Here is a 288,358-nt window from a genome sequence, read left to right as displayed (position 1 = left end):
TCAGGCCCTTGAGAGGTGAGTCCAGGCACAGGACGGACAAGAAGATAATTTGGACATAAAGCATTGATTTACCAAGGAAAAACCATCCCTGACCAACCTGATTGCCGTCTTGGCTCTGGATGAGGGAAGAGTAATGGTTGTTGTACACCTTGACATTTAAAATGTCTTTGCCACAGTTTCCCATAATACGATCAAAGCCAGACTGGTGAAATAAGGCCTGGATAAGTGGATGATTAATTGGGAGGAAAATTAGTAGGACTGCCAGGCTCCAAGGGTGGTGTTCAGCCATAAGAAGCCCACCAGACAGACAATGACTAGTGGCATCCTTCAGGTATCGATGTCAGGGCAGCTGTGGTTTAAAATCCTTATTTGTGATCTGGATGAGGGGACGTAGAGTGCCCTCAGCAAGTTGGTGGACAAGATGAGCCCGGAGATGCCATGCGCCCTGGCAGCAGGGTTGGCCAAATGCATGCTCGGCTGCCTTGGCAAGAGTGTGGCCCGTTCTCTCTTCCCCCAGTGAGAACACACCTGGAGCACTAGCACTGGGTCCAGTTTAGGGCTCCACAGCATGAGAAAGATGTTGCGACACTGCAGCAAGTCCAGTGGAGGGCACCAGGATAAGCAGGGGCTGCAGCACACAAAGGATAAGGAGAGGTGGGGAAGCTCTCAGCCATTTTAAGAACTGGCGATGGCAGGAGCTTACTGCTCTCTTCAGCTACCTACTTGGAGGAGATACAGAAAAGGAAGCCGGATTCTTCCCAGAGATGCAAGTAACAGGACAAGGAGATGCAGATTCAAGTTGCAGCAGTTAGATAGACACCAGGAAAAATAAAAATTCCCTGTGAGAGTGGTGACATGCTGGAACACGTGCCCAGAGACATATCTGTGGAGACATCCTTGGAGGTACTCAGACCTTGTCTGGACAACGCCCTGAGCAACCTGATCTAACTTCAGATTTGACCATGTTTTGGGCAGAAGGTTGGGCTGGGTGACCTCCAGAGATCCCTCTCAAAGGACAGCATTCTGTGATTTTACATATAGCAGTTCCTCAGGTATCCTTCAGGTGTCCAGATATGTGACACTGCATACACCCTGAGACAGTCACATGCCTTGCTCAGGTGGTGTGTGTGGATCAGTACTTTGCAATCCTCACATGTACTGTGGGCTAATTTATATACATATGCATAAGAATATACGTATATCTATATGTATATCTGACATTTTCCACAGCAATTTGTTTTATAAACCACTTGTCTCACAAGTGATTGAGAGATTTCACTAAACAGGCAGCCTTTCTTCATTTCTCTGCATTGAAGCTCCTCTGACCAAAACAGGGGGCAAAACAGGTAGCTACTGACACACATATTTTGCCTGATAATGAAATCCAAAATTATTGACTAGTCCTCATGCATAAAATGTGTCAGTTCTGTTCTTACACTCTCATACATATAAATCAGTTTCTTGACCATGCTAGGCAGGGGCAGGAGGCATTCTGATTGCTGCGATTACTAAATGATAAAGGGGAAGACTCCTTTTGTGTTTTCTGCTTATTCTTTCCTTGTTCCTTATCCTCTGTGGGCAAACGGTTATGATTCACAGTAAGCCGCAGCAAAGCTACAACTCCTAGACAATAGATCATTACTGTCAGCTTGCCAATATACGATGACATTGTCTCTGAAGAGAAGAAGCTGCTGAGGTCTCCACAGTTTTGCTGTGATCTTTTTGCTAATAGCTACATTCAAACTTTTTGCAGCCTGGAAAAATATTTGCAGAAATCAGTAACTTTTTTTCCCTCTCATTGGTTTTTGTACCAACTGCCTAATAAACTGCTACTGAGAGCATGTTAGAGAATAAAACCCATGGTTTCTTTTTGCCTGAGCACCAAAGACAACTTTTAAACCTGCTGTGCTCCCTACTTCTCTGTATTACACTTATTTAGTCGGTGACCCAGAACAGTGCAGGTGACCAGCTGAAAACACCCCGGCATTGAGATATTTCAATTGTGCTGTTGAATATTCCCAGGAAGGCCCCTTTATCTAGAACACTTTCAACTATGTGAGCATTTCCTTAGTGTAAGGACAGTGTGGCAGTGGAATAGACTGCTAGAGAAGATCTAACCTGTTTACAGAAATGTTTTGGTCTTAGTTAGTGGCAATGGTTTCTGCGCAGAAAAATGGGACTTTCTGTCCAGCCAGTCATCTATTGTTTCTAGTTTTCTCCATCTTCACTGTTCAATCCTTTGGCTCTTCTGCCTGATGTCCCCCTAATGCAGCCCTCTCTGCACAGTTGATATTTTTACCATTGTTCAAAATAGGAAAGAAACATATAAAACTTAGTTTGCAAAAGGCTAAAATTCAGCAAAGATGTTATTTCACTGTGTTGTCTTCATGAGATACTAAACCGCATGGTATTGGGAACTTAGAACCTATGGAAATACAGGTTGAGAGGAACATCTGAGGATTTTCTTTTCCCTTATGAGGCATCATTTGCACCTGTTGTATTTTATATTATCACTCAGCAGCATTTATTATTGATCTCAAATAGATAAAAAGTTGGGCAGGTTTACTGTTACTAAAAGAAATGTCCCCTGTGATGGTTAGTACATCTTTCTTATATTCTGGAGATTAAATGACATGCGAGCTCAGGAGGAAATTTTCTTTTGGGCTGGAGAACCACTGGGGCATTTCTGTATTCCTATTTTGGCTGTGGAAATGGCAGTTTCACCAAAAAAATTCCCCTTTCTGTTCCAGGAAGAGTTCCCAGTGGTGCTCCCAGGGGCTGCAGACAGGCAGCCTCGTGAGAGGGTGCATCCTCCCTGTCCAAGCCAGCTCTCTAGTACCATGGTGTGCTCTAACAGGAGGTGATTCCCCACACTCTGTCTTTCTTGTCTCAACCTGAAGAGGAAATTAAAGTTATGGAGACCAGGAACAGACCTGCATCCTTCTGCCAGCATGGGTGGCATTTAGTCGTCAAGGGGAAGATTTTAAATTAGTGGAAATCTGCAGTAACTAAATTTTCTTTCAATCTGGCTGCATTTTTAAAACAGCAAGCCACATGCTCTTTCAATACTCCAGTGGACTGCCCCTGACTAACACTCCTGGAATACATCAGAGCCCAGAGAAGTTCAGCAGCAGAGAGCAAATACTTAGTGAACAGCAACTCTTCCTTATGCGTCTGGTAAAGATGCATTAGGGTTCAGGGCCCATCCGGTAACCATCATACAATAATAGAATCTTTAAGGTTGCAAAAGACCTCTAAGCTCATCAAGTCCAACCATCAACCCAACACCACCATGCCTGCTAAACCACGTCCTGAAGTGCCACATCTACATGTTTTTTAAACTTGTCCAGGGATGGTGACTCCACCACCACCCTGGGCAGCCTGTTCCAATGTCTGACCACTATTTCAGTGAAGAAATTTTTCCTAATATCCAATTTAAACATCCCCTGACACAATTTGAGGCCATTGCCTCTCGTCCTATCGCTGGTTACCTGGGAGAAGAGACCAACACCTGCCTCACTACAACCTCCTTTCAGGCAGTTGTAGAGAGCAATAAGGTCCCCCCTCAGCCTCCTCCTCTCCATACTGAACAGTCCCAGCTCCCTCAGCTGCTCCTCATAAGACTTGTTCTCTAGACCCCTCACCAGCCTCGTTGCCCTTCTCTGGACACGTTCCAGCACCTCAATGTCCTTCTTGTAGTTAGGGGCCCAAAATCGAACACAGTACTCGAGGTGCAGCCTCACCAGTGCCAAGTACAGTGGCACCATCACCTCCCTACTCCTGCTGACCACACTATTCCTGATACAAACCAGGATGCTGCTGGATTTCTTGGCCACCTGGGCACACTGCTGGCTCATGTCCAGCCAGCTGTCGAACAGCACCCCAAGGTCCTTTTCCGCCCGGCAGCTTTCCAACCACCAGGTATGCCTTGAATTTTTGATTACATATACTTCAGGAAAAGGGTGGGAGACGTGACAAAAGCAGAGCTGTAGTGGAGACTTCTTCCTCCCTCCTCCTCTTCTGGGGGGGGTGACCCTGAAGGAGGGCTGGGGAGGGAAAACCAAATCAGAGCTGCCCAGCCAGGCATCAGAGCTCAGGAGGGCGACACAGCGGGCTGGCACAGGCAAAGTGGGTAAGCGGGCAGGAGAGCAGGCAGCAGGGACGGCAGCCTGGCCCCTGGCCTGGATTTCAGCAGCTGATGTGGACAGACTGGGCAAAGCTGCCTCCAGAAGAGCCCTGCGGATAGTCGGAGGGGTTCACACCAAATTAATAATGCATGCACCCCACCCCAAAGGAGTCGTCACAGTTATACAGCAACAGTGGTTTTAAATCTTTCGGGCTATTTATTACTATCATTTGAAAGCCAAAAAGTTATTTTTTCTTCCTCAAAAACATCTCAGGAGGCTGCAGTACTGAGAACACATACTGCTGAAAATTAATTGTGGGCGTATTCCATGGCCTGTTGCGTCAATCTGCATGAGTTACTTGTCCTTTTCTTCTTCTCATTCTCTGTGCATTTAGATTCTGGGCTCTTTTTACCAAGGATTCATCTAACTGCTGTGCTGTTGTCAGCCTAGCCCTACAGAGCATAGTATTACAAGAAAAATTCACCTCGTCTTGCCCCTTACCATCACTACCAAGATGTACGAGCCCTTTGGCCATGGAATCTGGAGAGCTGGTGTATAGTCCTCAGCCTGCCACTGGTGACAAGGGTGGTTTTAGTTTGTGCCAAACACATGCAGACCTCTAGCAGAGCTTTCTACTTGTATGTGTTATATTCTGTCAGGTGCAAAAAAGAGAAAACACTTGTGAAGGCAACAGTACCTTAGGTGGAAGCATTTCTGTGTGTACAGGCAGTCCATTACTGGGGCCTGAGGACAAGTCACCCCATGTAAGCAATCAGGTGGAGACGCATGGTGACGGTAACCTCTTGCTGTGCAGAAGAACAGCACCTGTAATAGCCTGGATGGAGGCAGTGGCATGAGTCAGGAACAGTCCCTTGGCAACCTCTCGTCGAAGGCAGACAAAACCATAGTAGCAGGACCTGCTTGGGGGACCAGAAGGGGAGTGGGGGAAGTGTGATCTGGTTTGAGATGCTAGATAGCATGGTAAAATAGCAGGGAATAGAAGAATTTCTGGAGGAGATGGAGGGATAAAATTTCTGGCAGATGCATCCTCCTCTGGCTGCCATGGAGTTAGTTTATTATTAATACTTAGAGCCTTTCTGTTTAATTAAACAGTAGCTAAAGCATGAGGCAAACTGCCTCCTGAGCGCACACACAGAGCAGCAGCCTTGCGCAGAGCCAGAGGGCAGGGCTGCTGCTGAGGGTAGTGCCACAGCAAGCAGAGATGCTTTAAGGACTAACGCAGCCTGATCTCTTTGAAAACATCATCCAGACTGATTGGAATTGAGGTCAGCAGAGTAGATGCTCTTATCCCTAAGATAATAAAAATTTAGGAATCTGTAGGTAATTTTCTAGGGAAATTGTCAACATTGTTAAAAGGAAATGCTCTTAAAGCCCTTACAAGTGCACTGAATCAAGGAGACACTCTGTGGAGGAACTGTACTTATAGAAAACAATTCCTGTATTAAAAAATAACAAAAGTGGGATGGCCCAATAATGACTTGCTGTGGCAAGTTCCGATGCAGCTATCACAACACAGCTGTCGCACGGAACAAGTGAACCCATGTAGACCCAGGAGCTTCCCTGTGACTAATGCCACCACCCCTGTACACCTGGACAGAAGTGAGTCTCAGAGCAAAATAGGGGTTTTTAGTCAGTGGAGGTCATGTTTTGGCTCTCCCCAGTACTCCTGTGCTCTGTGCCCAGCTCTGCTGAGGGAAGCTCAGACAGTGAGCCCCGCTCAGCCAGGGGTCCTCGTGTTCACCAACATCCCTGTGTCCATTCTGGGACGTAAGACCCGGACAGATCGCACTCACCCAGTGGTGTGCTGCAGATCAGGCAGTGGTTTGGAGAGAGCTGGGCTCCGCTGCGCCCCTGTGCCTGCATTTCCCAAGGGAACTAAGGTGCATTCCAAGGACTGGCAACACCTCCTGGCCATGTCTGTCACTTGAAAGCCACAGCTGTTAAATCTGTCACTTAGGAAATAAGGTGCCACATGTAACTTGCCTGTAGGGAACAGTCCCAGGAGTGTGCTGGCTCCCAGACTGTCCAAAAATCTTGCCTGGAAGGACAGGTGAGGGACAGGCAACTGTGCAGCACTGGAAGTGACCATGTCCTGGTGAACGTCATCAGCACAGTCATGCTTCAAGTGCCAAGGTCTTGCTCCAGCATGGTGCTGGGAGATACTGGGGCACGCACGCCAGTCTGGGTGTCCAGCAGTGATTATTGTGCTGCCCTGAAATCAGGGTGAAGCTGAGGAATGGAGGGGAGCTTCACTGAATATGCCGAGTCTTAGTGCACCACCAGTGTTTCAAATGAGCTTCACTCCGGCACATTGTCAAGTCCCAGATGACTCTTACCTGGATAGGTTTCTAGATACTATGAAGAGTAACCTGGAAGGGATACATTTTGCATGGCTTTAGTATTCTCAATATTGTATCTCAACCATGAGAGGTGGGCACGCATGAGAGGACACATCTGTGATTCAGATTTATAACTCTTAGTGCAAAGTAGAGGCTTCCAGCAAAGCTGAAAATTGTTGCTAACTGTTGTGGGAGCTTCAGAGGATGGAAATGTGGTTGCTGGAAAGAGACAAACCCCCTCACCTCACTGATTCTGGAGCTGTGGCTGCTGCAAGGAGAGGAAGGTAGATACAGCATGGTGTTAGACAGGTGAAACAGCATGGATAGCCATTCTGACTCTGAGGGCTTAAGGAACCGTGTGTCAAAACATCAACTTTCCACCAGCTGGCCTCTGCTGTGAGAGCTGGTGGTGCTTCCAGGCTGAGGATGGAGGCAGCATGGGTCCTGGCTATGGCTGCTGTGAGAGAGGATGACCTCCACTTACCCACTGTTGCACCTCCAGCCCTGCCCCGCGGCTGCCATCTCACATCTCTGTCTCAGGTTGCTCTGTGAAACGGTCAAGTTTTCACTGAAGTCCCTCACCAACTAGTGCTGGTTATTTTTATGAGGAGATGCTTCATGTTAGAGATACCTAAAAGCCTAGATCCTATTGCTGAAAAAGCTGGCTGATAGAATTTGAAGCAGCTGGGTCCAGCATCTGACCCTTGATGAAAAGCAATGCAGGCATGCCAGGTGCTGAAACAGACACAGCAAGTTCTTCTGATGAAAACACGTATTTGTGTGTAAAACGCAATACGAACATCGACGTTTATGATGCATAGGCGTATTTGACGACTCAGAAAAGAAGAAAGATCAATATCTAGGAAGAATGTACACACATTATTTAAAATATTAAAAACATAGTGGAAATACAGAAGAGCTCCAAGCTGTATGTCTGCATGGGGTTACAGGTGACTGTGTAGGAAATCATAACAGCCACGTAAAAATAATAGATAGAAGGACCTGTGCAGAGAATCAAAATACTAAAGAAAAGAGAAAAAAGCATTTTCTTCTGCTTTAGTTAACTTTCAGTCCGAAACTCAAGTTTTTGCAGAGATACATCCATAATTCACAACTCATGAGGATTGTTCATGAAAGTTTTTGTCTTCTCCTTGAGCAGGAAATGTGATGATGTTAGTACGGGCTTACAAAGCAGCCGCACAGAACCGCTTCCTGACTCCCAGTCTGTCTCACACGGACACGGCTTTTCCAAACTCTCTGAAGAATATGGGCTATTTTGAGAGACACTGTTCTGCGTTTTGTATTCCACTCAAAGTGATTCTTAAATGAATGGCTAAGAGCAATGGTACAGAGTGGCTGCTCAGAAAAAGCCCTTGAACATGTATTTCCTATTCACTTTTGCTATTGTCACATTTGAGCATCTTTAATTTTTCCAATATCCACATGACTTATTTGTACTATGTTTGCACAAAACATCTTTAGCTGCAACTAGAATTTTGATTTGGGCTCTCTGGATGGTCAGTGGAGAGGGAGAGTAATTCACCCCGTCCAAAGTGGGATGAACTGTGAAAGGAGAAGGCCAGGAAAGCCCATCCCGCTACCAGGAGAAGCGATGCAAAGGCAAAAGCTTCATACCCCAAAAGCCAGGGCAGGTATGGCACTGATACGGGAAGATGCCGTGGAAAGTAGGCAAACCCTGCCACCCTTTCATGCCTAACAGAGCCACACTGCTGCGGGTAGACATTTTCTCCACATTGCTGTTGGGGAAAACCTGGTGTTACCCTTGAGGGATGCCTTGGGAGGGAAGTACTGCTTAGCTGGAGAGGGTAAACAGCACCCTGACAGTAAAATCAAAGAAGCCAGACAGACTCTTTCTAATGGCATCAGCCCAACTACTTTCCACCTTTGTTTACCATTCTTCCTCTAAGTTCTGATATGAAATGATAGTAAGAGAGGTATAATTTATCTCAATCTTAACCAGACAGGCTTCTAAAAAGCATTGTGATAACAGGTCTTTCACTTTCCTGCCTTGATTGTTATGTCTAAACTTATCCATTAGCTAGTTTCAGTGATGTAATGAGCTTTATATCTGCAACATGAAAACCATAAAACTTTTGTTTACCCATGTTTACAAAATAGTAGATATTTATGTTCCTTGAAGCCCATTTTATGACTGAAAATCAACTTCTTGTGTTAACTCTTCTGTCAATGGAATACTTGCTCTCAAAATATCTGATTACATCTTTGTGAATGGGTTTGACATAAATATGCAAACTAATGTTAAATATTTTTTGAAAAAGAAAACCCAACATAAGCCAGGTTCTCTGCTGCTACAAATCCATGTAGATTTTTCACTTCCATTAGCTCACAGTATGTTCTGTCCTGTGATTTCCAAACTACTCTGTTAACCCATTGCTGTATTTAGAGATTTTACAACCACTCTAGTTGTGCAAGGATGTCCAGTTCTCCCCTATACTGTCCTTTATCCTCTGTTTAGGACATTTTCAGTTGTCTTTATGTTTTCTTCTTTGCTGCTACTTGTGTTTGGGAGGAGCTCCTTCTGAATAACTGCAGAGCCACTTCCTTCTTTTCCATGGAGGTCCTCCTGGATTAGGATTTTTTCATAATACGAAAAAAATCATATTATAGAATCATAGAATGGTAAGGGTTGGTAGGGACCTTGAAGATTATCTAGTTCCAACCCCCCTGCCATGAGCAGGGACATCTTCCACTAGACCAGGTTGCTCAGAGCTCCATCCAGCCTGGCCTTGAACACTTCTAGGGAGGGGGCATCCACAGCTTCTCAGGGCAACCTGTTCCAGTGCCTCACCACCCTCATGGTGAAGAATTTCTTCCTAATATCTAACCTAAATCTGCCCTCTTTTAGTTTACAGCCACCCCCCCCTCGTCCTATCACTACAGACCCTTGTGAAAAGTCCCGCTCCATCCTTCCTGTAGGCCCCCTTCAGGTACTGGGAGGCTGCTCTAAGGTCTCCCCGGAGCCTTGTCTTCTCCAGGCTGAACAGCCCCAACTCTCTTAGCCTGTCCTTGTAGAAGAGGTACTCCAGCCCTTTGATCATCTTCGTGGCCCTCTTCTGGACCCGCTCCAACACATCCATGTTCTTCTTATGTTGGGTGCTCCAGAGCTGGACTCAGTACTCCAGGTGGAGTCTCATGAGAGCAAAGGGGCAGAATCACCTCCCTCGACCTGCTGGCCACGCCTCTCTTGATGCAGCCCAGGATATGGTTGGCTTTCTGGGCTGCAAGCATACATTGCCAGCTCATGTTGAGTTTCTTATCCACCAGTACCCCCAAGTCCTTTTCCTCAGGGCTGCTCTCGAGCCATTCTCCACCCAGTCTGTACTTGTGTTTGGGATTGTCCTGACCCACGTGCAGGACCTTGCACTTGGCCTCGAAGAACTTCATGTGGTTCACGCAGGCCCACCTCTCCAGCCTGTCCAGGTCACTCTGAATGGCATCCTTTCCATCCAGCGTATCAACCACACCACACAGCTTGGTGTCGTCGGCAAACTTGCTGAGGGTGCACTCAGTCCCACTGTCCATGTTGCCGACAAAGATATTAAACAGTACCGGCCCCAGTACCGACCCCTGAGGCACACCACTCCTCACTGGTCTCCACCTGGACGTCAAGCCATTGACTACTAAGACTTAAGCTTGTCCCAGTCACTGTACATAATATCCACTAACATGAATGAAATTACAAACATGATGATTCTTTAGCAATAGAGTATGAAGAAACAGCTATTTACTTAGTTATTTTTTCTCATATCTTGATATTATTAAATGTGAAGTACTGCACCCACAAATATCTACATTTCTCCACTGCCAGGTTCATTCCAATGTGAGAATTTACTCTTCAGGTTTCCCATGCCCACTTCTTGGTTAAATATCTTCGTTTACGTAATCACTTTTCCAACTCAAAAGACATTTTGACTATTTCAAATATTTTTAAGACTGACAACTTATTTTCAAAGACTGTTTTCAACAGGCAGTCAGTAGATAATATGGTTACCTTGTTTTTGTGAAATTCAGTATTTTGTTCTGGATCTGGATAGTGCATGCATTATATACACCTTTTTCAAATATTTTTACATTAAAAATAGCTTATTTTGATGCCTTAAAGCACCTTCTAAAGTGTCTGCTTCTGAATGTGGCATTTTATCTTTAAACAGTCCACATCCGTATGACTCCAAATTCTCTTTTGCTTAAAATCTTCAAGGAAAAAAAAGAAAAAAAAAAGAAAATAGAACTGTAAAAAACACAGAAACAACCATTGTGTTTGAATGATGCAATGCTAGTCAAATGCTATAGAAAAGAAAAGTAAAAATGAAGACACGTAATACTTCTTCTGCCTACAATTCATTTTAGCCAGGCAGATATGAAAAATCAATCTTGGCAGAAACACTCAAGGTCAAAGGTTCCCCTATTTAAAGGGAGACATTATGAGACTGAAAATTGTATTCCAGCTTTTGTCTAGGTAATGCTACCTCTGCTGTCCTTAAGCTAAATGAAAACGAGGTAAATGAACATCATTTTTAGAGACTAATGCTATCTCAGAGAGGGCATCATTTCAGTTCTTAATGAAATAGTTCACCCTTTCTCGCTAGCAAAAACCCTTAAGACTTAATCAGAGAAATAGATGCCCAAGAGTCTAATGATTTTTCAGTATGTATGACACATATGGACTGGAAAAGTTGTCTTGCTTGTTTAATGTCTCCAGTCAAAGGGCAGTTTTTCTTCTAAAAGCAAGCATTCAGCAAAAAGAGGGAAAGAAGAAAGAATGATTTACCAAGTGTTCCACTTTTTCTCTCTCTGGAATACAAAAGGTTTACAGCTATTCACATTCTCCAATGTCATTCCCTTGGACAGATTGTAGTACATGTTCTGACAAAAAGAGTTGAAGACAGATTAGGCCATTTTCATTAAAAAAAAAGCCCCAAACCCTAGCAAAGAACTACTGTGGGCCCATAGATAAACCCAAAAATCAAGTGTCTTAATTGCAGCTTCACATTAAAAGGCCAGAACCTTACTGAATGCATTAATTATATCTGATTTTCTTACTTTTTATGAAAAATTTAACCAGGAGCTTGACAGTTGACCTAGTGCATTGTTATCCTTTTTGTTAATCAAGCACAAATAATGTGAGGTTTCGCGGGTCCCTTTTGCCTAGTCTAACAGTGGAATATCTTTTTCACCTAAGATAGCAGCTACAACAATATAGGTAGTTCCACATTTTTGGGAAGAGATTGTTCAGGTGGATTTCCCACCACAATTCAATTCTTCCCTAGTAACAAAATTTTTTTCTTCTAGAGTTACAATTATTTAAGGGGTCAAAATCCTTTCCAGTCAGAGTGGTGTGTAGATCACATGATAAAACATTTGCTACCCATATGGTTTTTCAGTTTTGCTTTTTGTTCTTTTTTTTGGTAAGTGAATCGCTTCGTAGCTGACCATGAGCAGGGAATGGTCCCTTGCAGTGAAGAGACCAATGGTATCCTCACCTGTGTTAGACAGAGCATTGCCAGCAGGTCATGGGGGGTGATCCTTCCCCTTTACTCTGTGCTGGTCAGACACATCTGGAGTGCTGGATCCAGTTCTGGGCTCTCCAGTACAACAGAGACATGGGCACGCTGGAGTGAGTCCAGTGAATGGTCATGGAGATGATTTAACGGTTGGTGCATCTGTCATAGACGAGAGGCAGAGAGCTGGGGCTGCTCAGCCTGCAGAAAAAAAGTGTCAGGGGGGATAATGCCAATGTGTATAAATACCTGACAAGAGGGTCTAAGGAAGATGGAGCCAGGCTGTCCTTGGTGGTGCCCGGTGACAACAAGAACATCTTCAGATAATAATAGCTATTAAATTCTAATTTTCAGTTCATGAAGGATGAAATTTCATTTGGAATCAGACAGAAGATGACTTGTTAATACATCTGGCATTTTTTGCTCCTTCTTTTGCTTTCCTTAGCTAATGGATTTATTCTGAAAATGACCTCAAGTTTAGAGACTTCCCATTCAATGGGAACTTCACAGTAGTGAGAAGTACTATACTGAGCTGTAGTAGTAGGAACTGATTTGCAAATAAGAGGAAATGAGGACAAAATTAAAGCAATGATCATATAGTTACAACACAATTTGTTACATCTAAACCATGTTAAGCTTTGTCTAACAGATACATCCAGCTACCTTCAGCTGATGTTTGTCCTGGCTTTCATTCAGTGTATATCCGTAATTTGGTACTGCCTCTCAAGTAGTCAGCCTGATATAATACTGCATGTCAGTCTTTCACTTTGTGCCTCTCTGAATGCTTGTCCTAAAATCCAGATTGACTCAACTGGAATAAAAAATATCCTGGAGTAAACAACTAAAACAGTGACCATCTGATTGTCCAATATCATTACAGAATTGAACATGCACAGTGCTACCAAGGCATAATCAGGTTATTGACATTCCTTATTTTTACAGATAGAAAACATCAGAACTGACCACACAGATGTGTACCTGCTGCACTGATATGCGAGTCAGAGAAATTAAAACTGGTGAGTTTGCTGAAGGTTTCCATCAAAGTAACAAAAAAGTGATTCCAACCCCACCAACTGCCATAAGACAAAGGCTCCTGTGGGACCTGAAGAGTTCATGGTGATCTGCAGACGTAGCTCAGAAACTTTTTTTAGTTCTTTGTGGCAATTATATACACATACTAGGGTTCAGGTTTTTGACAGGTCTTCACAGAGATAGAGAACATGATGATTTTAAGTGGTATGGACTACCTAACTATTCTAATGACATTTGGTCAGACAGGCGAAATAATTCAGAAAGGCAACCTTTGGTCAGAGTTTGATAATAGCCCCTCAGAGTTCAGAGGATCCACAGTCTGGGGGTGGGGGCAGAGGAAAGCACCCCCAAACCCAGGAGCACTGAGATCTTCAACAACAGGGACAGGAAATTAAGTGAAATCAAGCCACCTCAGACGGAGGCTTTTATCATGCCTGATTTTTGGCCCTAAAATATGATGCTAGTCTCACCAAATCCCATATACAATCAATGCAGACCAAAATGCACCCCACAGGGTTGTGCAGGATGCCAGCACGGGACATTGTCCTTGACCCCTTATGAGGAGGCATCTCTGTCCCCCAGGAAGGGCTGCTGCCGTGTTGCTCCATTGCTGGCTGCCCACCTGGGCTCCATTTCTCTTCACAGTGCCCTTCCCAAATCCACTCCCCTCCTGCCTGAGACCCTGTCATTCTCGCCTTTCTCTGCAGAGCTGAAGAGAATGAGCCAGTGGTGCTTGTGAGACTGCTGAGGCTAAAATCAAAGTTGCCACTTTCATAAACTGAAATGATGAAATTGCTTAGTTTTCTGCTACTTGACTTCTGTTTATGTATGTGTGGCTGAGCAGTTTACTTTGCTTTTAAGACACATCGTTTTTCTTCTACGTTTATCACCGCTGATGAAGTTGCCAACTTGACAGAGCCTGTAACTGCTTGTGAAAGTATCAGACATCCATGAGTAAAATCTATGGAAATGTAGCAAAACTTTGCAGTTGCAGCCTGGAAGCAAAAACATACTCTCTCTGCTTTGGAAGGGTGGGGACATCAAAACTGCAGCAGTTCCAGTGGGTGTAATGAAACGCCCCGGGGGATTATCCATATGACTTGACACCTAGAGGAAACGCTGGATAATTGCCACCCACAATTTTGAAACGATGGATGACTAACAAACTCATCTGCCACTCAAGGAGACAGTTTAGTGGGAAGGATGATTCATATGAGAACAATATAACTTTTTCTTCTTTTTTATTATTTTTGGCCTACCAACGAAGGTGATAAAAAACAGGCAAAATAGTGACTAGTAGCCGAAACAACCATGACTTATTAAAGGTCATTCCAGTCTTTCCTGGTGGCTGCTGGTTGTTCACACTCTTACTGAAAAGCATGAGTCCTCAGGTGAGAGTAACAAAAGCACGGTGCAAATACAGTGAGTGCTGTGACTCCCTATTGTCTGATATTTTGCTTGGTTTGGTAAGGACCCATGTGGTTTTAGGACAGCCACATGCTTCTCACCGTGTATCTTTACCTCACATGGTGGAGTCTGCCAGGTCATGACTCCTTGTCATGTCTATCCAGGATGAAGCACTGTTATTTTGAAGAAGCCACTTTTGTGGTAGGTATGCAACAGCTACATCAACCACTGTAGCTAAAACTGGAATAAACTACTTCTTCTCACTTTGAATAGCCTTCAAACCGCACGCAAGAGCCCTCAGCAAAGGACCGATAGTGTGACTGGTACATGCGGGCAGCCCCCTGCCTAATCCTTTCCAGGATTCATGTCCCCAGTCTGCAGGAACCTCACCAGGCTCTTGTAAAAACTTTGAAGTTTCACGCCTGTGGAATGAACTGTTTAATTCAACGTCAGCTTTGACAACTTTTCTAAATATTAGGGTCAAAAGCTGGAAACCTATATCCACACTGGGATGCTGCAGTGAATTACAGTCTCTGCTACTGAGAGGAGTTTCACTCAAAAGATCAAGCCATTCTTAGCAGGTATGAAAAATTGCCCCAGCTTCAGCAATCTGTAAGTGAGGTGTCTAATCTAAGGTAATTGTCCAGGTAGGAGGAACTGGCTCTCGAGGTGCCCGTTTCTGTCTTGACTATAAGGAGTTTGCGTGAGAAATTACATTAAACACCTAACCTGTAGCAGAGAGAAATCCCAGTCACTCTACCTGCCTTGTAGGCATGGGGATGCTTGGGGGAGGCATTTTAAAGTGTTGACTGCTGCATTCAGCTGCTGCTAGGCAATAATGGACAATAATGTTTTAACCCATTCATAGTGATGCATCATGCTGAAGCAACAGTATCTCCTCTGGTTTGTGGTCACAGCCGCAAGATTAGCTGTGTCTTTGACCCCTGCTGCAATCTCGTTTGGAGTATCATTTTCAAGCGAGAAGCCCCCACCTGCCCTTCTAGCAATGTGAGATCAAAAACTGCTCCTGTGCTCGCACACACAGACAAGTCTGATGCTCGTAAGAGACTTCTTTTTATGAGCCATACTCAATAAAAAATACTGTAAGACATATTGTAAGGAGTATATTCAGAAGGCTGTAAGAGTAATGAAAGAATGTTAAAAAGGGAAAGGGCCTCCACAACTCCTTGTTTTACCTACCTCATATTATGGCCTTAAGGTTTACGTAGGTCCTAATTTTTCCAAGTATTGTCAGTCATGGAACACAGGGTTCTACCCATTTTCTTGCAGATTCTCTGCCTACAATCTGCTAGTCTCTAGGACAGAGGTTTTCTTGTTATCTGTGACACTGTTATGTTAACGGTTGGGCCTTATGATCTTAAGGGTCTTCCCTAACCTAAATGATTCTATGATTCTATCCTCATGCTTTGACCCATACAGCAGAAGAGAGATTATACCCATCTTAAAGACAACATTTCAGGGGCCCTGAGACCTGTGAGCTCAGCCTGGTATCAGATTCCAGAGTATCCTTAAAACTACATAAGACTGACTTAATTCTGAAATGCCATTTAGTACACAACAGATTAAGAGGAAAAAATCCCATAGTATGATATAACTAGTGCTGATCTCTCCTACAGTTTTATTATGTATTTTCCTAGTCTCTGATCCCAAATTCCTGTATTTACTACCCTTCCTCCAAGTGAAATATGCAATCATCACATAATTCAAAGAGAGAATGTGATTAGAATAAGAGTCTGAGAACTTCATTTCAACTGAATTTCAATTATCTCTGGTACATAACCAGATGCACACAACCTGTTATTGAATGTAAACACTCTACTCATTTCCCTCTGCCAAAATTATTTGCGTCTCACTCAGAAACAAGAAATCATCTTTTCAGATAGGAAAGTGGGTCTCCTAAATAGAAGTTTTAATTTTAATTTTTATGAAAAGCATTGAAGTACTACAAGAAATGAAACAGTCAGCACTGTAAGGTCCTGCACCTGGGGAGGAACAACCTCATGCATCAGTACAGCCTTGGGGTGGACCTGCTGGAGAGCAGCTCTGTGAAGAGGGACCTGGGTGTCCTGGTGGACGACAGGTTAACCATGAGCCAGCAGTGTGCCCTGGCTGACAAGAAGGCCAATGGCATCCTGGGGTTCATCAAGAAGAGTGTGGCCAGCAGGACGAGGGAGGTTCTCCTTCCCCTCTACCCTGCCCTGGTGAGGCCTCATCTGAAGTACTGTGTCCAGTTCTGGGCTCCCCAGTTCAAGAAAGATGAGGAGCTACTGGAGAGAGTCCAGTGGAGAGCTACAAGGATGATGAGGGGACTGGAGCATCTTTCCTACGAGGAGAGGCTGAGGGAGCTGGGCTTGTTCAGCCTGAAGAAGAGAAGGCTGAGAGGGGACCTAATAAATGCTTATAAATATCTGAAGGGTGGGTGTCAGGAGGATGGGGCCAAGCTCTTTTCAGTAGTGCCCAGTGACAGGACAAGGGGCAATGGGCACAAACTGCAACATAGGAAGTTCCGTCTGAACATGAGGAAGAACTTCTTTCCTCTGGGGGTGACGGAGCACTGGAACAGGCTGCCCAGGGAGACTGTGGAGTCTTCTTCTCTGGAGATATTCAAGACCCGCCTGGACAAGGTCCTGTGCAGCCTGCTGTAGGTGACCCTGCTTCGGCAGGAGTGTTGGACTACATGACCCACAGAGGTCCCTTCCAACCCCTACTATTCTGTGATTCTGTGATTCTGTGATTCTGTGATATAAAGAATCTTATTTGGAAGTTTCTATATTTGTAGTAAAGGAGAGAAGATTTTTCATTAAAGTCAATTTGCATAAATTGCTTGCTGAGCAGATTGTTCCTCACTACTGACTATGGAAATACAGAGTCTCCAGAATTAAAGTATTCTGTTGTCAGCTCAGTAAAGCCATCAAGTACATGCTTAAATCCATGTTCTCAGATTATATCCATGTGAAGAATGAACCAAGAAAAAGTTTTCAGCATTGAAGCATGCAGTGAATGTTACATTGATTCAAAGCCTGAAATTAAGACTTCACATCCCTATTTCAAAGCTAGCTAGAGTTAAAGCTTTGTTAATATTTTTTACCCCCAGCGAATTTAAGCTTATTTCTGTGAGCCTTAAACCATAACATTTCATTCTTGTATGCCTTATTTTAATCTAATTATTTCTCATTATACGCTTACAAGAACCAGTCAAATATATGGATAAATTTGGAGTTTGCCCCTGTCTATTTCAAGTACGACATATGCAAATCCCACCTACCTGTTTGGCAGTGCGATCTGTTTGGTAAATTCAGGGTGATGAGATATGGCAATTGCATAACAAGGAGTCAAGCTAGCACGACTGTCAGGATTAGGGGAGATGAGGGAGGAATGACAGAGTTACAAATAACTGTCCTCAGTGTGGGGTTTGCGGTTCTTTCAGTCTATTTTAAATCTTTCACACCTGAAGTGCAGTGAAGAAAAAAGGCGACACAGCTAAGATAGGAAAGCCTGTTTTAACTTTATTGTATCAAACCTTGAAAGGTCCCTGGCATTCTGAGTCTAGTGCTCTTGAAGGAAATTACAACTCAAGGAAAAATTGAGTGTTTATCTTGTCTAAGTTTAATTCCATTAGTGCAAGTCATATACATTTTTTAATGTGGCACAGAAAGTAGTTCGGGATCTGAGAACATTTTCTGGTGCTAATTTTTTTTCAGTGCTTGAAGTAAAATTATCAGCTGAATGGACCATTTACCAGGTCATTTCCATGGTAATGTTGTCATTCTCATACAAATGGAAGACACTGTACTGTTTGCAGCATCTACAGACTGACGAGAGTAATGGAATGACAGGAAAAAAGATTAGTGATTTGGCTCAAAAGCACCGCACTTCCACTAGGAAGGGATCCTCAACAGGAAAATGCCTGTATTTGCCCATTAAAATCAAGTGGTCCCTCAAGCCATCCTTACTATCTCTAGTCATCACAAAGCCAGTGGACCTTCTGCTTTAATCTAGATCTGCTTGGTGCTAACACAGACACCATTAACGCTGCTGCTCCCTGTGACATCCACCAGACAGCAGCAGCACGGGAAAAATCAGTGTTATGACCTAATTCTTATAAATTGCCTAAATCAGCACCTTTCAGTTGCCTGCTGTAGAAGGGACGTGCATGTCGACTGTGGAAGGGCAGCACTCTTCAGCAAACTGCTGGACAAGATCTGGTATTTCAGAGTAACAGCACCCCTCGGGTACACTGCAAGCCTTTCCAGATGCTTGAGAGGTGACAGGCTCTGGGCCGTTTTCTCAAGTGAGCACAAATCTCTTCCCTTCCCTTTGCCCCTGGGTCCTGGTGATGCTGAAAGCAGTAGAAATGTGCATACAAAACAAGGATATATGGTTGTATGGTGCAGGCTGCAGGAAGTAGTTTGGCTTCTCTCAAAGTCACGAAAAAGTGAAGAGGAAGGGTGCAGGCTCTACCCCTGGTAGCTGTAACTCCCCTTTTCCTCCTTTGGGATGTATCCAGCGATATTAGCTGGTACTAACCTGCTGGGCTGAATCTCTCCCAGACCTACAGTCCAGAAAAATATATTTCTTGAGGTAGAAACAGAACAAAGTAATAACAAGAAACTAGTTTAAAAAAAAGAAATCAGGGAAAGCACAGGGAGCACAAAAGAAAATTTGTTTTTTTCAGCCTGCAGTGTCACTCTAAAGTGCGGTGAACCCATGGGGAGCCTACCCCTACTCCATCTGGGGAAAGGCCGTGGACCCCAGAGTGACGGGTGGCTTTGATGAGAGTGGCTGTTTGATACCACCCATGGGGGTGCTCCTGGTGTGCTGGTGCAAGGAGTCTCCTTAGTGAAGCCCCCTCTTCATATGAGATCCAGCTAGCCCTAAGGGGCGGTCAAGGGCAAGCTCCTTGCCTGTCCCAGGATATGGATGGCACTGCATGGGCAGCTTGAACCAAAAACAACTCCCCCTGCACACGAGAGACTGAGTCATGCAAGCGCTTTATCTTCAATATGAAAACCAGGTGGAGCTCTGGGAGAAGACAATCCTATAATGTGTACTGTTTGCATTTGTGGTCTGAAGATAATAAAGTTGTTTCCTTGTTGCACTGTTCAGAACAGGTTCTTAGAGAGCATCTTCAGCGCACTGGGAGCCAGCTGGTTGATGCATTGTAATGGCACGGCACGGATGGAAGTACTCATATGGCACCAGTTACATTCTGATGTGCAAGGAAGCTCCTGAATGTACTCTGTATGGAGCATAAACATGGTTGTCTAGCAAAAGACACCATCAGACAGAAATATTTTGCAGGCATAACCTGTTAGGATCTAAGGATCTATCCATTAACTGCAGAATCTGACCTTACAATGCCCCGGCTGATTTTATATCCTTCCCAAACTGCTTTCAGGCACTTTCCCTGGTATTTATTGTGTTTCCCAGTCTGAACTGTATTACACCAATCACTGATTACTTTGGGGCTTTTCCCCCCGCAGGGAAAATAGTTGTTTGAATAGTTTTTCACACAAAAAAATGAAAGTGAAGTTGAATGGTACCCCTTTTATTAGAACATATCTGTATGATTTGAAAAAAAACCAACTATGGATCATGGTAAAATAAATTAATAGGTGACTTGCAGAACTCTTATCAAGTGAAGGATAATGCAGATCAGTGTGACTTTTTCATTTCATTCAGGGCTTACAGCTTTACCAAAATGTGGATAAAGTTTGTGAACTTCAGATTTGTACAAGTTTCAGTCAAAATTCTCGGTTCAGATTTTGTTTGACAAGTCTTCTTTTGACGTGCAACAGATAGGAAAGTATGGGGATCACACACTTTAATTTAGTATTTTAATTGCAGAGTCTAAATTTGGCAGTGTCTCCACCTTAATGGAACTTAATGGTACTGTAATTGCTTGGTGATGTCAAGGAGAATTGATTCCTGATTACGTTCAGGAATAGCACTTTCACTTCTCAACTGAATTCACATATAGAGACTCTCCTGCCAGTGGAGAAATATGCCACAAAACACCTCTTCATCATCCCTGATGATAAACAGTGGCACTAATGTCTTGATAATAACTTTTGTCTGTTTTGCAACAAATATTTTCCTTATATTTTAGCACATTTGATTAAACTGCTCTCTGGGGCCTGAGAAGCAATTTTACGTTTCTATTACAGTAATTATCCTGCATATATTATTAAAAATTGTGTGCTTGAGAAATTATTCTCTTTATTATATTGTACGTAAATCACACTTTACTCTTATTTTCTTTTAGCCGGAGTGATTGCTTATGAAACTAACTGTTCTAAATTAGAGTCCTTCTTTCTGGAGGAATTGTCACCCAGAAAATGCGCTGAGATTTGTTCCAAAACCAAGGAGGGCAGTGAATGTTAAAGTTCACAGCTACCAAGAGGAGACCTCTGATTCAGAAAAGCTCTGAAGTGTTTTTTACACCTAGAATCATACATTTGATGGCTTGCCCGGGGGCATTGTCCTGCATCGGCACATCCTCAGGCGCAGTCAGAAAAGGATTCAAGCATCGGAAAGCAGCCTGAAATCTGAACCGTGTAGCATTAATGGTGCCCTTGGTGCTGCACTGAAATTTGTAAATCCGCCTCACCGGTTGCTGGGGCGTGCAGGTTCACATGGGCTCCCGAAGGCAGCTCGTGTGGGAGGCTCACAGGCTGCCTCCTTCCCAGATACTGGGTCCTTTCCTAAGAAAGCACAGTGTATGCTTTGCCGTCATCCTCCAGGCTGGCTCGGCTGGGGACAGGGGTGAGCTGCATTGGTGACCTGGGAGTTGACATTGCGCTGTTGTTGTGTTTGGCCTCTGGGAAAGCTGGCTGCTTGGTAGGTCAGATGAGTGAAGCTAAAAGCAGCATGTCTTTGGTGACAAAAGGAGATCCAGGTGGAGGTGGCAAGCCTTGGGGAGAAGACATCAGTTTGCATAAACACTTGGCTAGGAATAAAAGGATACCAGAGCACACTGAAGCTGGCCATTGCAGTTCTAAAGAAGAGAGGTTAGTGGTGGAGATCCTGTGACCAATGAATTCAGTGGAAATTCTTCAGCAGGCTGAAAAATGAAGCCTGCATAACTGTGAAAGCATTAACAAAATGTAGACATAGCATGTTCTTCAAAAAGTAGAAGGTTCAAAGAAGGGCTGCCGGTGCCCCTTGGGTTGCTGTTAGCAGAACACCTTCTCATAAAAATCTGGTGCCCAGGGGCAGCTGGTGGGAGCCTGGATGCCGTCTGGTCCTGGGGTCTGTGAAAGCCACAGACCTGGGATGTCCACTTCTCTGCTGTTACTGCTCATATCAAAGAAAAGAATTCAACCCCCCAAATTATAGGTCAAAAGAGGCAAAAAGTAGGTAGAAATCTAGTTTCCTATCCTCTTTACATGTCAGAAACTAGACTTCTGTAGGCTAGGTCAGTTCCACATGAGTGAAGTAATTCGTGGATGGTTCCAGTGTTCTTGCAAGCAACTGAGATCCTGAAAGGGCTTTTAAAAGACAAAGCAAAACTAGCATTGCAAGTGTCACGATACTATGTGCAGTTCTGACATGCTTTTTTCTTGGTGACGTGTCTCCAGGAAAGGGAGATAAAAGATGGAAAAGAACACACAATCATGTGCAAAATGCTTCAAGTCCTCCTCTCCTGCAGAGATCTGGAGATCATTTTGATAAGCCTAGTAACTGAGTTCAGGTGCCTCACATGCTGAATGAAAAAGCTAATGCTGATCAAATACTCTGAGCTGAAATAGTCACTCCTCATCAAGCCAGCTGACAAAGACCCATTCTGGTGTGGTGATCTGGGAGTCTTTTAACACTCCCTATTGGAAGCCTGCTGTTTGACTTCCTGTTGAAATATCTCTGTTGTGTTCGCTTTTCAAAATGCAGCTTTTTATTCTCTCAGGGGTTGTTATCTGTCAATCATCCAAACTCCATGCTGCTTTGGTAATTAGTTAGTTTTTGATCAGAGGCCAAGAAATAAAAAGGTGAACTCTGCTCTGAAGAGAGGAAGCTGAAGTGGAATTACAGATGAGTGTTGGAGACCCCACTCTCACCTGCCCATGATGGGTCCAGCTAATGGACATTTTCAACCTACACTGACTGAGAAGATGGTCCCTAAGCTGGGACAGAAAGGGTGGATGGAAGTACATGTGTACTAATTTTTTTCCCTGGGTTAAGGAGCACTACAGACTCAGACAGTGTCTATAAAGATCTAGAAGATGTATGTGACTTTGCAGAATTCATTCTTTGGCTCTCTAGCATGAAAATGGTCCTCTGCCTCTGACTAGCTTGTCGCCAACATCTTTCCTCCTGTGCCTCAGAATATTTAATCCTGTTGCAGCCCAGACATCAGAACTGCAGTACAACGTCCAGCATCTGCCCTGTCAGGCTTGACTTTGCTCAGAACAAAGGAGGTTTGTCATACAAATGAGGTAAATGAGATTAGTCCTGTTGAGTGAATTGCAGTCAAACACTTTGATCTAAGCCTAAGGTTTTCAGATGCGTATTTAGCTGTATCACTGAGAAGTTGATGCAGCTAAATCCACAGGAATCTGGGGGTTATTTTCCTGTGCCAATAGAGTTTATTGAATTTCAAGGCCTAAATTTAGTCTTGGCCCAAATGGATATAATTGAAGTTACTTCAAAGAGTGAAGGAAGAACATTTCATTTAAAATCAGATTTTTGGCTGGCAGAAGAGAATTAGGATAGATTACTCGTGTTTCTTATACCCTGTGGTATTCAGAGCATTTTCATTTACCACTATTTTGAAATGTCAAGTATTCCAGATGAGTGGCAAAAAAAGCAAGCTGATGATAAATTATATTCTCTCATTCACTCATATACTGAGTGTGCATCTACAGAAGCATTTGAATATGCTTTTCTGCTCATTAGTTACAAGGATTAATAGAAAACACCACGATAAACTGTACGTTTCTTCTGATCCCACCATTCACATTTGGATGGAGAAGGAACTCCTTCCCTGTGAAGTCCCCCAGGGATTTATCAATTGGATGAACTCCAGTCCACCCTCCTGGAATCAAATCTGGGAGATGCAATCACTTTGCAGATGGTGATTCAGAGTGATGGTCATGGCCTTTTTAATTACTTTTACGGTATGTAATGTGAACATCAAGACTGAGAGACTCTGGGTCCTGTAGGATCCTCCTGCCTGGATTTCTCTTTCTTAGGGCAGTGTGGAAAGTCCTTCCACTATCTCATAGCACATTTCTAGTGCATGGGTTTTATGAAGTGGAGAAAAATTAATTGTTACATCCTTGTACCACAGTGCATTCATTGTGGAAATTATCTTTGCTCTTCTTACAGTAGAATTGTCTCTTGTAAGAGCCATTTAAAGCCCCTGAAGCAGATTCCTTTATTCACAGGCCACAACTGCTTCTCACAGTGGTCCCATTGTGGAACAGTTCCTGCAGCAGGTAATCTTGAAGAAAAGGAAAAGTGTACACTGTCCATCCCTTTGCTCTGCTCTGCTCTACTCTATGCTACTTTACTCTTTACCCCTTTGATGCACTTCAGCTATCCTCTTTAATCTGAACACATTTTCATCTTGAGATCTGTACCAGATCTACTTCCCTATTCAGTGTTTTTTTCCCCTTTTTTGACCCCTTTGATGCACTTCAGCTATCCTCTTTAATCTGAACACATTTTCATCTTGAGATCTGTACCAGATCTACTTCCCTATTCAGTGTTTTTTTCCCCTTTTTTGATATTTTAGCTCGTGGGGTGAAACTAAGTATGAGAGCAGTAATGAATCATTTTCTCATTTTACATATATAAGCTTTATTTCTTGCCATTGGAAAGAAAGTGAACATTTGCAAACATGTCTGCAGGTGATCTGTCAGTCAGACTGGTACATAGTAAGCAAGCAAGAGTTAGTACAACCAAATGGTTTCCACATGCCTTGCAAGTCTTTGGGAAAGTACAGTGTAAAGCACCTGAGCTGTCAAGATGAGAAGAGCCTCCATTCCTGCTTTTTTATGGTCTCAGATGAATAAGGGGCTTTTGAGAAAGAAATACAATGTTGTACACAGTGCAATGCTTCTCCTCTTTCTACAGAAATGATAACTGAATAGCTAGATCATTGCCTGCAATGAATTTTGAGTTACAAAGAGTTGTCAGTGTGTGGGGAACACCCCTGTGTGGCTGCACTGTTATCATTTAGCAGAGATGCATTATAAAGATTCAGCAAATGCTTTTTTCCTTTCCTACATCTGTATTTCTACAAGCAGCATAAATTTCCTTGGAATGAGTAAAGTCAGAAAAGTAATGCGATTCCTCTCTATGAGCTTGGTAAATTCTGATAATTTAACAAGTCGAAGCACAGTTTTGCGATTACTATTGAATAGAGACTCTAAGTCTGGACCTACATTTTAATCACAAAAAAAAAAATCAAAAGCACACAAATATTTTACATCAGCTTGTGTATGATTTATGTTTATGTGTATGATTTTTGTCTATATAGCTGGAAATTGCCAAGGATACCAAATAGCTTCAGTAGTGAATATTTATTGAACGAAGAAGGCCAACAGGGCTTACTCCACTGAAGGTGGTTGTCCTTACAGCTTGTGCCATTTGGAGTTAGCTTCTGCCTACAAAAAAATTTGGTTAATATGTCCTTTGCAATTAATGTTGCTAAGTGTTAGCCTTTATGAAAGTTCCTCGGTGTTACTCTTGAGAACAGATGAAAAAGACCAAACCTAGCGTAAAAGAAAAATGTATGTAAGTCAGTACTTTGTAAAATGTATGATGTTGATTACAAACTACAGCTGGATAATTCATGGACAGCACATCAAATATGCATTTATGAACCTACCTCCTTGGATTTACTGCAATTGAAGAAAATACATACTTCAGTTGTTGCGTAACTTTAAGTATATATCAAAGCCCCTCCAAATCCAAATCAGCAACTCATCTGCCTTGACTGGACAAAATCCTACAGGTACATTGTTGAATTTTCTCTGTCTAGATTATTTAGTCCAATTCCTGGTCTAATAAGTTGTATTGCAAGTCCAAAATGAAAGCTGGATGGAAATCTGATCATTAATTTTGTAGTGAATCCATGATTTGGAATGTTTCCATTCTGAAAACCAAATGAGAAGAGAAGTGTCCTCCAGTGAAACAGAGTGCTGAACAAACAGTAGCTGAGGCTAAACTAAATCCTTCCCTTGAAAGGACAAAAATAATTCATCCCAAATTTGCTTTATAAGCTGCATTGTAAAATAATATAATCTGAAGGTATAAAATGGCCTGTTGTTTTAAACAAAACATTTACCTTTTTCAGAATGTTCTATTTCTTCATGTTCCTGGAGTAACTTCTGTGAAAATCAACCTCTTTATGCAAAAAATTATTGGCTTTCAGTGGAAGGTATTTTTCCAGTAGAAAACCTAAATTTTTAGTCAGTTGGTTGAAAGATCTGTTGCAAAAAGTATCATCTCAAAGAAAAAAACTTTATGTAAAAATTTAATTCATGAAAAACTTACCACATCATTTATCAAGATGGTGCATTGTTTTTCCATCCTTTGAGGTGATAAGTAATTTACCTTGTTTCTATTACAATGTTATCTAAATGTGATTTCTCAAGTTTTTTATTTTAAGTCAGGTTTTCTGGCAGAAAACTAGTCAGAAACAAACAGCAGAACTGGCCATAATATTTGTATAAATGTCTTGTTGATGCTGTTCTTACTGTTGATATTTCCCATAATACTATTTTTATTATTATTAATGTTAATAATAACAGTAGCCAAAACAGCAACAATTAAATGTATCTGGACATTTGGCCAATTTAATCTACTCCATATAAAGTGATTTTTAAATAATAATGAGATGAATGAAAGAAACATTTAGAAGACCACCTGTTTTTTTCAAATCTTATCCAGACCTCTTGAGTCATCAAAATTGGTCCGGAAATATTACCAAAATACAATCCCTAGTGCAATTTGCAATCAACCTCGAAAGTAACATCACCAGTAAATTAGGAACTTTCTTATGATAGCATAGCACTCCTGTTCCTGAGAACGCTGATGGAGGTAGAAAAGCATTTTGTAATTAATGTTTTGAATATCTATATTGCCCATATTTTAACAAAAGACTTGGGGAAAAAATGTTCTTATTTTATCAATATTCCATTTCTTTAATGACAGCTGATTTGTAACAATTAATCAGTATGGTTAATTTGTTAAACCCACTCTAATTACGTAAACTTTTCATAGAAAATTAAGAAAACAAATAATGCTCAGGAAAATCCATTGGGTTCATTGGTATGAAATATGATTTTTAAAATAGAATAGAAATATATTTTTTAAAAAATTATGTATATCCAGAGACAAACAGGAAAATATAGCCATATATCTTACAAAGTAGTATCAAATTATTCAGTAAAGTAGTCCAGCACTGAAACACAGGCTTCTACAAGGAAAAATATTCACAAAGTTCCTGCTATATTTGTTTGCAAGAATGCGAAATACACCCCATACTTTGGTTTAATTGGTCTCAGAACATGCATTTTCAGTTAAGGAACAACAAAATAATGTATATTTGATTTAAGAATTAATAAAATTGTGTAAGAGGAGGAAAACATTAAAGTATTTCATCAATAACAATGGAAGTTAATGAATTAATCCTAGGTTTTGTGCATGTAAGGACTCTGTTACCATTAGAAGAAATAATCTGTTATAAACATGCACCTTCTCTACATTTGGCTCTTCATTCCGTAAAGCCATCTCATTTTTTCAGGCATCCTGCACAGGCTCAGAAAAAGCTGTGCCAATGCATCTGCTTTTCAAGAGCTTAATGATAAGGAAAAGAGGAAAAGGTCTGGTTTTAGCACTCATCATAGCAAGAGACAAAAACCCGATAGCCATTTGACGAGCAACGGTATCCCTTGCTCTTGCTTCCTCATCAGACAACGAAATGCAGTGGAGGTGGTCTGGTCCCCTTGCTGCATCACTGCCCAGCCCTGGCTGGAGAGGAGATGCTCTTCTGTGAGCTCTGCCTTGAATCATGAGGCAGGAAAGTGCCAAGCTGATGTGCAAGGCTGTGCTGCAGGATGGGGTTTGGGAATCGTCATGGGTCTGCCACGCACTGTGTCAGGACAGAAGGCATAGACTGCTCTTGCCCGAGTGCTAAGAGGTTTGAAATATCCATTTAACTACTCACAAAGACAGCCTTTTGTGTGCAAGACTGAAGTCTCACCTCTTTTCAGGGACTAATGATCTAATGACAATTTTTGCAGTAATAAAAGTTGCTTATTTGCAGACGGGCTGGTGGGAAATATGCCACACATTTACTGCTGTGGTTTCGTGTGAGGGTGTAAGGGTAAAAAAAGGGCAACAACTGTGGAGGTCAGGCCCCACACCCCCTCTGCTGCTCTCCAGGACACGTGTAAGCCCCAACTGCCAGCCAGCTACACTGGCACCACTCGCAGAAGAGATGGTTGGGGAAACTCCGAGCAGAAAGTGAGTCGAGGACGGAGGGATTTTCTGACAACCAAGAAGCAGGGACTGAGAGGAAGACTGATAACCTCTTGAGCAGTTTTCTGACATCTCTCAATATTTCTTTACTAGATTTTAAGTGTTACCTCACAGCATTCGGCTGGAACTTATTTGCAAAAATCTTGGAAAGTCAATCTCTTGAAACAACAAGTTAAATAGAAAAAAGGCTTTCCTCAGAACATATTTGATAAATTTTTAATTCTTTAATGTGGTAGAATTAAGTAGAAAGTTTAACTTTCACTAATAGACCAAAATCAAACAATTCCAGCATTGAAGAGATGAAGACGCAATCTGGAAGGCCGTATAGTATCAGCAGTAGCAAGGGAGTTATTCTACAGGTAACATCTTCGTCCTTGTCCTCATTTATCTTCAGTGCCTATGTCACCAGTACATTTAGCCCATCTTGTAGCATGCTGTTATCAATATTATTATGGTCTGACACATATGGTAAAGTGTAACACAAGAGAGAAGAAAGTTCATAAGCCTTATGCCTGGTTTTTAACATTTTCCTTTTCTCAGGGATGTTTAGGATACTTTAAAACACACATAGCACATACTACTTCTTCCTCCATGATTCAGTTCCTTCCTTCCTCCCCAGCTATGATCCTCCCCAGCAAGTGCAATGTATAACAACATTTTTCCTTCTTCAGACTTTCTTTGGCATCAGAAAGGACTCTCTATGACCATTCCCTCTCTGCATGGGCCAAGCAGAAGCTCACAGTGACTTGCAGGAAAGAAAAAGATGAAGAACATGCAAAGCCAGGCTGTGAAAGCACAAGCATACAAGATGTCTTGCTCGAAGTTGCATTTTGTGAGCACCTCGACCCTCCTTTGGCACCAGAAACACAGACAGGTTCTCTACAGGCCGTCAGAAACTACTTACTCAGGTACAGCCTCTTGTCACAGGGGCAGCCTTCTCTCATGACAGCTGAAAAACTATGGCTAGTGGGAGACCTCCCTTGGTCCTTGCTCTCTAATCATGGTGATGTTGTTTTCACAGCTTTTCCTCCCACTCAAATTGAGTCCCACTCAGCTGAGGCAGAAAACGGACAGTGAGAAATGTCTGTCAGTTTTGATGTTCAAAGCCATGCCACCTGCCCACTGTCTTCCCTCTTTTTTGTCACTTGTCAATTCTTTTTCTTGTAAGTCCAAATCTTCTATTTCTTTTCCCACGATTCCTACTTGTCTGTGAGTTTGAGTCTGTACTTTTGAAAAAAATAAATCCACAAATGCCTTTATTTCAGCTGTCAGAGCTTTTATTGCGAAATATAAATAAAAAGTTCCAGAAGAGCACATTTTTACTTCTTTATAATGTGAGACAAAGCTGGAGTGAAACAGATCTCACCCACTGGAAGGCAGAGCCCACACACTTACAATGATTCATTTGATCATCCATCGTACTTTCCTGAGAGAGTCCCTGAGATGTTACACAAAACACGCCGAAATTGTCATCCTCACCGCACCTGAGAAGTCAGCGCCTGGCCAGACGTTCCTGCTGCCTGCCCCTCAGCCAGCCCGTACCTCCCCGCATGCACCCAGATCCCCTCAGATCCGGTCATTGTCCAACACACAACACATCCCCCATCACCTGCCTTCCAGCCACCCAAACGCGTATTCGTCTCTCATCTGCTTGGCTGGGAGTTAAACGTCTCCTTCTTAGATTCCTGGAGTAATGTGGGCTGGAAGGGACCTCAGAGGTCAGCCAGGCCAAGCCCTTGCTCCGTGGCCCAAAGGGAGGCTTTTGCAGGGCTAGCAGCAGAGGATCGTAAGGTCTTCTGAAGCAACAGGGGACTGTTGATGCCACTGATGATCATATGGACCGTGGGAGCAAGTTGCATTCTTGCTAATGAATGGAAGAGACACAAATGCAATACCAAAGAAAAAACATCAAGAAAGAACTCCAACGGCAAGCCAAATTGCAGGAAATAGCACTTTTACTCTGTATCCAAATCGAAGTATAAAATGCAAAAAACCCGGGATCCTTCAAGCTATCCTACGTCCTGGCCTGCCTGTTACCAACTGCATCGTCATCTTTGTATGTGGCTGTCTTCTACTCCCACTGTCTCAGGGTCTTGTCCACAGCAACAAATGTTCATTTCTCATAAGGTGGTTACTGATTTCACTGATGGTTGAGTGCCTTGTTCAGTCCCAGGAAGAGACATTTACCTGGGTCTTCACAGAGAGCTCAGAGAGGGCTAAAGCTGGTGGATTCAATACCAGCTGTTGGAAGCTGGTGCAGATCCAGCTGAAGATCCAACCTGTAAGAGAAAATTGAACATGAAGGCAGTGGGACATTGCTTTGTTAAACCCAGTGCAGCTGAAAAGACAGATTACAAAAAAAAGCAGGCCAAGGGGACAAAAAGTCTTTAAAGCCAAATACTTACTATACAGCAAAACAAGTATTTATTCAGTCTGAGTGACCTGGTTTTGCCCCAGTTATCAAATGAGCCACAGACTTCACACCTTTAAACACCCTGAATATTAATTGTCACTAAGTGATTTGGCAGGTACAATCATCATGCTGGCACTTTAATTTTGTTTTCTAAGACCACAATTAAACTCCTTAGCTTTCTGAGCTGGACAGCATTCAGGGGTCTTGCAAGAAATGCCAAAAAAATATAGAGGAAAACTGATGGACTTCCTCACTTATATGCATACTGTTCCTCCATGCTTGCTAATTTGAATGCAACTTTATGCAGTAGATAATGTCACTGACAGAATTACAGACCTTCTGCTTTGCTCTGTCATTTTAATACCAAGCAAAAATACAGCCTTCTCCTGATCTTTGAAGCTCATAAAGATGTTGTCTATGCAGCTGAAACTCACAGAGATCATGTCAGTATTTCATCAGTGAAGCTATTTAGAAGAACGAAGCAGTGCTTCCAACCAAGTTGCACGGATTTCATATAGCTATACTATACAGAAGATATTTTCGTATAGCTCTGTGGACTCCTACAGTGGCAGAGTCAGTGGGATAGATCCCTGTTGGTAAGCCCTTCCACCACCAACCCCAGCATGATCAAAGGTGGACATGTAAGAGCTTGCTGATGGCAGTGAGTAGTACCGAGGTGAGCTCAAAAGGCTTTTGGTTGACAGAAATCCCTGTACTAACCCTCCTCGTGTGAATGACTCCTCCAAAGCTTATGGATTAACTCATCCTGTGGTAGCTCTGTTGATGCTGATGTTTGCTTTTGCTTCAGAATTGTCTGTCTCGGATCCACAGACTCTTCTCCTGCTTAGTTAACAGGCAGATTATCTCCCTGTTTCTTTTATTTAAGGAGTGCAAGTGGCTTTTTAAGCAGTATTTTGTGAGTGAGATCTTGCAGCGAGGTGCTTTTACAGAGAGATGCCAGGTGAGTAAGAGGTTAAACTGGCTGGCTGGAATACGATAACAGTGCACGGAGGAAACAATTTCTTAAAATCTTATTTTCCAAAGCTTCCGACTGAAATATTTCAGCTTGTCTGAATTTTCTTCTCTCCCCCCAGACCACTTGCTGGCTTTAAACTCACTTTTTCTCTCCTACCAAGGCAAAGGTGCCTCTGTGATGGTTGGAGGGGGGCCCCTGGGAGGACCCCTGACAACCCTTAGTGCCTCTTGCTGCCTCTGGCTCCCTGACGCCTGCCTGGAGAATGGAGGGGCAGGTCTGGGGGCAGACAGACGGTGACAGCAGCACTGCGGACCTTGGATGAACCTGGTGTCTCACTCCTGCCCTCTGCTATCAACAGCAAAGCAGGGAAAAAGATGTGGGGACAGGGAGGAAAGCACAACCTGATTTTTCTAAAGAAGTCTCCTTTGCCTTTTATTTTTATTGAAAGATGAGAAACATTAATGGAAAACTCCTTTTTTAAAAAAAAACCCCACATCCACTACATTTTTCAAGTGCAATGTTCTGACCAGTTCTGCAGGATGGATTATGTTGATTTGCCTCATTTTAAGGCACATTAAAAGCAATGAGAGATGTCTGAGAGGATTTTTCTGATTTCTCATCTTTCTTCTCTGTGCTTTTGTGCTAACTGGCAATGCACTGAGGGTGGACGGGAAAAGCATTAGAAGAGCTTTTGCAAAAGTCACACTGTCCCATGGGAGCGAAGATCAGGAGAAGACTGAAGAGAAGAAGGAAAGAAAGGCAAAGCACAGATCAATTTAAATTCAGAACCTGACCTGACACCCAATTAAAGTTGAAGCTCAAATGTTAAGCAGAAACTATTAAATCTTCTTTCAAGTATCCCATCAAAACAGCACAGGATGGAAATGCTGGAAATAAGAAGAAAACTATCCACAGGCTTTACACACAGTGAAACATTTACAACAGCACATCACTGGTGAACGCTGGTGCAAAAATGCTCTTGAAAAGTGGCTGTCGGAGAGAATAATTTAGAAAGCTGGAGTCACAGGCCGTGCCGCGAAGCCTCAGTGTTGCGGGACCAGGGAGTACAGTCCGTACCTGAGGAAGTGTAGTATATTTGTACTGAATGTGTTGACAGCTTTGTGGGTGGATACTCTGAGTGATATTTGTGCCCTTGTGGAAGACGTCCATAACCCCAGCAGGCAAGGAAGTTGCCAAACACTGATAATGACTACAGTTACTGGAGATAGAAGGCAAAAACAGGTCTGGCCACAGGAGGAGAGGGAAGAGGGAGAAGGGAGTGGATGCTGTTTGTCACGTGAGGATGGACAACCACCTCCTGGGCTTTCAGGGAGAGTATTAGCACCCAAAGGAGAAAGGCAGCTGTGTGGGACACGACTGTGGTGCCGTGGCCACAGATGGTTGAGGCTGGGGTGTGTGGATTTGCCCTGAGGACGGTGGGATTATGGACGGGTGAAGAGCTCATGTGTGCAGAAGCCTGCATAGGGCACACTTTTAATCAGGAGCCTTTAGTGGTATTGTTAATAAGTGCCTGAGAACTGCAGATAGATCCATTTTTCACATTTTAGCTGCATGTGGGAAAGAAAAGACAGAAAATGTAACTTTATTTTTCCTGCTCAGAAATAAAATTTTCTGTGGAATTGACTTTTGGAGTAAGGCATAAACTATTTGCTATTTCACTTGATTGGCTCCATGCAGCTCCAGACGAATCCACATAACAACATTATGTGTCCATCTCCCATCAGGACACTTAATAACTGCTGTGTACAGTGTACCCTGATGAATTATAAAATAGTGATGTGAACAGTGAGGTAAGGTAACTCTACCACTCATAAAAATAGTTCCTATTTGAGGAAACATCTGGCCTTTCCAGAGTTTTACTGGCTTTTGAAGTAAGAATTAATTCAGAGCAGAAATGTCCCAGAGGATCTGTCTCTTATCCACACCAGCCAGTTATCCCAGCCCTCCCTGGTGCACGGGGTCCCCGCTCTGGGATCGATGCTGCAGGGCTCTCCTGAGCCAGGCACCAAGATTGCCAAGGCTCCTCCATACTAAGTAGAGCATTCAGTGGAAACCAGGTAGATACCCCAAGGGAAAAAAGGACAATAGGGTTACAGCAAAACTTTCACAAAATGAACCTTTGTCCCACAAAACACCTAAAATCTGAAGAGATGGAGTGTCCTCATGGAAAAAAGTAAATAGGTGTCCTGTGGTTTTAGAAGCAGAACTGTATCTTCTAGTCACCTCGCTCCTCTCCGTTACTCTTGATTGTGCTAAATCAATGTTAAAATGTTTAAGGTGTGATCTAAATCTATGCAAGTCCAAGGAAAGACTGATTCTGATGACTTTTGGCCAAGCCTGGTTCTCTACTGACATGCCAGTTTGGTTGTTACTTTTTTCTAAGAGGCTTTCTGTGTATTGGTGTTAAAAATATTCAAAAGACTCTCAAACCCTTTTTGGGAATGTTATTGCCCATAAAATGTGTCAATACAACAGAGACTGTGAGAACAGAAGAACTTTTATGGTGATTCACTTCCTACTTTATATTCAAATCCAGTGAAGTAAGTCCGACTTATTTTATGTGTAAAGAAACAAATAATTTTAAGATAATTAAGAAAAACCATTCTATTAATTCAACATCATTGCGAGCTACTTCCATATGTCTTTTCAGATCCAATTTTAAATGTGAGTTGAGTAGCTTAAAATATTAATCTGGTCTACAGCTATGAACAGGACAAATATTTCTGTGGATATTAAAACTGAACTAGCAGTTTGATGGCAAAGGTTGCATTTAAATTGACATTATAAATGTGGTCTCACTTTGTAGTAGTTTTAAGAAAAATGGAATACACTAAAATATTATTGGCAGGTGCAACTGTACGTCCTGAGGTACCCTGACATACACAGCTCTGGCTGGGATGGATGCAATAAAATATGCTCTATGCAAACACAGTAAGGAACCTAAAGTAGCCAAACAAAGTTGTTTAATATCTGAGTATAGTTATCTTAATTTTTCAAATAAGAAATGAAAAGAAAGAGATATTAAGAAACAGAATAATCAATGTACTTAGTGAATAGTCCACCAAATTTAATCACCACAATATCTATATAAAGTTCTGCTCGTAAATGATTTGTCTCAGGTTACACAGGAAGTCTGTGGAATGGATTATGAATGCAGAGTAACTGCAATACGTAAATAATATAGTTTTGAAGGACAGATACCAATAAATCACAGTGATACAGCAGGGAGGATGCAGCTAAAACTTTGCAGCATCCAACCTTTGATGTTAACTAGAGTTGAACTAAAGAAGAGAAGATTCATTATGATTCACTATGGTTCATCTCTGCCGTAATGAAAGGCAAAGGGTAAGGTGGAAGGATCCTTTGGAAGGTCCCTCATAAACCTCAGTCCTGCCATGCAAACTGAAACATGTTTGGGTTTCAAAAGAAGAGCAGGGCACTTTTATTAAATCATACAGATGAATGATATGGACTGCACAACAACTCCAGCTTACTTGTTGTTTCCTGAACCATCTTATGAGCTGTTGGGATTGCTTTCTACAGGAAGGAGGGCACTGTGGTGGCAGGGAGACGTGGTGTTTGGCTACTGCGAAATTAGACTGAAGCTTAGGGAGAAGTAGCTCAGATGGACGAAGACTATCTGTGCTAAAAAGCCTACTTCTGCAAGCTACTGAGCACCTCTTCTAACATGCTGGGGACAAGCAGTTTCACTGATGATACACACAGGAGTTTTATGGGAACTGAAGCTTTCATCATCTGACACCGAGTCTCAAGCCATCTGCCATTAAATTCTACAGTAGAAAGTCAAGGCAGGCATCACTTTGAAGTTCTCCAATGCCTGACATCACTGTCTTAGCACACAGACTGGCCTAGCCTGGTGTGAGCAACACCCAAGGAGCAGTCTGTTTTCTCACTCCATGGCTAGGACTTCTGGAAACACAGCTGCTCTTTGCATGGAGATCAGCTGAGTTGCTGTATCATTGCTTCAAAGACATATGGCCCTCCATGCTGTGAAGGCTGCATGGTGTTGTGGGCTGCTGCTGGAATATTGGCTGACAGGTTTATCTTGCATCCTCCCAGCAGTAAGAGAGCTGTCAGCTTCAGGCATACTCAGCAGGACTTCAGTGTTAGAGCAAGTGGCAAAGTCCCACTAAAAGTGAGTCATGGTCTGTAAGTGAAGTTAGTAGTAAGGACAAAATAAACGCTGAAGAGATACCAAAGTGCGTGCTGCACTGAAGGTAGGCTGTGACCTTGTCACAGAGCTATGAGGGGAATCAGACATAAAGCATTGTGTTGGTAGACGAATAGGAGGCCCACTGATTAAGGGAAATACGTCATTGCATCCTCCTGTACTCAAAACAATGGTGTCAGCTGAAAACGTGCCGCATCTAGGGGCTTGCACAGCTCTTCCATGGCAAAGGGAGAGGTCTTTGGGAAAGAGAGGGCTTCCCTAGGTGGTTCAAGGTTTAGCTGTAACTACTAATGAAATACCTGACTTTCTCATTGAAGTAATTACAAGAACCAGGTCAGAAATTGGGGAAGTTGCCTCCTTAGATGTTGAGTCAAAGACCCAACTCTTCCAGCCTCTGTAGGCCCAGTTGTGAGTGGAGTCACCGCTACTGTGGTTGGCACTTTGCTGTGCCTGGGGTTCTAGGGCAGAGCCGAGGCTGCCGTCTCCAATGAGCAGAGGGGAAGGTGCCGCCAGGCGTCTCCTGGTTAGTGATGTGCAAAGAAATGCCTTGAGGAGAGCAGACAAAATGCCAGGAGGCTATGGCCAGTCAACCCAAGACCAGGTGGCCACTGTTGTCACAGAGTTCTGTCTGTCTTCCGCGTCCCACACATGTGCCATTGCTCATGGTACGGGACAGCCTCCTCTACCCCTGCAGCACAGACAATCTTCTGTGTGGGATAGCATCTGAACCAGCAGTGCGCTCACCTTTTTGTCAGGAAAGTCAAAAAAATTTCACAAATGAATAATAAATAAGCGAAGGCTATTTTTTGATGTTAATTTCTGTCTATGGCTTCTCCAGGACACTGGGCTGAAGGAACTGGTGCCCCAAACTCGGTAAGTGTGAAAACGCTGAGCATGGCTCAGCTTTTGTCTCGACTTCTGTAACAAGCTTAGCCAGAACTTTGAATCGGAAATCTGCTGACTACTGGATGGTGTCTTTCTGAGAGTACAAAGCCTTAGGACTTCCAGAATAAAGCCTCATTTAAACCGCAGCACGATTTTCAGAAAACTATCTCATTTTGACTAAAGAAATAACGAGTGCATTGCTACTCCCCTAGGAAATCACTGCAAAGGCGAGTTACCCTCACTGATAAAAAATGCATTTAGTCTCACTTCTGCTCCTAGTTGTCAGCTTCTACATCTTTGTTGGCTGTTTTGAAATATTGAGAATAGCGCTTTCCTTAGCTATGCTACAGAAACTCTAAACAAGACCACTTTCAGTCTTGTAATTTTTACTGTGTCTTTTCTCTTCTTTCTGTGCTGTTTATTAGCATGTTTCTTAAATAGGGAATAACAAAATTTATACAGCCTCAAAGCTTATTTTCCACAATCAGTTTATTTTCACAAATCATCTTTTTCCTGGGTGAGCTACAGGGAGATGTGATCTCTGTCTGTTCCTTAACAGCTTGATGTATATTAGAGGATACAGTATTAGGCATTTTTGATTCTGCATTTTCATTTGATATTTCCTGATACTCAGAAGAGCTATCCGTATATAGAGATTTCTGTTCTGCTTTCTCATTCAATCGTCTATAATATTTGACATTTACGTGAACTGACTGATTTTTTTATTTCATTTTATTTCTTCATGATTTGCTTACAAACACTCTCCTCTGAAGAAGAATATTTACCTCATGCATGTCGGTGTTTGTAACATGTCAGATGAAGGGGAGAATTAGACGTCCTGTCACATAAAAGAACACTTTTTCTGTTTGTACCGCTAGCAAAACATTATGATTTTTAACCACTCTCAGAGCATTATGAGCTTTCATTCATAGATAAAGCTGTTTTTTTTCCCTGCAATAAGAAACCAAAGTAAACAAAAGCCAAAGCTCCTGAGAAAGCCTGTTCACAAAGCAACCCCATCCATGCTACAGAAGACGCTCTGTTCCACCTCCAGCCCGGTGGGGCACCGAGGGCTGCTCTCACTTCAGAATCATGTTTTACTGGTTCCACCAGGAGGAAATATCCTGAAATGATAAAAAGAATGATGCTATGCTATACTGAAGGAGACAGGAATATAAAACACAGGACTTGTTAGTAAGCATTACAAAATTTGTGTAAAAAGTTGAAGGAAGATGAATTCTGACTTACAGCTCAAATTATTACAGTATTTCTTATGAAAAGCTTTATATAAGGTCATAAAATATGTACTAATGTCTAGAAACATTGTATACAATTAAGACAGAGATAGCCATCTCAATTTTACATTCTAGTTATACAATATGACATTTAGGTTCTGGTTCTTGATATTGCTGGATTTCCAGCTCCACCTTTATACATAAACTTTCTGCTCAATTTAAATAAATGCAGACATAGCAGCTCAGAGAGGAACACTGGTTTCAAAATAATTACATAAAGGAATCAGGAATGCAATTTCTTTTTTCCTGTGAATTGAGTTTGGCTCTATTGCTCCCCTCAACAAGTGTGACTTTACGAAAGCTGCCTTCAGTTTTGCTACCACTGACTGGACATCTTGGTCCTGAAAGCTCCTCACCACACCATCCGCCCTCTTTCTGTTCATCCACCGCAGTTACAAGGAAGGTTCTTTCTGTGCTTGGCCTAACAGATGAATAATAAAATTTGTAATAGGGTTTTGGGGAAATTATTTTAGAGTATGGATTTTTTCTTACCTATTTCTTCCCTTTTTTTCTTGTTCTTATTTCCAGATTCTCATTCATCCCATACTGTTACGTGTCATACAGTCAGAACTTTCTGGGGAATATTGGTGTCTGCTCACGGTAAATTGTTTCAGGTCAAACAGGAATTCCACTTAGTCTATGCTTGCAATTATTTTACATTTGATTTCACTTAAACAGGCAGGCCATACTAATCCTTGTGGCTATAAAAAATCCAATCTTAACATAATTAAGTTTTACAAATAAATTTAGAATAGCGTATCTGGAAACAAAAAATCAAAATTTGCAGTTTGTTAGTTAAATAAAACTTGTATGTTTGTTCCTTTTTCCTAATGCCTTACTGTAATAAGATTTGGTATGGCACAATACATAATATATTTTAGTAGGACAGGTCTTACATGAAATATTGAGCTTATGTTAGATTGCTTTGCTGGCTTCTGAATCATATTAAAATAAGACCAAAATATAGTTGCAATGCTTTATTGATCTTCCCTCTATGTTTAACATGATTATTATAGGCATATATTTTTCACATTAAGGAATTAAGATTCAGGACCAAAGTTATAACTTCTGCCTTGTTCCAAGGCGCAGAGGGCTGAGAAGTCATCCCAAGGCTCGACCTGCAGTTCACGCTTTATGATAGAAGATATCTGATTATATATTCTAGGCAAAAATCCCCACACTAACTGTTCTGTATTTCTTCAGAATGTTTTTTACTAAGGGCTGAAATACTGTTACAAAATATAACACAGCAGGAGACAGAACATTTAGACAGAGAAGTAGCAGCTGGAGTGTAGTTTTGTGTATCTGTACCATTTTTTTTTTCTTCTTAAACAACTGTGGTTACAGGTATTCCTACCCCTCTTCTGAGAAGGATATTCCACAATGGAGAAGCTTCGCTGTGAGGAAATTGTTCTTTCTTGCCAGCTTGCATGCTTATTTGATTCATGTACTACCTGCCTGGAGGTGCTGCGGCGGCAGCCCTGGGCACAGCTTGCCTGCTCAGCACTGACCCTGCTCTGACTGCTCGTCCAAAGAGCTCAACGCCCATGAGTTGGCTTAAGTGACTGGGACTCCTAAGTCTCTCGGGCACTTCTGATGTTTGCCTGCAGGTCTCTCTGTGACAGGAGTTGAAGACAGATCAGCCTGTGAGCAGCAAACTCCATGCCTTTGCTGCAACTGTGATGTACTGTCTGTGCAGAGCAGATGTATTCAGTGCCTCAAGATCTCCATCTAATCAAATCTGGTTTTCCAGAACATCAGTTTCTCTATTGGTCTTGGTAGTCCTCATTGTCATAACATTTTAACATCACCTTTTAATGCATATTAGCAATCAAATTTCCTGTACAAACAATGCTAACAGAGCCCATTCATTCTTCCTCTGCTGGGGAAGGCAGCACAGTCCTCCTCTGATTCTATTTTCCTGATGGAAATGCAGAGACACTTGCTTTGAAGAAGATGTGATTTGGCTTACTGTGGGCTTTTGCCATGGATCTGTGCAGGATATCAGTGGAAGAGTACGTAGAACGTTGTTAATGGAATTTTTTAGGTTTTTTTTATGTCACAAAACTTTGTCAACTTTTTTTCTCACAGGTTTTACTAAAAGACAAGGAGTTACTTCAAGCAAATTGAAGAAGGGATTTATTCTGAAATCTCTCATGTAAGGTGTTTCTGAGTAGCTCAGACAGCACTGCACAGCTTTCTGGTCTCTCTTGAAGCTGACGTGGCACGGCAGGCAGGGCTGATGCAGGCAGGATGAGAAGCTCCCTCTGCAATAGTCAGTCACCATCACTTATAGCCAACTGTGCTCCATGTCACATCTAATGGGAGGGACAAAATTACTGCAGTGATGCTCCCCTTAGTTTCACCCATGGCAGGTGTTCATGTCTAAAGCAGCAACACACTGAAATACATTGTCTGCAGGCATGTATCTCACCAATCATTTGTTTTTTTTTCAGAGGGCTCAATACTTTGCAGAACCAAGTCCTAGAACATGAAGACTTCATATAAAAAAAAAGTCACAATTCCAGGAGAACTCATTCCACATTACGACATTCTCCAAGCTGACCCTAGCCAAAAATTAGATCTACAGGTATTATCTCTTGGTTTCACTCTTGTTTCTGATGCCCAGAATGCCTGTTGTTACCATCAAGTAAACAAAAAAGAGAATATCCAAATTTCCCTGTAACTCTCAGTCTTTGAACAGTGACAGATATCTAAACCTGCTGCTGAGAACTTTGAATTTCCCAACAACAGACGTCAATGAGAGGAGGTGTTCAGAAAGTCTCATAGACAGGTGTTCAACTCCTTTGCAGAATATAGTACAGAATATTACTGCTGGACTTCAGACTCCACAGTGCAATAACCAACAAGAAATAATGCCTTATTTTTTTTAACTGGATTTGCTCTCTGCTTCTAGAAAAGCACCAGCACAAAAAGTCTCCACAATAAGACATCTGAAATAATTTGTCACTTTGAGAACTTCAGAATTAAGTATTTATGTCCTTAAAAAATGTTGCACTTAGAAGAAATCTGAATTAAACACATCTCTTCAAAACTTCCTTCGTTTTGTTTCTTTTTTTGTGTGTGACTTCTTTTTGCTTGTAACAGTGAGTATGGGAAGAGAAGTTAGCTGTAAGATGTCTCATAGCAAAGATATGAGAGTCATTCAGAAAAGCATAACAGCATTATATTTATAATAAACTCAGTACACTGCACAGCTCAGAAAACAGGAAGCAGACCTTTAGGAGCACAATAGCTGCATGGATTCTAATTAATTTCTTCATATAAAACTGAATAGAAGAATCCTTTACAGAGAATCCTTTACATCCTCATCTTTTACATTCTGCCTTAGCCTCAAAATACACCTTTTGGCCGTGCTGAGGCCTGCAGCAGTTGCTTCCACACCAGCCTTAGAGTGACAGGTTTAGATGGGAAAGTGGGCACCAGCTGAGGACTTTGGGAGATTTGAACTTAAATATACCTGTTGTGGTTCCAGAGGAGCAAAGGTGAAAGAGTCATTGCAGCCAGAAAGCAGAAAGAATTACACTGAGGAAAATGTGCTGTAGGTACACATTGGCTGTGGAGGCAAGTTTCCATGTATGACGTCAAAACTACCAATTTTTGGATGAAGGGATTAGCTGTGCCCTCTGCCTACTGACTCAAATACTTACTTCAAACTCACAGCAGAAGTATGTGTAATACTTAAAATACAAACATAAGGATGGCAGCTGAAATTTAATAAGCTACAGGTGCACACAGAAGTTTGATGTTGAATAAAGCAATCCATGGGTCCTCTCATCTTGGAAGCATCAATCTTCTGTTCTGCTAAGGGAGGAAGGGACCTGTCACTCGACTTGTCTGGTTTCGCTTCATGTTCTTAGCATCTCCTTCCTTGATTTCTATATGTTTTGCCTAGAAAATTTTAAAAGAAGCAAAAATGCTTCACATTCAGCCTAATCAGAAAAAAAGCCCGTAACTCTATGATTTGAAAAGCATTTTTGTAATGTAATGTCTCCATCATAGACCTAAACAGGGCCTATGCCATGTGGCAAGTGTGTTGATACTGCAACCTTGCTTTGCAAGAATGGAGAGTAAAACCTTCACACGTGTTTTTACAGATACGATCCTGATGATTACTCCTGACCATGACTAGCGGTAACATCCTGGAATCTCCTGACCTTTTGTTAATGCAATTTAACTCCAGTCACTGTTATTCACACACGTGCTGTCTTTGTGAATAGATTGATTAACACGACAATTTCACTTGACGGATTCTCACGTTGTGGAAAGTAGTTTTCTGTCAAAAGCAAATAAATTATATTCTTGATGCCCGCTAAGTACAAGTTTAAAGAAGCTGATAACAGGGATTGCAGTAATTAAATCACAGACATAAACAAATGAGAAATTAAACCAAATGATTTCCGCACCAGCTGTGCTCTTCTCACAAGCCTATCCACAAAAACAAATTTACTTGTCATTGGGCAAAAGGAGGCTGTGCAAATTCTGCTTAGCACTGCAGATTTGTGTCAGAGACGTGTCTTTATAGCAAGTAATAGAGACTCTCAAACACAGATTTCCTGGGGACGTCAAAAAGACCAAAGACCACTTTCCCTTTCCTCCCCCCTAAATCTTGCCCAGTTCAGCACATGTTCTGTGTCACCTGACACAGGAAAATCTCGGAAAACACAGTGCAGGTCCCTGCCCTCCTCATCACCCGCAGCAGCACCTACTACATTTCTGCAGGACAGAGGTAGACACACACTTACTTGGTTAATGGCCTGAGCAGCAATGACGGTACAGAGTTACACAGCAGAGCTGACGTTACACCATCATTTGTTCACATGCCCAGGCTGGCGTATCTGTTTTAAAGCTATATCTACCGTGCAGGCTGGATGCAGCTGCACTGGGGGAAGGGACAGGGTTGTATGATCCAGTACATTTGTTTTGCCCCTGGGATGAGTTAGCCTTGCTTGCTTTAGACTCATGCCCTGCACAGATACCTGGTTTTGTCATAAAACCACCCATTCAACAGTTAGGCTGCTCTAAAAATTTCCATAACCACAGTCCAGAGCACAGGTAGGACTGGCTAGGGTCTCAAAACCCTCTCTCACATTTTCTAACCATGCCTGTAACTAACATCGCATCCTGCCTAACTATGAAGTGCTTCAACCGTGGTCAGAAAAGCTTCTGATGCAGATTGCTTGAGCAAGGGATGTCAGGACTATGCAACCCTGCAGGGAAGGTGCCACCACTCAGTGACCAAATGACGATCCGGTTTTAATGTCTCCAGCACTGCCTTTCTGCTGCAGCAGCGGCACTGCTAGCTATCCGTGGACACTGGGCTGACACTGGTGTGGCTGAGACCTAAAGTGAGCCTTCCTTCAGCCAGCTGTGCTTGGCACCTTAGGGGGACGTGCATGAGCCCTTTGTGGGCTTAAGCCAGGGAGAAAGATTTCATCACCTGGCACTTCCCGAGACATGACACGACCTTGCTTCTTGCCACCACCACCAAGGATGTACCACTGGGTGACTGAGGAGTTTGTAAGGGGATATCACAGTGCCAGAAAAACCGCTGTACACTTGCTCCTAGGGGGAGAAATCGGAGAAATTTGGGGAATGCAGAGGAAGATGGGCACATCCACATTTCCAGAACAGCTGATGAAAAGAAAATATCAAAATATCTTTTGGTTTAGTGGTATATTGGTATTTGGTCAAGTAGTACAAAGTACATATAAGCCTCTTCATCAATAATATCAAGAATGCAGCGTTTGGGCTGACTTTAAACACTGCGAAATTGTTTGTGTTCTCTTCAGATGTTCACTGTGAAATGTCATTCAGGAAATGTGGTAGGGTCAGCTAGAAACACATTATTTGATTCTGTCATGAAAGATTTCTATAGGTTTCCTTTATTCCTATTCTGTCTCAGAAAAAGTTTTGCTTTAGGAAACAAAACTTTCTGTCAAAGATGGGACACAACACCTGAGTGAGTTGAATGGGGTACAAAGAGTTACCATATGACTGGACCTCTTTAAACACTTGTGTCCTGAAGCCACTGTTACCTTTGAGAAAGAATGAATCTCTTCTTAAATTCTGATACAAAAAGTACTTGACCAAGTGCAAAGGCAGATGATGTTAGCTGCCGTGTAAAACCATCAAAATTAAGGCGAGAGACATTGCTGTGTTTGACTTGTAATCACACTGGAAAAAAGCAGCTAAATGCAGCCTCTTGGTACTGAAAAACGAGGTGGAGGAAAAATCCCACCAAAGCCTTTGAATGAAGCAGGAGAGGTGAGATCTGACACCCTGAACTACCCGAGAAGGATGGGGACAGCAGCGGTGGAGGTGGGCTCATGGCAGGTGCGGCAGGACGAGCTGCATGGCCACTCCTGCTCTGCATCACCCCAGCACGGACAGATGCCTCTTCAGTGACGAGTACACAGCTGCCATTCCTTGGGCACCCTGGAGATGAAGAGTGTTCCGTTTCCGTGCTGAAGTTCTAACAGCCCAGCCCCTCCGAGCCATGGGGCCATTGCTGGAATCCTCTGCCCCAGGCAGGTGGGGGGCTGCAGGACTTCCAGTGCCTGCCAGGCCACGCCAGCCTGTTTATAGATGCCAACACCAGGCACAGAAACGCATTTCTATATCGAGAAATAAATATAAACACAAGAGCTCATCATGTGTAGGAATGTTCAGGAGTCTCAAGCCTCTTAGAAAAAGGTTGCGAAGAGCAATCTTGGTTTTTTTTCTTTTGATGTATGTGAAGTATTTAATTGCAAAAGTGTGTTTTAAGCAGAATATGTACAACATCATTAAACATTTCATAACACTTTTTCAGCCAATGGAAACAATTCATGAAGCTTGAATTTTTATTTAGTATTTTTTTCTTGTAGGGCAAGAAACAGGATAAAGTAATCTTTGTTCCAGTCCTACTGGAAATCTCACTAATCTCAGTTTACCAGACTGGGAAGTCCATTTCATGACTATGTTTTCTTAAAGTTGCAAGAGATCTGTACTGCCTTTTTTTAGTATACGTGTCATCTTTAATTTTCTACAACAATCTAAAGATATTTAAAGATTGAACATAACAGGAAGAGTACCCCTCATGAATATCAACACTTTAGCCAAGCTTCTGTGTGTACCAATACATACAACTGGTTAAGCCTGCTTAACTACTATTCTCATCTATTTTGCAGCATAAATAGCTGACTCACTGCTGAAAGTGTTACAAGAAAACCCATGAAAACTTCCAGAAAACCCCACCAGAGTAATCTCACAGCTCCAGGAAAGCAATGACTTTGTTAACATGTGGTGGGTTGACCCCAGCCAGCAGCTAAGCACTCACAAGCAGATTGGTCACTTCCCCTTTAGTGGGATGGGGGCAAGAGTCAGAAAAAACAAAGCAAGAAAAACTCATAGGTCAAGATGAAGACAATTTAATAAGTGAAAGGAAGAGAAAAAAGCCCAGCCAAGTGATGCAAAGGCAATCGATCACTCACCATCTCCTATTGATAGACCTCCCAGCTATTCTCTCAGCAATGACGGCACTGGAAAGACCAAACCCCCAGTTTTACTGCTGACCTTGATGTTATAAGGGTATGCAATATCCCTTACGAGGCATGGAATATCCCTTTGGCCAGCTGGGGTCCACTGGCTGCATCCCCTCCTAGCCGCCTGCTCACCCCCAGCCTACACGCAGCCGGGGCAGAGTGAGAAACAGAAAGACTTGACACTGTGCAAGCACTGCTTAGCAATAGCTAGGATACTGATGTGATGTCAGCACTGTTCTGGTCACCGATCTGATACACTGTGCAAGCACTGCTTAGCAATAGCTAGGATACTGATGTGATGTCAGCACTGTTCTGGTCACCGATCTGATACACAGCATCATAGGGGCTGCTACGAAGAAGGTTAAATCCATCCCAGCCAGACCCAGTACAAACTACACTGCAGTTACCACACTGTGGTTTGTCACGCTGCCTTGCTTTGTGCATTCACTACCTCTACAGCAGCACTGTAGCAAGTCCTCCAAGGACTAGTTGCACTCCCTGTAGAAACACCTGAAACACATGCTCGGGACAACCTGAGAAGCGCTGCATAAAATTCCCCCCTTGCTCCCAGGTGGGTCAGGTGTGCTGGATCTATCAGCTCCCATGGGAACAAGTATACAGCTGGTAGAAAAGTTGGATGGGAGAAAGCTTTTGGTTAACAAAGGAGATTTTTCTGTCTGTGGTGTAGCAGAGCTGCGGTTCTGATGGCTGAGGATGAATGTCAGGAGAATTGTAAGGACTCATCCTGGTGTATAGGCCCTATTAAATACAGAGCATTTAGGCAGAATACTCAGCCCTACTCTTGGAGGTATCTAAAGATCTGTTCAGCATTTCCCATCTGAAATATTTCTCTCTAGAATTAAACAAACTAGCCGATCTTGAACCAAACCTTGTTTACGCAGAACTGTCCAGCTTCTGCCTCAAGCAGGCTTAGACACAGGCTGCCGGGAGGAGAACAGGGGTAAAAGAAGGACAGTTATCATTTTAGCTAGAGATGAGATGATACAGTGTCTGGGTGGCTTCAGCTGTGCCTCTCCTGCTCTGGCTGACAGACTTGTCTCCCTGCACCTCCCATTATCACTTTGTTCCTGGATATGTTAGAGGTCTCTGTGCCCAGCATGGATCCCTTCTGAAACATCTCTTTCTGTAGCATTTGTGCTGACCTCTGTCCTCCCTGGAACCTCCAGGTTTGATGGAGCTGTTGGCTGCCTAGGGATTACATTTTGCTCCTCTCTGCTTTGAATACCTAAATCCTTGAAAGAAGGCAGCTCAGCCTGGAGCGGGAGAGATTGAAACAAACATCTTTTGTATAAAGATAAAACTAAAAATAAGAAAGAGTCTGAGAGCAGTTTGACAGCTGCAACTGCTCACAAAATAGATTTCTTTTCCTATTTAGTTTTTCTTCTCTAATATATTCCTAGCACAGGCTATTGCTATTCAATAGTAAGAAGGCCAGACTGACTCATTAAATGGAGCCACTGCTCATTTTGAATTCTCTGAGCTATAAGAAACCAGTTCTCGACCAAGCAAGAGCATGCATAGCAGATTTTTCCCCCTCTGTGCAGCAGAAGGCAAACCCAATGACAAGCAACCCCCTAACCCAGTATACTCCACCATCCTGTTATGTTTGAGCCGCTGCAAATTATTGGTGTACTGGATAATCGATCAGACAGCTGACAACTGGTGGTTGATTTGCAAGCTGAGAGCTCACAGGTTGTTAATGCATTATCATCCTCCATCCATGTTACGTGCTATCATGTAAGAGAAGCACACAGAGATAAAGTACTTGGTGTTTAAGTCTCTGGGTAATGATTTCTGTGAGTCTGGCCGGGCCGTCCCGCAGAGACATGGTCACTCTGCCCTAAAGTACCAACAGCAGTGCCACACGGGGCTCAGCTGGACGGGCTGGTTGACCAAGACCTTAAATGTCCTGTGCATCTCTTAATATTTGATGGGAGTGCATGTCCAAATAAGGAGGATGTCAAGTGAAGCTCCCTTGGCCTCAGAGAGTCTCTGCCAGCGAGCAGAAAGCAGGGACTGGGATTGCTCTCCCTCCCTGCCATGGGAACTGGCAGCGTCTCCAATGTTGAGCTGTGGGAATGCAAAAGGTTTGTGGCTTCGGCTGCTCTCTCCAGCTTAGCTACAACTCTGCTGAAGCAAAGCCAGGAGATCACCTTCAGATTAAGTCAGGCTGCCTGAGAAAAATTAGCTCTGCTGTCCTGGAGATCAATTAATCCATTGTGGAGCACAGTTTCTTCCTCTCTGCTCTGTTTGAAACTGAAAGAAAAGAAGTTTGAACAAAACTGCTCTGCAGCATGTGTCTTTATATTTCCAGAAAGATTCAGGTAAAGAAGAGCAGCTTTTTCTGTCTTTCCTCCTCATGCCTTTGAAAATGAAAGTTTTGATACTATTTCTTCCATTCCTAAGAAAGAAGCACAGGCTGATGTATATTCTTTGTGAAGGTATATGGTCATAGGTATTTAACAGACAAAGCACAGAAAGAGTTACCAAAGATCACTATGCTGCACACACTTCCTTTTTTCAACTAATAGCCACATGTCTTGTATTAGGTGGCCCAAGGGTCAATGCTGGTGTCCTATTAAAAGACTACACTTGAGGTGAAAGTATGGGGGCTGGATGGTCTTGACCAACGTCAGACCAAATGAAGAGGTTTGCTCTAGTTTCTTCCCTGAGACATCTAGGGACTGATGTGTCTCTGTCAAAGACAGTATTACAGACCCAAGTCCTGTCCGCTAATACGTTCACCAGTAACTGTGTTCAGATGACTGATCCTCTTAACCTCAACAGCACTATTCCCAGGAGCAAGTACCCACCACGTCAGCACTGTTGTTAGGACACAATTGACTACTCTTTTTTCCAACTGTTTTCTGCTGTTTTCCGAATGTAAAATGCGTCAAATTATTTAGTACATTACAGATCTTTACTATACAAAGAACTTGTTAGTGCTTTCAGAAAATATGCTACATATAATTTTGTAAATATTATAAAACTAATGATGAAAATACTATAACATGAAATGTTAATAGGTTTTATGTAAACCCAAACTTCTAGCAATATTCATTTTATTGTATGGATTAAACTGCATTAAAGTGGTTGCTTTGTACAGAATACTTGACATCACTTAGTTTTCCCATAGGGACTTTCGTTAGCCGCATGCATTAACTACTGTATACTTAAGACACTTAAAGCAAAGACTTTCTGTAATCTTTGGTGTAGTCTTGTATATTTTTGAGCTGTCCAGAGCAGCTTTTTTTCCCAGCTGAAGTAGTCCTGCTTTCCACTACCAGAAACCACTGCTCCAGCTTCTGCCTCTGTGAGCTGGTAGCAAGCAATGTGAGTGCTGGTGAAACCAGCAGGACTACTCTGGTCTTCCAGTTGATGGACACTGATCCTTACTTGCCCTTTTGTATTTAATTAGACATGACTGTCTCTTGATGGAGCGCAGATAGAATCAGCGTAGAAAGGAGTCTGAATTTAGGGTATGAAACAGGCTCCCAAACTAGGTCATACAGGGCGATGACCTATACCACAGGTGGCATTAGATGCCTCAGACAGAGATGTTAGATGTTGCCCACTGTGCCCTCCATCCCCAGAGTCTGGTCTTCCTTTAGCCACACCGTGTCTCTGCAGTATTACAGGGCAGGAGGCTCGATATGGAGAGAGCAAACAGCTTTGTGGACAGGCCTGTCCCATGGCAGAGCCCAGTGCAGTTCCCAGCTTTGTTCACATCTTTTTACAAGAACAAGACAAAATTTGTCTGAAGGCAAAGGATCCTTGTCTGTGAGTTTCCTCCTCTGCTTTCCACCCTCTGTCTAGGCTCATCACAGCCTGAATCTATCACGTTGTGAAGGTTAATGGAGATTATGGAATTTAATGTACCCACAGTTTCTCCCAAAACTGAAAAAAAGTAGGAAGAATTGCAAGTCTAAAACCTTTTATGTATGTCCTCTGCTGCTGAAGGATGATGGGAAGCATCCATTTGAATTTTTAAAAGTATTACTCTTTTCTTTGGCTGTTCTTAAATTATGTCACTTCTGCTCCCTGACATGCCTTGCATATAGTGGAATTACTTTCAACTGCCTTACGTAAGTTTTTCTAAATCTGATTATTGCAGAACAAAGACCATCAGAAAAAGCAGCTAAGGGTCAACTTTTAACCCACAATCCATCTCTGACATTGGGAAGATATTTCACCCTTGTTACAGTCAGTTATTGCTCTTAATTTCACTTAGCACAAAAGGCAATTCTTAAAAGCATTCATTTTGATTCCCCAAATTTTAAATGTGGAACCTGCCATGTTTCTTATAGTGTAGAGAGCATTAAAGTATAAAAATTGCCCTGTGATCCTTGAATCATTTTCTCTTGAATCATTTTCTCTTGGTTGGTGTTTCTTCTAAAAGGTTCTCAATGCTTGGAAAAGGGAAACACAAAGAGGTAATTGTATGCCAAGAAAGCTTCATAATCACTTATTTCAGCCAATGAAATAATTGATTCAACTTGGCAAGAGTTTCACTCTCTAAATTTGCACCTAAAGTGAGTGATTAAATGCTGTGCTTTTCCCTAGACACATTGACTTCCAGCTATAGCCAGCAAAACGGGCCATGTTAGTTAGTACCAATTTCCCTCACTGCTCGGGAGGGCTATATGTTACAGCACTGGTGACAGCACTGCCTGGAGACATGAGAGTCAAGGGCACTGGAGAGGTGATCCTGGCTGTACCACTAGCTGAAAGCTGCCAAGCCCTGGTGTGGGATTTGCAGAGTGTGTGAGGGGTTTAAGGGCTTTGGTTGCACTGGGAAGTCTGCACAGGTGTCTGTGGTGGTTTCTACTTTCTCCTGGAGGATGAAAGAGAAGGCCACACGGCTGCAAAGATGCTCAGCCCCTGCCTCCTCCATGGCAGGCAGCCCTCTCCTTCTGAGGACCTGCTGCATTTGGGACCGGGAGTATGAGCAACCCTTGGCCAACTGCACTTAGCCCAAAAGCAAAGAGAAAGTTGGAGGTTTCCAGAAACAGGCTCTTGTAAAATCTGTCCGGGAGCAGGTTCCTCCCTCGCAATCCCAACTGAGCCTGTGGGATCGGGACTAAGGCTAGCTCCACACCCTGACCTCTCTGCCTGGAGATGGACGGGGCTGGCTAAGGGTGCAGAGCTGCCGCATTGCCTTGCTGCAGCCCAGGCAGAGCTCTAGCAATGCTGAAGGGGACATGACAATGGCTTCTGCTCTGAAACACCACACCTCTGCTGTGACTGACTGTGCAAAAACAGATTAAAAAGGCACATCTCACATGTAAGAGCTTGACTTAGCATTGAACAGCACTGCAGAGCACTAAGCTAAATTAAGTCTGGTTTTGTAATATTTGCAAAATACCTCTGTGCATAGTTTCAAGGACGTACAAGAGCCGGTGCTATGATGCACAAACACTCAAACAAGGTTTGTTAGGCTGGTGGGAAAAGAGTTTCTTAATCTCCCATTAACAAAATTAAAGCCAGAACCAGATTTCTCTCTGGTCAAGGAGCAAGCAATCAGTAGCCACCATGGTTGTTAGCCTCCATTAGCTCTGCGTGTGCTGTTTCAGAGGAATTAATGACACTTCGATCCCTTTAGGTGTACCGGTGCTGGTGCTGCAAAATTACTATATTAGCTCTGGTAAATTATTTCTTCTCAGTAATGAAGCTACAGATATGGAAAGAGCAAAAATGAGAAAAGCAGGGATCTTTGCAACCCTACTCTGTGTTGCAATCAGAGAGAGAAGAGACTTGCAGCCTCTCCGCCTAGGGCACTGGAGTTACAGCTGCTTGCGCCAGCCAGACGCAGGGCCACCAGCAATTAATCCTGTTGGTAAGGCAGTTTTGGAGCCTATCTTGTTTCTTCTTCTGCCTCGTAATAAAAACAGGCCAGAAGCTGGTAAAGATATAGCGCAGATCTCCTCAGCAATCTGAGAACAAAGTGATACACAATAGGCCCGTTGTAAAGGCTTGCATTTTTGGTGATGTAGCAAGGCTAATACAGACAAGCACTAACTCCGCTTCTACAGGTTCAGAATGCGCATTTCTGGAGACCCTCCTTCCTTCCTTCTTGCTCCCTAGCAGTAAAGATTTAAGCTGCACAATCAGTTCTGAGGAAAAGCAATGCCACAGCCGCCCCATGGTCGGTTAGTCCTCTGCCTTCTCTAACTGCTGCTGGGAAAGGGGGGCCATAAATCTTCCTGTCCAGCTGAACAAGCTGAACAATAAGTATCAGGGCTCAGAAGCAGGGTGGGGGTTTCTCCACAGCAATGTAAAATATTGTCTTCCCGTTACGGCTTCAGCAATTCAATCTGGGCTTGAAGGTAATGAAAGAGCTTCATTCATTTAATCAGATATTGACTGCTTGTTATAATATACTATGTCAACAATTCCTACAAGGGAACAAGGGCTGGCTGAAATAAATCAGATTCCAGCTGACTCAGTTAGAAGAAGTAAAAATTATGTCAATATACTAGATGCTTGATTCTGTTGCTGTGCCAGAATTGTCCAACATTAATTTTCAATTCTCTGAAATATTTTGTTTATCAAATCCAGTACTGTGCATTTGCAAAAGGCAGCAACACTTTGCTCCCACATTGTAATCTTTCATATTTAAAAGCCCTAAAGATGTCTTTGTTTTTCATGCTCGTTACAGAGCATGAAACAAAAGCTGGAACACGAACTTGTTTCTTTTAGGAGTAAAATTTCACACTGCATTTTAGTTGCATTCAAATAATCTGAGATCAGTTCTTAGCTCTGCAACATCACTTGGGGGCAAATCCTTTTCCCTCTGTATATTCTGTTGTCCACCGATCAATTGAGTGTAACTACAGTCACCCTTTTATTTCACATTATGCCTACTTACATTAGGAGCATTTTGCATGAAGCTGTACGTGTGAACACATCTAAGACTGTGCAGTTTCAGTCCTTATTGCTCTTAAGAATTACTGCAACATAGATGGCTATCAAGAACAATATCCTGAGGGTTCGGAATGCAAATTTAATGGGAAATGAAACAAATAGTAACATCATTCTATCTTTGTGCTTGTGCTGTGGAACAAACTATTTTGAAAAAAGGTTATGCTTTTCAGATACTTTGTGAAACGATTGAAAATAAAGTTAACAAAATCATTGTAAGAAGTGTCTAATCATTCGTTTTTGAATATACTAAAGAGTAATGTTACTATTTCTCAAAATGTAGTTCTTCTAAATAACGTTTTTCAAGAGCTAAGCTTTATAAAGAAGCAGAAGTAGCCCTTTCAGTTCTACAAAATTAAAATTATTTTCTAAAATTTCTCAATTGAGATATCAATTGTGTAACTTCAGTTTCACTTTGTAACACTTGAATGTGTTTATCTTATATTTAAGCCAATAAGACTGTAGGTTGGAACAGGCAAAACTCTCCGTGAGCTTGGTGAACCGAACTAGATGAGAACCTCAGAGGATGAGATTAGCAACTGACTTAGCCTCAACTTCATACGAATACCTTAACAAACACAGATTCCTCCATTTGAGAATATCTCAGCTTTCTATGAACTAGACTAAGGTGGTGTCCTGAAAGCTTTAATTCTTGCATTACCTGCAAAATTGTTTTGTCTTCATTACCATTCTGCAGTTGGGGAGAAGAGCTAAGATGAAAGTATCAGCCAGATGTCAATAGCCAGTTCTGCTGATTTTGTCTGTGTAAAAATGGAAGGCGTATACAACAGGGAGGTGTGGATCTTGTATCTAATTATTTACCTGACAAAGCAGGCCCTAGGAAGCACAGAAACAGTCCTGAATGTCAGCTGTTGGACCTGTCATGACTACCTGTGTCTGAAAATGAAACCTATGTTTTTCTGTGGTGGTACCTCTGGGGATGGGTGTGATTGAAATGGCATTGGAGCTGCCTTACCCTGGGAAGAGACCACACCAGAAATGGGAACACTTTCCACTACAATTTTTAATGACTGAAGATGTCAGAAGTCACTGTCCCAAAGCAAAGAGATATAGCAAATATTATCAGCTTCAAAAAGCCATTAACATTGTCTTGACTGACTAATTTTTATATATTGTCATATTAGATATCATAGACCAACTTTGCTAGGCAGATCAGAGTAATTGTAAAAGGCAGTATAGGAAATTCCTCTGTGCAAATATATATGAACAAGAAAATATCATGGAGAGCAATTAATTGGAAGCTATCACTGTTACGGAACTTAATGTATGAGGTCATGAAAGAGCTTTCCTAATGCAGGATGAGGTTAATTAATTCCTCTCAATATTTTTCTGACCATACCAGGTGTCTTTCAAATGCAAATGGAACCCAGATGTGACATACTCAGAACATTAAATAGACTGTAAAGAGAGTCGATGTGCTATTTCAATGCTCAGAACGACAAATGTCCTTTAAGCATTGTATCTTGCAGCATTAATTTAACTGGTTTTGAGAGCTTCCCCAAGATCTGAGAAGCCCTCTTTTTTTTCCAGAGGAGTTCTCAATGAGGAAGGACCTCCTTGTATTCCCCTTGTTCTGACATCGTTACCTGTAGCTACAGGTAGGTTCTACAAGCTCAGTCCAAATGTAGATTGCAGGGGAAATGGTCATGTGAAAACGGTACCAAAGTGCTTATATGAACACTTTGGCAGGATTCATCAGATTCTCCTCTCGAAGATGGTCAGCTACTCTATCCAGATCTGTTCCGTCCAGTACTTCAGCCACCTGTACCTCAACAGGTATTTGTCAGCAAAGGCCAGAAACCCAAATGTCTATGTCTGTGGCCTTGCAGGTCTTTATCGGTCTAGATACCACCCCAGTACCATTGGCTTTGTGCAGTGGTTGGATGGCTTTGGGGTGGGACTGGCTCTCTGTCAAGAGCAGCAAGCCCTGAGTTAGTGCAAGACAGAAACGTCCTTACGGAGCGGCATGCAGCGCTGACTGCACACGGCTCATGGCGGGCTCAGCTGCAAGAGGTCTGACTGCAGCAGCAACACTACAGGACGGTTAGGATTTTCACTGGTTTTTCTGTTTGTTTTGTTTTGTTTGTTTTGTTTTGTTTTGTTTTGTTTTTTAAATGGTTTTAAGAAATAGCACATCTCTGTACTATTTTAGGAGATTTTGAATTTTGCATTTTTTTTTCCAGATATCTTTCTGTGAACAAAAGAGTGTCTGGCTATATGATTTTTTTTAGCATAAATACAAGAGACAATCAGATTTGCACTATGTCCTGAGCAATCTCATTCCCAGTGATTATGCAAATCAGGAGAAACGTGAGGTCATGATAAAGAATGATCTATTCTTCACCTGAAAAAAATATAAATAGAAAGAATGCTTTTTCAACAAAAATTACAATTTTTGAGTGGGAGTGGATTGCATGCATTATTAATCTGCATCCATATGAGAGACTGAAGAAAGAGATTTCAATCAGTAGGTGAGGCCCTCAAATACCAATAATTGTTTGACTGCCAAAGAAAAGTAAATAACAGCAGCCAAAGAGGATGCATTTCTTGAATTACAACACTTTTCATTAGCTAATCCCCAGGAGGATTCCTCTGGAAGTGCAGAAATGCTAACTGTGGTCACATGAGAGTAGGGAATCAGAGAGAATAAAGTCTTTATGAACACAATAAAGTGTCGACTCCTGGATAACCAAATAGAAGATTGCCTTTCAAATCCAGGGGGTTGTTTCAAAATCAGAGAGGAAATAATGGATAATGGTGCTAAAACTTTTCCCTTGAACTATAATTGATTTATCTCTGCAATATATTATTTATAAACACCAAACACTGTTTTTGTCATCTATTGTGTGTCACTGCCATATTCATTTTTCTTTCAGTGGAGTTGTAGGTGATTCATTGCAGACTCTCTGTTGTCTGCTGGAGAGGAAAATGATGCCTCCTGTGAAAGTATACAGAGATGGTACAAGCTCTGTGGCCTTTGCGCGGTATGCCATGGGCAAAGTATTTCAGAGTGAAATGGAACATGATGCTGAACATGTTGAACCTGTCAATGGACATGATGCTAAGATATTAGGAGGATGTACTTATTGATAATCCAGTTATTGGCAGTATTCCCTCATCCCTAGCCACTATTATTTGGCAGCAGTGAGGTTTGAGGAGGAGTTTGAAAAAGGAAGATACAGAGTCCCTTTCTTTACATTTCCCACGTTTCTCTGTTTTTGGCTGTAACACAAATTTGGGCATTAGTGATTCAGTGCTTGTTCAAATACAACTTGCATCTTTTCTCTGATATAGGATTTATCATCCATGTGTATTTAAATTAAATCAGTGATTTGCAACTAACTCATAGCTCCAGAATAAGAAAATGTGGTTATTTCCCCCTCACCTAACAGGTTATGTTGCTGACTCATTTTCAGGGATTATTTGTAATATTCTTTGAGAGCAATCCTACTTTGTGGATTTGTTTAACATAATGCTCATCTGCTCAATTGATTCATCTTTCCAAGAGTCATTTTGCTATTCAACACAACAATTTTGTGCTTGTACTTCTCTGTTTGTGGTATTAAATAATCATTATAATGTCTCAAAGGATAAGAAAGCATTGTACTGCAAATTGCAAATTCAAAACATATGGTATTACAGACAAGGAAATAAATTTCTGAAAAAAAAGATAGTAACCTTGCCATTTTTCCAAATGCAAAGTAATCCTTAACCAAAGTAGAAACTAATTGTAATTAATGTTGGTAATTTAGAGCACGATAACAGCTATTCACAGCCATCAAATGTGAATGAAGTATTGGATACCTGAATCACTTTCTTGGGCCAGAAACACAGAGCAAGCTGATTCAAATACAAATTACTCTCAGACCACATACTGGTGCAAAGCCATGGCTGGTAAGACTCGGACACATATCATTTAAATCTTCTGGACACCTTTTCATCCTTGAAGGATATCAAGTAGTCTAAACTGATGCAAGTCCTGTGCTACGAAGTTGTAAAAGGGTGTAATTTTAAAATGCAAGTATATTATTCCACACTGTTGATAAGTTTTTGCTGTTCTTGCTGTTTCTTCTTCTAATTGCTTGGTTTCACTAAAAATGAGAGAGGGAGGCTATACTGATGATTTGTTGCTATTTGTTTTCTAAGCATACCCTCAGTTCTCAGAAATGCCCATTACATAACATAGGAAAGGAATGATAAGAAAGTCCCTGCTGTATTCAAGGCACCAAGCACTTCAGTGGGAGCTATGATTTCTTGGCATCATTGAACTACGGGAGCATTATTAAATGCAGAGACAGGGAGCAAAGTTTCTGTCGCCTCCTTACTTGAGATGTGTGTGTCGAGAATAGTATTCCACAGACACTTACTGATTTACAATCACATTTTCAAAGCTTTCAGACCCTTACTTTAATGAAATACTGAGCAGTTCTGTCAGTTACTGCACGTACAGGAGTTCTCTTTTCCTTCTGAAGAATAATGACTGTGTTATGCATTTTCAGGACAGGAAATTCATGAGTTAGGATAAAATGAATGAATGACATGTTACAAATTAGAAATCCCTTACTTAATATAGCACATTGTTTTTTCTAGTTATTAGCTTTTGTCTGAGTGTATATGAGTATTCTGTTTTACAGGTAATAGCATTTGACAAAAACAAGTCCCCTACATCTGAATGAAACCCAGATTGATTTTCTAGAAAAAGTACAAAGAAGAAGAGAACTGTCCGAATTGCTGCCCACTTTATTGATGAAAAGAGCACCCTCCAGGATGGCTTCTTGTTGTATGAGTGCATGTGCATGTGTGTGTTAGGACACAAATCAGGGCATTTGCCTGAGGGGTACTCAGCTGGGAGATGGTATCTTCTTAAAGTATAGTAATTCAACTGCTTCCACTCATCTAGACCTAATCTTCATGAAGAAAACCATTGCTGGGGCATCTACAGAGTATTTCTGCACAAGAAATAAAATAAAAAAAGAAGAAAAAAAAATCTAAACAAGATATAAAACAAACATTACTTGGTCCTGCACAGGCAGATATGATCAGTTTATGTGTGTGTGGGGATACGCTGGGGAACAGCATATTTGAATCATATACAAGAGGTGAATTCAACTTGTTTTAAAGACTTTTGAAATTATTCATTTTTCTGGGAAGCTTTTATTGACATGTTAGACTGTGACATTTTATTTCATTGTATGTCTCTTTTCTTAGGAGCCAGTGGTTTCAGAACATTATAGTGAAAGCAACACTGACTAAGACTACTTTAAGTCTATTCATTCTAAGCCACTATTTTTATTTGTTTTGCAAGTTTCTGGAGTGATCAGATCATGGGATGAAATCTGTCATGTTTCATTGTTGGATTTTTTTTAAACTATTGGCTAAAATCTTTTCTGCTTTCTGGCATGTCTAAATAGTTTTTTTCTATCCATGAATTCTGCCGATTTTTAAGAACTTACATTGCAAAACCAAATAAAAAACCCCAACTCCCTAGGGTTTAAAGCTGAAATTTGACTTGTAAGTACATTATATGGAAGAGATGGAAAAAACAACAGCTGTGCAAAAAGACAGCATGACTGAGAGATGCTCCCATCCCATAGCCCAACAGCCAGCACCAATGAATAGTGCTGAAATCCTAACGAGGAGCTGCAGCCTTTCTGCGGCAGGAAAGGAGAGAGGCTCCAAGCTGCTCCCCACTTTCAGCAAAACATGCTTAACACTCAGCTTTCTCACTCACCTTCTCATCTACCACTGCATTCCTTTTGCTATCAGGTCTAACCATAAGCCTTGCTCATCTCTTTAATTTGCTTATTAATGTCTAATCATATTGTGTTTATTTCTGATTCTATCACATATGAAAAACTCTGAATACATAAAACCATATCCACAAGTATGTCTGCCAGGAAGACAGATTTTCTTGGCTTGTTTATAGCCTGCTACATGTTAGTCCTGCCACGGCCTGCCGCAAGGAGAGACGCGTGCCATGAGCATCCTTTCACAACACGAAGAGAGCCTCTGTCCGAGAAGACAAGCAGTACTGTAGCAGATACCAACTCGGATTCAACTCGTGATCTGTCAAATCCCATGGAAGTCCCAAGGGTGAGCTCAGTCTTCACCCCAAATGATGAGATAGGAAATGAAGAGAGATGGCCTTTTCTGCAGGGCTGGATCTCACTCTGGGGAATTGTGTAAATCACTGTAGGAATTAGCCTCCTCTGGGAAAGTCCTGGCTGAAAGGCATGCAGAGTCCACCTTGAAGCCAAACCAGAGTGTGAAATAGGTAAAAGGCTCTCTGCTTCCATCTGTAATAATAGATTAATTAAACTTGTGAATTTTAGTGGGTATTAGAAGTCATTTTACCTGCTCTTTGAAGTTTGTCTCATTCTCTTTGTCCTGAGTGCTTTTTTCTCTGAGGCTTAAGCAAGTCTCATCTGTATTCCTGGCCACACCTTTGATATTACGCATCACTCTCCAGAGAGCACAGAGCAGTGGATGTTCCCTGGTCCAATTTCCCACATTTGCATATGTCTGTGTCATTATAACAGTCCCATTTCTGTGCATTTTTTTGTGCCAGCTCTTGCTCAAAAACAATTCAAACATCTCCGTCTTGGCCAGCCCAATTCTGCACCTGCACATGGGTGCTATCTAACATCAATACCAATTTCCATCCCTCATTAATTATACTGAATGACATGGGACTGCTACATCTCCAACAGCGTCACATTCGATACTTTTCTAAGAGATTCTTTTGTGATGAGAAAGCTATTTCTCTACTTTTGCCACTAACAGCTGCAACACATCCACTTGCAATGATTGTTTCCAGTGTCTTCTATCCCATCTTACTTGTGACCACCGTCCTGATCCCTGGCTAGGTGACCCCCAAAGGATGATGAGACCGTCTCTGAATGTGGGCAAACATGACAATTGATTTCACTTAGTATGACATCTACCTTTTTTTGTATGAACCAACAGAAGGTGATTTTCAGAATTTGCAGTGATGTCTCGCTTCCCCTTCAGAACGTGAGCTTCTTTGCTATAGTATTCCAGGAACTAACCTTACATTTTGCCACTCACATTTATAATCCGACATCAGTCCCAATTATTTCAACAGCAATGAGTCACATTCCATACCAAATAATATTAAATTATTATATCGTGACTCAGAGATGAAAGGGAGTCATGTGCATTTTAGTGAGGTACTGATTTTTCAGACAGCAATTGAGTTGAAAAAGGTCTGTTACTAACTTTTCTTCAACTTTGGTTAGATCATTAGCATATACAAAAAGTTCTGGCACTAGAATGGATTGGGCATTTCCAGAGATGTTAGTATAGGTGTAAATATCTTCCCTTGAGGTAATCTGTGTTATTATCCTAAAACCTAGTTTTAGGACAATTGTATTTACAGTGGGTTAGAACAAAAATCTGCCATGCTTTGTGACATTGTTTTACCATGTTGGATTTTTGTCTTTGCACTTGCAGTGACATACTGCAACCATATTACTGGGATACTCACAAATATGGCCTCAACGACCACAGTCTTTTCAAATTCATCTTTCATATGCTAAATATGATTCATCTCCTGATCAATATATGCCTTCACTGGATAGAACAGAGATCTGGGGACTAAGGAGTTCAACAAGAGGTGTCAGGCTGAGGTGTTTGCATAACTTACAAGGATGGCATAGCAAAGACACAGGCCTGAAAATTCTCATCCCTTAAGCATATATTCCTGGTTTCTGAGCTTTGCAAGATGAACTTATTGCCATATTTCAAAGACTGTGTGTGAAGTTCAATCACAAAGCTGTTTAACTTATCTATGACTTTGTCTTTTATTGCTGACTCAGGGTACTCTCTGCTTGGGTCAGCAGTCAAGTCTCTTTTTCAAGAGAAAAAACTGCCTCTGAGTTTTAAGACAAAAATGACATATGAAGACATCCTAAATGTCATTAATCATTCGGAAGGCACGAAAAGACAGCCATTGAAAATGTGACCTTAGATCTGTTCCTCTCCCTGTGCATGTTCTGTGTCATTAGCTGTGTGGTCACATGCTTTTCTCAACGCAGCACAGTAATTTGACTGAACTCCCCAGATCACTAGGTGTGTGGGGATATGGTACCAATTACTACTTACTGTGTGCTCCATTTCTTCTGGAATTATGTATATTATTCTGGAAATCTGGTCATTTTCTGCAGGTCTTTCTGGACAAGTCTTGCCCATGCAGGTTTGGTTGTGTTTAACAGGAGTCCTTATGCTTGAAGAAACCTGGCAACAGAAAGAGAAGTAGTCAAGAGACGGGGCAGAGCAGGAAACAATCTCAATCTTCTCTTTGGCCATCTGTTCAGGGGCATGGATGAAGTTGCCCCTAATGAATACACTTCACCTCTGGGTTGCGCTCAGAGCTCTTTGTGAGTTTGTAGCCCTCTTTGTAAGAGCAGCCTTGTCCATCTTACTATGTAGTGTGGCAGGACCATCACAAGAGCAAGGTGACAGGGTGCTTGCTAAAAGTAAACATACTGACGGACTCAAAACCTTTGTACTTTATGTCTACCACTACCAAAAAGCAGGCAGGGAAATGTCTCACTCATACAGCTCACAAGAGTCACACAGGGTGACTAGAGAACAACCAGCCTGAAACACTGCCTCTGACCCCACTTTATCTCAGTGTGGCCCTCGTCTACAGAGAAAGGGACACAGCTTTGTTTCTAGGTCCCAAACAGGAGAGCGTTGCTCAGCCACACTTTGCTGCTGGCACTGCATAAAACTGCTCTGCGTTTTCTGCCTGCACAGGTGTGCCAGGCGTCAGGGTGGAGGATCCATGAGGGCGAACGGACGGAGGGGATTTCTGCTGTGAATGGGAATTAACTCTTTGCTGCTTGTACTGCTTCTTTGCTAACGTGCTTGGTTGTATTTAAAAACAGTTTCAAGTAATCAAGGTTAAAGTATGTTCTCTTAATAGCGAGAATGGTCTTATGAACTCTAAGCTGGGGAAAGAACCTGTCAGTCCTGTTATCAGCAGCAAGTTGACCTGGTATGTTACTTCCTATCACAAAATAAGTGGCTGATCGGTAAAGCACTGGCACACTCTGAGGACTAAATTCAGGCTTTTAGAGGCATGGTTTGGCAAGGGAATAAAGATCCTTCTGGAACAACCCCAGACAAGCAAAGAGAAATCCAATGTAATAAATCCAGCGAAGATATTGTTCTCCTATGAGCCGCTGGAGTCTGCCCATGGTATCTAGTAGGCTTCATGTCAAGGTCCTCTGCTGCCCTGTCCTCTCCCACCTCCATTGTTGCTCTCTGAACTCAGACCAGATCCTCACTGTGCAACCCTCTCGAGTTTTCTCCCTTCCCTCTCTCTGTTTTAGACAGGTTTCCCATGCTGTAGTGTGTTGAAATCTCTTCAGCATAAATAATTAAAAAAAGCATCATTTCTACTTTAAACCCTTACTGGGTCACTGCTGGATTCAAAGGGGAATAATAAAAGATCTGGAATAGCTGTTGATATGCTAACAGTGATAACAACTGTGGAAACATTAAAAGTGATTGAGAAATTAACATAATTATATGAAAATACATGCACATGAGCCTTGGGTTTTGTTTTTTTCATGATAATGATTAACAATAGTGGCATATCAATATTCTCAATAATAATTGTATCTTTGTGATTGTAAACAACTGCCAGAATCTCATGTGTGATGGAGACAGCAGGGCAAACTCTGTACAAACTCTTCTTTTAAAAAAAGGACACCTGTTCCTAGGAGTGTTGTATTAAGTGTACCATGCTCAATACAAATAGTATTGAACAGGCGAAGAGTAGTAAAAGCTACAGCATATGCAATTGCTAATAGATGGTTGTGATTTTATTCCCTTGGATAGTCTCGCTTGGATTCAGAAACTTCTTAACGCTTTATCCTGCTCTCCTGAGTGTCCTCTGCATGCTTAGAAGACGAAATGTCTGCATCATTACCAACTTTGTTACCCTTTGTCAAAACATTAGTAGGTACACTGTAATTCATGAAAATTTTATTATAAATGATACTACACTTTACCTGTTAGCCTGACCCTACTGAGCAGGTTTTATGCATCTTCTCTTTGGCAGCCTTTGATCGCATGCTTTGAAAGAGGGATTTTATTAGTTATGTTTCTTTGACAGCCCTCGCTGAAGGTAGCAATTGGTTAATTAGAGAAATAATCCATAAGACTCTGATAGAAGGGATCATAAGAAACATGAAACTATAACAAAGTAGCTTTAATAATATTTTCTAGTTGTTAGCAGTTTTATTATTATAGTTTGTATTCTTACATACATAGTGATCTCATGCCCTAACTGTTGTACCAACCTCTCTTTCTACCTAGGAATGTAGTGGATGTATGTATCTAAAAATTATCACTTTGTCATTCGACAGAATAATTAAAACCAAAGGAAGTCTTGGTCCTCAGTGGATAGTTGGGACAGCTGTAGGATAAGAGAGTCCTAGATAATTCTACTCCAGACAGCTCGGCCTTGGCAGAGCAAATGTACCAAGCTACAGAGATAAAGCGGCACCAAGAGGGCAACAAGGCCAGAGCAAAACAACCTGGAAGGACACGGTATAGGTGATCTTAGAACTGAGTTTGCGCAGAAACAAAGGTTGACCGGCAGACATGGTGATGAGGAGTATGAGGAGTATGAGCCTTCATCTGAAGACCCCCGACGACCACCCAGAGGCGCCAACAGACATGAGTGAAAGACATTAACATATGCTAATGGGTTCTTGGAAAAGCCATGACTATGCCAAGCGTTTCTCAGAAATATAATGAATACTTATATTGTGATTGTATTTAACCTGAAATGAAAGGGTGTTTGGCGCGCACGTTTGGAGGAGAGATCTCTCGTGTGCCCGGCACCGTAATAAAGGATACCTGCTTAACAGTACACATTGTACCATTAGGTTATAACTGGATCATCAAACTAACTCAGAAAACTAGCCACATCCTTCTTGCAGAATATAAGTCTCTGATGTGGGAGGCAGGATACAGAAGCTTCTTCAGGCAAAAAGAAATCAGGGCAGAAGGTGCTTGCTTTTACTGAATCCTCTCTAGCTCCCCCACCTGATATCCACTGTGTAGCAAAAGCGACTCGCTTTGTACACAGTGCCTGAAATGCGTCATCCGTGATTCTTCTCCATATACCAGTGAAAACAGTGGTGAATAAGCATGCTTTTGACTGCTACCATGCAATAAAGTTGCTAAAGAAAAAACATCTTGTTGTCTCTTGTCTTCAAGGTAGAGAGATGGACAATGAAACTATGGACATCAGTAGCTGACCTAAGTGCCAAAGGCTGTAAATCGTCAGCACAGGGTGACTCCTGCGGGCTCAGAGGAGCCTGGAGGAGCACCGCAAGGCTCAGCTAGGTTCTGGAAGTTAACTTGGCCAGGAATTCGTCGAGTCCCAAATTTAATTCTTTTCTCTTTTGTGTTTCATCTAGTAGTCAGCATCAGAAGCAATATCAAAGGAAAAGGGAAAAGTTAATGTTTGAGAAGATCTCCTTTCTGGTTTATATTTATGAAGATTTGCTGTCTGTGAGTCTCCCTTTAAAGAAAACCTGGAATAATTTTCCTGCCAATTTCCTTTCCTCTTTACATAAGTTCTTTTACGGTGTTCATCACTGCAATATTGTGTGATACTTTCAAGGAACCTGACTACTTCTCTAATGTCCTTCTTTCACCTCCCCTCCTCAGGGAGATAAGCCTGTATGTAGGAGCCCTTTGTCTGAAATGTTTTTGATATATAATGTCACAAAAGTGAATGTGTATATTTGCATGTCTAAATTTCTGCTAAACACCAGGGTCAAAAAAATTCACATTGCACATAACAAGTGGGAGATTGTGAGGTTCAAGGGAAACTGAGATTGTGAAAGGACGGTTACCAAGGAAGAGTATAAAATTTTGACTCAAGTGTTAAAATATAATAAACCCCTAAATTATTTGAGTATTCTCAATACACATTCTCTGGCATCAGTTAGCAGTGCTTTCAGTAATTAGTTGTAATTTACTTTCTAAAGTCATTGACTATGAAGATTTGCAGCTGATAGTAAGGTAATAAAAAATACAACGTATTTTAAAAGTGCATTGTTTCACAAAGTTAATTTGTGGTTTAAAGAGTTAAAAACCCACACATGATATATTTTTACTAAATTGCCTAGAGAAGCAATACCTCAGAAATATGATTTGTGTTTTGTGTGGAACATTACTGTAGGAGGGCAGGAAACACTAACAATTTAGATATGTGTAAATGTAGGGATGAACTGAAAAAATGACGTCCTCCTGACAGACCATCAGCCCTGATGCAGCCAGCTGCCAGCTGAGTTAGGGGCACAGTAAACACAGGAGCTGTTGATTTTTAATTCTCTTTGTTGCAAGCTTGTTCTCACTTATGTCTTTGAAGCCATGATTTCTTGGACTGCAGTCTGTCGTGGAGTGGTTTGGCAAAGTCTTTCTAATGAGAAAAGCTGAAGTACAGGTCGTTCTGGAAAAGGGTTTGTACCATACAAGCATCTTACTGCACGGAGAAAGTGGTATTGCAAAAAAAATGTTTATGCAGGCTTTACATTGTTTTGCTTTTCCATCGTTAGTCAGGAACAGACCATTCAGACTCTCCTCTCTGAGAGGTGATCAGAGGGACACAGCTAGCAAGGCTTCATGGGGTGACAGAAACAGCCCTGGCCCATGCTGCCCAGGTCCCAGCTATGGGAGCTGCTTCCCCACGTGGAGCTTTCTGTCTTCCTGCAGCAGGAAAAGAGGGTGAACTCTGGAGACATTTAATATCAGAAATGGTACAACACTAGGATGTCGATCAGCAATGATACCCAATTGTCTTATAGTATTTTGCGTGCTGCAAATCATCCCGCTTAGATCAAAACGTTGTTCAGCAATGATCTGCAGAAATTTGGGAGAGGAGTATCTTGACTATGTATGCCGCTTTTTGCATTTCTCCAGTTGTAGTTATTTATTTTTTTTGTATTGCAAGCTGTAACATGCAGGAAGGGAAAAAGTACAACTAGATATCGTGGGCTAGGGAGGTCCTTCTTGTTGCTGAGAACTGGCTCTGCCAACGAAGCCTATCACCTAATCGTTCCCATGAGCTGACTGAACTCATTCTTTTCACTTGCTGCTACCCATCATTCCTCCTAAGATCGACCGCTCTGTTGACTAGAATCTGCTGCCAATTTCCAGCCTAACTTTATCAACTGGCAGTATATTATTATTAAGGAAAAACTTTCATAAATTACATAAATGGATTCTCCATGTGTGAAGATATTACAGCTTCAAAGTCAAATATCTCTGCACCTGGATTCGCAGTCTCAAAATTTTAAATCTATTTTGTTGTCTTGAACAAGAGACAGCGGCTTCCTTGGGTTGTGAAAAGCACTGTGGAACTGAACACTGTTGCAAATCTCTAGTATTCTTCTACTTACTGTTACTGAAACCTAAATGGTCTTTCAAATCTGGCTCTAATGTTGTGTACCACCCTGAAAAACTGAACATCTTCTGAACTGGTGGGCACAAAGTTTCGTCTTCATCCCAGAGAAGCACAAGATGTTGAAATATTTTAAACTGGCGATGCAAAACCAAATGTGCTCCTTTTGTGCCTGAAAAGGGAAGTTTACAAGCTGTCACACTTAAGGAGGTGTGATAGTAAGTTGATCAAGTATGCAAAGTAAAAGCTGTAACAAAACTACACAAGGTAAAAAAACTTGAAATGAACTGAGAAAGAACTTACCTTCTCAGTTATCATACATCTCCTGAAGATCTGTGTCATTGTGGAGCCCTTGCCTAACCCTTAAATTGCTGAGTATTTGTTAGAAAGGTAATGCTTTGTGAGTAAAATAGTGACATTAATACTAATTCCAAAGCAGGGTACGAGGGCTGAGATACATTAGGCTCAGGTCTCATTAAAGATGTTTTGGCACCGAGGAGTCTGATGTCACTACAAGTTTCACTTCATCAGCTCTCCAAAGAAGTTGCATTGGGAGCTATCGCAAATGGTGAAAAATGGTCAAAATGGGGATGTAGTTAGTTCTTCCAAAACCAAAAAGACACTGAAAGGGAAAAAGAAGCTTCACGACCTCAGACAACTTTCTAGTTTTTCAGCTGATGTCAGTACAGGAAGAGCAGTTGATCCCTTACCACTGAACTTTAATGACTGTCAGGAGTATTTAGCTCTTTGATGCACAGTGACTTGCTGTGTTGCTCTAAGATTACTGGCTTTTCTTTCTAAGCCAGGACTCTTTAGATTTCTGCAATTCAAATATATCTGTGCAGTACCTGGGTGGTGATGTGCAGGCAGTGCCCATTTTGGGCACAGAGCGATTTCCTGAGGACGAATTCCTGGAAGGGCTATGTTAGTGTGATGGGCTTTTTTGTCATCCCCTCCACTATGGCTCTTTGTAGGCACTCCACGAGTGCCAATGTGTCCCTACCTCCAAATGTTTAACCCCCAGTTAACACATGGGGAAACCCTTGCATGGTTCACATAGGGTTGATGTAATTTGATGACATCGATGGGAATTTGGTTACTGCTGCACCTTAAGTGAGATGGGAGGAGGAGGTGGGAACTGTGGCTGGATGTATAAGACCAGATGGGCTCCTGTCCTCTAACACTGCTAGTCTAAAGACTAGGGATCCAGTCTGAGCCAGGCATCTGGGTACTGCTGTCATCAGTAGAGGAAAACAGGTACCGATTCTATAGTGACAGCAGCGGGATAGATGTGATCTCCCTGTGGAGGGGTTGCTCTTCCTTGGCTGGTTAGAGAGGAAGCCCACATAGCTCTTTCAGACTAGGCTGCTAAATTTTAGGAAAATGTAGTTGTATGAGATGGCTCTGTTCTTTCTGGGTAGCAATTAATTCCAGGAGAGCAGTGGTCTTTGCTTGTCTTCTGTAGTTGTCGCTGCTCGTACAAAATGTCTCCCCGAGGCCTGCATGGCAGAGGAGAACGGCTCCCTCCAGCAGCATCACTGTCCGTACCGAGATCAGCAGAGCTGGAAAGCCTTTCCCAAATTCTTTAAAAGAAAAAACAGAATCCAACTCTAGTTTCAAACTCTGTAGTATGTTTTCAGCAAGTGCTAAGTCTGAAAACTGCTGAAGACGTATAGGAGGACATGTGACCTGTGCTGATTAGGGCCAGGGGGCAAAATACTTATACCAGTAGAGAGTCTCTAATTATAGTCCTTATTCCATGCTAACTAGGAACAGAAATCACTGAGAATCTTGAAAAGAATTGCAAAATTTCCAAATTAGTCTTGCAGACTTGCAAAATTTGACATTTAAAATGAGATTTGGATAAGCACCTGGACCACTGTATAGGCCTCCGGACCTAGAAAATTCAGTGTATCACTAGGAGCTGACACCAGGGTTGTTGATCTCCTCCCACTTTCATTTTCTCAGCTACAAACCCAACAATTTAAACTTAATGCAATTTCTTAAATTCATTGGTTAAGAGGACAGTAAATCTCTTTTTCTGCCCATCAAATATATTCTACCCTGTTTGTCTTTGTTCACACTCAATCTACAATAAAACACACTTGCAATAAATTACTACATGGCAGATTTATTAGTTTCATTTGACTTGTGTTACCAGAGTGGTTAGTCATTGATATCTCATAATTTTGGACCTTTTTTATTGGACTTCTTTTTTTCTATCTTAACGTAAAACTTTGTCTTAAAAATATTTTTTGAAAAGGAATTATAGAACATGTGAAGATTACCTCATAACAGGTTTTTTTCCTTATATTTACTTTCCTTCCCCATCTTCACTGTGTCAGGTTGTTTAAATAGTGCTTGCTGCATTTGTATGTTTGTACAAAAGAAATTTGTATTTATTTGTTGGTACCAGAAGATCTCTGTGTGATATCAACTTGTATTGCATCAGCTGCATCTAGTTGAAATGCCCTAAAACAAGAGGTAAAATCACATGCTACTAATAAGAGGTAAAATTACATGCTACATGCATACCTGTTTCACCTATAGGTTCAATGAAGATGATTAAACTTCCAATGTAAGCGCAATGCATGCTAATACATATTTCACGTGCATTAATACAGAAACTTCTGCCAAGTCCTTTTAATAACTTTTACTCTTTCTTAAGAAGGATTTAAAAATTTTTCATCTGGCAGGAATTTGTCGTTTCCTAATCCAGAAGTCACATCACTTCAGGTTAAAAATGCTTGAATTAAATAGACTGAAATGGAAGAAATAAAAGTTTAGTGATGTCTAAATATCAAGAAAGCAGAAAGACCTATAGCAAGATGACTTCTTCTTCCCAAGGAACAATGTAATACTGGACAGAATATTTTAGAAGACATGGCTGACATGAGGAGAACACTGGTTCCAGGCCTTGATTACACCACTCAGCTGGACTTTGAGGCCTCACTATGCTCATATAAAGCAAGAAGGTCTGGAAGATATTAGGTGACTTAAAATTGAGGCCATCTTGAAAAACATTTTAGCTTGAATATGCCAGATCACTGCGTAGCTCATCCGGAATGGGCAGCAGAATCTGCATCACACCAGAAACTTGTAACCGGTGGGACAAGGAAGTCCTGCCTGGGAATGGTCCCAACCTCGTGGCTCACGATGTGGCCAGACTCCAGTGCCGCTTTTCCCAGAGTGAGTGTCTACTGAGAAATGCTCTGTGGTGACAACAGCAAACAGCACGACTTTCTGCTCCTCCCACTACACACCCCTTCTTTCGTCAAGGAGAGACAGAACACTTCATTCCGCTTTTGACCTATTACTTTCCCAAAATCATGCCTGCAGCTAGCTGCACACTTTCCCTGTGTTTATCCAATACAATATTTACTACTGTCCCTGTTCTTGCTCGAGGACTGAGCAGGGACACTATCTCGTGACGGGCACATTATAACCACCACCGCTTGGTCTGCAGTTCTAAATATACATGGATCCAGGACAATTGGATGCCTGCTTGCCTGAGCTCCTCTCATTAAAAAACATAAGAAGTGCTTGGGTAAATCCCCACATTCCAGTTTGAAAGCTGTAGGAACCAACTTGAAAAAGAAAATAAGGACCTAAATCATTCGGCTGCAGCAGTCTGGCTGCCAGAGAGCCGGCAGCAATAGGACGGGTGCTGCCCTGACTCCCACATGCCCACCGCACAAAATTAAACCCCAGCTCTGGCCAGTTAGCACTGAAGGGTGAGAAATCCTGTTCGTTGCAGTCCTCAGCAGACCCATTTGCCCATTTGCTCTCACCCCAGGAGCTGTGCGTGCCATATAACTGCGGCAGAAGCAGGGCTGCTGCCCGGTGCTGTGCCAGCCTGTGCAGCACCCACCCAGAGGCACCATATGCAGCCAAAACTGGGGTGCGAGAAACAGTCCTGTGAAGGCAGGGGAGGAGCAAAGAGCCTTTCTCTGAACTCTGTGAAATACTCCAGCTTTGGGCTCATATGCTCTGACTTGTTTCAGGGAGCAGAGTTTCTCGTTACCTCTTTGAACAAAAGGCATTGAATGAAAGATAAAAAAGAACAGTTTGGGGACCTTAGGACGTGTTTGATGGTTGTACAGATTCCTAACAAAGCAGCAGTTTGCTTAAGACAGTGCTTTATATCCACCCCCAACATGCTTCAAAACATAGCACGAGAGCCTCCAGAGAGCTATAAGCTAGTAATAAAACTGCTAACTATAATCACACGGCAAAAGGAAGGGAATTATTTTCTTTCACAGATGGTTTTGCAATATTAAAAATATTCATTTTTTCAAAGGCCTCTTCCTGCAGCGAGTAGCTTCTACGCAGGCATTTGGAAGAGAATGCAAGCCTGTGTTTGCTGCTGGAGTAGGCAGGAACAATGCTGCTTACAAATACCAGGACTTTCAGGAAAAGCAGTAGAGTAGAAGCTGGGAGGGTTCGAAGAGGTTAAAATTAAGTCTCTCTGATGGCATTTTTATGAGATAACTCCCCAGGTGAAGTGATTTGAACCTCTGTTGCTATTATTAAAAAGTGAGAATATTTTTTTCCCGTTCACTTCAAATACCCTTCACTGGATGTGTAATGCTATAAATATTGTCTTTATGAAACGCATTTTGGACAGCCTTTTAATTATAATAATTAAAAACTGTTTACAAAGTCAGACAATAAGAAGGTTGAGCTACATCAGCCTGTGACTTTCCCTGCCTAAAGGTTCCTGGTGACAGAGCTGGTAATAGTTTTTGACTGTGAATAAGTCTTACCTCTACAGCAGCAACAGCCACAGCCTGATGGAGCATTTTGTGTCTGCAGAAAATTCCGACATATTATATTGTCATACCCATGATAATATAAATGACCTCAGTCTTTGAATTAAATACAGTAACTGGTGTATCTATTTTAATGATTAAGCAATGAGTTAGGGACAAATCTCCCCTGTCATTTCTGTGTCTGCCTGCTGTGTCAAGTACACAAAGAAAACATGAAGACATCCGTATGAGATGCATTTTCAGTCTGGGAGCTTTTAGAGAAATTACAGGGTTCTGCAGAATTTCATTCCCCTTTAGGATTGACTAGTGTTAAAGTGGAAAAGGAAAGATCCCTTGTACCTTTTTCCCCTCCACAAATCTGCACGCTATGTTTACGCAGAATGTTTTATCTAATTGAGAATAATTACTCTATAAAACTAAGCCTGTCGCTTCCTTTTTGTGGCAATCCAGTTTTAGTCCACCATTAATATGAGCAGAGCCTTGCTGTGACATTTTGCGGATGGTTTGAAACACTGACAGGATGTCCCTAGTTCTCACCCACAGAACCATAATAAACAAATTTACAGTTTCTTCTTGGCTAAACCTTCATCTTTCAGCCCAAAGTAAGAAGCTTTTCTTTGCCAAAATATGGCTTTGAAGCAGTTAGACTCTGTTTCTGTAGTGTCCATCTCCTTTGCCAGCTGATGTTGCACTAAATACAGATTTTCTGTGGGTGCATTTAGATCTCTGGCTATAAGCATTGTGGAATATTTGTGAACTAAAGAAAAAAAGAAGAAAGGTATTCTAACATTTTGTATTTTCTTGTCTATCCACTTCAAGCTGGTCAGTGTACACTGACCTTTATAAGATAGAGAAGACAAAAGGCTTAAGGTGAACAATTTCCAGGTGTCTAGAGAGGCTCCCCAGTCACTGCAAGATACCTCAGCAGACACTGTGCCAATCAGATCGGGAAAATCAGCACAGCTGACTCCCCCAAAAAAGAGTTTAAAAAACAAAACTCCGATCTCTACCCTGGTCAACATGCACTGTTTGATGCATTAGGATTTTTACTTTTAACCATTTGAGAATAAACTGGAAACTTTTAAAAATATAACCAAAGAAATCACAGGGAGGGAATCATGTAGTCTGTCAGTTGCAAGTCACGTGCACTGATCTTCCTCATATGACCACAAAAAACATTCTAGTAATAGAGCCCTATTCTGTTTTTTTTAATGTCTGTGGTGTCATATGGCAGATATTATTCCCCTTTTTCTGTTACTGGTTCCTCCTCAAACACAGCTGTGACAAATCTCCATAAAAGCACTCTGTCACATACTACTTCTAAACTCTTTATTACCTTCCAAACTCTTACAGCCAATGGTACTGAAAGATATTTCTGTACCAGGAGCTCACGCGTACAGCCTACCTTCCTTCTAAGGCTTTCACCCAGCAACTGGTCCTGCGCTGAGGATTTATAGATTTGCTTTTTCAGCATAACTTTCAAAGGTGAGTTTGGAGCAAGCCTCTGTCATGGTCAAAGGATGCTTTGCTTCCCCCACAGCCAATCCACTGGACAACCATCTGGACAAATCACACAGAATCACAGAATGGTAGGGGTTGGAAGGGACCTCTGTGGGTCATCTAGTCCAACCCTCCTGCCGAAGCAGGGTCACCTACAGCAGGCTGCACAGGACCTTGTCCAGGTGGGTCTTGAATATCTCCAGAGAAGGAGACTCCACAGCCTCCCTGGGCAGCCTGTTCCAGTGCTCCGTCACCCTCAGAGGGAAGAAGTTCTTCCTCATGTTCAGACGGAACTTCCTGTGCTTCAGTTTGTGCCCATTGCCCCTTGTCCTGTCACTGGGCACCACTGAAAAGAGCTTGGCCCCATCCTCCTGACACCCACCCTTCAGATATTTGTAAGTATATATTAGGTCCCCTTGCATCCTTCTCTTCTTCAGGCTGAACAAGCCCAGCTCCCTCAGCCTATCCTCGTAGGAGAGATGTTCCAGTCCCCTCACCATCCTTGTAGCCCTCCGCTGGACTCTCTCCAGTAGCTCTTCATCTTTCTTGAAGTGGGAAGCCCAGAACTGGACACAGTACTCCAGATGAGGCCTCACTAGGGCAGTGTAGAGGGGAAGGAGAACCTCCCTCCACCTGATGGCCGCACTCATCCTAATGTACCCCAGGATCCCATTGGCCTTCTTGGCAGCCAGGGCACACTGCTGGCTCATGGTTAACCTGTCGTCCGCCAGCACACCCAGGTCCCTCTCCGCAGAGTTGCTCTCCAGCAGGTCCATCCCAAGCCTGTACTGATGCATGGGGTTGTTCCTTCCCAGGTGCAGGATCCTGCATTTGCCTTTGTTGAACCTCATCAGGTTCATCTCTGCCCAACTTTCCAGCCTGTCGAGGTCCCGCTGAATGGCAGCACAGCCTTCCGGTGTATCTACCACACCTCCCAGTTTGGTGTCATCAGCAAACTTGCTGAGGGTACATTCTAACTCTTCATCCAGGTCGTTGATGAAGAAGTTAAACAAGACTGGGCCCAGTACTGACCCCTGAGGGACACCACTAGTTACCAGCCTCCAACTAGACTCAGTGCCACTGATGACAACCCTCTGAGTTCTGCCATTCAGCCAGTTCTCAACCCACCTCACTGACCACTCATCCAGCCCAACTTCCTGAGCTTCCCTAGGAGGATATTATGGGAGACTGTGTCGAAAGCCTTGCTGAAGTCTAGGTAGACAACATCCACTGCTCTCCCTTCATCTACCCAGCCAGTCGTGTCATCATAGAAAGCTATTAGATTGGTCAGGCATGACTTCCCCTTGGTGAATCCATGCTGACTACTCCTGATAACCTTCTTTTCCTCCACTTGCTTATTCATGACCTCAACAAATCCAGATGAGAGCCATCATATGTGAAAACTCTATCTCCCTGACTATATGTATACAGTTTATGTGCACAAAGGATGTACTGGCAAAATTAGGAATGATCACAAATATGATATCAATAACCTTGTGCCTCCTACAGTGCACTGGTCTCAACTATTAGTAGTTCTCATCAGCCAAAAGAATCCCTCATTTTCAAGTCAGTCCCTGAAAGTGGGATGGATGTGAGGTAGATGGTATCCAACTTAACATGACACCGTGTGCCTGCTGACCTATGGCCCCCAATATAGGAACCGACTGACTATGGCATAACATTAAAAACGTGACCTGATACTATTATTCAGGTGGAGTGTTAGCAGTGTGGCTCAGCGATTTACTCCGTGCATCAGTATGTGATGTGAATACAGCATGCAGAGTCTGGTCCGAAAGCGACTTTCAAATTTATTGAGAAAAATCAGAGAGTGCTTGAAGATGAAAAGCCTCAGCTTAGTGCAGGATGTTGTTGTGTTCTATGCATAGACTTCACTTGTATTTCCATACTGTTCAGTTTCCTTAGATTTCAATAAAAAATTTCTTTTCAGGGGCTATTTTTCTTCCTATGTTCACCAGTCCTGAACTTCAACAGTTGCTCAAACGCTGTATGTTGGCCCCTCACCCTGGAAAGCCCCTTCCAACATGGAAAGGCACAGCTGGTGAGCGCTCACAGATTTCAGTGCATCCATGGGCAGTAGATGGCTGTGCGAGGTCAGGCATCTGCTGCATGCAGAAACGCTGCATACAGAAGCACAGTACACAGCATTCGCCTCCTCCTGTAAATATGCTTCAAATCACTCCCCACCAACGGAGGAGTATTTAACTGTTAGTGAGAAGCCTCCTGAGTAATGGTTTCACCGTCTCACAGGAGAGGCCTGCAGGAGATATTTTGCAAGGATCAAGGAATGCTTATCCAGCTCTGAAACACCAAAGAGAGTCTCCTTCAAACTTTTCAGTGGAACTCTCTTTCCGAAATTAAAAATCCAAGCCTGGACTGTTTCCCAGAGGCAAAGTGGGCTAAAAAAAGCTTCTGCAATGGGAAGAATTTGCACTCTGTATGACAGCTTGACTAATCCTGACTGATGTGTCTATCAGCTGTTAGCAGCAAAACTAATGGTACTATAGATAGACAGGTAGGAAGGGAGATTTGATCAAGGCCCACGGCTTTGAAGTCAGATTTCAGACCAGCAGTTGCTGAAAAACACTTGCCTTGACGGAGGAAGGTGTCATCATTTTCTCATTTCTGACTGAAAAGAAGTCCCAGGAGCTTTTTCCCTCTTCATTGTAAAGTTCTCATGAAGCACTGGTATGTCGCCTAGCTCCAGCGGGCTGTCTCTCCTGTGTGCTAAAAATCTCTCACCAAAAAAAACCATCCCAGTTAAATCAATGAAAGTGTTGCCTGGACGAGTATCTGGCCTTGTAGATGTTAAGCTGAGTGGAAATATCCTTATGTGATTGATTTCTCTAGGCTCTCAGCATCAGAGTATCCTGTTCCTGAATCCTGTGCTCAGGGCCTGAGCCAGAAGGCAATTAAGTGCAATCTCATCAGCACTGAATGGGAGGAAATAACTCCCTCATGGTGCAATGTGTGATAAGGATGCTCATTCAGGGTATGTGCCTTGCCCACTGCTGTTGCACCAGGCAGATGTTTATGATTTTCTGAGGTGTTCCTCAGCAGTGCTATTGCTCAGAAAATGCCTTCCCACCTTGTATGAGGGCATTTGCTGTCATCCTTCAAATTGGTTGATCCTGAACTTCGTTACATTCATCCTGGGATCCCATCCCATCACATTTAGTTTTGGTTTGGTTGTTGCCAGTTAGCCTGCCCTGCCGAGCTGGAGGACAGCTCACAGATAACCCCCAGCAAACAGAGGTGTTACAGAAATGTCATGGTGTTCCTGCTTTGCAGAAATTGCCTCGAAAGGATGGTAGATAGCAAACTGAACAGGACAGCCGTGAGGAACTGGCAACTGGAATCTGTTGTGCTGCTGCAAATGTATTTCTTTGCTCCTGTCCATGCCTCAGTTTTCTGATTCTTGGTAGTGATGACCACTTGAATCCATATGCTGGTTTTGTATGCAAGGAAACAGGTACGGACAAAGCATTCAGAGGGGCAGAGGAGCACACAGAGGCTCTTTCACAGCTGGCCCAATTCACTGTGGTTGACTCCAGTTTTATACACGTTTTCAGCTCTATCTAAAGGGTCTCCCACTGCCAGAACTGGAGAAGACCCCCTCTTTTACTTCCCACCAGTGTCTCTAGAGGTGTCTGTCAGGGGTGTTTTCTGCTCCACAGCAGAAAAGGAGATGTCAGGGATGTTCCAGACCAGTCTGTCCAGGACAGCCTGGGCATTGCAGAACTGCTGGGAGAGAGACTGATCTCCTCCTGCCCCTTACTAAGAGGATGAACTTTCCCACCCTTACTGGTACATGACGTCTCACTGCCAGGAGAAACCTGTTCACCCTCCCAAAACACGAGAGACCTTTCTTCCCCAACTGTTTTCTACAGAAGGCCCATTTTGCAGGAGATTATCCTGTCACAGGCAAGGATCACAGAACACTTGCCCGTCAACATTTCTGTCACTGAAGGGCTGCAGAGTCAGCAGAAGCCATTCAAAGGAGATAACGTGCGACAGTGGACACAGCAGGTGGTCCAAGGAATATTCCAGCAGCAGGTGGTGGCTGGAAGACCAACAGACGCAAGAGAAAGGGGCAGGCAAAGTGCAGGTTGAAGCAGGTATTTTCTGGGAGGTGGGAGAGAGCAATGCCTTGTCAAGAAAATTTTCCCAGCACTATCGGGTGATTTCTGAGGAAGCCCACACTGCCTGGCCTCTGGCTTTGTAAAACTTGCTTGATTTTTCCACCTCCTGCGAGGTCTGCTTTGCTGTAACCGGGGTAGCAAGGCTAGGTGTTCATCAGCACAGGGGGAAGGTACATCTGAACCACTTCTGTCTCCATAGAGTCAAACATATACTGGTGTTGATACCAAACTTCCTTCAAAAATTCAAATGGTTTTGAAAGTAGTGATAATAAAGAAGAGCAACTAGACTTTATAAAACTCTGCTCTACCTTGACTGCAAAGGGTTGCTTGAGGTTATTTTTTGTTAAGATGAGAGGAAGGTTTTGCCATTGCTAGGAACTTTTTCTTCAGCATGGTAGTCCTGCTTCAAACAGCTGCAAACAAGAGTGCGGGCAGAAACATCTGACATTTCTGGCTGCTCGTGCCACTGACCAGGCTCAGAAATGTCCTCCTTGCTCAGACCTCGTCTTTTGGAAGTTATCTACCGTCATACCACAGCAACAACTGCCCTCCGTCACAACGTAAACAAAGTCTGAATTAATTATTTAGTGTGGCTCAAGACATTTTAGTAATTGAGCATGAAAGTCTAGAAAAAAACCTAATGCTGTTGGCACCTTTGCCAATGATCAGACTTGCAAAACAGAAGGGTTGTGTGGAGGGAAGATGATTCCTCTTCTACTTGCACATCAGGAGTTGTTGCAGAAGCTGTGTATGTAGCTGGTAACCAGCCTGCTTCTGCCAAGTAATCCGTGCTGAGGGAAAGAAATCAGATCTCCCTGTTTCCAGTAGTCTTCCAAGGGCAGGTCTACCCAATCCCTCCAGATGAGTGCAAGCTCAGCCACAGTGCTGGTGTGGATCAGCATCTCTCTAGCACAGACACACACTCTGAACTGGTCTTGTGTGCTTGCAGTCCTGATTTACTGGGTTAAAGGTGTAGCCTGCAGCGCAGGTTTTATGTAAACACCAGTTCCCAAGTAGCCTTTTGCAGTCTGGATTATCTTGATAGCATTTCTGTGCCCTCCTACAGTTTCTCAGTCCTTCCCTTCTCACTCCTGTGTCTCCTCCAGTCCTGCATGTTGCTGTGGAAGTAAAGGAGAGACACCCCCCCCTCAGACCCATGTCTCCATAGGCAGAGAGACCGTCTTGCTTGACATGTCAGTTCCCACTGTCCAGAGTGTGTTCTACTTTACCGACAATTTATACATTTGGCTGATGCAGTACAGCTGGGATACCTGTGAGTGGTTTTCAGCAAACCCTGGTTTGGCAATGTTATGGTTTCCAAAGCATTGTCATGAGAGGAAAAAAAGCCAGAGAGTTGATATTTGTACTACAGCTGAGCACTATATCCCATTTTTTCATCACTGTGCTCTGTTTTCCAAGAAGGACAACAAATGGAGTACATGCTCATTCCTTATTTCCTTTCCATACTTGGACTTGGGTCCCATGGTTAGGGATGCATTTTCTACTACTTTACAAATTTCATGTCACATGTGTAAGTCACTCCTTGTCCTGTCATGTGCACCTCTGAGAAGAGTCTGTCTCCGTCCACTAAATCTCCTACAGGCAGGTAGCTGAAGAGAGCAGTAAGCTCCTGTCATCACCAATGCTCACAATGGCTAGAAGCTTCCCCACCTCCTCTCACCCTTCATGTGCTGCAGCCCCTGCTTATCCTGGTGCCCTCCGCTGGACTTGCTCCAGTCTCGCAATGTGTTTCTCATGCTGGGGAGGCCCAAACTGGACCCAGTGCTCCACGGTGGTCTCACTGGGGGCAAGAGAGAGGAAGAACCAGTTCCCTGGAGGTCAGGGGCCTGGTTTAGCAAAATAAGTGCTCAGCTCACCGAACCCAGACATGTCATCTCTACCAACCCTGCACTGTGAACTGTGTTAGATTTAACCTTGTTGCCCTCCACACATCCTTCTGTTCTGTCAGCCTCCTAAACTTGGCAGACAAATTAAAGAGAAGAAAGACTATTCACCATTGAAACTGTTGACATTGTAATAGGTGCCAGCTTAGTTCAGTGATGGGCTTGAACAAGGGCCAGGTCCAACAGGACCCCAAAGGCAAAGGTCCCGGGAAGCACACTGCCTCCTCACGCTCACCATGGGAAAGCTGTGGAGTCCACAGCACTGGGACCTCGAAGCTTATCTGGACCTACAGCACTGCCTGAAATAATGAGAACACAGCTCAGTCCTGCTGAAGACATATTGCTAAATGACTATGTAGATTCCAGCTGTCCCTGGTGCAAAATCCATCACTCTTACTGATGTGCATATGATACATGACCTGCAATTATTATATACACATTCTAAACTGCCGCATTGCAAACTATGGCCACTCTGACTGTCTAACATAATAAATGACAGCTTAACTCCGTGCATTACAGGCACTGTCACAGCTACTTCAGTGCCAGGCTGTGATTTGTGCTGCTTTATGATCTCTTTTCTCCGTTAACTCATCCGTCTATTGCTGCTTGAAGGGCTCCTTCATTCTGGATGGTAAAAGTGTGATCTGATAATTGAATGACAGACCACTGCAATCAGCTTGGTGGAAACTTACATCCAAATATTCACTCACTGACGCATTCAGTCCTCAGCAACTCTATTATTAGTTTCATTAAGGTTATTTAAATGCAGATGTGAGTTAGAGCAAGACCATGAAAGACAATAATTTCCCACTCTAAAAGGAGCATGAGTTATGCAAAGCTCATAAATCGATTGAAGACTAACTGAACCAAAGCAAAGGCTTGTGCATCATCTGTTGCCAGAATAGAATAAGAAGTCTTGGTGTTGTCTCAAGCAATTGAAACTCTCTGTGGTATGGCACCTTGTTTGCAGTCACTGCCTGAGCTGATGGTTGCACCCAGGGGTGCCATGCCAGAGCCAGCAGCGGGCAGAGATCCGAACCCCCGATGAGGGCTGGTGAGCCCCGTTGAGTGCCTGGGAGCGGGTGGCTGTGACATTGCACATCTCCGAGCCCACCAGCTCACACTGCTTCCCGGCATTATGCGGGTCAGCTTGCATCCACGGGCTGCAGCGTCACCACCCTCCCTGCTCGTCAGGCCTATGTGTGGTCGTAGCTTAGGTATTTTAGAGGTATTCTGGTTTTACGGTCTGGCTCTTATTGCAATATTTCACCAAAAAAAAAGAGATGAAGAAATGAGTTGTAAAAGCTGTGTTTGTTAAAATATTTAATTAAAGCCAGTGTGTTTCCTTTTATCCTTCAATTTCATGGAGGAAATTGCAGGGAAACCTGACTCTGGTAAAGCTCTCTTTTGGGCCATTTTACCCCTTTTCCAATGTGACTCTTCCTGAGGCGTTATTTCCATGCTCTGATTCCTCTGTCAGCATTGAAGGATACTTTCTGAGATGCATTCAGAAGTTTTCTCCTTGGATTTAGAGTAGGTGAGGGTCTCTTTGGGTGCAGTTCTGATTATGTTGTGGTACAACGCAAAACATTCCAGTTTGCTGACAGCATTACGGTCTCTGGTAATGATCCTATTTTTCTTATCTCTCTGAGTCACAGAATAAACAGAATAAGCAGTAAGTGAGGATTTGTGGTCAAGCCAGTGTTATGTTGCCTTTGTTCTGACGAACCCTGTTGAGCTATGAAGGACATACAAGTCCTTGGCAGAAACAGCGAGAAACCTGTTTGATGAGCAGCTGCTTGGTTGCTTTCTGTTGCTTGTTTTATCCTTTGGTAATCAATGACAGATAGTAGCTTTGATCTGACTGTTAGTAAGAAAAAACCCCAACACTTTCCCCCCAAGTAAAATCACTACTTTAAATTGCAATTGATTTAAAAATGTGAAAGGATATAAGGTAAACCAAGCTCTTCAGGTTTGAAGAAAGAGTGCTCTCTTGCCCTGCTCACACCTTTAACCTAAAGTATGCCATTTAAAAACATTCTGAGCATGGTACAAAGCAATGTCTGAACGAAGTTAATTTTATTCTGTCATTTGAAGTTGTCTTAATCAATCAAACTGAAACCAAAGAAAAGTCAGTGAAGCTGAAATCCTGTGAGAAGTTTCTAGGTCTGCTGCCTTTGCTGAGCTCAGTTTCACTTTAGCAAGGGTCACCTGCTGTTCCAAGTCTGCAAAATCAAAATGTCTGCCACTGAAGGTATTAACTGCTTGCAGAAGAGTTTGTTTGAATGGAAATTAAATTTCAAAGTTCATTTTAGTCTTTTATTATCTGTGTACCAAAAAACTGCTAAAAGGACTTCAACTGATGTTATTTCTACTAATGATTCCATCAGTGACTAATGGTTTTGTTCAGATCCTGTTACAAATTCCTCATAATGCTAATATGAATACACTGCTGAATGGCACTATGACTTTCATTTATTAGTTTTCTGATATATGTGTAGTTTGTATGAATAAACTTCTTTCACTAAAACTACCTAGGGGGACATTTCATAACATCTATAGTTTGTGTCATGAGCAGAAAAGATATTTAATGGAAACATCAGTTGCGTCCAGCACATATTGTCTCAGAAATGTCCCTTCTTTCTGCCAGCCCCACACAAAACTCAGAAATTGGTATGAAGACAGGTGCCCCATTCCTTCACCTCATCAATTAAATGCCAGTAGCACTACATGATGCTGATTGCTTCCTCCTCTCGTATTTGGAAGGCTGGATTCACTATGTGAAAGGAGTAGCAAGAGACAGGAACCTGCCTTAACCACAACCTGTTTTCTACGCATTAGTGCCCCTGGGAATTTCAAAGGCTTTATTTAGCATTTGAAACAGGTAAATATCAGTGCAAGATAGCAACCAGAATTTTCATTTTATTGGAAATTTCACTAGTGTGACGTTTGTTTTCATTCTGAAGCAGAACAATGTGCCACACAAAATTTCCGTGAAACAAATATTTGAGGAAAAGGCTGGGTGGGAGGTAGGTGAGGTAGAATGTTTCACTTCTCTTTGTCTCCTTTTTCCTCTTTTCCAAATATAAGAATGCTCACTGCCTCTCAAACGATGCTAAAAAGCTGTGATTTTCCTCATGTTTTGCTGATGAATAAGAAATGAAATTAATAGCAACTCTATATGACTTTTTCTATAAGCATCACACACAGAAGTCGAACAGAAGGTCCTGGAGGAAAAGTGGGGATTGTAGCCTTGGACTGGGATGAAGACACCAGCCAGCACCTGTGTTCACCTTTTCTAAAATCTTTAGACATGGACTCAACGTTACCACTGAATGGGAGGTTTGAGTACCGAGAGCAGAGACACAAGCAGGCACAAATCTGTACAATGTATGGGAAACACAACATCAAACTGCACAAAAGGGATTTTACAAAGCCATATAATCAATACTGCTTGGATGTCCTTTTTAAAGTGTTGATGCTTCATCACTTTTCCCAGAATAAGTCACCAAAGTCCGACTAGCCAGATTTCCAGCCAGTTTAAGCTGCTATAGTCCTTTGAAGTCCGCAAGGAAACACCAATTTATAGCCGCCATGGGCCTGACCCAAGGTTTCTAAATAAGAATAGACATATTAATTACAAATGGAAACAGCCATCTATTCCAGATCGCATTGAGAGTCAATGATTGTAATTTAATTCTAGTTTTCCACTGTTCATGACAGTCCATGACATCAGCAGATTATTTAATTATAGCTTTCTTTCTCAGCCCAGGATTATATGTTATTGTTCTCTGGAAAACTAGATGAAATTAATTAAGAAATAAGGTTTTAAACATTATCTCAAGATGAATAGCCCATGTGAGAAATTACTGAAATATTGCTGAACATCTATCTGAAAAACCTGATGAAATCACAGAGGAATCAAGATGATAAATGAGCCATGGTTTGCCCAAAGTGGGAAGATTGTTTGAATGGTCCTCCATATATTTTCAGCCTACCCCTACAGCTCACTTCCTCATGAAGGACCTGAGGGGGTACACGTATTTGAGCCAATTTTTAATATGAGTTTGTCTGTTCAGCCTGCTGCAAGTCTGCGGTTTTGCTAAGACATTGGACTTTAGCAAATGCTTGCACTTATGGCTGCTCAGCTATAGACCCGTGCAAAGCCTTAAATAGAAAGATGTTGGTGTTTCACATCAAGAAGCAACAGCCACGCTTTTTTGTTTGCCTTTTAATACCCCCTTGTGATTGCCCCAGCTACTTAAACAGTAGCATTGTACGACTCTGGAACACCTCTCACAGGCAAGACATTTTCTTTTCTCCAGACTGAAATTAATGCCAGTCATCTCCCACCATCCTGGCAAGTGCCTCTCTACCATATACAAAGCATAACCAAAAACTTTAAAAGCTGCCAGCTGAGTAAAAACATTGCTGCTTGCTGGAACTAAAGGTTACACTACAGAAAACATTGCTTCATGCAGTATTTACTAGGAAGAAAACAAGGTCTTTTTTTAGCACCATTTTGTTCTTTCCGTCATGGAGAAACAGTTGTCTTGCAGGTTTTGTTCACATTTATGGGCCTCAGAGAACACAACATTTCTGCTTTCAAGCCTCCAGCAGATGTTTGGCAAGTTCAGTCAAACTAAAGACTGTGCTCCACTCTGGAGCACAATGTTGGTTGTGAGCAGGGATCTCTGGCAGGTGGGACTTTACCAAACTCTGCAGATGACTTCTAGTAAAGATCAAAATGAGCCGTCTGCGTGAAGCAAAGGGAAAGGGGTGGCAAGTGGTGAAGAATCCATCGACCTTCAAAAAACCTGCCTTGAATGAACCACTTTCATCTGGGCTGGTGGCCTTTGCAAATCCAAAACTGTCTGCTTTGATCATCTGTTGTCCTAGCTCACTGTACTCCTTCTATATGTTTCATGCAAACTGTGGTGGGGTCTGTATGGAGGCAACAGGAGAGTCTTGCATTTTACGCCATTTTTAAACGATCTGTTTTTCCTCTGTCGACACTGTATGCCTGGTATATATAGAGCATCCAATGAAAGGATCCTGGAAAATGAGTGTGGTGGCTTGACATTGGCCATATGCCAGATGCCTACACAGCTGCTCTCACTCCCCTTCTCAGGTGGACAGGGGAAGAAAATAGGATGAAGAAGCTTATGGGTTGGGATAAAGATAGGGAAATCACTTACCAGTTGCCATCATGGGTAGAAGAGACTTGACTTGGGGAAAATTTAATTTAATTTACTGCCAATTTAAATAGAGTAGGACAGTGAGAAAGAAAGACAAAAATAAGACAACTCCCTCTACTCTCCCTCTTTCTGAATCCAGCGCTAGGCTACTAGACTGATGCTGCTTCAAGCCCCCAGCAAGCCTGACATGTCTGTACAGTGCTGGCCTCTTCCACAGTGCTGGTTTGTCAGGAAATTTGGGCAATCATGAGTAGAAGCAATAGATAAGTTGCTCTGGCAGGTCTGAAATAGCAGTAAACTTTTGCTGTATTGACCTCACTTCAGGTTGGTAAGGAGGACAGTGAGATCATGGTTTTCACCTAATTCTTCCTTTTAGTTGAAATCTCTGGGCATTCAGGAATTCCCAACAGGCATTTGAGATTCAAAAGCACCACAGGCAGGGACTTGTGCTGCACCTGTGAACAACAGAAAATCTCCCATTCCCAGCAAGAGGCTGATGCTGATGATTACTTCAGCAGGCACTCTAGGGATGGAAGAGCGAAAGATAACATCATCAAATTCAGAGTATTTATTTTCATGCCATCCTGTATGTAGCAGGATTTCCAAACCCTGTGGTGTTCCCAGAGATGTATTATGCTATTTAAATAAGAGAATTAAGGGCTGCAAAGAGCTAAATGTCATCCTGGGCCAAAGCTTTTCGCTGTGACATATACCTTGTAATTAAGGATGATAGTCTTCCTTTAAAGAAAGACTGCTCTCAGGGTAGAGCCACAGTGGGGCTGACAGAAGAAATTTAGCCTGGATTCCAGGCTAGCCTCAAATTCAGACTTTTTAAAAGTCTGAATTGCTGTGCTTGATGTGCTGTAAAGAGGGAAGCAGACAGGAAAGTAAATGTTGATTATTTTTCATTTATTGAATTTTTTTTTGTTCCAATCTTGTTTTGAACAGGAGCTTCCTCAGACTCCCCTTCCAGACTCCCCCTTCACCACAGTATCCTAAAATAACATCAAGCATGGAAAAATTGGGAATCTCTTTTAGCAAAACTGAAACACTGAAGGACTTCCAAACAGTCTTTCCTACTTTCTTTCTTCCTTTTCCCTTGCATACATGTATCTCTGGGCACCTTTTCGCATGCTAGAACATCATGCCTGTTCTACTATTTGATCTGTGCTCTGAGTTTGTCTTTTATATGAGGCTCCTGACAGACACTGCCAGCTTTGTGGATATTCTGCTACAGAGTACCGCTGTTCAATCTGAAGCTGATGATTATCTATGAAACATGCAGTGATAACTGCAAGGATGGGGACTTGCTGGCTTAGGGGCTGAATACAGCAGCAGCACCACGGAGCTGGATTCAAGAGTGTCATTACCATCTCAAAAGAAGCCTGTCAACCTGAAGAGTTGCAAGTTTAATTAAAGGCATTTTATCACCCAAAATTATTCAAATAATATTTGGCCTTTTGGAGAACAAAAGCTGTAATTGCTGGATTGTCTCTTATCTTTTGTTAAATGAAAAAATCTTTTTGCTCTTTTAATACCTAACTAGAGACCATGAGGCAATCAGTGTCATGCTCTGATTCACAACACCAGAGGAAATTGCTGAAGATAGGACTGTCCTGGTGGTACTGAAAATGGAATAGGCTTATGCTGCAAGACCTGGCCAGAAAGCACCTTCTGCAAGTTAAAAAATCGATGACTTAATAAAGCTACTGAATGCATACTCCCATACAACTACATGCGTTGTCCTGTGCATGATAGACATGGACCCTCACCTAGCTCTGCCTTGGCACACTCATCAAGACCCATCTAAGGCTCTAACTCTTTTTTACTTTGTGAAAACATCTTCTGATAGTAACTCTGGATCTTCATAGGGCAAAAGACAAGCTCATCTCCCATTGCTGCTTGCTTCAGTTTTTTAAGGAGCTGCGCTGCTTGGTGAGCTCTGCTCTTGAAGAACATGAAAAGCTGTTGTAGACTGGTCTACTTCAGGACCGGAAGGACTTGTTCAGGTTATTAACCTGGTATTCGGTAGAATATTTCTTTGGGTAAATTCCACAATTATCTTGTTGTTGACGCTAAGCACAGATTGATGAATGATTAGAGAGGTCATAGGAAGTTTAGTTAGGCTATGACTTAGTTTATGAAGTTATCCAACCTACCTAAAAATCTGAGTGATGCAGAACCACAACATCCTTCCATGACCTCTGACCAATTACTCATCATGCTGTAGGCTGAAGCTCTGAGACATTAATATGCTTCTCATTTATGTCTTTGAAGAACTTGTGTGACATAGTTATTGAGATAAAAGAACTTTTTTTTCATGACATTGTATTTCAAAACAAAGTTTAATTACATTAAAAGCTAGTTATTTTTTCCTTTCTGTTTAAGTAGTGTTCTAGTAGACTTTGTGATACTGCATTAGGAGCCTTGTGGAAGACATTGTACTTGAGGAGCAAGTGGTGCTGGACAAGCCACATCTGCTCTTTTGGGCCTTGTACTGAGGACTTGAGAAGCCATTAGTTAGCACAGGTGATCGCTGTAAGGGAACATACTGGAATATTCCATGCTGGCCTCTGCTGCACACTGGTGGGTGTTATGAAATACATCTATCAGGAGAAGGTATATGGTTTTACATGTTTATCACAAAGCACAAAAGGTACCACTGTATGGGAGCGAGGAGGAACCTCTCCGTGGATGGGATCTGCACAGTATGCTGCAGGAAAATGTGGCCAGGGTCCATCCGATGCTGCATGAAAACAAGATTATCAGCATATGAAGGGAAGTAATATTTGCTTGATATATATATTCCTCTTTTCATTCTGCCTAATTAAAACAGTTATTTTATTACAGCATCTGTAGCTGTGTCTTTCTTACTAAAACCTGGAAAGAATCCTTCACTGGTTCCCCACATCCTGATGTAGAACAGATACCTGCAGGTATTCCTGCACGGTATCATGTCACACTTTATTGAAATTCTCATCTATCTCAGTTATTCTCATGTTAAAATTTTGTGGAGGTGACGTCATATTTTGAAGATGAAGTCTAAGTCTTATCAGGGAGAAGTGTTATTTACATTTAGGTTAATTTTAGAGGGAGAAAATCTGCGGGGATGAAAGAACAGTATTTCTTTTGTTGGAACTGTGGTCCTCCTCACGTGAGCATGTGAAGCTCTGTAAATCATGACTCCATGTCCCAAGGGAGACTTAATCCTTCCTTCCTTTCTGCAGCCAAGGTCACCTCCAGCCCCCATCTGCAGTGAGAAGCTTCTGCCCTGGGATGTTCTCCTCCTGTATTTTACACTCCTACCCTCTGAACCTCCGTTAGGACTGCTTCTCTTGAGCCTCATTACCCTATGCTGGACAGCCTCTCGCCAAGATGTCGCTGGCTTCCCTGGGAATGTTTCGTGCCAGGTGGCATCCCAGTAAGGGTCTGTGCCTTCAGGCATGTTAAAGATAAATCAAAATTTGTGGAAAAGTTTTCAACAAGTCCTTCAGAGTAAGTCTAGAAACTGGATTTATGAATGTCTTGTCATATTGAAGCAAGTTTTCTCTTGCTTATGGTCTGTTACTGTGCAGCCTTGTGTTCAACATGCATACTCTGCTTCTGGAACTGCCCAACACACTACTGTAAATTCCTGGCATCGGTCAGCATTTTCTTTGTCGGTACAAGATACACTTCTCCATCCAAAAGGTTTTTCTACATCATATCCACAAATTCCGTTGCTTTTAAAATCATGTATTAAATTATTCCTTACTATTAATAAAGTACAAAAATAATATTAAATCCTCATTGCTCAGCTCTGTAGTATCTGTTATTATGAATGAAGCAGAGATTCCTATTGTTTCCCAGCACACTGTCTACATTTTTAGAAGATTTTAATGACCCGTGTTAAAGAGGCCAGTGGTCATTATGGTCGTAAGCATATACAGGGGGAAAATAAACTGCAATTTATACAAAAATAGCATACTTACTATAAACTAAAAATAAATACCTCTCTGCAGAGACTGAGTTCTCTAAATAAGATCCATGAAATGAAGGTCTTCTGTATATTAAAAAAACTCTACAAAAGAAATTACTTCTGGGAAGATCTCACAAGTAATATGTTCTGGTTATTAAAATGATTCTAGAAAATTATTCTTGACAAAGGACTAGATCCGACGTGGAACATAAACTCTCCTAGGTTCAGTTATATAGGACCTGGCCTCCAGCCATGTCTGAAGTACCTTGCACTCTCCTTGCTCTGTACTGCAAGCACAGGTTTGTGGCAATGAGAAGCCAAGACCTTGAGCTGGAAGTCATCTCAGCTAGCTTATCACAAATGCCCATGGCGATATCTAATAAGAATCACCTCTTTCTGAAATAGATGCACCTCACTTGGAAGAGTAGAGAGGCATTGCATGACCCTGAGCAGCCATGACCCTCCATCATCCTGTCCTTGCAGAAGAGGTGCAGGCGCCCTCTCCCACTCCACATCAGCACTTCCCTGGTGCTCCTTCCCCTTCAGCAACTGTTTAGCCATTGAGAGCAAGGCATGTTCCCTTGGGGATGTCTGCATCCCCACCTCTCTAGTGGAGATGAGGGTAGTCTGAGCTGGGCTTGACAGGACACACAATGATGCTTTCATTGAGGCACCTAATTTCAGGTCAATAGTGAAGTTTCTGTGAGGATCTAGACCCAAATATCAACCAGAAAAAAATTAGAAGAGGGCGTTTCTCTAGTCTAGAGAAAACCATGCACAGCAACCCATGGGACAACTGATGCAAATTATTATAATTGCAGAGCTCACAGCTAGATGGAAGCTTCTTACAGTTCCAGTTGGATTCCACCAACTGGGTTTTAAAACTCTTCCCATCTGCTGCTTCATTGCACAAGGCCTGTAAACGTACATGTAAAGACGGTTGAGTTACTTGTATTACCACATCAGTGCTGGTCACAGTGAAAATGTCCATGTTATTAAAGGTTTCATGACTATTTAACTGTTGGGGAACCTGTTCAACATTTTGCAATATGGCAGACTTTTGTCTTTCAAACTGCTTAAACACTTTTTCTTTAAGTTTTTTACATTAAAGTGAACAAAAGATGCTTTCCCAGTCCTCCACCATTTAACAAACTACAGCACGACATTACACAATACAGAAGTCATGCTATTTAGGGCATCATCATTCCTATCAGAATAGAGATATAATGCGCAACAAAATCTCGAGACACCCTTAGAACGATTTTTTGAAGGAAGCACTCATAGTTATTCAAGCCCATTTGTCTTGAGGAATTTCTTTTTGGTTCTCTATTTTAAGTACAGTTGTAATCCATATATTGTCAATTTAATTTGCTATCTAACAGAACTAGTTGATCGAATTTATACCTTTAGAGTAAATTCAAAGATCTGATTCTCTCTTCAGACAGCTGAAGCAAATGCTCCACTCAAGTTGACAGGATTTGTGCAAATATGAATTGACATAAATTAGAGCCACTACCTGTTTTTCTTTGTAAAGATTAGTTTAACCATTTTTATCATATGGGTACATTCTAGCACTGAAGTATCGAAAGAAGTTTCACTGATCTAAAATCTGGGCCATTTAAATTACAAGACTAAAACCTCTGGGAATTTCAGCTGATAAACCTGCATTCATTTTCCAAAAACTCATTTCGTCTATGGTTTGTTATGAGTTCACAAAATTAAAATTAAAATCCTTTTCCAGCGATCTTGGCTTTTCCACTTTCTCTGCCAAGTAGTTCAGTAGCAGCTTTTCTTTCAAGGTGTTATCTCACTTGGCACAGTAATGTTTTGATGGCAGCAGTACAAAAAATTGCCTTTAAAAAGATGAAAACCGAAACATTTTTACCCCAATTTAGCAATATCACCTTCAGACTGAGCAAGCAAGGTTCCTAGCTGCTGCAATGTATGGCAAGAGTCTACTCTGACTTGCCCTATCGTGAAACCAGTTCCCATAGAATAAGAAGAAATGTTTTTAAAAAGCTTTCCGAGATAAAGTTGCTGCAATCCTCCAAGCGCTACTTCTTCTTCCCCAGTGGACAAGTAAAGAATGAAGGCTTCATTATGCCAATGTTTACTGAATGCATCTGCTTTCCAGAACAGCGTATACCGCACGGACTATAGCAATTACAGAAAGACTGAGGACTCTGCATGTCCTTAAAAAGGGTGTGAAGACATCCAAGTGGAGCAGAAAGCATGTAGCAAAGATACACTGCTTCTTGTAAATGAGAGCGTACAAGTCAGCCATGTAAGTCCTCTTCCTGTGACTTCAGGGCCTGAAGGATCAAAGTTGTCTGTAACAGGGTTAGTTCAAGCCCCCACACAGAACACTGACAGAAAAGGACTAGAGTCTCCTAGGATGCTTCACACTCACCTACCACTAAGATGGCACTGTTATACAATGTAACGGTAGCCTCCATATCACGGAGGTTGGATGGGGCTTTGAGCAACCTGGTCTAGTGGAAGGTGTCCCTGCCCGTGGCAGGGGGGTTGGAACCAGAGGATCTTTAAGGTCTCTTCCAATCCAAACAATTTCATGATTCCATGGACGCAGATCTTCCCTTGCCCACAGCTGGTGCTTTTCAAGGTGGAAGCTGCACTGCACCCCTGGGTACCTCTCTCAGAGCTCCCCCGAGCAGTATCACAGGGGAGATCTGCCAAAGCTTTCTGTGATCCTGGAGGGTTGTGATGAAAGGGGCAAAACTCCTGTGACCACCAGTCTCAGAAAGAAGACTTGGTTGAATACTGGCTGTTTATATTGTCAGAAAGACAAACTTCTGCCTGCCCAGAAAGATGGTCACCAGCCATCCAGTGACAAACACAACCCTAGGAGCTACGCAGCCAGTAACTCTGGGGCACAAGACGCTAAGACTATGCTGCCCCAGGTAAAAGCAGCTCTCCAGTGACCCAGCTAGATGTCTCAAAGCTGATGGGAGCTCTCCTTGTGGGCAGTGAAAAGAGAAAAACATTATGGATAAGTTTCTGGCCTCAACCAGCCAGGAGAAGTTGCTGTGCTGTACGGATGGATGCTCGTGTTACCCTGTTCTGATCAGGATGGACTCAGACCAAAAATGAAGCACTCTTTTGTCAGACACCTTCCCTCTGGAAACCCGAATAAAACAAAGTTTAGTAGTAATACCTTAGCTGACATCCACTCGTTTTCCTGCCACAGATGTAACCAGACCAATCAGAGTCTTATCTCCAGTCACCTCCCCTGTGTCCGCACTGTGCAGAGACTGCTTCTGGCAGGATTTGTCCCAGCTGGTGCTTTGTCACCCCTCCTCCCTATTCTGCCACAGCAATCTTTTACACTTCAGCAAGAAACAAGCTACAAGGCAGATAACATTTTCTCACCTAATGTTGAGATTTCTTGAAAATAGCTCAGAATTGCCCAGCAGTGAGTCAAGGAGTCAAGGAGAAGGACCATTTCAGGGACGAGGCTTTAGCTGTGAGGGTTTCATGCTACGCATGCTGAGTCCACACACAGTTTATTTTCTTGTTTTCATTCCTAAAACTTCCCTTCTTCTCGCCAGTGGTTTTCCAGAGTGCAACCATTGTTCCCATTACTGCAGGAATACCTCTCTCTCTGCTGGAAGGATGAAGCCAAATTATGTCTGAAGACAACTTTTTCACACAAGGGCACTAGTTGATGTATTGATGAATTATTTTAGGGCACATCCAGGGATTTTTATTGTCTCTCCATCCATGTCTCTCATCTTGAGTGGGAGACTCGTGCTGAATTAGTTCTTTTTATGTTCATAGTACATACAAGGACAAGTTTGGAAAATTTGCCACTTTTTGCTTTAAATAGCATATCATGAGACCATCTGCTGTTAGTCCCAAGAAGATCTGTACCAGTGTTAGTGTCAGGGACTGGGGTTGTACAATGGCAACTGCAGGCATATTGCAAGTCCGTGCTGCAAACCTACTCTCAGAGCTACAACAAATTTATTCATGAAACTGCCAGGTTCTTCTGTTCAAACAGTGCTTCTTTCTCCTCGCTGTTTCCGAGGTTTTGTCTACTTGTTTTACAGTGGACAAAACTTCCTTTTTTACAAAGCTACAGGACAGGAGGAAATTCTCTGCAGAAGCCCGTGGGACTGTCTCTGTCAGCAGCAGAAGATCCCAAGCTGTGGTAAGTCTAATGCTGGTAGGACAGAAGTCATCTCAAACAGGGTATGTGATGGCTGTAGTGGAGGTACTTCCCTGGCAGATACATACAGGCAGCTACTTATGCTCTGTAAATCCTTCTGTGCAGGCTTTGCCTCCTGCATGACGTATGTCATGGGAAGGGCAATTGTCCCAGTGCAACATCCACTGCAGGGATCCTGCCAATGCTGAGACCCATGTTTCCAGCTCAGGACACAGCGCCAGAACCACGGTGGCAGAGTGTGGACCTGTGGGCTTGCTTTAGGTGTCTGTAAGGACAGTTCTGAGTCTTCCAGTGTGAGCCAGTCAGGTACAGCCAGACAACATACGTTGGTCTGAGGTTATAAGACTGTGATTGTACTTCACTGAGATGAGTGTACAGAAGGGGGTTTGTGCCCTAGTTTGAGAGATGACATTGGAAAATGAAACCAAGATTGTTAGATCTTTTGGGGAAAGATCTTTTTTTTAACTGATGTCTGTACTATTTCTTCCACGTCCTTGATTTTTATTGATGGCTTCATGCCAGCTTTCAGTAAGAGTAAGGAACAGTAATAACAATACATGGTTCGGTCTAATGATATGTTTTGTTCCATTTTATTTATTTTCCCAGTTGAACAGCGGACTGTTTAACCAGATGAATCATTTGCTGTTTTCCATAAGCCATAGCAATTTACTCTGCTCTGGAGCAATGCAATGATCCAAGAGTTCCTCCAAAAGTATCACAGCAGGAAGCTGACTAAAATCATAGTTCACTATTAAACGTGGAGAACAGACCTAAAGAACTGCATGAAGTTGCAGAACAGGATAATTCACAGGAGTCTGCAGATTGGGGAATTATATGATTTTTTTTTTTAATATGGTAACTACTGTTGCATTTTGGGCATTCTTCTTCTCTAAGAAGCGGTATATAGACTATCCATTCACTGGATTTTATTGTACTTACCAATGTCATAGGTCTGGCTGAGAAAACTTTCCTTTTTTACTTTTTTGTCATCACTGGCAAGCAACAGAAGTTCTTTTTAAATGGACTGAATTTTCTGAATGGTTCTTTCTGGAAAGACTACAGAGTTGTGATCAGTTATTCCTGCATTCACATCCTAGCAGAGATTATTTTTATTACAGTGAAAAAAATTTATAATCTTGAACAATAATAACAGATGTCTTAACGCATTCATTAAATCTGGAGATCAGCTCAGTGAACACCCTTTTTCAGTCTCTCAAAAATATTTCTGTGATCCCCAGAATCACGCTGCAATGTGCATGTGGAAATTGTAAGCCAGGTGGTGCCGGTCCGACTTTAGTGACTATGACCAGACTTGAGGATGCAATGGGATTCAGCAGCGTGGGTCTGGCACTTTCTTGGTAGTTAAACCAGTTCCCAAGCGTATGCGAATGGCTTGCATACCCATCAGGACACAGTCTGTTTACATTTTTCTTTGCATGTAAACCATCTGAAGAATTGTTGTATTCACCTTGTGATTTTTTTTATGAATTGGGCCTGATATCAGGCAGTTTGCCAAGTTCTGTCTTACAGGCTGTTTGTATAGAAGTCACTGTTTAGTATTTAATGTATTCTGAGTAAAACATCTCAATGACTTGTCCCAGTCACGTGTTTTTCCTCCCCAAATGGATGTCTTTTTTAAAGGCAGAGATAGAGTGGTATATGACTCTAATTGCAGTTCTAGAGGATAGGGAGATATGCGTGCTAATATCTGTGAAACACCCAGGAGTTGCAACTGTTTGTATGAATAAAGCACCAAGTCATTAAAGCACTTGGAAAAGAGAATAATATGCTACCAATAGTAGCTACATGACTTTACCATGAATATTCATAAAGCTATTAGTGCTTTATTTTTTATACTGTTCCATTAATGCCAAATAAAACTATACGGCAAAAATGCACCTTAGTAATCACACAAATATTTCTTGGAGATGTTGAGAGGTATTAAGCAATTGGCAAGACCAATGCATAAAATGTACTTCTAGGACTGTACTTACTTGGCTGGTCAACTGGTAAATACACCAAAGATTTCAAACATAAAATACAAGGATTTTCATCGCGTGGCTGAACATAGGTGCCTCTACCTTCAGCAACATGACACTACTATTTTGTACCGAGGATAAATCACTTATACTCTGCCAAGAAAGCCAATGGAATCCTGGGGTGCATCAAGAAGAGTGTGGTCAGCAGGACGAGGGAGGTTCTCCTTCCCCTCTACACTGCCCTGGTGAGGCCCCATCTGGAGTACTGTGTCCAGTTCTGGGCTCCCCAGTTCAAGAAAGATGAAGAGCTACTGGAGAGAGTCCAGCGGAGGGCTACAAGGATGATGAGGGGACTGGAACATCTCACCTACGAGGAGAGGCTGAGGGAACTGGGCTTGTTCAGCCTGAAGAAGAGAAGGATGCAAGGGGACCTAATCAATGCTTATAAATATCTTAAGGGTGGGTGTCAGGAGGATGGGGCCAAGCTCTTTTCAGTGGTGCCCAGTGACAGGACAAGGGGCAATGGGCACAAACTGCAGCATAGGAAGTTCTGTCTGAACATGAGGAAGAACTTCTTCCCTCTGAGGGTGACGGAGCACTGGAACAGGCTGCCCAGGGAGGTTGTGGAGTCTCCTTCTCTGGAGATATTCAAGACCTGCCTGGACAAGGTCCTGTGCAGCCTGCTGTAGGTGACCCTGCTTCAGCAGGAGGGTTGGACTAGATGACCCACAGTGGTCCCTTCCAACCCTTACTATTCTGTGATTCTGTGATACAGGATGTCTCTTATAAGTCTCATATTGTGAGACGCTATGGACAACTTTGAATGACAGAGTAATGAAATTTTCTCTTGTGTCTGTAGAATTCAAATCTTCCCATTCACTCTTCTTTGCTCTGTCTGTGGTCTTGGATTTCAGTAGTATCAGTGGCCAGTTAGTCACAGAATCACAGGGGTTGGGTGTGAACATAGACAGGTGAACATAGTCTTTATTATCCAGCACTTACCTGGTCTCCCAGGAGGTTGTTGTCCACTTCTGTGTGGTGATAAACTGTCTCCTGAAGAATGTAATGCCCCTGGAGACAGACTGTGTGCAGCTGTGTGCTTCTCCACATGGCAAAACTGTTAAGTAGTACACAAGACCGTGCTCCAAGTCACTGAAACACACTCCTCTCTGTTGAGGCAATGAGAAGCAACCCCACTTAGTGATGCATAAAGGCTTGGGATAGGTTGGGTTTGTAGTACAGAAGGATCGAAAGGGAATTGCCCTGGGGCAATCTGCTTACTGTGGTGGGCCAGGCTGTGCCCCTGGGTAACCCAAAATCTAGTATTCTCTGCGCAATGAAATTTTAAACGTAGTTGGAAAATAGGCGATAAGCATCACACTCACCTTCACCTACTCACAAACTGATGATATGGCTAACAGCTAGAAATAGAGTGCTACTTGAAAAAATCACAGCAAATAAATGATTCAGACCTATAAGGAAATTAATAAATTACATCTGCTTAAAAGCCATGCAGATGAGTGCATTGCCCTTTTTTTTACATGGCTGGTTTTTCAGTGAGCGTATCTATTACATATTTATCTCACTTTGCTGTTCAAGAGTCATATATACATCCACTGCACATAGCCAAGGGGACACCTGCAGAAAAGAGCTTGGAAAAGTTGTAGATCTGTCAAAAAAAATAGAAAATATTATTGTTTAAATTCCACAAATTATTATTGCAGGTATTGATTTATCCTGCAGAAAAATACCACTAACAGAAGAGGACTAAGTTTAATGTACCTGCATTGCCAAAACAGGCAGAAGAAGAGGGGGTATCTGATCCCAGAAAATCACTTAATGCAGTCAATTATTTAAGCCACATTGGTTCATTAGAAGAGAGGAAACAAAGGGAAGAGTCAAATTAATTTTGCCTGGAGCAAAAAAATTTCATTTTCCTGCTCTCAGGAAAGAGTAGCGAAGGACAGAGTTTTCAATGCAAGGAGTTCAGAGAAGGCAGAAAGTGCCAGATTATTAATGAAAAAGTAAACAAGGATAATTAAGTGATCTGCTGAAAATGAAGGCAAAAGTGGAAAGAGGCTTTAACTGAGGGACAGGTAGGAGAAAAGCAATTAAGATACCATTTGGAAGGAAACAGAAGAGGCGACAGAGGATAAATCTTCCTCCAGGAAAACCTCCCTAGTTCAGTAAATACTTCCAAATTATTTATTATGAGCAGTTCCTCCTCCCCTTCCCAAGTTTTCTGCTATGTGCTCATGGCACTTGGAGTAGTAGGAGGACTCTAAGTCCTGACAGGTAGGCCAATTTTCTTCTGGCCACAGGGGCTGGTGACATGCTGGAGCACTAATCCACTACTGCGCTGCTATAGTTGATGGTATGCTCACAGTCACTCTTCCCACCAGTCCCAAAAAAACATATACACTTGCTTTACTTTCTGATAGGTTGTTTGAAAAGTCTTACATCTGCAACATATTTACACTCTGAGATGCAAGGCAAAAAAGACAGAGTAACTGTGGGTCAAATCCTGGCTGCACTGAGAATGTGGTGCTCATGTCAGCAGAGCCAATATGCCAGTTACACACCTCTCAGACCTCTGCTCTCTGTTGCCACCTCCCCCACATATGTTGGGTTGCATGATGGACAGAGGCAATGCAATGTCAAGCTCAAGCTGAGGATTAAGCCATCCATCAGGGAGTTTTGGAGTGTGGGCCTCCCATTCCATGGAGATTCATTCCAAGGAGATGCATTCCACAGCTGCAGCACCAAGGCTTTGCTCCCACTCCTGACTCTGCAACTCAGACCCAGCTGGGATGATGCAAGAAAGAATCATAGAATCATAGAATCATGGAATCATAGAATCATAGAATCATAGAATCATAGAATCATAGAATGGTTTGTGTTGGAAAGGACCTTATAGATCATCTAGTTCCAACCCCCCATGACAGGGGGGGTGGAATTAAATGATCTGTAAGAGACACCTTCCACTAGACCAGGTTGCTCAGATCCCCATCCAACCTGGCCTGGAACATTTTCAGGGATGGGGCATCCGCAACTTCTCTGGGCAACCTGTTCCAGTGCCTCACCACCCTCACTGCAAACAATTTCTTCCTTGTATCTAATCTAAATTTGCCCTCTTTTAGTTTAAAGCCATTACCCCTTGTCCTTTCACTACATGCCCTTATACAAAGTCCCTCTCCAGCTTTCTTGCAGGCCCACATCAGGTATTGGAAGGGTGTAATTAGATTTGCCCGGAGCCTTCTCTTCTCTGGGCTGAACAATCTCAATTCTCTCAGCCTTTCCTTGTAGGAGAGGTGTTACAGCCCTCTCATCATTTTTGTGGCCCTCCTCTGGACTCACTCCAACAGGTCCATGTCTTTCCTCTGTTAAGGGCTCCAAAGCTGGATGCAGAACTCCAGGTGGGTTCTCAGCAAAGCAAAGCATGGGGTCAGAATCCCCTCCCTCGACCTGCTGGCCACTTTTTTTTGATGCAGCCCAGGATGCAGTTGGCCACCTGGGCTGCAAGCACACATTGCCAGGTCATGCTGAGCTTCTCGTCAACCAGCACCCCCAAGTCCTTCTCCTCAGGGCCACAGAGCAGGCAATGAGTGATGATGTGAGATGGGACCTAAGTGAACGAGACTGCATAGGTGTGACTGATGCCTCCTTTAATGGATGCAATTCTGCCAGCACTTAGAAGAGTTGGAATTAATCATTACATCCAAGAGCCTTCCTCTCATGATGTCAAGGGAGGCACTTCATATTGTGCAACTTGCTTTAACTCTTAGACTGAAGAATAATTCTTCCCGTTTGTCTCTAGTGCTATCTGCTGCCTATGGGCAAAGCCACTTAGCAGATGTGGCCAGAAATGTTAACTGTTCTCCGCTACTCCCCTGATACATTTCCTAATTTCATTGATGCTTGTAACTGGTGATACTTGCCTTGGGAGAGACTTCAAAGAAACATTTGAGGAAAAAGTTCCTTTCTCCTCACTTTTACTCCACCCTCAGAATATGCTCCATCACCCTTCAAGGTTCACCCCTCTAGAAAAGTGAAAGGGTAAAACAGACATAGTTTGGGATGGACACTCAGGCCAAACAGCAGCTCAAGGAGAGATTAAAGCTGCATCAGAAGATGGTTAGAGCTTCTTCTAATGTAAATGTTAATTTGTGGAATAGAGCCACATAATTCTGAACCTTCGTTTGAGGTTTACATGTGTGTTTTACACATCTCTGTATCTAAGGCTGCAGCAGGGATGCACTACCAGCACAGCAGGATGCCATACCACTCCCACCACACCAAGACATAGGTCAGGCCCTACAGAACCACTCTGTTCAAGTGAGAAGAGGACAGCTTTGAACTGAGAAACCTGATTTGTTCCTCTCATTTAAACTTTCACAGTTGTTTGTCTGCTTTCCCTATCTTCTGTTTCCCCAGTTAAGTACCAGGCACTTGGAATAATACTTTTTCTACTCTAAGGTTAGCTAGTGCCCCAAAACTCCCTTTTTAGAAAAGGAAATTGCTTTCTAAACCCAAGGAGAAGGGTGGGTGGGAGAGTGGATTCTGCTACACTATCAGTTTGAAAGCAAAAGGGTATAAAAGGATGATCACTAGTAGATTCTGCATCATTAGCCTATTTTATGCATACTAATATATCATCAGCATAAAGTGCCTGGTAGCTTAAACATCATCATGCTACTGCAGGATCTGACAACTTCTATCACATAACAAGGAGGGCTCTTCGGCAGATTTTGGGAGTGGGCAAGACATGAGTGCTGAGGTAAGCAGGAAGGACCAGCTGTGCAGGGAAAGGGGCATCACTGGTCTATCTGCTGCATTTTGTCCCTTTGACAACATCTCCAACATCTGCTGAGCTCATGCCAGTACACTTCAGCTCCTATTTGGAAAAGGAAGCCTGTCCAGCCAGACCACCCTTAAAAGGTTGCAGAACTCTGGGTTAGGGTATGAGAATTTAGACACTTAAACTGATTCTGAAATGCAGCAGCTTCATTGTTGCGGCTTTACACGTACTGTAGGGCAATCATTTTCACTGTAAAGGTTTTGTGCATGCAATTAATAGCAAAAACTTGAAAGCTTAACTCCTGGTTGGTTGTTCCTCACAAAGAATGATGGATTAAATTGTTTGAGTGAAAAAACAGTCGGCACAGTGCTACACTGGAGCCAAACTGCAGTCATATTTTCTAAACAACATAAAAAGGAGATATCTCTTTCCTCTCCTGAAAACTGAAAAGATAAAAATGACGATATTAAGGTGCAAGACTAAAATCTGACAGAGCAAGAGAGACTGCACCAACATGATGGTTTTTCTGCTAGCTTTCTTTTGTGCTCCATGGTTTGTTTTAAATTATCTTTAAACTCGATTGCTTTTTTCCAGGTTTCTGTCTATGTCTTTCGAAAGATTAAAAGGTGAGAAATAGGAATCCTATACACCAAGTTACAGGTTTTTTGGGTCTGAAAAATATTTTGAAATTATGTGAAATTATTGGGGATCATGAGCAAAGTTTGCCTGTGTGCAGAACACAGAGCCCAGGCCTCAGGTTTGGATGCAATGTAGAAGCTGTGAACATGAAATAGAGCTCCATTACTCACTTTGTTAATCTGAAACAATTAAGAAGACATCTGCTTATTAATATGTTTGTCTATGTGTAAGACAGTTGGAAACCACTTTTAGAAGACCAGAAACACATATAGTAAAAAATACAGTGAATAAGGAAACCCACTTTACCTTCCCATGAATCATGGCTGTCCCCAGATCTGCATCCCAGATCCCCTGCAGTCATTCTTACAGATCCCTCACATAGTTGGGAAATGGACCCTTTAATTCTTGACAGGGGAATTAAACAGGTTTTGGGTAAAGGTCATGAATCATCCTTTGGAGGTGCTGGGTTACACCCACTGAGCATGGAGGGACTCTGGGAACCAGTTTAGACTAAATATCTAACTGTTAAATAAAGATACATGGGACGACCTCTAGTAGGTCACTGAACTTTGTATTAAATATTAATTAGCCATAAGAATATTTTATTGCAATATTATACCAGCACAATCTGGTTCTGTAGCATCTCCTAGGTATGCCTGGATTCAAAATGAAAATGCTGATGATTTCTGGAACAAGTCTTGGTACCATAGTAGGCCACGGACACAACTTTGCATCAATTTTACTTTGCAAAGAGTCTTTATGCTGCAAATGAAAAATCTTTATTCAGTACAAGCTGATTTACAAGGCTAAATACTATAAGAATGGAAGTTATTGCAGAGAGTAATGTTAACTCATACACGAAATATTATTTTAAGATACCACCTAACCTGGAAAGTCACACTGCAAGTTAACTTTAGTATCATGATTTACCACTGTGAACTTATATAAGTCAATTAAATCACCTATAGAGCTGTAAATATTAATGAATATTGAAAATGTGCACCAGTTATAAGTTATGTTACATGTCTAGCTGCTGTGAATGTTAATGAAGTCTGGTGAGCGGTGATTTTGGTTATGAGTGGTGTTACTAGGTGTAAAACTATAAATATTGACGATGTGGAAAAGACAGTTTATTTGGTTGCGATTTGTGCCCTTTTCTGAGCAAGTATATAGATTTCACCCTTTAATGCTTTGACGGGGATTTAAGCAACAGCCTCAGCCTCCGCTATAGCTACAATAAACTGTATTTTGACAAACACGTCCATCCAAAATGCATGAGGTGGTTCCATTTCTGAGTTCTGAACACATCTCTGTCTGCCAAAGGCTGTCTCAGTCCCACCATCAATGCTACATTTCAGGGCTTTTAGAGGAGGCTGTATCTGCTGAACTTTTGGCAGCCCCTGACATACATCTCACAGTTTAAGCTATAAGCAGTGCAGATGGCAGCGCTCATGTCTTACTTTTGCTGATACTCCATATTGTAAAACTTTGTTTTCAGTTGTTTTAAATTTTCCCAGTTTTCTGGTGTGTCTGTCCCCAGTTCAGGTTTTCCATGCTGCAGCGAAGGTGAGGACATGGGACTTCCCTGCACTCCAAAGGCAGGGCAGCATCCCTTTCACCCTCATTCCACTCTGAAGCCTGAGATGCGCCTGACCAGCCCTGATGCTGCTCCATTAGATCTGCCCTGGCAATTCTGGGCAATTACTGGTGTAAAACAGGGCAGAGCCCTTAATGTGCAGCTTATCTGAAAGGCGAGTGCAGTGCTAGCCTAGGGTGCAGCCTGGAAATCCACCTAACTATGAGAAAGATAGCACTCCTGTGACCAGTCTCCTGTCTGATTATTTAGTGTGTGTTAACAAGTAAAAGATCCTCCATCTGACTCATGCTGCTGCAGTATTTATGCACTTTCCAATGCTCTGCTATTAGACACAGATGTAATCATGTCCAGAAAAAAATCACTACCATTCTGTGATTCTGTGATTCTGTGTGATGCCAGGGTCACTGGGGCAAGGAAGCTGGAGATATGAAAAATATTCAAAAGCAGTTAGTCAGGGCTGGCTAATACTTCAAGGCAACTGAATTTCCCTTAACCTGTGTATTTCTCATTGAGTTTCTACTATCAGACAATGCACAGGGCCTTCCAAAATTTCTGGAAGAGGGCAGCAAATGCTCACATTCATACTTGTTATGTTTGGAGTTTTTTTTAAGCAGGAATACATTTTTAAGGTTGAAGGTCCACCAGGAGAAATCTTTTTGGGGAAGACATCTGAATTAGGGGAAGAGGGATTGTAGGGCATTAAAAGGGGTACAGGAGCTGTAAAAGCTCACCTTTGTCAGAAATGAGAAACCACTTCTTCAAGATTTCGATTCCCTCTTTAGACTTTCATTTGGGAAGACAGGTCAACACAGTTGTTTCTAGATCTCCTGTAATAAATATTAGATGAAACTACATTTTCTTATAATTGTCCATGACTTCTTGACATAGCTCATATCTTTACTTCAGTCCCAGTAAAGCCTACATTTTCTGCAACAGACAAGCACAAAACTACACTGAAAATGTCTTTTCCATGCCTTCGCTCCTCTTTTTAGTTTATGGCAATTTTTTTTAGAGGCTTCTATTAAAAAAGAAATGGCTTTGGACAATGACTGTAATCCAAATGGAGTTTGTAGCTATAGTACCAGTAATATAACAGTACAACAGAATAAAAGGAGCATGAAAAAAATGCAAGAAAAAGTCTTTACTGGATTTTCTTCCTTCTTTCCTCCAGGGATACAAAGCACAATGCTAATAGATTCATCAGTTTTCCGGAGGCTGTTAACAAAATGAGAGTTCTTGAAGGTTTGTCTTTAAAGTACAAGTATGGAATTGTGAGTTTCTTGTTTCAAGACTCTGTGGATGCCAGGCTGTAATACTACCTTAACGTTGCTTGAGAAGTGCCAGTTTAGCCAGATGAAACTTTCTGAAAAAGATTTTGAATCCTAGGGGAAAAGTTTCTTAGGTTGCCTGATACTGTATACACTGTGGTTTCTAAACCAGATAAAGCCTCTCTGTTTGTAGATGAGATTCTGTCTGTATTAGAGGAAAGTGTGGAATGTACCCTGACTAACATCCAAAAGTTCATTAGTGTTATGGCTCCCCATGCCTGCTCCACATATTACTGTCTAGACCTTAGCTTTGGTGTATAGGATATAGATTAAATAATTGCATGACATTGATATGTTTAAAATCCTTTTTATGCAGATGTAATTGTCTATCATGCATGAAAAATGTGTATTAGTGCATCCCTCTCCAGCGGAGGGCTACGAAGATAATTAGGGGGCTGGAGCATCTCTCTTACGAGGAGAGGCTGAGGAAGCTGGGCTTGTTCAGCCTGAAGAAGAGAAGATGGAGAGGAGATCCTATAAATGCTTATAAATATCTTAAGGGTGGGTGTCAAGAGGGTGGAGCCAGACTCTTTTCAGTGGTGCCCAGGGCAATGGGAACAAAATGAAGCATAAGAAGTTCCATCTGATCACAAGGAAGAACTTGTTTACTTTGAGGGTGGCAGAGAACTGGAACAAGTTGCCCAGAAGGGTTGTGGAGTCTCCTTCTCTGGAGTTATTCAAAACCCACCTGGACGAGATCTAAACATTTCCAAACAAAAATAAATTGAGCTTAACCCATCCCATTAATAAAATTAAATTCTTTTACTACATGCATATTCAGCTTTGCCTAAAGGGTATTTTCAAAGGAGAGAATATTACATCAGGGAAAATGACCCACTTTTCTATGACGCAGCATAATAGGATGCTCTGCTGCAGGGATGTTTTGTGCTGAAGGAGAATGGGAGAGGCCAGGAGTCTTCTCAGCCTTTGTGCCTCCTTTGGCTGCTTCCTCTTTTTTCAGGATCTTGTGATCCTGTTTGAGAAACAGCCAGGTGCAGTGTACTGGTAGCCTAGCAGAGCATGGCAAACATCCCAGTTCTGCTGGGGAATCCATGGGGAGAAATTAGAGTCTGTGACCAGTCAGAAAAGACCTCAGAATTCATGAAAGGGAAATCGGCTAAAGAAGAATCGTAGAATCATGGGTTGGAAAAGACCTCTAAGATCACCAGGTCCAACCATCAACCCAACACCACTCTGCCTGCTAAACCATATCCCAAAGTGCCATAGCTACACATTTTTTGAACACCTCCAAGGGTGGTGACTCAGCCACTTCCCTGGGCAGCCTGTTCCAATACCTGATCACTCTTTCAGTGAAGAAATTTTACCAAATATCCAACCTATATCTCCCCTGACGCAACTTCAGTCCATTGCCTCTCATCCTATTGCTAGTTACTTGGCAGAAGAGACCAACACCTGCCTCACTACAACCTCCTTTCAGGTAGTTGTAGAGAGCAATAAGGCCCCCCCTCAGCCTTCTCCAGACTAAAGAGCCCCATCTCCCTCAGCTGCTCCTTATCACACTTGTTCTCCGGACCCCTCACCAGCCTTGTTGCCCTTCTTTGGACATGCTCCAGCAACTCAATGTCTTTCTTGTAGCGAGGGGCCCAAAACTGAACACAGTACTCGAGGTGTAGCCTCACCAGTGCCGAGTACAGGGGCACGATCACCTCCCTACTCCTGCTGGCCACACTATTCCTGACACAAGCCAGGATGCCATTGGCCTTCTTGGCCACCTGAGCACACTGCTGGCTCATGTTCAGCCGGCTGTTGACCAACACCCCCAGGTCCTTTTCTGCTGGGCAGCTTTCCAGCCACACCTCCCCAAGCCTGTAGCATTGCATGGGGTTGTTGTGACTGACATGCAGGACCCGGCATTTGGCCTGTGGAACCTGCTCTAGGTGAACCTGCTTTGGCAGGGAGGTTGGACTAGATGATCCGCAGAGGTCCCTTCCAACCCCTACCCTTTTGTGATTCTGTGATTCTGTGATTTCAGTTTGTCACATTCATCAGCAGTATCACCATTATTCTTGTGAGTGTGTGTGTGTATGTTTAAATCTATGTGTGTGGGATGAAAAAACCGACCGTCTAGGCATTGATCTTTGATATAATCTCATGATTAATCTAATACTTTATACTGAAAAAAGTTGCACCTCTTTATCTTTGTAATCTATCTTATGCAATGCTACTATATAAGATCTCATTCCTAAAACACCATCTAATTCTTGTTTGCTTTTCCATCCAGGTACAGTTGCTATTCATCCTTTTGGCTTATGATGCTTTTCTTCTCCAAATATTAGTAGTCTTGTTCATCTTGTCCTTTTGCTCATTTGTGATCATCTCCACACCAGTAAGTTCATCCTCACAGTGAGTTCTCAGAAACACATCTGCCTGCTTCACTCCTTACTGGTCAGCAATAGTTTTCAAGGAAAAATCTCACAAAGGAGGCTCTCCTTCATGCCAGTTACATTGCACTGGATAAAACCATGTCCAACAGATATTAACATTCTTCATACAGCTTCACCTTCAAGAGTTGAAAAAATGTTTCCAGATTTTATTTAACCTTTGTTTGACTGCCTAATACGATTCTGAGCTCCACAGCTCTCTACATATTGTGACCATTAATCATTATTTGCACACAGCTCATTCCTGCGGAGGCCCAATTTTCTGTATGAGAGAAATAAAGGACAAAAGTAGTTGTATTTTTTAATGTCTATTTGCCAGAGATTTTTCTCTACCTGACCAGCCCAATAACCCACTTAGCTAGTATGCTTAAGAGTTTCCTACTGCTAACGTAATTAGGCTAATTTAATTAGGAAGAAATCTGACCTAGGGTATGTTGTCATCATTTTATCTGGATGACTGAAACTAGGATGGAGAATATAAATGGTAAATGACTAATATTTTTATTCTTATGAAAGTATAAGCTTTCCAGACTTGTAACTATGCAAGTGCTCATATATATTTATATATATATATATATACACGCATGCTTACTTAGAAGTGCAAATTTTTCAGTTTAGATACAGAAGACCCACCCCCAGTGATTCCCTTGGATCAAATACCTACTCGCAGACAGGAAAGTGAAGAGGGATAAACACAGTCAAATGAAATGTAATCTACTGTTCAGTCTAGTGTTTCCAACTGCTCTCATACACAGTATTCAAGCAATTATAATCATATCAATGATGTGGAAAGCCATTAAATAAGCCCCCAGATCTCTCATGTAATCTGAAACTGTCATCCAGATGCAGCAGTGGGGATGGGTCCCACAATTAGTACTCTCTGTCTAGACCGCAAAATCCAAACACAAAACCTGAAGAGTACCCACACGGGGTTAGATCAAAGATGCTTCCATCCCAACATCCTTTCTTCAATATTTACCCAGCAGGGAAGGAGAACAGCCTGCTCAGGAAGGTGGTTTTCCCAGGGTGAGGGTCATCCCTTGAGTTCCTAGAGTGCTGATCTTTAATTTTCTGAAATTAAGGAAATTCAGCTGCACCATTTGTAGTTAACTGGGCTGTGTTCACTCTCTTCCTATAAAAGACTAATACTAAAAATAAATTAAAGGGAAAAAAAGGCAAGCTAGTATTTACCCACCAGCGGAAGGTGCTGAAGCTCCGTAAGAAGTCATTCTGGAACCTCAGCTCCTTGTGCATCCTCCAAGTCACTCATCAGTTCCCTGTCTGCATCTGAGGTTGGTCTGAGGAACACAGGAATGAGCAGTGCACAGTGAAATCCATGTAACTGCTCAAATCAGCTGAGGAAGAGTTAACTCCTATCTTCTGCCTTCCATCACCCCCTTTTCTCCTGGTGGCAGGTCTTACAAGAGGTACAAGCACTATAGGTTCCCTGGGTAGTGCTTGGACCACAGGCATCCTTCTGAGAAGGCAGCACACCCTGATTACGTCTCCAAAAGAGTGCAGTGGACAATGTGTCACTTTCAGACACGAAAAGTTTTTGAGCAGTTAGAAGAAGCTGACGGTGGCAAAATGAATGGCCTGACTCCAGCCTGCAAGAAAAGGCAGCTGCTGTCTCTGGGGTGACACCTAGATCTCTCAGACATCTTATCTAAAGTCATTCTTTTAAGTGTGAATAAATTAGTTTGTCTTCTGAAAGCAGTAAAATTATCAGTAAATATATGCTACTGTAACTGATGTGGAACAAATTTAAATGACATAAATAGAAAGCATTTTGTGGAAAATAAAACCTAATCTCCAAAACATAGGAGCAGATAGCAAAGAGCACAAACAGAGACACTTCTGAACAATTCCTCTCCCCCTAAACTTAAATCTCAAGGACTGCCTGATCCAAAAAGCCCTCAATGCACTTTTTTCTCCCCTTTGAGTGTGGAACATGGTTGGTTGTTATTGAACCCAATAAATGTTTTTATCATCAGCTGCATCCCAGGGAAGGAGCTCCACAAATCACACCCCTGTGCTATAGACTTCCTTGTGAGCCGTCCTCCTGCTGTCTGTCCCAGAATACCTCCTGCTTCTCTTACTGGGAGAGGTGGTGAGAAACCAGTCCATATCCATCTCTCTATGGAAGATTGTTATCATCCCCCCTTTGGTTAGCTCTTACAGCCTGAAAGCTTACCAGATCCTCTGCCTGCCACCCACCCGCAGTCCCCCAAGAACTGCACATCATTGTCAACTCCATAGCTTCAAACCAGATGGCAAAGACTCTGTAGATGTTTCTGTTGTACATATAAGTAAGGGAGATTCTGGGCTCCAAAGACAAAATATGGATAGCTTCAAGTAGACAAGCTGTTCGGTGAGCAGGCAAATACATGAATTTGGTTTCTTTAGGCTCTACCCTATTTTAGTTTTCTGCAGCCTTATCTTGTGACCTTCTCTCCAATGGAGAGCAGCAATTTCAGCCCTGTTGTTACAAAAGGCCCTCTATTTTCCTGAAATTTGAGGAGAATCTTTTAGAGTTCAATACTTTTACCAGATTTGGTTGGAATTCTGACTATCATGTTGAAAAATGTTCATACTGGGCTGAAGGACTGATGAAGAAACACACAGACATCATGATGATATAAGCCTTGTTCCCTAGGAAGCAGAGCTAAAGCCTACATTGAGCTGATAAATTATTACTCATTCCAAATCACATTTTTCATATGAGCTATTCTTTTATGAGCAGAAAGAAATATTAGGCATGTAAATCCTTTATTCATTGACAAGATAACAGACCTGCTAACATAAAAGCATTTTTATTTTACATATGAAAAGTGTTTTAACCAATTTAATAAGAAAGCATGTATCTTCTTTTTTCTATTGTTTTAGTGATTCGAAAGCTGAGAAATCCTGAATTAATTAGAGAATGATTTAGTTAATAAATTAATTATCTTGCATATTATTGTACTTTGAAATATCAATGCTGATCCAAAACTGGCAAAGAGCATTAAATTCTACAGATAAAATATTAACATGGAGGGAATAATTTAATCAGAACAAAAGACTTATTATTTGGTGATGACAGAGGTGGAGAAAGGGGGAGAAAAGACCTGCCTGACCCCAAATTTAAATCCTCCTTAAATGAAACTGGGTCCACCCTTCATAAAACAACCTTGTGGTACATATGGTAGATTATCACAACACTATAACAACACTCTGCATTCCCATTTCTAAATACAATTCGATGGCTTAAATCCAAAATTGCTTGCTTAATGCCTTTGTGCATCGTCTTTATTATGCAGATATTCTCAACGCATTTGCAAGGAGTTCTCACATCCTCCCTATTATTTCAGACATGGCGAAGCAGCTCAGGAGCTGCTGGACCGGCATGGAAGCTGTCCGCTTTTCTTGACTCATGGCATCATTTCTGTTGAGCAGCTCCTGATCTTGGCTGCGATATATGGTCTTCAAAGATTTATTGGAAAGTGATGTTTTCCCCTCTTTGCCCTAAAATGTTGGACAGTGATTGCAGTCAGTTGAGGCATGCAGATGACATTGACAACTTAGACACTGCATGGCTCATGACTGAGAGGAAGAAACTGCAACACATTTTAGAAACAGCGAATGCAGCTCTGAAGATCAGTTAACTTTCTTCACCAAGACAGACTGTTTAAGTGGAAGAACCCCTTGAACACATTTTGTGCTTCTATTGTATCATTTTATAATGTCTTACCACAGCACATAAAACAACGTGCAGTTTCCCTAACATGGCAAGCTGCTTAAGATTTCATGAATTTTCTAGTTTTTTCTCAATTTTTTAGCTACTCTATTCAGAATATCCACCAGATCCTGCTTGTATGAATGATCAGGAGGATGGTCCATATCAGCACTTCAGAGTAATGTATAAAAACATCTCTAGTGAGAGCGTCACAGGTAAGGTTATTCTGCAAGACACTCTTAGATCAAAAACAGGGTTTCTGACAGTGATGTAAAATATGAATGTATTGGAAATCACTACTTTCTACCAAAACCAAATGGAATATATGATGGATAAAGGTTGCAAAACTAACAGGATCAGAGCCTCACAATTCCTGTTTACCCTGATTTAAAGATAATTCTGAGCTTGCTTCTCCTTCCATAAACGTGAAAAATCCTATTTTACAGCCCTAGGGGCAAATTGACAAGGCATCGGAGCATTCAGTGAAAATGGGAATTTGTAAGTCTCTTATTTCGAAAACTGAAGATGCGGTCTCTCTCCAGTGTTTGAATGCCATAGGTAACATAATCTTGATTAAGATCCCTATAGAATGCCTAAAGCACCCTTAGGATAGGATTAAAGCTGTGTAATTGTATCTGTATAATATCTAATTATGGTAAAATACCTTCACGTGGGCAACGTCTGTATTACTGGGCTTGAGATGCAGATAGATACTTGAGTTCAGGTACATAACTCAGCCACACACCAACCCTGTCTTGCAGATAAATTTATGTGCCCGCCACCGGGGTGTGGGAAAGGAATCGCAGAATGATGCAAACAGGTGCCTGTTGTGGGTAAGTGGTGGTGGTCCTGTGGCACATCACAGCGTGCATCAGAAGGTGACTCAAGACACAGACTCTGGGCTCCTGGGGAAGGCAGCTCATCCCTCTGTCACAGGACAAATCCCACCGTGGAGTGTCCCCTAAGCAAAAATAGTTCTAAATGCTCAGCTGCAAAACATAGCCACTCAGAAGAAGAGGATGAGAATAGAGCGAAAATTTGTATAATGCATCTTGAAGAAGCAAGAAAAGTAATATTGCTCTATGCAATTATAAATATAATAGCTCCTTTTTGGACAGGAAATAAAAACCCCATATGTATCTGTTATTTTTATATTACCATATTGCTCTATTATGTTGTATTCAGACCATCTACAACTTCAATGGAATTACTGTGTACTAGACAGTGATCAACTATCCAAATCATCTTCTTTCCCCTTGTGAGTAGAAAGAAATAGTCGCCATCACTGTTTCTCTCTCTCGATTGTACTAGCAGCCCCGGACAAGCGATAGTTCTTTGCTCTTGAGTAAATTTACCACAGTAGCCCTGATCACTAGTGGCACATTTATGCGGCCTAAATCATGAACCCTAAGTGCAAAAACACTCACTGCCCCCAACCTCTTCCTCTGCTCAGGAAGCATATCACTGTCTTTTTTGACCTCTTTACGTGTCCACCCTTCATAGATCATCTTTTGATTTATCCCAAACAAAAATAGCTCCATTTAAGAGGAGTTTCTTGTATCCGAAAGTTAAAAACACTGATTACCTACTGATGTGCTAGAGACTTACACCAAAATCAAGGAGCAGACCTTTACCACCTCAGACCACAGCATCAGTTCTGATCTGGCCTTGCATCAGACAGGCCCTTTGGCCAGACCATGGCACTGACCAGGGGAGAGTGTCTGGGTTGAAAACAGCACATTCTTTGCTTGGTGATCACCGTGCTGACTGGGAAACGTAGGACGATGGTTGCAGGTAGCAAGAAAAAAGGGAGTTAGACATGTTTCCCAAACCAACTGTCACCTGTGTCACTGATTGTGCTGTTCATCACCAAGTACACCCTTCTCCACCACAGAAGAACTTAGGTTGGGAGGTACCTCTGGAGGCCATCAAGTCCAGCTCTTCTCAATGTCAGATAATTTCAAAGCTAAATCAGGGGACAGTAAGTATGCTCTGCACTTCTTGGCGATGGATAGACTGAGAGTCCACACTCTTGTGCTTCTCAAGCAGTTCTTTTTGTAGTATTACATGGAAGCGAATCATCTTCTACAGCAGAGATGCCACCCAACAGGCTGACTGGGACACTGTAGTTTCTGACCATGGACTCTAAGCTGAAGCACCTCTCAAAACTTTTCTCCAAGTCCCAAACTCTCCTGTTTCCATCAAGCAAGTATCACCTCCCACATGCCAGCCTGAGCTGCAGTTCTGCCTTTAGCTTTTAACCTGTATCTGTTTCCTCCTTTTCCCCAATGGCTTTCTGATTCTTGAAGGATGGGATTCCCTCTTCCATTGTGAAACCAATCTAACACAAGTCCTGGTCCCCAGGACTGGACATATGACTGAAGGTAACTTGAAGAAGTGGTTGCATTCATAGGTGTGTTTTGACATTTTGGTGACCCATTACCAGCATCTTCCTCCCTCAAGAAGCCAAAAAATGTTCCTTCAGAGTCTTCTTCCAGGACACACAAGATATTGTCTGCCAACACAGCTGCATGCAGCTACTTCATGAACATCTTCATGCTTTAATCCTGTTGCTGCCTCCTGCTTCTTAAGCACTGATATCACCTTTTTTTCCACAGGTCTTGAGAGCACATGGGGAGTGTGGCATTTGGTGAGTGTCCTTGGAGCACAGAAGACCCAGAGTTGCTTGTAATGTCATAGCCTCTCTTCTCCATGCGCAGCTGCAGCAAAAATAGTACAAACTCATCTCTATTTAAGAGGAGGCACCAGATAATTTTATGCATGTTTTGACATCAAGGAGATTAAAGTGGCTCTTATGCACACTCTGGACTGGCTATGCTCTCCTAATCACTGCTTCACTTCTGTAAAAAGTCACATTACACCAAAGTCATTTATTTTCTAAAAAAGGTACAGAACAGATAAAATGCCTTTAAAATAGAAGTAATAATGGTAGTGATGGCAAAATTAGTCTAGCCTTTATCTAATATGTTTGTTCACATTTTTAAGAAAAAAACGCTCTTGTTCACCTGATATTTGTTTTCCATGTTGTAAGCTTGACTATGTGTGTAGAGCTTGGCTGTACATTAATAAAAGAATTGTAATCAAATCACAGTCTGCCAGAGACAAACCTTTGCTTTCAAAAGTTAGTATTAAAAATACTAGTACAGAGTTTGACTCTGAAAGCAAATGCTGTCATTTTCCATTTTTCTTAAGTAAAATATCAAGAGAAAAGTGGAGAAAACTACTTATGTTTAATGAAATACTTGAGAACACACAAAAAACAGAATAAATGATGTGTCCTGAGGTAAAAGACCTCAGATCTATGAGTAATATTTTTATCTTTGATGTGTCCAAATATATTTAACATGTTTCTCTTGATTTGCTGCACAAAACTTGGGGTAAGCTACTCAAACTTAGAAATACCACAACTACTATTTTTATGAATTATACATCAGCACATTCATGTGGAAAGATATGAACATTTTATGAGCACAAACTATCTTAATTCTAAGATGAGGAGGAAACTGTTCACCACTCTGTCTTTCGTCTGGAGCATGTTCCTTGAAGATACTTCCTTACAGTATGTATATTTAGTCTGGGGTAGAATGAAGAATGTTACTTAAATATGGATTAGAAATGCTGCAATGGAGGTACCAACATATCTTCAGAGCTTACCAGCACTACTAACAACACCACCAACAACTTTCAGTCTAGTTTTACTGACCAGAGCTTTACCTGAAGATTGGTGCCTTCATCCTTCTTTTCTAAACCTATGAATAAATAACTAAGCAATATGCATTGCCTTTTATGCTTTGCCCAGTGAACGCACAGCAAATACATCAGATCCACATGTAATCTGCTTCTCAAAATAGATAAAATGAGTGGCATCATTCCGGTCCGCAGCAGTTCCCCTCCACCCTGCAGTATAGTGGTTGTGGATCTTCACTTTCAGGGAACAGCAAACAGCTGATGAGACGCCTGACTTGAAGATGGACAGAATAGGAGAGCTTCACACTTTCTACTGACTAACCCCAGGTGGTCTCACTGTGATGCAATGGATGCTTGAACTCCATTTACAAGCATCTAATTCTTCCTGGTGTTGGACAGGAGAAGTAGGAACCTAAATTTCATTCCTTTAGGTGCTCCAACAAGCTGCTAACACTTCAACATTGTGGTCCTTAGTTTTTTATGCACCTAATTCCTCTTAAAAAAATCTAAAAATTTAGTAATTTTATATGAAAATATAGGAAGACTTCTCTTCCATAATTTGGAATGCATGCAATGTGTGTGAAAAGTCTCCTTCATTTGGAGGTAAACACCATGCCACCTGAGCTATGTTTTTCCAAATCATCATTCCTTCCCGATGCTCCTGGCTGCGGACAAGCAGCGTTGCTGGTGGAATACACAGCCAATGCACCCAGCTACGCATGCAGCTGTGGGTGCAGAGAGCCAAGCAGACTTGCAAGTTGGCAGGTTAAGTGGGAGTTAGCACAGCTGCAGATTTGCTCATCATTTCTGTCTGAATTTGTTATTCTGGATGTTCTGGGAAAATCAGCTGTCTGGGAAACCATTCAGGGTGCTCTTTTATAATCAATACAAACTACCAAAAATATTTGCGCACACAGAGTACAATGCGTGTGTGAGGGCACTGGCACTGAGGCAGAGCACAGGCCTTAATGGTCTCAGCCCTTAATGATCAGTCTGAGATAAGACCTCTTGCATCTCCTGATTAGCTAGAATATGACAATTTCACCTTTGCTGGAGAATGCTGTGAATTAGGTGAGGCCCACATCTTATTGCTGCAAGCGAGCAGGAAAGGGAGAAATTCAGCAGAAAGGGAGATGCCTTCTCACGGGTGCACATCCCTTTGTGAGTGCGGCTGGGTGGTGAGAAGACACAGGTCTTGGACTTGGGAATGACATAGTCCTCTGCTGTGTGAAGCCTTGAATTGATGAAAGCATTTATTTCTAGCCAAGTGATGACCCACTGATATTTTCTCACAGGCATACCTAAAAGACACAAATTTTGCCACCTTCTTAATTGGAGTACTTCTTGTTTTATATCTCCAACTTACAAAGAATTAATTTCCCCTTCAAGTCTGGCTGAATTGCTAATTGGGCTGCAATTGACAAGTGTCGCAGGCCAGTCCAGTAGCCTCATTTCAGATGAACACAAGCTCAGTAGAAGTGAGGACTCTCCCAAAGGCACAGATGCTTCCCAGTTGACATCTCATTTACCCCTGCTTATTGGTCTCCGCTTATTGGTCTCTCAGAGGGAGAATCTGGGAATAAAGTCATTGTAGCAGGCAAGATGTGAATGTATGAAAAGAGAGGGTGAGGAACAGGGCTCTTCTAGAGCTCTGACTTTCAGGGCCAGGGCCCAAGCACTCAACAGGGAGTCCCTCCTCCTTAGCCCAAGGCTGTGTGATGCTCCTGCTCTGTCCTCCAGCCCTTTGCAAACGCTCTTGAGTCTTTCATCATGCACATCAAAAGGAATTCTAGAAGAAACAGATTCAAATAATCTAAACATAGATCCCACCCTGCCAGGGACTTCGCATCAAGCAGTGGTGGCTGCAGGGGGAGAGAAGGCTTCTTTGATTTCCTTGGACATGGAGGTGGCCCCCCAAGACTTGTTGTGAGAAGATGTCCCCCCCTCTTTCCACTGATGAAGGCTTGTGGCTTCTTAAATCATTTGTGTCAGACGTGGCAAGGTTTTAAAATTGCTCAGAAGTCAGCGTGAAGTGAGCGGCAAAGGATGACAGCGAGACAATGAAATCAAACAGATAAAATAGCCTCACGTGCAAGCCGATGAAAAAGTCTCAGGTTTCCATGGCACCCACCAGCAACTCCGTCACCTTCCTCCTCAGGACACACTTTTGAATTCTAGCACAAATAGCCCTTCTTTGATTAGGCAGCTACTTTTGTAAAAGTTCCATGTAATAAACGATCCCCATAAATTCATTTAATACTTTTTTTTATCTTTCCAGCTGAATGATGCAGCAGGAAGTGACCTACTTCAAAATGAGCTTGTCACAGACATGAGTTTAGAACTGAAGAATTTTTAAAAAATGAATATATTATAAAATTCAAAACTGGAAAATAAGACAGCCAAGCCATAGAAAGAGATTTTATGTCAAGTGATTATCAAAGCAGCAAGAAAGACTGCACTTGCTGTTTTCTCCCATTCTCTACTTTTTTTCTGTTTTATTTGAGCATCTTAACTCTGTAGATCTCCCACTGATTTCATCCTTGGGCAATTTCTTTTTCTTTCCTTCTCTTTTATCTCACCATACACAATGCTACATCCAAGACTAAGTTCATGGATGTTTGTTCCAGAAATGCCAACTTGCTTTTACATAGCTTTTGCACAGGGTTTCATAATAGATTAAGGATTTAGAACCAAGTCTCCTAAAAATTGTGGAGTAAACAAAAAGCAGAAAAGTCTTAAGAAAAATTTTTGAGGACTTCAAAGACTTCTGGAGATGTTGTGAACTTCTGTTGAAGATACGCAAGGAAGGAGAGAGATATACTGAGATGCAACAAGCGCAAATAATGAAGAAGATAATGAAATGTTATTACGGATTTCTAAAAGCTGTTTAACAAAACTACTAAAAGAAATGGTAGTTGTAGTAATATTAGAATTCATTTAGGCTTTGCTGAAACTATACCCTTATATCCTGCTGATTTCCGAATCTATTTTTCTAAATGTACATTTACTAAGAAAAATATTAATATTTAATGGCGATATAGCCATATAAATTATGTAGTTTCTAAGACAGAGTAAGAAAGAGGATGATTCACCAGCGACTGATCCCCAGTTAAGAAGCTGTTTCAGTTAAGCACAGATCGTAGCAGCCATGAGCAGCACTAATCCCTTTTTGCCGTTGCAATGAACACCGGGAAGCTGTGGGGGATCGGCAGAAGGACCCAGTGCAAAGCCAGCCTCGTCCTGCCTGCCAGAGCACATCTGGAAGTAGCGGCGGGAGGCAAGGCTACCCAGCCTCGTGCCCAGCAATGGAGGGCTGCTGTTGCACATGTCACAAGGATAAAAAAAGGAGAAAAAAGAGTAAGTGGAACTGCCATGTGTCCATCGCTTTCCGGGATAACCAAGAAGTGCTCTTGTGTATTCCCGTGGCACGGGACCAGTGTTATTCTTCCTGGGTGCTCACTCCAGCGTGACCATCCTCCTCTTCTGCCACTGCCTGTGGCAGGAGCCAGCGGACACTCGGTGCCGTGAGGACGGGTTCTGGTGGCAGGATCAGACAGGTACTTGGGTGTTGAAAACAGGCCAAGGACCTGGCTTTGATGATCCATCTGCAAAATTCAATAAGACCAAGGCCAGTCTTCGAGGGATAGCTGGGAAAAGATCATCCTTCCTACGAAAATCTTTGTAGAATGTATGCTAGGGCTAGATTAAAAGTCAGCTTTTTGCTCTCACTTGTTAATGAAGTAAGTTTAAACTCTCCCTTTAACCTCACATGTCACTGTGAGGTAGCTTTCAAATAATCTTGGACAGTAGAAGTAAAAAGACTTAAGGAGTGAGCTCCAGACTCAGAAGGTTCAGTTTGAATCAAATCAACTGACTAATAAATATGTTTGTAATCTAATTAGTATTTGGGAGACAAACAGTCTTTGTTTGCATCAGAACAAAGTGATGTCAGCAATTTTCTTCCAAGAGTGATGAACTTGGTTAATCTGAAGCATCTGGTCCTCGGCTGCTCTGAGTCCTTTGCACTGTGAGGAGAGTTCATTTTGCAGTCTTTTCTGGTCGAGCTCAGGCCAGTGATGCTCACAGTCTACCTCAGCCCTGGAAAGATTTTGTGCCACATTTCAGGGTTGCCCCTGGCCATTCTGCTGGTGATGGCAAATGTGGAAAAAACTGTGTTCATGGTTAAAAAAGACAGACTCTGTGTCTGTGAGGTGAATACCATTCTGTATTTGCTGTTAAAATGTGTGGTTGTGTCTGTGAGGTGAATACCATTCTGTATTTGCTGTTAAAATGCGTGGTTAGACTGTCACTCACTGTTGGTTTCTTTGAACAAAAGTGAGCGAACATTGCATCTTCTGTGTTCCTTGTGAAAACTGCTTGGAGAGTTATGGTAAAGCATCTCCAAGCAGCTGCAAGTCCAGATCTTCTAGTTTTGCTTTGAATTAATACAGCTCTAGCAACGCCACAGAGGCTTTGGCAGCTGCTCAGCCCCTACGAGCTGAAGAGAATCCCTGAGGAGTCGGAGAGCCGCCCTCCCTCCTTCTCCTCACCAGCTCCCCCACCGCTCTTGCAGGTGTAGAGCTGGTGCTGCATGGCTTTGCTTCTCTCTCTCCGAGACATCCAAATGGTTGAGAGGAGATGCTTTTTCTCCTCCAAGAACATGCTTTCTCAACTAGCTCGAGGATCTTGACAAGACTGCAGTTATTCTCCTTGCAGCTGATTGCCTATAGAGCTACTACGTTGGGAGGATAGCCTTGCCTGCTGTATTTACATTAGGTGTTTACATTCAGCATCTTAATACCCTGCCATTTATTTTCCTTTCAGCTGGTCCTGCATCCCATCTGTACGACTAACTTAGTGTGAACAAAAATGGGCCTCAGATCAGGGTCAAAGAAGCTCACTCCAGGTCAGACACAAGTGATACTAGTTGCTTGGCAGGATGGAGAACTACGATGGGCATGTAAAAGATGACAGGGGTCAGAAGAGTGGGGAAACCCAGGAACTTTTCTTTTCAAAATAAGAACCAAAGACCCACATTTCATTTCCAGCTCTTACCACATGATTAACTGCAAGATCAGCCTTGCTTCTGCATGTGCTGGCCCAGAAAAGGTCATTCCTGTGGCATGCAGATCTCACTGCTCCCCTTCTTGCCTGCCAGTGAGCACAATATAATTGAACCTACAACATCTGACTTCACAAGCAGAAGAATAATCTCTCACTCTTTATGTGGGGTAAGAGGGTGGAGAGAGAGACATGCATAATTATCATATATGCTTCAGATACATTAATATGTACAAGTATATTCTCTGAAAATGTAAACCTTTATTAAAGGAAAAATTACAGATGAAAAATATGTAATGTGAAATTTAAAATACAGGTGAAAGAGTAATTTACTAACCTGGCCATGCTTAATCAGAAAATCAGGATACTGACGTGAGTTCTGCTAATTTTCCTGGTGCCGCTCGGATACTGTGCCAATAAATAATCTTAGTGTCAAAATCAATCACTCTGTTACAAAGACTCCTTATCTGTAATCGAAATCATTCTATTTCCCCTGGAGAAACATACCTATGAAAAATTCAAGAGGCCATCAATCGTGGTCTCTCTTTTCAGTGTTTACAATAAAGAACATTTCCAGTGTTCTTGTCACGATAGAAATCAGAGCTCAAGTCTGGTATATTTACAGACAGGATCACTGCGTTTAGGTAGACTGCATCTCATCCCTAATTTGTTGAAGTTATATAAGATAACTGTTCTGGAGCTGTCTCTGTTATTTGTAGGTCCCTGGTAAAGGGATGAAAAGAGATCTCAGCATATGAGAGAATTAGACTCTAGGTTTAGGCATATAGTGTATAATTATACAGCATAAGGCCACTGAAAAACAATGCTAGGTGCATTCATTTGTTGTCAAGTGCTCTGAAATTGTGTATATGTCAACAATTCAGATTTGCATTCTACACAAGATCTTACATGGTCACATATAATTTGCTATTTTCCCAAGCATGTTAGCTGTTTGTTGGTGGTATAAGAATCACTTGATAGCAGTGTAGCAGCCAACATGTCTTATTATGAAACTATTGGACTTTTTACTGGAAACCAAAACATTGTTCTAAAATTCAAATAAACATTTCACAAGGATCATCACACAGGATGTATCACATTAAACCCATCGAAAAAGCAATTCTCTGAGGTGTGTTTCAGAAGCAATTTCTTCCCAAATAGTTTTCCATTAGTGTTGAGATTCAAGCCGCAACAAAAGCCTGTAATCCAGTTCCTAAGCTCGATTGAAATATCTGGATAAGCGCCCCAAAAGAGCTTTTCTCTCTCACTTCTACAGGAAATGTCAACCCCTATTTGGGTTACCTTGGCGTGAATGATCTCTTGATTCATGAACAAAAATCTTCACGCTAGTTATTAGAAATCACACGGTCTAACTGTAACAAGAGGGTGGGATCGGTGCCCTGAGCGTGGATAGAGCAGGGACATTCAACACAAACACCTTGTACCTGCACGCTCTTTCACATACTTGTTCACAGGGTAGCTTATAGATGTACAACCACTGATACCTTGCATCTGAGGCAGAGGTAGTTTCTGGCAAAACTGAGGGGGTTATTTGTTTGTGCATAAAGGACATTTTACCACACTCTAATGCAGCCCTAGCGCAGAGACCAGGCAGCACAAAGCCAGGAGCTTCAGCCGCTTCCAGGTCAGGATGCAGTTCTTGGTCCCTTATATGAGCCTTCTACCTCCACTCCACGTGAAAAAAGTGAACTCAGAAAGTCTTCCTAGTAATTGGGTTTGCTCACTAGCCATGAAATCTGCTCACTTCCTGAAAAGTCCACAGGGTAATGTCCAGGCATTGCAGGTCAAAGGAAGATTAAGCAGCCAATTTATTTTAGAAATTGAGAAAGAGAAAAGTGAGCTTGACCTATTAGTCATTATTCACTCCCACCCAAACTATTAGAAATGTCTGAGATAAAGTACTTGGATTCATTAAAATCTCTGAAGAATAGAAAGGACTGCTTCTAAATTTTCCATCTCTTGCTCTCTTAAAAAAGAAAATCCCTGTAATTTCATAGGTCAAGCTACGATTACATCCATTGTGATAAAATGCTGAATTACAGAACAGATAGGACTGTTCAGTTCAAATTTATCGCACTTGTCGTACTTATCATGGACTCCTGGATGATAGAAATTGACTTCAGAGGAAGCTGGGAGTTCTTGGCATTTCTGTAAAACATGAGCTTCATCAGCACTCGTAGGATTGGCATGCCTGGTTTGATATATCTGACCTTTCGGTCCGTTGTCGTTACAGCAAACAGAAGCAACGTAATGAAAGAACACAAGAAAACAATTTTCCTTCAAGGGTCCTCAAAGTTCGCACATCAAAGGGAACGCTGCAAAGCTGCAGCACGATAATGCGATGTTCTGGGTTCCCAGAGCTGCTAAACAACGTCATCTCTGCCAGCTTGTTGATAGGCGGGCTGAGGAGCACTCACACCGCCCACGCTGGAGGTCTCAGCAGAGGTGCCCACAGCAGGTGCCTGGGCTGCGTGAAGTCCCTCAGCGGGCTCCCCCAAACCACTCTTTTTCTCAGCCACCTTCTCAAGCAGCTCGTGTTGACTTCAGAGGGACCCTCACATCACTGGGCCAGAATCTTGCTCATCTGTGTGCCGAGTCCTACAGACCGAGTGTAGACACCCACAAGAATCAGGAAGCGGCTCATGCCTGGCTGTGCTTTGGGGAATACTCTGAGGCCTGAGGGAGCATTTTTGTCCAACAGGGAGGCCTGGAGTTAGTTATGCCTTTACTTAGCAAACAAGGTGCCGGGTCCCTCTTAGGTTGGCTGTTACATGTCTTGGAGAGGAGGTTTGCTACTGTCAGCAAGGCCACCTTCATGGTAGCACCCCGGAGCAAGCAGAGGAGTGGTACCGGGAAGCCGATTCCAGCTTCTGAGCAATCTCTTCTTTCTCAAAAGGAACACCTTTAGCTCCTGTCAAACTCTGCACAGACTGCCTGATCCAGGCTCTGGTACCATACACCACGACAGCACTGGTGCTGAGGGACCACCAAGGTTAACTGAGAACTCCTTGTGCACAACTGACCTTGGAGAAATAAGATGGAACAACTGTGAAACGGAAGACAGCCTGAACAGTCACCCGGGCAGAACCCCGGCAGCAACGCAAAGCTGTTGCAGGGGAAGGCTGAAGGCAGGGATGCGCTGCTGGAGAGACTGGCTCGTTTCCAGCGGCGGTATTCGCCCCACCGGAGGGGAAGGATGGAGGCAGAGGTGCGCTGCTGGAGATACCGGCCGGTTTTCAGGGGCGGCATTCGCCCCACCGGAGCGGCCAGCCCAGCTGTGCCCACCCGGTACCCCGCGCCGGCAGCCCCGCCGCAAGCACACGCACCAGCCCCAGGGTGCCCGGCCCCCCAGACGCTGCACCCTCCGGGCGATGGGACCCTCCTCAGCTTCGTGCACCCCTCACTCGCTCCTGGCCCCGCCGGTGCTCGGTCCCCGCTTGGCGCTGTCCCCCGGCCCCCCGGCCCCTGCCCGCTGCCCGCTGCTCGCCCCCCGGGCGGTGCCGCCGGTTGCGGACAGCAGCAGCTCTCCCCTCGGTGCGGGGTTGGGGGGGGGGGTGTGTGGAGAGAAAAGCGGCATCCGCACCCTGACGCCCGGACGGGGCGGCCCTGGGGTCCCGGAGAGGCGGCGGGCAGGGGGGGAATCGCTCGGCCGCCTCCCCGCTCCCCGGCCCCGCGCAGCGCCGGGAGGGGCCGCGGGGGCGGGGGGCGGGGGCTGTCGCGGGGCTGGGACGATAAAACCGGGGGGCGGGGGGGGGGGGGGTAATTGCATTTAGGCAAATGAGGCGGCCTCGGCCCTCCCCGTCTCCAGGTATATAAAGCGGGGAGTGCTCCCGCCGACGGCCGAGAGCAGCGCCCGCCCTCCCCGGTGCAGACGGTGCGTGTGCCTGCGGGACCGTGTCCGTCCGTCCGTCCGTCCGTGTGTGCCTGCCGACATGCGTGCGCTCGTCTCGGTGTTTGTGAGGGTGTGCGCGCGTGTACTTCTGCGTGTCCGTCTGTACGTGTCTGTGCGGGGGGTCTGTGTGTGTGTGCATGGGGGGGGGGCTGTGCGTGCCTGTGTGTGCGCGCCTTCCCCTCTCCGCGCAGGGGTGGCTTTGTGCCCGTGCGGGCGTGCGAGGGGGGTGCGCGCACCGCCAGCCACGCGTGTCTTTGCATGCGGGTCCGTGTGTGCACCCGCGGCGCGCAGCTGTTGGTGTGCGGGGCCCCGAGCTGGCAGCCGGACGTGCGGATACCTGGGTGTGCGGGGAGGGGGGGGGTGTGCACCCGCACGGACACGTGTCTGCGTGGAGGTGTGAGTATCCCGGTGCGTGCCTGCGCGTGAGGGCGCGCGTACGAGTCACTCCGTGTGTCAGCGTGCGGGGGGGCACCGCTGGACGCGCGTGCCCGCCTGTGTGCTGCTGCGCGTGTCCAGCTGCGCGGGGTCCGCAGACGGCGGGCGGGCGGGCGTCCAGCTGTGGGTGCATCTGTCGGGGGTGTGTGTGTGTTACTAGCAGTGTGCACCCCGGCGCGCACCGGGCTCCCCGTGTGCGTGTGCGGGGCCGTGCGGGCTGCCCACCCCGCCAGTGCCCCCGGTGCCGGCGCTTCACGCCGTGCCCCCCCGCAGGACCTCGAGGCGGCGATGAGGGTCACGCTGGCTCTGGCCGTGCTCCTCCTGGCCTCGGCGCAGGCGCTGGCCGAGGAGCTGGGAGCCACCGACGACCTCAGCTACTGGTCCGACTGGTCCGACGGCGACCCGGTGAAGGTGAGCCCGGGCGGGCTGCGGGGGCTTGGGGGGTGCGGGGGCTGGAGGTGGGGGTATGGGGCTCTGCACCCCCCGGGGGGTCCCGCTGAGCCCCGGCGCTGTCGCCCCGCAGGAGGAGCTGCCGCTGCCCCTGGAGCACTTGTTGCAGAGGATGGCCCGGAGACCCCGGCCCCAGCAGTTCTTCGGCCTCATGGGCAAGCGGGATGCCGGTGAGCGGGGCAGGGGGCTGGCTCCCTCTCACGCCTCTGCATGCCTCTCCTCCTTGTGCCGCTCCGCTTGAACGCGCTCAGTCCTGCTCAGAAGTTGGTGTGTGGGGTGTCGGGGTTTGGTTGTGTTGCTTTGTTTTTTTGCAAGTTCAAGACAGGTATCCTCACCGATTGGGAAAGAGCAGGCTTCACATTACGGTGTTAAGTGCACACCAGTTACAGCACGTAAATACCAGTAAGGAGTATCACGATAATTCACAGGTCAGCATATGTGCCACTGAACTGATGGAGTGTGGAAATTGTGCATGCAATTATTGCCTTGTTTCCTGCAGGTGTACCGACCCAAGAATTGATGTAAGCACCTTGGAGCTAAACAGATCTAAACCGCGTGGGTTTAGCTGAAACAAGGCTTTGCAGTCTGTTCAAAAAGAAATGCAGTTGTAAATGATTGCCTTAATTCCCCTTCAGTGGAATATGCGTAGGGTAGTTTCTGTATTTGATTCTTCAAAGCATTGCAATAGCATCATGTGTATATGCCAATCCTTTTTGAACAACTCTTTTTCCTTTTTTTCTCTTTCTTTTCCTCTCCCAATCAGGATATGGCCAGATCTCTCACAAAAGTAAGTTTTAAAAAATGCAAGTATTTTAAGTGATCATTAGAAGATATACAAATGGGGAATAGTGTGTTTGAGGGGACTGGTTAGAAGGTGACGGAGTTCAGTGAAGGACTGGCAGCACCGGTGGTGGAGAAATGTTCTGTCAAAGGGTTGAACCCCCTCGGTGTCGCCTTGAGCCTGTAACCTCATCTGAGCCGCCACAGGCTTTGAGATCTCAGTCCACATTAATATGTGGATGTTGCAGCTCTCTCTTATTTCCCATGGGGGGGATTCTGTAAGCCTTTCTCATAGGCAAGGCAGGCTGACTGCCAGACTCAGAGGTGCAATTAAGACGGCAAAATCTGGAAAATTATAATAGTGAATTCCCAAAATCCCTGAGAATGATTGCACAGCAGAGCGCCTGTCGTCGCATGCGAGATGCTGTATCCGTGCTCTCAGCATCGCCTGGGTGGGAATCAGACCCCCGCTCCCAGCAGGGGCTGACCGATGATCTGCTGCCATACAAACAGGCGTATCTTGCCCCATTAGTAAGTGTGCCTTGCTTTGCTTCTGTGTAACACCCTGCGGGAGGTGGTGTCAGCGGTGCGGTGTTGCTCTGCACAGTGACCGTTTGATTCTCTGAATTTAGCTGAAAATGCTTAGGCTGTAGCTGGAAGACTTTTAATAAGTAAAAATGCTCTTATATTCTGTGAGACCTTCTCTGTCCACAGAGGTCAATAACTGTCCTGGCCTTCTGCTAGCCGCAAGATTTTATCACTAGGATTATGTATTGGAAGACCAATTAAAGAATTTGATACAAAGCTCATGCCAAATACCTGCTGACTAAAGTAAAAAGTTATAGCTTTCTGAAACTGCTTCAGCTTGAACTAATACCTGTGAGGTCTGAGCATCATTTATCTTGGTTTCTGGATAAATTAGCCAAGCAAAATTCTTTCCAAAGACATTTTTCTAACTTTGCCTTAAAAGTCAGCTTAAAGAAAGAAGAATGGCTCCTTTTTGGTCCTTACCTGAAACTGTAGCTACCGTTGTATCTGATACATGCTGTAGGCCAAAACTTGGAGTAATTTATCTTCTACGCATCCAGTGCCTTGAGGAGTACTAATGGGACAGGAAGGTCGTATCTGAACTCATAAATATTCCAAAAATAGAGCCAGACTGTCTAGCTCAGACGTGTCCAGACATAGAGTTCCACTGGTTCTCTCTCCAGTAAGGGCTCTGCCTGACCCGTGAGGAAGATTTTTTTTTCCGTGTTACAGAAAAAAACACCACCAGGTAGAATCAGATATCAGAATCAGAATCGTCATGGAGGTGCAGGCTATACCAAGACACTGCCTTCTTGTGCATCTGCTCAAATCCATAGGAATTGTACTGGGAGAGGAATAAGAATTGGTTATTTGCCATTGGTTTTTCCATTATAATTGAAAACACCACAAAACAACCCAAAAAAGTCTATCTGAGTTAATGAGATGATGTCCACTAACTGGCCTGTGCCTTGGTCTCACCTGTTTAGTCTGATTAGTCAGACTGATGTTCATTCTCCGTTGTTTGAGAGTGGGGTGAACAACTAGCATGTGAGATGAGCGGTTCTGGAGCCTGGGTCTTCCTTCCTCACGAGAACATGTTATCTTAAAAGCCTGCCTATTGAAAATGTATTAAAACACCCCCAAATATATTTTTGCAGGGCATAAAACAGACTCCTTTGTTGGACTTATGGGCAAAAGATCTTTAAATTCTGGTATGTATATGACTACATCTGGTACTTGGTGGTATGTAGCCTCTTCATTCTGTTGCGTCTTTGTTCTCTCCCAGCAGACAGAAGCAGCAGCTTTTATGTACCATAGACCTAGAGTTCTCTGAAAAAGGACCAGGATTTTCTTTCTTAACCAAAATATTTCAGGGTCCGCTTCACCCTAATGCTTGAGATGACCAGGCTGGTCTGAGCTGCCATAGTGCAGGCAAGGTCAGGTAGAAGACCCCAGGGCACTTTCTTTACTGCCCCTGTCCTTGACAGCGTGTTCTGCCAGTCTCCAAAGTATTATTACAAGAAAAAATGAAATTTTGCTGACCAATCAGGAAAAAATCAGAAGCTGAAAATGTAAAGCTCATTTAAACTTGTGATGCAAATCCAAATCTCCCCAGATAAAGGGATACCCTCCTTCTGTCTGCCAATCACTGCTCCTCAAACTTGAGCAGGAGGTGAAAGAGCAGAGATCTGCCGTTAACATCATCTCATTTTGCAGGTCAAGCTGTTAAACATTCCCAGCTTCCTCCAGCTTTTCATTTTACCTAAAAAAACCCAGCAAAAAGCATTCTAAGATTTGAACTGATGCTGTGAATTTTTTGTTATATTTGAACAGCATCCATTTAGGGCAGAATCCTCCTCCCTCATGTGCACAACCCCTGTGGGTAACTGCAGACTGCTAGTCGTTCTGCATTCCCTGTGCTATAGGGCTGTAAGGAGGAAATCCCTCACTGTGAACCGTAAAGTGTCAGTTAATTCCCCAGAATAGGAATTAAAATAATGAAAAAACCCTAATGCATACTTCACACCTCTGAAATAGTTCTCACTGTTTTCTTAAATGGATGATAAAAGTTAAATTACTAGCTGACACCTTTATATTATGTGGATACACGCTGTGATCTATATGCTGCAATTATGGTTGTCAGTAACTTTTATTTTCAATTAAACCCTGTTCAGACTAGTAATACTGCTCTCTGCATCATTTTGCAAATTGCTATGTTTCATGAATAATTTTGTACAATTTTATCTGTGGTGGCAATATCTATTAAATGCACAATACCTGTAAATATATCTGCTATCACAAAAGTAAATAGCCTGGAACTAACAAATTTGGTTTGGTTTCCACTGGGATTACATTTACATTAATATGAGAGTGTAAAATACAGCAAATGTTTAAAAAAGGCCAATATTTGATTGCTCTAATTTAAAAATTGGTGATACAGTCAGGATACTGTTATGTGGTATTTGTAACAAAGGGGAATAATGAAGTTTTACCCTGTTGGGCTATGTAATACCTGCCTGACAGGTAAAACTAGAATTGACTGGGTTTCTGCCTGATTCCCTGAGAGGAAAATGCTAGGAAGTTGCTTCTGCTCCTCTGGAGGAGAAGATAGGTCCTAAGAACTGTGTAATCAAAGCAAGACCAGGAGTATGTGCTAGGACTGTCTTTACTTCTCCCTAGTGAAAGGTGTTTAACTGGATGGGATCTTTTCTCGGTGCCATGCCTCAGTGCTGTGGTTTTCTTCTGCAGAAAGCCCCAGAGTCCCCTGGCAATGTGTAGCAGCTCAGACCGCCCCGCTGCTGGGTGTGTGAGCCGTGCTGACTTAAAACCTCGTGTGACAAAGCAGGTTACCAGGATGCTGGTCTCATGGTCCCCGGGTTGGTAAAATGCGGTCTGACACTGACTGTCTCCCGAGTTGGGCCGTCTGTCGGGTGAACGCTCCTGGTAGAAGCTAGAAAACAGTCACATGTGCAGTAAAGATACTACAATAATGCGTACTGAGAAAGAAAGAACAACTTGCTTCCTATTTAGCCCAGTAAAAATGGAAGTCTAATTAATTAAAACCTTGACTGATCCAGAATGCCAGCTCCCTGTAGGATGCAGTGCTGAAGGCCCCCAGGCAAGCTGTGTGTTGCATGCAGTAGTCGGGCATGCATACACTGCATGAAAGCAATCCTCCCTTTGGGGTCGAAGCGAAGATGACTCTGGTGACCAGCTGCATCACCCCGTGCTCAGGCTCTGCCCAAGAAGGTCTGTCTGGGTTTCCCTCTCATTTTAAAAGAGTGAGGAGATGTCTACTGCTGCTAAATGCTAAATACATTACTGAAGACTATTTCAGGCTGTGGCTGGTCCACAGGTTAGTATGAGGTTTGCTTAGCTCCTGCTGCAGGTTTTAGTGAAAGGTATCCCCGTGTGCAGGGCTTGGGGACAGGGAGGGTTTAAACCTGGCAAAGAGCTGACTCTGCAGGACAGAAGCTGGCAATGTCTATGCAGAAAGTCTCTACCCACAAATTGATCTGAGTGCTGAGACGCCATCAGCTAGATGGATTGCTGGAACGTAAAAAGGCTTTGAGCTAATGGTGCTTCAAGGAGCTCGATAGACGAGAGGTAGAAAGCACTGCTTAGACCTTCAGCCCCCTCGAGGGTAGCCTGAGGGGTAAAACCAAATCAAAGCAGCTCAAGGCTGTGCCAGGATCCCTCATCTTGGGTCTAAACGCTCTGACGGGGTCCGGTGGTGACCCAGCGGGCTGCAGATCTCTGACGTTTCCTTGGGCTTGCTGGGGTTTATGCAAGGCTGCACCACGCAATTCATTCTGCTTTGTTTTTTTGCAGGGTCCTCTGAAAGGAGCATAGCACAGAATTACGAACAGAGGCGTAAATGAGACATTCCCGTGCATTATTTATTAAATTTCATTTGTTCCAATGGCCAATGCAGTGTAATATAAACTAACCACTGTATGGAATAATTATGTATTTAATAATAACCGGTGGGGTTTTTGTTGGGTTTTTTTGAGTTGTACATTCAATAAAGTTATTATTTTTCATATTGTGGCAGCGATACGTGTTGTGTAGGTGCGTTGTGGTTCTGAAAGGACCAGCAACCCTGGTGACGTCTCACAACAAAGCACATCATTTGATATGACCCGTAAAGTTATGTTCACCAAACAAAGAAAATATTCTTTTGTTCATTGAAAGCAAGTCTAACAGCTTCACAGCCAGTGCAGAACAGAGCTGATGTACAGTCTAGTGCCTCAATTTGTTTTCATGGTTTATAATGTACTGTAATTTCCGTATCAAAAAATATATTTGTATCATTGCAGCATGTTTTATGTTTTGTGACTACATATCTATATATTTTAAAAAGGGGGGGGTGGGTAAGGTTGGAATGGGAACCCGAGGTCTTCATTTCACAGTCTGGAATTTTATGATAGTAACATTTTAAATAAAAACTACTCTGGGGATTTTGCAACATACTTTCTTTGGTGATAGTGATGGAGTTATTTCCCACGCTAGTCCAGAATGAGACTCAGATCCAAGCGACAGTCGCCTGAGACGGGAAATAAATATCAAATTAATGATGTCCTGCAGTGAGGCTGTGATCCTCTTAGTGCGGGTTTTGTGAATGTTTAGGGGATTTACTACTGGAGACAGGCGTTCCTGGGATTGCTCCAGGGCACACAAGATGCCATCCGTCCTAAACCCGATGGAAATCAAGAGGTGTGTTGACTGAATGAAAAGGGCCCTATGTATCCCCCAGCTCCAAGTGCAGTAATTCGCTGTGGGATTCATCCACTATTGCAGGTTTATTATTTGAAAGCCAAGCTTTTAATGAATTCTACCCCTCAGATTCACAACAAAAGCACCTGTTGGCTTGAATCCATGCAATACAAGAGAAAAAAATGCGAGTGTAATTATCTTTTTAATTAAAATGTCTGGTTACTCTATTTCCAGGACAGTCCCAAAATGCTACATACATCTCACCAGACGCGAAAGCATCTGGAGATCTGTATTCTTTCCACCAGCTAGAAGCTAATTTCTCTGATGCTATCACATGAGCTTTCATCGCAGATGAATCAGCAGTCAAAACAGCCAGCGTATACAAACCAAATTTCAAAATAAGTAATAGAGAGTGATGAGCTGGTTGTTGTTTTCCATTTCGGAAGTGAATTCGGCAACGTCTGTTTCAGAGTTTACCTGCGGCATCCCCACAACTGTGCCCATTAAGAGAGGGTGGGCGTAGGACCTCCCTCCCGCCCGGGTAGGAGCAGCACCTAAGCCTGCTTGAAACAGACCCAACTTCTAACTAAATAGGAGCCGGCTCTAGCAAGGTGGGGGGCTACACGGTGGGAAAACTGAGGCAGGCTTGTGATGGGGACCATGCTCGTGTGAGACACAGTGGTCGCACGGGCGCTCTGCCAGCTCTTCGTCTTGCCAGGGCTAATTTTCGGACTAATAAACTTCTGTGTCTCAGCTCCCACTGAGCTCAATGAGGGGGGAAGCTGATTGCTGGGCTAACAGCACAGCAAAAGGACTGTGGAAATGCACGCTGAATAATGCTTAGTGAAGGATAAAAAGAAAGAAGAAGCTTTTAAAACCTCCTGGAGGCTCACAGTGCTCCCAGAGCTCACAGTGTGCTGATACGCGAGGCGCAGAGAGGAAAGGAAAAGCCCCTCTGCTCGCTCCCTGCAGCCTGTGCACCTCAGGAATCTCCCCGCAGAAGCAACCACTGCAAACATACTTGCATCCAGAGAAAGCCACACAAGGCAGAGTGGGCTTGAAGTGTTTGGAGGACAGCACAGATATTCGCTGACAGCATCCAGCAGAGGGCTGGGACTGAATTTTCTGGCAAAACCGTAGAATCATAGAATGATTTGGGCTGGAAGGCACCTTTAAAGATCGTCTAGTCCAACCCCCTGCCATGGGCAGGGACACCTTTCACTAGATCAGGTGTTACAAAGCCCCATCCGACCTGGCCTTCAACACTTCAGGGAGGGGCAGCCACAGCTTCTCTGGGCAACCTGTTCCAGTGCCTCACCACCCTCATAGTGAAGCATTTCTTTTTCACATGTAATCTAAATCTGCCCTCTTTCAGTTCAAATCTGGTTCTGCTTGCCCTGTCTCTCCAGGCCCTGGTAAAAAGTCTCTCTCTGTCTTTCTTGTAACCCCCCTTTAAATACTGAAAGGCCACAAAAAGGTCTCCCTGGAGCCTTCTGTTCTCCAGGCTGAACAGCTCCAGGTCTCTCAGCCTTTCCTTATAGGAGAGGTGCTCCAGCCCTCTGATAATTTTTGTGGCCATCCTTTGGCCCCGCTCCAAAGGCTTCATGTCCTTCCTGTGCTGGGGGCTCCAGAGCTGGATGCAGGACTCCGGGTGGGCTCTCACCAGAGCAGAGCAGAGGGGCAGAATCCCCTCCCTCGACCTGGTGGCCAGGCTGCTTTTGATGCAGCCCAGGATACGGTTGGCCTTCTGGGCTGCGAGCACATGTTGTCAGGTCATGTCCATCCACCAGTCCCTCCAAGTCCTTCTCGACAAGGCTGTTCTCAATCCCTTCATCCCTCAGCCTGTATTGATAGCGGGGGTTGCCCCGACCCACATGCAGGACCTTTCACTTGGCCTTGTTGAACTTCATCAGGTTCACATGGACCTACTCCTCAAACCTGTCTTGGTCCCTCTGGATGGCATCCCTTCCCTCCAGTGTATCAACTGCACCACCACCATTTTCTCTAGAAGGAAAGGCTGAACCTCCAGTGGCAAAATATTCTCCTGTTACATGGCTGTTTGAAGAACGTTTTTAATTTGGCATTTGAAACAATCCATTTCAATTTCTGGTGGCAAAATCATGTCAGGTTTGCACCAATTTAGGTCTTGAACAATAAGATTAAAATTTGCATTGATTTAAATGTTTGTAAAGACACATATTCCAAGCTAGAAATAAACCAAACCCACACCAAAAGGCACTGCCTGAAATGTCCCAGCTAACTTTACCACCAACACGTGGTGTTTCAGCAGCGGGGACTGCTCGGCCGAGCCATGCCATGGTGGGGCTGTGGGGTCGTGCCTGCCCAGCGGGTCCGGGGCAGGAGGGATGGTGTGTGGACCACGATGCCTGCAGGCATGCAGCCCCACACTGCCCATCCTGGCTGTGGGCTCACTCCTGCCGCCCTCCTCACTCAAACATTTGTCCTCACGGGTATCCTGGGGTCCTGGAAACTCAAACAGGAATTCTTATATCTTTTTTCAGCCTTTAGTAGTAAGCGATATAGTCTATATGTGATTGAGTACTTCAGAGGGACTTTTTAATGATTTCTGTGGTCTTTGATCTCACTTTTGAGGCTCTTTCAGCTTTTAAACACTTTTGCGTGTTGGACAGCATTGCTTGCAGCCCCGGGCCACTCGCGCCTTGGGTCGCTGAGCGATGCCAGCTCCCCAGCTCTGCTGCAGGCTTTGGAGAGGCTTTCACTAAATCCCCTGCCATCTCTGCAACAGCCAGCCGTGACCGTGGCGCAGACTTAGCTCTTCTTTGATGCTAACAGTCTGACATTCCTTGGGCTGTGTAAGCTAATCGATAATGCTGCAGCAAGGGCATCAGCCAGTGAAATGCAAGCGAACTTCAAATAAAGCAATAAAAAACCTTCTAGGAAATCAGCACAGAGAGTACACCCAGGGTGATGCTGGTAATTGTCCCCACTGGGAAGCTGCTACAGGCCACCACAGCCCACCTCCAGCATGCTGTGACCCCCTTTTGCTTCTCTTTTCCCCCAGAAATAAATCATTCATCTGCATCATGGCAGATGGCTGCTCTTCTTGTTGGCGCCGGCTCCCTCTCACACCCAGGTACTCCCCTTCTCCCAGACGGGGGATGCAGAAGTCAGGCTGGCAGCAGCCTGCCTTGCCCAAGTGTGACCCGAAGGACCATCAGCTCCATCCATCATCTCCACCTCTCTGCCGTTGCATGGAGACTGGTCCCCCACTGCGCAGATGCAGCCAGACTTACCCTGGGGAGCCAGAGCCAGGGTGTACGTAGCCCCCCTGGAACCAGGGAGCTGGGAGGGGGTCTGGCTCCCCGTATGCACCTTGCCAGGGGAGCTTGGGCTCTGCTGTGCTTGCCCACTCAGCTGCCACGAGCGAGTCCTTTGCTGTGTTCACATCAGCAGGCTGGTATTTTTTAGCATGGTCCTAACCAAAAGAAAAGGAAGAGTCTGGAAACATCTGGGCACAGAGACCTTTGCAGGGGACCCAGCTCCCAGCCGTCATGAGCTAGAGCAGAATAACACCAGGAGCTTTTTTAAAATTATTAAAGTGATTCTTAAAAATGCTGTTTACTCAGAGTGCACCAGTAGCAGCTCCTTCAGAGGTACCAAGAGCCATTATTTAAACAAAGACTTTGTCCCTGTACCTTCTTAAACTACTTCTTCGATAACTGCTCTAGCATAAAGAGATACCAAGCAAGTCCCAGTGCAAACTTCGGTAATGACCAAATTTTTTCATGACGAGACGGAACAGTTCCCTTAACCATAACATCACAGACTGCATTAACGAACGTCTCCCAGAGCGCTGGGACAGAGCACATAGCGGCTCCTTCCCTGGAGTTGTATTCTGTCAGGATGCAGCCGTCTGCCATTCCGGGTACAGCTCCGTGTCCTCACGCTACCTCCAAAATGGCTCGCTTCCCTTTACAGAAAATAGTCATTACTGGAAGAGTAGGGATCTTTTTTTTTCTTTTTTTTTTTTTCTGTTAGCAAGAATACAAATGTCCTCAAATCTATCAACATCTTTCAAGCAAGACAAGCAGACTCTCTTCTCATTATTCTCTTAATGGTTTTGAAAGAGCATAGATTGAAACATTTTTCAACAGGAGGGTCATCTGGGCTGTATTAATTTCATGATGATATTCATTAAAAATTACCACTGCTTCATCCCTGATAGATACCTGGTTTCTGTCAGAATAAACCAGCAACTCTTCAGCTCAGAAATTCCTTTTTAAAGACAGGTATGCAGAGCGCGTGCAGCAAACCTCACCTCTTGTTTTCTACGTCCGTCTCCAAATGAAACAGTATCACCACTTACTGCATATAGAAGAAATGAAACATGAACGGACTGTTGAAACACCAAACTCTTCATCTGCCATGGGGCTTCACGCTCTCCCAGAAGCCTGGAGGGAGGAAGCCCGGAGAGGCGAAGTGGCTTGGCCAGAGGTTGAGCCAGTGGTTGAGACAGAAATGTAGTGCACACTCTCTACCTAACCGGCCACTCCTGCAAGGCGACACCTAAGTGCGAAGAAACTTAGGAAACTTCGCAAATGATAAAGGGTAAGGTTGAATGTTAAGAAGATCTTTGGCAAATGAAAAAAAAAAGGCTTTTTTTTCCCCCTATCTTCTAAGCTGTTTCTTACATTGTTATTTCAGAAGCATGGCTGTAACAGAGTCAAAAGGCATACCTGCATCAACATATGTCAATATACTTTTAACATTGTTTTCTACATGAACTGCTCTGTCTTGAAAACACCTAACTGAGCAACAGCAGAACGCCTTTAATCACAGACACTCAGTTTTGGCACACTGAAATGCTTTTTATTTTCACTGATCTAACACTCAGAAAACAATAGGCACATTGTAACTCTGCGTACCAATGCATTAAAATTCAAGCAATACCCTCTGGAAGCAAATCTTGCTTGGAGAAGAAACACATCAGTTACTGAAGCAACATGTGCATACAGCGTGGCTATGTTAAGACTGCACTTAAAAGCAAAAGTTATCAGTAAAATCCTGTTGGTAGGGAATCAAACAATGGTGACAGATTTTCTGCATATCTGTGTGAAAAACAGGCTATATTTGTGTCTGTTAAGTTATATGATGGGTACAACTGAGAAAGGAAGTTTTCAGTGTGATAGAAAGGAGACATTTTAGGAGATATTTTGCAGATACCTGCAGTTATCTGTTTGCAGAGAAAAACTTTTGCATATGCATTTAGCTGGGGTTTTTCGTTGCTCGTATGATGTACCCATACACTTCAGTTTATTTTAATAGAAGTGTACCACATAGCTGAAGAAATAATGTTGCATGCTGTTTCATTTCCTAAAAATATTTTATTTTTGAGCTACCACCTTGTGGTGGATGATGGGGCACTGGGACTACACCCAGAAATACAGATGCTGCATTTATTTCAAAATAAGATCTCTGGGGCAGCCCAGCCAACCTGTTCCAGCGCAGCTGGGTGCTGCCTGCCATCGAGAGGAGGAGGGCTGGGGAGCGGCTGGGTTTGGTGGAGCAGGGGTGAGGTGGCCGGACAGCCTTCTGCAGCAGTGCTGTGGGACCATTCTGATGCCCGTGGATTGGTCCCACCTGCAGCTCAGCGAGCCCTGGGCCACAGGACCTGCTGCTCTGCACATAGGTCCTGACACCACACTGGGTTTAAGTGACCTTGTTTTGTGAAAATCATCTGGAAAAGAAGGTAGAACCACACAAAATATTTTTCCTTTTTACCCTTTTCCATGCACACAGTTACTGGAAGAGTCACAGGGCATTAGCTGCCCGAACAGAGGGGATCTAGCTCGGCAGCACCTGAGGCAGGCAGGAATGGTCCTCCAGGCACTCTCCAGCTCCATTCAAGCCAGCCCTTCTCCATCCATCCAGGAAACTCTCCCCAAGCTGCAGCCTTTAGCTGTGAAGGAGGAGGAAGAGGACCTGAATTTCTAGCAGGAAAGCAAATCATCCCTCTGTCCCATGCACTCGGCTGTGTCAGCAGAAGTTATACACCCCTTTTCTTTCCATATAGTCCGTCACCACTATAACTGCATTAAATATACGAACAGCTTAGTTTTAAAGCACCTGCCTCTATTCAGAGCTGAGAATCCAAGAAGAGTTTATTCACTTATCTTTTCAAGTGTTTTCTAAAGAAATATTTTGTTTAACATCACTGTTGGTATTGCTGCATCTAAAGTATACAGCTACCTACATTGCAGAGGAGATGATTTATTGCACTGAATATGAAAAGCTAATCTCATCCAGCGTTTACCATTACAATGGCAGAAGGAATTTGGGCTGGAGCACTTTCCAGCTCAGACAACATATATCTATTAACAAAAAAAAAAAGCTTTGCTGCAGAGCAGAACAGTAAAACCTCCAAACAAAATCTCAGATACCAAAATGATGAATTTACTTTGCCTCCCGTCAGGAAGTGCTCGTGCTGAACACAAACCGATGAGCCCGTTACATATACGCATCAGGGGAAGTGTTCTGGATCCAGCAGACTTTCTTTAGTATTGATATGACATTATTAGTGCATTTCAAAGACATTTATTTAACATTAGTAGATTTTATAGGTGAGCCACATAGCCAAATGGAACCTTTTATTCTTTCTTCCTTTGCCAAGCAAAAAAATTGTTTTACAATTCTTAATGCCAGTTCTTCCAAAAACTTGTTCAAAAGACTCCTTGAGAAAGACAACCGGCACCAGGGCCATGCTGCCACATCTCATGTCCTCTGATGTATTCCACAGGTGCCACGTCCTGGAGTCATGTGATTATACGAATCTCACATTTTATGCTGAAAAAGAAATAAAGTTTCCAGGCAATAGGTTAAGTGAAAAATTTTTAAATTATTCAGAAAGAGAAAGAAAAGAGAAAACGCAGGTACAATATTTTATAAAATTTTATGGTTTTAATATATGCTTTTTTTAAAAAAAAAAAAAGAGCGCCTGGCACTGTCAGCACTCCGTATGTTTGTACACTAGAACTCAATAACAGATTCTCAAAACCATCAAAATGCTGGGGGGAAAAGTGTCACCTTGTGTTAGTTACTCCCTTTCTCTGCAGCTTTACAGAGCACTGAAACTTTATTCTATAGAATCATTTCTGCATTGCAGAAGCTTCCCCTTACCACGGAAACCCAATTATGCCCTCTTTGGGACTTTCGTCACCACCTTGTTATGTTAAAGGCTTCATCAGCACAGACACGAGATGCCACTACTACAACAGTCCCCAGCCACCAGGGATGCACACCGTATTGATCTGGTCCAAGGAGCCCAAGAGCACGGCCAAAGACAGGCAGGAACTCTCCCTTTTGTCCCAGGCATAGCATCTGAGTGCACAAAGAGAGGTCCCATCTTCAGGAAAAATACATCTCACATGAAAATTGTGAAAAGAAAAGCTTTTCTTCACCACAAAGGATGTTCCAGAAGATTTTCTCTGTGCTTCTCAGGAGGACTTTTGCTTTGAACTTTCAACTGTTTGGTCAACTGTTAGAATTGTAAAGAGTTTTCACCTTTCTGACACAGAAAGACGGTGCAGGAACTGTCATTGAGTATTGTTTCTTTCATCTTTATTAGCTTTTTGGTTTTAATTCTTATGGTGATGTTAAGGAATAGATCCTGCAGGAAATAAAAGACATTATTTCGGTTTGTACTATAGATGAGCAATTTTATCTCAATGTGATATTTCAGTGATCTGAGATTCAGAGCAAGCAAGCCACAGGCTCTTTGGTTATCAAAAAAAGAAAAATAAGAGTATTTTTTTTTTAAAGTGTCATGGGTTACATCATATCATGATGTGTTTTCTTAAGAGCTATGCAAGTTCTTTCTTCAAGGAAACTGTCAGCAGGGGACCACCAGCACTGTCCGGCAGCCATAGCCCCCTCTCTCGATCAGATTTCACTGACAGAATCGTAGTTGGAAATAGAAGCTACTGGAGAAAGAAACAATATACTTAGCAATTCAGAGCAGCACTGTGGCTGTATTTCTCTCGTATCATTGCACCTTTTAAACACACCTCACAAGATATAATAATCACCACACCCCCGAACCCAGGCTTTAAGGATTTGATCCAGCTGAGGCAGCTGTTGTAGCATTTAAGGGTGATTACGGCAAATTTCTAAAGCTCAATATTTCTTCAAAACCTCACTCTACTAAAACACTCACAAATCGTTTTGTCTCCTAGGAGCAAAGCAGATCAAAGCTATAATGGAAACAAAAAACGCCCCTGAGTAATTGCAGTGTTGTTTGAAGATAACTCGTTTGAAACATCATGATTGTACCTCCTATGCTTTGTTTTTTTGTATTGATTCCTTCAGATTTATGTAAAATAGAAACAATTAAACAAGACAGTAAAAAAAAATCCTGACATCGAGAGTAAATATAAGCCTTGAGTAAAAGGAGGCATTTTACAAAGCATCCTGGATGGAGCCATCCACTTCTGTCCGGTCAGTAAGGTTACCACTTCAGAGAAAATCAAGTTTGCAATTTACCTATCACCTTTTGTGTTTGAAGCAAAAAATGTCTTGTCTTGCTCCACTTTTTGTTTAGCACTGCGTGCAAAGACACTTCTTCATATGCTGGAACACAACACTCCAGGGAGCAGAACTCCTCTTCCCTGGCTCCTGGAGTCACCGAGGACAAAACCGCTCCCTTTCCAGCCCCTTGGCTGTTCTGCAGCCGATGGCCTCTCCGAGGCAGCTTTGTGCAGCCCAGGCTTTAGAGAACATCAGCCAGTACTTTAAAGGCAGAGGGTAAACAATATTCTGTCATTAGTACTCTAACAATAAAAATATTTATCCTGAATTTGTGCTGGGTGCCACCCACCTCTTTCTTATCCAGTTCTTAAAAACTGCTGATGTCCCTGTATAACACCAATTATTTTCTACAAAACGGTAACACTCTCGGCTCCAGGCTCGTTCTGTCAGGCTGGCTAAGGTGAAGCCTTGCTGCGTGTGTCTGTATTAAAGCAACACAAAGCCTGAAAGTCCTGCGCCAGGCTGGCAGCAGCAGTGCTCTCCCTGAGACCCTGACGGAAAGCGTCACGTCGAGCTGCGTCGCTTCCCATCGCAGCAGGCTGGGCAGCCTGGAGGCTCCCGTTGCAGAACACCCGGGTTTGCTGGCCGTCAGCCCTCAGCACGCCTGTGCGCGCAGAAATCAAACCAGTTCGCGACGAGCACAGGCTGCGAAGGGAAGGCGTTCACTCTGCGCGGCGTTTTCATACCCCGCACCCGCTACAAGCACGATGCGCGCGTGAGCTGTTCTTCGGCACTGCAAAATTAGCAGCGAGGAGTTATCAGGGAGTCAGAGGACTGCAAATACTGCTGTGCCGGGGCAACTTCTAGTCACGGGAATCATGTGGGTGTCTCTCGTTCCCTGCTAGGAACTTTGATAGAGCTAGGTCATCACTGAAAAATATTTGCATTTGCAAAATGCATATTTGCATATTGTTTCATTATCTCATAAATGCCTCTAATCAGTCATTTGCAGCTAAGAGAAGAAGAATTGTAACAAAACTGAAGACGCATAGGAAATTAATGCAAATACCTCTTCACACTCTCATGGAGCAAAAGATTTTTCAAAAAAGTGTATTTATGAAGAAAAATCTGAACAAAGTTATAAAAAGTCCATTTTGGCCATGATGATTAAGAAAATTACATGATAGTAACAGTTTCCATAATAGACTATTTCAATAAAATGTCTGTGTAGAAGACAGGTATTTCTACTGAGAGCTAGTCACCGCATTTATGTTTTCTATTTCAAGCTGGGGCAGTAAGCCATGTTTAATTTTAAATATGACAGGAAAACTGTCTGACAGCTCCAGCTGTTTCAGCTGTGTTCTGCACCAGAGCGATAACATCTGAACAAAACTCTAGATTAATCACCCTGAGCTATCTTGAAGTCAGCCAATTCTTTAACAGTGAAGATGTCATTAAAAAAAAAAACAACAAATCACGCTGAGCAGTCGGAACAAGATGCCTGTAGTCTAGCATCCTCCACAAGCACTATTTAGAACACACAGGGAGACCAAACGGACCTCTGGATCATCGTACATATTTTATGTTGTTTCTATCTATATGGACCAATGTAACGTGCAATTCAACTTACTCCGGGTATCTTACCATCTTTACGCAGAACCATAAACCACTGCAAGATGATGCTGTAAACCACCACATTTAAGCCTGACAAGAGAAAACCTTGTCCTGTGGGCCTTGCCTAAAGCATGACAAAAGCAATGGGAACCTTACAGTGATTTCAAGCTGGCTTTCAGCAAGGTCTCTAAAGCAAAACTCTGTGTTTCCTCCTGCACCCATGGGCAGCCAAACTCTGCCCAGCTGCGTGCCAGGTAGCTGAGCTGTTTTCCTTCTTCCAAACCTGAGCCATTCCATAAATAGCAGCATTCAACCTAATACAATATGCATCAATATTAACTAGTTAATCAGTTCATTTTTGCCTCAGGTCCTTTTCACCTACACAGACCCTGCCTGGTACATGACCGGCCCATCTGGGGTTCTGCTCTGTGGATGTTGCAGTCTTTTCTTCAAGGTCTTGAGCACCATCAGAAGTCATGGAGATAAGACACTGAGAAAGGGGAGGGGACTTGTAGAAAATGCTGATTTTTGGTCACTAGGCTGGTCCAAATAGAGCATTTTTAGCCATCTCAGTGAAGCATTTGAGGGACCTACATCTTACTTTCCTTTTTCTTCTAACAGATGTGAGTACAATTATAAGGCACATGCCTTTCAGAGGTTAAAATAGGTCAAACAGCCAAGTTTGTCTCCAAACCTCCTTGGACATAAAGGATGTGAATTTAAATAAAAGTTGAGGGGTAAGGGGGCATGGGCAGGCAGCAAGAATAATAGGTTGTCCTTGACCCCAAGTTTTGGAAAGGCCCCATTCAGTTGATAGCAATATATCCTTATAGCCTACCAGAGGGGGTCCTAAATTAACTTGATTGTATACTACTGTGAGTAGAGGCATCTCTATGCGAGGCTGTAGGTTTCTGGGAGCACAGGTATGGCTCCATCCCCTCCTTGCCCCATCTACCCAAACAGGATTCAGACTTTTGCCCATGTGGTATCCACCTCATAACTGCACACTCCCAATGTCTGCTCAAACCAGCCTTCCTCCTCCTCCCAGACTGGGACCTACAAGCCCTCACTCACCTGAGTAACACTAGAGCAGTGATTTTTCTGTTGACTTCCCCAGTCCAGCCAGATCCTGAGCTGGAAGCCCTGGCTGGGTTCCCACAGGCACTGACTCCATGGCACTTTGCTCTCGGCCAGATGAGCTTGGTGGCCTCCAGACACCATCAGGCGTCAAACATCATTCAGTAGGGACACAGCTGTTGAGCAGCACCTTCGGATATGCAGCATCAAAGCATGGGCTCACTCAATCTAAATGGTCGGCTGCAGAGTTACACTCAAGAGAGACAGAAAACTCGTCTCATTGTCCCTAAATGCCATGTTTAAGCTCCAGATCCCCATGCTTTTTTCCTGCAGTAGAGGAGAAAGTCCACCCTCCCACTCAAAACTCCAAGATGAGATAATTTCATCGGTAGTTGGGAGGTCCACCACAAGAACTGGCCAGGACAAAAGCACCCAAGTGGAAAGCCTTGCTAGAGAGCGGCAGACACAGGCCTCTGGGACTGCACACCCTGGAGAGTGCAAAGGAGGGCACGTGCAGCCAGGAATGAAGCAAGCCTGAACCCTCTGTGTCATCCCTCAACTTACCTTCACCACACCCTTCTGAGAGTGGGAAGTGGCTGCACTGGAGAGGGCGGAGAGGCTAAAATACTTTCCTCCTGCTCACTAAGGAAGAGTTTGTTGGATTGAGACGTCCAGACCAAGTTTTCTACCCTCTTCGAAAACTAAAAGTGGTTCAAGAGCTGTGCTGGGAGCGACATTTCCTTGTGCCTCTCGCTAGGACACAAAATGCATTATTTCAGAAAACAGAGCTGGGTGTCACACTACCCATATTCCCTTTCCTAATGACCTTCCAGTTGTTAACACATCTTTTCCATGAGTAGCTTATCTACTGCAAAGAGCAGGCTGTCATGCCAGGTTTCTTCGTACACCACTCCGGAGCATGGTGGTGGCAGTGGGGAAGAGGCTGTATGGCATGGTGACAGACACAGCTGAGAAGCATGCGAGTCTGGAGAGGGAGTCTGAGGGTACGCAGGGACGTCCCACACCGTACCCTTGACCTCAGTATGATTCCTGCCCCTGGTGTTTTTCTACTTCTTCTGTGGAAGAGGAGGCAGGAAGGATTATCCGGGGTGGAGAACCTCAGACAGCGAAAGCTCCTGGTTGCTAAGAAATTAAAAAGCTCAAGTGAGAGAGAAACTAACAGAGACATAACAGCCTGTCACCCAGCAGAGCATCCCAGGGGTGTCACAACAGCCGTCTCACCTTAACCTGGCAGGCTGTTTCTTAGGTTTTAAAAGCAATTGACAACACGCGACATGTGGACCTCTCTCGGAATGCTGCCGAGGGACAGGGATCCACTAACAGGCACCTCTGCCATCTCCTGTACCAGTGTCTGTACGAAAAATTCATACCTAGGGTCCACAAAGCTCAAAATTCTCAGACACTTGCTCTGCTAAGAGTCGCCCTGCAGCACAGACTTTTTGGCTACCAGCAGTGAACATTTTTATAATTTTTATAATCTAGCAAAGGAGGCAGGAGACCTGCATGGTTAAACAAGGAGCTTCTAGCGGAGATCAGGCAGAAGAGAAAGGTCCATGGAATGTGGAAAGAGGGGCAGGCCACTTGGGACGAGTACAGAAACGTGGTGAGAGCATGCAGGGATGCGACGAGGAAGGCCAAGGCTCACCTGGAATTGAAGCTGGTAAGGGATGTCAAAAACAACAAGAAGGGCTTCTTCAACTACATCAACAGCAAAAGGAAGGCTAGGGACAATGTGGGGCTGCTGCTGAATGAGGCGGGTGTCCTGGTGACGGAGGATGCGGAGAAGGCAGAGCTACTGAATGCCTTCTTTGCTTCAGTCTTCAGTGCTAAGACTGGCCCTCAGGAATCCCAGGCCCCGGAGGTAAGAGAAGAAGCCTACAAAGAGGACGACTTTCCCTTGGTCGAGGAGGACTGTGTGAGGGATCGCTTGGGTGATCTGGATGTCCACAAATCCATGGGCCCCGATGGAATGCACCCACGAGTGCTGAGGGAGCTGGCGGATGTCATTGCTGAGCCACTCTCCATCATCTTTGAGAGGTCCTGGAGGACAGGAGAGGTGCCCGAGGACTGGAGAAAGGCCAATGTCACTCCAATCTTCAAAAAGGGCAAGAAGGAGGACCCAGGGAACTACAGGCCGGTCAGCCTCACCTCCATCCCGGGAAAGATGATGGAGCAGCTTATCCTGGAGGCCATCATCAAGCAAGTGGAAGAAAAGAAGGTTATCAGGAGTAGTCAGCATGGATTCACCAAGGGGAAATCATGCCTGACCAATCTGATAGCTTTCTACGATGACATGACTGGCTGGGTAGACGAAGGGAGAGCCGTGGATGTTGTCTACCTGGACTTCAGCAAGGCTTTCGACACAGTCTCCCATGATATCCTCCTAGGGAAGCTGAGGAAGTGTGGGCTGGATGAGTGGTCGGTGAAGTGGATAGAGAACTGGCTGAATGGCAGAACTCAAGAGGGTTGTCATCAGCGGCGCTGAGTCTAGTTGGAGGCTGGTAACAAGTGGTGTCCCCCAGGGGTCAGTACTGGGCCCAGTCTTGTTTAACTTCTTCATCAACGACCTGGATGAAGAGTTAGAATGTACCCTCAGCAAGTTTGCTGATGACACCAAACTGGGAGGTGTGGTAGATACACCGGAAGGCTGTGCTGCCATTCAGCGTGACCTGGATAGGCTGGAAAGCTGGGCAGAGAGGAACCTGATGAGGTTCAACAAAGGCAAATGCAGGGTCCTGCACCTGGGGAGAACAACCTCATGCACCAGTACAGGCTTGGGATGGACCTGCTGGAGAGCAGCTCTGCAGAGAGGGACCTGGGAAGAGTACAGAAACGTGGACGACAGGTTAACCATGAGCCAGCAGTGTGCCCTGGCTGCCAAGAAAGCCAATGGGATCCTGGGGTGCATCAAGAAGAGTGTGGTCAGCAGGACGAGGGAGGTTCTCCTTCCCCTCTACACTGCCCTAGTGAGGCCTCATCTAGAGTACTGTGTCCAGTTCTGGGCTCCCCAGTTCAAGAAAGATGAAGAGCTACTGGAGAGAGTCCAGCGGAGGGCTACGAGGATGATGAGGGGACTGGAACATCTCACCTACGAGGAGAGGTTGAGGGAACTGGGCTTGTTCAGCCTGAAGAAGAGAAGGCTGCGAGGGGACCTTATAAATGCTTATAAATATCTGAAGGGTGGGTGTCAGAAGGATGGGGCCAAGCTCTTTTCAGTGGTGCCCAGTGACAGGACAAGGGGCAATGGGCACAAACTGAGGCACAGGAAGTTCCGTCTGAACATGAGGAAGAACTTCTTCCCTCTGAGGGTGACAGAGCACTGGAACAGGCTGCCCAGGGAGGTTGTGGAGTCTCCTTCTCTGGAGATATTCAAGACCCGCCTGGACAAGGTCCTCTACAGCCTGCTCTAGGTGACCCTGCTTCGGCAGGAGGGTTGGACTAGATGACCCACAGAGGTCCCTTCCAACCCCTACTATTCTGTGATTCTGTGGTTAATTTTCAGGCAGTGAATGTTTATAAATTGGAAAAGACATGGTGAGAGCCGAGCGTTTGCAGCTTGGATTCCCGCGGCACCAGCTCAGTCTGGGCAGAGCCCACACCACGCAAGCATGAGCAGGGCCAGCCCAGGGCACCAACCACCCCAAAACCATGCATGGGCAGAAGGCAGCGCTTCAGAAGATACTCTTGAAATAGGGTACGATGAATTCTGATGTCCGTGGATGGCGACCTGTTTACCCACTGCACATCTTCCCCATAGTTCTTTACCAACGTGATTTCAGCTTGAGGAAACAATCAAACCTTCCTGCCCTGCCCTCCCAGGCTGCCAAAAGACTTCCAATTAGTGGCAATTGGGATAATAGCTCCATTTGCATTTTTAAGCTATTATTAGCAAGTTGTCAGTCAGCCAGTAATTTGTATCACTTTGGTATAATGAGTATTTAAATATTTAAAAAAGAGAACGTTCCTTTCTACCACCCCCTTCCTTTTTGTGCTAAAATAATAATGGTTTTAATCAAAAGTAATTTGTATTAATATACATTTTGCCCTAGGTGTTAAGAATAGTATTCAGGAGCAGTGGTGAAAGATGTTAAGTAATGCAGTTTATTAATACAGACAACTACTTCTACCCTCAGTAACAGCAGAAATGGAGGCTGCTTTCGCAACCAGATCATTCTGGCTCTCCTCTTGGCTTCTGCAAGATGATTACAGGGTAGAAATTGAGGTTATTTCCAATAATTTTATGTACCAAGAGGTTCAGTAAGGTTTCTGGAACAGATTCAAACGCAGGATTAGGAGGGAGTAATAAATAGACAGTCAGTCATCTTATGAAGATTTTAAACCAGAATTGCTTATATTTTATCTTTTAGATAACAACTGGCTTTGGTTTCCTAGTCAAGAGGGACATTAAGCCAGACTTCTGTCTTCATAAAGAGCATGATGCTAACCAAGTCAATCTGCAGCACACGTGTGTTTTTTGACCGCCCTTATGTTTCAGTTACCTTTAAAAAGAGCAGCCTCCATGCCTAAGTAGTTAATAAAAAGTTGTCCTGGGTAAAATGTCATGTGTTTTTCAGGAGTGTATTAGAAGTTCTTGTGGTTTCTGAAGAAGCTTTCTTTTTTCAATTTTTTCAAGCGAGGTGTCTGACCCATCGTCTTCAATGATGCTTTGTCTGACTAAAACCTATGGTTAACAGGGTTGGTTCATCACACAGTTGGCCACACGCAGTCGAGCAGCAACACAGTCCACCTTTTCATCATACAGGTGGAAAAACTCTCACAGTAAGTGAAAAATTTCTTAAAATACTTAGTCATGCAACTCCCATCGGACTGAAACAAGTCACCCGGTTAACATTCTATTTTCAAGAACAATAAATACATTTAAAAATTGAAGCCCTTGAGTTAGAAACACAGACATAACTCGGCTTCTCTTGTCTGTTCTGCTCTTTGATAACAGTCACAGTATCTTTAGACTGCTGATATATTTACAAGATTCAAAACAGCCAACTGGTGGCTTTCCAGTAACAAACAAGATTCCCATTCATTTAATTAAGTAACACCCAGCACCACCACTACTATAAACTCTAGTAAGCATCTCTGCATAGCTATAAATATCTGAATACCTTTTGAAAACCAGACCAACGTTCTCAGGAATGTTTAGAAAGGCATGGAGAATAGAATAATATAGACAGACTACCAAAATCCCACAGCCAGGAACACAAATCACTACATAGCTAGGGTCAAATCCCCCTTTGCCTGCAGCAGTTTGCATCACTTAGCCTTATTCAAGTCCTCAAAACAGAACTCACATTAAAATATATTAAATGACTGCAAGGCAAATTAATATAATTGAGGTCACATAAGTAACAGACCTGCCAAACAAGGTAGTTCCTTGTTCATAAAGTATTTTCCCACGAATTACAAAGTTTTGGTAGAGCAGGGTGAATTTTTAACAGTACACTAACCACAGAAAGCTCTTATTTCCAACAGCATTGTCAAAATGCACCTTAAAGACCATTTAAGCTTTAGGTTTGCATAACTTTTTTTTTTTTTTTTTTTTAAAAGCAGAGTGCATGCAAATTATTTGCAGCACTTCTGTTTGGGGGATTATTTCAACAGCCTATTCTTGGGTAGTCGACTTGTAATGTTTCAACGTGCGAGCAGAAGGATCAGTAGCTTTAACCCATCTTGGCATCCAGTAGTGTGGCAGCCAGTTGCTTTGCCCTGAGTAGTGCTTTTCAAAGATCTGGCGGTAGTAATAACTTTCTTTCGTTTTAGGAGGATTGAAAGGGTATTTCTCCGCTGCCTTCTCCAGCAGAAGGTCATCAACCTACAAACATAAGCAAAACACAATTTAACCTGCAAATACATTCAACTTTTACAAGTCAATTTGCTGGAAGATATACAAGGATTCACCAACCACTGAACGCCCACAGGTTTAAAATGACAAAAGGCTATTCTAGAAGCAGAGGTTTCCAACTGGTGAATTTTTGTCATAGGGTCCCATGATCTTTATGAACACATAACACATATTTCCAGTGCTGTCAATATTTCTCTGCATTATATGTGAAGCTCATTTTTCTTTGGGTTACAATCACCTTTGTTAGTAAGCTCACAAAAACTTATTTCCTAGCCTTCTTTCTGCTGCAAATCAAGTGGAAGGCAGTCTTTTTTCCAAGTAAGTGGCTTCCTGTTTTGGATTTTTTTTTCAGCTTACAGAAAGCAGTTGACTCTGTTTGTATAACCAAGCTTTTAGCAACAAAAGACCTGGGATGCAGAGGCAAAGACACCTCCAGTTGCTAAGCTGGCTAAGAAAGGGAGGATGAATAGTTGCACCAGCTGAGGCAATTCCTAAAGCAGCTAGCTTCCACTGCCAACATGCTGTATAACTCCTCCCAGCCATGAAATAAATTTGCCCCTACTACAGCAATCCAGGCTCAGTGCAGGCAGCACAACACTGCTGCCTGACCCAACTACTTTCTTGCCTGTGGATATAGAGAAAGAACAGGGGAAGCAAGCAGTTGGTGGCAGGACAGACAAGCACCCATCCACAGGCTTGACTGTACGTATTTCTGTATAACAGAGCTCTGGGGTAAACTGGGTGTTATTCCTTCCTCCGATGATTAAACTACCTCTGTACACCAGAGATGATTATCCTTTGTCCAAAGCCAAAATGCTGTAAGTCTTCATTGGTTAGCAACACAAGCAGAGGCTTTAAAAAGCAAAAGGCATGGCTGACAAAAATGAATGACATAAACAAGAAAGGACATTATAAAGTCATTACACTGTTACTCAGCTGCAGAATAAGTTCATGCAAGTGCCTTCAGCTGAAGCAGCTGCTTTGCGTGTAACCCAGAAATTGTGTTTGCTGACACACAATCTAATTTGCAATCCAGACACTTAAATGATGCTCCTTATACAGTAATTTGTCAGGCTCTAGCATTTCCCTGTATCTAGGATTTCAAATGCCTTTAATCAACTCCAATAGCTAGAAGACCATTGACTGAAGTTTATCTTTCTTCTCCACCATGAAGCTCAAGTTACTATCATACCAAGATTTATTATCCCAGCTAAGCACACAAGTTGCCTCTCCTTGGCACCCATATCCAATACATCTAAACATGAAAGACAGGGGAAAAAAGTGGTATTGTACCTGTTGATCAATATAGTCCTGAAGAATAGAAAACCAGGATTTCTTTACTGATGCTATACCATCACTGAAAGCTTCTTTGGGTCTCCAGAGTATTTCTTTGGGAAGCAAGTTGGAATCTTCAAAGGATTGTCTTAAAAGGTGTTTTTCAATTCCATTCTGTTTGCAGAACAAACAACAATGTTGTGAATCTCAAGAACTGCAGTACAAAGATCTGGCTTTAAAAACTTAAGAAATGGTTTCCTTTCAGGAAATCTGGTCAGAAAAGAGTTCCCAATAGTTCAACAATCCAGTACAATGTTTAAGAGCATGCTTGACTTTGGGTAGAGGTCTTAACCGTTGAATTCAGCAATTTGGTCATGCTTAGAACACTTATCAGTGAATCTGCAAGCTTACGCTTGGGTCCAACCCTAGTTTTACATACCTTTGGGATTCGCAGTTCTGCTGGTAGAGATAAATAATAAGAAGTAAACCGATGATCCAAAAATGGGACTCTCAGTTCAAGACTAAACAGAGGAAGTATGTAGAAAAGATACTGAATTAATCCAACAAGTCATCTACCTACAAATTTCATAATAGTTAAGCTTTCTCTGTCTTTCACATAAACACAAGGTTTTATGCTTTTACTTAGAAGAAATTTCACTTGCATATTCATGACTGCGTTCAATTCATCAAATTGAAAAGTTAAGTATAAGGTCTGCACAGATTAAATAAAGATCTCTATGATTTATGATGCCATCTGCTGGACAGCTTCTAGTACAATGAATTTCAAGACTACAGTTCTGCAGGATTTGCAACAACTGTTGTTCCACGTAAGCAAAAACACATTAAAAAAAAATTCCTGTTGCCCTCAGAGAACTATCAAGTTGCTCACTGGAATTTGCATCAGCATTTGTAAAGATGTCACAGAACCAAGCAAGGATTTCTGCTGTAATTTTGGAAATCCATGTTTGTTTGTGTTTTCAGGAAACAACGAAAAGAAGCCTGCATGGACACCATTAAGCTATCGACTACTGATCCTGCAGCACACACACAACAAGTTCTCTCCTACACCAGTGGCAGATGTATATGTACGAAGTCTTCCTGATCACATTCTCTTATGCATACAATGGCTTCTAAGGACACTGAAGGCAACAAATACAGTAACTGTGTCTTCAGTAGGAAGAAGCCCTCTCAGTGTGTTTCCTCAAGCAACATCATGCTGCCCAGCTTCAAAGTCACATGGAGATATCATACTGCATTCTAGTAATTTCACTGTCTCTATAGCGTCTCCTCTCATAAAAAGCTTCAGCTACATCAGGTAATACCCACCTTACCAAAAAAACCCATCATCATTCAGCAATCAAGTACTGAGGCTGTTTCCACATATACTGACAAGATTTGCATTGCAAGTCTTTGCCTACAGTTATTTTTTTTTAACCGATGAAAGTACATTCATCCTTTCTCTCATCATTTCCTCTCTACTCTTAATTCCTCTCCCTTTTCTCCATAAATCTGAACACTTTAATTCAGTTTTTATTTTCTAATACAAGGGTTCTTTCTTCCTAGCAGTGCTGTAGCTGACTCCAGTTTCTTTTCAAGAAATGGCAACTCTCCAAAAAGCAGCCAGTGTGATATTAAACAGCCTTGACTATGTGGCCAAACTTTTCAGCACAAAACAAATTATGAGACAAATGGCACGTCTCCTGCACCCTGTCCATCTTTTATACAGGAAAGAGAAACATAAGAAGGTTATAAAAACTCGGGCAAGTCATTTTGTGGCAGGATCAACATACAATGCAAGTTTCCTGATCAGTAAGTTGTATGCTTTGCCAAAGGTACCATCTTTTTCTCATCTACAGACAGCTTCCAAACAGTATTCTCCTCTTAATTTATGTATTTCTTTAGTAAAATAATGCTATTTTCTGCCATGTACAGTTCAGTGATTCTTTAAGGTATCAATCACAGAGACTGTGCCCTGACAACTCTTTATTACAGGCAGCTACCCCAGTCAATGCACATACTATTCTCCTTCAGTATGTTTTTTAATTCTTCATATGCATGCTGATTATCATACTCAAGATTCCTCTTTGTCTAAACCTCAGAAAACCCAAACTCAAATACAACTTTGCCTTCCTTCCTTAACTCTACGTATTTGTATTTCCAATTCACTGCTTCTATAAAGACCAGTACAATCCCAGACAAAAGATATTTCCTGCATCAGCTGGCAACACAGTGGGCTCCACAATCACAGAAGACCAGATTAAATTTTGCAGTGTGGTTTGCTGTTGCTCAGTCCTTCAGGCTACAAATTCAATTTTAAAAACATAGAATTCTTTAGCTTGGAAAAAAACCTTTAATATCATAGAGTCCAACTGTTAACATAACACTGCCAAGTCCCACTAAACCACATCCCTAAACGCCACATCTACACATCTTTTAAATACCTCCAGGGTCAGTGCCTCAACCACTTCCCTGGGCAGCCTGTTGAGTGCTCGACAACCCTTTCAATGAAGAAATTATTCCTAATATCCAATGTAAACCTTTAAGCCACTCCTTCCCAAGCCTGTAGCGTTGCACGGGGTTGTTGTGACCCAAGTGCAGGACCCGGCACTTAGCCTTATTCAACCTCATACAACTGGCCTTGGCCCATCGATCCAGCCTGTCCAGATCCCTCTGAAGACTCCTTCCGCCCTCAAGCAGAGGGACACTCCTGCCAAACTCAGTTGTCTGCAAACTGACTGAGGCTGCACTTGATCCCCTCGTCCAGATCATTAATAAAGATATTAAACAGAACTGACCCAATACTGAGCCCTGGGGAACACCACTTGAAAAATTTTTAAAAGGCACAGGCCCTTAGCATCCAAGAAACTATGTTTTACCCATGTGCTGCAGTAGTTCTGTCCGCACGAAGTACATCAAACAGGTAGAGCTCCTTCAGAAGCCTCTCGCTCTCTTCTGCAGCTTCTTCGGGCGACGGCGCCTGTAACCAGTCATATGCATGTAGCACGCAGACATAATACAGCTGCACTGAGGGAACCGGTACTCGCTGTTCGGTGCCTGAGTTGTAATGGTCACCAAGTCATCTCAGGACCAGCAAAGACCACGTACAAGAAACAACAGTCTCAGGAATTTTGAAGTTTAAAACCAGTTATTTTTCAAGTGATTAAACTGAATCCCTTGGATTTTATGCCACCTCAGGAGAAATTCTCAGCAAATATACAGCTGTGACAAGTCTCACACTTTACACCTTGAAATCTCAGTAGAGATTTTCTGTTGAAGGGGACAACAAGCAGCTCAAGAGCTTTCTGTACAGTGACTATGTTTACCTTATGGAAGTATATATATCCTTGTGTCAGCTCATCTGATCCTTCTCCTGAAAAAATGACCACACTGTCTGTTTTCTTCCGTATGTATTTAGAGACAAGATACATACCTTAAATAAAAAACAACATAAAGTTATTAAGATACAGCTACATGTACGATGCTATATACAGCTAGTAGTTTCAAATTTAGCACTACAAAAATTTCTCTCAATACACTACTTTCTTCTATGGCAAAGAACCACAATACGCTAAAATAACAACTCATTGTTATTCAAAGCCATCAACAGCACACAAACTAAGCGCTGCAAATACATCTAAACTGTGTACTTATACTCAGCCCTCAAAATACCAGAAAGATGTGCATGTCTGTGACCCTGGGAATGCTGGAGTATTCCCGTGGGAAGACATATATGAGTTATTCTGACTCAGTTGGAAATTAAGCACATGATTAATTCCAGCACAGTCCTGAAAAAACCTTTCAGCTTTAGAGAACAAAACTACCAGCAAAAGTTGCTGCTTAACTCTCTGCCACTGCAGGTTGAGCTGGATGAAGCCCTTTTTCCCATTTATTTTTTTAGTAATTATTTAGTAATCAGAATTATGCCTTCCCCTCATTACATCTTTCCAAACTATATGCTTTTGTAACAAAAGCATTAGATATCTAATGAAAAGGATCTAGTTCATTATTTCTCATACTAAGCAGCAATCACAAAGAAAGATGACAGATGAAAAGTTGGCTTTATATTTTAAAAAAACACTTTCAATATTTCACATTGCAAAGTCCTATCTTCATGTACGAAATTCCACTCAGGGACCTGGGTTTTCAAAACTGTGTTGCCTACTTGGCTTATCAACTTTTTTGCAATGTTTTTGGCTGTCACAAAATTAACTGGGTAAAATGTTGTAGCTGGCACTACACAAAAGGTCACATTGGATTAGGGTTTTTCATTCTTATGAGGCTGGCAAACCTTTCTAAGGAGCTGCTGGTGATTTCCTTAATTTCCCAGGATAAAACATACATTATAAGAAGTCTACCTGCCTTGAGTGTATATGTGTTACTAGAGGGTGACAAAAAATACTTCAATCTAGTATTAAAATATGCAAGGAATAACATAATTTTGTTATCACGACATTCAGTACTTCAGGTAGCCCGTAAATTTTCCTCCTTCCTCCAAGGTTCATGCTTTCTCAGAGCAGAAAACCTGGACCTGTAGATCTAACGTTTCTTCTTCACGTAACTTTTGTTTTTCATCCCAAAGCTTCAGCAACAGCTCTTGACAATTGTTTTGTACAGTCGGTGACTCTGAAACGAGTAACTGTTGCTGCCTCAGTGTGGCATCACAGACAAGACCAGCGAGCAGAACTTGGGACTCTCAGTTCTCAGGTTCTGTGACAGCTAAAGGATCTAGCAGATGACTACAGGACTTTGCTTAAAATTTTATTCAGGCGATGTAAAGCAAAGATTGTTATTAAAAAAATCTTACCAATTGAAGCTCTTACTGTTGTTATATCATAGGTTTCCAAGGAGAAGATAACCTCCTCTATTGCCTGAATCCCCTCTTCAGAATTAAATATTACTTCATGATGTTCACTGCCTATATGCGCTGCCACCTGTTCGTAAAAGGTCAAAATAATGCACTGCTTTTCAATTACAACATTTTTTAAAAGTACATCGTGTTTAAAACGCACACATTGAGTGAAAGCACCAGCTCCCTTCTGCCACAGTGAGAACTGTATGACATTAGGCCAAGAAACGACAATACTGTAGCAGCCCCTCCCCTCTGACTTGCAGTGGTACATTCACCAGAGGGAACATAGTCTCCCTGATTACAGTGTTCAGTCATGACTACAACAGACCATCCAGCTGCTTGCCCAAAAGCATAAAAGAATCTCTAAAGGCTCTAAATACTTTGGATATTTGCCCTGAAGAGAAAAAGCAGCTCAAAAGCCATGACAGCCTGGATACCTAAAAGGTACCCCAGATGCCAAACAGTTTGTACAGAATCACAGAATCACAGAATAGTAGGGGTTGGAAGGGACCTCTGTGGGTCATCTAGTCCAACCCCCCTGCCAAAGCAGGGTCACCTACAGCAGGCTGCACAGGATCTTGTCCAGGCGGGTCTTGAATATCTCCAGAGAAGGAGACTCCACAACCTCCCTGGGCAGCCTGTTCCAGTGCTCCGTCACCCTCAGAGGGAAGAAGTTCTTCCTCATGTTCAGACGGAACTTCCTGTGCTTCAGTTTGTGCCCACTGCCCCTTGTCCTGTCACTGGGCACCACTGAAAAGAGCTTGGCCCCATCCTCCTGACACCCACCCTTCAGATATTTGTAGGCATTTATAAGGTCCCCTCGCAGCCTTCTCTTCTTCAGGCTGAACAAGCCCAGTTCCCTCAACCTCTCCTCGTAGTGGAGATGCTCCAGTCCCCTCACCATCCTTGTAGCCCTATAAGGTTCTCAATTCAGTAAATTGACAATTAATTTATATTTAACATATATATAGAAGCCATAGCATAGGAACCATAGCACGGAGATTTACCCTAAAACCCAGAGGCAGAATTGAGACAACTCCAAAGTACCGTCCTTTTGGTAACCAGGCAATGAGAGTCTGTCATGAATCTTCCAAATGCATGAGAAAACAGGTCAGGCTCAATTAACTCTTTTGTAAGATTTAACTAATCAGCAAATGTTGTACTAAATGATTTACTGCAAACTGATTTACATCATAGCAATACATGAATATTCAGTACGACTATTAATACCATACCATCAAGTTAGCACCATTCACACACACTGTTCAGCATTCAGCAGCTCAGAACAAACGGAAAACAACGCTTACTATACCTTTCTGGCAGCCAGTAAGTCAGGACTGTTTTCCATTCCAATGGCAAAGGTCTGTAATGGATAACTGATGTTGATTTCTTTCATCAGTTTCAGAAGAACAGCTGCAACCAAGCTGGAATCTAACCCCCCTGCCAACAACAAAAAAATTATTTGGTTAGATGTTTGACCAGTTTTTTGTTTCTCCTTAAGGACACTGAATTTAGACGGCGGACTCTCACGAGTGGGCTTCATTTTCAGCCATGTGAATCCAACGTATTTCTTGCACAAATGCACATTTACCTCTGCTTAACAAGAGGATCACACAACTTTAGTGGAACATCTTCAGTAACAGTTGTTCGTACTTTTGGTATTAGAAGCATCAGTGGAAATTCTTCTTTAAGATACACAGAAAATATTCTGAAAACATTCTGCCACTACAGAGCATGCATGCGCCTTCTCAACACTGCTATAATGGGATTTGTTCTCTGTTTCAAAACTGCTCTGTCCTCTTCTTACCCTTACATTTGATACTCTACTGACAGAACTACGCAATTTTTTTTTGGTTTGCTGTTTGAATAAAAAAGAATTAAGTAAAAGAACCAAACATTTAGTGTAAAGATTCCGCTCTTCCCCAACAATTTTTGGAAAGTGTGTTTCACACATTTTAAGGGGAGTTAATTTTTTAAACATCACTTCAAAGTGAAAAGGTTCCCTACTGACATTCTGTTTTTCTCTCCTCCTTTCTCAGACGAGGACAGTGGAAAGATTTGAACAGTTTGGAAAACAAACAAAAAATAAAACCAAAAGATGTACACAGTGCCCAGATGTACTCTAAGGCTCAATCTTCTTACTCTCGTGAGGTAGTTCTGCTAATCCTTGACTAGTTTGACTTCTGATCCCCTTTGCAGTACTGAGCAAAAAACAGTACCTGTTCTCCCACATCTGCCTGCAGTTCTGACAAGCATGAGGCAAAATCCTCTCCTCCGTTTCCTACAGTCTGTATGTGGTTTTTCAGCTGAGTGCATTAGCATCCATTCCCACCCTGATCCCCTTTGTGGGCATGCCACCTTGTAAAAAACCATCTCCTTCTTTAGAAATCACACACAGAGTCTGAGAAAAGGAGAGCACAGAAATCAAACCGAGCTTAGGATGTGGAAATCAGGGGAAATCAAAACCTGTATTTCCACTGTGAAGTTGCAGAACTCCCTCTGTGACTGGAAACAAAAGCACTTCTCCAACTGTGATGCTCTAAGCACACTCAAAAATGTGAAGCATTGAGACACTCTGGTATTATACCAGCACGGGCACTTAGTTTTGCTACTAATAATTCTGCATGTGCAACTGAGGAGCTGCTGACTACCTTCGAATTTGAATATCTGAAATTTGGATTTTGAACAGGTTTTTTATTGTGGCTGGGATCTTCCAACTCTGCATATCTCCCTGTTTCATTCACCTCCCTCCTACTTGTCACGATGCCACTGTAAGGAAACGGTCCAGCAGTATCTCCTAGTCAGTTCTCTCTCATTTAAGTGCACATTTAATAGGTTTGATGACAAATAAGTGTAATTACTGATATTCAATGCATGCACGAACAGCTTATCAGAACTCTAACTACAAGTACAAAGTGCTACAAAAACACAGTAAAAAAAATATCAGTCCCATGGCTACAAAGCCTTACTTCTGTAAAGCACCTCTCGAACATTGATCTGGTCCCACCAGATCACAACACTGATCAGCCAGTTCAGTGAACAACTTCCTGTACCACAAGCTATTACCTCGACTGACACAAAAAAAAAAAAAGAGTGTAGTAAATAATTCTGGTCCAGATGCTACCCTGTAATTTGGTAATTCAACGGCAGTCTAGGATGGAGGCTAAAGCAAAGAAGGTGATAAGAAAGAACTTCAGTTCCTCCTGCTAGCTCAATGTGCCAAGGCACTTTTCTACATTCACTCAGTGCACAGCGAACGTAATCATCACATTTTCTTTTCAGACACCAACCTAAGCATAAATCTTTTATGTTTAAGAGTATATCGAGTGGTTTTACACTAGGAGTACTGTATTTCTTTCTTCTTCGTTAAAAATGGTCAGTGTTTCAACAAGCCAACATCCCATTCCAGAGTAAACTTTAAAAGTGTAAGACTTTCAAGATACTTGTAAACTGGAAAACTTTACCAAAAACTAGCAAGTTCTCTGTAACTAAAAAGCAAATGAAGATTGGGATCACTTCAGGTACATCACAGCAGACCAGCCTGCATGCTTTCCTCTAACTGGTAGATTACGGGTAAAAGAGAGAAGACACAAGAATTGTGATTCTTGCTACTTACCTGACAAAAGACAACCAATTCTTCTGTGAGCCATCAAACGTTTTCTAACAGCATTTTCAAACAGAATACGGATGTTGCTTTTCACCGTTTCAAGATCAAAGCCTGTCCAGAAAAAAAGAGAAAAAAAAACCCCAAACGCTAAGAAGTGGTACTTACACTTTGCCGTATTATGTGATTAAGCAGATATTTGTCTGAATTTCCTTCGATAATGAGGACATGCAAGTTCAAGTATCTTTGTACATCACTGTCTGCAAAAACGATTCTCAAACTCCCACATTATAAAGGTTCTTCCATGTTTTTTTTTTTTTAAATGGCACTTTTTTAAACCAATCAATGCAAATTTTATATTCAAAGATTGTATTTTTTTCACTTTTTAATCAAATCAGTAGCAAATGCTTTGCTGTACTACCTGAAGGCAGAGTTTCCACTGTATCACACGCAGCATGGAGTGGTTCATCTTTATAGCTATGAAATTTTACTAATTCCACTGATGCAACCTTGCCAGAGGGCTTTAAATCCAACACTTCATAATGACCCGGGAGAAATGGTTCCACTTTAAGACATAAGGATGTTGAATGCTTTAAGTTGATAAGTCCTACAGATAAAAGGGGAAAAAGTCAGACTTTTTAACCTAGGATGGTTAAGTTATACATACCTCACTCAACAGCCTCTGTACGAAAACTATATACAAATATCTTCACCAGATGCTAAGTTTTGAATTAAAAAATATCATTTTGAGTCTGAGTCTGCCCTGGCTGCAACATGATTCTGCTTCTGGCAGGTTGCACATGTAGACCTGAGACATCTCTAGCTGTGGCAGATAGCAGAGAAAGGAAGCCATCAAGATTTACTAATTGGTAAGCAGCAATTGATTCCTGTGAGCATTAAGACGAGCACTTTTCTAAATGACTACAGAATGTCCAGGTCAACATGTAATATGCTTATGAGAATTCAAGTGACAGTTAATAACTGATGTTGTGTTTAAAATTAAGTGTAGACAAGCTGACAGGGAGCTTGTAATAAAACTACATCCCTGAAGTGATTGCTTAATTGACATCCATTTAGTGATTTCATAACTCATCAGTTCCAGACTGGTCTACACCACTGCTAATGAACGCCAGAAATCAGACTTGTAGCCAAACCTCCTTTCCATTCCTCTTGTGAAAGAGGATGTTTTGCACCTGCTGGTCACCTTGAGTAACTCCACAGAAGAGATACTGAATTGCTGTTAAAGAGGGACCAGTAATTCAGTGTGATGGTTATAGGACACAGTCCCCAAAATATTCACGTCCCTTCTTCCTTCACAAGAAACAGAGACAGTACAGCTCTTAGTACTAATACTTAGTACTACTATTAGAGGAGTCAACTTACACTGGAGTCCGATACATTAATATACAGTAAATGGCAGAGACACAAGTAATCGTGAAAGTCAATTTTAGCCAAAGTGCATCTTAGGCAATAAACTCCCTGTTTGCACTGTTTGGATTTTTTTTTCTGCAAGTGTCAAGACTAGAGATAATTACAAAAAAAAAAAAAAAAAAAAAGAAAAGAAAAACGTAGTGGATGTGTCATCTCAAAGGAAAAAAACTGTCATCAAATAAAAGAAGGGTCGCTAGAAAATTACGCAATGCTGCAGGAAATTTCAGTAGGGTTTTAAAATTCTTGGCTTTTACAGATTAGCAGTTCTTGTGGCATTATTTCTCAGTTCACCACAGAACATCAGGAACAAATTCTGATATAAAACTGCTTGTAGCATAAATCTAGCCTAACTCTATAGATTTCATTTAACTTTGGGGTAGCATAAAACACCGTGGGATCAATACTGCCATGATTAGAGAACACAAAGAACTGTAAAATTAAATAAGCAAGTTACTTTAGACATATTAGGGACAACTAAACATCTTAGATGTTTACTGTCCGTAGTTTTTGTTTTAATGATATGTAGTTCTTATACTACTAAATGTAGTTCATTTATTACTGAACTTACAGTTCACTTCCACTTCACACTTAGAGGAAAAGCCTGACAAAGAAGTGTGTCTCTGATAACACCACCTAAGATTATTTAGGCACTAAACACAAGTGGTTTTACCTTTTGCCTCAGAACAGACACCCAAAAATCCATCATCAGTCAGCACCTTAAACAGTGGTCTGACTCCATAGGTGTCTCTCGCCAGAAACACTTTTCTGTTTGCAGTGTCCAGAAGGATGAAAGCAAATACACCATCTAGCATGGATGCCGTTTGTTCTATTCCTCCTCTATTGTAAAGATGAAGAATAACCTCACCATCCACTAACGTTTGATATTCAAATCCAAACTGCTTCTGCAACTAAGAAAAAATATAAAGAAAAACATGAATAAGCATTGCAAACATTGACTGCTTATTAATTGAAAAAAACAATTCATGTAACTGTTTAATAAGAAAACTAATGGTTTTTTTTTGTAAAATCACAGTCCAAAAGTTACATAAACATTTCTGCCAAAGAAGGCAATTATATTTCTGCATTCAAAATATCATCCAGGGTCATCTCTCAGACAACGCAGATTGACTCTGCAGTCTTCAGCAATTCACACTGTGACAAGTTTTCAGGGACACATTTCTGTCTGAGGATGTCCAACTGCAAACCCACGACCCTGGTCTTCAGGGGCACTAGTCTCTCCACCTCTCACAGACAAACGGCAGAAGCAGCCAACCACTGCTTCTAAAAAATCAACTCGGAACAGGACCAGAAACAAATACATCATTTATTGTAGTCTCAAATCACTCGGTGTCACTTTTTTAATAAATAATAATGACATTTACATAAGGCCCCTGCTGCCCCAAAACACGGCCACTGGTAACATCTCTGCAGAGTAAAGTACATCAGAAATAAACTTTGGTTTACTTATGCAGTCGCTGCAATTCCTCAGTGTTTTTTTTATGCACAGAGAATTTCCGTCTGGCTAATCTTCCTCCATTCCTCAGTCTAACCTCTTCACTCTGCCTGTGCAGATGGAGTGGAGGAGGAAGAAATTAGCTATCAGACTTAAAGTCAGACCAAATATTCTTCATGTTCTTGTGGTGCTACTCCTAAAGGTCTTTCAACATCTACCAGACAGGGGGAAAGAAGGGGTTTCAATAACACACTAAAATGCCAAGAAACCCCACTAAATCAAGGCTTTAGCATTTTAACTTAAGTTCTTTGGTTTTAATTGTTATTTATGAGGCAAAGTCTTGCATTAAATTAAGTCAATATTAAAATAACTAAGTCATTTCCCTAAAGAAGACACCTGTTTCACCAATGATTCTTTCCTAGGTAGGTTTCAGCCGCAAGCCTGAAAGAAAAATCTCTATAAGGAAAGATGGTATATAATGCAGTGAGAACAACCAAACAAATTCCTGCTGATGGCAATGCAAGTTTTATGTAATTAAATTCCGCTTAGGACTGTGTGTGTAGCATGACTGAGAGTAACTCTTACTGCTTTCAACAGCAGAAAAAATACAATACAAAGCACAGCAAGTGTTACAGACTGTTGGTACAATACATTTCACATGCACCGTGGGTCAAAGTGTATCTCACCTTTCAAACAGCCATATATTTAAAGACTGGGAAAGGGAAAAAAAGAAAAAAAAAATCCTGCCTACTCAGTCAAAATCTCAACGACGTTACTGGTATTGCTGACATCACAGACAACAGCCTGACTCTGACTTAAAAAATGTGATGTTAGAATTACTAAGACATCTCAGATTATTCATGTTTCTGATACCACCACGCCCAGTTTAAGCATGATTCAGAAACAGTCAGAACTGTAAGATGCTTTACACGCCAAATTTGGATGATCTGAAGCACTTCCCTTTACAAGTAACAGAGGCGGCATGGACATCTCAGCACAGGGACTGAGGCATACAGATGTGTTCAGCAGCAGTATCACACCCATCAGGGACATTCAGACACTTTAGGAAGTACAGGGCTGCTGCTTGTTTTGTGTGCAGGAGACTTGTCTAAGTGGCTCTCAAGAAACCCACGCAGCATCTGCCTTAAGCTGCAGACACCTAAGGACTTTGGTGGCATACTGGAAACATCTCCCTGGTGCTAGCTGCTTTTACAAAAATAGATAAGCATGCATGCTATACATTAGTATATTATAAGCGACATACGCCATCTAGGTTGACATGCAGAAATAACAATGCAGTGCCCAACAGCTTAGAGAATGACCCAAAACAACTGAAGAGCAAGACAGTCTAAAAGCGTTTGTGTTATAAAGAGCAAAGAAGGGGAGGTTTGGAATTCCCCTCCCACAAAGATAACAAAGAATGCACCTTTATTTTAAGCTGATCAGACCTGAAGATACAAATACTTGTTGTCCTCCTTGTCAATTAAAAAGCGATTTTTCAGTAATAAAGACTAAGTATGTTACTATCTAAGCCACTACGGACTCACAGCTCGAGATAATTTGCTTCCTTTTAAATACTAGTCATTTGACAACTTATTAAAATTTTTCTGATATTATAGTCCACCATGTTTTAAACATTTTCTGAATATCCATTAGTCTTGAATTAAAGAAAAAAAATGCTGTGTGATCCATACAACCCTTACCTGTTTGAAATTGTAGATTTCTCCATTGTAACACAGCCAGAGATAGGGGAATTTCTTCACCCGGATAGGCTGCATGCCATACAACTGATCAACAACTGCCAGGCGGTGGAAACCAAAACAACAATTGGTGAATCCATTGACGTTCTCAAAACGAAACGCATCGGGACCTCTGTGTGCTATCTTCATGGCACTTAGACACTGGACAGAAAGGCACTCATCACTCCCAAACAGGGCCCAGATACCACACATGGTGAGGCTCTTGATCTACCTGAAAGTGGAGAACCTGTACAACAAAGACACAAACATCATAAGCAAGAGCCGACACCTAGAAAACACAGGAAACAAATGCAGACTGTTAATCTCTTAACCGTTGAAAGGACTGATGAAGAGAATAGCAGACTTTACTAATGTTTGGCCAAGCAAGAAATTAGGCTTCAGTTTACCTTTAGGTACACTGAAGACATCTATTATTTTTTTATAGAGCACAAACATAACTAATCGTTACTGGGCATCTGGTAAGATCTGTTGAAGTAACATCATCTTGGCAGAAACGTTAACAGTCCTTTCACTTTGCGGCCTTTCAGTACAAAAAGAGGGCTTATAAGAACAATGGAGAGAGGCTTTTTACCAAGGCCTGTAGCAAGAGGACAAGGGGCACAGGCTCCAAACGGAAAGAGGGTAGGTTTAGACTGGACTGGACTTCCCCAGCACAACGGCTGGCCCAGATGAGAAAGGTCTGGAGAGAGCAACGTTGGTGGAGTGCCGTGCTCCCCTCGGCACGCCTTCTGCAGCTCCTGTGTCCCTGGAGCTGGAGGCTTTGAGGCTCTCCAAACCCTAATCCTAGCCCTAACTGCAGCCTGGGGCTGAGGCCCATGTCCCCAGCACCATGGTGGCCCATCTTAGATGCTGATGGAGCAATGTTGGTGCAGTGCTGGGCTCCCTCGGCACCCCTTTTCTAGCCGCAGTGTCCCTGGACATACAGGCCTTGTAGCTCTCTTAATCCTGACTAATGGCAGGGGTGTGCTGAGGCTGGGGACCTACAGGTCAAGCGATGGTGCTGGAGACCCCAGCCCCAAGGGTTAGGGTCAGCTTTCAGAGAGGCACGAAGCCTCCAGCCCCGGGGCCGGACAAGGCACGCCCGGGCGAGCCCGACACTGCACCAGCACAGCTCCCTCCGTGCCCTTCTCCCCCGGAGGGCGCCGAGGAGCTCGGCCCGAGCACATGCAGCCGGGCTTTCCCTCCAGCTGCGCCGGCTTCCGCATCCCCCGCCGTCTCCGGGGCTCTTCCAACGGGCGGCCGCAGGCACCAGGGCAGGTCCCGCCGCGCCCGCCCGCTACCCCCGGCCCCCAGCCACCCCCTCCTCCGGCGGCTGCAGGGCCCGCCGCCCCCTCGCTCGCAAGCCGGGTCCGGGCACGCCGGGAGGAGCGGCGCAAGGCCGGGCCCTGCGGGGGGGTCGCCCGGAGGCCGCCCGGCCGGCCCTACCCGACGCGGCCCGGGAGCCGCCGCCCGCCCCGCTGCCTTACCCCGCGCTGCCCGCCGGCGCCGGGAGAGCCGCGCTGCTCGCCGCGGCGGGGGATGCGGAAGGCGGCTCCCGCCGCTGCCGGCTCCTCCCCCGCCGCCTGCCGCTGTTGAAACCCGCCGCGAAGTTTCATCATGCGCCGTCTCCCCGCCCGCCGGGCCCGGGCCCGTCCCCGCACCCGCGCCGCGGGGCCGCCGAGGCCGGGCGAGGCCTTTCCCCGCTGCCCCGGCTCGGGGAGCCCCACGGCAGGGCAGGAGCCAGCTCGCAGGCCGAGCAGCGCGGGCTCCGCCACCGGCCCGCCGCGCTGTGAGGGAAGAGGCCCGCCATGAGGCGCGGCGGGGCTGCCGGGGCGGGAGCGGCGCTCGGACCCCTCCGCGGGGTTGCCCTGAGGCTGCTCTGTGTGGTCGTGGGGGCGAGGGCCTATGGAAGCACTGACTGAGGACTCGGCGATTCCGCTGTGCAGAACTCGGGTTCGAATTGTTACCGGAAAGCGGCAAAATAATTCGCTCCCCAAAGCTTCAGTCTGGAGTTTGAGAAAGTGGCGTTCCCTACCGCAGCGCGGGGCGCACAGGGGTAGCTCCGCCTAACGTGCGTGCCGGGAAGACACCATCACTAGGCAGTTACACTGTGTTAACATACATATTCATTACCTTTCCGAGAAATGCTTATCATATTCATACTTTTTCCGAGAACTCATTAGCATATGTTAATGTCCTTCGCGCATGTCTGTTGGTGCCTCTCGGTGGTTGTTGGGGGTCTTCAGATGAAGGCTCATACTCCTCATCACGGTGGCTGCTGGTTGACCTTTGTTTATGAGCAAACTCAGTTCTAAGATCACCTATATCGTGTCCTGCAAGGGTGCTGCGTTCCCGTCGTATGGTCGTCCTGCAGCCTCCTGATCTCCATGGTTCTGCGCATCTGCTCTCAAGGCTGAGCCGCCTAAGGGATTATTCAGGGGTCTCTTACCTTACAACCGTCCCAACTATTCACAAAGAGCCAAGACTTGCTTTGGTTGTGCAATGATTCTGACAACCTAAAGTGATAACTTTTACCTATATACGCTACATCTGTTACATTTGCAACATTCACAGGTATCAGAATAATAGATGCTGTGGGTAAAAAGGGATTTTGGTGCCTACCTGAACTTCATGATTGGACAGTTTTGCCTTTTTGCCTTTGAGAGTGCTAAAGTAAATGAAATTCAACTCCGAAGACTAGGGTGTGAAGTGCTAAATATAAGCCTTAATTCTCCACACATACTTCAAGAGAGCCATTAGCAACCTGCATGCAGTGTGCTTTCATAGCGAGCTTTAGTGGACTTAGTTAGAAACTGCAGTGCTGTGCATGAACCTCTTCAGGTTATGCAGACCAGCAGCAATAAGCATGGTCTGTGTGCAGAATTTTAAAAGAACCTTTAAAAAGCCATTAAAAAGGATATTTTCAGGCTTTAGAAAGAAAAATGTGTTGGAGTGTCCTAGCCATGAGAAGTAGGCTCGGGCGCCGATCAGGAGTCGATGTAGGAGGTTTGTGTCTAGCACAGCTTCACCTGAACGCAGGACTGGCCCTGCCAGAGGCCAGGCTTTGGGCAGCCGGCTGATGCCACGCGTACGGTTCAGAGCTGTGCACTGCCTGGAGGAGCAGCGTGAAAGTGCATGCAGTGGCACAGACCCACTGCTCACAGAAGAGCAGTGGTTGTGCTGGGGAACACCTTATATCTTGGTTTTTTGGCCAGAGATCTATATGTCATAAACTCTGCATTTTGAAAAAATACAAATGTATTAACCTAGCTTTTGGTTGGGTTTTTTTTTGTCAAAGACTTTTGTAAACAGCTTTTCTTTCTGTCTTTACATCTTTGCACAGAGAAAAGATTCTTGGAGGAGTCTGCTTAGGTGTAAGTTGTTGCCTGGACGTTTTCATTTTATGAGCAATTCCTGGTTCATAACTAGATCTCATACAGTGCTTTAGGGTAGCAAGTCACAAACCATTTGGTAAAATAAGAATCTTTTCATGGAGAAAGTGAAGCAGGGAGGGTGAGAAGCAACGTGCCGAAAGTGGCCCAGTGAGGCTGGGCAAACACAACCAGGGAAGAGCGAAACCTCCTAAGTCCTCATTAATGTCTGCACCCTTAGGGCATGCTGGGTAACAGCCACATATTTGTCCTGCTCTTTTCTAGTCACTTTTAAAAACTGGGGATAACTACTGTATTTTACTATGCCTTGCATATTTAATCCTGCATTTTAATGGAGTTGATGGTGTTATATATGGGACTAATGGCAGAAATACCACACACAATCTGGTTTTAAACATTGGCACTGTTACTATTTGGTAGTTGCAATAGCACAGGCTGTAACTGATACGTCCCTGCCCTTTTCTAGCCTTTCCATTACAGTGCCTTTACATTAAGTGTTGTTCTTCAATGTCCAAACTCTTCTTTCAGCGTACCTGCAGACAGCACTCGGTGTAGTTACACCCCATTCTCACAGCTCTGTTCTCGGTCATCCTCTTTCTTGGTTTTCTCCTTCTTGCAGACATTATGGTGTGTAACAGTTTCTCCAAAGCATTGTCTTCTCCACTGTACTCCCCTAAAGATGTTTCTTCCCTCCATTTTTGGTGGGAGGAATTTAAATTGATGCCAGCTGGGTGGAGAGAACAGGTTTGAATGTAAATGTCAGGGGCCATGAGTAGCTAAGAGACTTTCTGTTTTGTTGTATCATCTGCTTAGTACCTGCGAGTAACCGTCTGGCCACAGGCTAAACCATTTAACAATGGCTGAAAAACACTGTAAGAAATTTCCTGATTAATTAATTAGGAAATACTTGGATTATTTCTGTTTCTAATCAGCTGAAATGAAAGGCCAAGAGGTTTCTCTGAAGGTAACAGGTAAATGAGTAAAAGAAAGGTCAAAGTGAACAGGTAAATGAGTACAATGTAGAACAAACTGTTGCAGCTGCGTGGCTGTTACACTGAGCTGGTCACTGTGAGCTCAACTCTCAGCTGAAAATTGCTCATTACTGAAGTCTGTGCTCCGCATTTTTTCCCACTGAAGATGGATACCTTTGCCGCATCCATCGGATGTGGTGCCGCCAGCATGCCTGGAAGACTGGAAATGTGTGAGTTCTGTGAGATCTATGAAATCTGTTTGGAGAGGAGGCAGAAGTCAGGGGCTGTGATTAGAAGATGTGTACAGTGAAGGTCTTTGGCTTTCACAGGGATGGGTAATAAGTTAACAACCTGTAATATCTGGGGTTTTTACAGGTTGCAGCCTCCTGAAGGTATCCCTCCTGATTTCTGTCTTTTTGCATGAGAGAACACAATTCAGCTAGTTTTGTGATGGTGGCTCTCCCAGCTCTCTCTCCTATCCTTTGCTCTCACCAGAGCTGTGCAAGAAAACAAGATCTGAAGTAGAAAACAATGGCCAGACTGAAGTATTAGAGAAAGACTTTCCCTTTTCTGTCAGCCTCAAATGCACACACTCTGCAGTTTTTCAAGACAGGAGCTGAACACCCTTTGTTGATGGTGAAGGTTGCCACGAGTGGATTCGTGGGTGAGGCTGTTACGACCGGCAGGACTGTAAAACATCAGAAATTCTGTTGATGTGCCTCGGCTCAGCCTTGCACCAGCCCTTTGCACAGCAATTGCTAGCGAGTAGCTGTGGAACACGGGCACTCTGCACCCCGCCAGACCATCTATGTTGTCACGACCCGTTAAAGATGCTGCATCACCAACAATTTGAGGCATAATAAGGATAACACTGAAACAGTATTTTAGAAAAACGGGAGATTTTGGCTGTGGGAAGGAGAGAGATGTATCTTGTCTACACTCTGATGACTCCCTTTGCATGCAGTATCTAGTTTTAGCTTGGGCCAACTCCTCCCCGTCTGGCCTTGAACACGTACTGAATTACAACAGCAATAGTTCTTTTTTTCCTTCTCAAATTCTAATTTGTGTAGCAATGGAGTCATGGGAATCGGTGGCTTCGCGTTTCCAAATGCCTCAAACTATCCTTTTCTCAACTCCCAGTGACTGAATGTTCATGATGTAAGCTGGGCACAGGTCACCAAGAATCCTGTATTTTCCAGTTTGAATTTTTTCCTTGGTGTATTTGCTGCACAAAACTTTGCCACACATCATCACAGGGCCAACTGAATGGGATATGCTACTATTGATTTATCTGTGCTTGTCAGCATCTACAAATTACTTTGGTGTTGAAGTCAGTGTACTGTCCTCTATGCATGTACATCTTTTGTTCCTGAATGCGTACCAATAAGAACCTAATGCCGTCCTTGGGGCAGGAGTTAGTGTACGGCTTCATTTCTCATATATTTTCTAGGACAGGGACTGAGCTTGAAAGCAGCAGGTTGTTTCTTCTAGTAGAGCCACACAGAAACATCCTTGTACCAACCATGGTGACACTGGCAGCCCATTACACAGTGGGAGAGATCACTGGTGGGCAGGACTCAGGGGAAGGTGGACATGAGCTCCGCTTCCACAGTCGCATGGGTTGCCGTAAATAACGTATCTCACACTCTGTCTATGTTTACAAATATAAAGGCGGGATGGATACGTGTACATTTACCAGGCAACAGCTGTAGTGCCAGGTGTTCTGGTAATACATCTGACTGTGCTCTTAAATTTTGAGTGCTTGCACTCAAGATCTCGGGCAGAACCATACTTTAATTGCCATATCTGAGTGTGTGTGGGGGGGGAAGTGAAAAGAGAAACTGTTCAATTCAAAAGCCATTTGGAGATCCGTAGCTTGACGTGAGGTAGGCTCCCATTTGTACCACTTGGTTGCCTTTTACCCAGTGGGGCTGCACCACACGCCCTCGAGCTTTGAGCCTGCAGCTTTTAAAGAACTTATCGACCTAACAGAGCTGTTTCTTCCTCTAATTTTGAATATATGTTTTTCTTTTTTCTCCTCTGTGTTATTTTCTCTTCCTTTGGAAGATGTTTAAAGGACAGGCAGACTACTTGTCTCTCCTTCAGACAGTCCTCTCTCTCATGGTATAAAAAGTAGTTGTCTCTCCCACTGGGAGTTCCTGTTGCTATAGTCTCCTTTATTTAATCCTTTTTCTTTTCTTTCTGCTTAATTATGTTAAGCTTCAAAACAAATAAGACTTGCTCTGACCTCGGAGTCCGAGGTCACAGCACTGAAGTGTTAAGAGAAAATCTTTTCTAGAGCCCAGGCATTCAGAACTTCAGTAAAGTGCTAGGAAGGCATGTCTAGTGCAGCAGCAAGAGAGAACACAAAGCAAGGTGATTTGTTACTGCCTGCACAAAAGACTAAGCGTTTTGCACTGCTGCTGCATCCTTGTTTTAACATGCCAGCCCTTCCATTATCCCCCGTGTTTCTTAGCACAGACAAGAAAGGCTTGTTGAAAGAGCCGATCGCCATACAGCGCATTGCGGCACAGCATACGGCATACCAATGGCTCTATTGTCAGCAGGCCCAAGACCACGGAGGAATGAAACGTTGCTGACTTTAGCTGAATGGTGGGCTTGGCTAATGAGAAGGAATCCAGTGTAATTTATTCACTCATCCCGGGGAGGGCGGCTGGGAAACAAACCACAAAACCAAAGAACTATTACGTATGCTTTTTTAACCACTTGCAGAATAAGAAAGAAAAATGAGTTGTCTGATATTGATTCTATAACGTAAAGCAGAATAATTCCCTAGAGTTTTTAGAGACGTAATGGTAGAACTAATTTAAATTCTGGTTCTTTTTCATATGGTAAGAAAGATTAGGTGTCAGCTGAATTAGCATTTAAACTAACTGTTGTAGTCAATATAGCAGGATTAACTGCAAATTACAATCTTCAGTTCACTTTTTCATTGTAATATGCTCATTGTGAGATTTTGTCCAGTTCAATAGATGTTTTGTTTAATACAAACAAGATCCTTTTCTTCTAGAATACAGCTAAATTCTGCTGTAAGAGACATGGTTAGCTGGTATAAAGCTGTAACAGCTAAATCCATGCTTGAACAGACATAACAGAGACTTAAAATACATTTGAATGTATTTTTCAGATAGAATAACTGGATATAATTCTAATAAATTTATTTTGACACACATCAGTTATGCTGCTTTAGTCTTTTAAGGCACTGTATTTAATTTTGTGATTTGTGTCTGAAAGACATTGTAAGTGTCCAGTGAAATGTGCTTAAATGCACATATATGCTCTGCTAAATACAATTAAGAACAATAGAGGAAGAAGAATAACAATTATTGAACACTGCATGAGGATTTTTTTTAAAGAATGCTAGATGGTCTTTGTTTTATAAAAGACTGAGAAACTGTTCTAAAACATATGACTGCAGCTGCTCTTTCCCATCACTAGGTCGAGCTATTACTTCAAAATGAGAAACCGTCACCCTGCTAGTATTGTTGCTATCAGAAATAGAGGTGTAGAACAAATACAATGAAGTAACTAGACTGGCAAATGTAGCACTTTGCAGTGTGGAAAATAAACAGCTGCACTATCACATACACTAAGCCAAATATTTTCTGTAAAAGAAAAAAATGTAATAGTGGAAGTATTTTTTCCCGTTTTCTCACAGAAGTACATGCTAAAATAGAGCTCACTTCACAGTATGTATTGGCGTCTTGCTAGTTCTGTTATATCAAGCAGTATTGAACCCTTCAAATGATTGCGTTGTTTCTTCAATATAGCTGCTTGCTCTGCTTTTTTCCCAGGAATTAATTCTGAATTCTGTGCAGCGGTAAACTTCTATAGTTGTTACTGCTGTCATATAAACAGTAAAATGGAATGTCTCTCTTCCCTGTTCTTCCGTAGCTAGAAAATCTAACAACAGACTTTGTAAAAATAGCTTTGTCTCTTTATATATAAAGAAAGAGAATTCTTCCTGATTCGAAAAAGAGAAAAAAAAACAAAAAGAGAAGAAAACCAATTGTAAAGGAACTCAAAATGCAGTATCAATTCAGAAGTATTAAAAGAATTAAACAATTAATGACTGCAAAGTAGAAAAAGAGTTAGTTCTGCATTCTAATTCTTACTGAACAATACCTCATCTCTTATCACAGTTGCCAGATAATAATGTGCGTATTTCTACTAATTTAACAGGATAATTTCCAATATTAATTCCAACATTTTTATTAAGTGCTTTTTTTTTAAAGCAAACTAAAGAAACATGAGCCAACTAAAATTGTCTATCAACTCTCGTAGAAATACAATTATACAAGAATGATACTTTCTAGCAGCATTACTTTGAATCTCATTTTAGCCGACAACAATCCCCTGAATATCTTTGCTTTTGCCAGGAACAGGTATGAGATCGGCAAACAAAAGAATGTATCTGCAAGTGTTGGCTACACCTCAAGCTGTTCAGAAATGCATCTCTTTTATTAGAGATTTTATTACTTAGAATTTATTATTTTATTATTATCATATGGTTTGACAGAGAAAACATTTGCACTTGCCCTGGCTAACTTTTAAGTTGCATGTGTATGTAAAATAAACGGAAATAAACTTATCTACAGAGAAATATATCAGTAACAAGAATAAAGAGAGATGTTTCTTAAGTGCTTAAAGTAGGTTTTGCGAGGCCATTTCTATAAATGAATCAGGGCCAGAAAGTAAATTAAAGTATGGGAAGCTGATTAATTATTTGCACACTCATTGGTGTGATTTATGTCCATGCCAAGTAGCATTCCTTGATAAAACCTCTGGGCAAGGTTTACAGAGTAACACTTGCCAAGAGCTATTTCTAAAGAGCAATATTTACAAGACTGAGGTTTCCATCCATCCACAGGGCAGCCCTTGAAGGGAATCCCAGCAGACTTCCTAACCCGTGGGTGCTCGTGCATGCCTTCCCACCATGGTCCACAGCACTGAAAATGAGCGTCATTTTCTCAGTTTCGTGATACGACAACCTCATTCTGGTGGGCTGCAACACAGTTTACTTTGACCTGAAAAACTGTAAAATAATTATGTCAAAGAATGGTCCCTGGCACTGTTTCATCCATAGAAATATGAATGTAGTCCAGACCATTCTGAAGTAGGCTTTGGGGCAGGATAGAAACATTGTGGGAAATGCTTTTCTCACAGGATTTCCAGAATGATAGCTCATTACATTGTCTGATATTTCCAATTAAAATACAAAGACATTTAATATTATTTGATATTGCTAATGAACAACTCCCCCCTTTATTTAAAATTATTTCAAAGTGTTCTTTAAAAATCTCACGTTTTTAGCAAGATCTAGTATTTAATTCCTTATTCTGCCACTCAAAATGTATCACTCAAGTTTTTGGCACACACCAAATACTAATCTCTCAGTTCACAATGGTTTAAGTCAGTTATTTGTTGCAAGCAGATCTGGTTAACATGAATAGCAGTGTAGAGATTGTACATTGCTTAAATGCAGGCAGTACTTCTAACTTCACAGATCAGTAATGTGTGTTATTACAGGGCAATTCCGCTATTGTTTGTGCAAGAAATGTAGTGAGTAAAGTTCCGTATCATAACAGGATGTCAGACTTTTCAGCCAACTGGTGTTCTTACAGGTGAAAGGAAGGTGGGGCAATACACTTCAGCACAGAGAACCCTCTTTTCTTTATTATATTATAATCCACTTTATCTCACGCAGTAACCACATTACAGTAGATAATGGGTAGTAGGTTCTTTAAAGAAGAATTGTCTCACTGAATCTGAACAGTCAAGTGAGTGGGATTTTTTGTAAATAATATTTAATGAATAAGGCATTACATTTAAAATGGTTGTCTGTTTGACCAAATAGGAGTGAACTGAGAACACAAAAGTAGCTTTCAGTCAAAATATATTTTCATGGTCTTGCTGATGATCCATAAAAGCAATGGCATAAACGGAGTCAAGGTAAGACCATTTATAATTGAACAAAACGTTGAGAAAACAAAATAGTTATTCATGGAATTATGCAGAATTTCATCTGGTAAAGCTGGTTCCTTGTCAGCCATTAGCATGTAGAAAGCTGCTTACAGAAGGAAATCACAATTTCAACACAGATATTTATTAGCTATCCAATTAAATGTTTAAATATTATGTGCGTAGTCAATGACTTGCCAAATCGCACAGCCTCACAACAGCTGTAGCATTCTGCTTTCTTATTTAGTAACCTGTATTCTCATCCTCCTGCGCATGGAAATGAAGAGAGTAGAGAGCAGTAGCTGATCTGTGAGTGGGCTTTTATGGTAGGTACATACTCTGGAGTGCTCTCCAGAGGGCTTAGGGGTGAAGATGCCCGGCCAGGTAGTGCATGAAGACCCACCTAGCGATAAGGGCCTGCTACCTTGCTTTTGCCTTGTGCCTTTTGGAACCATGTAGGAAACAACAGTCTTCCTGTTGAATATGGCTAGCCCTCCTAGGTAGAGAAAGATCTCATTCTTTCGTATATACTGGCATGAAGACCAAAGGGACTTATTTCTTTTTAAATTACTAAGAATTTAATTTCCCTCTCATTTGTTCCCAGTCACACGTGGCAGAAGTTAAGTGATGTGAATCTCACTGCTGTATTGCCATGGTACCAGTGTGTCCCCCATCACTGCTGGGCTTTCTCAGTGGCAGAGGAGAGTCTCCCGTAGAAGGAGCACATTTATATAGAAAGGGACTGTGGTCAAGCAGATCTGCACACCCTGCAAGCAAGGGAGAGCACCAGGCCTGCTCCCCCTTTCCAACCCAGAGCAAGATACTGGCTTTTCCCTCTCCAGTGCCATGCAGAGGCAGTTTGTTATGCAAAGCAGTGCTGCACAGCAGAAGGTGTGGAAGTGTGTTTGCTGTCAGGGCACCGGCAAGGTCAGCCCCTTGGAGGAAGTACAGCTCTGCACATTCCATGACGCTGAACTGCCAGAGATTGCTCTTCTGTCTGAGTGAAAAAAAACCCTGCTTCTGTGTGTGGTACATAAATGTCTTCATAAAAAATGCTAAACAGCTACTACAACGTGGACAAAACAGTCACATTTGTTAAAGCAAACTTTGTATTGCACCAATATTAATGGGGAAGACATGACTGACTTCTGTTAAATTACAGCACATTCCACATTCTCTCTAAAATTTTTCTTTCAAACTAGCCTAATAGAGTGAAACAGTTTAATGAACATGTCAGTATGAAAAGGGTAGCACTTCATGCATACATATACATGTGTATAATCTACATGAGCCACAATTCTTGACAGCAGAACTCCCATGATGCAAGACCAGGCTTTACAGTTCGCCAAGCAAAATGAAGTCTTACATTCAACTCAATCATACTGCATTATCTCTAATATGAGACATTTTTAAAACTTAATCTATTTCAGAATTTTAAGGCATGCTCTGGACATGAGCGGACAGAACTCCTATCAAAACTTAGTGGGGGGGAAAAAAGGGGAAAGGAGAAGACAGATACCTATTCTTTCAGCAGCCTTTGCAATTTCCATTGTCTTTGTTATTGTTTATAGTTGAATTTTTTAATACCAAACACTTAAACTTCCCCCCTACAACAAGTGTGTTCACCTCAATTCTTCACCCTTTCTTCTGTGATGAAACTAGCTCAAGGAGATGCTGTTCACTTGTGAGTTTTATTTTAAGGGGGGGGGGGCAAAATGTGGGATGGAGCAGGAATGAGAGGCTATGACCCAGAGGCACTTGGGACACGGGAGCGTCTTAAACCAGTACGAAAGCCAGCATCTCCTGAATGACCAATCGTCCAGAGAAAAAGAACTAAAAATAGAGGATGAAAGGGCACACCTTCGAGACGGTAACTGTTTTGGAGTAAGGGGAGGCAGAAAGCAAACACACAGACCTATAGCCATGAAGAGGCAAAGCTTTGGTTTGGGCTGAACCCCTGGACAAGCTGGAGGAAGGACTGAGCACCATGGGGAGGGAGGAGATACGGTGAGACGTCAGGAGCAGCGACCTCCATTTACAGAAACACTGGTGGATCTCGGCGTGGACCGGGTCTGGCTTGCTTGCACCTGCGCCCCAGTCCTTTTTAAAAAAATAAATAAACCTTCTACCATTAACTGCAGAGCTCCTTTTACTGGCTGTTTGCAAAACACTGTGCTTTGGTTACACTGTAATGCAAACCACTTTTTAAATCTATAATCCCTATTTAACAGGTCTTTCCTAAGGAAAGGTACCGAGAGAGAAACGCCACCGACGTTGGAAAGGTAGGCAGCGCTAGCACAGGCAGATAAGGAATGATTTCAGAGGGTGCGGTTACTTAGCAACGTCCCTCGCCGTTGCCTCATGGTATTTCGGAAGCGCCGAGGCGCCAGACCGGCTGAAGCAACGGCAACGAGCGGCTGGGAGGCAGCGGGGCTCCACAGCCCGGCCGCGGCTTCCAGGCGGGCAGCAGCAAGGTAACGCGACGCGGGGCGGAGGGACAGCCCTGCCCGGGGCACCGCTTTCCTCAGGGTGCCTGAGGAGGGGGCGGCCCCGCCGGGACGCCTCACCGCTCTCAGACCTGCGGGCGGGGAAGGGGAGGGGACGCCCCTCGCTCTGCCCTTCCCGCCCTCACGCTGGAGCTCCGGCCCGCCGGCCTGGCCGCACGGCAGGCGCCGGCTCTGCTCGCGGCCTGGCCCGACGACGCGGCCGCGGGGAACGGACGGACGGACGGGCGGGCGGGCGGACTGCCGTCCCCACGGGGCGCAGGGGCAGAGCGGTCAGGGAAGCCGCGCTCCTCCCGCGCCCCCCTCCGGCAGCCGGGAACGCGAGAGGACAAGCGAGCCGCCACGCGGCAGAGATCGCGCGGCGGGCAAGGGTTAAATGAGGGTGCCGGGGCCGGCAGCCAATGAGCAGGCGGCGGGGCGGGGCCGGCCCCGCCCGCCCCGAGGGTGCGCGGCGCGGGGCGGCGGGATGGTGCCGGCGGCGGCGGCGCGAGGCGGCGGCCTGACCTGCGCGCGGCCGAGGGCTGGCTGCGGGCCGCGCGGCTGAGCGCGCGCCGGGCCCCCGCCGGCCGACGAGGTGAGGGGCGGGCGGCGGCGAGGGGGCGGCAGGCCCCGGGCCGGGCCGGGCCGGGCCGGGCCGCCGCTGCGGGGGGAGGCCGGCGGGTGGGGCCCTGGAGGCGGTGCCCCGTCCGGGGAGGCGACGTGAAGGAAGGCGCGGAAGGTGCCTGCCTGCGGTGACGGGGCGGGAGGAGGGGGCTCGGGCGGTGCGTATCACCCCGGCGGCGAGAAGGGTGCCTGCGGGAGCCGCGGTTGCGGGGACAGCAGGTGCCTGGCTGCTGGCCTGGGGAGGGGAGGCTCCGGTGGGGGGCTCTCCTGGGGAGAGAGCGAGTCCCTCGGAGCCCCAGCGGAGGGAGCAGGGGCGCCTTGGGGGGGCGGGGGGGGGCTTGTTCGCTGTTCCCCGCTCCCCTCCCACCCGCCTTCTGCTCCTTGTAACGGGGACTTCCTGGACTGACGTCGCAGTGGAGTTTAATAAGAGCTAGGTTAGTAGAGGTCTAGAATGCCGTGCTTTGGCCATGGTGGCTTGTTGCGAGAGGAGGGAGTCCAGCCTTTGGAACGAGGAAGCAGCTTACCAAGATCTTTCTCCCTCTCACCTGTGCCGTGGGTGGTTGCGCATCTTGTTGCAGTGCTGTTACTGGCCACCTGTACCAGAATACCTCGCTTTTCTTGTCTGTATTTTTTGATAGAACAACCAAGAGTCTTTGATGGGAAAAGTTCCTCCCCAAAGAAATGCTTAAGACGTTAGACTTTTTTAAAAATATTTTTGAAAGTGAAAAATATAATCAGAGCTTAGTTGATAGGAAACTGCAGCAGTTCATAGTCATCCTTGATGCAGGCCACATTAGCAAATGTACAGCTTTTGTATATAGCTTCTTTTTGAAAGCATATAAATAGCTACATATTAAGTTTCCAGAAATAATGGGGCTTAGTGAGCAGAAGACCTTTCTTGGGTATTGCACAGCTAACTACACTTCCTACATTTTGACTTGAATTGTTCTGATATGTTGCTTGACTGTTAAGGACGTGGTAGTAGAGATCAATTTCATTGCTAATTATGCAGCTCTCAAAAGGATATTTACATTCTGCTTCGTGCTGGGGCCTCAGAGCTTCCCCCTCACTTTGTAAGTAAGGGATACAAGGAGGAGCCAGCTGTGTGCGTAGGCTAGCCATATTTCTCGTAGTTAATTTATCAAATATTAAAGTGATTATGGAATGAAAATGGGAAAAACATGTATAAAAATATCTAGAGTTATGTCACACATTCTGTAAATTCCAAAATCCAAGATTTGGGATTTTTCTTGTGGAATGTGTTTCCTCTTGAAACAAGTTCAAAAAGTTACATGGTCTGAGTTCGCTTAAGAGATTTATTTTAAAGGTGGCTGGGTTTGGTTTTTTGAGTGGTGGGGTTGGGGTAAGGTCCGGTATCATACATTCCTGTTGCATGGGGATTCCCTAAGTTGGCTTTGGCTTAGGAAGGTGACCTTAATCCTTGTTGGAACAGCTAGCGGAGTGAGAAGAGTATTTTAGATTAATGTGTTAAAAGGCTCACCACCAGGACCGCACAGAGGCATGGCGGGGGGGGGGACCCCATTAATCTTGTCAGAGGAAGCAGCTCCTGGTTCTGTCACCGGAGAGCAATCAGCCCTATTGCCCACGTGTGACACACATCAAGATAAATCAACAGAAAGGCTTTCTGGAACAGGTTACAAGATTGAGGGGGGTAACTGCCTGCGGAATGTGGGACATATTATGCGATGCAGGGGAAGAGCGTCGTGTGACTGTTCGAAACTTATTATGGGATGCTTAGGGGAGGGACTACACGGAGGGAACAGGGTGGTTTGAGGAGGAGCAAGTATGGGAAAATAGAAGGATAAGGCGATAAAGGGCCTGGTCAGTTGTAAACAAGTGGCTGGTCACTATGTTTGACCGTGCCTTGTGTCAAATTACCACAGCCTGTCCTCTTTTCTCATTAAGCTCCATTTCTAACTGTTTTCCTGGATGAGAGGATTCTGCTGTATTCATGAGTGCATACTGAGGTCTAAGTGCCAGCAACTGGTAGCGGTACCGTAAGTTACAGGGACCTCTGTGTCTGGTGTGCGAGAGACTAGATGAGTGAGAGTCTAAATATCAGCAACTAGAGTGGAGAACGTAAGTCATAGAGGCTTGTGTATCTGGAGTGCCAGTAACTGAGGAGACCGCAGTGCATGTGTATTGTCTTGGCAAGTGTGCCAGTGTGTGGTTGCTAGTGAATATCATGCAGGGGTAGCCAGTGAGTAGGGTAAGAGGCGTGGGAGCCAGGTTTTGAGGCCGCTGTAAGTGTGGGATAGGTACAAGTGAGATTAGAGGGTCTTTGATTTGGCAGTAGGAGAGGTCCAAGCTAGCTGCTGAAGGGACTGTAAGATCTGGGTGTTGTTTTGGAGGCTCATTTGCAGGTGTGTCTCTGAGCGAGGCAACTGGAGATGAAATGGTCCGAGGGCCAGTGACTGAGTGTACTGAATGTCCAAGGCCACTTACTGGGGGATCGTGGTATGCCTGTGGGGAGCTGCGTGTGTGTGTGCGTGTGGGTGAGAAGGTCTGTACCAGCAACTGGAGTGGGGCTCTAGGGAGGCTGAGCATTCGGGGTTGGTTCCTGGATAGATTGTCTGAGGGCAGTTACTGGAGGGATCCACACTGTATGTATGTGTATGTTCCCTGCTAATGACTTTTATCCTGGTCAGGTAGGCCAGACCATGTTTGTGTTTGCATGGACACTGTTTTTAGCTGTGTTGATCTGTATGGTTAGCCGTGTGTATATGCGTGTTTGCATGTGCAACTGTGGGAATACATCCTCAGCCTCATCACTGGCTGGACCTGGGGACATGGAATTGCAGCAGCCTAATCTTCATTGGGCTGCCAGGTTCAGGAGCACCTAATGCAGAAAAAAAATTATGTATATACATAAATATATATACTTTCTATAAGTTTGAAGATGTAGAAATAGTTGACTCACACGATTTAAATTTGGAGCCAAATCTACAAAGACTGTTAAGTTGCGATAGAATTTAAAAACATTTATTGGTCTGGTTGATGTGAATAGGGTTACCTACATGAATATCTAAATAGATACATTTGTTTAAGCTGCCATGATAGAGCAGTGGAGCATAAATGAAATTTAAACCTCGGCTTTTGTTGTAGGTGTTTTTTTAAATAGGGTCTTTTTTTGACTCAAGAGAAGTAAAAATAAATAGGAATAAAAATGGGGATCTTTTAGTGATCCAGTAGGTTTTGCACTTACCTTTTCCCACTCTGTGTGTCTTAGAATCATAGTATCACAGAATGGTTTGGATTGGAAGGGACCTTTAAAGATCGTCTAGTCTGACTCCCTGCCATGAGTCATCTTTTACTAGATCCTGTTGCTCAAAGCCTCATCCCACCTGGTCTGGAACACTTAAATGTTTTGAATGTCTTGCCCCTGAATAAATCCCTCTGTAGAAAAGAATGTCAACAAAGAGTCTGAGTGAGGATGCTTACAATAAGAACTGGCCTTCCTTTTAGACATTTTCTGGTTCTAGTCTAATGCTATAGCATTCAGTTATGTTTGCTGGCAAGTTAAAAGACTCTACTTATGTCAAATATCAAGATAGCATTAGAAAAGTCTGTTTACTGTTGGAGTTTATAAACATACGGATGCACACATATATAGTGGTCCAGTCTCTTGATATAAAATTGATAGAATGATGAGCAGATTATTTTAGATTGAAAACTGTAACTGGAGACATTTCATAACAAATATGAAGTACAGCATGAGCATCTGTCCCTATCTGCTCCCAGAAATTCTGTCTGCTTGTAGCATACTGCCAAGTCAACTTCTGATTTCCAAATGTGATGAATGCACTTTTTTCTTTTATCATTTCCAATACATTTAAAGTTTTTTCTAAAGAATATTAATTTAACATAATTCCATAGTTTAATAAGCAGCAGTTATTTTCAAATTATTTTCTTTTTTTCTCTCCAAGCAAGAATAATTTTAACAGCTGTTACAGCAGATAACTGAAATTGTATTGCAAAGAGACACCTAATATTGAGAAGTGGAACAATGGAGACTTTCCTTTCTAGAAAGTGCTGTTGCTACCCTGTGTGCATGTGTGGATTTTTATTTTTTTCCCCCCTTTAATATGCTGAAGGAAGGCGTTGTTTTATTCCACTCCTCTTCCTTTGTGTATTGCAGATTTTCAAGGGACTATGTGATGACAGATGGGAAAAGTGAAAACAAAAAAATGATAATTTTAGTACAGTGGTTACTTTTCATCGTCATAGGCTGCTTGTGCATATAGGCTTTTCCTTAAGTGTTTTGGTTTTTTGCCTTTTTTTTTTTTTTTGAAGGCACCTGATCTAAGTCTTCATGTATTCTTCCCAATTTATTGGCATATAAGACAATAGAAGAATGCTGGAAACCAAGTCATTTTTTCAGGGCCTGGGTCACAAATGATAATACAGTCCATTTTATACTTTAAGATGTGATGTCTAAAGGCAATTGTTAGTATCTACCAAGACGTAGTACTGAATTGAGGGTAGGCAAGATGTGATTATAAAATTGTAAATGTGCCTTTTCATATTAAAGAACTATACCTCCTTACCAACCACAGTTATAATTATGTGAATTTGATACAACCTTTAAGTTTCTTGATTTTTATTTTGTACTTTAAGTTGTGTTTCCAGTTTTCTTTCCTTTTTCTAGCAGTGTTGGAAAGATAAGCATATTAGAGCTGCTTTTCTCTCCAGTGATCTGGATCTGCATGTGTGCAGTAAATCTGATGATTTCTGAAAGTGCCAACCTAGCAAAATACACACTTGCTTTCTGTCCTCTCTGCTTTCCCTTCAGGAGAGTGCTCAGACAGAGAGCTGGTATTTGGAGCTCCTGTTGCTGCGAAGTGATTCATGCAGCTTGCCTGGGGACAGTCTTTCTCCAACAGACTCTGCACAGCCAATGAGAGAAGTGGGTGCAGGCTAAATGAGTTGTTTTGATGGCTGCAGCTGTTTTCTGATCGATGGGTTTCATCGATGCTCTGTACATTCCGTGTTTTTCTTTTTTTGGCTCCCTAGCTAACTAAACTGGGTTCTGCCCATTGACATTAAGAATGAGCCTAATGGAAGGAACATCATCAACTTGTTTGTAAGGCTCTGGCTTGAATCCAGTATATATTTAACCGTCAATGTTTTTATAGTTCAGTCAGGAAATATTAGAAAATATCTCGACCCTTTGCAGAGATGAAAAGGCCTCAACAGCGTGAAATCAGTTTGCAAGTGTTTAATATATAAAAATCCACACTTGTTTTGGATATATAAAGCTCACTTTAGGCGTAGATGCTGATTTTGTTTAATTTTCTAAAAATGGTCAGCCAAGTCGTTTAGTTTTTGAAGAGCAAGGGTGTGGCTGAAGTGAATGGTTCTTTTATTACTGGAATACAAGGATTCAGATGCGTAGAAGAGGCCTTGGGGCTGATGCATTTTCTTCTCCTCTTCCTCCAAATGCCTTTTAAAAATGGGTGTTTCTGTATGAAAATTCAGATGTTGTTCTATGCTTTCTTCTGAAAGTCTATCCTCGCTACCTCCTAAAAGTGGAAGGAAAACTGCTCCACTTTGAGAGCAGAGTTACTTTTATAACTCTTCAAAGTCTGCTTGCATTTGACATCTTTTAAAGAATTCCTGTAATATACTTACTCCTGGAGTTTAAGTACATCTCATGACCCTATTGTATCTTGACCTGTAGATTGCCTTTGATCATCATCTTTTAGCTTCATAAAAGACTTAAGTGATGCATTTTAAAGCACAGATTTCTTGGGACAAAGAGAATAAAGAAGTGAACATATATTACAGTTTTATAATTAAGATATTGCACTTTAAAAGTATATGTTCTTGTACAAGTATTGTATAAATATAATATTTTTGTATGTACAGCCCCTATTGTGATTTGTGACTGTCATTTATAATTTTAAGCTAAAGAATTTATGATAGGCCTTGTGTGCTTGATTTATCAATGGTTGTACATTTTTATGTGTATATTTGCATTGCTCTTGTACCTAAATTTCCATGCAAGCCCAGGGGAGCTGAATCTGAGCTAGAACTGAGATCCCTACTTCCAGAGGTTTAGTCCTTGATATCTTCCTGTAGTTCTAGATTTTATTTCTGTGTTAAGCGGCTTTAAGCTTAATGTATTTTTTGTTTGTTTTTGGCAGTGTGTTACCTTCAGGCGATGGCCTCTTCTAAGTCTTTGATGAACCTTCTGACCTTCACTTTTGGATCAGCGATAGGATTTTTTGTATGCTATCTTCTGTTTAGCATTGTACTAGAAGAACAGGTTAAGATCCAGCCTCACATCCTCCACAATGATCCACATGGTCAACACTCGGCAGATACTGATAACAATCAGCTGCAAGGACAAATGAATTTCAATGCAGACTCTGGACAGCATAAAGGTACTTTATTATGCCTGACTGATTATATAATGTGCTCCCTTTTCATGCATTGCAAAATGTTGCTTTCTTCACTGCCAAGAATTTGTATGAATCCTTTTCTTTCACTTTCCCCATGTTCAGGTTACATCTAAATAACTTTTTTCTCCTGAATGGTGGTTTTCTTTGTTTACATTTTGGTTACAGTGGTGTTTTTTTTCCTTAGAGCCCAACTGTTTGTCCAGCTTCTGTATCCAGACTTGTTCGGAGCAGGAACTTCTCAAATGAACTGTTGACACCAAATGGTGGTTTTGCTAAGCAGATATATTTGCTAGCATTGTAGAAGTGGCTGAATTACTCTTTAGCTTTAAGAAGCTAATTTTGGACCACTTCTAACTTTTGGTCTAGCCTCTTAGATAAAGCTATCAAAAAAACCCCAAAAAACCTCCAAAAAAACCCAAGAGGAAACTCACTTTTGGACACGATTAGTAAAACTTGGAATTGGGGCAGGGCAGCAGAGGGGGTCACTGTGGGTGTTGTTTGCCAAGCTGATGATGCAGCCGTCCAAACCCAGATTGCTGTTTGTACCCAAAACCGGAGAAATTCAGTTGGACTCTAATTTTTATTGGTTTGTTTTGGTTTTTTTTTTTGTTTTATTTTGGCTTGGGTTTTTTTTGCAAAGAAGGTAGACTGTTTTATTATTTCAGGTGTACTTTTACATTGGACACATCTCATTAAGTGTGTTCATTCTAAATCCTAAACACAGTTAGTGTCCGAGTTGGGACAGTTTGGATGAGAAAAAATGGACTGTAATGCATTTGCTGAAGAAGATGTTAATAAGCAATTTGCTATCTAAACATATTTAAAGTGCAGACTTTGTAAGACAAGTTTGTGTTTCACATCTAATTGTAGAACGTTGTTACAAAGAAATCTGAAATGTCGTTGCATAAAGTGTAAGAAGGGATATTTTAGGACCAGTTATGCAGATCTCACTCTCCATGAAATATTCTTTTACATGAGTTAAAATCACTCTGTATGTATCAAGTGAAAATGTTTGTTTGAGGGAAATGAATGTTTTCACAGCTTGGATAACATTATATTACACACCTCAGATAACTGTGCCTATTTATTCTGTTGGGTTGTCTGCAAATAAAAACAATTTAGCACAACAATAATACTAGTTTCATAGTATCCTAACTTATTTAATCTGATTTTTTGCAAATAAGATTAAACTTGATTTGGTGATAAATTCTTTCTGGCTTACCATCTGCTTTTTCCTTCAAAAATATGTTGCTGTTTTAGAAATATTTATTAGGTTTTGTTAATTAACACGTGTATATATATATAACAGAGCTTATTAGCTTTTTGACCTTTCTGTGTTGTAATCGTGAAGTTGTGTTCATTGTGAATGGCAAATATATTCAGCTTTTTAATTTTCAGTAGTCCTCCAATACCATAAAGAGGTTGCCTTCAAACAGTTTTTATATACAAATCAAGGTTTTCTAAAGCCACGCTTCCCTGAACAGATACCCATTTTGATAAGACTCCTATGCTCTGCTTTATCCTGTGAAGTTGAAGTAGCTTTAAGAATTTAAGCTTCGTCGTTTTGGGAGTCTAGTTTGTTTTCTTCATAAATGTAAAATTAATTTCATTAGCTGGTACATTTGGAAGTAAACACCTGTTGTCTTTCTGCATGTCTTTTCTGATCTAGAAACAGAATGTTTTGGGGGAGGTTGCTCTTGGTTTGTTTTGCAATCAAGTCTAATATTGTTTTGGAACTTGCCTCTTTTTTTTTTTTTTAGATGAGAATAAAAATATTGCAGAGGGACTGTATCAGAAGGTGAAAATACTGTGTTGGGTCATGACTGGACCTCAAAATCTAGAAAAGAAAGCTAAGCATGTTAAGGCCACTTGGGCCCAACGTTGTAATAAAATACTTTTTATGAGCTCTGAGGAAAATAAAGACTTCCCAACTGTGGGCCTAGAAACCAAAGAAGGAAGGGACCAACTGTACTGGAAGACTATTAAAGCTTTTCAATATGTGTATGACCATTATTTTGATGATGCTGATTGGTTTATGAAAGCAGATGATGACACATATGTTATATTGGACAATTTGAGATGGCTTCTTTCAAAATACAGTCCTGAACAACCGATATACTTTGGAAGAAGGTTTAAGCCTTATGTGAAACAGGGCTACATGAGTGGAGGAGCAGGATATGTTCTGAGCAAAGAAGCTCTGAAGAGATTTGTTGCGGCATTTAAAACAAACAAATGCTCTCACAGTTCCTCTATTGAAGACCTAGCACTAGGAAAATGCATGGAGGTCATTAATGTGGAAGCAGGAGATTCTAGGGATACAAGTGGTAGAGAAACCTTTCATCCCTTCGTTCCAGAACATCACTTAATCAGAGGATACCTACCAAAAACATTCTGGTACTGGAATTATAATTATTATCCTGCTGTAGAGGTAAGTCCTTAGGAAACTAGTACTAATTTTATGAAGTACATTTTATGATGTGTAGGATGTGCGAATTAGCAGTTTCATAGCAGCTCAATATATTTTAGAAAGAAGATGCAATATCATGTGATACACCTGTATATAGGTGTGTTAAATACACTAATCAACTAAAAGTTGATGCTAAGAACTTAATGTTCCAGAAGATCTAAGGGATCTTAAATTATTATTGTTGTTTTGCTGTGTTGTGTGGACAGTAAAAAATGATGAAACCTTTTTGACACGTTTGTCTAGTGTCACCACCACTACCTTCCTTGCAAAGTTACAGTTCTGTTTTGTTCCCTCATACCTCATGCACAGTGTCCCTAGCTTTTCCTCCAGCCACCCAACTCCCAGTGTGCAGTGAGAAGCGAGACCAGGGTGGTTCATTCCAAGCTGTGTGTGCTGAGTGCACAGAGCTGGGTCAAACCATATGGCTTAGTTACATCAAAGCTTGCTGAAAGGGAAGGTGACACTGATACACCTGTATCATCCACCCAACAGCAAACTTTGCATAAAACCTGTAGAAACAAGTAATTTTGAGACTTGCTCATGGTTGTGGTTGGTTAAGAGATTCTCAAGTTACTGGAGGGGCTGGTGGGTGATGGTATGCGTGACTGTACTGCCTGCTAGTCTTTTTCCCTGCAAACGGAGATGTGCTGCAATCTGCTTCTCTTGTCACTGATAACAGTGTGCGATGTTACCTGGCTCGAACACTGGTAGCTGCCCTGCCCTCACTTCTTTATTGAAGGTTGTTAAAATGTACACGTAAGTGAATTCTATTGAAAAGATTATAGAAGAATGAACGCTGCCTAGAAGTGAAGTGAAAGCATGACCCAAACAAGGAAATACGATTAGATTTCCTTATGTAGTTGTACTGGACTCTTGTCTACCTCCTGTAGAAGTGGAGGCAAGCACGAGAGATGGCAAAGCTAATTTTAAATTTTGTTGTTGTTGTTGTAGCAACAAAAATAGCATTTACAAGCTGAAATGTTCTTACTGCAAGAACTTCAGATTGTCCTTTGTGTTCCACACCCGAAATAACCAGTTTAAAAAAAAAAAAAGGAAAAAAAAAAAAAAGGGGGAGGTGGGTGAGCAGAACACTACTTGAAATTAAAGCAAAATTAAAGCAGTCTGAAGGTATTCTGCATTGTAAACTTTAATAATCATATAATCTGTAATGTGGCACTTTTTTAGGATTATAATCTCACTTTCAAAAGTATTGTTTTTCAGTTAGCTTTGAGATCAGCCAAAGTGGCCAAAATCAAGGATAGGATGTTGGATTTTTTTATGCAATAAAGCTGAAAAAAAAACCCAATCTGGGCTAGGAAAAACAAGTTGTAAGGAATGTTTTAAGAATGATTTTTTAGTTTTTAAAAATGCTTACTAATGTAAATGAAATCAGTATATTTTTTTTAAATGTTCTAAAATGATTTGTTACAACTTTTTATGTGTAGGAAGTTAGATACTGACAATCTTGTCAAAATCTATAATGTGTGAACACACACACAGGTGCATGCGGACACACACGTTTGACTTATATACTCTGGATGGATGGTGCCATGAATAGCAAGCATGTGTTGTTATATATATGAATGCAGTGCATTTAGACCTCCTTGCTGCTACTTGGTTTTGTTTAAACACCAACATATTAAAAGAAATATGGAAAAGCAAAAAATCTCTGATATTAATGCGGGCAGCTAGTTTTTTCACAGGCTTGATTACAGAATCAAAATACTTTGTCTGACTTTATTTTGGAAAGATGCTTTGGCAGATAGAGCTGATGCATTTTCCTTGCCTAACAGTAAGTTTTGAAGTATGTGAATGACTGATGATAGTGAATTTCTTACCATGAAGTCAAGTATGTATATTGAATTTTTCCTGGATCTTCAATCCAGGGCACGCTTTGCAATTCTTGCTGATTATTTTGACTTGTTTTGTATTTCAGGGTCCTGGATGCTGCTCCGATCTAGCAGTTTCATTCCACTATGTTGATTCCGTGACTATGTATCACTTGGAATATTTGATTTATCATCTCCGTCCATATGGGTATTTGTATCGGTATAATCCTGATTCGGCAAAGAATCCAGAAGAGCAGAGCAAAAATGAAGCACTGGAGGATAATCAAAAGCTAAAGCAAAAAATTTCTGAGAATTAATTGGACTTTGAAGAAAATGAAAAGAAGCCAGTACAATGAATAAGAGTCTCCTCGAACTCCTGCATGAAGCTTGTGGACTAAAATTACTCATGGTGATTCTTATTTCAAAAATCACGTTGGCAGTACTTCCTGTCGCTGTCTGTGTATGACAGAGTCCAGTGCTGGCTCTGACTGTTCAGGATAGTGTGACCTTGCAGCCCTGCTTGTGAAGATTTGGGGCCCTAAAGCTGTGAAATAGGAGATTGTTCTGGTACACTAATGTCTGGAAGAATTTGTATAAAAATACGTAGTGAACGGGTTCAAAGATAATCATACAGTATTTCTGCTCCTTTTTCTGTTCTTCTCTATTTACTTCCAGATGTTCTGTTAGTTCAGTTCTAATATTAGAAATTGGATGCTGCATAATCAAATCTTTCATGATGGCTTTCTCTAATACTCTCAATATCTTGAAGTAACTCTGTCTACCTTGTGCTATAAGGAAGGGAGAGGCCTGAAAATAGTGTGTCAAGTCTGCTTTGCCTTAATGACCGACTGGTTATGAATAGGCAGAGATCCACCAAAAAGATTAATCTGAACTGTTTCAGAAATGGAATTCACTGCTATGAATTATTTTTAATTTTTTGAAGTCTTTATTGTACAAAACATTATGAAATTGGATCACTGCTGTTTTAGGGAGAAACATAGAAATAGTTGCTATTATTTAAATTGCTGAGGTGATGCAAGCTGCTTACATATTTGCCTGTGGGTTTTTGGGTTGTTTGGGTTTTTTTTTTTTGTATTAACTTATCCTGTTGGTTGAATGAATATAAAAGTTCATCTCAAAATTTCTCAGCATAAGATAAGGCAGATGCTTTTTTGTCTTCCATCACACCTTCCATGTAAACCAGAAAGAATAGTATCTTAGTGAAGTTACAATGGTATTATAATAATTTGGTTTGGGCCAGTATTACAATGTTTGCTTCCATGTAATTTTCACATCACTATACTTTGAGATTGTGGAGTTACCTTGTTCATTAAAATTTTGCAGATACAAACAAGTCCTACTTTAAAACTGCAGCAAGGCCGATTTGACTGCTTCCCTACACATACAGTTTATTTGGCTAAAGTACTTAATTTCACTTTTCTGAACATGTTTTTTCTCCACTTTTAAAATTCTTCTGTATCTGCTTCTTGTTACTTTTTTCAGAACGAAGTGTTAAATGATCCTTACTTCACTCTCTCTGAAGCTGAAGTATACAGTTATTCAGGTAAGCCAGCTTGAATGCAGGAATCTTTCAAAGTACATTAACTTTCTCCACTACTTTATGAGTATCTCTGCCTCTTAACTGAAAACACTTTCTTGGTGTGGGACAAAAACAGGTGTTCTAATTACTGAAAAATTTTCAGAGGTCAAGCCTATGTTTTATATAGTTAATATAAAACTTTCTGGTTTTCTCTTTTTCCAGTTGAGTGAATAGCAGTGTGGGGCATGGGGTTAAGCTTGACGTGTAGTGTGTCTTTATTCCACACTTGAACAAAAGTTTCTTCATCTTTTTATAACTTTTCACCTTCATCATATTGATGAATTGGACATAACCTAATTACCTCCAGTCGTTGTTTTGGAAAGGGCACGTACTGGTAGCAGACAGCCTTATTTACTACTGCTGTCCTTCAGGATGTTCCTGGAAGAGGATGTTACCATAAAGTACTGGAATTTTTTTTTCCAAAGATAGTTCTTGTACAGATTGGGGTTCTATCTGTTGTCCAACAGGAAAGAGTCACGACTTTGTTTCTGACCGTTGCTCTGCAGCATGATGGCAATTACTGATGGATCTCATGGAGTTGAAATACTGCAGACATCTTCTCTGCCTGAATATAGGCTGGGTTCATGTACAAGTATTAGTTAAATTAACAGTTCCTGCAGGGTTAAATCTGTTGGTCTTTTATGAACAAGACTGCCTCTGAAGTACTGAAAGGGACACAAGCTTTATTCTATGTTAATTGACTTAAGTAGAAAACTAGAACTGCATTTGTTTAAAAAAGGAAAAAGTATCCAGTTTGCTCTAGTCAGAGGGATGCTTGTCCAGAGGAGAATGGAGGGTGCTGTGCTGAGAGGTGCTTCGTTCTGTGAGCTCAATGTTTATCCCATGTGCAACACAAACCAATAATATTATGAAACCTATGTGGTATTGATAACTCCAGTGGCATTGTTCAAACATGCAATTAAAATTTGCTGGAATACTTAAGGAAGTTCTAAAATCAAATCAAGATCCCAGCTTTCTCTCTGTGTACATTCAGCCCATGTAGATCTACTGAGCTACGGTACGGTACTGTTCCTTTATCACTGCTCTCTTCCTCAGTTCATCCATGAGGATTTAAAGATTTTATTCACAACGGGCAGAACTAATCTTGCATATTTTCTGCAGATTTGTATCCTATGTTGGCCCTGTGCTGCCCTGTGAAATAACATAATTTCCTCTTCGTGTTCCTTATTATCCTGACTATCTTCTTTGGGTTTTCAGTTTCATCACGCAAAAGTCTCAGGTGGACAAGAGGAAGCAGGTAGTGAGATGTCTGAGCTCCACACAGGCTGGTAGCTGAGGTGGCAAGTCAAACCAGCCACTGCTGAGCTCACAGGGAAGCCTTTTCTCAGCAGGGTTGTAATTGTCTGCTGCCCAGCTGTGGGCTGTGGGTTTAGCAGAGTGGGGCAGGGATGTCTTTTTCCACAAAACATGCAGGACCTCAGAGGGAATGGAGAAATAAAGGAACAAGTTCTATTCCTTGAGGGAATAAGGCTAAGAACATACTAACTTGTGATAAAGAGGTGGCCTGTCTGGAGAAGTAACAGTAGGCTTTTCTTCAAACATCCATTCTTGCTTTGTTTTAAAGTGCCCTTGCTGTTAGGCCTCTGAATTTATTTCTTTTGCCTCTCTAACAGCACTGCAAAGGATTTTTTTTTTTTTTTCCCCTCCTTCCCGACAAGCTAGAAAAGTATCAGTTTTTACATTCTGTGATTGTAACAGAGGACTGTTGTTCTCTGTTGAATTGTATTGCCATAACAGTGAGCTCATACCTCTGAAATACTGGTTTGTCTCTCACTCACTTCAAAAGCTTCATTAGACAAGGTTGGAATGTGAAAAGTTAGTATAATTTTCATGTACAATATTACACTACTATGAGTAGTTTGTTATTTCACTCTTGGCTCTTTGTGCTTTGAGAAAGTATTTATTGAGTTGGGAGTATTTCTGCAGCCGAAAGAGGCTACTGTATTTCAGGTAGATAGACCTTTCTGAAGCACAGCAAGATAGGCTCTCTTAGGCTATACTGATTATTGCACTGTGGTTTTGTTTTGTTTCTAAAAGATGCTTCTTAATTTTATAAAAACTGAAAGCTTCCTTTGGCACTGTAGTGATTTAAATGTCCCTTCTAAAAATTTTGAACTAGTTTTCTTGAAATGACTAGGCAGCAGTTGTTTGCATTTGGATGTAGAAATGTCACTTAGTGTAACAGAGTAACATTTTAACCTTGTTAGGTATTTTTTAGTGAAGAAGAAATGAGAATGCCGAACAGTTACCTTCTGATCACCACTCTTAGTCAGAGGGTAGTTTTAATCTTTGTTTGCAGAAAAAGACCAATTTTAATCCTCTTTCATTCCAGTTAATTTTTGCAGTCTATAGTGGTCTTACTGAAGAGGTTAAATGGTGGTGATGTTAGCACAATCTCTCATTTTGTGGAAGCTGCTTTTCCAGTACCTTTTGCCTTTAAGGACACTTCTTTGTTTTGCTTTGGTGGGGATATATTAAAAATCACTTTTTCTTCACATGTTGCAATTTGTTCTGTTACACTTCCAGAAGTATAAATTTTAGTGAGTAGCTGATAGACCTCTTATCAACAGTTTGCTATCTGAGCAGGGCGTTTTATCTTTGTATGACGGAAAAATGTGGGTTATTTCTCTGATGTACCTGCTGCTGCTGTTCATGGTGTACGCACAGCTGAAAATAGATCCCTCAATACAGGACCACTTGGAAAGGCAATTTTGTCCTTCTTCTGTCAAGATGAACTTCTGTGGAACTCCGAAAGTGTAATTTGCTTTGTTTTACCATGTTGTATTTAAAATACTCCACAAATGTTATTAATGCTCTGTAAGAATTGAATATTGCTGCTGGACAGTATGCTCCACTTAAAACCTGTGAATGTTTCACTTTGCAGTTATAGGTAGTCGTGTCCCTACTGGCAGGTGTAAGTTGGTGACTTGTCTGGAATGATCACCGTAAGGATTTGTTTCTTAAGTACCTTCTTTGAAGTGCCTTTGACCAATTTTTAGCATCAAAATTAAGTTGAGAATTGAATAAATAAAATAAGTTATCTCATACAGAATTCATGTCTGTCTTCATTTACCCCTCCTGTATGCCAGGGATGTAGCATAGCAGCACAGTTTAGTCTGATAAAAACATTCTTACGTTTTTTTCTTGAGTGGGTACAGGAAAGTCAAAAAGCTTCTCACACTTGCCATGTTTTCTGTTATTATATTTATGCTATTAACAAATAGCAAGCTACCTTGAAAACAAAGATGGAATTTTTTAAGTGTAAAATTAATCATAAGTGCTAGTACTAGATTCACATAACAAGGCCTTTGTTTCTGTGTTGTCCTGATTTTTTCAGTGTCTCCACCTTGTGATAGAGTCCTGAGTGAACTGGCTATAGCCGATACCTCAAAGATAAAGCAAAAATGTTCAAAATTAACTACCTTTTTAAAAAAGGATTTATTCTTTCAGTGAATCTCTTACTTCTGGGAAAAAAAAAAAAAAAACAAACAAAAAACAACCCCAAAAGCTATTATGTATTTTCTCACTTAGCTTTCTGCTGTTCATGCAGAATAGTATTCAGCAGTAAATAATATTCCACTTAGGCAGATGGGAAGTGTCTTTACATACGAAATGCGAAATGCTGGTTGCTGGACAGCACAAGTTGGTAGGCACAAGCACGGTACAGCTGTGTTTCATTACCTTAAGTACTGTAATATATGCTGCTAGTACTGTTAACCTGGATTGATTAACTGTGTCCTTGCTTTTGACTCCGGTGCAAGCAAGACTGCAAAGGGCAGGGAGTGTGTGATAACCAATTGAACTGTGCTCAAAAACTACAACATTTTAGCGAAGGAACAGCAGCCAGTTGGGCAGACAATAAAAAGTTCCTCTCTGAAGTTTCAGGTATAGGTTATGCTTTTATGTGCTATAATTTTAAAGTTAAGTACTATAACTTTCAACCGTCAGGATCAAACTAGGTGCAGTGTATCAGAAGGCGCTGTGAGTACTGGAGCAGAACAAAAACTACAGCTACTATTCAGAGAAAAACTTACGTAAGCGTGGGTTTGCTTGGCTTGCTTCTTTTTATATGCAACAGACTCTGCGTATTGGATTACTAGAAGTTGTAAACGCAAGTGAAATATCTTTAAATGACGGTAAGCTCTTGTAACCTGCTCACTTACAGAAAGCCTCACTGGCTCAAGGGAATTTTGCTAGAGTTCTTCTCTGTGCTGCACTAGTGTGAACTAAAAAAGGAAAACTGAGTAGATGTCTTAGACCCAGGGACTGCGAAGTTTGTTCTGAACTGCAGGGTAAAGCCTGCGTATTGCTCATTGCAGCTCTCGCTGAAACAAATTTAGCAGTCTTTCCTCCTTTTTTGACAATGTTTCACCTTAATGAGGCCCTTTTCTGGGTTCCAGAAATTTGGTGGTGAGGGACTTATTGTGACAACTATATGAAGAGTAAGTGAGAAAATCAGAGCCCTGCACTGAACATTTTCATTGTTCCACATGTAAAGTAATTTAACATAGACTTGGGCAAGCAGCTGGATTGTGGGATCTTACTTCTAGATGTTAGGGTGGCATTTGGCATTTATAAAGGAGAAATGGTTATTTAATTCAGAAATGTAGCCTGAGCTCTTTGTTTTTTCAGCTTTCTAATATATATTCCTGCAAGACTGCTTAAAGTGCCAAGAAAAATAAATGGTAGAGATGCTCTCAACACTGCTCAGTCAAAAAGACGCAGCGGGGGGCTGCTTCTAAGTACGCTTTTGCTAACGCTGGAATTGGGACCTGGTGTGGTTTTGAGCTGTGACCCACACGCTTTCCTTTTCTTTCCAGAGCCCCTCAACCCCCTGTTCCGTTGTGTGTAACACCCCTCTTTCGTGGTGAAACTACAAGCTGTGAAGCACAGTCCCTTCTTCCCTCACTCCCCCCCAAAAAAGTGCTGTTCTGTAAGCTGTGTTTTATTTAGGGAGGGTGAAGCCTTGGGTGCTGGAGCCTGCGCTGGTACTGACCAAAACTTCACACCCCAGCATCCCAGTTCTACTTGGGGCTTCTCTGACGTGTTAGACAGCTCTGGGGATGAGAAGGCGTCAATTCTTCTGCGTGTTCAAGGTGTTGCGTTCTGCGGAGGTGTGGTTTGTCTTTTAAGCAGATTCCCATCTTCCCCCCCCCCCCCCTTCTTTTTTCCTTTCCTTTTCCTGTCGATAGTTTCACCTTCTGCTCTGCAGAGAGCTTTTTGAGGAGGGCGTGATACCAGATGGATCACTGTCATTTTCACACTCCCAGGCGGCTGCGGCTGCCTTCAGGTCTGTATGTGAAACAGTACGCTGCCTGCAGGAAAGTTACTAACTTATAACGTGTTTTAAATCAGCCCCCACCAAAGCAAGAGTTGGAACCATGTTTTTATCTTTTGATGCTTAAAATACTTCTCAGTCCGGTAGGATGGACAGGTGGACTGGCTCCAAACTCTACCAGCCAGTTGTGCTAAAGGAGTATGAAAAGTGTTTTCCTTAGAGAGGAGAGGATTATTTGTAGCCATGTACCTCTAAAGGGAACATGAATTTTCCAACTGTCCGCTAAGTGTTGCTACAGTCACTATCTTATTTTTTACTTTTGAACAAAGAGGTGAACTGTCTTCTGCAGAGCTGAGTGGCAACAGAGTTTCAAATTTAGGTCTGAATAGAGGTGGGGGTTTCGCAGGAATGTTTGTTAAATAAACAAGATGTTCACATCAACTTTTTATTTCCTTCCATTTAAACTGTAAAACTTCCCTTGAGTAGGTACACAAGTTTGCAGGGTACTGTTCTTCAGTCGTAAAAAACCAAACTACAGCACGTGTGAGCCCATCGCTCTGGCATCTTGAAGTCAAAAAGGCCGGTTTGCTTTCTTGAATTTTCTAACCTGGCTTCCGGCAACTCGTTCCCCTCTTCTGATTTCTTTCCCCTCCTAGGATAAAATCGTAACCCACTGCGAGGAATGGAGCTTTGTCAGTAACTTCAGTCACCTCCTGCTGCTGCTGCTGTTTCCCGGTTTCATCCTGAGTTTTCAGTGTTCCCTGGCAGCTCTGGATCCTGCAGGGTCTCAGGTAGCCAAGGTCTTGACTCTTCCTCGTCTGTCTAAGAACCAAAGAGACTGAGAAATTAATGTGCATGAGTACTATGCGCCTTTAAAACCTTGAACTATGATTTCCACACCCCCCCACACTGTACCACGTGAATTCTTAACTAGGAATCACCCGAATGTTGTGTGCTGTTAAGTGCTGCCTTCCTGCTCCCTGCCCCTGGAGATGGAGAGCATAACATTTAAGACAAATGTTAATTTAGGGCCGAATCCTGAGTACATGGTAGAAATCAAATCAGGTATGTCTCTGTAATTATTTTTTTTTCAAATGGATGTTGTCTTCAGTCTCCTAGTTTTACTACATTTGGGAGTGCAACAGCACTGTTCAGTGTTTGTTCTCTGGCTGTCCTGTCTCAAGTGGAGGAGGTGGCTGTAAACCAGAGCCCATGTCCTTCCAACAGTTGTAGCCCAGGTGAGCACTCTGCAGGGGTTAGTCATAAATTGTATGAAAATCACACCTGAGGGTCTGAAATTTTTCGCAGCACAGAAGAGTGCTGCACCAACACCAGTAGTTCGAACATTTGCCATTGAAAACAGCAGGTTTCACATACTCCACTGTAGATTCTGCTGAAATCGTAGCTGAAATGGGATTAGTATTTCAAGGACAGGTAGGGTAATCATGTCTAAACCCAATTTTCAAATACCATATAGAAAAGCAGACTCTCCTGTTCAGAAGCTGGCAGTGCTTCAAGGTGAACAACGAAGCCTTTGTTCCTATTTGTCGATGTTACCACATTTTTTAGGAGAGAACAGGTGGTGTCTGTTTACCCAGATTAGAAAATCGGTTGTCAGTCTAATCAAACAGCATCCTGCTTTTAAAGTATTTCCCTGTCAGCTAGCTTGGGCTTGATGAGCTTTGTAGCTTCCAGAGCTGCATTTCATGCATCTGATTCAGACTCATTCGGGAAATATATCTCAGAATGCACTGGCCGTGTTTTCATTTTAGGTAAGCTTCGTGATCTCTAAATGCAGAGGTTGTCTTATCGAATGTAGATCTGAATGTTCCCAAATGCACACCAATCCCAGTGGGAAAAGGCTCGTGCATCAGCTATATCTTCTTGCTTTAAAACCACCATTACAAAAGTAGCATTTGGGTCTTACTAGTCACTGTACAACTGCTAGGACTTTAGGAGAATGAGTTAGATTCACAGACCCTTTATTGTTTCGTATAATCCTGTTGTAATTGCAGAAAATTCCCACTGTAAATGCAGTTGTGCCAGTCCATGCTGTGGCCAGTGCTTCCTGTTCAAGGAGCTTTCAGCAACATCGCCTGAAAAACCAGTGCCTTACAGATGTGTGGTGGCTCTCTGGTTTGGTCTGGTCTTTGCCATACTGATCAGTCCTGCGGCAAAGAGTTGCTGAAAGTTTTTTCGGGGAGTCTGAGTTGTGGATTTCATGTATATTTTCAGCAAAGCTTTTTGAAAGATGTGTGTGTGTACCGGTGGCAAGCTGCCACTCTGAACGCTCAGTCCTCGTGAGCCTCAAAGAAGGGGAGGGAGCAGGAGTTCCTCTTACATGTAGCATCCAGGAATTTTACTCCTGACATCACTGTAAAATGAGGAAACTATTACAAATCTTTATCTTTTTGGATAAAGGACATATTTGCTGTGTCCTATTAGCCAAATATATTTGTGGGCTAGATGTCTGGGCCCGGGAGAGAATGAGAAAGCTATTGCAACATAGAAATGAACCAAAAAGATTGGCTGGTCTTATGGCTTTTGCAGTTAAACATAGGTTAATTCCCTGCGTTCAGCTAGACCACCTACTATTTTGACTTCTAAATATATAATTGTGTACTGTAGAAGCAGCATCTCTAATATGAGCATAAGGGAAGAAAATGCTAGTATGAGTAATGTGGATGCCCCATGCTATAATATATCAATCGGTAGCAGCAGAGAGATTCTAACAAGACTGGAGAAAGGACAAACCCTTTTGATTTTACACTTTTGTGTTATGCTGCTGCCTGGATCACTGAACTCCAGCGTCTGTTTCAGCTGGAGCATCTCATCAAGGGAATGCCTTCATGATGGGTTTTCCATGTACAGCTGCAACGCTTCGCACTCCCTGCCGGCGGGCAGCATGTTCTCTGCCTAATATCTGCCTGAACCTTTCCATCTGACTGCCCTGACTGCCCTCGGGACCTTTGGACTCTTTGGGATGGTCAGGTTGGAAGATAAGGCTCAGTTTCCTAGGGTGTTTGCCTGCATGCAGGAGCGTAGAGGCTGGAGTAACCCAATCCGACCTTGCAGCTGACTCTCCTTTGAGTGGGAATCCTGGATGGACTAGATGACTTCTGCGATCTTTTCTGACCTGCGTTATCCTACAATCCTAAAATGTTTTGTCAGCTTTGGAGGGAGACGTTTTGTCACCTGTGTGTTTTCCCTTCAGCCACTCTGGGTCTTGTTGGTCCCTGCTGCTGCTTTGCAGTCAGCTCCCTTCTGCAGCCAAAGGGCCGCTGCCCGGCCATCGGCAGGGCTCTGTCGTGCCCATCTCGTCCGTCGTGGTTTTCACTTTCTCCCTTTCCTTCCAGAGGGATAGCGGTGTTGTGGGAGCTCTGCTTATCGTTCTGAATAGTACTACACGAAACATCTCTTGTATGTCCCATTTCGCAGAAGTGTAGGTAGACTATTCCCTCTTGTCTCCGTGTACTATTTCTATCACGGGGGGACAGGACTGTTCTGCTGCATCGTAAAAGTGGCTACCTATAGGCTGAGTTTGCCCTCCTGCCAATGTTGTATCCTGGTTAATGCACACTGGCTTTGACGCGTGTAAAGGTTCCCTTCTCGCTCTGTCCCTGTACAACAGTTGTGCCTGTTGCTTGCTGAACTCGGAGGTCACATTTCCTTGGTACGCAGAGCTAGAAGGTTAACGCTGGTATTGGCAGAGTTCCTTTGTCTGTTACAAAAGCTTCTAATTTCTGGTAGCTGGCAGGTAGCTGCTATTGTAAGTGCCATAAAAGATGATTACAGGCAATGTGAGAATGGGATCCAAAATGGTTTTTCCCATGTGAAAGTGATAAAGTGTCTTCACAGGCACTTGTGCTGCCCGCAACACCTGTGCCTAAATTAAGCCCAGTGCTTGTTTAATTCCTAAAAACCAAATACATAAAGAGGAGGAAACAAATGCATCAAGGCAGGAAACGCTTTCCTTTCGTGTTCAGTTCAGTATTATGCTGATATTTAGCATTTCACTGCTGTTTCACAGATACATCTCTTCTGCATTAGAGGAGGAAGCAAGCTGGTTAGAGAAAGAACAGTTACAGAAACACAGGCAGGATCCATAAATTTACACCGAGACCCACAGGAGGAAGTGTCCAAACAAACGCTTGCCACCCTGTGATAACCAGCTGGCAAGCACAGTGCCTGAGGAGGGGTGGAGGTGGAGACCGGGGTGTCCTACTAACATGTTGTCAGTGTGAATGGTCAACGTATACCTGAGAGTGAGAATGGTCCTAATGCAGTGGAATGAGTTTTATATCACAAATAACTTCTAGATCTGATGTTAATGCTGCCCTCTCCCATTGCTGCTCTTTGATTAATAGATGCTGCTCTTTCAAAAGCTGTAAGGTTCTCATTACAGAACAGCATGCTAAAGAAAACAGCGTGAGGTACATAAAAGTAAAAATATTTCTGTACAAATTATACCAATTAAAAAAAAAAAGAGAATTTAATGAAATAATGTTCCCAGAATGAAGCCTTCTTCTCAAGGCTGTAATGTGAGAAAGCTTTACAGAGAACGGGTGTGCTGGGCATTGGTAGTTTGGGCTGGCTGGAGGGTGTGGGTTGGTGGCCTTGCTGGACTTGTTGGTGCCAGAGGAGGACTTGCACGGACTCGTGTGTCAAACACCGAAGCGTTAACAAAAGGGAGTGGTTCCACTTGAACAAGGAGGTTGGCTTATCAGACAGAAGTAAGCGGTGATGGCCCAACAGAAGGCTTCACAGCTGGTTGTTGCTTCAGTTGAAGAACAAAAGACCTCTGGTAAGCCCCTGCGAAGCTCCCGGCCCCGAGGGTGTGCCGAACCGCTGAGTCCCACTTCTGATGACACAACATGTTATGCCGAAAGCCGATCGACACATAATAATTGACTTAGTCCCACCTCGCCAAGATTTGCCAAAGATTTTTCAAAAGCATAAAACTGGCACTTGAAAACACTCTTTTGGAGGAGTCGTCAAACGAAAACCTTACCTGATGAACAGGTTGATGGGCCTGAACCTCTCTTCCCCCTCAAGAAGGGATGCCTTTTTGGTAAGAGTCGCACCTCCAACTTTGTCGGATGTATCCACAGGAAAATATTATTAGCTAAAGCGCCGAACTATTAACTTCAGCTCAATTTTTGTGGATAGTGCATTTATCAACAGCAATGCCATATCTGTGATATCTGTCACTTGAATAAATTGCCTGTTGTTTCAGCTTTGCAAAACTGTCTTGATGAAAGTCCCTGGGAGGGCTCTGACAGGCAACCGTTGGCTGATAAATGGGTACATACTTAACCCCTTAGACATGAACTGTTGCCCAAGGAGTGGATCCAGCCGCACTTAGGCTCCTCTCTCTGAGAAGGAGTTCAGAGAGCAAGGGGATCCGCTCTGAACCTCGTGACTTGATGGGAGGGCTTTCACCCCTTGCTGCCTATCAGACTCCTTGAAACCCGTTAACATGACAGAGGGGTAGGAAGGCAGTGCAGCTCGTATCCCAGGTAGAATCCAGGATGGGTCACGCTGGGGGCATCAAGGCACCAGAGAGCAAAGTCTTTATTTCTGTCTCAGACCTCCTGCACCTCCCTGCACACCAGCTCATGAGCTCTGGAGCCCTCAACCGCAGATCAACGGGATGAGTAATCTGGCAGAAAGTAAAAGCTGCTTCAGTGTAATAGCTTCAATTCCAGCATGACACATTCTCCATCTGGCTTTGCACTGGACATACAGCTCGGGGCCAGGGGCTCTCAGGTACTACCGCTGCTGTTACACTGAGCCCTGACTTCCCTGGGCGCTTGGGTTTCTGGAAAGCGCTCCTAGGCTTGACATTTATTGCTAGATTCAGCAGTGTTGCAATGGTTATAGATGAAATGGGTGCTGCAAGGGGATCCATGGTGTGATTACATAGTACATTGCTCTCTGGCTTTCGTATAGCGTGCATAAGGACCCTTTTTATAGCTGCGTTCCTGCTTCAGTGTAAATAGCGTACAAGGCTTGCCCCTGCAATGCTCAATATCTGGTTTTCTGAACATCCTATTTACACAGTATCCAGTTCAAACATCAGTCGTAAGACAACTGAGAAATCTGTCAGATTGAGGACCGTGAAGTATCTATGGTGGCCAGTAGAAAATGTAATTTTGTGAGATGATTTAAGAGGTGATTTAAAAGTTCTCAACCAGGTACTGCTGCTAAGCTGAGTTTTGGAAGTTGTTACTTCAGTATGATTTGTAAAAACCTGTTGATGTCTTGCTGTGTTGGTTTTATAGAGGCATTTGGTTGTTTTCCTCCTGGTGGCACTGTAGGATCAAGCTGTGGTCGTTGGGGCCCTGTACCGCAGCTGCATCTCTTAAGATGCTGGGATGTCTTTTCACTGACAAGTTCTGTACTTGAGGACCAGTACAACAACCTTACTCCTTGTTAAACTAAATTACCGATGTGGACTTTTAACTTACCAAAGGGAACTTTTGTTGGGTGATTTTTCTCCTCTTAAAAAGGAAAGTTTCAGCCATCTTATGAACAAATCCAACACATTACTGAGCATGTCAAAAAAGCTCCAGAAAGCCTGCCATATGACTACTAAATTCTCAAGGATCCTGCTCAAAGAATGGTTTTGACTCACACAAGTTCACATACATGTTCTAGAATACCCATTGATTACTGTGACTTTTGCTTGACTATATTGTATGCTTCATCCAGAACAAAAATCAAAGATTTCTATTTGCAAATGCGCTATTCCCTTCCAGCAGAGCGCAGTTCTGCCTCCTCTCATCCGTGTGCTTTCCACTTATTACTGTGACTTGTGTATTTTGGCAGCCTGTGCCTCATGTAACTTATGATCTGCACAGTTATGCAGTGTGCAGCCTGATGGAATCCCAGTCGTAGCTCTCTGAGGGTCATTGCAATGAAAATATTAATTTTCAAAACCAGATTTTATATGTGAACCTCATTATGCTTGAATTAATTGGAAAATACAGCCGTTCTGGTCAGCAGAAATATATTTGACCTATTAAATTACAATGTAGTTAAAACTGATAGAAGCTATCCTTTGAGAAAACACGATGCACTAGGGAGTTGCCCTGAATGAAGCAAGGAGGAGATGAAATTGCCAATTACATCATGATGGTGATTCAGAAGAATTACTAGCTGTTTGCTTTCCACGGAAAAATCGCTGCTCCCGGCCCTGCCTTGCTGCCTTGCTCTCCACACCTGTGCCCGTGTGCTGCATGAACCCGGGGCACCCCTGGGCCAGCGGGCAGCAACCAGACCACAAAATCCCTGAAATCCTTCTCGGAGTCGGTGCTTTCCACGTGCTGACCAGCTCTCCCCTGCAGCCCCTCTTCCCCAGCCCGGCTATTGAAGGGGAATAGAAATTGCTGTAAAATAGATCTTATGTACTGTTAGAAACCCAAAACAGAAAGTCTACATGAATCACAATTTAAAGTCTTACCCATTTGGCTGAATTTCTGCGTATTCCTGGCTAGAAAAAAAAAACCCAAACAAACAAGCTTAAGTAGAATTTGGCTCAAAGTCTGGATTTTGTTTATCCTTGAAGCTAAGACCTGATTCTGTCCCTACTAAAAGATGTGATAATACTCCTAGAAGTAAAGACTTATATTTAAAACCATCTCAAGTGAAAATTTAGTAACTAACCATAATTTATACTTGTTTGTCTAGCTGCCAACTATGAGAGCTGAGATGTCTGCTTATGCTTGCCTGTGCAATTTCAAAACCTTGATCTGCAGATTCAGCTTCAGCAGCAGCTGGAAGAGGTCTGCAACTGTGAAGGTAAAAAGTAAGGCTGAGGAGACTGAAATCATTTTAAAGGATGATTGATAAGAAGCTGCAGGGGGAGTAATAGTAGATAATAGGGCTGTGAAAGATCTCCATGCTGGACCTACAGTATCTCCTGTGTCAGGAGACCTCAGAAAAGTTGCTCTACTTGCAGGTAGAGCTGGGTTGTCCCAGCCCCCACACTTGCCCGTGAAGACTTTCGCCCTTTCACTGAGTGGTGGAGGGAGTTACTTGTTTTGTGTTTAATAGAAGATCTTTTTTAAAAAATCATCAAGTTACCCGTGAGAACCTGCTTTAAAGAATGTTCTGTGAGCTGGATGCCTTTGCAAGCTTCCAGAAGGGCGTGCTGTATGTACAGATGGCACCAAAAGAGCTAAGCAAGAAAGTGCAGGAATGCTGCGATAAATCTATACTGTCCATAAAAGTTTTCTTTGAAAGAAGTAGATGCTGGTCTCGGCTGTGCTATCAGTAAAGTCTTTTTCTTCTCCCTCCTCCTCCCCGCCCCCCCCCCCCCCCCCCCCCCAAGGAATGTCTTTGACAGTAACTTCCAAATGAGGAAACATGGTAATCAGTTTCCAAGGACGTTCAAAACTACAGTGCAGGAAATGTTGCACATCTTCTGTCAATTTAGGGTAGCAGAGAGGAAATGTGAAGATGGCAAAGAGACGGAGGAGTGCAGTCAGTCAATGAACAGGCAGCGTTACTAAACAGCCTGAATGGGCCCTAGGGACAAGCAGCAATTCAGCTGGGTGAAGGCAAAAGATGAATCCAAGTTGATAGCTGTGAGCAAGAGACTGGCAGAGTCTCTCAAAGTGAAAAGCTGCTGCTGTTCTGCGATCAGCAGATGGGGGACTGTTTTCCTGTTCATTTTCTGAGCCTTTTTCTGAATTGTTAGAAGCAAGGATGTCAGAAAAAGAATTTACCTTATAATGATCAGTTCTATAGAAAGGAAAAGCTTCTGTTATTGTCAACTTTCAGCTTTGATGGTCTATAGCACTTGGCCTGGTCTAGCAGAAGATTTAAGGATTTCATGATTAAGCTATTCTTACTTTTAAAATTCGCCTGAGACACAAATAAAGGGTTGGTTTGTTTGCCAGTGAAAACTAATGCTTTCCATTAGTAATGATGTTTCATGATTTTATACAGCTCGAGAATAAAGCAGTAGACATTTGGCAAGAGGTGCCCTCTCCTGGTTCAGTGACCCAAGACACCCTTGATGCAGACCTGGGTGAGGAGACACAGGAGCCAATGCTGTCAGTCAGTGCTGGTACAGATTTAGAGAAGAGCTGTCCTCTCAAAAGCAGGGACTTACGTGGTTTTTCATGGTTTACTAAATACCAGAGCATACATTCAGAGTTTTCAGCCTGGGGATTCACAGAAAGACCTGAATAGAAAAGGATGCTAATTTCAGGATAATCTGATTTGAACAGCATACATTTTTCTGAAAACCTTTATAGCTCTTCACTTTTGCTTCTTTGCTACAGTAGGCTTAGTCAACTCTGCGTGAAAGTGGAACAAAGAGCGGTGACCTTCTGAATCACACCGGTTTGGCTGCATTAAGAAGATTCCTTTTATACATGTTGAAGAGTAACTGATTTTTTTTTTAGCATCGTTATGTAGCAAATGGTGTCACTATTTGTACTTATTAAAGCTTGTCGACTTTACCAGAAAGTTTTTCACTAAACATTGTAGGAGATATTATTGCAAACCCATAACTTACATCATAACGTTTATTCCCAAATTCATTATCCCCAGTATTTCTTGGACAAGCTGTATCTCTTTGTCTGGAGAGCTGGAGCTGAGCACAACAGCTAATCTCATCCCTGAAGCAACTGCCCAGGCACAGAAGATCAGAACAGATTTGGAAGATCCTGCAAATTCCTAGACTTCCTTGCAATTCCAGTGGGCTTTGATGCTGTGGGTTTCCAGGAGCATCTAAACCTAATATATTCCTGGCAGGTGTGAAATGAAGCGGATCTTGGAATCTGTTATGCTCAGAGGTTTTTTATAGCTATCTGTAAAATAATCTACAGTAGAGCTTAACTGTGCAATTTTTTCATCTTTTCTGGATGAAAAGATCTCTTCTCTGTATCTTCATGTGGATACGTATCTCTATCCCCATATCTACCTGTTGAGATATCTGTATCTATGTCTCTAACTCAAATAACGTGCTTGCCTGTATCAGTGCAACGAATCATTCCCGGTGAAGTGTAGGACATCACGCTTGCCATTACTGACCCCAGGCTGTTCTGGGCTGAGGGTCCTTTTGGGATGGGCTGGTGAGTTTTTTTTTTTTTATTCAGATGATTTTTGTTCTTCTTGTGAGGGTCCTATTTTATGCTAATCTTTTTCTTAAAAATGTTTGTCTCTTTGTTTTGGTATTTCTTACATTGCCTTACATTTCTTACCTTTCTAACTGAAATGAACTCTGAATACTGGATTTGATATCTAGCCTAGAAAAAAAAGTCTCTCAACACATCTTTCAAGTTTGACAGTATGTTAACAGTGTATTTTAGTATCCTTTAAGTTTTGAATCTACTTTTTCTGGCCAGTTTGAAAGCATCATTGTGTCTATCCCTCTTGCTCTTCTTTTTCCCTAAACTTTGTGTTTATGCCTCTCTTGTTTTGGACATCTGCTCACTGTTAGAGGTCTCCTGTGCAGAGATATTCTTGGTATGATGACACTGGCTTTATTACTGAACAGTAGTTTTATTTATTTATTTCCCTGATCTTTTTGTGCCACTAGTAGGCACAGAAAGGCTTGAAACCTTTTATTTGACCTTTTATTTTATTTGCTGTTTATGTCCAGTTTTATATGTTTATTTATCACAAGAGTCAGTCTATAGCATTTGTAGTATACTTTGAAGCAATTTATTTTTCTGATGCAAAAAAGGTAACAGATTTATTAAAAGTTGCGTCAATTTTAGTTTCTGATTTTTTTTTTCTGTGAAAGGAAACTAGTTCTTGATTTCAACAGCTTGAATTTTGTCCTGCACCACTGAGTCCCTTCATTTTCAGGATATCGCAGGACATACAGCAAAAGGTAACGTCTTTCAGTTTTACTGCTCCATGTCCAACAAAAATTAATTGTGCCCTCAGGTTTTTTTTGAGTCATTGTCATACTAGTTCTGAGTATTATAAGAGGAGGATTCGGGGCGGGGGGGGCACTGTCAGTTTTTTCTCTTCTAATTTGAAACTCACTAACAAGGCTGTATGTTTGGAAAAAAAAAATCACAACCTTTTAAACTGTACTTCATGCACATATTGCCATAGAATTAAGTTTGCATCCTATGTGCTGCCAACAAGTTCATTTTGTAGTGTACATGCTGTTGTTTGGCTACATGGAGGGGAGGGAAACTGTGCACACAATTGTTTAAACATCTCAAGAATTGTCCATGCTGCCTGTTAGATACTAGTTTTTTGTTTGCAAAGAAATAACAATGCAGTACTCTTTATCAGGTATTGCTTTCCATTTTAATCACATGCTCATAATTTTCAGTTTTAATGATACGTTCATATAGGATTATGGCTGAAAGTACAAAGAATATAAGTAAACATTTATATACATCTTTCAGTGCTTTTCCCTTTTTTAATTTAATAGCATATATTAGAGTGAAATGACCTGGTTTTAATTATTTAACACAGAGGCCCTGAGAAATTGAAGTGTACTTACTAGCCTGAAGGACATGAAGAATCCTGGTTTTAGTGTAATTCTGAATGAAAATCCTACTTTTATAATTGGAAAAATTATATTGTTGTTAATACAAATGTACTTTAATGGGGGAGAAAATCCTCTAATTACTTATAGCTGTGGTATTTACATTCCAAAGAGGTACTCTAATTAATGGAAATCTTAATTTATGTCTCTAAATGCTGTATTAAGAGTGCTAATTTCAGGAACCACTTACTTTTGTTTAAAACTAGAGCGTATTTTATTCTTCCAGGAGAATAAGAGACCTCTGTCATTAAATGCTAAGTGTAAACACTTTTGACATTTTAATCCTAAAAATAGAATTTCATCACTGTCACATGTAGTAGTAACAAGTTAATATAAATTTGGAGGAAAGAGGTACATTCCCGTGTGTGTGTATGTGTGATTGTAAGTTATTGCTATGGTGTTGCAGATAACATACGTTATACAGGGATCTAGTTAATGTGAATACCGTAGTGGGGAAAGCAGTAGAGCATGGTAGTAATATATTCATGTTAACACCTCGTTTTGGATTCTTCTCAGTCATTTCTTCCTCAATACACATGAACTTCCAGCTTTAAAAACTCCAAACAGCAGTCATTTCTAGAAGAAATAAGGAGTTGATTAATTTTCCTGAAATGTTTAAAATGTTAAAAAACCAACACACTGAAGTTCAACAGAATTTTCCTGTACTGAAAGATGAAATAAAATATTTAATACAATTTATTGGGGATGAACTATATGGGTTACAGAATCACAGAATGGTAGGGGTTGGAAGGGACATCTGTGGGTCATCTAGTCCAACCCTCCTGCCGAAGCAGGGTCACCTACAGTAGGCTGTAGAGGACCTTGTCCAGGCGGGTTCGGTAAAGGAAGTTATGCACTACCGATAAGCAAGCTCTCTGAAGCCCATGCCTCACTCACCAAGCATGTGGACCTAAGGCGGTTAGTGTAGTCGGCTTGGATTTCCAAAATGTAAGGTCCCTCCCCAAAGGAAAGTTATACTGGTTTGAGAGGGACAGTCTTCTAATTTATAATGGTGAAAAGAAGAAAACAAAGGAAAGGGAATAAACGATCAGCGGAGTCCCTGGAGGATGTATACTATGGTCTGTCGTACTCAATATAGTCATAAGTGATCTAGAGAAGGCAGTAAAAAGTGAGGTGATAGTACTGTGTTACTCTGAAGAGTAAAGAAAAGGGGTGACTGCAAGAAATTGTGGAAGGGCCTTATGATATTGAGTGCGTAGGCTGTGAGTAGCAAAGGAAAACTGAGTTTTGATACATGTGGAACAATACATAAGGGGAAAAATGTTCCTAAATTCACATATAACATAATGAGCTCTCAGCTTATTCTGTTCTGGAATTAGGATTTATGAAAATACCCCCTCCAACCTCAGTAATGGTAAAAAAATTGAATGCAACGTTAGAAACTATAAGGTAAGGAATAGGGTACAAAGCATAAAACCTCACTTTGTATAAATCCATGACATCAAATGCACTTCTGGTCCCACCATCTCAAAAAGGTTCAGAGAAACGTATCAAGGTTGATCAAAGGTATAAAACATATGATGCGTATGTATAGTATAGGAGACATTTAAATAGCCTTAGCTTTTTTAGCCTGGAAAAAAGGTGATTGAAGGAGGACCTGATGGAGATAACTTACTTATTCATCAATCAATGCAGGTTTCTCGACATTCTTTTTCTGTTTCAAATCTATTGTTGGTACCATTACAGCCTCCATACCAGAACTGGCCACAAGAATTACCATTCTTGTCATAATACCATTTCACCACGTAGTCCCGACAATCCCCTGGTTTCATAGGTTCCAAGCACCTTGCATCTGAAAGTGTATCGGTAAGAGTTAGCTTGGGATCTGTGGATAAGTTACATTATCCTAGGAGTGCCTCCTTCAGTAAGATGAGCACCCCTCTCTTTTCTTGTAGTGCCTGGGAGTATATATGCTTCTCTCACATTTGTAGCCAAATTCCACTTCTCTTAATGAGTTACTTTAGTTACCACTTGAACAAGTCTAAACAAATACAGCATCAGTTTTAAATGAGACTGCCTAACTCCTGATGTAAGAACCAAGCTGCTGTTTAAATACCTAAGCACACAGTTGGTACACAAGGCTTGTTCATCACCTAGGTTTGAAACTCTGGCTCTCACTCTGTGTGATGTCTGCAGCCAGAGCACCAGAAAAACAAAAGGTGATAAAATGTAGTAACTATATTGGGAGAGGGAGTGAGGTTTGCTGGTTGGTTGGTTTCGGTGAATACCCAGTATCTGAGGATAGTATTTATGACTTACCTTTTTGGGTTGTTGCTACCTGTGTTTGCAACACAGTGAGGTGGTGATCTTCAGCAGCAGTTACATTGAACAAAGGATTGACAGCTGGACTCTGAGGGCTGATTTCAGATATGTCATAAAGCGGGGGAAATCTTGATTCTCTGTGAGCAGAGGTGGTCGCAGTATGATCCTGAGCAGATGGCAGCGGCTCAGTATATCTGGTCAGTGGTGGACTGAGCTGCAAAAGGAATCAAAGTCTTGTAACTTAAAATTCTGTCTGGGCTCAGATGCTAAGAGACAAAAATTGAGAGAATTATGTAGGAAACTATTGGTAAATAATGTATGAAAAAATACCATTAACAGCAGGTGGGTTCGGACCTCCTTCTAGTGATTACTCAGTACGCGACTATAATTTCAACAAATGCATTTTCTGACACAGAGAGCTAAATGAAAAGGCAAAGTAATGCCTTCCATTTAGTCACTTAAGCCGAATTAATTGCACAGAAGCAACATTTCAGTCACCGCTTAGTCTGTAATATAGATAAAACAAAATATGGAAGGAACTCTCGGGTAAATCAGTGCTTCTTAGCATCTAGTATACTCACTGGGAATGATCTGACATTTTCAATCTGTCGAGAAATGGAAAATGGCAGGCGGGAGGAACAGGGTACTTGTCATTGATGGAAAAATGCATGTACATTACGTTCCTCCAAAGATCTTTTAGATGTGGAATCCCTTGAGTACAGCAAAAATTTCCAAAACTTGTGCTATGGGAACCACATCCTGTTAATAATATTGTCTCATAGATGTGTCTTTGCCTGTATCAAGCCACGTGACAAATCACCCATTTTCCTATTTCTAGCTAACAGCCAGTTAATCATTAGAAATCTAGACTTCGCTTTGACAGAAGCGCTAAGAAGCCAACCCTGCTCTTCAAATTAAGACTATTATATAAAATTTTGCCTGTCTAGTGTTTTAGTATATTCAAGAAGATTTACAAGGATCTTAGTAACCATTAGTTGATTAGATCATTAATCCAACACGTTGATTACCTACTGAGAACAGGAAGGAATTTGATGCTATTCAGTATCTTCCCATTTACAGGCCACTAGTGACACAGTCAGTTTAAGAAAACTCTTTAGAATCATTGGGACTCTGAAAACTGAAGTCCAGGTGAAACGTAAATGTGCAGACAATTCATCCAGTCCTTTGCATATTGCATTTCTTCTCCAGGTCCACAAAAAGGCTGTATTTATTTCTGATAGTAATTCAACTGTTTTGAAGATTTGACTATAACCATGACCAGCCAGAACCAAGTGTGTGAGCATCTAATCACTTACAACTAATCCTATTTGTGATCCTTGTGACACTTTATAAAATCAGTATCTGTAAATCCAGGTTTACATTTATTTTCTTAATGATACAGAATGTCAAAATTGACCCTCATCTGTCACACAGATCTATCTGGAGGTATTACAAGCCCCAGAGCTAAATCAATCACACCTACTAAGGGAGCTCTCCTTCATAAAAATTAAACTGAATTTTGAAAGTGAACTATTTAATTATGAATGATATTACATAAACAATAATCCAAAGGATTAATAGTGGCTAATAGTGGCTAATCTATTGACTCCTCCACATTAGGTCAGTAATATTTAATTAGCTCCAATCTGTATGCAATTCACTGAATATTTAAACAGCAGTATCGTGGTCCACTATATCCGTTCCATGCAGCTATAGAGGTTTATACATCAAATATTTCCATAGTTTATTCAACAGGTTATAGGGCCAAGTAACGCTCAGTTTTTATGATCAGCTATTTTTAGGTAAAGCAATAAAAACACCCAAGACAGTTAGTGCTGATATACTGTAAAGTTGACAAATATCCTACTCTGATGCTAAGACAGTGGCTGAAAAATACCAAAAATCTAATAAGCTTTGGTGCAGCAGCACCGTGTTGGAGGGTAGACCCCCAATGTAGGGCAGTAGGAATTTAAAGCTGGAGAACGAAGAGTGACACAAATGAGGAGTCCTAGAAGTACAAGCCCAGTGTGGAAAGCAAAACAATATGGAAGGCTTAGTAACACCTGGAGAGTGCGTCACCATGACAAGAAGCATGGTACTAGCAATCAGCTTGCACATAAATAAATGCCTTATACACTACATATCTGCCCAAATACAGATGTATCTGCCAGATTTCTAACTCACTTCTAAGATGAATAAGAACGACAGAAAATGTGAGGACTATTGCCATTTATTGCAGCTAAGAAAGGGTATTGCCCTCTTTCTTCTGTAGGCTTGCTTCTGTTCTAAATGAGTTCACTCTAACTTTAAAAGTTTTGTTCAAACCTTTTGGTCTAGCCAAATGACACATTATTTACATACTAAAAAACTGGTGAATGGTGAAATAAAGAGTATTTCAATTCAAATAAAGACACACATCTTTTAAAAACATTTGATAACTGTTACTTGTTTACTTACTGGGTAACGGATTCCTTCTGTAGGGAGCGAAGTAGTCGTAGGTAACTGGCTATTAGTAACTTCATTAGCAATTTCAGATTCTGGACTTGGAGATACAACATCTTTTCTGGTGTAGACTTCAGACACATTCTCACAGATTTTTGTGATCAGTTTATTTTCAAGAGCTGAAATGTTAACAAAATGATGAAATTTATTAAGGGTAATCAAGAAAAATCATAATGATTCACCACAAGCTTTTAGTGCAGTATTAACCCTAAATCTTTAATGATAGTGACTGTGAACAACCATCTTCTGAAGTTATGTCAAAATGCAAATGTAATAGAGTAATGCACTCTCTGAATTATTTGATTTTAAGGCTCTTTCGTTCTTTTAAGAAGAAACAGATAAAAACACCAAGTCCCTTTTTCCAGCAGAAGTCATAGTTCAACAGTGAAGAAAAAAAAAAAAGCAGAGCAAAGGAAAGTAAGTGTTTACGTGTAAAAAGGAAAAAGAAAAACTAGGTGACCCATTCTACTTATTTGCACAAAAAATTCAGTGACTGGGAATACTTTTATGTTGAATGCTGGAGCCTGAGTCAAAGCCCTAAGTTTAATCGGAGCTGGGACCAGAACCTAGACCAGACTCTCTTCTCATGGTTTACGCCTTAAATCCAGATTTAACTCCATCCACAGGCTCAGCACAGCAAAATAAGTTTATGCTCAGGAAAAATATACTTTATAGGACTAGTCTGCACTTAGTCTAGATCAATGTACTTTGTTTTTCATGGGTAATTATAGGCTTCCTCTGGATTTTTTCCTGATTCCAACTGTGGCCACAGGATTTTTTCAAGCCACAGTTTGAAATCTACAATGTCCTGGCAGACCCCTTTTTCCCATGTGTGTTGCTCCACCACTTTTTCCCTAGAATCAGGATGAAAGCGTCAGTTTCCCTTTGGCTTTCAGAAAAAAACCCAAAAGAGTGCTTGTAAGAGATAGTGGAGGGACTCCAAGACTGGCAAAAGCCATATGAAATAGAGACAGAGAAGTTGTGTCAAGGTGAAAGGAAATGTGGGATGAAACCATGGCCCAGCACAAAAGGATTGTGAAGGAAGGCTGATGCAAACTCTCACAAAAGAGGACTGCCCCAAAGGCAGCTCAGAAAACTGATGTTCATTGTGTTTTATTGTTTCTGCAAGAGGTAAAAATTTGGCAAAGGTTTAATTTGCCCAAAGAGGAAGAGAAACAGAAGAAAGAGCTGCATCCAAAAGCGAAACATAAGCTGCCATTCAGCAGGCTGCCTTGCCTTTTGCGATGGGAAAGGCCAAAATTTATGTGCTTATTTCAAGTTTGCTCTTACTAAAACAGTTTCTTTTACCTGAAAGCGTCATGAAGTCATCTATCTGGTAAACATGTTCATCATCAGGGTCTGTTGCAATGAGCTGCATTTCTTTCAGAAAATCATCGTAATGAGGATCAGTCCTTTGAACAATCCCAATGACAAATATCTCGATATTCATAGCGTGGGCCTCTCTTACCACAGTATCCAGTCGTACTTTATCACGAGCGTCCGCTTGTCCATCTGTTATGACAACAGCCACTTTTCTTACTGCTGGCCGTGCTGCCTGAAACAACTGAATGGCTTCTTGGATAGCAGAAGCTGTGTATGTGCCTTCTCCTAAGTAGGGCATTTTATCAACAGCTGATTTCAGGTATTCTTTGGTTGTGTATTGCTTCAGAGAAGACACCAACTCCACTTTATGGCTGAAGTTGATAATGCCAATGCGGGTTGTAGCGTGGTTGGCCGATACCTTGTCAATGACTTGTTTCATAGAAGTTTTGATAATATTGAAGTTATCTGGTCCAACACTTTCTGAACTGTCAATGACAAATACTAGTTCCAGTGGTGTTACTCTACATCTGATACCACAACCTAGAAGAATAATCATTTCAGTCATTTTATAAGAAACCACCTTCATAAAAATGAATTGAACTCATATATCAGATTTACAGTCAGTTAAAGCTCAATTAGTGAATTAATTTATAGTTACTGATAAACAGAAACAGAGCTGGACCAAATTACTTCTAGTATAGTTCTGGCAACATAGCAAGCATTGTTTTCACATCAGTGGTATTCTTACACACAAACACGCAGAGGACAAACCCATTCAGTCAATATAAATTCAGTGTGTTCAATCAGAACTATATTTTTTTCCATATTGGAAAGCTTACCGCATATTTCATTGATAAGTCTGATAACTTCTTCTCTCTGAAAAAGAGTATTAATTAATTTGCTGTGTTCTCATTTTAAGAATGCTAAAATTTATTTATTTAGTTATTTATTTATTTTAAAAAGTGCAGGCAATGCAATGCCCCATAAATAATCTTGTGTAACATCACATAACCTTTAAATATTTTCCCAAAATAAATTCCTATCTTTTAAATTAATTCATGTACATACTTACTGAAAGACCAGGTTCACCTTTTCTTCCCCAAATTCCCTGAAAACATGTAGAATGAGACAATTAACACAAGCCAAATTTGTCTAATTTCTATTGTGTAAAATAAAATAATATGAAAATGTGTTTTACCTTTGGTCCTGGAGGTCCTGAGTCTCCAATCTCTCCTTTGGCACCTTTGCTCCCTGGATCACCTTTATCTCCATAGTCTCCCTAATTTGAAATAACCCAATTAAAGAGAGTCAGTAACTCCAGTTTTGTTGATAGTCAGAGCTGGTGTTCTGGTTCAATTAGCTTTTAAGATAAATTTTCTGATGCTTTTATTTTTTTTTGAATGGCTGGCTTATCCCATATGTATTATGAAGAGAACATCTAAAAACAGGCTCTCAGAGAAAGCAAGATGGGCAGTAAATATATCTTTAAGAACTTTTTATGAAAAATTACCTTAATTCAGAAGTGAGGGGTAAATACATCTTTATACAAATGTTGAGAATATATAATTTTTCACTCTTACTTTGATTTTCTTGAACTCTAAACCAACATTTATATTGGACCTGTGTTAATTCAGACCAGACCTATGGAGAGACGTAACTGCCTCAGATCAGCCAATGTACTGAGACTCACAGCAGCTTTGTCTAGAACCCGCATCAAAAACTGGGAGCTTGCAAACAACAGAGGCAAAGGCATGCTTGGACTGTTACATCCACTGTAAAGTACGTAGTTTCACATTTAGAAGCAATTCTGCACTTTCTTACTCAAGTGACTAAACCTCTCGATTTCCAAAAGAGAAAGGGTTCCACATTATGGTATTTCAAGATACATAATGCAGGTATGAAACATACTATCAAAAGATTCAGTCTCTAAATTACACATTTCTTCAAGAAGCAGATTGTGCAGGACATTTTTTTCTTCTCTCTGGAAGTTACTGACCACCTTGCATTTCACTTGAAATCTTACAGAATTTTATCTAAATTACTGTCCATTTTTATATTTATTCCTCATTATTACCCAGCGAATGGAATCACATAGATACCTTCCGTGTTACAGCGTTTGCCGTGGTGATTGCTATCAATTTTAAGGAACCCTTTTGACTCTCTCAGTCTGATTCCGATCTTACTCAAACTGGCATAAACCTGAAAATTGTACATAGCTCCTCCACAGCACTAAGAAAACCAGTCTCCACTAAGTGAGCTCTTGGAAGACAGTTTTATTCTATTTCACAAAATCATAACATCCAGCAAAGGATATTACTTTCCATTACCTTTCCATGAATTGAATCTAACCTCATCAAAGTTAATGACAGCATAAGAGGGAGCAAATATAATCTACTGGCCATGGTGGTGCTCCTACTGTCTTATACACTGAAACCTGATGTCTTTGTTATTTGGCACTTATATGAAATTCCTACTGAACTAAACCATGTCTTTTCATGTGTGACAGGTCTGCTATATTAATAACAAACAGAAAAATTGCGAGTATTTGGAGAGATTTACATTGGGTCATGAAGATTAGTCAAGATAGAAGATGAAGAACAGTAAAAATATTGCAATTATTATTATAGTATGCAGCATTTGGCATCTGAGAGAAAACAGAATTAGAAGGCAGAAATTTTAATCTGTGTGAAAGAGCTTGATGTTCACGGTTGCATAAAAGCTCCAAGCTGTAGTAGCTTGAATAATACAGAAGTCTAAGAAAGTGCTGTATAATGTGAGCTTGTGTAGACCATAGTACCATGAACATCATTAGTGCAAGCATCAAATGGCTGGGGCTCCGAGTGGGTACTGCTTGCCTCAGGTGACTACAGAGGGGATTGAATGCTTATCTGGTAACTTCCTAAAATTAGGGGGCCTGATCATCTCTGCTCTCCCGTGAAGACTACCATGGGTTTCTTTCTCAGGCTTTCCAGACAGACCCTTCACAATAAATTACGTATTTCAGCTATTAGTGCAGCTAATTATTGCAGAGGGTCTGCCCAGCTGGCCCAGGCATATGCTGTGGATTAAAGCTGGTGTATGGCATCATGCATTTACATCAACGCTCATTCCACCTGGGCACACCGCTCTCACTGGTGTATGCCCAGAGTTGATCTGCACAGCCACATTGACCGTGAGCCTTGGTTTGCTTTGGCTAGGCTGCTCCCATCAGAAGCTGCACATCTGAAAATCACTAATAAGTAGCCAAAGTATTTAAATTCCCTTTGTGCAAAATTTGTTAGATGGGAAGAGGTATGTGTAGGAAATTCTTACAAATTTTATATCAACCAGGAAGTTGTTGAGTAAGGAAAGATTCAGGCCTGGGCTTCAATCATTGTAAAAAAAAAAAGATGAGTCAAATAAAACTAAGCCCTTAAAAGACATTAGTCAAAAAGCAATTCTTATTTTGTCAAAGCCTGGCAAGTAAAAGGACATTTTGTAATACCTGAAAAATATCTAAGATAACTGAACACATAATTTGGCTAATATTGTTTTCCTGCCAACAGGCATGACTTCATTCTAGACCCTACTTCAGAGCCTGCTCCTTAATGACAATTAGGATTTTCACAGACTGCAAAGCTGACAGTAAGCAGCAGGCACTTGCCTTGCAATGTCTTTGCCTTCTATTTATCTTCAAAGACCTGTCACATGATGTAACCAATAAAGGAAGAAAAAAATTACCTTTTTTTCCTTACCACAAACCTAGGATTTACCTTTGGTCCAGGAAGGCCAATTCCTATTGATCCCTTTAGTCCAGGGAAACCTTGATTTCCTTTTTCTCCCTGAACAGAATGTGGAAAGTAAGTTTAACTGAAAATTAAAGTAAAATCTATGCTGTATCTACTCACTTTATAACATTCTGCATCATAGAGAAAGCCAGATATTTGTATTACGTGATGAAGCACATAATTTTCAAGGCAGAAGTGGTCTGCAGCTGGAGAAATGAGCAATTGGGTATGATTCAGAACACACATGAAGCCTTTATAAATATATAATGGAGAATGTATTCCTGATTAATTAAATGAAATATTGTCATTTCACTGAAACAGATGAAAGACAAAAGTAATCCCACTGAGGCTCAGATAGTTATTCATCCAGTTTACAAGCAGTAAAATGAACTCCAACACAAAGGTTCTCTAGAAATACAGACTCAGAATCTCTGCAGGGTTGACTCAGTTTTTCTAGGCAAATAAAAAGACATCTCTGCTTTCCACAATGTGGAGAGCAGAACATCTTTCTGCTGGTACTTCAAAAGACAATACCAGTCCAGCTAGAAAGTTCAAATTTGTTTATAATGATTGTTATACATGCCCGGCTGCATGCACACAGACTTGAAAAGCAAGTTTGTGCTAGCAGTGTGGGCATACAACATGTTATAAAATATAGCTGTTATAAAACACATACAGAAAATCCTTCACAGCATCTGGCTTCCAGAAACCTTCCTGCTTTATTTAATAGGGTAACACAAATTTTTTTTTCAGATCAAATGCTGTATACACTTTAAACACAGCTAGAGGTGATTATATTCCCTGGTACATAAATGTTTCACCATAATTCACATTACATATATAATTCACATAACAGCAGGGCCAGGTGCAAATACCAAAACCAGCTCCAGAGAATGTCAATGAGATCAGGAGCAGTCATCACCTGTACCAAACCTAGCCTATGAGATGCAAGTACTAAGTCAGTTAGTTTTATTTTTCAGTCAAGAGTTCTCAGACTGTCTAAGTAAAGCATCTTTTACTAATACTTGTGTAGCTGCTCACAAATGGGCACAAAGGGGTTATATTTCTCGTAACGGGCAGAGAAATACAAAAATGTTTCCAAATTTATCAAGGAAGCCAAAGGCCCAATAGTGCAGCAGGACTGACCACTGACCATCCTGCTGTGCTGGGTGGGGCTTACGGATTTCTGCAGGTGGAGAAGCAGCTGCTCAGCGCATAGCCAAGGTGACCTTCTCCTCCTTGTACTCCAGGCTGCTGACTCCCATGAGTTGGGAGCTCACCCGGAGTTAGACAATGAGGTGCAGCTCCTAGAAGAGGCAGTATACCAGGAATCATGGTCCATGGATGGTTTTCCCTGTCTAAATTCCAGGTTTGACTGAGGTCTTGCTGAGATGGAAGCTTCTGCTTGCACGTGGGTGTGTTGTGGTCTTGCCCCATGCCAGGCAAAGGCACCCACTGCACTCCACCTATCACATCTCCACTGGAGCACTGCCTTTACAGCCCTGCCCTACGGGAGCCTCTTGGTCCATTAGCCCTAACTCAGGGAGCTAAAATGCTCTGCTCGTTATCGGGGGTACCTATCACTGACCTGCTAACCAGCAGCCTCTTGCCCCTGTAAGCAGAACTTCTCCCCTTCCCTTCTCCCCAATTTCTTACAGCAGCAAAAAATTCAGACACTGTTACGTAGACTCTGGAGAGTGGAAAAGAAACCGTGATGCACCAAATCACATTGCTAATTCACTAACAGAAAAAAGAGAAGAATTTCCTGCAAATAGGAAATGCTCCTCAGGCAATGGGATACACAAGGCGCTTTATTTTGTGCTGTTGTAGGAACACGCAATGACTACTTAATCTAATTTACTTTAAGTCACTTTTTAGCAGGATTGTGTTTCCTGGGTCTTTCATGTAGGTTGTTAGTGCAAATGGCTTTTAAACACAGTGAAACGGCGTGCCAGCTTGTTTCAATGTCTGCTGTCCCACTCTGGAACCGACTGCCCTTCCTGACCAGGGGCATCACGCAGCTTCCTGATTAACACCTCTGCAGATGTGCAGAGCACATACACATGGAGCAGAATTAGGATATGCTGTCTATCCCAGTGGTTCTTCACTAATAATAAATGTCAGATCCGTCAAAACCATATTATTTACTGCTACCATTTGTTACAGCCCATTTGACATGGTTAGGATGGAGTTCAGGCAATGAAAACTGAATGAGAACTACTGTTCTGAAAAAATCCATACCTGTACAGCTGACACTTCTCATAGGCACACATGTGAGTTTTATCCTTTAAAACATCAACTGCAGAACAAACTCCTGCTTCCTCTACTTGTGCAATCAATCAACATAAGAAGGATTTATCATAGATACCATAACTGAACATTTAGTAAAAATCAAGAAGTATGCTGTATTAATTTAAAAATATTTATTGCTTTGCCAGTTCAATCCACATACATAATTAAATTTGAACTTGACCATCAGTCTTATCATAAAAAACAAAGTGGTATGCACGTAAAAATGCAGACCCTTGGATCCCTGACCCTAATATCCTGCTAGATTACTGATCAATAAGCAGACTTCTATGTAAAAATGTCATTCTATGAACTAAGTTCAGATCTGAGAATGTCTAGACTGTGGTTTTGAAAGGAAACCAAGCATAAAAAAGAGAAGACCTGTGAATGTAGCTATCAACATAAAGTTATTCCAAAACCATCTCATTTTTGACATTCCATTCTTACCATATGCAGACTAAGCTGTATGTATATAAAAAAAAATACTTGGAGTGATATTGATAGTTCAAATGCAGGAATACAGTAGCTTTAAGCTGATGAAGTGGCCAAAAAGAATGAAGCTTGACATGGCTGTGAAGAGATAAAAGGACAGAAGAGACAGATAGAAGTGCAACAAGCATCACCGTACGGAGGAAACAGGTACTACAGGAGCAAGACAGTTGCCAAAGTTGTTCAGAAGGAAGTTGTTCTTAAGAATTATATAAAAATAATCATAATCAAAAAAAGTAGTTGGTAAGGGAAGAGAATTTAAATGACAAGACTGTGGCTACGCAACTCGTGGAATGCTTCAGAGACAACACCAGCTGAGTTGGATCTACCACATCATTACAGTTTTGGTTTCAAACCCAAAGACAACGACCTTCCACAGCCAGAGCACGTGTTACTTTCCTGCATCCCTGCATTCCACAGCCTTATATCACAAACATGACTTTGTCTGACAGTGTGTGTCAGTGGACCGTGTTCTTCCACTGGAAAACTTCCACGACGAAACTGAGTTCTCTACACTTCTAAAATATGCTTTAGATATTTATTCATAGCAGTGCCAACGTAATATCCAAAACTCTGTGTGTATCTATACATAGCTAGACAGACAGATAGGTAGATAGATGCATATGTGCACACTGAGTGTATTTTGACTAACCTTTATCTTTTGTCAGGAACATAAAAATATTACATAATCTGTATATATTTTCATGTGTCACCAGATGCCTTTGATTGCTGAAACATTTCTGTTCAGAATGGCAATTGCACTTATATAAATAACCTCACATACCCATAGAATCAACGAAGATACATCCCAAGTATTAGATTCTGGAAACACATCAGAAATGTCTATTAAAGCCAGGCAGGAAATAGTTTTCCTATACCAGAAAGCCATACGGAGATGGCAGAAATTTTTCTCTAACCATGTAGAGATCTCTGTCTAGGAAAGTCCTGAGATGAGATAAACCAGAATCTGTTAAAGACAGTTATGCAATAAGGAGCAAAAAAAGAACACAGTAAAGTATGTTTTTATGCTATGAAACACTTCACAGTGAAAAAAGGAAGGGCTCTCTGCAGTATAAAAAGGGAAATGATTGAACATAAATATAAAAATAGAAGACATTGAAGCTGGAATTAGAGCAAGTACTGAACAAAACAAATTCAGAAGGAATCAGCGCTTTTCTGGTAAAGCTTGTATGAAGTAATTCTGTGCTGAACCAAAGTAAGGTTCTCCTCTGAAACATTTTGCCAGCAAGGTACATTTTAATGATTTTTTTGTTGTGTTTTGTTTCAGCATGTCATTATTTTCCAACGAAAACCTATTTTGTCAATGAATTCCCTGGTGGCTTTAGTGTCTATAGCCAACCGCAGTATAGAGAGGTATCTTTCCCAACCCAACTAAAACAGTGCCCCTCTTACTGAATCACTGGTGGTTTGATAACCTAGAGCTGAAGAGCTGAGCATGATCCTGATCTGGGGAAATAATCATATGCTCAACTTTAAGCACACTGATTTAAGAGAAATAGGAGAAACTTGTGTTGTTCTCCATTAAAGCCTCCAGTTCTAATAATTTTCTTCTACACATTTATGACAAGGTGATTTATTAACTTTGAATATTCAGAACGCATTACCACGTTTGTGTTTCTCCTTATAAGGAGAGAAGTTGTGGTTATGGCTGGAACTGGGTGAGTAAAACCCTGATTAAGAGTATGTGGGAGACTGGCTAATTTCTTATACATTCCTATATGTGTTGTTTGACTTATTTTGACATGGTAGATCTCTGTTACTGTCTTTTACAAGGGCATCCAGAGTAAACCTTGGATGTTTTCTTTGGAGTGTCTTTGAATCTAAGTAAATCAGTAAGATGTGGCAGACATGAGACTTTTTTTCCACATTAAATATAACGACAAGAATAATAGGAGAGCAATCGGGTGCCACCAATACTGAAAACTCAACAGTTAAAGTAAATACCATATACCTTATGAACAAGAAGATAAAATACACAACGAATATTTGCAGGAGTCCACTGACTCAGTGGCAAAGTGAAAAACAGACAATGAATCTCCTTAAGAGACAGTTTTGAGAAGAAACTGGTCAGATATCACATTAAACTGGATTACCTTGCTTCCTTGTATGCTGTCACCAGGGGGGCCAGGCGGACCAGGCAAGCCTTTCTGTCCCATAATACCCTATAATAGTCAGTAGGGCAAAAAAAGAAGAATTAGGAGGTAAACTCTATTCCTGGTAACACTAAGGAAGTCATCTTCATCTCAAAGTCACTTCAAGCAAAAAGTAAAACCATGTCAAAGACTCTAGTTCTGATTCTTCTTTGGTTTACAGCTTCTCACTGTGGGCCTTAGTAACTATGCTTGGCAAGTTCCCAGGAAAGCAAAGGAACAAATGAGATGAAAATAATTACAGAATAAAATTTGTCCTTGACACAGTGTGATATTTTACCCAGTTTCTCCCACATAGAAACCAACAGAAACCATCTTTATACAACAGCTTCGTGCAACCACTGCACACAAGGGAAGCACAGCAGTGGAGGCACAAAGGACCCGAGCAATAAAACCCAGCGCGAGTAAATCTGCCAGGCGTGTTAGCTAGTTCTTGTGCACCCTGTACCTATGCCAAGCCCCTGCAGTGCCACAGACTCTGGGAGCACCAGTCATTCAGAAAACCCTAAGTGGGAGGGGAGGAGAGAAAAGCCAAAGCAGCACCTGCTGCTTTGTGTCGATACAGTCAGAGCCAGGTAAAGCCCTTGTGCTTTGGAGCAGGCTAATCTAGCATTTCAAAGTAACAAAGTGAAGCATATCCCTCTGATTACATCAACATTAAGTGTTTGGTTTTCTTTTTTTTTTTTCCTTTATTTTTAGTTGAAAAAAGCTCTTGAAATTTGACAAGTTTCATAAAGATTTCTGTACAGTTCAGGTTGGATTTTTGATTACCGTCTTATAATAAATCATCATTGTGCTCCAATACAGTAAATGGAATTCAGTCAGTGGTATGTAAATTACCTACCTTTTGTATATGTTGAATACTTAGGCAGAAGTATATCAAAATTATTAAATAGAAATATATAGCTCTAAATATTTAACTTCTAGATATTAGTGATGTTTGAAAAGTTATCATTCTTACCTGTGTAGACAAAAAAATTGCCACAAACTTTGACAGAATCTCTTGTGAAAAATACTGTTAATCTATACATCTATAAGCAGGGATTCACACAAAATGTTCTGCTAAACAGCTTATCTCAAGAACTAGATGCTACAAGCAGGTCCTCACCCTTGAAAACAAAATATGGTTTCCCCACAGAGAACAGATTTTTCATCCTCAAAGGCTGTGTGGAAGCAGCACACAGCGTCACACATTTGTAGGATTTTGACACTCAGTCCAAACTAACTTTTTTTACACAGACTGTGTCTGTATGGTTTACCAAGGGACTGAAATTGCTGCAGTTTTCAGAAAGCAAGGCCAGGTCAGACATGCATCCTGAGAAAATATTCATGCTCTGTCACTCATTGCATTTCTGTAACAGGTTGGTAGTAGCAATGTTTCTCCGTTCAGGTACTAGCTTATTCACAATGGCAGTGGAGACTTCTCTTAATATCTCGACTAAGGAAATCACAGAAAAAGTTACACAGGCATATCTATTTTTAACTGAAGTTAAAGTGGAGAAATATATACAATGTTTGTCCTCATTGCCTTTGTGAAAATAGCTGATGGATACACCTATAATAAAGAGATCCAGGTATGCATTGAATTCCTTTTCTTACCAGTACGTCCTTCTTAATTATAAATCACTTTAGTAGAGGGTGGAAAAAATTGCCCAGATGTTGCATGCTGGCTGCTTATAGAATTAACTTTTTGTTTTCATGTTTCTTTCCTACTGGTTTTACTAACGAAATTAATTGGACTCAATTGCATTGAGCAAAAATTACAAACTTGAAATTCATATTTAATGTATTTTCCACCACAAATGAATCTCTCAGCAATAGAAGAGATACAAACAGAAGAAACACATCATTTAACTGATTTATCAGCCTGATAGTTCTGTTCAATTTCCAGCTGTAATCTCATAAATTTTAGCTGCAAACGCAGTTTTCATCCAGTCAGTATTCCTTCCTAATCTGGTTGGTACAAGTTTATGTTCAGTGCCCATGTTTTTACTCTTGAATTCTCCTACGGTTGCATCAATGTAAATCAATAACTGATGAAGATATCTGGGTGTCTGAGAGATGAGAGTCTGCCAGCCAGCATCACAAAAGAGCACAAAAACTTCAACATGGCATCATACCAACCTTGGGACCAACCGTTCCGCTTCCCCGTGGCCCTGGGGGCCCTGGATACCCTCTCATTCCACGGTCCCCCTGAAAACAGTCACAGAAATGTCAGTGATTTATCACCTATTAACTGTTACATCTTTCATCCACTTAGGAAGCAGTCAGTCAAACTACTGAGTTTTAAAACAAAACAATTGTTACATACATAAATGATTGCTTTATAGAAAGATATATGTAAAAAAAAAAAGCCCCAAATGCAGGCACCCACATTATTTAAGCTCTAGGTGAAGAACATTCTTTCCCAAGCAAAGGTCCATGTGATCAAAATCACCAACAGAGATAGGACCCTAATTTGCAAACTTTTCAGCTACAGAAGAAAAAGAGAAGCAAACTCATCTGGAAACAACACCGTTTATCCACCATGTTCTGGAGGGGCTTGCCAGGATGGACAGGGAGCTTACCAGTAGGACCCAACAGTGATTTTGCCCTTCCCTGATACTGTGCTGGTGCTGAAACTAGAGACATTTAATTTCCGGAACTGTCAAACTAATATGTTTATGAAAACTAAATGAATTTTAATAGCATTTATATACAAGAACAAAAAGAACCGACCTTTCTTTGTTTTCTTAAAAAGCCTTAATGCGTATATGTTCAGCTTGATTTCTTAAGGAAACGAAGCTTAAGTGATACTCTGCCTGTGTTTCTGCTTGTCTGTGTCAGTCCTCTTTTTCTCCCAGTATATTTTGAACCTATCAGTTGGTTTCAGCCAAACTCATCAGCAATGTAGAGGCCTTGAGCATATTCATTTTTGACAGTTTTGGGGATAAATGGAGGCTGGGTAAAAGAAAGAGATTCAATTTATGCTTTTAGTGGGGAAAACAAGCCCCGAAGGGGCACATCCCTGGAGCAGCGGGCAGGGAGGAGGCAGCAGCTGGCTGGCCAGGGGGATGCGGGCATCACCGAGCCCGGTGCAGCCTCTCAGGCTGCAGGCAAGCCTGGTGAAGGAGACGGGGGTCAGGGAATGTTACTGTCAGGGGGAAGGCACGGGGGCATAAGAGGCAGTTTCATTTTCCTCAGTCCATAAATGTGCAAATGAGGGAACAGACACACATTCAGCACGTGATCACTAGAAAACTCCCATCAGTCTGAAAAGAAAAAAGAAATCTATAACTGATAAGTTATAGATGCAGAAAATTCTGAATCAGGTCTAGCAAATGTCCTGAAACCTACGCCTGTGCAGGCAAGTGCAAAATAAAGAAAAGTTCTGATAAGCTATTGATCATCCAATATATCAACAACAGAGCCAAGAAGAAATTCTATTTGTTGAAAAAATAAAAATTAATTATAAAAATATTAATGATAAAAACTCTTCATTGTAGTTGATTTCCCACTTGGAAAAGCTATAGAAATGTCTGTGCCTGCAGAGGGAGCATTCTAACTAGAAGAGAGGTGGAAGTATGAATCACACACATCCCAAATGACACTTGAGCTGGGGTAGGTGAAAAGAGACAACATATCAAACTCATTAAAAAGGAAGGAAACAAGAGTACTGACTTCCTTTACCTTCCAGGAGGAGTGTGTGCAGTCATTACAATGACTGCTTTTAGGTGAAATGCTGAAGGTACAATCTCTAGCGAGAGATCACTCCAATCTGTGCTTTTTATATACGGCTATGATACTCTCATGCTAAGTCCGGACACGTGTGCTATTTATGTAAATGTATTAGAGCCCAAACTATCCTCAAGTTTGATGGATTTGGAGAGGTGGGAACTCTGAATCCAAAGGCTAAGGCTTAGATTGAGCTTATAATGCTTTCCCTCTTCAAGTAACATTTGGCTTCTGAATTTATTTTCCATTCCTCTTTCTTCCAAAGCACTGGAGACCGGCCAATTTGAGTCAGGACATAGGCATGGTGCATGGAAGCTCTTAGCTTTAAATTAGTGGGTCATGCTGATTGGGTTAAACTGATTGCGGTGTTCAGCCAGGAGAAAATTTCTCCCTCATTGATCAGAGAGGGGAGTTTCTTGTTTTCATCTGGTCTGGTTTGGAAAAGCAAACTAAAGAGAGAGCTAGTCTCTTTAGTAGTGTTATTCTTCTTCAGATGACCTGAGGCTTATATCATACCTTCCCTGCTAATGCAAAGAGCCAAGATATTGGCAGTGCCCTTTAACTTTTTGCCTCCACTCCACCCCACCCCACCCCCAAACTCTAGCTATAAACTCTTACACATTACAATCTTAAGTACTTGAAGATTGTAGCGCTTAAGTCTGGTACACAGTGCTGGGAAATGCCCCTCTGCAGTGGGATGAATGGTAGATATTCTTGATCTTTTACAACATGCTCGGTTTCTCAGTTCCTCCTGCAATCATTTTCTTACAATTAGCCTGAGATTTTCACATTACTAGGAAATACTGAGAGTCCAGGCAAATGTAGTCATCTTCCTATTTAGTACTATCTATTATCAAAGGAATAACTATTGGTCCTCAGTGTCCCCACAAACCATAATCCAACCTTCAGCTGTTTGTAGGAGAACACTTCAAGAGCAGAAGTTGCACAGAGCAGCGAAAGCTTTCCCTGCCCAAGCCTCCCCCTGAAACCTGCCAGAGGTGCCAGAGCTGAGAGGTGGATATACAGATAAGATGTTGCATTATAAGGCTTTTCTTGAGGAGATCCTCAGCTGCGGTGGCCTGTGAAATACCCTGTAAGCCACTGTGATGGAAGCTGAATGGGAGGTTACCAAACAAGTAAATGATTCCTTATGGTCCAGTATCCAGTATACCTACTACCTGCTCTTAGACGAGCCCTGACCAAAAAGAGCGTCAGGGTGACCTGAAGTCATCTGTCTCTTCCTCCCACGGGTAACACATTCTTTCACAGGGTCGCTGCAGGTGAAGGATCGAATTTTAGCCTCACATGCTTAGTTAATACCAGATGTCTCACTGAAAAGCATTTTTGTAGAGCTTTATAGTAATCCTCAAAGTTTCTGTATTTCTTAGCTTAGAGAAAAAGACTTCTGTTTCGTTTTTGAGTTGCACAGTGGAGCGGTTATTTTTTCTAAGGTGTGACACTAAACTGTCCTCCAGGGAATTCATTTCAAGAAGGATTAGTGCTGTTCTATGATGAGGTCTAATTTATTTCCTGTATTGTTCTTGTAGACAAGCTTATCACTGTCAGAAAAACAGTGAACTAGAAAAACACCACTGAAACAAGAAATAAAGAGGTGAGTCAAGACAGCAAAAGGATGGAATTCCAGTATCTATTCTGTACCATTTGTTCAAGACATTCATTAAACGACCTAATGGGCACCCAAAAAATAAATCTTGGCTTCCAAATATATACACCTCATGTACTGGGAAGCATGTATATTTGATACTGAAACATACAACTGACACCTCAAGACTCTCTTTAGCGGGAGCTAGTGGATCTGACAGTGTTTGTAAGAACTTGTCAAAAAAAAAGACATTGCATCTCTACTTTCCACATTTTAGTTCAAACAGACAGAGCCCAAGTTGCGAAAGTTATTTATATTGCAATTGGATCCAGCCCAAATGTTCATGCACTAGGGACTACGCTAGGGTTTTTCATAATCCTTCTGCTATCCAGTTACTGAGAATGAAGCTTGCTTTATTTCTAGTGCTGGGCCCTTGCTCTTGAATGTCTGTAACACACCTCCTAGTTGGCAGCAGTGCTTTTAAATCAATTTTTTATTATATTCTGACATTATGTGCTTCTGTTTTAATGCTACAGAAAATAGGGTGCTGCCAGGATTCAATGCATCCCACATGTTCCAATTTTGTTTTCATGCGAATTTGACCTTTGAAACATAAAATTCCTATCTAGCAGTGTGCACATATGTGAGCCATTTCTGAAAGTGGGGAGAACAGAGCTCTGATTCAGCTGAGTGGAACATTCCTATATAATGATACTCAAAGGAATTTCAAATTAACTAGTGTGTAAATTTATGAGTCTGTTTTATCAAATAAATGTTCTTTTTCATAATCAGAGATGGTTGCAGTTCTTATATTCTTTTTTTTTTATGTGGAAGGGATGAGAGGTAGCCAGCGCACTTACATTTTATTTGAAAAAACAGACGATTGCCCTTTTTATGAACTAAGTTCTGGGAGAATTCTTGCAATTCCAGTGAATTGTTTTTCCTTGTGGCACCTTTGCTATCAGGAAGTCATGCAGAGACTAAAGATTCAAAATTTTGTGTAAGCAAACAGGAGCAAAAAATCAGGGAGAGAGATGTTTATATACTTCATTTCTTTTTTTTTCAGTGTACCCTACACCATGTCTAGTGTGGATGCACTGAACTAAATCACAGAGGTGACTATCTATTTGGATAATGCATGCTTCTGTGCAGCAGTCACACACTGCAAAAGCCACAGCTGCTCACCATTTACAGAAGTAATATGCATTTTCCCCCATAGGATTAACACACCAATCTAGGTACATCATAAAAAAGAAACTTACCTATTGTAAAGTAAAAAATACAAATTAAAATCTTATCAGATTTTTTAACTCTTGGTTTTTTTTTCAATTTTCTGGCAGAGACTGCTAGGTAAGCACTACTCTGAGCAGCCAGATTTGATGGGCAACATCACACTGCAACACAGTCAAACCTATAGATCCAGGCAAAACTTTTCATACAAAATTTGATGTGAGCAGGATTTGCCCTAATTGTGTAGTGTTACTTGCAAAGAGAGCTACTCTACAGGGTTCTCCTAGAACAAGATGCCACTTCTCCGTAACCTATGGATATGGTGCCTTCTGAATCTACACCACAACTGGTTATTATGAGTAGAAACCTCTGCTTGATAGGCAGCTCCTAACCCTACGTGTCCATCAACAAACAGTGCTGCAGGCGGAACAGCAGTGAATTTGCAGCCTGGTGTTCACACTGTGTGCAATGTCAGGAGACCCGCCTGGCCTGCTCCTATGGGCTCATGGCCCGCTGCGGGTAGAAGTACATTAAGAGCACTTCCAGATCACACTATCTAGTTTAGCCTTATCTCAAGGAAATCCATTTCCTGGCTTGTGGGACCAGTCAGACCTCTTTTTTGGTCCGGAACCCAAAGCACAGTAAACGGGTCCACTGGGAGATTCACCTCAACAGCACATTTCCAATCCAGCCTCAAGCACTCATGCAGATCACCCAAGAAGAGAAGGCTGCGGGGAGACCTTGTTGCAGCCTTTCAGTACCTGAAGGGGGCCCAAAGGAAAGATGGGGAAAATATTTTCAGCAGGGCTTGTTGCGATAGGACAAGGAGCAATGGCTTTAAACTAAAACAGGGTACATTTAGACTAGATATAAGGAAGAAATTTTTTACCATGAGGGTGGTGAAACACTGGAACAGATTGCCCAGAGATGTATTGGAGGCCCCATCCCTGGAAACATTCAAGGCCAGGTTGGACTGGGCTCTGAGCAACCTGGTCTAGTTGAAGATATCCCTGCTAACCTCAGGGGGGGTGGGCTAGATGACCTCTAAAGATCCCTTCCAACCCAAAGTATTCTATGATTCTATGAGTTTGCTGTGGCTGCCTGAACGAGACTGACTGCACGTGCTAAGGTCTGGCTCCTTGGGCTGTATCACACCCAGCTCCCACAGCCACAGGAGGCCCTGTTAACCTGAAGGCACAGCTTCCCTTGCATCCATACTTTGCAACAATTTGGTTCTTAGAATGAAGCTACGTAATTCTGACAATTTTTGTGACAATGGAGATGACTTGATGGAAATGAGGAAGATACTTTTAATTTACATGACAACTCTGATCTGACCTGAAATTGTCAGAAAACACATGAGAATAGTGGCAACAATTTATCAGTTTGTCTTTGCCTAATCTTTTGCTGACTTCTTTATACATAATGAGTTAGGATAAGAGTTTATATTACTAGATATTCCATTATACTATTTCCTGTTGTAATGAAATACTGTTAAATTATAAGATCCTCACCTCTTGGTCACAGCTGTTTCACTTTTTGCTCAGTCAAATTCAGGTTGAAGTGACCACAGAATCACAGAATGGTAGGGGTTGGAAGGGATCTCTGGGGATCATCTAGTCCAACCCCCCCTGCCGAAGCAGGGTCACCTACAGCAGGCTGCACAGGACCTTGTCCAGGCGGGTCTTGAATATCTCCAGAGAAGAAGAATCCACAACCTCCCTGGGCGACCTGTTCCAGTGCTCCATCACCCTCAGAGTGAAGAAGTTCTTCCTCATGTTCAGCTGGAACTTCCTCTGCTTGAGTTTGTGCCTGTTGCCCCTCGTCCTTGTCCTTGATGGGCCTATTGCCACTTTTACTATTAATTGGTAATGTTCAGCTAAGATAACACAGGTCATATTCCTCCACAAAAAGATACTACCAATAAACCTCCTTTACTAGTACCATTAACACAGTTCAGTCCACAGTTCTGGAGGGATGGTAACACTTCTTGTGCTGTTCATGGTTGGAGAAGAGACTGACAAGTAAGGATTTGATGTCTTAATAAAGGAATATGAAAAACTCACTTCAATTGGTAATGATGTATACACTTAGAGCTGAAAGTGAAAATTGTAAGTACTATAATAGCTAATCTATGATTTAATTAAATATATGTTATTGTATCACAAGAGTTACAGTGGTTTAAGAATAATTGTCATAAAAAGACTAGATCCCATGTTCTCCACTGCAAAAACTGGATATATTTTCTTTTACTTTACAGCTTTTTACCTCTTCCACTCTAATGCATTTTATAATACTTCCATCATTCATTTAGTGCAGGGTCCTGCACCTGGGGAGGAACAACCTCATGCACCAGTACAGGCTTGGGGTGGACCTGCTGGAGAGCAGCTCTGCAGAGAGGGACCTGGGTGTCCTGGTGGACGACAGGTTAACTATGAGCCAGCAGTGTGCCCTGGCTGCCAAGAAGGCCAACGGGATCCTGGGGTGCATCAAGAAGAGTGTGGCCAGCAGGACAAGGGAGGTTCTCCTTCCCCTCTACACTGCCCTGGTGAGGCCTCATCTGGAGTATTGTGTCCAGTTCTAGGCTCCCCAGTTCAAGAAAGATGAAGGGCTACTGGAGAGAGTCCAGCGGAGGGCTACAAGGATGGTGAGGGGACTGGAGCATCTCCACTACGAGGAGAGGTTGAGGGAACTGGGCTTGTTCAGCCTGAAGAAGAGAAGGCTGCGAGGGGACCTTATAAATGCCTACAAATATCTGAAGGGTGGGTGTCAGGAGGATGGGGCCAAGCTCTTTTCAGTGGTGCCCAGTGACAGGACAAGGGGTAATGGGCACAAACTGAGGCACAGGAAGTTCCGTCTGAACATGAGGAGGAACTTCTTCTCTCTGAGGGTGACGGAGCACTGGAACAGGCTGCCCAGGGAGGTTGTGGAGTCTCCTTCTCTGGAGATATTCAAGACCCGCCTGGACAAGGTCCTGTGCAGCCTGCTGTAGGTGACCCTGCTTCGGCGGGGGGGTTGGACTAGATGACCCACAGAGGTCCCTTCCAACCCCTACTATTCTGTGATTCTGTGATTCTATGAGCTGAGTTGGAACATTCCTAATAATTATACAGCCAAAGAATTGCTTGCCCCAGCAATTACATGAACTCATGATTATAAGAACAACAGGGACTTGTGACCCACTTTTTGATCTTTGATATAAGCCAGGCACTATGATTTTCATAAGTGCATTTCTGTGTACCTTGTGTATTTGTGATACTTTTGCGAAAGAGAACCACAAACGTTGATTTTTAAAATTCCAGTTGTGAGAAATTTCACTGCAATTATTCTAGTGGTTTCCTTTCACTTAAAAAAAAATCTTTTATTTCACTTTTGGATTTAACTCGAATTTCTTCATATTAAATCCCTATATTCCCGCTGAAATTCTGATTTATATTTCTGGGGTTTGTAATCTTTCAACCATGGCATTACAGTGGGAGATCATCTTATCTGATTACCTGACATGACCTTCCAATTCCTTTTCTTTGGGAAACACTACTTTCCAGAATTATGCATTTAGGAAGCAAGGGGGAATTCCAGACATAACGATGTCCCTAGACATTCTGTAGTCATAAGTTACATTTTTATCAATCTCTGTCTTAATTATTTCATACATGATTCTAGGGTTTTAATGAAATGTTCTTCTCTAGTACCAAGAAAAACGTCTCATAAGACTCTATTATATCAGTCTGATATCTCTATTTGAAAAAGTTATAATCTCATATTAAAAAATCTAATTAGCTTAGCTGTATGTATTTGCTGTATAGAACAACATAACTGAAATTACTTTTAGTACTTTAGTAGTTTGTGTCATGGGCCAGAACTTGCTCTACTTTATGTGAAATGTCTTGTATTGATAAGCAGTAATTCAGGAATAGGAGCACAAAGCCAGGTTTCCCAGATCCCATTGTCAGGCCATTCTATGGTCTTTCTAAGGTCAGGTCATTCTAAGGATCAATGACCCTGAGTTTCTTCTTTAGTGTGGATATGTTTTCAAGAGGTTCTTGTTGTTTATTTTAAATGGGAATTCTCATGTTCTGGGAACTGAAGTTGAAAGTTCATTCTGTTTGGGAAAAAACTTCTTTGGACGATATTTATTTTGCTTTCTCCTGCAACAGGCTGCCTGTTTCCGCTTTCACATATGTAACAAGGAAATCATTAATAAAACCACTCCATGGGATATTTTAAAGCAATTTCTTCTGTGATTTTACTCGTAAGTCTATTTTTTCCAACTTCTTATAGCACAGGAGTTATGACTTTTTAGGTGAATTACATATTGCTTAGAACGTTATAACACTTCAGCTATTCTGTGTTTTATGAAAAAACTTGGATGTGTTTCAGTGCTATATTTCTAATCCCTTTATCGGTCTTGTTTTGGGTTTTTTTGTTGCTGATTTTTGCCTCTAAAATAATATTAGTTTTAGATGAAAGTTTATAGTCTTCTCCTAGGAAACCATTTCTAGAAACTTTAAAAATATCTCACTAGTTCCACATAACCAACATTTCCCCTGATTACTTTGGAGCCTTGTCCCTTGCACTTCTGTAGGAGAAAGGAAGCACATAATTATTATAATTAAGTTCAGCAGAGAGGAACCTGATGAGGTTCAACAAAGGCAAATGCAGGGTCCTGCACCTGGGAAGGAACAACCCCATGCACCAGTACAGGCTTGGGGCAGACCTGCTGGAGAGCAGCTCTGTGGAGAGGGACCTGGGTGTCCTGGTGGATGACAGGTTGACCATGAGCCAGCAGTGTGCCCTGGCTGCCAAGAAAGCTAATGGGATCCTGGGATGCATTAGGAGGAGTGTGGCCAGCAGGTCGAGGGAGGTTCTCCTTCCCCTCTACACTGCCCTAGTGAGGCCTCATCTGGAGTACTCTGTCCAGTTCTGGGCTCCTCACTTCAAGAAAGACGAGGAGCTGCTGGAGATTGTCCAGCGGAGGGCTACGAGGATGGTGAGGGGATTGGAGCATCTCTTCTACGAGGAGAGGCTGAGGGAGCTGGGCTTCTTCAGCCTGAAGAAGAGAAGGCTGTGAGGGGACCTAATAAATGCTTACAAATATCTCAAGGGCGGGTGTCAGGAGGATGGGGCCAAGCTCTTTTCAGTGGTGCCCAGTGACAGGACAAGGGGCAGTGGGCACAAACTGAAGCCTAGGAAGTTCCATCTGAACATGAGGAAGAACTTCTTCATTCTCAGGGTGATGGAGCACTGGAACAGGCTGCCCAGGGAGGTTGTGGAGTCTCCTTCTCTGGAGATATTCAAGACCCGCCTGGACAAGGTCCTGTGCAGCCTGCTGTAGGTGACCCTGCTTTGGCAGGGGGGTTGGACTAGATGACCCACAGAGGTCCCTTCCAACCCCTACCATTCTGTGTGTGATTCTGTATTAGGCAATACTCTGCCTGTGTTGGATTCTGACCTCCACATGGAAACTCCAGCATCTAGAAACATCCTGGGTCTTTGGATGTATGGAAAACCTGCAGATTTGCATCAAATCTGGGGATAAAGCAAGAACCGGTTTGTATCTACCATGGCAGAAAAGTCTGTTGTAAGCTTTTCTTCTAACTGAAATGGAAAGCGGGAGATGAGATTGCAGCATTTTGTCATACACATTACATTCTAATCTAATGCATTTTTCGGAAGATGTTTGTCTACCTTGTCTACTAGTCAGGTGCATGTACAAGCACAAGTACCTTTGGTCCAGCATCTCCCATGCCCCTTGGGCCTGCTGGTCCTGGGGGGCCTGCTGGTCCTGGAGGTCCCTGGTACAGCAGAGGAATAAAGTATGTTAGTAGTTATCCTAAAAGAAGAGTACTTATGTTCTTCAACAAAGAAGAGAATTTCAGCAATAGTTACTAATCTCTTTGGTTTTGTTGTGTTTTGTCAAGTTCTTCACATTTCTGATGCGTACTGAGCAACAGTCATCCTCAGTCCCAGGCAGAAACCTGAAAAGACTACCAGAGCGGTGGAAAAAAAATCTAGCTCTTGACTTAAGAACATCAGAGTTGTTCTCAGCTCAGAGAAACCAGTGAGAAGGCAGACATTGCTCCACGATTCATACACTGTAGACGTTACACATCTGGGATACCAGAGCTAACCCATCTTAATTCGGGGGTTGGGTAACCCTAACATACTTGGGTGTACTTGTGTTTGATAGTCTGTTCTCCTGAGCTCTCTGCTCAGTCCACCACAGCCCCTTCAGCTGCCCTTCATACTGTTGGAGGCATCCCCAGGCTCCCTTTCAGTATTCATAGGGCAGATGTCTTTGCCCCATCATGCTGCAGAGACCTAGCTACATCAACCTTGTCCGCGTCTGCCAGTGGTTTACAAAGTTGGTCTCTCCAGCTCATGGGGCATGGAAAGGCAGCCCAAGAAGGGCAAAGATGCACGCTGCAGCACAACAGAACCTTCACACATTTCATGGACGTGTACTCATGTGTCAGCAAGAAACACAACCAGTTTTTACTGAAGCCTGAGACTGAGTTGCAGAGAAACATGACTCTTATGGCAGTTGCAGATGGGAATCCTAGAGCAGACATGATTTCAGGAACACTACTTCAGAGCAAAGCTCTTTTTTTTTTTTATTGTGTAGTCACTAATAGAAATGCAGGAAGCATATACACAGAAGTTTGTCGTCCTGTGACTGGGCAGACTACAACTGGGTTTTGTATAGTTTTATTAATCAATGGTTACCAAACCAGGCTTCTCTTGAATTCTTTGATTAATTAAATAAAAAGTTTTCAGCTTCTCACTGACCTCTTTGATTCTGTATCTACTAACACTGCTTCTTCATACAGTTTAAACAGATATTTTTACTTGTAAAGCTTAAAACTTCAGTTCCTATGAGGCATTTTAAGGTCTACTAGAAGTTCGTCAGCCATCTATTTGCATCACTGTCTTCTTCATGATTGCCTTTGCATTTGCCTTTCATTTTTATTCGGGATGACAGTATGGTTTTTTCATTTGTTTGCATGTCCTCTGTTTACTGGGTCTGGGTCCGTTACTGGCACTGCTTGAACCTCCAAGGAGTCTTGAGCTGGTCTAGTGTCCCTGTGTGCTGTGAAATGTGTCAGGCACATGGCATTACACCAGGAACTCTGAGTGAATTCTCTGAACAATTCTGATCCCAAAAGACCTGCCCAGAATCAGTTTGAATGACAGGAAATTGGAGCTGAGCCGTGATTTACTTGGAAGCACTCAGGACCCGCTTCAGTGTATTTGGGAGTGTCTTTATGGTTCTAGTTTGAAATAAAACTGGATTACAGACATAAAGAAAATAGTGCTAATGGAAGTTTGACATGTGGTGGTTGAAGGATGGCAACGGTATATTCACTTATAGTGAAAGGTTGGTCAAACATGTCTGTGTGGCTTTGAATGACTGAAATTTAGGATGATATGCCCTTGTAATGGAATGTGCCAGCTGGAATACTCAGGCACTAATTCCCTCTGGAGCTAGACACCAGAAAAGCAAGGAGGGGTGGAAATCTTCAAAAAGAGGATTTAACCCCCAGGTGTGAAAAGCAGCTGAAAAACCAAGGAATTGAAGACTGCAAGATTTGGCCAAGCAGATGTTATTAGAGATCTTGAACAAGGAACAGTAAAGAAAAGGGAGGGAGGGAAGGAAAATAATTCAAAGCAGTGATTATATTAAACATGTATGAGCAGCCATGAAGATTTTTATGGAATGACACAGTATCCCTTTCATGATGCTGAAAGGAGAACAGTTTATATCTGGTGCCTGTGGAACTGGCACTGTATCTAGGACAGGAAAGGACCTCAAAATATATATGAAATATTTAAATTACCTAAAGGATGAAAGAGAAGATTAATTGCACTTAGTTAAGTAACTAATTTTTCTTTTTTTTTTATGAACACAAAGTGCAGAATTAAAATTGCACTTACAGCTTCACCTTTGTGGCCATCGCCTTTTGCTCCACGAGGTCCAGGTAGTCCAGGTAGTCCCCGGTTGCCCTAAATACAAAATTGTAAGTCAGGCATTGTGCCAGTAACTGGATCATCACAATGTAACAATATTAACAAATACATAAGGAAACTATTTAATATCCTTTTGGAAATACAGAATATCAGTTACTAGCTCTTGCAATTTGCTTGTGAAACTCAGAAATTTTTGTGCTTTTTTATTGTTGCTTCAGTTGATCAAATTAAGACTTCAGAAGACTAAGAGTTCTCATTAGGAAATTATTAATTTCTAAATCTGTAGTTGCACACAGAATCTTGAGAACATTGACTTTATCTTCAGCCAATACAAAGTTAAATTTATTTTTAAAAAGTTAAACTTTTATGACTTTGGGGGTAAGTCCTGACATTCGAACTATGAATTTAACAATACTGAAACACAATATGCCACCCTTAAGTAATCATATGCTGCACATTCTGTGCTTCAGGTAATCACATTGGTTCTCTCATACAGTAACGCAAAACTGCATTCTACAAGGGAAAGAAGGAAAAGAGAGATACAAACAGTTATAAGAAATATATAATTTGTCTTAGTTTATCTTAAAATGCTCTGTATCACGAGACAATCACTCCTTCTGTCGACTCTTCCACTGAGTCCCACTAAAGATTTGTGCAGTTGCAAAACTTCAATGCTTCCTTTCACAATCAGAAGAAAAGCAAACAGCAATCTTTTCATCTTCCCTCATTCCAGTGATCATTTTCCTGACATTTAAAGAGAAAATTAACTGAGCTTGCAATAGACTATTCTTCACAGAACCAATAAAGAAAACATATTACTTTGAGGTATCCCTCAAGATATGCTGGCAATCGGTGCTGTAGATGTCCACATGGCAGCATTGCCCATCAGAAATCCTTATTGATACTTGTAGGTCACACATCCATCCCACTCCTAAGCACAGTATCTATACGGCCATACAGGGAGAAGTGTATACCCTCCACTCAGTCCCACAGAACCAAGAAATGTAAATGGACTCTCCTGTAGAGTGTTGAAGGGTCAGTTGTTAATACGCATACAGATAACATATCCTGAAGAATAAGTACATAGAAATAGCAAACATTTCCCTGTCTACTCCAGTACATATAAACTGCTAGAAAAAAGAAGCAAATGACTGAAACGTGCTGTTTCATCAGTGCATTGTGCCTGGAGATTTCTGCAATAACACCATGCTTCAAGAAACCACGAATGAAGTCCTGATAGCAGCTCAGATCTCAGTGGCTGGTCTGTCTGAATACAGTGTCTATGACTGGACAATAAACTGACTCATATTCTAGACAGATATCCAACAAAACCAGACTTCAAGTCCAAATTTCCTGTCCCGTGAATGTCTCTACCATAGGCACAAGTAATCAGATCTTCTTAACGAGCTTAGCCCTGTCAAGGAAAAACGAAAGAGCTGTTTTGGCTCCGCTAAAGATGTACATCACAGGTTTAGGTTAGGAGGCAAATGGACAAAGAAGACAAGGTAGACTCTATGTCCTGGTTAAGATGAAACCCTGAAACCCCTTTAAGATGGAATTTGGGATAGGGATGCAAGTATGTCTTATGGATAAACAAAACCATACAAGGTAGATCGCTCCTGTATGAATCTCTCCTATTCTCCAGTCCAAAGGGATAGTTTCACTGGAAGACTTTAAACACAACATGATCACCAGATCCAAACTGCATCAGCCCTGGAAGATGTTTCTTCAGGTTTCCTAATTTTCAAATGATAGAATTCTAATCCAGTTCTGTGAAAATTTAACCAACAAATGTGCTTCTAGTTCATAAATAGCTTTATGATGTAAAGCCAATTTTACCTCTTCCTCATTTTTAATATCCATAGTTCTTAAACTGTAGATAAAATGAGAAACATTTTAGAAATGTTTAGCAACATTTTTTTTTTTAGCAAGAAGGGAAGTCATGGCTCATGAGTGCATCTCTATTTTTACTTCCAATTCTACTACAATAAAATGGCCATACAGATGTTTTCATTTTATCTCAGCAGACCATTGTAAATACCAAATACATGTTAACACATTCTCTTCTGTAAGAATTGGGATTTTGTCAAGTAGCTGGTTTTGCCATTAGTAACACAGGTATAAATCTACTTAAGTCAAATCTATGGCTAAAAAAGACACAGTTATCTGGTCCAGATTATTTAGTTTTAATTTTTTTAATAGCTGCACCGAAAATAAACAAGACATGGCCCAGGAGCAATTCTGTGATTACTGTTTCCCATGGTTTTGTGGGGTCTGAAAAAGACAATCACAGCGATTCACTCTAAGTCAGTGCACTGGCAACAAGGCAAGTGCCATTGATGTCACAAATGGCACGTGAATTAATTCATCTACTTTACTTTGCCAACTTTTCCAGGGCAGGTTTTAAAGTAATTTTCTGTAGCAGTAATATAGAAATAGTTGCTTCTACACTCTTCCAAAAAAAATCTCAAACAAAACAAACAGAATATGAACATAAATCTTGTGTCCATGGTCGTTTTTAAGAAAAAAAAGTACTGCCATAATCAAAACCTACATGATTAAGTATACAACTGGACAATTAAGTCATGTTCACTTCTTTTTAAAAGAAAAACAGGGTGAAGCAGCAGTCTAGATTATAGACAAAGTAAATAAATTTAGAGGTTTTGAAAATTCAGAAATACAAGCTACCAAATGCATGTGGGTCCATGTGCTATTCAGCATCCTCTGGTAGGTGTACTGGTAGAAGTCTGTCAAGCCAGAAGTAAAGCATTATTGGTATTCCTAAGATGTTATCACACAAAAGCTACTGCATTAAATTGCTTTATTTTGAACTACATTGTATTTGGTACACATAAACTAATTGGTCTCTGAATTTCGGTCTATCAGCTATATTCCCAAGAAATGAAACAGTGGAATTAAGTGGAACATTTTATGTGCAGTCATTGTAAAAGTGAAAAAAGAAGAGATTTACTAAGAAGGTTCCTGATTTCAGTCTGGAAAGGAGATCACAAGAAAGGTACCTTTCCCAAACACTGAAGGAAGTCTTCTTGAACTATTCCCTTATCACAACTGGCAGAAGGCTTATAGAAAGTTTCAACCCAGATTGTGACTGATAGAAGTACAATATCATATCATAAAATGCATTAGAGAGGAGGAGATAAAAGCTGCAAAGCAAAACAAAAGACATCCAGTTTCGGGAGCAGAGGACATGGGATGTGTTCTAGGGACTGTGCTTTGCAGTTTGCTTTTAAATAATATAGAAAGGCAAGTGGCACTGTTTTTTAATGACACCATATTATTCTAATTAGTTAAATGAAAGGCAATTCCAAGGAGCTGAGGAAAAACCGTGTTTAAGGGTTTGAGTAATTTGGTGATAAAATATCAGGCAAAATTCCATGCTGACAACTGTAATGCATTATGCAAGGAGAAAAAGCAGTCATAACTTTCGGTACCTAACAGTCATCCTGAACTACTAGGAGAGAGAACCATTTTTTGAAAAGATCACTTCACTGTTCAACAGTGACAAAACCCCATAAATCTCATCCTTTGCAAATTAATCGAAATCCTTTTCTTCTAACTTATTCCCCATTGGCACAAGGATGGTCCTTGGCCTCACGTTATTCTTCGAGCAGCCTTACAGTGAACTCACGTGTACTACAGAGGAGAATTTTTCAGTCTCTCACTCTTGCAAAGGCTGCAATCTCTGTGTTACCACCGAATCCTCAGTTTTATCTTGTGTGTTGATCTTGCTAGTTAACCACTAAAGGCTTGAACAGTGAGCACAGCAATCCTGCTACAGACTACTGTACTCCATTCTTGGTGTTCAAGATAAAAACGTAAAGGATCTAACCAAGTAAATCCTATTCTGTCACCCATATGTAAATAAGTACTTCCAAAAGACCTATTTTTAAAATTCTTTATTTTGGGTCTTACTTATGCTTTTGAATGTGCAAGGTTGGTAATACTGAAACTCCACTGTTAAAATAACTAATACCTCAATTTATACTCAGTAAAGAGCATATTGCCATACAGAGGTATAAAAGACCACATGAGATAATGAAAGGAGGAAATGAATTTGAAGAGCTACCTTCCTAATGAAGACTTCCCGAGGTAAGTTTGCAAGGTGAGGTACACTGGACTAGTTATTTATTCTATTTTTTGTTTCTTCTTCAAAAGACGGTAAGTTTGTTTTTAAAAATTGACTTAACCTGGAATGATGGAAAAGTTGAAGAACTGGTCAGTTACTTTCCTGAAAAAGTTGCTCAAGTGGTTTCTACATTTTCACAGGAGTTTTGCATATGTCTCGTGTTTCTTTATTTTCCAACTTTTGTCTAAAAACTCCTACCGTTGGTCCCATTATTGAATTTCCAGGAAGTCCATCATCTCCTGGTGGCCCCTTGGGTCCTGGATCCCCCTATACAAAAAGAAACAATTCCAAACCCATATTCATTATTTTCAGTTTTAATTTCTGAAGTTTGAGAGAAAAGAACAAGTATTCAATTATTGAGCTAGATAATATGAAACCAGTATTACTAGAGTAAGATTTTACCGTCTTGATTATGACCTCTCTTATACATTTGCTTCTCTGCAACTGCGTCTAAGAGTTTTTTCTGCCTTGATGATTAACCTGATGACTTTAGTTTTCAACTGAAGGTTGAATATCGCAATTCACTTTCAGTAGCCAGCTTCACCTGTGGCTTCTGCCTACTTTTGCCCACACAAGCAAGGCTGCATAACCTTGTTTCTACCAGAGCAAGTAAGAGAACAGCAAAGAAATTCAAAGACAAGTGCTGACACAGAGTATGTTTAGAAAGGCTACAGATGCAACGGCGCAGCACATTGAAATTGCAAGCTCCATGATCTGAAGACCTGGAAGAAACCGAGTTTTTCCTCAAGTACAACTGTTTGGTAATCTTAGCTCTGTCAGTGGCTTTCCTGGAAAGTAATCATCAGGCTTAGAATTCAAGTTCCTCATGTTATCCCTTCATAGAGCAAAATTTGGCTCCTTCTAGTGTTTAATCTATGGCAACAGATGTTTTACTTTACATTAAGGATCTTGAAAATAAAGTTTCAATTTTCATTGAAACTTTTGCAATTTTAACACCAGCGAGAAAGACAGGCAGAAAACATTCACTAGGGAATGCAGATCAAATGTTCTGTCAAAACCACTGTGCCGCTGTAACTATGACAAAGGAATATGAGAAAAAACAGCTATCTAATGTTACTGTCTCCATATTAGTAACAGCATAATTGTTGTCAAGGGAAATAAAACTCTAATCCCCAAACGTGGGTGTAGCTTAAAATTAATAAATTTCCAGTGGACACAACCATGGCTGGCCAGGAGTTAAGACCTCTATCAACCACCCACTACTACACCAAATACTTAGAGATGTACTAAAAAAGACCTCAGACCATGATAACTCCCAGCTTTGAAAAATATGTAGATTCCCTGCATTAGAAATTTATAACATCTGGCTTCACTCCTGCAGATACCTGGATGTTCCAAGAACACAATTACTAGTAATCATTGTACCACTTGCATTTTATATTTACCCAACAACACTTGTTTCCTCATGTCAGCCACTGCATGTAAAAGCCCTCATCTAAAATTTAGTAAAGAGTTTGGAAAAACTCCTAGACTCCAGTAGATTTGGGCTCATGGACAGTCTGCTATGAAAGTGATACGAACTGTACTGAAGAGAACAAAATCAGAGTGAAAAAGGCAATAAAGTCTAAAAAGTTCTTATTTTTCAGCATGAATTTTATCAATAAACAATCTTGACTCACTGGTCTATTAAAAAATGTCACAGTAACCAGGAAAATGTGAAGAAACGAAACCTGTCTTAATACAAGTTGTGCCTTATAGCATGACACTTACATTTTCCTGACAAAGTTTGGCACATTATTACAGTTTTAAACTGACATAAGAGATACGAGCACCCCAAAATCCTATCCTTTCTTTCTTCTCTGCGGTTGCATTTTTACTCCAGGTGTACCCTGAGCTGCTTGTGTTCCCTTCTTCCTTCCTCCTCCACGCACAAACAAGTCCAAATCACATCCTAGCCCTCTGTGATGTCCTTTTGCCAGGCTGATGAGTACATTGCACATACAATAACTACATGTGCTTGGGGGGGGGCACATATGCTTTTCAGGAAGAAGAAAAATGGGGATGAAATTACCTCAGAGCAATAGGATGTATGTTAGTGATTTTTCTACCCCCAAAACTATCACCGAAGATGAAAAGCATCAATTTTTAATTTTTAAAGTTAACTGACATGTTATAAAAAGAGCAACTATTTTATTCTTAAAATAAAAATAGGGTGGTAATGAATTTTCAAACGTTTTTAAAACCTTCAAAGTTTTGCTGAATCCACTTATTTTACTCAGCAGGACCAGTCCCACTCATTTCAGGTACATTTTCCCCATAGAGAAAATGAGGTGGATGTAGCTCTAGCTGTCTCGTACATGACATTTCATTTAAAGTAGTATCTACGGGCCAGCTGTTCACTTGGAAGTGATGTACATTCACCTCCAAAAATCAGCTAGGCTAGCATATAACTCCCTAGAATTACACATAGACACATTTCTGCAGGGATTTACTGCCACATTCAGGACACCTTTAGTCTAAGAAACAAAATGCATAGTAAATTTGAAAAAAAAAAAAAGACGTCAAAGTGATTAATTTCACAGGAGGGGCCAAACCACAACAGGAATGTAATAAGGATTTTTTTTTTACTAAAAAATGGTTTCAGGAGGCAATAACACCAAGTTCAGCATCCTGTTAATGGGCCTCCAAACCCTCTCTGTTAATTCTTAGTATTTTTCAGTCCTTATTTCTAAAATTCAGTCATCTTTGTTACTACAACAAGGAATTTTAACTTCTTTAACTTCTATTCTTTTAATTTTGACAAAAACGTGCATTAGAAATTTTCCAATTTCTGCTCTCCAGCAAACACATATCAGGTAATCACCTTTGGTCCAGCAGGTCCCTGAATAGATGGTCCAGCAACACCAGGTGGTCCTCTCTCTCCCGGTTCACCCTGTTACAAAATGGTATCATCTAGATTTAAACAGACAGTTTCATTTTCTGCACAAGTGGTAAAAGTTTTTTTCAACGTTTTGTATCATAAAAGTATCTACAATATAGACCTATCTACAAAACAGTCAATACTTGGGAAAAAAACATAAATCAATTTACCATTCTTGTGAAAGCTGGTCCGAGTTTCATGCTTTAACTAATCACTGATTGAACCGTGTATTTAATTTTTTAATTTTAATTAATTTTTGTGTCCGCTTACAAAGCCAATGGAATAACCAGAACACTTGCATTATTTCAATTTCCTTATCATTCAGAGCAACAGTAGCTCACAAAATATTATAACAGGAAGCTAATGTTTCAAAGTGAAAATTTGCAAAATGCCCATGGTTAGAATCACTTGGACAACTTAAATTTAGCTTCTCTGTGCTCATACTTAACTATAGGATCTGTAATTTTTACCTGTTCTTTTTCTCCTTTGGACATTTGTGTCATTCAGGACAGAAAATGGAAACATTTCTGCTTTTCCTTTGTTCTGTTAAGTCTCCAAGCATCAGATGCTTGAGAAATTTGCACATTACATAAATTCCACAGATTCTTTTATAAAATACAAATTGGAGGATTATCCTGGAGGAACAAGCTTACTTTTGGTCCAGCTGGGCCTTGTACTCCTTTATAACCAATCAGTCCTTGGGATCCTTTTTCTCCAGGGTCACCCTGATGAAAACAAACCTTATTTTTAATGACAGCAAAGATTCATTTACAACTGGGAGATACAAAAAGAACCAAAACCACAACGATAATGACGCCCATAATTTGAAAGGTATTTAGATGCTCCATTCCAACTGAAATCCAACTCAGTTATAGAATATGCCCCAAATGTCCTAAATCTAACGAGGTGGGAGATGAAAGCTGTCTGTCTCCTAATACATCTTTCCAGGCTTTTAATTTCATATTTAGGTATCTGATTAGTCACCTAATTTCTCTTAGCTCCTTTTCTCTCCCTATCAGTATACTGAGATAATTTGCCTCCTCTTAACTTTAATGAAAACTCTGTACTGAATTTGTAGGAAATCTCTACTGCCCAATGAACTTCAGAGTCTATGTTCATAGTCTGATATTGCTGCACCTGTTCAGGCTAAGGAACACACCTCTTTCTGTTACATTCTTTTAAATCACCAGTTAAAATATAGTTCCTACTTAAGATATAATGAATGAAAAAAATTGGCCAGAATCTGAACTCTTACAAAACAGGTCCTTTGAAAGTTTGTAGTATTTCTCCAGTGTGCATGTCAAGTCATACCTTTTGGCCTACATCTCCTTTGCCAGGGGGTCCTTCTGGGCCTCTCGGACCTTGATCTCCCTTTTCCCCCTAATAGAGATTAGATGGTTAATTAATTTTCATGTAGCTAATTTTATTGAATCAATAGACTTAGGAGAAGCAATGCTTGCATAAACAATTTTCCAAAAAATGTCAGCGAATATCTGATTAATTTTTTTTCCTGCAAAAAATAAAGTACTCTGTCTTCTTAAATCCCTTCCACCTCCTGCATTCATATTGTTTACACAGACAACTATAGTAGTGCCATTTGCAATTGCATCAATCTTTTGCAGGAAGAATTGCATGCAGAGACTCATATGAGGAAGAGAAATGCTTGTAAAGTTATCAGAAAAGGTCTTGGTTAACCAATTATAAAAAAATAACTTATAAGAGGCAGTAATTTTAGGCAACTCTGTAGCCAGAGGTTAATCCTGGCTGTAAATATTTGCCAGAAAGATTACTTCAAATAATTCACAAATAATCCACATAAAACGTTCTATTAAGGAACATTATCTACAAAATATTTATGCATAATATAAGTCAGATTAGTATATTAGAATGTCTGTAGGTAATTCAGAAAGTGAAAAGTAGATTAAAATGAAGTTTAAAAATCCATTTCTGATTTGAGCTGTTTATGGAAGTGACATTACAGAGCCTGCTGCTGATAGGCATCAGTCTGGATGCCACTTCTGTGAGACAGCTTCACACCTCTAAATAACTGCCCTAACGTCACTGTGCTGCTCCCTGCAGGCACCAAGCTGTTCTTTGCACTGTCCTGAATACCCAAGGTAGCTGCTCAGTACTAATATTTTCACTTATAATGAATTATGACAGTGAAGGTGATAGCACCAAGTTGATCATCAGAATAAAGGCAATATGCAAGAGAAAACCCCCCAGCATTCCCAAGTACAAAAGCCACTTGTAACTTTAATACAACATTTACAAGTGGTTTCAACCGTTTGTGATGGTCTCTGTACCAGGCTGACAGGTTTCAGCCACAGCTCACCATCCTGCTAGATGCCCGAAGTCACATCAATTTGAGCATGACTTCTTGGTGTCAGGAAAAACCTGAACAGGCTGTAAGGAACAGGCTAAAGATGCAAGCTATCTGTGAATGGTGAAATTTAACGGTAATCAATAGCCCACAAAAGGCAGGGCAGCTAAACCACTTGCAGATTCAGATGGTAGCCACTCTTAGTAAAGTTTGTTGGAAGCATCTCAGCTAGCCTAGTGTCTTTTCCCTGGCAAAAGCACTTGGCACATGCCCTCCTCCAGGATGAACTCCTGGCCATTGCATACCTGCAAATAACAGTTTGTTCTTCTTTCATCTACACCTTTTACATTTCCTTACCTTTTTCCCTGACTTCCCAGGATCTCCCTGCACCCCTTTCTCTCCTGGGAGTCCTGATAGACCTGTATCTCCCTGAAAGAAGAACAAATAATTATATCTGCATACTTCAATAAATTATTTATTCTGTAAAATGGATCTAACAGTGTGTTAAAATATTAATTAATGATATAAAATATTTTTGCTCAAAAAGGTTGTTATTCCCAGCAAGCTAAATATTCTATAGAGCCAGTAATTTTTGCTACTCATACAATCTAAAATAAGTATTTTAAATTTCCTTCCAAGCACCCCACCTGCTTCTTAAATCTGAGTTTTGTATTAAATAAATTTACAGTTATTCAGTGAGTAAAAACATGACTGAATGCTGTTGGTTATTCTGTGCACAAGAACAATATGATACAAATGCAATTTACTCGCAAAGTCAAACATCTGGGACTTAAGGAATGGTCAGCCAAAAATGCCTAAATGGAGTTGTTGACTGGAGACTAACACCTCGCTGGCTGTACAAACTGGGCTAGGCATTACTTTTAAGACTGCCCACAAAGAGTTGAAAATATCCATAGGAAACAGTCCTGTCAAGCGCTTCTTCCACGATCCTGGGAAAAATCACCAAAACCAAGATGTCTAGGTCATCTTACCCAAGATTTTGGAAGCCCTACTTAAATCATTAAGGACATGGTATACAGTCTTCGAAATGGCAGCTGAAGAGCTGCAGTCAAAGTTTTCAGTATTCAACAACTATTCTAGCAGGTAGGCTGTACGACCACCTCTGTCATACAGACTTTTGGGTTTTCTTCACATTATTGCAGAGGAACAGAGGTAGTAACATTTCTAACAGGCCTTAGAAATACCTCGTCGCTAGATTAGAAAAGATGGGGGAAAACTCTGTTCCAGTTATGGCTGCAGCTATGATTTTAGGAGAGAGGGAGGGAGCTCTAGCGTAGCATTTTGATTTTAAAAGCTAGAACTGCCAAGTTAAGTGAGTATCTGTCACTGAAATTCCCTCTTATTTTGATCATAGTCAATTTATACAAAAAAATCTTCTACGTACTTTATCAGCAACTAGTGAAAGAAATAGAAGACCCTGTAAGGAGCAGTTAAAAATAAAAAAAAATAGGCTCACTTTAAGTCCTCGTATGCCAGTTCCTGGAAGTCCTGGTTCTCCTTTTTGTCCAGGTTCACCTGGTTGACCCTAGTAATAAGAAGTCTTTTGTTTAACCAAGAAACACAACGTAGCTTCATTCATTACTTCCATTATTTCACTAACTGCTTTACACATAGAAGTGGACTTGATGATCCTTACGGGTCCCTCCCAACCAGAGATATTCTACGATTCTATGATTCTAAGTGGTCAAGTTATCAGACAAACAGTTTTCAACTGGAAAATTCTGTTCTTTAAAAACCCCAGTAACTTGTAGGACTGCATCTATGTTATTCAACCTTGCAGTGGGCAGAAAGTCTAGGTGAATCATTTTAACTTTCTCGTTTTTGTTTTAATACATTTTATTTTTTACTTTATACCACTATATGAAAAACTCTTTGGTCACTGAATGAAAAGTGAGTCCAAATAAAGAAAAATCAGAATGTCTGTGTAAGAGAAAGTTTTACCCTCACAATTCTTCCTTCCAGTAGTTCTAAAACAGTTAAAGAAATAGGAATCCCATTTTTCAATTCTGCTTTTAAAAATACTTTTTCACACTAGGAAAATTGCCCTCATACTTAACATGTTTCACAGCTATTTATTTTTCCTTACATTAATATTATCGCTGCTGTAACTGCTATTTCCATGCCAAAGTAATGCCCAGAAGAAAATTACTGTGTTTCTCTCTGCTTTTGCTACAGTGACTAATGTCATCCTTTTGTAAATCAAGATGATTACAAAGCACACTTCTGCTTTACAGTTCATCAGTTCATTCCACTTTCTCTCCTTAGTATTTCAGCAATTCCCTTTGTCTCCTCTTACGATGCTCACCTGACATTGTATTGCTAAGGGCTTAGGCTTTGACAGCAGCAACTGTTTGCCCCACTTTCCTGTTTGCTTCCTGCTTTCCCTCCTTCTGTGTTGCAGTGTCAGCTACTGAGTAGACGTAAGCTCTTTTTTCTTTCCTAGTGTTTCTACCTCTGGTTTTGGTTCTTTCCCATGATGACCACTGAAGGTTGAAGGACAGGCTGAAGAAGTGGTTGGGTCCTGGACTTTGGTCACAACAACTCCACACAACACTAGAGGCTTGGGGAAGGGTGGTTGGAAAGCTGCCCGGCAGAAAAGCACCTTGGGGTGCTGGTCGACAGCCGGCTGAACATGAGCCAGCAGTATGCCCAGGTGGCCAAGAAGGCCAACGGGGCACCCTGGCTTGTGTCAGGAATAGTGTGGCCAGCAGGAGTAGGGAGGTGATCGTGCGTCTGTACTCAGCACTGGTGAGGCTGCACCTGGAGTACTGTGTTAAGCTTTGGGTTTCTCACTACAAGAAGGACATCGAGGTGCTGGAGCGTGTCCAGAGAAGGGCAACGAGGCTGGTGAGTGGTCTAGAGAACAAGTCTTACGAGGAGCGACTGAGGGAGCTGGGGCTGTTTAGTCTGGAGAAGAGGAGGCTGAGGGGGGACCTTATCGGTCTCTACAACTGCCTGAAAGGAGGTTGTAATGAGGCAGGTGTTGGTCTCTTCTCTCAGGTAACTAGTGATAGAATGAGAGGCAATGGCCTCAAATTGTGTCAGGGGAGGTTTAGATTAGGTATTAGGAAAAATTTCTTCACTGAAAGAGTGGTCAGGCATTGGAACAGGCTGCCCAGGGAGGTGGTGGAGTCACCACCCTTGGAGATGCTCAAAAAACGTGTAGATGTGGCACTTCGGGACATGGTTTCATAGGCATGGTGGTGTTGGGGTGACAGTTGGACTTGATCTTAGAGGTCTTTTTGAACATATGATTCTATGATCCTGTGACTAGCCTTAAGTCTCAAAACCATCTCTGGTTTACAGGTAGAATGCTTTAGCTGAACACAATGTGTATGTGGCACGAAAATTGTTTGATATAAACGTGTCTGAAAGATAATTTGTCTATAAATTTGTGTTCCTTTAGAACCCCAAATCCACATTCACAAGGGTTAAGGGCTGACGCTAAGCAAAAGCCATATGCTCCATTTGGGGAACACCTTGATTTTCCCTCAAATAACACCGTGGATTTTCCTCAAAGATTCAAAAGTGAATTGTTATCTCCAATGAAGAGTTACATTTCCATCTCATCAAACACACTGTTGGAAGGCCTGGCCAAGATATGTTGCTTGTTGTTTCTTGCTGGTGCTATTTTTAAAAAATACTGTTAGAATCATTACCTTTGGACCTGGCAGACCAAAACCTTTAGATCCTTTTGCCCCAGGATTTCCTTGTGGACCCTGTATACCCTACAAAGCAAAATAAATGAGTCAGTGCATTACACTCTTCCACATCTGAAATTCACCCCATGCCCATCTTTCAGTTAATAATGATTTTATCTTATCTTTAAAAGAAAACAATTTGCTTGCCTGTTCTCAGGCTTTGTTCTGAGATCTTTATTTTATTTTTCCTTTGTCACTATCACTTGGATTTCACTTATGTACCCAAGTGTAATGACAATTACTGTTTAAGTACAAAACAAATGAGAAGTGTCTCAGTATCTGCATCTAAGCCCTGATTCATTGGGATAGTATGGTCGAAGCATGAACACTTACCTTCTTTCCAAAAAGTCAAAACCCAAACCATCTTTTGGGATGTTTCAGTTTTTCTGTACCCAACTGCTAAAGACTGTGTTCAAGCTTCAAAGGGCTTGAAATTCAGAAGTGGTGGATTCTTACCTTGTGAAACTTTATCTACAATACATCATCATCCAAGCAATTAATTTGATTTATATCCTGTGCAAATTATTATGCAGGTTAGACCAAATTTCTGTTTGCTTGAGTCTAAAACCACACAAATCAGTTGGAATCACTTATATTTACTAGCTTTGCCTAAAGACTAGTTCGATACTTCTAAAAATTAAAAATAACTGAGATTTTTAATGTCTTCACATCAAAATTAAAGCTCTGATACAGTATAAAATGAAAACTACATGTAAATGCTCATTACATGTCCAAAACGTAGACTTACTTGGCTTCCTGGATTGCCTGTTCCTGGTGGTCCTGCTGGGCCCTGTGGTCCTACTTGGCCTTGTTCACCCTATAAAAAAGTATTCCCAAGAGCTAAATCGCAATGGTCCATGCTAGCTGATTAACATATTTAAATGAAATAAAGAGTAAAAGTCCCCAAGCTGTACTATCTTGAAGTTTCCTGCTTCTATTTAAGTTAAATGTGTTTGGAATACCTGAAAGTCTGCCTATGGCAACTGATCTAATAAAAATAATACTCCTTCCTACCTACAAACTCTATCTCGTTTATAACATTAGATGATCACAGCTGTAACTTTATTATTAGAAGGATCCATAGCTTATCTTTACATACTGAGATTAATTTTAAAGATTTTTTTCTTTTTTAATGGAAATGTACACAGTTTCTTACACACACCCAGAGGAAAAATTTGCAAATGTAAACAGAACAGCTAGAGAGTATTTTTGAAAAAATCCTTGCCATGTGGTATTGTAATGCTATCGTACAGCTCTTGGGGAGGGAACAGAGGAATGACGGCAGAGGGAATTATGGGAATAGGTGAATATGTGGGGAGGTCATGTGGGTATTGGAAGTGGCACAGATCCATGAAGGTGTCAAAGATGTGTGACACCAGTCCCTAGAAAACAAAAAATAGTTTCACTTATGCCAGAAACACTTATTTACTGAAATGGTCCCAAACACTTACTGCATTCACTGCCAATCACTGCATTCTTCCTATACAGACATGGGGAATAAGATGACTCATTCCTGCACAGGTAACCAATTTTCCTCTAACCAAGGCCTCGAGCAAGATGGTCTGGCAGGTGCCCACCAAGCATATCTGTCACAGATAGGCTAAATCAGACCCCACCACACCACCTAGGTTGGTCTGAAGATTTTGGAGAGCCATTTGACTGGGCAGTGAGGTGAGTAAGTTCAAGTTAAACTTCCCACATCCACAAAGCACTCTCTGCTGATTAAGCTGTCAATAACTTTGGATGGGAGTGCTGTCCTCTCCTCTATACACGTTCTATGTGCATAGAATACAATCCTTAGTGCTCTCAGTCAACATTAGCTTACGCAGAGTGTGGGGCAACAAGGACAGCAGGAGTCGTGGGGACAGGAGGGAAGGAAATGATGGGGAGTAGGAGGAGAGCTATAACACTACATCATGAGAAGGAAGATCTGGAATCATTGACTCTGCTCTGTAGGACATCTGGGCATGTTGCATCAGCCACTCTCTGGGGGTGCACAAGACACAGACTGGAATCTCATCAGACCAAGGGAATTAGAATTGTTCTGGATACCTCTTTGGGGAACTGGACACCAAAAAGTTAACAAATTTCAAAAGCCAGTGTTTCTTTACCTGTTCCAGCTCCGTTAGATTAATTGACTCAAAGGGGTTTTAACATTTTTAAAATATTTAGATAAAATTTGAAGTACTTTGAATACAGTATTTCTGAAATAAATTGAGCAGGAAAAAAGTCCATTTCTTCCCTCATACTCCCAGCTGCATAGAATACAATCCTTAGTGCTCTCAGTTAACATTAACAGGTTCAGCTACCGGTATAGATGACTGTAGCCTATGGAGCTGCACAGAATGGTGTAGTCTGGTTCCTCAGATTCCAGGTAAAACATACTTCTGTATTGTTGTGATAGTGCATTAATAATTCACCATTAATTTTACTATAAATATTATTAACTATAGATATGATTAGAAAAATACTCTGTGCCTCACCTTGTCACCTTTGATTTGTTGACCTGGCAGTCCAGGAGGACCAGCTAAACCTTCAGAGCCTTTTTCACCCTAGAAATATGGGACAGTTTTGTAACAGTATTTGGGAATTTGTAAAGAACAGCATCCTGGACAAACTGGTCATCACAATGCGGATAATCACGAAAAAAAGTATTCCTCCACAAACAAACAAGAAGAATAATCAATGGCATTATCAGTATTAAATGATTCAGTTACAATTCGTAACATGCTTCATCTGCATTCATTGTGTTGTTGAACACAGGACTTCAAAAGGAGAAAATGAAATACTATGAAGAAGGAAGCTACATTTTGAAAATGCTTTAATATGTTTGTTGGTCAGAGAGAGCAGTTCAGAACCTGGTGGAAGGACATGACTAACATCTTTTCCATAAAAGGAAGAAAAATCTTCTTCACTTAGTAGTTCAAGGCTCTAAAGAATCTTGAAGCCACTAAAAAAGAGGGATACATTTTGATGGGAAGCCCAGTTGTGATTTAATCATAAATCTTTGCTTGTTTGTACTCATTTTTTTAAAAAAAAGGAATGTTCACATATATTAACCTAGTAAGTGCCCTTAATGAGGTAACTGTCCATAGAGACTCATACAACCCATCTTTAGTTTCCCAAAAATGGTAAGACAGAATGAAAATGGTTCCTGAATGTTTTCTTCCAATACAGAACATAAATAGCTAAGTAGTCTTTCCTAAGGCAGTGTATCTTATTTATGCTACCAAAAGAAGGTATCTCATTATACACATTATACAAACATGAGAATCATTAACTTACTAGTGTTAGAGGGACTGTACAGCTTTTTTGTAATTATCATGACAGAGTTTCTGAACTCAGAGGGATATTCAGAGAGCACTGTGATTCAGAAGACCAAGATCCATCAGCTGACGTTTTGTACCAGTGGAATGATCAGTGTTCTGAAATAACTTAGACACTACTGCAAATTTGGCCCACAATGTTAAAATAATAATTTCCATAAAACTACCTTTTGGCCTTGAATGCCCTCTCCTGGTAGACCTTTCTCACCTGGCAGACCATCAGGGCCACGTGGTCCCTGTAAGAAAAGAAAAATATATTCAGACTATGTCAGCAATTCCATATTTTATTGACATTTTGTCTAAGTTGCTAGTATAGGTTCTTGCAACTGTTATGACACTGGTAAGTAAAAATGCTTCTGTAACAGCCATCTGAGTCCAGACAATTAAAATGAACTGTAGCAACCCTTAATTGGAGTATTTAGATTAGAATAAGCTAATGCTGAAATGGTGTGAATTACATAATTAACGTCTGAAGATTGTACCCTTAAAACTCAAATGAACCTTTAGTTTTTTTATAATAAATATGTTTACCACTGTGTAACATATTCCCTATAATTTCATATAATTTCATTATTTTCATAATGAAAATCATTAATTTGAAAGTAGTTTTTTTGATACAAAATGCAGGTTAAACACAAAATTAGAGAATGCCTATTTTATTATAAACAAGTGGAGAAAAAACTGTTTTTGTAATAGTTTCTGTTCTTCGACAAAATTCGGCTATCTTATCATTTAAAGCTAATAAGGAGTTTTTAAGGATGATCATTAATAAGTAAAAAGTTTCTGCTTTTTTTTGTGAGAAAAATAGTCTTTTATGTCCACAAAGTAACTTTCAAAAATACTATTAGAATGAATCTAAGACCAATCTATATCGGTGGCTTCTTAATTAACAATCTCTTTGAGATTTTTAATGAAATACACGAGAAAAACATACATTTCATACACTTCAGGAAGAAAAAGCAGCCAGTGAGCACCAACTCAAAGTTACAAAAAGCTTGCTCAAGTTCTGCAATTGAGAAGACAAAGATATAACTGAAAGCGTGTAATTTGGGTCTTTGCAATCCAAATTATACACAGGAGTTGAGGAACGTCTCCACTCTTGGATTTTCATCTCCTTAAAATTTGATTTAAGACAATTTTTAAACATTATCCTCAATTCAAACAAGTAGGGCTACAGCTATTTATATACAACTCCAGGTCTTTCTGAAAACTGGATACTGCAATCCTGCTCACACAGACCAAGCAATTTTTTATTTACCCAAAACTTGTTTGGACATAGCTTTATTCTCACACCTGAGCAAGCCATGTGCAAATACTGCCTCAATATTGGGCTGGCATAGCTGAACACACTTCTGCTGCTCCATACTAAGTTCAAGGTGGTTTATAGAATCAGTAGCCAACATGGCTGCTGTCAATCAATTACACTCACTAAGACTTATTCTACGGTATTTCCACTTCCAATATCACTGACTTACAGGTAATCCTGGCTCACCAATTCCAGGAGGTCCTGGGAATCCAATTTTACCTTCTTGACCTTGAGCACCCTTGTGAAAAAGAATATTAGAAAGTTCAGTCCTAATTCAACTCGATGCATTTGAAAAGCTTAACATTTACATATAGATGACTTACTCATGTCACCAGAAAAGTCTGAAATCAAATGTGTAACATCTTCTGATGTAAAAAAAGCATAAATAACAATTTAGAAACATTCGAAAGTACCTTTCGATTAATACTTGGAGCACTAGATTGCATTCCATCTCTCATCACAACAGCAAAGGGGTGTTATCACTTTGCACAGGGGTACCTGCTTAAACACACAGGACCTGAGAGATGATAGGGATGAGGGGGTGATGTCGGGCTACATTTGGTTGCAGTACAACCAAACCATGCAGCAGGTATGCTCAGGTGTGAGGAATCCTCACCATAGCCCCTAGCTAGGCACTCGAACTGAAGCCTGCTTCAGTGAAGTATGGGATTGCACGGGAACTCCAGGCACTGAACAGCTTCTGTATCTTCTGTCTATAAAGTGTCATAATCTTCACAGTTCCTCCAGTTTACCGAGAACTATGAGCCTCAAGGATAAGGGCACACAGGATTTTTATCTCTCCCCAGAGCAGTACAGAGACTGGGAGTGACATTCCTTCTCCATAAACTATTTTCCCTTCTGGAATGACTCAGTGTTGTTCCTTTTACATGACAAATTACTAGCTTCTGAGCTATATAAACCCTCTCTGTGTTGCAGGGTCTGCCCCACTGCACAGAAAATATGCAGGGTTCATTGAATGCACAAATTACAGCAGTGAAATTATAAAAAGTGCAGGTATTTTAGACACTGACACTTAGGTCCAAAAATAAGGGAAAAAATGGCATAAAGCAACACCAAAGATTTAGCAGCCAAAAGAACTAGGGTGAGATCTAGTTCTGCCCACTTTAGATTTCTTGGTTGAGTCTGAGCTGTAGGTCTCTGACAAAACTCTCAGAAACTAAGTAGTCATGTCTCCTACATAGATGCCTTTGCAGTTTTCCAAAAGGAGATTTGGGTGGCCAGCATAGGCAGAGAGGACTTTTCCAAGCTAGCAAGACTGGATGCCACCTTCTAGTCTTTTGCAATTAAATAAGATGGAGGAATTAAATGCTGTATGAGAGAGAGAATTTTATAACCTACAAGAACATCTGTTCCCCAGTGAAGAACTAACAAGGCAAATCCATCACTTGACTGCATATCACAGTGACTGAGATGTATTTCCATGCTTCGAAGCATGGTTTATTCATTAGCGCAAGCATCTGCTAGTGCTTCAAAATGATCTCACATATTTAACTCCCATTTAAATGGCATTATTTCTGACTTCTTTTGTATCAATGGGATCATAATAAAAAGTTATAGCTGCTGGAAAGGTCTGTTATCTCCATCCTATGCAAATACGATAACCTGTCAATATTGTATCAGTTTTACATTTAGATGATAAGAGTTTGACTTTGATAAAACAGCAGGTGAGAACTTTTGTCCAGAAGATGACTGCCCACACTTAGCAATCTAACAGACATATTACTGAGAGTTACCTTGGGTCCTGGCTGTCCAACACCAGGGAGTCCTGGAGGACCATAGGGACCTAAAGGGCCTTGCTCTCCCTGGAGAAAAAAAAATGGAAAGAAATTATTAATGCAAATGGAACCTTAACCATATTCCACCAGAGTGTCATTCCACAGCCTCATTTAGGGCTATAGAAACATGTTTTTAAAGTAAAAAACAATCAAAAAACCCCCAAAAAACTCAGAACAAACAAAAAAAGATCAATGTCTTAAAGACAAATGCTTAGATTAGGAGCAGGGTCAATATCTTGGCCATACAAGTTGCTGGGATAGATAATAATGTTACAAAGCCATTCTTTCATAAGCATCAGGAAAGATAAAAATATATATTTATTCTTTGTAATATCTTTTGTCCTGACTTTATCCAATAATTTGGTGCTTCTTCAGCTTTTTTTCTTGCTAGAAATATGGGCATTTAGAAATTAAGCAGTGTTTATGCTTTAAACATTGCACTCAAGGTTCTTCCCATAGCAACAACTGAGTATCACAACTGCAGTTTCTACTGCTATCTTTGACTGCAGCTCCTAATTCTCTTGCATATTTAACAGGTTTCTAAAAATGCCAGTGTAGCCACACAACTATTACAAATTATTTTCAGCAAAACATGTTTATTTTCTGGGGAGGTATTGGGGAGGGGAATTTTGTGTATACTGAGAAATTTTATATGCTGAGTTCTGAAACCTTCCAATTAAATTTTTGAACTTGAAAGGTCAATGGAAGTATAAAACATGACTTCAAAGATCCTCCTCCAGAAATCTACCAGTTTGTTTCTGCCAAAGAATGAAGCTAAGATGTAGGAATGGGAATATACAGTGAAAGCAAATAAACATACTATCCTTGAAGCTGAATTTCTAATAACTATACACTTGCAGTGCAACCACTGCAGCTTTAAACCTAGAAGAAGACGGAACATCATGCCTGTTAATTCCATTATAACAATTTTATAATATAATATTATATATTACAACACATTAGCATCATTTATTAATATAATATGATATAATATAAAATATGAAGTAATATTGTATTATATTGATATTCCATTATTTCCATTGTCTAACATTCTGCTCAAATTCTTTATTTCTCTCCCTACTGGGATTTTCCTTCAGGTGGCATCTACTATCAGCTAGAGCAGTGGGAAGGAAAATTACAGTTTTACAGGAAAATTATAGTTTTACATATTAAAACTGTACCATTTTAAGCTTGGAATATACTTAACAGTCTATCTCCCCCCCTCCCCCAAACAGTGTGTTATGTTGTGACAAGTACCGATTAGTGCCAATACAAATAACTTCTTTACTATTAAGAAAGCACATACCTACTGTAAGGGACACAGAGACTCTGCATTTCAGTCTATAATGCAATAATGATTAAGCTATAGTAAAAAATAATCTTTCAAATACAGTGATTTTATCTTTAAAGTAAACTTTGGCAACTACAATGAAGTAGATACAGATATTTTAACAGATATTTTCTACTTCTAAGCTAGCTGAGGTACCTAGAAGCTATACTTCTTTACAGGGAAATCGGATTTTTCAGTCTCTTGGGAAAGAAGTAACTTGCCTCATAAGTAAGGAAAGAATTTATAAGCCATCAGAAAAGCAGCAGCATCCCTTAGCAGTTCATTCTGGGACACATTTTCAGGGAAATACGCAATGATGGATTTTTCATAGAACTATCCCAAGATGTTTTTATCAGAACGTACCCACATTCAAACTTAACTGTTTCCTTACAAGTTTGAATACACGTCTGTTCATACAACTTTAGACTCTAATTCAGAATCTCACTATGCATATGAAATTTTCCAGAGAGGCTCTTACTATAGCAGTGGCTTTTAAGAATGCGTTGTTTTCAGTCTTTCCATGAATATATCATGATTTCTAGAAATGTGTACTTTATTTCTAGTAGCTGGTCTAAGAGTTTAAACAAACAAACCCAATGTCACATCTGAAATGATAACCACAAGTACTCCCTGTTCATCACTTCTTTATGAGTGGAACAGAGGTCATGCCCACCTCCTGATTTTATGCCCCAGTTTTATAATCTGTAACCATATCAATCTGTTTGTAAATTGTCCACTGAAATTTGCAAATAGTTACAATTATTCCTCCCACTAACAAACGCTTTTTCAAAATTACCTTGAGTGTAAACACTCTTACGGAACCTTACTGGTGATACTGTATATAACATGTTGTTGGCCGTTTGTGGTTTTTTTAAAAAATAAATATTGGTTAAGTATTTTTAATAAATTAATGAAAACAGACAAAATAATGCCTATTATTTTGAATAAATTAATAGACATATGCATGCTGAAAATTCATTTTTATCTAACACCAAGAATACTAGGGGATAGTGGATGTGCACATTTGACATTGTTGACATCAATGAGATACTTCAGCTTTGCAAAAGTGTAAGCAGCCAGAACCTTAGGGCTGAGAAGTTTGCTTAACCAAAAGAAAGGGCATTATATTAATTCTTAGAACTTTGTTTTCCAGAAAAACATGGTGATTACATTTCCTTTTTCAGAGGAAACCAAGATGCATGAAGTCCTTTTGTGTTAGAATATTTGCATTTTTCCTGTTTTTTTAATTGCTGTTGAAGGGTAAAGCTGTCCTGTAATGAGAAAATAACAACATAATATATGTGGTAATAAATAAATCCAACAAAAGTAAATGCAGTAGCCAGTTCAGATGCTCTTTTACTGTATTAACCAATGCAGTTAAGAGGTATGTAAAACCTAAGTACAAAAATGACAGAAAACAAGTTACTGGGAATGTTTGGAAGAGAGATGGGATTCTCACAAGATAATGTTTCTGGACACTACTGCTTATGATAGAATATATTACATTTATAGAGCAAGTAAATCTTTTGTTTCTATTAATACAGAATACTGACTTTACGTCCTGTGTTCCCTTTTTAAAGGCTCTGGCTTCCTGTAATGACTTCAATGTGATCTTTGTAGAGGCAAACCAAGCAAAAGCAACCGCAACTGATTAGATCCCCAAACCACCTATTAATCAGCCATCAAGGCAATTCCTGGCCAGCTAGGCAGCAATATGGGATATGACTGGAGCAGACCCGAGAGTGGCATGGCTTTTCTCTTTACGGACTTGCTGTTTCTGGTACTTTTAGTCTTTCTCTAAGCAAGACGGTGTCTTCTGGGATTTTGGAAATGGGTGCATCAGCCAGCAAAATTGTATTGTGGGCCATCCTTGCATTCTTAGTCAGACAAGAAACACAAAATCTGAGTTTCTTGCTCCTATAAGCTGCAGTTCGACAAGAGTTGAGTGTCTCTATCTTAGACCCAGCGTTATAAATTGATGTTCTGCAAACTCAGTTCATTAATTGTGTGTGATAAAAGAACTACAAAATTCTTTCCTATGGGGTTTTTGTAATTTTCTTTACATGTTTTACAGCTGAATAAGGTATATGGTACACTTTGATTCAAGTTTTTGTTTTACATTACAGTGCAGATAATATGTGAAGCAAATGTCTAAGAAAATAAAAAGCACAGCTGTGAATTGCATTTTTTCTTGGTATTTTAAGTTGGTGAGAGAGAGAAAATAATGTAGACTTTGGCTTTAACAGCATAATTTTTCTTTCGTAAATTTAACGTCTTTCTATGGAAACATTGCTAATAGGCAGTAGAAAGTCAGTAAAACAGGAAACAAACTGAATAACACTCATCCTTTGCTCAGGACTTGCTTGGGGAACAGGGCCAAGATGACTGCTTCAGAAGACAGGAGATACACAGTGAAAATAGCCAGTTCCCAACTCCTACCTGTGTTTGAGTGAAATCTCCTGTTACTCTCTAATGTTTTTCTCTTGAAGTTATTATGTTCTGTACTAAGCCATAGGTTTGCTGTTAACATGCAAATTCAGCATTTTGTTAAATGGAAATACATTTAGTCAGGTAAATTAATAACAATATAAGATTAGTTAATGTGTATTTTTATTTTTATAGAAGCGGAGTTCAAATTTGTCATTTTAAATGCTTCAGCCTCTTTATGGAGAAGGTTTGTATGTATGGTAATAAAACTATTCAGCTGTTTGTGAGATGTTATAACTTCCAGCCTTCCAGTACATGAAGGGGGCCTACAAGAAAGCTGGAGAGGGACTTTTTACAAGGGCATGCAGTGATAGGACGAGGGCTAATGGCTTCAAGCTGAAAGAGGGCAGATTTAGATTAGATATTAGGAAGAAATTCTTTCCTATGATGGTGGTGAGGCACTGGAACAGGTTGCCCAGAGAAGTTCTGGATGCCCCCTCCCTGGAATTGTTCAAGGCCGGGCTGGATGGGGCTTTGTTCAACCTGATGTACTGGAAGGTGACCCTGCCCATGGCATGGGGGTTGGAACTAGATGATCTTTAAGATCCCTTCCAACCCAAACCATTCTATGATTATATGAATATAGCAAACAAGTTTGCTGTATTACTAGGTAGACCTTATTGTTTGGGTTTCCTAATACTATTTTCATGCAGCCTTTCGACCAGAGTCAAAAGTCGATTGATGTGTATCCAGATTATGGTAAATAATGCAATTTTTACTGATATAAAGCCAATTAGAAATTGACCCTTTTGTTCATAGCTGTTTTTTAACTCCTGTGTTTGTTTTGAAACTGATCAAATAACAACAGCAATTCCTCAAATGGCCCATCTTCTAGACTTCCAGTTCCTCCATGGGATTAATTTGGCGTTGAACAAACTGTCCTTTTAAAATCAGCTGATCAAAAATAATTTTTATTAAGTATTTCCCATCAGCAGGAAATTTAGGGAAGGCCAAGAATAATACAACAAAAGCTCATACTTGTCTCCTCTTTAATTCTCTTCACAGACTCTCTGTTTTAAGTACTGTTGTCCTTTAAGCCAACAATTATCCGAATTTTGGGGCTTTTGCGGCTGATTCTGTTTAGACAAGAAGTAGGGGAAGTATGTAGGAAAATGTTTTATACTAGTCCTTTAGAAAATATTATGTACTAAAAGCAACAATTTCAAACAGGTTTTAGTGACTTAGAAGCCTCCATTTCATTTCCAACAGTAGTAATTTAGGCTACCGAAGTTCATTCATGCCAACAGATCACAAGCATCTAAGCATCAATGGAAGTGCAGCTTCTGATTGTGCATCAGTGCGTAGAAGTGCACTGGCAGAATGGCATCAGCAAAGCCGCAGTGCTGTAGCTGCACACACCCAGCCCTGTGGTGTGCTCTGCTTCCAGGGCGAGATCATCCCCATGGGAGCTATACAAGTAAAACTGTTGTATTAAGGTATCAATAGAAAGTTTTGCAAGCAAATGTCCATGCGTAGACACTCCCTCAAGAGCAGAATTATTTCTGCCACTTTTACTCATAGTTGTGCTTCTTGCAAAGCTGGTCAAGATCCACAAAGCATAGGTTTTGGAGGAACATTAAGTCAAGCACACCAGCTTGGTGCCCAAGCAGCCTTGCCTTTCAGCCCATAGGCTCCCTTACCTCACCACCAACTCTTACTGCAACAGCTCTTTCACTTGACAAGCAACATTAACAGATACAGCTCCATGTAGCTTCCGGGCCTGGAGACAGTCAAGCTAGGCTCAGACTTCCGCACTTCAAGGAACAGGTGCCTCAGTGAGAAAGAAACAGGCACAGGCTGTTGTGAGGCCAGGCAGTATGCTAAGTATTAGCTGTTCAAATTCACAGTCCTCATTTCTTTCGTGGAGAGGGAAGCCTGGGATCTCTGCTGTGCCACAATGTATTGTCACACCCCACAGAATGAACACAAAAGATATGCAAAATCGAAAATATATTTAAAAAAAAAATCTATCAGATAAAAATAACAGTAATTCAGCAGCACTACTATGCGTAAGTAAGTAGGCTACTCTGGGTGCAGCAAGCGCCACTCAGCACATTGGCTCCATTTGTCAAAACTAAACCTCTGAAATAGTGTAGGAACTTGTTCCATTCTGAAAAACAACATTTGATGAATACAGGCTCATCTCTCAGCTAAAACAATAAACCAAATCCCTTTGTTGTGTTTGGAAAGCGTCTTCCAAATTTTTTGTCCTGTTGTCCAAACGGACATTATGTTTCGCATCTATTTCTGACAGCCTCTGACAGACCTTCCCAAGGACTGCAACTCTGAGGGATGCTTCCTACCACAAATCATTTGCTCCTTCGCAACTTCACCCACAGAGAGCTACGCTCATACATGTGCTGCCTTGAATGCAGATGGGACTCCTCCTGAAGTTAATGTTTTTCCAAAAGCTCTTTTTTTCACCACAACAAAAACATTACACGGTTTTCTTTCCAATGACTGGTGTCATGTAATCTGCCTCGCAGCAGCTGTACTATTAGGTACTGGTGTAGGGAGTACAAACAGCTGTTACGATAAAAACCCATGTATTTTTATTTTTATAGAAACAGAGTTCAAATCTGTCATTTTAAATGCCTCAGCCTCTTTATGGAGAAGGTTTGTATATATGGTAATAAAACTATTTAGATGTTTATTCATATGTTAGAACTTTGCAGAAATGCAAATAGAGAAAACCTTTTTTAAAGTTTGCTTAATAGCAAAAACTGGTTTTAGTTAATGCCATGCTGAGCTACATTCTGTGCAGGATACAGGTTGTTTGACATTCATACATGACTTGAAAAGAGGGTGAAAGTAAACTAATGAACTTTGTTTGTATATTAAAGAGGTTATTAAAGGTAAGGACTGATTGCAAAGTGCATCAGCAAGACTTTAGGAGGTTAAGGATGTGATTCAGCTACATATGATCACTCCTAAACTTAGCTGTCTACATGGAAACAGGTCGGCTGAGTTGCTGTTGTAGTCAGTGGAAAGCTGGTCAATGCAGCAGTGGGACTTCAAGAGCGATTCAGCTCATTACGGGCAATATGATAAGGCAGTATCATGAAAAGGGATGGAGGTAGAGAGTTTTGCAGCCAGTAAGACTTCACACTGACAGATTAGCCAGCAGCTTAAGAGAGAGCAAGAAAATGCATACAGATAACTGAAGAAGTAAGGTATGGAAAGTTCTTTTAAATAATTTCTTGGACAATGTTTCTGGACTCCATGCTACCTGGCTTCAGATAAGTCAAATTAAATTAGTTGAAGCTGCGATGCCACCAACCCCGGTCCTGCTGGTGGCTGGCAGAGCCAGTGCATCCAGACAGCACACAGAGGACACTGTCCCCAGCAGTGCCTGCTACCTGGCACTGCAAAGCGAAACAACCGCTACGGCTCTGCCTTACCGACATGTGGGAGGGACGGAGCTGGCCAGATGTATGAGTGAGCTTCACAAATGCTACCCAAAACATCTGTAGGCTGAGCTTCATCCGTAGTTTGTATTTTGGGGAACTGAATCTCCTCTTTCAAACCTCAACATGGCCCACTAACAATGAATAAAAGTGTTCCACGGCGGTGTTCTGTGTTCTGTCACATTGATATCGATGTCATGCAACTGCCATTAGCTCTGCTAAACCAGGGTGAAGTCACTAGTTCAGCTCAAAATGCAGAAAGTATTAGCATGGAAAGGCCATGGGTACAAGGAACTGCACTAAGAATAGACTTCTTTTTTTTCTCCAAGGCAGTTATAAATAACTGCCACTTCTCAGAGATATTGTATTATGTGTCATGAAAACTAATTTTAAAAGAGCAATTGAATAATCCTTCTGTAAGGACAAAAAATATTGGAAAGAGTGCTTTGCGTCTGAACCAAAAAAGGCCTTGACCTTTACTAGCTGAACGGGTGCTTATGAAGCTGTAAACAACCACTGATTACTGATCACTAGAAAATTTTTCACTCGTCTCACATAAGCTCCAAAATGCCAAAAGTTAGCTTTGGCATCAGGTATGGACAAGAGACAACCTCTAAACTTACATATGTTTCTGCTATACGCTTTCATTATCTCAGTGTATTAATTAAACTTGTCTGGCAATATTTTTGTTATGGTAGCTATCTAAGCCTGGAAAAACCTCAACTATAGACTTCAACCAGCAGGTTGAAGAGTTGGAAGCTGAAAAAACAGGGAACTTTCATTCTTTCAACTTTTTCATACTGAAAATCTGCAACTAAAGTATAACAAGAGACCATAAACATTATATCCAGGTAGATGAATTCTAGAGAGAGATGTATTTTACAGACATGAAAGTGTGTGAAGAGACTGATAGGAGGACAAACAACATTCAACAAATACAGTTTAGTGTATAACAAAAGTTTGGGGTGGACCTGCTGGAGAGCAGCTCTGCGGAGAGAGACCTGGGTGTCCTGGTGGATGACAGGTTGACCATGAGCCAGCAGTGTGCCCTGGCTGCCAAGAAAGCCAATGGGATCCTGGGGTGCATCAAGAAGAGTGTGGCCAGCAGGACAAGGGAGGTTCTCCTTCCCCTCTACACTGCCCTAGTGAGGCCTCATCTGGAGTACTGTGTCCAGTTCTGGGCTCCCCAGTTCAAGAAGGATGAAGAGCTACTGGAGAGAGTCCAGCGAAGGGCTACAAGGATGGTGAGGGGACTGGAGCATCTCCACTACGAGGAGAGGTTGAGGGAACTGGGCTTGTTCAGCCTGAAGAAGAGAAGGCTGCGAGGGGACCTTATAAATGCCTACAAATATCTGAAGGGTGGGTGTCAGGAGGATGGGGCCAAGCTCTTTTCAGTGGTGCCCAGTGACAGGACAAGGGGCAATGGGCACAAACTGAGGCACAGGAAGTTCCGTCTGAACATGAGGAGGAACTTCTTCTCTCTGAGGGTGACGGAGCACTGGAACAGGCTGCCCAGGGAGGTTGTGGAGTCTCCTTCTCTGGAGATATTCAAGACCCGCCTGGACAAGGTCCTGTGCAGCCTGCTGTAGGTGACCCTGCTTCGGCGGGGGGGTTGGACTAGATGACCCACAGAGGTCCCTTCCAACCCCTACTATTCTGTGATTCTGTGATTCTGTGATTCTGTGATCTGCTAGCACTATCTTGGACTCCTCAGTGTGAAATGACAGATAAAAAAATTACTGTCATTTGCCGTGTTGAAGTTAGAGAGGCACGACTTTTCCACCATATGTATGAATAGCTTCTTTCAGACCCATCATCCTCTTTCTTTCCCCACTTCTGAAATATTCTGTAGCAACTTTCCTAATCAAGCATTTTGTTGAGAAGATGGAGAAATAAGAAGTATGAAAAAGCATTTGTCAGTAAGAGGAAAATCATGACGGATGCCAGTATTCCGAACCTTTTACAATAAGCATTTTCCGTATCTAAATTTATTTCTGTCAATCTTCAAATTAAATTGTTGCCTGGGAAACAAAACACGAGTGTTTAAATATTGCATCTTTGGAAAATTGTTTTATGTGAACTTAGTTGCCTTGTGTAACTTAGATATGGAACTGTATTAACCAGGCTATCAAGAATCCTGTGGTAGAAAGTCTTTGACGTTAGACCCTACATTTTCAAACTGATACATGAAAGATCTTTCTGTACCGAGCAATGATGTTAATAGCTGTCCCCACTGTATTCACGTAAAGCCATTTCTCAAAGGGCTGCAAAGCAGAAACCTGCCTAAATTAATCAGAAACTTTATCCAACTGATTTTTCTTGACAAGTTGTAGTCATTAACTCTAAATGGTCAATTATAAATGCAACTAAGGCACCAATCGTCATCAAATCTTACACTGATACCAATTTCAAAGCTGTCTTGAGTTTTTACAGTTCACAAGTAGTTAAAAATTACTTTAAATACTCATTCTAAAGATTTTATAACCACCATCTAGAATTACTTAAAATCTTTAAACACAAGGCATTTTAGTAAAAAACATACCAGAAAAAACTTCCCAAGTGATGGTAAAAGCCAAGACACATATTCAGTTGACTTCAATTCCAACCCAAGCTCTGTGGCTCTAGGCAGACCCTTGGTAGCACCCTATTGTGGCCCTACAAAATGTTCTTGGAGACCCAGATGGAAAACTGGCTGTACGTGCCAATGATACAAAGCCTTCATAACATGATGACACCATGGTGCACCAAGCAGGTGGTGTACATTATTGCGGTGCAATCGACACCACTAACAAAAAACTACAGGGGAGAAAGGACAGTAGAATATAAAGATTCTACACAGAGTTTCTGCATACTCTCTCCCTATATAATTAACATCTATACATATACAGCTGCATCTTACCTTGCTTCCTTGAATGCCTTTTGGGCCTGGCTCACCTGGAGGTCCACTGATACCCTACACAAAAGTCAAAGTATAGAATGAGTTGCCTTTGAAGATGCATGTAAAGTTACTTTTGAATTTGGCCTGAACAGGGTACAGTAAATCGTAGCACAATGCTAAGCTCTAACAGACAAGAGTTTTCTGCATCCTATCCTGTGATATGCCCATCACATTCAATATTGTTAATATTCAATAACCAGTGGTGGCAGAAAGGATATCCTATTACTGCATGTGAATTGCATCTGTTTTATCCAAAGTTTTCTGTTCCTTTCTTCTCCTGCTCCTGACTTCACCATATTTTCATATTCTCTCTTCCACCCAAGCAAATAAACTAAGCTGTCATGTCCTACTTAGCTCTGTTTGTAAGAAATCACTTCCCCTACACCCCTCTTTGCTGATGAGCTGAGATTAATTTTAATTCGCTGACATTACTTCAACCATTGTGTCCCCTCACACAAGGCAATAATTAATGGCTCTTTGGAAGAGACAGAGCACGTAAGGTCCTCTGTGTGGACTGATGACATTTAGGGAGGTCCCTTCACCAACACAGTGGCTGGTACAGTAGCTAGAAAAAAGTAAGTGTGAGAATTATGAAGAGCAGTACGATCACAGGATGAATAGATTACACCCAAGTCTGCTGTTAAAGCTTTAACTCTCACTTGAACCCTCCAGTTCACCAACTTGTGAGTTAGTGAACATGCCATTGGCATCTGCTGGGCTGCCCAGTTGGGTCAGATTGGTTAACGTTGTTGCAGCTACCACTAACCGAGCTGATAATCAAAATGAAGTGGAAACCTCAGAAAGTTTTTTAAGAGATTGGAGAAAAAAAATAAGCATGAGTTATCAAAAGAATAATACCACATAATTACAGTTCATTGTAGTAAAAATGCTGGGTCAAATATGGATAATTTTATGCTTATAAAAAGATACACAGTGGCCCAAATCTAAATGTATTGGTTTCATTGCTGACACAAAAATGGGCTCAGAGTGTGTTCATTCCCTTTCTTAAATATGATAAACTACAGGAAACACGTGACTATCCAATAAGAAACAAAAATAATCCCTTTCAGCTACTGTTATTAACAGCTATGATAAATCCTCAAAAATATTGCATTTTGGCTCACAAACAGATGTGAAAATTTTGGAATATCTGTGATTTTGTATCTCTCATGGATTTCCATTCAGAGAAAAACCCCAATTATTATTCTCTCCTTTCCTTTTGCAGTTTCTGCACAAAGTATGCAAAAATGCAGTCACACACTTCTGTCATACAACCACAAATCAAATACTGGGGGGGAAAACAGTGAATCAAATTAATATAGTTAGTGTTCCAAATTAAGCTCAAATGATAACTTTACAAACCAGGGGAAAAACTGTCACACAAGAGTACAGCAATGTCCCAAGTGCCATACTGTACACAAACTCACAGTTATATGGCCTTAATCCTTGGTTTATGCATTTTAATTGAGTACTATTTAATAAAAGAAATCTTACAGTTTTGTTTGTTTCAAAAGAAGTAAACTCTATTCCTTTAGTATCTTAGTGTCATATAAAGAAAAACAATATTTCTATAAAATCTCTTAGTACTTGGAAAGCATTTCCAAAAGAGACTTTGGAAAAAAACATTTTTACAAGCTATTCTTCCTGAGGAAAAGAAATATGATCATGATGTGAGATGGACAAATGTCCCAGCAGTAAAATGGCAATATGCTTGAGGCTGGGTGTGCTAACAGAAATACACAATATAATCTGTTAATACAAATACATAAGATAAATCATTCTCCATCTCACTGCATGCTGTCTTCCTTCTAGTCATTAAGTGGGTTGTAGTTCCCATGGTAATTAGTTCTCATAGCTCAGAATTACAGTAATTCCTTGTAACCATTGATTAGTCCTCTTGTATAGTGGTACATTCATCGGCTTCTGTTCTCCAGCAGTTAGGATTTCTTTTGTAATGAGCCTTTCAAACCTAAACTGAATGTAGACCATTGTACTATATGGCAATATGTAACATTAAGCTCAAAAGTGGGATAATGTATGAGTAATTGCAGTGATGCTCTATATGAAAAGAAAAAAAAATTGATTTTGCCTTAAAATAATCAGGTTATGTCATTGTACACAAATTTAGAGATGGCTTGACTTGCAACAGCAGCTGGTACTTTACAGAGTGTGCAAAACTGAACATACAGTGCATGGTAAATTGAATTTATGCAGGGAAATGCTAGTAATCCGATTTGTGTCATTAATTCCTGCCAAAATTGGCCAAAAATCTCTTAGACTCCATGTATTTCCGTTTTTTAATAAACAGGAATAAATAAGTGTCATCTTTTGGGGCAGAAATCACATCATTTCTAATTGCTTCCCAGACAGAATTACTGGAGCATAAAATAATAAATTAACACATTTGTAGCGTTATTGAATGTACATCGCCAAGCAAAAGGAAAGCAGAAAAACATAATTTGAAAACATTCAAAATGGCATTTAGGACTAAATATTCACATCTTACCACCATGTAATAAATTTGTGTTACCCTATTATACCCCCATTATGTTTTCTTTCCTATAACCCAGAAACAGGCTCAGAAGAGAAGTGAGAGGGCAAGTGCCGGCTCTCATCATTCCACATCACCTATGGATCTACTGCGAAACTGGTACAACTTCTTGAGATCTCTGCTCCACACAGCAGCTATTTTTACGTGTCTAGTATCATTTTTTAATCGAAATTACACAGGTTGTAAGAAACACAAAGACAGCAATAACCCTTTTCAGGAACTGCAAAGAGAGAAGAGGACAATCTGGACTTCTGCACAGATAACAAATAAATGATCACTGATATAAGAGTGCAAACAATCTCTGCTCCTAGTAACACTGAGACTTTATCTGACTCTTTTCTCAGGTATTTAAACAATGACCGCAGATTTTAGTCTCTCCAACAAATTTCAGTCTCTCTGGCTACTTTGTATTTTGGGAGGACTGCGTACAGCCTCCCAAGATCCAGGTGGACGCTGCCATGTAATACAAGAGGAATTTCTCAAGTAGGGGTATGACAGAGCATGATTATACTGTAAGGGTAAGAGGACAGCTCTGCAGCTGGAGAGCCCAAGTGGGCCACACACCTCTGAGTAGCTTTAAGCAGCAGCAGCAGCCAAGATTTTGTCTTTGAAAATTATTTTCAAAAGACAAAGATTTGCCAGACTTTGCTGTCTCGGTGCCTCATGCACTAAATGTGCTGCTCTCCACAGAGCTGACGGGTTGTACGCAGAAGAAACTTGCAGAATATTATGTGTTTTCTTTTTATTTGGTAGCATTTAGTTTCCTTACCTGAGGTCCCCGAGGTCCCCTAGGGCCAAAAGGACCTTCTAAACCCTGAGGAAAGATAAGACGCAATTATCAGATTAACAGGAAATTGCAATTATCTGCTTTAAAGTGTTACAAACCGCGGTGTACATGTAATGACTCCTATCTCTGTTCAAGCATTTTCTAGGGAGTTTTTTCTCTCTCCAGAGTGCTGCTGTTCTCATTGTGTATTCAGTAACTGCCTGTTACATTCCATCCTCAATATTTTGTTAAAACACTTTTCATATACAACAAACATTGTGGATGGCCACTTCACATCTTAGCTATTTGATTAAATACTTTATTTGCTACAGGTCTTTAAATTAAATTTCTAGAAGTCCATTAGATACAGAATTCTTAAAAAAATGCTGCAGTGCTTATACCAGAATAACGTCAGGTATTTTTGTCTCACTAACTCAAACTGCTGATCAGTAGCATGGCAGAATCACACTAGCAGTTCGCAAAACTCCTTAAAAAACGCATCCAAAAAAAGTAAAATGCCGTATTTTTTTATTCTACTAGCAGTCATTTCTCCATTCAATGAGTTCGTACCAGTTACCGCCACTGTAGATTGTTCACAAATCTGTCTGCTGCACTGTTTTTGTTCAGTCACCAGAACGCATATTCTATGGGATTTCACTTCCAGTTGGCTCAATACCCAGTTATAATTTATTTCTAAAGCAAAAATAGCTTTCAGCAAATAGTTTACTGGTCTTTTCTTTCTCTTTCTTCTCTTTTAATTAGCAGCATCTCCACACGCAGAGGCATCGGCAGACTGCTGCATTTTTCAAGATGTGTGTCACACTTTGAACTTGTAATAGCCGTGACGAATTTAGCAGTGGGGCCTACGCAGCCACACCCCAATGACTGTCCTCTCCTACAGATCCAGACTCAGAATTTTTTAACAATTCTCTACTCTGAGACATTTGCTCCCAGGCCAAGCATCAGCCACCAGAGAGAGCAGATAACCCCACTCAGTTCAAGCAATGGATGGCACAAACAACAATATGCTGGTGCGGTGATAGCTACTTCTGGTAGAATACATACATATGACTGGAGTCAGTTTTGATTTCAAAGCTGAACACAAACTGTCTGAATTTCAAGCCTGAGCAGCTTTTGAAGAAATCCCGATTCACAGCACCTAAACCTCTGTTGGTCTCAGTCTGATTCGTGAGATTGCAAAGTGGGAGGGGAAAACTGCAACATTATCAAATCAGACAACCTTATTGCCAATTATGCTTCAATATCCATCACTGCAGCTAAAGATCCACCTCGGAATATCAAATTTATTTCTCATACATTTGGCCATGTATGTTTTGATTATTTTGTCCATCATAGACTACTTTCATAAAAAAAAAAATAAAATTGTTCTATCTTCTGCATTTGTAAATGTGAAGCTGGGAATTCTGGAAGTGACTGTAGTTTTCATTTGTTCACTAACTTCTTGAAGTCCATGATCCATTATAATGTCTGATCCTCCGCAGATGTCAAACCTTTTTTTTTCATCACTGTCCTCAACAGAAACGAAACAAGCACATTTCCGGCAGCCCTGGCATATGTTTTCTACATCCAGATGTCTTGGCTGCTTTGATTATGTTCTTTGCCAGCTTCTGAAGAGCTTTCTTTTTTCTGAGGAGACATTTCACATAACCTCGTGCTATTTCTCACATATTACTTGGATAAAGAAGCTATGATCTTTCTTTATTCCTCTGAGAGATGTAACTCTTTCTCCTTTTTCACTGATATTTCAGCCTTTTCTGACTTTTCTGCTATTTTAAACCTCAACATTTCACAAAATATTCTCAGCCTTTAGATTTTTATTATAGTATGATGCCCTTTTTTCTTTGCAACAAATACTGCTGCTTAGAATATTTGCTAATCCATATATCATCAGATAACAGGTTCCAGGAACCACAAACTTTTCAAGTTGGTCTTTGATAAAGGTAAGCATAATATGTATCTTAAAACTGAAGAAATGTGCTTTAATAGAATGATCAATACCAATTATTTAGTTGGTAGCACTTAACAACTCTGTAAATCAGTGGTTTGTAGTACTTATACAAAACTACTTAAATGAACTCAAGATACATGATTATCTCACTCAGGAGTACATTATCCTTCCATCTTTCAGAGTGTAAAAAACGGGTAAAAATCTATATTCACTTGTACCACTTCAGCACGTCAGGTTAAAAGAAGCGGTCTAGATAGAAGTGTGAAGGTGTATCAGCACAGGCAGGCTGGTAGACCTGAAAGATGTTCAGGCTGTGTGAGAACCTGCTTCTATTGTAATGTAACTTTATACCCTCGATTTAAAATTAAATTTTTAAGGAAAAATCTGGTGAACTCTGTAACATGCTCACAGTCCTTTGTCAGCAGGGCCTGGCACTGGTCAGGACAGGTTTTGTTTTAGGTAAGTGCCTACATTTCTTCTGCAAAACGGAAAAAAGAATATGGTGAACTGTGGGTTCAGTTTCTACAAATCACATTTCTATTATGAAAGTATCTCTACGACCAGGGAATTATAAAATCATAGAATCACAGAATCACAGAATGTTAGGGGTTGGAAGGGACCTCTGTGGGTCACCTAGTCCAACCCCCCTGCCAAAGCAGGGTCACCTACAGCAGGCCGCAGAGGACCTTGTCCAGGCGGGTCTTGAATATCTCCAGAGAAGGAGACTCCACAACCTCCCTGGGCAGCCTGTTCCAGTGCTCCGTCACCCTCAGAGGGAAGAAGTTCTTCCTCATGTTCAGACGGAACTTCCTGTGCTTCAGTTTGTGCCCACTGCCCCTTGTCCTGTCACTGGGCACCACTGAAAAGAGCTTGGCCCCATCCTCCTGACACCCACCCTTCAGATATTTATAAGCATTTATAAGGTCCCCTTGCAGCCTTCTCTTCTTCAGGCTGAACAAGCCCAGCTCCCTCAGCCTCTCCTCGTAGGAGAGATGCTCCAGTCCCCTCACCATCCTTGTAGCCCTCCGCTGGACCCTCTCCAGTAGCTCCTCATCTTTCTTGAAGTGGGGAGCCCAGAAATGGACACAGTACTCCAGATGAGGCCTCACTAGGGCAGTGTAGAGGGGAAGGAGAACCTCCCTCGACCTACTGGCCACACTCCTCCTAATGCACCCCAGGATGCCATTGGCCTTCTTGTCAGCCAGGGCACACTGCTGGCTCATGGTCAACCTGTCGTCCACCAGGACACCCAGGTCCCTCTCCACAGAGCTGCTCTCCAGCAGGTCTGCCCCAAGCCTGTACTGGTGCATGAGGTTGTTCCTTCCCAGGTGCAGGACCCTGCATTTGCCTTTGTTGAACCTCATCAGGTTCCTCTCTGCCCAACTTTCCAGCCTGTCCAGGTCACGCTGAATGGCAGCACAGCCTTCCGGTGTATCTACCACACCTCCCAGTTTGGTGTCATCAGCAAACTTTCTGAGGGTACATTCTAACTCTTCATCCAGGTCGTTGATGAAGAAGTTAAACAAGACTGGGCCCAGTACTGACCCCTGAGGGACACCACTAGTTACCAGCCTCCAACTAGACTCAGCGCCGCTGACGACAACCTTCTGAGTTCTGCCATTCAGCCAGTTCTCAATCCACCTCACCGACTACTCATCCAGCCCACACTTTCTGAGCTTCCCTAGGAGGATGTTATGGGAGACTGTGTCGAAAGCCTTGCTGAAGTCTAGGTAGACAACATCCACGGCTCTCCCCTCATCTACCCAGCCAGTCATGCCATCGTAGAAAGCTATCAGATTGGTCATGTTCCAAATCTACAAATAAGATATATAAACATAAGATGTTCCAAATCTTTACAAGGTATGTTCATGAATATGTTACATGATTTTCTCGTATTATCATCAACGTGAACCGGTTCAAATAAAAATCATACTTACTCTTTCCCCTTTTATTCCTGGAGATCCACATTCTCCTCTTTCACCCTTTGTAATAAATCAAAAGGTTAACAGCTAAACAAGATGTTTCGATTACACTACATGCATTAAAGACTGTTCAAGCAGTTCAGCAGCACAAGAGGTTTAGTAGATTCTGAGGACCTGAGAGTGGCATCATTAGATACAGTCTGTAGAAGACATGGTCTGCTCTACTCAAGACAGATACTTTTACTCTCTGACACTGCCTACAAAATTTCCAGCCTACATGGTAAAAGGATAACACATTTAATATCTAACAAGCTTTGCTGTATTTTTCCACCTCACTGTGCTGCCTCCAGAGATCCTCTCTATATTCTGATTTCATTACTGTGGTGTCTGAGACTTTCTTGAATAACAGTCGTGAGATTGTACAAACGCAATGAAGAAAGAGAATTACTAATGTGTTCCACTGATGATTTAACATATCAGCAGGCCTATGAAAAGTAGACATATAAGTCTACTTTCCCCATTTCAATGAAATGTTTCCATAAAATTGACTGAAGCATTTTTCTAATGAATACAAAGATTCAGAGAGGCACTGCTTTTATTCACAATGTGGAGAGATAAGTGTCCAAATGGGATTATCTCTGTTTCTGTTCTGGCTGTGATGGTCCAGTCTGCACTGTAAATTTTTGGCTCTAGAATCTTGCAAGTCATTGAAATGTATAATTTTTTTAGCTTCTTGGAGAGCCTATCTTGAGATATTTTTGATCAAGCATTAGCCCTTGCAAATTATAATTAGCTTAAAAGGAAACTTAGTGTGGTAAGTTTTTTGAAAATTAATGACTGCCACATCTATTTGTGTTTGCAGTAAAAAAAAAAAATCACATTCTTTCTACTCAACCTCTTATTCAACCCTCAACTTTCTTTTTTCCATCCAGAAGCTTTATTTCTGGTCTTTGACATTTTTCTTCTTATATTTAAATTACATTTTATGATTTTTTTTTTTTTAATTTCAACAAGCCAGTCTACAAGCATTTACAGAAATGATGAATTTACTTCTAGGGAATAATAAAAAGACAATACAGGCTCTTTTTTCCATTCGTTCACATACACTATCAGCAAGTGACAATCTATTTTTAGACTACTTCTACTCTATAAAAATCTTACCTTGTCTCCCTTGTAGCCAGGAGCTCCCTATTCGAAAATTAAAAAGGGAAAAAATCATAAAACAGAAAGTAAAGGCATAACATACTGCTAATTTAAGCAGGGGAAAAACCTCAGTAGAGAAATATGTTTCAGAAGTTTAACTATTCACAACAATAAAATATCTCTCGGGAATCATTTAATATATAATTCTCTGCAAATTTAGATGTTTTTTTTTTCCTTATAACATTAGCTGTGAATATGTCACTCAGTTTACTAGCCCATTAGCAGATATGCTGCCATTTAAATGGGACTTTTAAACTGATCTTATGCATGGAGTAGTGTTAATCTTTCTACTGTGAATCAACAAGAATTCAAGTTGAGAAATATCAGATGTCAGAAGCCATTGGAGAACTATCTAGATGTTTTTAGCGATGACATTTGAAATTATATCTTTGGGATAAGTCTAATGCAAGTCAATACAAAATGACATAGCTTCATAAGTTCCTTTTGTCAGTAGCATCCCATCTCTATGCTTAAGCACATGGTTAGACTGTTTCTCTCAATATAGATGCTTCTCTACACCAGAACTTTGTTTAGGTGCTCTAAATAACTGAATAAAGTAGATGTGTGAAAAATGGAAAACACATGTTCAGTTCAGTGGAACTAAACCATGAATCAGAATCTGGAAGATAATCTGAAAAGATCAAATATGAGTTAGCATTGTAGTAGTCACATACCTCTTCACCTTTTTCTCCATGGTCTCCTTTTTGAGCATCGCCCTATTGGAAGCAAAGGAATACAACTGAAATATGCATTGCTCTTTTATTTATCACCATTACACTAAAACCAAGAACACTGTTCAAGGAGCAGAAGTTGCTTTTCCTATTTACGAACATCCACACTTCTTCCTCCCACAATCAAGGACACACAATTCCTGAATGTTAATGTAGAAAACTTGGCTACTGTTATCAGATGACTGAAATCTTCATCACCAGAGCAAGCTGCTCTGCTCAAGAGATTTGTGTACTGTTAGAAAGCTCTGTGGAGCCTACAGAGCCTTCAGCTGGATTCAGAGACCTCTCCTGTCAGAGAAACACTGGAATGATAGGCAGTGTTAACTTGCTAGCAGTTTAGTTTCAAATTTTTCTCTCTCACTTCTAAAGCAGCTAACTATAAATCTCTCACAGTAAAAGTAAATTTTTTAAATCATATTTTAACATACTTTTCCTTTGCTATATTTAACTCTATGATTTGAATAAAACCAGATAGAAATTTGTTTTATTTTATTAAATTCACCTTACCTTGTTTCCTTTTGGTCCTGGCTCACCTTTTTCCCCTCTGTTACCAGCACTGCCCTGAAACAAAGCAGGAAAATGCGAGGAAAAAAATCTCCCCTTTCTCTCAGATTGTATCTTGGGGCAGGACAAAATCATTCTGGAATAAGCTTAGGTAGAAACCAACACTGATTCAGGTATGGCATGCGTGACACTACTTTCACTTAGCTGAAAAGATCTGGTATTATACGGTATCTGAATTTTTTCAATCAATATTCAACAATAAACACATTTTCTACAGAGAATTAGAAAATCTAACCAGGAAGGTGTCACAGAAAACATACACAGTTCCTCCTCCCCATTTTTTAGAGTTACCCACCACTATCTGATCTTCTCTGCTTAAAAAAAGACTGTGCATAGACCAGCTTAGTGTCAATATGCAGCAGCCCCAAAATAAGAAATTACTATACCATTATTCCTGTTTGGAGGATCATGAAGGTGGAGACTAGAAAGTTTGATGTATATGTGTGTATACAAAAAATACATATATAATAGGTTACATCTAATCATTATGTATAAAATAACTTAAAATAATTGCATCTTAAATTTTAAATTGGAAACAAGGGTTTTAGTTCCATATGGACGTTATCCAGAGCCAAGGAACTGGATAATCGGCCCTGCTGTCATAACCTGCTACACATATGGTTGACCCATTGCTTAGTGTCTAAGGAGAAAGGCAAAAACCTCTGTATGTACCTTGGTGTCTCTGGGAGAGCTATTAAAGATACAAAAGGGATCAGAGAGGTCACACACTGTCTCAGCTCCCACTTCTCATTTCTTTATCAGAGCCAAGAAACAGTTATGTGTTGAAGTGTCACAAGAAAAAAAAGAGTGTTGGAGGCAGAGTTTTAGATCTTTCTTCATATGTGTCATCACCCTCAATCTTTTGAAACTTTATCCCTAACACAAATAGAAGCTGCTGGCGGAAGTAAACCTTTGTCCACCTTTCCTTCCCCGTTGCAAGATTCAAGAATAACTTTTTCATTTGGGCTTCAAAATCACATAGCTATTTATCCACAGTGTTTTCTTAGCCAATAATACAAACATATTTCCAAGATAGTATGTGATTATGGATAGATTTTTTTCTGAGCTCTGGTAACAGTGGCCTTTCACAGTGATATGCTATGATACATCATTTCTTTTTGCAATACATGCACAGCTAATGTCTTGCTTTTTACAGACATAGTAACCAATTAAAATACTGTGCAATGTTGATCGCGATGATTAAAATTCAAATTCTGGAGGTTTTTCAACTTAACGCATACTTACAGAATCACCTTTGTCTCCTTTTACTCCCTTTTCACATGCATAGTTCTTCCGCATACACTACAAAGTGAACAGAAATGTTAAGGAGAACATTTTTCAAATGTATTATTTCAAATTTTTAAAGCAAAAACTCTGGTTTTGCCTAGCCACAGACTAGAGAACATAAAAACCAAGTAACAGGAAGTAAACGATCTTCTAATATATATGTGTCTTATTTAATCAACATTACACTTCTGTATAGTCCAATCAAAATCAGTTGCTTTATTTATTTATAACAAAAATAAATAAATCTGTTACTACTGTAACTACAAATGTTTAAGGTAGCATATACACAGTATGTAGTACTGTGAAACCTTACATAATTTTTGGACCATTTTGACATTGCTGTTGTTTTCTAATGAGACCACTATGGATGTGTTGTATTAGTTCTATTCCACTCTAGTAGGACGAGTTCTTTATGTCTTACTCTTGATACTTCTCACTAATGAACAGAAGTTGTAGATTTCTCAGAAGAAGGGATGGAAGAAATGGATGAAAGTTAAAATAAAAGCAGTCATGGTCGGAAACTTTACTCAGGGAAGTTGCATTACAGAAGAAGCAGACATCAGATTTACTATGAATAAGAGCAATCAAAACACACAGAACTCAAAAAACCTACCTGCTTCTGAAGGAAGGCTTCCTGAAAAGAAAAGAAAAATATTACTTTCATACAGATTTAATTTAACAGAGTACTAATTTAACCACTTTTCCTCTCTAGCTTGCAGAATTTCCAAAGTAAAAGGGTAAAGAACGTGAACATCTTCATCCTTCATCCCTTCCTCACAGTGGTAAGAACCAGTCTGTGGAACTACTCGCCTGAAAAAGGGTTCTCCAGTAGGAACAGGGGCTTACTTCATGTGATCCATAGTGATCAGAAAACAAATAATAGGACAGGTAAACAGACAATATTAAGGAACAATGCTAACAAGGGGAATATGAAAAGACTTCCTAATGAAAGGCCTTTCTACTGAAGGCCCTGCCAACATTATATATAGGGGAAGGACTCAGTGATTTTATCAGCTTTATGCCTGAGAACAAGTTACCTTCTAAAGTATTATCATACGCTCAGAGACACAGTCTGTGTGCTGGGAAATACCCTGCCTCTTCATCAGTGACCCGTGAAGCTCAGCTATTATTGTCCAAGCACACAGCTCCTCGACAAGCGGCTGGGAGGAGGAAGCTCTCTCTGTCCTAACTCCTGATGTAGCAGAGACATTCACCACAAAAACCTCTGCACTGCCTTCAGGACTGACTTACCCAGCAAAGTTAAATGAGATTTGCCATGGATAGATGCGTGACAAGATTAACATCAGCATTACTTACCAGTTCCAATGCTACATCAACTATCAGGTTCTGATCATCCAGGCATAAGACATGTTTAGAGGATGAATCACCAGATATCACACGCAATTTTTCTTCTTGGACTTTTTGCTTAGAAAGGCCAATGGTAAAAAAATGTATTCCAAGACTCCTAGCTGCTGTGGCTATACCCTCGACATTAGGGCTGTTTGGATGATCCACACCATCTGTCATCAAAAAAGCCACTTTCGTACTTCTCTTACGACCTTCACTTTTAAACAGCTGAGTTGCATTGGAAATTGCATAATAGGAGTAGGTGCCGTGGCCAATAAAGCCCAGAGACTTGATTTGCTCTTTGAAATTCTTCACATTTTTCCAGGCTGTAAAGGGATGATCAATGCTGACTGTGCTGCTGAACTGCATACTTGCTAGTTTGACATTATACTTCTGAGACTTAACTGGCTTCATCTGGAAAATGCTGTCGGTTAAGTTTTGAACAAAATCCTTCTGCAAATCAAACAACTGATTTTTGGCACTTTCTGAACTGTCCAAGATAAAGACTATGTCAACGAGACACATATCACCTGTAATGGAACACGAAAGTGAAACCTATGAATGATGGGCACACCTGCACACCAGATTTCAGATAATTCTCTGCAACAATCTCCATCCTCAAAACATTTCCCCAAGGAGACCTCTGTCTTCCCAGTAAAAATTCTAAGGAGAAATTTTAATGTAAATGCCAAGAAATTCTACTGAAGTCAAGTAACTATATTTAAGTTACTTTAATTCATACCGGTATTATTAAATACGGTCTACAGTCAAAAATTTTCAAATTAGGGTCTTGATGGGATTGTTTTAGCATTTTAGTTCCACATGCAATTTCAAACTAAAAATCAGGCTCCTTATCATTTATCTTAAAAGAGATATGCATGTCAGTGAAAATCATAGGTCAAACTGGAGTCTATGACCAAGTAAATGTCATCACTGTATTTTCCAGGCCTGATAATCAAAATAAATCACATTTTATAAATGCATACAGAATTTTTCAATGACTAGCTAATTAACCTGAAATATGCAGAGATATACAACATGTTCAATCAGAAATTTTAAGAAAATGGTTTTACCTTCATCTCTTTGCATGAGAGAATAAGAATTCTTTCCTTTCTTTCTGTTTTGCCCATATACTATCTGGTTTGTTGTTACAGCCAGAAGTAAAAGGCAAAAGAAAAAATGGTTTTTCCACATAGTGACTTTGATCCCAAATGAGATGCCTTTTCCTTCCTGTTAAAAGTAAAAAAACCACCTGTGAATACATCATTAATAAATACAAATAAATAAATACAGATGCTTTACATACAGAATACACATTTGTGGGAAGCACAATTCTAGAAACAACATATAAAAAACAATTATAAAAAGTCACTAGGTAGGTGATTTAAGCATAGCAGCCAGTACAATCCCAGCTGTGGCTCACATGTTTATTAGAACCTGTTTTATTAGAGAAGAAATACGGATAGAACAAAGACAGCGCTCCCTTTTCTTTCTTAAAAAAAGCCAGTGCTATCTTTAGCTTTCATTTGAACATCTAACAAAGAAGGGTAAAAGAAATTGTTACTCATGCATATTTCTATTAACATACTTTTCTATTAAATTAATTATATTCAATTAGCATAAATATTATAGAAAACATAGAATATAGTTTGTTTCTAGAAATTCCTAATTGCAAAGATCTGGGTGTTTTGGGATGCAGATATGCTACCTAGGTCTGGAGCATCAGCATGAACAACTTAATTCTTCTAAGAAACAATTGTTTAGTAATGAAATTCAATACATGAATGTATCATTAATGTCAAATGGCTGTAGTAGAATGTGTGCAATATTTTCCATAAAGACAATATTCTATTATAATGACAACATACGCTTATAAAATGAACATTACAACATTTAAGTCAGCAATTCAACATATTTCATGAGAAAACTGAACTCCATTAAGTGGTTTACAAAAAATGCCTCTAATTTACAATAAGTAATTTGAAATATCATTACTTACAAAGGCAACATTTTAAATTTAAATATCCTTCCTAAATCAACTTTTCAAGTATATCAAGCAGTTACATATACAGAAACTGTAAGTGCAGTCCTCTGTAAATAGAAAGGAAATAACTAAGTCTCTTTCTTACCTTTGAAGGCATTCAAAAAGCAAACTGTGGATTGAGTAAGCTGTCAGTGTAGAAAATATGTCCAGTAGGTCATACTGGAAAATATGTTTTCTTTACAAAACCAAAGCAATCTGTAAATAAATAGCCTATCCACTTGTACACAGCTCTACCTTGCATCTAGATTCGTTATGGTCCATTATTGCTGTTTAGTTAGCCGAAGTTTAAATGAAGATAGCCAGGCACTTAGCCAGGGCTGAGTGGGAGACCAAGCCACTCTATTAAAGGGACAGTGTCAGTCTGGGAGAACAAGTGTTTTCCAATTTTAAATAATTGAAGTTTTACATTAAAAAAATTACTTCCAGACAATCTGCATCTTTACTTGTCACTTTTCAGCCAGACCTCTTCAGCTTGCCCATCTCAGTGTTGCAGCACTGGCTAGATGAGAGATGTGAGATCAGTACATTATCATTTGTGGGCTAGAACTGAATTCTGATCCGATGGTTTGTGAGTCTGCCAGGACCATGAGCATGTCTCAAAGGTGATAACTGCATTTGCAATTACAATAATAAATGACAACTGAAAAAAAGAAAAAAATTCTTCCTGAGTTGTTTTCCTGAGAAATTCCTTCTGCTCTTTAAATCCTCTGAGGGGTCAGACACAGACAGGATGCCTAAAAGGGGGCTGTCATTTAGGTAGTGCTCAGCATGCTGCATGCAAATTATATTTGCTCTATCTAATGGCAGGCTTCAGAGTAAAATTGTATTGTCACAATGTCAAGTAAAACATTGGCATGAGACAAAGTATGCCAGTGGTCAGTCTCCAGGACTCCTGACATGCCTTCAGGGAGTTCTGTGCAGATGCCCGGCAGAAGGTCTGCGCCCAGCCTCTGAACAGATGTTGCCTGCCAGACAAGACATTCCTCAGCGCCTCAGAGGCAGGACAGAATGGGGAGCTCCTTTGCATGGTGCTGCAGCAGGGAGGACTTGGGATTCATCACTGGGATGAATCGGGTCTCTGGACTGCTATGTGATCAAGCGTTGAAAAGTTTCAGTTACAGATTAGAAAATTTATGAATAATTTGGGCATTTCAAAAACACATTATAAAAAGATGGTTTTGACTGAAGCAGATTTTTTAGCAGAGGTCCAATCTTTCATCAAAAATGTACGCCTGAAAATGCATAAACACTATAACAGTACGTAACCGTATATAACGATTCAACTGTACTGAGCAGCTTTAAAAAAATCTGCCTAAATGCTATGCAAGTTGCGTGCTTTAACTTTTCCCAACATAGATGTTCCAGACTTGAGATCACCTTGGTAGCTTATGTCTGGGACACTACTTTCAAACATATACACCAAAAATGCATCCAGTATCTAATTCTATAGGACAGTAATGTTGTCTATTTGCGCTTTTTTTATGTTTATAAACTCAAAGACCATGTGTGCTCTTTTCATTCCAGCACTTGATGGAAGTTTCATGGTGAAATGAATACCTCTCATTACCCAGCAGACAATTTCAGCATGGCAAGTAGTGGGCAAAGCTTAGGGATGGCTGTCTTGCCAAAAAAATATGGAAGTTGAGGCCTTTCACTCTCTGGAAGTAATTTCTGCTTTTTTAGTTTTGTAGGACCAGAGCATCTGAAAGATGAAAAGGCACAGAATACAGAATTTCTAAGCTTTGATTCTGATATTGCAGATTTAATCAGGTTATTTAGTAGAAACATTGTGAATACCACGCTTATCAATTGCCATTGAGATGTCTTTCTTGAAGGCATTCCACTGTCACAAAATGCTAAAGCACATCTGTTTATTCTGCATCCAACACAGCTCTTTCACATCATGTTCTATAGAAAGATGTTAGAGCACAACATAGTAGAGTGCAAATACTTGCTCTCACAGAATTCCTGGTCTCCCAATCAACAAATAACATTATCTTCTTCTTGAAGTAAGTTAAAACAGTTTTGAGCAGGGAGGGAAAGAACTGATCCACTGAGGAGAGTAACATTCTAAAATTCAGATTACCTTCAAATTCAGCAGTATGAAAAACTACAAGGAAAAAGAATGAATTCTTTAAACTCCACTAATCAAATCCTCAATTTTTATTTTTGGTACAGTTACAGACCCTAATAGCAATGTAGTTGAATGTCTTCTAGGATAGGGTTTCTCCTAAATCAGAGAATGCAATGTCTGATCTCCCTGGCCACAAGACACTGAAGCAAGTGGTGTTTCACAAACCATTGCCATTATAAAATGATGTATATAATCACACTCTCCTGTCTTTTTTCAGTTCCCTCATAGAGAACTGTACAGAAACCATGCTTGCTTTGCTTTTCATTTGGTGTTTAAACAACAGAAACGGTATATGCTAACGAGGAGCTTTTAAGTAAGCAGAGCACATTTCCTGCTGATTTCATTAAAATTTTGGTGAAGGGGAAAGAGCAGAGGGAAAAAGAATCGGGCGTCACCGCCCAGTGAGCATAAAAAAGTCTCTGCCTGCATTCAAGTTGGTAGAAGCACCCTCCATCATCAGACCTGAGAGCAAGGTCTCCTCTATTGCTAGACCAAACACTTCCTTCAATACCCACTTACTGCTTCTCCGAGGGTAGATCCCTTTTAAAAAAGATATTCAGTTAGAAATCACACCTTTGCAAACACCCATAATCTATTCATGTGTGCTGTGAGCCATGAGTATGACAGCATATGTAACTTCAACTTATTTCAAGGGTGAGACAACACATGCTAAAGAACTCGCTGAGGTCTTAGCTCTTAGCAAAGATGGAGATAACACTAATCTGGTTGCATGGCAGAGGGGTACATCTGCCATGTGATTGCACATAGTACCATTACTACACAGAATTGTCAGTCTGTGCATGCTCCGTTAACAAGAAATGTGTTGGAGGAATACGCTGCCACCAGAAAAACATCTTACATGCCACCACTGCTCGCACTCTTTTCTCAGTGCAATCGAAGAAGGATTAGCTGTCCCAGCAGCTGCAGCCTGCTCCTGAAAGGCCTCCTTCCTAGGAACCTCTGCATCATCTATCGGATGATGGATGAGCATGTGTCACCTCCATTGAGGTTAAGTGTCTTCATTAAACAAATGTTGTCATCATTACACAAACTGAGACTAAAGAGTTTCAATGGAATACAATCTTTTTACACTAAATATCTGTTAATGCTATATATAAATAATAATTACTGGCAGCATCCAAAATCTGTTGGATCAGAAACAATAGCAATGATTAAGCATTTCATTACTAACAAATTGGTCACATGGATCACTCATACCATTTACAATACTTATTCTTACCCTTACGCATGCTTAGATCAAGACTTGTAAGCAGCTTATCCATCCAAAACCAGATCATCAGCTAAAGAAGAACGCTTTTTCCAGAAGTTGTCAAAGTTTAACTACACTATATGCCAAAACAGAATTGAGTGAACAGATTTCCAGCTGTGTTCAAGGATTTCTCACTTTTTTTGGACCTGCAAACATGACTCTTATCTGGCAGAGATCAGAAAATGTTAACATTTATGATTTTTAGACATAACAATTTGACTGGTCAAATACACATACAACGTGGTAGTTCTTACAAACATACAGTATTCAGATAGCAATGGGGTCAAGTTTGGTTTTATTTTTCTGGCTAGAAAATCTGTAGATCTGTTACATGTTGTGTGTAATTGGTCTCTGGAAACAGCCTAAGCTCTTCTTCATTACTTACTGGGCTTTGGGAAGTACAATAAGGATTCTGACAGTTCTGGTACAGGGTTGTAGACTTACAATTCAGAGCTTTATTTTTTCACTAGTCTTGTCAGTATATAGTCACACAGCTCTATATTCACTGACCCGATGGAATTAATGGCTCCAGACTCACAGCATTATTTTTAACGCTACTACTACTTGCTAAGCTGTTTAGTGCAGCAATGTTCCAACAGCTGCTCTAAACCCCATGCTCTGAACCAGATGCTCAGTACATCTAGCTCCCAGCACTACTGAATCTGCCTAATGCACTCATTACATGACCACACTAAAGCTCTGGTCTGCAATACAAAGTTTCATCTGTAAAACTCATCTTATGTTGCTGCTGAATTTCAACTTTAAAAGCCTTTAGTTCCTGCATCCATGCTAAGTCACCTCTTCTACTAGAAAAGATCATGCATCAGCTTTCTTTCCTGGTACAATACCTATCCTCCTTTAATTCTTCCTGCTATCCTCATTGCTGCAACTCAAAAATGGTAAAGAAGAAACAAAACAAAACAGAGAGAGTCGACAAAGATAAGAGATAGCTTCTGTATGAAGACAGACAAAGTAAATTATAATTCTGTAGCTTGGAAAGCCACAACCGAATGTGAATGTGATACAGATCTATAGAACTATGAAATAAGGTGACTGTTCTATTGTACGTGAATGTAATATGTCAAAGGACTTACAGTGTGGATGAGTTTGATTGATGATATTAACCAAAATCGACTGCCCTAAACTTACATTTTTTTATTCCCTAGTATGCTCTTCACTCAATAAGAATGACAATAGTTACTATAAAGAGTGGTAGATTTTTTTCCTGGCTAGGACACATAGCTAATGGACTCAATCTGAAGTAAATATTTTAAATGTTTTTTAAAAATTACTGTTCTTAATACTAGACATATATTAATTCAGTGCTACTGTTATTCATACACTATGTAAGTAAAGCCATGATTATATACTTTTTTAAAATCAGATTGCAATAAATGTATCAAAAGGATCATTTAGCTGCTGAATTCATTTTATGTAAGCTACAAAGATCTTGATGCTATCCAAATCCTGCCCTCTGGTGTATCTACATGATAATGCATAATGATAGCACTTCACAATGCGTGACTCATTCAGCACTTAATCAGGACATGGCCAGTAAATGAGGCTACTGTCTGGGCAAAACATTTGTCCCCTTGTAAGAGAAGGCAGAAGCTAAAGACAAAGATACAACGCTGCAAGGGGGGAAGATATCTCCTAGAAGAACTGGTTTCACTCCTTAGTTCCTATCTGATCCTAAGAAACTAAATACTCATTTCACACATTCCTCTCTTTCAGATACCCAGATAGGGAGCGCCAGTACCCGACACATGGATCTTCAGAGCACTACAAAGTCAATGACAGCTGAAAATGATCAGTGAACGTATCAGCAAGGTAGCATGATCTGCTGAAGTAAGTACGGTTCCGGGGTGTCAGAGAATTCAAATGACAGTCTTGTTCTGTCACTTGGGAACACATGTAATACTGGCCTTAGAAATGTTCTGCATTAGTCTCAAGATGAATTATTACTTAAAATTTTAAGAAAACAGAGCAAGGATTAAAACAGCAACTGCTCCAAAACAGACTTTACTTCCTGGCAGTCTGGTTCCTGAAATTCCACAGTTGGACCAGGCTCACCTTGTTGTCCCTAAAGAAAAAAACAAAACACCAATAAAAAATTTGACTTCACGGACAGCTTAAAAGCAAAGATGACCAAAGTGTTTATGTGCAGCAATGACATCATCTGCTGTGTAGCCGCTTTGTGGCTACAAATAATTATCAATTTGAAGTGCTTTGGTCAGGCTCAGATATGAAGAACCTGGTTAGAATACAGCACATTTTATCTTCAAATCCTTTCAATAACACTTTGTAAAGCCTCTACATGTCAATTTGTTTTTTGTAGGCACCTGGTGACCAAGGTTGCTTATCATAACATATGATATAGTTCGAGAGGACTTCTCTCTGCAAGTCAGCTACTGATAGTGATCCAGACTGAAGTTACCTTTTCTTTCAGAAACAGATGTGAAAAAGTCACTACGTCCCACTTCAACAGTAGCAGAGGAAGTGGAATGATGAAAAATGAAAAGATAAGCATGAAAACATAGGCTGTCAATTTTGCCTTTGATATATGATAGACTATTCTATTTGAATTACTCTTAAACTTTTCCACACATTCTGGTCTACTTTATTTATCAAAGCAACTGCTAAGGTCCAAAAGATTACTATTACTAAGGAAAAAAATACTGGGTTTATGAGAAAAAATGCTTTTAAAATGGAAGAAATATTAGAGTGAAATCTAATCTCACTAATTGTTGTACCATTAGACAAAATTTGTGGCCTAAATTAAACTCTGTGAATATATAGCACATGAAATGTAGTTTCTCAGATAATAAAAATTCTCCAGTATGTTTAGAGACAAGAGAAAACAGCCAACAACCATCAACACAAATGATGGAAAAAGCCAGTCTGTCCACATGTTTTTAAACTAAAGGCACTGAGTACAGGGAGATTACTAGAAGGACAGAAAAACAATGGTTTAACATATATTTTCTTTTAACAGTTTTGCAAAGCTATAAAAACATTGGAAAGACCATTAAAATTATTTACTGTAATTCAAAAGAGAAACTAGGAAAATATTTCATAAGGAAGCCACAGACTATGCGTTTCCTTTGTTTTCTGAGAAACGAAAGAAAAATGAGGGAGCTAAAACAGGGAATTCAGATCCTGACTCTAACAGTATCAAAGAAACTGCTAAAATGTGACATTTAAATATTTCCAGGCCAACAATCAGCCTTTGTATCTGAAAAAGTGTCCTGGTTTTGGTTAAAACAGAACTGAGTCCCTTGCAGGGAATCTTCCTTACAGCTAAGTTCTTCTAAGTAACTGCATTTTTCTGAAGCTGGCTGTGTATTTTACAGACAGTGTCCGCTCCAAAGCTGATGGCACTGCAAGTTTATAGTTTTACTGAGCTAACTGGAGGAACGGAAGGCAGAAAAAGGCCCCTGTTTATAATTATTACCGTAGCAGCCAAGGTCACTGACAGACCTCTTAGGTCCCACCAGTGAGGAGTCGCAAAGGGTCGCACTCGCAGGGAGGGGCGGACAGGACAGGTGACCCGACACTGACCAAGGCGCTATTCCACGCCATGCACGCCGTGCTCAGCTTAAAGCTGGGGGGTCACGAGGGTCTCGCTCTCTTCGTCCATGGCCGCCTGCTGAAGAGGACCCTGCTCGTTGTCCAGCCTGTGATCCTGATCCAGATCCCGATCCGTGCATTCCTGAGCCCAGTTCCTGCCCACTGCCGAGTCCAGTCCGGGACTTCCCGGTGCTGCCTGGCAGCTGCTGGTGGGACGCCAGCGTCCGGCACCCAACTCCGGGAAACTGCGTATCGATCTAGGATATTTGGCCTTATTTCTCTTATTATTAATATTAGCAGTATTATTAGTAAAGCTGTTTTAATATTCAGGTTTTAAGTCTCTCTCCTTTTTCCTCCTTCTCCCTTTCCCACGGTGGGAGGCGGGGGTTCATCGAGAGCATCTCCCAGTCCGGTTATGGCCGCCCTGCTCTACACGGTGACAAGAAGGAAATTATTCAGAGGGAACCTGGAACTGTCCAATTCGTACGTCAGCTTATAGTTTCTATTTCAGACAACTCTGAAGACAGTGACTAACAAATAAAGAAGGAAAAAGTAAAAGTGCACATCTCCACAGCTTGCAGGAAAGCAGGTTCTGAAATCCTAATCATATAGGACCAAGGAAATCTCTTTTTTACAGGTAATTTATATATAAGAAGAAAATGTTATTACTATGAGTGTGTTCAAGTACTGGAACAGGTTGCGCAGAGAGAATTTGGAGTCTCCATTCTTGGAGATACTTAAAAACCAACTGGGCAAGATGCTTAGCAGCCTGCTCTACTGACCCTGCCTTGTGCAGAGGACTCGGACTAGATAAAATCCAGAGGTGCCTTCCAACCTCAGACATTCTGTGATTCTGTGATACTAGGCCATATTTCACTGAGAAACTAACCTGCATTTCAGAAATTCCACTCAAAGTACATAAATGTTCTCATAAGTGTACCTGTACAAGTTCTCAGTAACTGTGTGAGTTGGGTCCCAGACTTATTAATGTGTAGCTATTTCACCTGACTTTTCAAACATGGTGTTAAAAAACTCATTTTTGATCTTCTGTGAATGACATACAAGTGCTTATCATCCCTTCCTCTGTTAGACAAACAGCAGGTGTAACAATGCGACAAACCATACAAAAATACATCACTGCACAGAAGCATTAGAAGTCACAAATCCAATAATGAAAAGGATAGGCAAAGCAAATTTTCACTTTGTCAAAAAAGAACTGACGACCTAACTGTGCAGGTTTGGAAAGAACTGACCAAGAACCCAGGCATGCCAGAAACAGCACGCTCCATTTCAGACGTCCCCCTGTTCTAAAGGTCTGAGCTCAGCTAATTTGCTTAAGAGGAAAGACAAATGTGCATGGGTTAGGGCAGGCATGCTTACCCGTTCAATACCTGGCTTTCCTGCATTCTAGTTTTGAGCTGACCACTAATTAAGATTGTTACCAGCTATTTTAACAGCTTTTCTCTTTCATTTAAATAATCAGTTCTACCCTATTAAGCTAATACCTAAGGGATACGTAAAACCCACCAACATCTTATGCAAAAGTCTCTTACAACTCAGAAACTGAAAAAGTATTCCAAATCATCACTCTTTTATGAGGCTTTTATTTTTCTTTATGAAATAACAGAACTCACTAATATGTCATTGTCTGTAAATACATTAATACAAAATGTTACATTACTTATTGTATGGCATATTCATTTATATATATATTCATTGGGGGTTGGACTAGATGACCTTTAAAGGTCCCTTCCGAGCCAAACTATTCTATGATTCTATGATTTTTATGCCCACTAGTAATTAATTCATTCCCACTATTTGCTGCTACAGCAAATTGTTGGATCAGTCCTCTGTTTTAGTAGCATACTCATCTGCTTTTACTTTTCAGTAGTTGTTTTGTTTGGTATGAGAAGCCTGTCAAATATAAACAGAATGTAAGCTGTAACATTCTGAAGCATTAACGCAAGGCTTGAAATAAAGAGATTATAGAAGTAATAATTAAAAAAAACAGCACATACTAAAAAGAAAAAGGTAATTCAATCTGGCCTGCTTCCACTTTAAAAAAAATAGTTTAACGGAAGCCAGATGTGACTTCACCTGGAAGATCAGCAAACATTTTAAAGTATACGAACCGAACATTTCAGTAACAGCTTAATTTCTGCAAGGAAATGCTGGCTCCTTTGTTTCTTGGTACTCCCTTTCATGGCAGATCTTAAATCTCCCAAATCCTTCATGTTCTTCTTTCACAATTAGCAAGAATAACAAATGTTGTGTTTTCTTAGACAGCAAAAATTTGGTTTTGCTAAAAATACTACTTTTGCATAGTATCGTGGAAATGACACTGTCCACTACAGGGAAAACTGAGTAATATTGCTTTAAACTATGCAGCATGGAATTTAGGACTAAAGGTTCGTATTCGGACAGGAGTAAATTCTCCTTAACTTCCTACTCTCCCAACCTCTGCCATCCGTGAATCTGTGATACTCTGCATTTGCTGTACTGTTTCATCTACTCTTGAGATGCTCGCGTCTAGGCACTCGCAGTGGAGTAGAAAAATTCTGTCCCCTCCTTGCTGACATTCTGAGCTAACAGTGTTTCTGAGATCCCTATCACAGCAAGCAACTCTCTACAGATTCCTGCCTCCCCTCCAAAAAGACTGTGGAAGTTCAAATACCCAATGGCTGCTATAACCCCATCCAGCAGCTGCCGAGACAGAGAGCATCAGGACCCGCCACTGACAACAGCCAATGAAAAAAAAAAATGTGTTGGGCAATTGCTACCAATGGGACTCTCTGTTTTGATTTTTCTCTGATTCAGCACAAAGTTATTTAACAATCACAGCATTTTTCAGACTGCTTGATCCGTTTGGGTCTCTTCGGCTTTTGGGGGACTCACCTAGCCAGTCATTCCGGGACACTGTGGAAGCTGCCACTTTGGCTACGTGAGTCGCTCACCAGAAACTCCAGCAGCAGGGAAAATGAACTGGCAGGTCCTCAGTGAAAGGAAAAAAAACTCCACAGCACATACGGAGCATGCAGCTGAACAGCTGACTGCACCAACACAGCTCTCTGCCCCGCGCCAGATGTGCAGCAGATTCTTGACATTAATGGAATGTGTTATTTTTTGCCCCTAAATGTGTACCATTGAGCAACAGTTAGACTGTGCACAAAATACACAATGAGCACTCAGAAAACCATTTAGACGTATTTCTATACCTTATGTTTCACTTACCTGAGGTACCTAAGGTCCTTTAGGGCCGAAGGGACCTTCCAGTCCCTATATATATATAAAAAGACAAAAATAAAGTATTTTTATTTGACATTTCTTAATAATTACTAATAATTTGGTCAGATTATCAAAAATTTTTAAATATATTTTAGAAGAAAACATACTCAGTATTAATTCTTAAACACTAATAAAAAGGCTCCTCTTAAACAATATGCCAGCATTCTACATTGAAATACCCTGAGCTGTGCTCCTTCGTAACAAACCAAGTCTTTTGTTGCTCTTCATAGCCCTTCTTAGTTCATTATAGTTTCTGATACTTTATAGATGACAAATGCTTGTTTCATCATCATCCTTTACAAGTTACTTAAAAAAGGTTTATAATCCACCCCAAGAGGTTCTACGTAGTTTTCTTGGCTGCTTTTTTTATGTTCAGGGGGCCTTCAAAACATGCCCTGAATAATTTTCTGTTATATGATAAAACAGTTTCCTTGGCTTCCTAACAGCTTCTTAATAGGTTAAGACATTTTTTGCCTTTCTCATACGAGATATTTAATATTTCCTCTCTAGATCGATGTTTCAACCTTTTTTCTTCTATAATTCCCTTATTCCTCAAGAGATGCTCCAAACCCCAGGGGAGACACCAAATTTCCTGTGCCTTCAGAACATTACCATGCTGCAGACTACTTTCTTTTGACAAAACTTCTTGCTTTCCTTTGAGCTCTTTATTGGAATGTTTTGCTTCATGACTGCTCTCTAGGAATTTATAAATATTTCCATTTTGTCTTTGATATAATATATAGAATGTAAAGAAAAATACTCAGAATTACAGTTGACAGGATTTAGTTGTGATCCACATGATAAATCCGAGAAATGACAGTAATACCTATTTTTCAATATTTTTTACTTACGTGGGATAATTTTGAATTTTATCCTACACATCTAGTTAATAAGGCTTCAACTGTTCTTCCCCTGGGCACGTTTCTGAGCCTACAAGGTCAAACAAGGGCTCCTGTTTGGCATCTGTAGGGCTTGGATCAGACTCCACTTCCACTTGTAATTCCCATCACAAAGCACATGCAAAACCAGAGACGAAACAAAGGACACGTCTAAAGACCATGTATAGAACACATCTGCATAATTACAGACAGGCTGGGTACCACGCCCTTTTACTAAGGTTGCACAATATTTCCTATTTAAGACTCTGGGTTTTGTTGTTTATAGCTTTATGCAACTTTAAAGACATAAACTGCAACTATTTGTGCCAGATGTCTTCTTGTCTACATTCTAGCCAAAGCAATCCAGTCATTTCCAAGAATGAGGCTAACCAAAACCAGGTGGTTTTCTTTGGTTAAATAAAATCTGCATTCTTAATGTTTTACAGCAGTCAGGTATACTTTGGAAAGTATTGTGCTTAGGGGAGGAGAAAGAAGGTGAAAGAGGGATGTACTGGCTGTGGTTCTTATGCAAATCTGCTGAATTTTGGCCAAACTGTAAGCCTTTGAAAAAGGTGATCTGCACCCCGTCATTAAACACTTGGATTGAACAAGGTAAAGCGCTTGGAAAGAGAAGCTAGAGGGACTAAACACAGAAAGGGCTGAACACGAAGGTGACAGCCAGAGTCTGTCCTTGGTGGAACATATTCCTCTGTACAGCTTGGGATCAGACTAAGTTTTTCCCAACCTTTTTCATCCCTCTCTAGGCATAGTCCACAGAAATGGTAACAACCTTGTCTTGCTATCTTTTACTACATTAGCCCAAGAGGTAATGCCTAGGGGGATGTTTCAAACCTTACCTAAGGATAAAATCTGATCTTAAAGTCAGTGTTTTCTATGGCGAGTATAGCTGTAGTGTTAGCAATTCCTTCTGAAATACAAACTTCTTTCTTCTGAAGAAGCCATATTGCTAAGACTTGTAGGGAGAATGCCTCCTGTATTACCTGACAAAATTTCAGCAAGTGATTCCTGTACTACATCTACAATAAATAAAGGCTGAGAGAGCTGGGGCTGTTCAGCCTGGAGAGGAGCAGGCTGTGGGGAGACCTTTCTGCAGCCTTTCAGCACCCGAAGGGGGCCTATAGAAGAGATGGGGAAAATAGTTTCAGAGGGGCTTGTTGCGATAGGACAAGGAGCAATGGCTTTAAACTAAAGGAGGGTAGATTTAGACTAGATATAAGGAAGAAATTCTTCATCGTTAGTGTGGTGAAACACTGGACCAGGTTGCCCTGAGAAGCAGTAGAGGCCCCATCCCTGGAAACATTCAAGGCCAGGTTGGACGGGGCTCTGAGCAACCTCGTCTAGTTGAAGACGTCCCTGGTCACTGCAGGGGAGTTGCACTAGATGATCTCTAAAGGTCCCATCCAACCCAAACATTCTATGATTATAAAATATGCCAACATACAGTAAATACAATAAACAATAAAACATTGCTTTTAGTTGAAGAGTTTAAGTGTTGGAAAATACTACCATATCTGCTACCTGATCCAGTGATTACACCTTCTTCAAAACATGTACTCCATAGCCTACCAGAAAATGTCAGGTTTCCATTTCCAGCCCTGAGCCCTTACAATGCCTTTCTCTGCAAGATCAGAAAGCCCTCCTGTATCAGGCGGCCCCTCTGTCCATAGGTAACAGCTGACAAATTAGGAGAATATTTGTTCACACAGAAAAACACGATTTTTTTTAAGGTTTGTTTTACTTGTTTTCTAAAGAATTCCAAGTTCAATTAACAAGCCACTGCTATTAATTCAGAGGAATTTTAGGTCAGTTGTCCCCCGCCCTCTCCCGCCTACAGTGGTGGATGTCCAGCGGGCTCACCCATCTTGTTGTTCCGGACTCTTTACTCCACGCTGGCGAGAGAAAAGTTCTGAGCTGCAACCACTGGCTCTGCGGGTGTCGACCAAGCCGAAGCACAGCCCGCCTGCCCCACCCCTCGGACCAGTAGCACTCTTCCAACGGCACTAACACGCCACAGAGCTGCTTTCAGGAAAGCCAAAACCACCCCGTGAAAATCAAAGCTTTTATTTAGGAAGACAGCCAAGGCTCCCACCAGAGGAAGCTCTGACGCCATTTCTTGTCGGCGCCGTCTACCAGCCACAGCCAGCCCTTCCCACGCCTGCACGACTACCGGAGTCACCGCCTGCGCACACGGGAAAACCCGCGCCGGCCGCGATGCCAGCAGCGAGACCAGAGACCCCGACTCCCTTCCTGAGGGAAGAACCCGCAGCCGGGAGAGCTGCCGCTGGCAGGACGCGTCCTTCCCGCTCTCTCCGGAGCGCCGCGGCGGCAGGGAAGGGGGGG

General features: G+C 41.6%; 4 protein-coding genes across 11 annotated transcripts; 2 read left to right on the top strand and 2 right to left on the bottom strand.

The window, feature by feature from the left end:
* The first annotated feature begins 120,431 nt into the window (after positions 1-120,431).
* LOC104330877 (protachykinin-1) lies at positions 120,432-126,777 on the top strand. The gene is made up of 6 exons (XM_075417467.1): positions 120,432-120,523; positions 121,250-121,387; positions 121,500-121,596; positions 122,190-122,213; positions 123,892-123,945; positions 126,566-126,777. Exons 2-6 carry the CDS (start codon positions 121,265-121,267, stop codon positions 126,613-126,615), a joined length of 348 nt encoding a protein of 115 aa, XP_075273582.1. The 5' UTR covers positions 120,432-120,523; positions 121,250-121,264; the 3' UTR covers positions 126,616-126,777.
* Positions 126,778-142,990: 16,213 nt separating this feature from the next.
* Positions 142,991-160,903, bottom strand: ASNS (asparagine synthetase (glutamine-hydrolyzing)). 2 transcript variants are annotated; one of them, XM_075419301.1, is made up of 12 exons: positions 160,843-160,903; positions 158,840-159,122; positions 156,354-156,591; positions 154,674-154,859; positions 154,265-154,366; positions 151,961-152,088; positions 150,604-150,730; positions 149,123-149,229; positions 148,676-148,776; positions 146,239-146,320; positions 145,818-145,973; positions 142,991-144,494 (listed from the first exon to the last, which is right to left on the bottom strand). In XM_075419301.1, the coding sequence occupies exons 2-12, from the start codon at positions 159,086-159,088 to the stop codon at positions 144,285-144,287; spliced, it is 1,686 nt and encodes a 561-aa protein (XP_075275416.1). In that variant the 5' UTR covers positions 159,089-159,122; positions 160,843-160,903; the 3' UTR covers positions 142,991-144,284. The 2 variants fall into 2 exon arrangements, with proteins under 2 accessions (XP_075275416.1, XP_075275415.1); XM_075419300.1 differs by lacking the exon at positions 160,843-160,903 and adding an exon at positions 160,363-160,450.
* Positions 160,904-171,614: 10,711 nt separating this feature from the next.
* C1GALT1 (core 1 synthase, glycoprotein-N-acetylgalactosamine 3-beta-galactosyltransferase 1) lies at positions 171,615-197,706 on the top strand. 6 transcript variants are annotated; one of them, XR_012763774.1, is made up of 6 exons: positions 172,235-172,298; positions 178,495-178,734; positions 180,513-181,180; positions 183,156-183,457; positions 184,552-184,612; positions 185,116-187,721. XR_012763774.1 is itself a non-coding variant. In XM_075419299.1 (4 exons), exons 2-4 carry the CDS (start codon positions 178,512-178,514, stop codon positions 183,363-183,365), a joined length of 1,101 nt encoding a protein of 366 aa, XP_075275414.1. In that variant the 5' UTR covers positions 171,615-171,694; positions 178,495-178,511; the 3' UTR covers positions 183,366-187,721. The 6 variants fall into 6 exon arrangements, 2 of the variants coding, with proteins under 2 accessions (XP_075275414.1, XP_075275413.1); XR_012763773.1 differs by lacking the exon at positions 185,116-187,721 and adding an exon at positions 197,640-197,706 and having other exon boundaries at positions 183,156-184,612; XR_012763772.1 differs by having other exon boundaries at positions 184,552-187,721.
* Positions 197,707-200,755: 3,049 nt separating this feature from the next.
* Positions 200,756-280,333, bottom strand: COL28A1 (collagen type XXVIII alpha 1 chain). 2 transcript variants are annotated; one of them, XM_075419297.1, is made up of 36 exons: positions 280,291-280,333; positions 273,890-274,046; positions 272,787-273,346; positions 272,083-272,103; positions 271,428-271,484; positions 270,126-270,179; positions 269,562-269,603; positions 268,846-268,872; positions 267,700-267,744; positions 263,797-263,841; positions 260,438-260,491; positions 250,273-250,341; positions 248,688-248,756; positions 247,380-247,448; positions 246,370-246,438; positions 244,635-244,703; positions 243,845-243,913; positions 241,642-241,710; positions 240,522-240,593; positions 239,153-239,221; positions 238,495-238,566; positions 237,785-237,853; positions 235,159-235,227; positions 230,781-230,849; positions 228,572-228,640; positions 218,423-218,491; positions 216,242-216,310; positions 211,335-211,403; positions 208,781-208,861; positions 208,655-208,690; positions 208,422-208,458; positions 207,568-208,122; positions 206,215-206,378; positions 203,755-203,971; positions 203,111-203,287; positions 200,756-202,050 (listed from the first exon to the last, which is right to left on the bottom strand). In XM_075419297.1, exons 2-35 carry the CDS (start codon positions 274,008-274,010, stop codon positions 203,118-203,120), a joined length of 3,465 nt encoding a protein of 1,154 aa, XP_075275412.1. In that variant the 5' UTR covers positions 274,011-274,046; positions 280,291-280,333; the 3' UTR covers positions 200,756-202,050; positions 203,111-203,117. The 2 variants fall into 2 exon arrangements, with proteins under 2 accessions (XP_075275412.1, XP_075275410.1); XM_075419295.1 differs by lacking the exon at positions 280,291-280,333 and adding an exon at positions 274,946-275,513.
* Positions 280,334-288,358: the final 8,025 nt, after the last annotated feature.

Source organism: Opisthocomus hoazin, chromosome 4 (assembly GCF_030867145.1).
Source record: "Opisthocomus hoazin isolate bOpiHoa1 chromosome 4, bOpiHoa1.hap1, whole genome shotgun sequence".
NCBI lineage: Eukaryota > Metazoa > Chordata > Aves > Opisthocomiformes > Opisthocomidae > Opisthocomus > Opisthocomus hoazin.
This window is presented reverse-complemented; position numbering and strand designations above follow the sequence as displayed.

Coding starts and splice junctions, on each gene's coding strand:
- LOC104330877 (XM_075417467.1), top strand. CDS start 121,265: ATGAGGGTCACGCTGGCTCTGGCCGTGCTCCTCCTGGCCTCGGCGCAG. Junction 121,597..122,189: donor CATGGGCAAGCGGGATGCCG/GTGAGCGGGGCA, acceptor TCTCCCAATCAG/GATATGGCCAGATCTCTCAC. Junction 123,946..126,565: donor CAAAAGATCTTTAAATTCTG/GTATGTATATGA, acceptor GTTTTTTTGCAG/GGTCCTCTGAAAGGAGCATA.
- ASNS (XM_075419301.1), bottom strand. CDS start 159,088: ATGTGTGGTATCTGGGCCCTGTTTGGGAGTGATGAGTGCCTTTCTGTC. Junction 150,731..151,960: donor ACTTACTGGCTGCCAGAAAG/GTATAGTAAGCG, acceptor TTTTACGAACAG/GTGGCAGCGCATATAGGCAG. Junction 145,974..146,238: donor CAGAACTGCGAATCCCAAAG/GTATGTAAAACT, acceptor TTCTGCAAACAG/AATGGAATTGAAAAACACCT.
- C1GALT1 (XM_075419299.1), top strand. CDS start 178,512: ATGGCCTCTTCTAAGTCTTTGATGAACCTTCTGACCTTCACTTTTGGA. Junction 178,735..180,512: donor AGACTCTGGACAGCATAAAG/GTACTTTATTAT, acceptor TTTTTTTTTTAG/ATGAGAATAAAAATATTGCA. Junction 181,181..183,155: donor ATTATTATCCTGCTGTAGAG/GTAAGTCCTTAG, acceptor TTTGTATTTCAG/GGTCCTGGATGCTGCTCCGA.
- COL28A1 (XM_075419295.1), bottom strand. Junction 269,604..270,125: donor CAGGACCAAAAGGAAACAAG/GTAAGGTGAATT, acceptor TGCTTCCAATAG/GGCGATGCTCAAAAAGGAGA. Junction 237,854..238,494: donor AAGGCCCAGCTGGACCAAAA/GTAAGCTTGTTC, acceptor ATTTTGTAACAG/GGTGAACCGGGAGAGAGAGG.